The 263,568-nt window shown below is 51.8% G+C and overlaps 106 protein-coding genes across 106 annotated transcripts in view; 43 read left to right on the top strand and 63 right to left on the bottom strand.

The window, feature by feature from the left end:
- RHO25_003978 (uncharacterized protein) overlaps positions 1 to 783 on the top strand; it is a gene marked incomplete at both ends in the record, with an annotated part of 1,554 nt that extends 771 nt beyond the window's left edge. The window contains 2 exons of the mRNA XM_065602494.1: positions 1 to 77; positions 143 to 783. The exon at positions 1 to 77 is cut by the window's left edge and continues 53 nt beyond it. Of these exons, the coding sequence (XP_065458566.1) occupies positions 1 to 77; positions 143 to 783 (718 nt within the window). The remainder of the gene's footprint in view (positions 78 to 142) is intronic.
- Positions 784 to 3,766: 2,983 nt separating this feature from the next.
- On the bottom strand, positions 3,767 to 4,576 carry RHO25_003977 (uncharacterized protein; the record flags this gene model as incomplete). The annotated part of the gene is made up of 1 exon (XM_023599428.2): positions 3,767 to 4,576. The coding sequence occupies one exon, from the start codon at positions 4,574 to 4,576 to the stop codon at positions 3,767 to 3,769; it is 810 nt and encodes a 269-aa protein (XP_023455071.2).
- A 1,098-nt stretch (positions 4,577 to 5,674) lies between these two features.
- On the bottom strand, positions 5,675 to 7,444 carry RHO25_003976 (uncharacterized protein; the record flags this gene model as incomplete). The annotated part of the gene is made up of 1 exon (XM_023599427.2): positions 5,675 to 7,444. The coding sequence occupies one exon, from the start codon at positions 7,442 to 7,444 to the stop codon at positions 5,675 to 5,677; it is 1,770 nt and encodes a 589-aa protein (XP_023455290.1).
- Positions 7,445 to 7,985: 541 nt separating this feature from the next.
- RHO25_003975 (uncharacterized protein) lies at positions 7,986 to 9,995 on the top strand (the record flags this gene model as incomplete). Its single annotated transcript, XM_065602493.1, has 1 exon — positions 7,986 to 9,995. One exon carries the CDS (start codon positions 7,986 to 7,988, stop codon positions 9,993 to 9,995), a length of 2,010 nt encoding a protein of 669 aa, XP_065458565.1.
- Positions 9,996 to 10,417: 422 nt separating this feature from the next.
- Positions 10,418 to 11,989, top strand: RHO25_003974 (uncharacterized protein; the record flags this gene model as incomplete). Its single annotated transcript, XM_023599425.2, has 2 exons — positions 10,418 to 10,651; positions 10,709 to 11,989. The coding sequence occupies 2 exons, from the start codon at positions 10,418 to 10,420 to the stop codon at positions 11,987 to 11,989; spliced, it is 1,515 nt and encodes a 504-aa protein (XP_023456089.1).
- Positions 11,990 to 12,772: 783 nt separating this feature from the next.
- RHO25_003973 (uncharacterized protein) lies at positions 12,773 to 13,310 on the top strand (the record flags this gene model as incomplete). The annotated part of the gene is made up of 2 exons (XM_065602492.1): positions 12,773 to 13,162; positions 13,224 to 13,310. The coding sequence occupies 2 exons, from the start codon at positions 12,773 to 12,775 to the stop codon at positions 13,308 to 13,310; spliced, it is 477 nt and encodes a 158-aa protein (XP_065458564.1).
- Positions 13,311 to 13,391: 81 nt separating this feature from the next.
- On the bottom strand, positions 13,392 to 15,129 carry RHO25_003972 (uncharacterized protein; the record flags this gene model as incomplete). Its single annotated transcript, XM_023599423.1, has 4 exons — positions 13,392 to 14,008; positions 14,058 to 14,223; positions 14,272 to 14,321; positions 14,379 to 15,129. 4 exons carry the CDS (start codon positions 15,127 to 15,129, stop codon positions 13,392 to 13,394), a joined length of 1,584 nt encoding a protein of 527 aa, XP_023456095.1.
- Positions 15,130 to 15,518: 389 nt separating this feature from the next.
- Positions 15,519 to 17,210, bottom strand: RHO25_003971 (uncharacterized protein; the record flags this gene model as incomplete). The annotated part of the gene is made up of 1 exon (XM_023599422.2): positions 15,519 to 17,210. The coding sequence occupies one exon, from the start codon at positions 17,208 to 17,210 to the stop codon at positions 15,519 to 15,521; it is 1,692 nt and encodes a 563-aa protein (XP_023456092.1).
- A 668-nt stretch (positions 17,211 to 17,878) lies between these two features.
- Positions 17,879 to 19,749, bottom strand: RHO25_003970 (uncharacterized protein; the record flags this gene model as incomplete). The annotated part of the gene is made up of 2 exons (XM_065602491.1): positions 17,879 to 18,754; positions 18,808 to 19,749. 2 exons carry the CDS (start codon positions 19,747 to 19,749, stop codon positions 17,879 to 17,881), a joined length of 1,818 nt encoding a protein of 605 aa, XP_065458563.1.
- Positions 19,750 to 21,292: 1,543 nt separating this feature from the next.
- On the top strand, positions 21,293 to 22,025 carry RHO25_003969 (uncharacterized protein; the record flags this gene model as incomplete). Its single annotated transcript, XM_065602490.1, has 2 exons — positions 21,293 to 21,561; positions 21,656 to 22,025. 2 exons carry the CDS (start codon positions 21,293 to 21,295, stop codon positions 22,023 to 22,025), a joined length of 639 nt encoding a protein of 212 aa, XP_065458562.1.
- Positions 22,026 to 22,168: 143 nt separating this feature from the next.
- RHO25_003968 (uncharacterized protein) lies at positions 22,169 to 22,402 on the top strand (the record flags this gene model as incomplete). The annotated part of the gene is made up of 1 exon (XM_065602489.1): positions 22,169 to 22,402. One exon carries the CDS (start codon positions 22,169 to 22,171, stop codon positions 22,400 to 22,402), a length of 234 nt encoding a protein of 77 aa, XP_065458561.1.
- Positions 22,403 to 23,338: 936 nt separating this feature from the next.
- On the bottom strand, positions 23,339 to 25,790 carry RHO25_003967 (uncharacterized protein; the record flags this gene model as incomplete). The annotated part of the gene is made up of 2 exons (XM_023599420.2): positions 23,339 to 25,281; positions 25,391 to 25,790. 2 exons carry the CDS (start codon positions 25,788 to 25,790, stop codon positions 23,339 to 23,341), a joined length of 2,343 nt encoding a protein of 780 aa, XP_023455624.2.
- Positions 25,791 to 26,275: 485 nt separating this feature from the next.
- On the top strand, positions 26,276 to 27,607 carry RHO25_003966 (uncharacterized protein; the record flags this gene model as incomplete). Its single annotated transcript, XM_023599419.2, has 1 exon — positions 26,276 to 27,607. One exon carries the CDS (start codon positions 26,276 to 26,278, stop codon positions 27,605 to 27,607), a length of 1,332 nt encoding a protein of 443 aa, XP_023455623.1.
- Positions 27,608 to 28,472: 865 nt separating this feature from the next.
- On the bottom strand, positions 28,473 to 30,377 carry RHO25_003965 (uncharacterized protein; the record flags this gene model as incomplete). Its single annotated transcript, XM_065602488.1, has 1 exon — positions 28,473 to 30,377. The coding sequence occupies one exon, from the start codon at positions 30,375 to 30,377 to the stop codon at positions 28,473 to 28,475; it is 1,905 nt and encodes a 634-aa protein (XP_065458560.1).
- Positions 30,378 to 30,797: 420 nt separating this feature from the next.
- Positions 30,798 to 31,554, top strand: RHO25_003964 (uncharacterized protein; the record flags this gene model as incomplete). The annotated part of the gene is made up of 2 exons (XM_065602487.1): positions 30,798 to 31,368; positions 31,424 to 31,554. 2 exons carry the CDS (start codon positions 30,798 to 30,800, stop codon positions 31,552 to 31,554), a joined length of 702 nt encoding a protein of 233 aa, XP_065458559.1.
- A 729-nt stretch (positions 31,555 to 32,283) lies between these two features.
- On the top strand, positions 32,284 to 32,901 carry RHO25_003963 (uncharacterized protein; the record flags this gene model as incomplete). The annotated part of the gene is made up of 1 exon (XM_023599418.1): positions 32,284 to 32,901. One exon carries the CDS (start codon positions 32,284 to 32,286, stop codon positions 32,899 to 32,901), a length of 618 nt encoding a protein of 205 aa, XP_023455628.1.
- Positions 32,902 to 33,405: 504 nt separating this feature from the next.
- Positions 33,406 to 34,166, top strand: RHO25_003962 (uncharacterized protein; the record flags this gene model as incomplete). The annotated part of the gene is made up of 2 exons (XM_023599417.1): positions 33,406 to 33,985; positions 34,039 to 34,166. The coding sequence occupies 2 exons, from the start codon at positions 33,406 to 33,408 to the stop codon at positions 34,164 to 34,166; spliced, it is 708 nt and encodes a 235-aa protein (XP_023455627.1).
- A 400-nt stretch (positions 34,167 to 34,566) lies between these two features.
- RHO25_003961 (uncharacterized protein) lies at positions 34,567 to 35,333 on the top strand (the record flags this gene model as incomplete). Its single annotated transcript, XM_065602486.1, has 2 exons — positions 34,567 to 35,152; positions 35,206 to 35,333. The coding sequence occupies 2 exons, from the start codon at positions 34,567 to 34,569 to the stop codon at positions 35,331 to 35,333; spliced, it is 714 nt and encodes a 237-aa protein (XP_065458558.1).
- A 939-nt stretch (positions 35,334 to 36,272) lies between these two features.
- Positions 36,273 to 38,152, bottom strand: RHO25_003960 (uncharacterized protein; the record flags this gene model as incomplete). The annotated part of the gene is made up of 4 exons (XM_023599415.2): positions 36,273 to 37,555; positions 37,605 to 37,813; positions 37,866 to 38,022; positions 38,077 to 38,152. The coding sequence occupies 4 exons, from the start codon at positions 38,150 to 38,152 to the stop codon at positions 36,273 to 36,275; spliced, it is 1,725 nt and encodes a 574-aa protein (XP_023455651.1).
- A 1,099-nt stretch (positions 38,153 to 39,251) lies between these two features.
- RHO25_003959 (uncharacterized protein) lies at positions 39,252 to 40,156 on the bottom strand (the record flags this gene model as incomplete). The annotated part of the gene is made up of 2 exons (XM_065602485.1): positions 39,252 to 39,944; positions 39,995 to 40,156. 2 exons carry the CDS (start codon positions 40,154 to 40,156, stop codon positions 39,252 to 39,254), a joined length of 855 nt encoding a protein of 284 aa, XP_065458557.1.
- A 694-nt stretch (positions 40,157 to 40,850) lies between these two features.
- RHO25_003958 (uncharacterized protein) lies at positions 40,851 to 42,413 on the top strand (the record flags this gene model as incomplete). The annotated part of the gene is made up of 1 exon (XM_023599414.2): positions 40,851 to 42,413. The coding sequence occupies one exon, from the start codon at positions 40,851 to 40,853 to the stop codon at positions 42,411 to 42,413; it is 1,563 nt and encodes a 520-aa protein (XP_023455625.1).
- Positions 42,414 to 43,003: 590 nt separating this feature from the next.
- On the top strand, positions 43,004 to 44,398 carry RHO25_003957 (uncharacterized protein; the record flags this gene model as incomplete). The annotated part of the gene is made up of 1 exon (XM_065602484.1): positions 43,004 to 44,398. One exon carries the CDS (start codon positions 43,004 to 43,006, stop codon positions 44,396 to 44,398), a length of 1,395 nt encoding a protein of 464 aa, XP_065458556.1.
- A 228-nt stretch (positions 44,399 to 44,626) lies between these two features.
- On the bottom strand, positions 44,627 to 45,319 carry RHO25_003956 (uncharacterized protein; the record flags this gene model as incomplete). Its single annotated transcript, XM_023599413.1, has 2 exons — positions 44,627 to 44,701; positions 44,756 to 45,319. 2 exons carry the CDS (start codon positions 45,317 to 45,319, stop codon positions 44,627 to 44,629), a joined length of 639 nt encoding a protein of 212 aa, XP_023455670.1.
- Positions 45,320 to 50,123: 4,804 nt separating this feature from the next.
- Positions 50,124 to 50,849, bottom strand: RHO25_003955 (uncharacterized protein; the record flags this gene model as incomplete). Its single annotated transcript, XM_065602483.1, has 1 exon — positions 50,124 to 50,849. The coding sequence occupies one exon, from the start codon at positions 50,847 to 50,849 to the stop codon at positions 50,124 to 50,126; it is 726 nt and encodes a 241-aa protein (XP_065458555.1).
- A 693-nt stretch (positions 50,850 to 51,542) lies between these two features.
- RMT1 (type I protein arginine N-methyltransferase Rmt1) lies at positions 51,543 to 52,762 on the bottom strand (the record flags this gene model as incomplete). The annotated part of the gene is made up of 3 exons (XM_023599412.2): positions 51,543 to 52,021; positions 52,071 to 52,408; positions 52,545 to 52,762. 3 exons carry the CDS (start codon positions 52,760 to 52,762, stop codon positions 51,543 to 51,545), a joined length of 1,035 nt encoding a protein of 344 aa, XP_023455631.1.
- Positions 52,763 to 53,261: 499 nt separating this feature from the next.
- Positions 53,262 to 53,901, bottom strand: RHO25_003953 (uncharacterized protein; the record flags this gene model as incomplete). Its single annotated transcript, XM_023599411.1, has 4 exons — positions 53,262 to 53,297; positions 53,359 to 53,480; positions 53,557 to 53,643; positions 53,706 to 53,901. The coding sequence occupies 4 exons, from the start codon at positions 53,899 to 53,901 to the stop codon at positions 53,262 to 53,264; spliced, it is 441 nt and encodes a 146-aa protein (XP_023455630.1).
- A 2,080-nt stretch (positions 53,902 to 55,981) lies between these two features.
- Positions 55,982 to 56,978, bottom strand: RHO25_003952 (uncharacterized protein; the record flags this gene model as incomplete). Its single annotated transcript, XM_023599410.1, has 2 exons — positions 55,982 to 56,373; positions 56,423 to 56,978. The coding sequence occupies 2 exons, from the start codon at positions 56,976 to 56,978 to the stop codon at positions 55,982 to 55,984; spliced, it is 948 nt and encodes a 315-aa protein (XP_023455629.1).
- Positions 56,979 to 57,407: 429 nt separating this feature from the next.
- Positions 57,408 to 58,405, bottom strand: RHO25_003951 (uncharacterized protein; the record flags this gene model as incomplete). Its single annotated transcript, XM_065602482.1, has 2 exons — positions 57,408 to 57,793; positions 57,853 to 58,405. 2 exons carry the CDS (start codon positions 58,403 to 58,405, stop codon positions 57,408 to 57,410), a joined length of 939 nt encoding a protein of 312 aa, XP_065458554.1.
- A 621-nt stretch (positions 58,406 to 59,026) lies between these two features.
- Positions 59,027 to 60,049, bottom strand: RHO25_003950 (uncharacterized protein; the record flags this gene model as incomplete). The annotated part of the gene is made up of 2 exons (XM_065602481.1): positions 59,027 to 59,427; positions 59,476 to 60,049. 2 exons carry the CDS (start codon positions 60,047 to 60,049, stop codon positions 59,027 to 59,029), a joined length of 975 nt encoding a protein of 324 aa, XP_065458553.1.
- A 288-nt stretch (positions 60,050 to 60,337) lies between these two features.
- On the bottom strand, positions 60,338 to 66,289 carry RHO25_003949 (uncharacterized protein; the record flags this gene model as incomplete). Its single annotated transcript, XM_023599409.2, has 1 exon — positions 60,338 to 66,289. One exon carries the CDS (start codon positions 66,287 to 66,289, stop codon positions 60,338 to 60,340), a length of 5,952 nt encoding a protein of 1,983 aa, XP_023456336.1.
- A 1,136-nt stretch (positions 66,290 to 67,425) lies between these two features.
- Positions 67,426 to 71,151, bottom strand: RHO25_003948 (uncharacterized protein; the record flags this gene model as incomplete). The annotated part of the gene is made up of 1 exon (XM_065602480.1): positions 67,426 to 71,151. One exon carries the CDS (start codon positions 71,149 to 71,151, stop codon positions 67,426 to 67,428), a length of 3,726 nt encoding a protein of 1,241 aa, XP_065458552.1.
- An 888-nt stretch (positions 71,152 to 72,039) lies between these two features.
- RHO2 (Rho GTPase) lies at positions 72,040 to 72,839 on the top strand (the record flags this gene model as incomplete). Its single annotated transcript, XM_023599407.1, has 4 exons — positions 72,040 to 72,074; positions 72,132 to 72,210; positions 72,262 to 72,461; positions 72,548 to 72,839. The coding sequence occupies 4 exons, from the start codon at positions 72,040 to 72,042 to the stop codon at positions 72,837 to 72,839; spliced, it is 606 nt and encodes a 201-aa protein (XP_023456338.1).
- Positions 72,840 to 74,153: 1,314 nt separating this feature from the next.
- On the top strand, positions 74,154 to 75,209 carry RHO25_003946 (uncharacterized protein; the record flags this gene model as incomplete). The annotated part of the gene is made up of 1 exon (XM_023599405.2): positions 74,154 to 75,209. The coding sequence occupies one exon, from the start codon at positions 74,154 to 74,156 to the stop codon at positions 75,207 to 75,209; it is 1,056 nt and encodes a 351-aa protein (XP_023456340.1).
- Positions 75,210 to 75,847: 638 nt separating this feature from the next.
- RHO25_003945 (uncharacterized protein) lies at positions 75,848 to 76,439 on the top strand (the record flags this gene model as incomplete). The annotated part of the gene is made up of 2 exons (XM_065602479.1): positions 75,848 to 75,860; positions 75,910 to 76,439. 2 exons carry the CDS (start codon positions 75,848 to 75,850, stop codon positions 76,437 to 76,439), a joined length of 543 nt encoding a protein of 180 aa, XP_065458551.1.
- A 3,051-nt stretch (positions 76,440 to 79,490) lies between these two features.
- RHO25_003944 (uncharacterized protein) lies at positions 79,491 to 81,559 on the top strand (the record flags this gene model as incomplete). Its single annotated transcript, XM_023599404.2, has 2 exons — positions 79,491 to 80,403; positions 80,460 to 81,559. The coding sequence occupies 2 exons, from the start codon at positions 79,491 to 79,493 to the stop codon at positions 81,557 to 81,559; spliced, it is 2,013 nt and encodes a 670-aa protein (XP_023456341.2).
- Positions 81,560 to 83,173: 1,614 nt separating this feature from the next.
- RHO25_003943 (uncharacterized protein) lies at positions 83,174 to 84,892 on the bottom strand (the record flags this gene model as incomplete). Its single annotated transcript, XM_023599403.2, has 2 exons — positions 83,174 to 84,616; positions 84,674 to 84,892. The coding sequence occupies 2 exons, from the start codon at positions 84,890 to 84,892 to the stop codon at positions 83,174 to 83,176; spliced, it is 1,662 nt and encodes a 553-aa protein (XP_023456342.1).
- A 1,448-nt stretch (positions 84,893 to 86,340) lies between these two features.
- RHO25_003942 (uncharacterized protein) lies at positions 86,341 to 87,486 on the bottom strand (the record flags this gene model as incomplete). The annotated part of the gene is made up of 1 exon (XM_023599402.2): positions 86,341 to 87,486. The coding sequence occupies one exon, from the start codon at positions 87,484 to 87,486 to the stop codon at positions 86,341 to 86,343; it is 1,146 nt and encodes a 381-aa protein (XP_023456343.2).
- Positions 87,487 to 88,196: 710 nt separating this feature from the next.
- Positions 88,197 to 89,360, bottom strand: RHO25_003941 (uncharacterized protein; the record flags this gene model as incomplete). Its single annotated transcript, XM_065602478.1, has 1 exon — positions 88,197 to 89,360. One exon carries the CDS (start codon positions 89,358 to 89,360, stop codon positions 88,197 to 88,199), a length of 1,164 nt encoding a protein of 387 aa, XP_065458550.1.
- A 1,780-nt stretch (positions 89,361 to 91,140) lies between these two features.
- RHO25_003940 (uncharacterized protein) lies at positions 91,141 to 92,862 on the top strand (the record flags this gene model as incomplete). The annotated part of the gene is made up of 1 exon (XM_065602477.1): positions 91,141 to 92,862. One exon carries the CDS (start codon positions 91,141 to 91,143, stop codon positions 92,860 to 92,862), a length of 1,722 nt encoding a protein of 573 aa, XP_065458549.1.
- Positions 92,863 to 92,923: 61 nt separating this feature from the next.
- On the bottom strand, positions 92,924 to 94,679 carry RHO25_003939 (uncharacterized protein; the record flags this gene model as incomplete). The annotated part of the gene is made up of 3 exons (XM_023599400.1): positions 92,924 to 93,216; positions 93,276 to 93,559; positions 93,622 to 94,679. The coding sequence occupies 3 exons, from the start codon at positions 94,677 to 94,679 to the stop codon at positions 92,924 to 92,926; spliced, it is 1,635 nt and encodes a 544-aa protein (XP_023456345.1).
- A 1,842-nt stretch (positions 94,680 to 96,521) lies between these two features.
- On the top strand, positions 96,522 to 97,157 carry RHO25_003938 (uncharacterized protein; the record flags this gene model as incomplete). Its single annotated transcript, XM_065602476.1, has 2 exons — positions 96,522 to 96,656; positions 96,720 to 97,157. 2 exons carry the CDS (start codon positions 96,522 to 96,524, stop codon positions 97,155 to 97,157), a joined length of 573 nt encoding a protein of 190 aa, XP_065458548.1.
- Positions 97,158 to 97,160: 3 nt separating this feature from the next.
- RHO25_003937 (uncharacterized protein) lies at positions 97,161 to 100,907 on the bottom strand (the record flags this gene model as incomplete). Its single annotated transcript, XM_023599399.1, has 1 exon — positions 97,161 to 100,907. The coding sequence occupies one exon, from the start codon at positions 100,905 to 100,907 to the stop codon at positions 97,161 to 97,163; it is 3,747 nt and encodes a 1,248-aa protein (XP_023455682.1).
- Positions 100,908 to 101,911: 1,004 nt separating this feature from the next.
- Positions 101,912 to 102,934, bottom strand: RHO25_003936 (uncharacterized protein; the record flags this gene model as incomplete). Its single annotated transcript, XM_023599398.1, has 1 exon — positions 101,912 to 102,934. The coding sequence occupies one exon, from the start codon at positions 102,932 to 102,934 to the stop codon at positions 101,912 to 101,914; it is 1,023 nt and encodes a 340-aa protein (XP_023455681.1).
- A 563-nt stretch (positions 102,935 to 103,497) lies between these two features.
- RHO25_003935 (uncharacterized protein) lies at positions 103,498 to 105,836 on the top strand (the record flags this gene model as incomplete). Its single annotated transcript, XM_065602475.1, has 2 exons — positions 103,498 to 103,855; positions 103,900 to 105,836. The coding sequence occupies 2 exons, from the start codon at positions 103,498 to 103,500 to the stop codon at positions 105,834 to 105,836; spliced, it is 2,295 nt and encodes a 764-aa protein (XP_065458547.1).
- Positions 105,837 to 106,864: 1,028 nt separating this feature from the next.
- On the bottom strand, positions 106,865 to 109,048 carry RHO25_003934 (uncharacterized protein; the record flags this gene model as incomplete). The annotated part of the gene is made up of 1 exon (XM_023599397.1): positions 106,865 to 109,048. The coding sequence occupies one exon, from the start codon at positions 109,046 to 109,048 to the stop codon at positions 106,865 to 106,867; it is 2,184 nt and encodes a 727-aa protein (XP_023455674.1).
- Positions 109,049 to 109,411: 363 nt separating this feature from the next.
- RHO25_003933 (uncharacterized protein) lies at positions 109,412 to 110,576 on the top strand (the record flags this gene model as incomplete). The annotated part of the gene is made up of 4 exons (XM_023599396.2): positions 109,412 to 109,531; positions 109,589 to 109,631; positions 109,689 to 110,469; positions 110,522 to 110,576. The coding sequence occupies 4 exons, from the start codon at positions 109,412 to 109,414 to the stop codon at positions 110,574 to 110,576; spliced, it is 999 nt and encodes a 332-aa protein (XP_023455673.2).
- A 914-nt stretch (positions 110,577 to 111,490) lies between these two features.
- Positions 111,491 to 112,195, top strand: RHO25_003932 (uncharacterized protein; the record flags this gene model as incomplete). The annotated part of the gene is made up of 1 exon (XM_065602474.1): positions 111,491 to 112,195. One exon carries the CDS (start codon positions 111,491 to 111,493, stop codon positions 112,193 to 112,195), a length of 705 nt encoding a protein of 234 aa, XP_065458546.1.
- A 376-nt stretch (positions 112,196 to 112,571) lies between these two features.
- RHO25_003931 (uncharacterized protein) lies at positions 112,572 to 113,611 on the bottom strand (the record flags this gene model as incomplete). Its single annotated transcript, XM_023599395.1, has 2 exons — positions 112,572 to 113,489; positions 113,546 to 113,611. 2 exons carry the CDS (start codon positions 113,609 to 113,611, stop codon positions 112,572 to 112,574), a joined length of 984 nt encoding a protein of 327 aa, XP_023455676.1.
- Positions 113,612 to 114,384: 773 nt separating this feature from the next.
- Positions 114,385 to 115,225, bottom strand: RHO25_003930 (uncharacterized protein; the record flags this gene model as incomplete). The annotated part of the gene is made up of 2 exons (XM_023599394.2): positions 114,385 to 115,065; positions 115,115 to 115,225. The coding sequence occupies 2 exons, from the start codon at positions 115,223 to 115,225 to the stop codon at positions 114,385 to 114,387; spliced, it is 792 nt and encodes a 263-aa protein (XP_023455675.2).
- Positions 115,226 to 115,953: 728 nt separating this feature from the next.
- RHO25_003929 (uncharacterized protein) lies at positions 115,954 to 118,138 on the top strand (the record flags this gene model as incomplete). Its single annotated transcript, XM_023599393.1, has 2 exons — positions 115,954 to 116,556; positions 116,609 to 118,138. 2 exons carry the CDS (start codon positions 115,954 to 115,956, stop codon positions 118,136 to 118,138), a joined length of 2,133 nt encoding a protein of 710 aa, XP_023455678.1.
- Positions 118,139 to 119,096: 958 nt separating this feature from the next.
- Positions 119,097 to 122,531, top strand: RHO25_003928 (uncharacterized protein; the record flags this gene model as incomplete). The annotated part of the gene is made up of 5 exons (XM_023599392.1): positions 119,097 to 119,186; positions 119,286 to 119,364; positions 119,436 to 122,017; positions 122,070 to 122,298; positions 122,365 to 122,531. The coding sequence occupies 5 exons, from the start codon at positions 119,097 to 119,099 to the stop codon at positions 122,529 to 122,531; spliced, it is 3,147 nt and encodes a 1,048-aa protein (XP_023455677.1).
- Positions 122,532 to 122,985: 454 nt separating this feature from the next.
- On the bottom strand, positions 122,986 to 124,202 carry RHO25_003927 (uncharacterized protein; the record flags this gene model as incomplete). The annotated part of the gene is made up of 5 exons (XM_023599391.1): positions 122,986 to 123,236; positions 123,304 to 123,595; positions 123,659 to 123,740; positions 123,828 to 124,039; positions 124,098 to 124,202. The coding sequence occupies 5 exons, from the start codon at positions 124,200 to 124,202 to the stop codon at positions 122,986 to 122,988; spliced, it is 942 nt and encodes a 313-aa protein (XP_023455680.1).
- Positions 124,203 to 125,006: 804 nt separating this feature from the next.
- On the bottom strand, positions 125,007 to 126,289 carry RHO25_003926 (uncharacterized protein; the record flags this gene model as incomplete). Its single annotated transcript, XM_023599390.2, has 2 exons — positions 125,007 to 126,158; positions 126,209 to 126,289. 2 exons carry the CDS (start codon positions 126,287 to 126,289, stop codon positions 125,007 to 125,009), a joined length of 1,233 nt encoding a protein of 410 aa, XP_023455679.2.
- Positions 126,290 to 127,843: 1,554 nt separating this feature from the next.
- Positions 127,844 to 136,671, top strand: RHO25_003925 (uncharacterized protein; the record flags this gene model as incomplete). Its single annotated transcript, XM_065602473.1, has 2 exons — positions 127,844 to 129,098; positions 129,167 to 136,671. 2 exons carry the CDS (start codon positions 127,844 to 127,846, stop codon positions 136,669 to 136,671), a joined length of 8,760 nt encoding a protein of 2,919 aa, XP_065458545.1.
- An 85-nt stretch (positions 136,672 to 136,756) lies between these two features.
- RHO25_003924 (uncharacterized protein) lies at positions 136,757 to 140,626 on the bottom strand (the record flags this gene model as incomplete). The annotated part of the gene is made up of 1 exon (XM_023599388.2): positions 136,757 to 140,626. The coding sequence occupies one exon, from the start codon at positions 140,624 to 140,626 to the stop codon at positions 136,757 to 136,759; it is 3,870 nt and encodes a 1,289-aa protein (XP_023456387.1).
- A 277-nt stretch (positions 140,627 to 140,903) lies between these two features.
- RHO25_003923 (uncharacterized protein) lies at positions 140,904 to 141,771 on the bottom strand (the record flags this gene model as incomplete). The annotated part of the gene is made up of 3 exons (XM_023599387.2): positions 140,904 to 141,458; positions 141,510 to 141,670; positions 141,723 to 141,771. 3 exons carry the CDS (start codon positions 141,769 to 141,771, stop codon positions 140,904 to 140,906), a joined length of 765 nt encoding a protein of 254 aa, XP_023456384.1.
- A 716-nt stretch (positions 141,772 to 142,487) lies between these two features.
- RHO25_003922 (uncharacterized protein) lies at positions 142,488 to 143,201 on the bottom strand (the record flags this gene model as incomplete). Its single annotated transcript, XM_065602472.1, has 1 exon — positions 142,488 to 143,201. The coding sequence occupies one exon, from the start codon at positions 143,199 to 143,201 to the stop codon at positions 142,488 to 142,490; it is 714 nt and encodes a 237-aa protein (XP_065458544.1).
- Positions 143,202 to 145,273: 2,072 nt separating this feature from the next.
- Positions 145,274 to 146,794, bottom strand: RHO25_003921 (uncharacterized protein; the record flags this gene model as incomplete). Its single annotated transcript, XM_023599386.1, has 1 exon — positions 145,274 to 146,794. The coding sequence occupies one exon, from the start codon at positions 146,792 to 146,794 to the stop codon at positions 145,274 to 145,276; it is 1,521 nt and encodes a 506-aa protein (XP_023456385.1).
- Positions 146,795 to 147,844: 1,050 nt separating this feature from the next.
- On the bottom strand, positions 147,845 to 148,973 carry RHO25_003920 (uncharacterized protein; the record flags this gene model as incomplete). Its single annotated transcript, XM_023599385.2, has 2 exons — positions 147,845 to 148,206; positions 148,262 to 148,973. The coding sequence occupies 2 exons, from the start codon at positions 148,971 to 148,973 to the stop codon at positions 147,845 to 147,847; spliced, it is 1,074 nt and encodes a 357-aa protein (XP_023456382.1).
- An 895-nt stretch (positions 148,974 to 149,868) lies between these two features.
- Positions 149,869 to 150,341, top strand: RHO25_003919 (uncharacterized protein; the record flags this gene model as incomplete). The annotated part of the gene is made up of 3 exons (XM_023599383.2): positions 149,869 to 149,889; positions 149,939 to 150,020; positions 150,076 to 150,341. The coding sequence occupies 3 exons, from the start codon at positions 149,869 to 149,871 to the stop codon at positions 150,339 to 150,341; spliced, it is 369 nt and encodes a 122-aa protein (XP_023456383.1).
- A 1,513-nt stretch (positions 150,342 to 151,854) lies between these two features.
- Positions 151,855 to 152,293, bottom strand: RHO25_003918 (uncharacterized protein; the record flags this gene model as incomplete). The annotated part of the gene is made up of 2 exons (XM_023599382.2): positions 151,855 to 151,876; positions 151,938 to 152,293. 2 exons carry the CDS (start codon positions 152,291 to 152,293, stop codon positions 151,855 to 151,857), a joined length of 378 nt encoding a protein of 125 aa, XP_023456379.1.
- Positions 152,294 to 153,573: 1,280 nt separating this feature from the next.
- Positions 153,574 to 154,758, bottom strand: RHO25_003917 (uncharacterized protein; the record flags this gene model as incomplete). Its single annotated transcript, XM_023599381.2, has 1 exon — positions 153,574 to 154,758. The coding sequence occupies one exon, from the start codon at positions 154,756 to 154,758 to the stop codon at positions 153,574 to 153,576; it is 1,185 nt and encodes a 394-aa protein (XP_023456380.2).
- Positions 154,759 to 155,634: 876 nt separating this feature from the next.
- On the top strand, positions 155,635 to 156,972 carry RHO25_003916 (uncharacterized protein; the record flags this gene model as incomplete). Its single annotated transcript, XM_065602471.1, has 1 exon — positions 155,635 to 156,972. The coding sequence occupies one exon, from the start codon at positions 155,635 to 155,637 to the stop codon at positions 156,970 to 156,972; it is 1,338 nt and encodes a 445-aa protein (XP_065458543.1).
- Positions 156,973 to 157,198: 226 nt separating this feature from the next.
- On the top strand, positions 157,199 to 158,359 carry RHO25_003915 (uncharacterized protein; the record flags this gene model as incomplete). The annotated part of the gene is made up of 2 exons (XM_065602470.1): positions 157,199 to 157,970; positions 158,019 to 158,359. 2 exons carry the CDS (start codon positions 157,199 to 157,201, stop codon positions 158,357 to 158,359), a joined length of 1,113 nt encoding a protein of 370 aa, XP_065458542.1.
- Positions 158,360 to 160,775: 2,416 nt separating this feature from the next.
- RHO25_003914 (uncharacterized protein) lies at positions 160,776 to 161,165 on the bottom strand (the record flags this gene model as incomplete). The annotated part of the gene is made up of 1 exon (XM_065602469.1): positions 160,776 to 161,165. The coding sequence occupies one exon, from the start codon at positions 161,163 to 161,165 to the stop codon at positions 160,776 to 160,778; it is 390 nt and encodes a 129-aa protein (XP_065458541.1).
- A 583-nt stretch (positions 161,166 to 161,748) lies between these two features.
- On the bottom strand, positions 161,749 to 163,790 carry RHO25_003913 (uncharacterized protein; the record flags this gene model as incomplete). The annotated part of the gene is made up of 2 exons (XM_023599380.2): positions 161,749 to 163,253; positions 163,421 to 163,790. The coding sequence occupies 2 exons, from the start codon at positions 163,788 to 163,790 to the stop codon at positions 161,749 to 161,751; spliced, it is 1,875 nt and encodes a 624-aa protein (XP_023456377.2).
- Positions 163,791 to 164,635: 845 nt separating this feature from the next.
- Positions 164,636 to 166,363, bottom strand: RHO25_003912 (uncharacterized protein; the record flags this gene model as incomplete). The annotated part of the gene is made up of 2 exons (XM_023599379.2): positions 164,636 to 165,492; positions 165,547 to 166,363. 2 exons carry the CDS (start codon positions 166,361 to 166,363, stop codon positions 164,636 to 164,638), a joined length of 1,674 nt encoding a protein of 557 aa, XP_023456378.2.
- A 478-nt stretch (positions 166,364 to 166,841) lies between these two features.
- On the top strand, positions 166,842 to 167,256 carry RHO25_003911 (uncharacterized protein; the record flags this gene model as incomplete). The annotated part of the gene is made up of 2 exons (XM_023599378.1): positions 166,842 to 166,907; positions 166,963 to 167,256. 2 exons carry the CDS (start codon positions 166,842 to 166,844, stop codon positions 167,254 to 167,256), a joined length of 360 nt encoding a protein of 119 aa, XP_023455622.1.
- Positions 167,257 to 167,669: 413 nt separating this feature from the next.
- RHO25_003910 (uncharacterized protein) lies at positions 167,670 to 167,972 on the top strand (the record flags this gene model as incomplete). The annotated part of the gene is made up of 1 exon (XM_023599377.1): positions 167,670 to 167,972. The coding sequence occupies one exon, from the start codon at positions 167,670 to 167,672 to the stop codon at positions 167,970 to 167,972; it is 303 nt and encodes a 100-aa protein (XP_023455545.1).
- Positions 167,973 to 168,012: 40 nt separating this feature from the next.
- RHO25_003909 (uncharacterized protein) lies at positions 168,013 to 168,658 on the top strand (the record flags this gene model as incomplete). The annotated part of the gene is made up of 2 exons (XM_023599376.2): positions 168,013 to 168,260; positions 168,310 to 168,658. 2 exons carry the CDS (start codon positions 168,013 to 168,015, stop codon positions 168,656 to 168,658), a joined length of 597 nt encoding a protein of 198 aa, XP_023455621.1.
- Positions 168,659 to 169,042: 384 nt separating this feature from the next.
- Positions 169,043 to 170,302, top strand: RHO25_003908 (uncharacterized protein; the record flags this gene model as incomplete). Its single annotated transcript, XM_065602468.1, has 1 exon — positions 169,043 to 170,302. The coding sequence occupies one exon, from the start codon at positions 169,043 to 169,045 to the stop codon at positions 170,300 to 170,302; it is 1,260 nt and encodes a 419-aa protein (XP_065458540.1).
- Positions 170,303 to 170,487: 185 nt separating this feature from the next.
- Positions 170,488 to 171,506, bottom strand: RHO25_003907 (uncharacterized protein; the record flags this gene model as incomplete). The annotated part of the gene is made up of 2 exons (XM_023599375.2): positions 170,488 to 171,382; positions 171,433 to 171,506. 2 exons carry the CDS (start codon positions 171,504 to 171,506, stop codon positions 170,488 to 170,490), a joined length of 969 nt encoding a protein of 322 aa, XP_023455620.2.
- Positions 171,507 to 173,380: 1,874 nt separating this feature from the next.
- RHO25_003906 (uncharacterized protein) lies at positions 173,381 to 174,109 on the bottom strand (the record flags this gene model as incomplete). Its single annotated transcript, XM_023599374.2, has 3 exons — positions 173,381 to 173,646; positions 173,706 to 173,803; positions 174,021 to 174,109. 3 exons carry the CDS (start codon positions 174,107 to 174,109, stop codon positions 173,381 to 173,383), a joined length of 453 nt encoding a protein of 150 aa, XP_023455316.1.
- A 963-nt stretch (positions 174,110 to 175,072) lies between these two features.
- RHO25_003905 (uncharacterized protein) lies at positions 175,073 to 177,657 on the bottom strand (the record flags this gene model as incomplete). Its single annotated transcript, XM_065602467.1, has 2 exons — positions 175,073 to 177,206; positions 177,308 to 177,657. 2 exons carry the CDS (start codon positions 177,655 to 177,657, stop codon positions 175,073 to 175,075), a joined length of 2,484 nt encoding a protein of 827 aa, XP_065458539.1.
- A 1,134-nt stretch (positions 177,658 to 178,791) lies between these two features.
- On the top strand, positions 178,792 to 180,054 carry RHO25_003904 (uncharacterized protein; the record flags this gene model as incomplete). Its single annotated transcript, XM_023599373.1, has 3 exons — positions 178,792 to 179,006; positions 179,056 to 179,346; positions 179,394 to 180,054. 3 exons carry the CDS (start codon positions 178,792 to 178,794, stop codon positions 180,052 to 180,054), a joined length of 1,167 nt encoding a protein of 388 aa, XP_023455609.1.
- A 277-nt stretch (positions 180,055 to 180,331) lies between these two features.
- RHO25_003903 (uncharacterized protein) lies at positions 180,332 to 181,363 on the bottom strand (the record flags this gene model as incomplete). Its single annotated transcript, XM_023599372.1, has 1 exon — positions 180,332 to 181,363. The coding sequence occupies one exon, from the start codon at positions 181,361 to 181,363 to the stop codon at positions 180,332 to 180,334; it is 1,032 nt and encodes a 343-aa protein (XP_023455608.1).
- A 474-nt stretch (positions 181,364 to 181,837) lies between these two features.
- Positions 181,838 to 183,685, top strand: RHO25_003902 (uncharacterized protein; the record flags this gene model as incomplete). The annotated part of the gene is made up of 1 exon (XM_023599371.1): positions 181,838 to 183,685. The coding sequence occupies one exon, from the start codon at positions 181,838 to 181,840 to the stop codon at positions 183,683 to 183,685; it is 1,848 nt and encodes a 615-aa protein (XP_023455607.1).
- A 2,927-nt stretch (positions 183,686 to 186,612) lies between these two features.
- Positions 186,613 to 188,756, bottom strand: RHO25_003901 (uncharacterized protein; the record flags this gene model as incomplete). Its single annotated transcript, XM_023599370.1, has 2 exons — positions 186,613 to 188,580; positions 188,628 to 188,756. The coding sequence occupies 2 exons, from the start codon at positions 188,754 to 188,756 to the stop codon at positions 186,613 to 186,615; spliced, it is 2,097 nt and encodes a 698-aa protein (XP_023455606.1).
- A 906-nt stretch (positions 188,757 to 189,662) lies between these two features.
- On the top strand, positions 189,663 to 192,054 carry RHO25_003900 (uncharacterized protein; the record flags this gene model as incomplete). The annotated part of the gene is made up of 4 exons (XM_023599369.2): positions 189,663 to 189,668; positions 190,020 to 190,056; positions 190,122 to 190,409; positions 190,550 to 192,054. The coding sequence occupies 4 exons, from the start codon at positions 189,663 to 189,665 to the stop codon at positions 192,052 to 192,054; spliced, it is 1,836 nt and encodes a 611-aa protein (XP_023455285.2).
- A 1,477-nt stretch (positions 192,055 to 193,531) lies between these two features.
- RHO25_003899 (uncharacterized protein) lies at positions 193,532 to 196,603 on the bottom strand (the record flags this gene model as incomplete). The annotated part of the gene is made up of 1 exon (XM_023599368.2): positions 193,532 to 196,603. One exon carries the CDS (start codon positions 196,601 to 196,603, stop codon positions 193,532 to 193,534), a length of 3,072 nt encoding a protein of 1,023 aa, XP_023456265.1.
- Positions 196,604 to 196,966: 363 nt separating this feature from the next.
- RHO25_003898 (uncharacterized protein) lies at positions 196,967 to 197,974 on the top strand (the record flags this gene model as incomplete). Its single annotated transcript, XM_023599367.2, has 5 exons — positions 196,967 to 196,982; positions 197,038 to 197,173; positions 197,224 to 197,380; positions 197,433 to 197,522; positions 197,570 to 197,974. The coding sequence occupies 5 exons, from the start codon at positions 196,967 to 196,969 to the stop codon at positions 197,972 to 197,974; spliced, it is 804 nt and encodes a 267-aa protein (XP_023456266.1).
- A 1,132-nt stretch (positions 197,975 to 199,106) lies between these two features.
- Positions 199,107 to 199,503, top strand: RHO25_003897 (uncharacterized protein; the record flags this gene model as incomplete). Its single annotated transcript, XM_023599366.1, has 2 exons — positions 199,107 to 199,302; positions 199,358 to 199,503. The coding sequence occupies 2 exons, from the start codon at positions 199,107 to 199,109 to the stop codon at positions 199,501 to 199,503; spliced, it is 342 nt and encodes a 113-aa protein (XP_023456167.1).
- Positions 199,504 to 201,418: 1,915 nt separating this feature from the next.
- On the bottom strand, positions 201,419 to 202,876 carry ISN1 (IMP 5'-nucleotidase; the record flags this gene model as incomplete). The annotated part of the gene is made up of 5 exons (XM_065602466.1): positions 201,419 to 201,754; positions 201,815 to 202,663; positions 202,717 to 202,737; positions 202,791 to 202,801; positions 202,852 to 202,876. 5 exons carry the CDS (start codon positions 202,874 to 202,876, stop codon positions 201,419 to 201,421), a joined length of 1,242 nt encoding a protein of 413 aa, XP_065458538.1.
- A 280-nt stretch (positions 202,877 to 203,156) lies between these two features.
- RHO25_003895 (uncharacterized protein) lies at positions 203,157 to 204,947 on the top strand (the record flags this gene model as incomplete). Its single annotated transcript, XM_023599363.2, has 1 exon — positions 203,157 to 204,947. The coding sequence occupies one exon, from the start codon at positions 203,157 to 203,159 to the stop codon at positions 204,945 to 204,947; it is 1,791 nt and encodes a 596-aa protein (XP_023456374.1).
- A 660-nt stretch (positions 204,948 to 205,607) lies between these two features.
- Positions 205,608 to 207,923, bottom strand: RHO25_003894 (uncharacterized protein; the record flags this gene model as incomplete). The annotated part of the gene is made up of 1 exon (XM_023599362.2): positions 205,608 to 207,923. One exon carries the CDS (start codon positions 207,921 to 207,923, stop codon positions 205,608 to 205,610), a length of 2,316 nt encoding a protein of 771 aa, XP_023456375.1.
- A 911-nt stretch (positions 207,924 to 208,834) lies between these two features.
- RHO25_003893 (uncharacterized protein) lies at positions 208,835 to 209,797 on the top strand (the record flags this gene model as incomplete). Its single annotated transcript, XM_023599361.2, has 2 exons — positions 208,835 to 209,098; positions 209,156 to 209,797. 2 exons carry the CDS (start codon positions 208,835 to 208,837, stop codon positions 209,795 to 209,797), a joined length of 906 nt encoding a protein of 301 aa, XP_023456357.1.
- A 1,440-nt stretch (positions 209,798 to 211,237) lies between these two features.
- RHO25_003892 (uncharacterized protein) lies at positions 211,238 to 212,736 on the bottom strand (the record flags this gene model as incomplete). Its single annotated transcript, XM_023599360.2, has 2 exons — positions 211,238 to 212,359; positions 212,416 to 212,736. The coding sequence occupies 2 exons, from the start codon at positions 212,734 to 212,736 to the stop codon at positions 211,238 to 211,240; spliced, it is 1,443 nt and encodes a 480-aa protein (XP_023456139.1).
- A 374-nt stretch (positions 212,737 to 213,110) lies between these two features.
- Positions 213,111 to 214,504, top strand: RHO25_003891 (uncharacterized protein; the record flags this gene model as incomplete). The annotated part of the gene is made up of 6 exons (XM_065602465.1): positions 213,111 to 213,155; positions 213,215 to 213,292; positions 213,451 to 213,973; positions 214,143 to 214,319; positions 214,391 to 214,413; positions 214,466 to 214,504. The coding sequence occupies 6 exons, from the start codon at positions 213,111 to 213,113 to the stop codon at positions 214,502 to 214,504; spliced, it is 885 nt and encodes a 294-aa protein (XP_065458537.1).
- Positions 214,505 to 215,327: 823 nt separating this feature from the next.
- Positions 215,328 to 217,861, top strand: RHO25_003890 (uncharacterized protein; the record flags this gene model as incomplete). Its single annotated transcript, XM_023599358.2, has 9 exons — positions 215,328 to 215,477; positions 215,569 to 215,806; positions 215,862 to 215,885; positions 216,067 to 216,181; positions 216,231 to 216,467; positions 216,520 to 216,920; positions 216,971 to 217,289; positions 217,364 to 217,434; positions 217,494 to 217,861. The coding sequence occupies 9 exons, from the start codon at positions 215,328 to 215,330 to the stop codon at positions 217,859 to 217,861; spliced, it is 1,923 nt and encodes a 640-aa protein (XP_023456146.1).
- A 274-nt stretch (positions 217,862 to 218,135) lies between these two features.
- Positions 218,136 to 218,993, bottom strand: RHO25_003889 (uncharacterized protein; the record flags this gene model as incomplete). Its single annotated transcript, XM_065602464.1, has 1 exon — positions 218,136 to 218,993. One exon carries the CDS (start codon positions 218,991 to 218,993, stop codon positions 218,136 to 218,138), a length of 858 nt encoding a protein of 285 aa, XP_065458536.1.
- Positions 218,994 to 219,371: 378 nt separating this feature from the next.
- On the bottom strand, positions 219,372 to 220,988 carry RHO25_003888 (uncharacterized protein; the record flags this gene model as incomplete). The annotated part of the gene is made up of 1 exon (XM_023599357.2): positions 219,372 to 220,988. One exon carries the CDS (start codon positions 220,986 to 220,988, stop codon positions 219,372 to 219,374), a length of 1,617 nt encoding a protein of 538 aa, XP_023455575.1.
- An 804-nt stretch (positions 220,989 to 221,792) lies between these two features.
- On the bottom strand, positions 221,793 to 224,121 carry RHO25_003887 (uncharacterized protein; the record flags this gene model as incomplete). Its single annotated transcript, XM_023599356.2, has 5 exons — positions 221,793 to 221,960; positions 222,012 to 223,348; positions 223,399 to 223,804; positions 223,901 to 224,033; positions 224,099 to 224,121. The coding sequence occupies 5 exons, from the start codon at positions 224,119 to 224,121 to the stop codon at positions 221,793 to 221,795; spliced, it is 2,067 nt and encodes a 688-aa protein (XP_023455574.1).
- Positions 224,122 to 224,496: 375 nt separating this feature from the next.
- On the top strand, positions 224,497 to 230,241 carry RHO25_003886 (uncharacterized protein; the record flags this gene model as incomplete). Its single annotated transcript, XM_023599355.2, has 1 exon — positions 224,497 to 230,241. The coding sequence occupies one exon, from the start codon at positions 224,497 to 224,499 to the stop codon at positions 230,239 to 230,241; it is 5,745 nt and encodes a 1,914-aa protein (XP_023455581.1).
- Positions 230,242 to 230,704: 463 nt separating this feature from the next.
- On the bottom strand, positions 230,705 to 232,362 carry RHO25_003885 (uncharacterized protein; the record flags this gene model as incomplete). The annotated part of the gene is made up of 2 exons (XM_023599354.1): positions 230,705 to 232,160; positions 232,208 to 232,362. 2 exons carry the CDS (start codon positions 232,360 to 232,362, stop codon positions 230,705 to 230,707), a joined length of 1,611 nt encoding a protein of 536 aa, XP_023455580.1.
- Positions 232,363 to 232,616: 254 nt separating this feature from the next.
- On the bottom strand, positions 232,617 to 233,900 carry RHO25_003884 (uncharacterized protein; the record flags this gene model as incomplete). The annotated part of the gene is made up of 4 exons (XM_065602463.1): positions 232,617 to 233,111; positions 233,165 to 233,244; positions 233,296 to 233,456; positions 233,509 to 233,900. The coding sequence occupies 4 exons, from the start codon at positions 233,898 to 233,900 to the stop codon at positions 232,617 to 232,619; spliced, it is 1,128 nt and encodes a 375-aa protein (XP_065458535.1).
- Positions 233,901 to 234,924: 1,024 nt separating this feature from the next.
- On the bottom strand, positions 234,925 to 236,064 carry RHO25_003883 (uncharacterized protein; the record flags this gene model as incomplete). The annotated part of the gene is made up of 1 exon (XM_023599352.2): positions 234,925 to 236,064. One exon carries the CDS (start codon positions 236,062 to 236,064, stop codon positions 234,925 to 234,927), a length of 1,140 nt encoding a protein of 379 aa, XP_023455582.1.
- Positions 236,065 to 236,662: 598 nt separating this feature from the next.
- Positions 236,663 to 236,863, bottom strand: RHO25_003882 (uncharacterized protein; the record flags this gene model as incomplete). Its single annotated transcript, XM_065602462.1, has 1 exon — positions 236,663 to 236,863. The coding sequence occupies one exon, from the start codon at positions 236,861 to 236,863 to the stop codon at positions 236,663 to 236,665; it is 201 nt and encodes a 66-aa protein (XP_065458534.1).
- Positions 236,864 to 237,417: 554 nt separating this feature from the next.
- RHO25_003881 (uncharacterized protein) lies at positions 237,418 to 238,945 on the bottom strand (the record flags this gene model as incomplete). The annotated part of the gene is made up of 3 exons (XM_065602461.1): positions 237,418 to 237,793; positions 237,838 to 238,583; positions 238,640 to 238,945. 3 exons carry the CDS (start codon positions 238,943 to 238,945, stop codon positions 237,418 to 237,420), a joined length of 1,428 nt encoding a protein of 475 aa, XP_065458533.1.
- A 464-nt stretch (positions 238,946 to 239,409) lies between these two features.
- On the top strand, positions 239,410 to 241,806 carry RHO25_003880 (uncharacterized protein; the record flags this gene model as incomplete). The annotated part of the gene is made up of 1 exon (XM_065602460.1): positions 239,410 to 241,806. The coding sequence occupies one exon, from the start codon at positions 239,410 to 239,412 to the stop codon at positions 241,804 to 241,806; it is 2,397 nt and encodes a 798-aa protein (XP_065458532.1).
- A 2,250-nt stretch (positions 241,807 to 244,056) lies between these two features.
- RHO25_003879 (uncharacterized protein) lies at positions 244,057 to 247,104 on the bottom strand (the record flags this gene model as incomplete). Its single annotated transcript, XM_023599349.2, has 1 exon — positions 244,057 to 247,104. The coding sequence occupies one exon, from the start codon at positions 247,102 to 247,104 to the stop codon at positions 244,057 to 244,059; it is 3,048 nt and encodes a 1,015-aa protein (XP_023455579.1).
- A 969-nt stretch (positions 247,105 to 248,073) lies between these two features.
- Positions 248,074 to 248,515, bottom strand: RHO25_003878 (uncharacterized protein; the record flags this gene model as incomplete). Its single annotated transcript, XM_023599348.2, has 2 exons — positions 248,074 to 248,343; positions 248,396 to 248,515. 2 exons carry the CDS (start codon positions 248,513 to 248,515, stop codon positions 248,074 to 248,076), a joined length of 390 nt encoding a protein of 129 aa, XP_023455578.2.
- A 72-nt stretch (positions 248,516 to 248,587) lies between these two features.
- RHO25_003877 (uncharacterized protein) lies at positions 248,588 to 249,850 on the bottom strand (the record flags this gene model as incomplete). Its single annotated transcript, XM_065602459.1, has 1 exon — positions 248,588 to 249,850. One exon carries the CDS (start codon positions 249,848 to 249,850, stop codon positions 248,588 to 248,590), a length of 1,263 nt encoding a protein of 420 aa, XP_065458531.1.
- Positions 249,851 to 252,432: 2,582 nt separating this feature from the next.
- Positions 252,433 to 254,274, bottom strand: RHO25_003876 (uncharacterized protein; the record flags this gene model as incomplete). The annotated part of the gene is made up of 7 exons (XM_023599347.1): positions 252,433 to 252,519; positions 252,572 to 252,730; positions 252,819 to 253,170; positions 253,226 to 253,479; positions 253,546 to 253,688; positions 253,753 to 253,938; positions 254,034 to 254,274. 7 exons carry the CDS (start codon positions 254,272 to 254,274, stop codon positions 252,433 to 252,435), a joined length of 1,422 nt encoding a protein of 473 aa, XP_023456299.1.
- Positions 254,275 to 255,003: 729 nt separating this feature from the next.
- Positions 255,004 to 255,652, bottom strand: RHO25_003875 (uncharacterized protein; the record flags this gene model as incomplete). Its single annotated transcript, XM_023599346.2, has 4 exons — positions 255,004 to 255,153; positions 255,277 to 255,389; positions 255,472 to 255,566; positions 255,615 to 255,652. The coding sequence occupies 4 exons, from the start codon at positions 255,650 to 255,652 to the stop codon at positions 255,004 to 255,006; spliced, it is 396 nt and encodes a 131-aa protein (XP_023456300.1).
- Positions 255,653 to 256,112: 460 nt separating this feature from the next.
- Positions 256,113 to 256,697, bottom strand: RHO25_003874 (uncharacterized protein; the record flags this gene model as incomplete). The annotated part of the gene is made up of 4 exons (XM_023599345.2): positions 256,113 to 256,259; positions 256,342 to 256,442; positions 256,504 to 256,589; positions 256,657 to 256,697. The coding sequence occupies 4 exons, from the start codon at positions 256,695 to 256,697 to the stop codon at positions 256,113 to 256,115; spliced, it is 375 nt and encodes a 124-aa protein (XP_023456293.1).
- A 314-nt stretch (positions 256,698 to 257,011) lies between these two features.
- Positions 257,012 to 257,734, bottom strand: RHO25_003873 (uncharacterized protein; the record flags this gene model as incomplete). Its single annotated transcript, XM_023599344.2, has 4 exons — positions 257,012 to 257,170; positions 257,350 to 257,453; positions 257,534 to 257,625; positions 257,697 to 257,734. 4 exons carry the CDS (start codon positions 257,732 to 257,734, stop codon positions 257,012 to 257,014), a joined length of 393 nt encoding a protein of 130 aa, XP_023456294.2.
- Between the last annotated feature and the right edge of the window lie 5,834 nt (positions 257,735 to 263,568).

Here is a 263,568-nt window from a genome sequence, read left to right as displayed (position 1 = left end):
ACACGGCACTCGCTCTCTGGATCAAACCGATGACAAACGCATCATACAATACATGTCCTACCGAGAGGGCGGTCACGGTCAGTTTCACTGTACTCGACAACACAAATCTAGCCTGAAAAAGGCAAGGCTAATTCCCGTGTAGCCTGGATTCTAGAACACTACCTCCCTGTTTTGAGCAAAGTTCGCGCATATTTAAATCCAGAGGCGGACAGCGATGTTACCGCGGATAAGCTCATTAGAGACTATGTCAGAGAGATGATCGACCGGGACGATCTGTCCGACTTCACTGTGGCGACTCGCATCGCTTCTTTGAAAAGTTTCGACAAAGAACTTGCAGTCGCAGAATGCCTGGACCATTTGGGTGCGGGACTCGAGACTACAGGCGACACTTTGTGCTGGCTGATATGGGAGCTTTCACAACCTCGCAATGCCGAGCGAATGGACAAATTGCACACTGAACTCAAGGACGTCCCAGCAAATGCGCCGCTAGACAAGCTCCCTTACTTGGAACTCGTAATCCAGGAAGCCCTCCGCTTGTACGCGCCAGGAACACAATCTTTGCCGCGTTACGTCCCCAGTGGTGGAAGGGAGATCGAGGGCTACTTCATCCCAGCGCACACAACGGTGGCGTGTCAGTCGTTCACGATGCACCGGGAGCCACAGAGTTTCCCCGATGCAGAAAGTTTTCTGCCAGAGCGCTGGTCAGACACCAACGGGAACGTCGAGCGCCAGCGTCTCAATATGTCATTCGGACTCGGAGCGCGATCATGTATTGGTCGATAGTAAGTCATATGAAGAGTAGAATTCGACCGTTCATGGCTAATATTGGGGACAGTCTAGCGCTGGCCGAAATGAGGTCACTCCTGCATGCGGTCTATTCGAAATATAGGACCAGTCCAGCTACAGACATGACTGCTTCGATGCACTTCGCCGACACTGTCCTAACTTCGTATCCGAAAGACAAACTTTGCAAGATTTCCTTCACGCTTTATGATGAATAAGATATACAGTGCGCGTACAGGAAGCATGAACACTGACAGGTACATATATACATGAATAAATGTAATTCTATTAATCATATTGGTCAGCTATCGATTGTGTCTTGTTGCATGACAATATCAACCCGGTACCGTTTGAGGATTCTCACCGCACAGAGTCGCCGCAAAGCTCGGAACAAATGAGGGAATGACCGACGTAGTACTTGGAGTGCTTTTTGAGGTGTTTGAAACGAGATTGTAGCTGGGCTCTCGTGTCCCCTTCGAACGAAGGTCGAGAAATCAAAAAGTGATGTTGTGGCTAGAGGAATGATGGTCTGGACAAGGCTGGAAAGCAATGACAGTGCAGAGAAGGAATTACAGTTACCAGCACAAGACCGATTCTTATGTCCTTATCACCGGACAGACCAAGCGCAGAAGCCCTTCCGAAGATGTGCGATGACGACTTTTAGCATCGCACTGTCCGCTTTCCTGGCTCGAATTATGGCTACAGTGTGCCTCAGCTGTGAAACGCACCGAGCGCATGGCTGAAGTCTTTGCCAAGATAGGCCAACGCAAGGATGTCCATGATCTTCCATAGGGCGCTGTCAAAGGTTGAGACAATTGCTGACGATCGCAGTGGCTTCAGACTCGACCTAGGTTGCTTTGAAAGGTCACCGCATCTCCACGACGGATCACGGATGAGCACAATCAAGCTAGAAGCAGCTTCACTGGGTCATCTCTTTGGCAGAGGTTGTATTGAACCTACACACGTCCGAGTCTCAATATCTGATTAGTCGACTCTCCATAGATGATACCAAACCATGATACATAAAGCTGCCGCTTCTACCGGATACTGTATCTGCTCATTCGAAGATCAACCGCAGGTAACAAAGGTGTCCCTATTATGGTAGGTACAACCCATGTTATAGCAACATTTCTGGCCTTTGTCACATTTGCCTAAGTGGGCACTATTAATCGGCAATCTTCCAAATGGAAGGATGCTTATCGTAGCCTACCTCCTGCTTCCACACAATGGTGACAATGATGTTTGAACTCTCCACCTTGTTGAATACACGCCATGTTCCCGCAACACTTGTTATCGTTGGGATTGCAGTGCGCTATCTAGTTTCAGTGGCAATCCGACCGGGAGAATTGATAATAGAGACGTACCATTGAACGGAAGACACGCGAAAGCTTCTAGAGCTAGTGTAGATAATATAGCAACCAGGCACAAACGCATGATGTATGAGGTGTAGTAAGTTGTGCAACGTCTGCGGACTGTACGACTGATATTCTCGTTCTCCCTCCCTCACTCTTACTCTCTCCCGGCCCTCTATATACACAAACATGATTAGTCTGCGCGACTGCTTGTAGCTCACCTATTTCTAGCTCGTGTAAGCGGAACATACACATCCGGAAGCTTATAGAGCCGAATTACGCCATTGCACGATCGGCAGGTCGATGGAAACTTGTTAGGTCCCTCCGACAGCTTGAATTCGCAACTAATACCTGCCCTGTCAACTTATTATCCTAGCAAACGCATAAGGTTTCTCGTGTAAACGATATCAGCCTCGTGTCATCTTGACTTCTATTCTTACTTTAGAACGCGAACGTCCGATTACCTGCTCGATAACATCGCGTCTGCTCGTACGTCGTCGCGTTCTAGTCATGTAATGTCGACGCGATGAGTTCCACGAAGATGCCGATGAGATCGCATCCGTGGAGACCACCGATGACAATTACTAATCTTTGCTGTGGCACAGAAGATCGGTCCAGGCTCAGCACTGGCTGCAGGAGCAGCTTGTCAAATTTTGGCCGCAAGCCTGTGCTACAGGCGAAGGAGTCGTGACCAAGCGCGCTTCCAATTTGTCTAAGCGTGGTGCAGCGATCGTGGCAAAGAAGTGTTTTGCGTTGCTGCGGCTCTGTTCGTCTCGCTTGGAAAAAGAATTAATTCCTAAGCACAGCTTCAAACTCTGTGCAACCGTACGGCTGATGGTTGATCTCTTGGAACTAGCCTTGACGCAAACCCAGAAACAAAAATGTCGTCTGGCGCATCTACCCACTGCTGAAAATTGCAAAAGATTTCTGACAGCGTTCCGCTTGACAAGTCGACATTGCTTTTCTGCTGACGAGCTAAACGCTGCGTTGCTCGCACAGTCGAGTTTGAGAATTCTATTTTTCTGAGCCTCAATCGCCGCCAGAAGGCGCTATTGGGCTCTTGCACGTCCTTCGCCGTAGTTTACTACCAGGCCAATATTAACGATACGAGGCACTGCATAGTATACGTGCTCGTGGAGCGCAGTCGTTCTGCTGGCCATCCATCTGCGCTTCTCATGAGATTGCAGGTGGGAGCTCGTTACATAGTTACGCAGGATACCTAGAAATCACTTCCACCGAGACGCTCACTCCCGACGTCTCATCCAAGGTATTCAGGGGACTTCCGGGCTACTGCAACGTACCTAGCGATTCAGGAGAGTATTCTTATGTACGTCTTGATGCCGGGCGGAGAGCAATTACTAATTAGCAATTTTTACACTGTGGAAGCGCTGGACGCTGCTTTTTTGTCAAGCCAAGCCCTGTAATGAGGTAAGAAATAGCTCCTGGCTAGAGGCAGAGTGCATCGAAGGCGCATGGTATTCAAAGTTTAGTCGATAGGCCATGGTCTTGGACCTTATAGTGAAAGAGTGAATGCATCACTGGAGAGTGGGACTAGAGAGCACAGCCCAAGCACGATGGGGGTGCCTGCTCTTTCCCTGTCTCGCCAGGTCCCGACTACATTCATTAGCGCTCTACTCTAACTCTCTCCTCCCATCTTCGGTGCCCATCTCATAGGGGTGAGCTTCTGCCTTGTATGGCTTATTGTCTTCATATCCCGGTTCAATTGCAGTCTCTTGCACGTATTGCGGTGCAGGGTCTACGAAACGCTGCTGCTGCTGTCCTCGTAGCTTTTTGATATACCACAGCGCTGCGACGAGTGCTAGCAGAAGAGGTATCCCAACTCCAGCTCCTACGCCTGCCATTGCTCCAGCCGTGTACTTCTTGCTGGATAATCCTGAACACCACTGCTGTATGACAGCAGGAGGAGGACCCGAACCCGGAGGGCGCGTGCTCGCTGTGGCATTCGATGTGATGTTTGACGTAAGATTACTGCTCGGAAAGACTTCTAAGCCTCCAGTATAGCCCAATTGCAATGTCTGCTCAGGCCGAAGCATGATAGCAAATGGTTCATTGATCTTGAAAGTGTTGCCGTTGGCACAGGCCCGAGAAGCCTGTGGGGCAATGTCGCACGCAAAGTTGCCTGCAACATCGCAGGCTGAGATCGGCATACCCCCTCCTGGATTGGCATCTCGACAGTATGCAGCACAGTTGTCACCCCAGCTCCGATCTGTGCAGCTGCCCCGCGACAGACGGTTCGAGCGGAAGCAGAGGCCACTGCTCAAGCATAGCGCGTCTGGCGCACAGCATGCTGATACTTCGGCAGAAGAATTGCAAGGACGATCACCGGCTGAGATATTCCCGCTTGGAGTGTAGCAAGTCGCAGAAGACGCTTGAGCCATCGAATACTGGACGAGAGCGAGCAGAATGAGTAGCAGGAACATTGTCGACGGTCTGTAAGTATGGCTTCCGGTCGACGAAGAACTTTTCCACCGACTCGGCAGCGACATCGTTCGGGGAATCTGATCGAAAATCGAGCCATCTCAGAATAGCGTCGTTCGAGGTCAAATACTCGAACAAAGAAAGTTTTGGCTGTGTGATCGTACACAATATACTGTAGTGTCGATCACTTGCCCTGCGCCTCGCGCTTGCACACACACGGAAATAACAGCGAGATGTGGGGCCTTCACGCCATAGCTGAGTGGCCCAAATCGTTATACAGCCTTTCTGTTTAGATTTAGCACACGCCGCCTGCGGCTATAGCTGCGGATGCCAGATCCTTTGCCTTGTTGTACAATCCTTCGTCCTGCCTAAGGCGTTGATGTGTATAGTCAAGGCATCTTGGCATTCTCAAAGTCGGTCCCGAGAGCGATCGCCGTCTGCATATGGCTGGTTTGTGCAGATCCTATGTGAACGAGGAGGCGAGGCTGTCCGTACACCGGTCCATGACACTCTATGCTCTATGACAAAGATGACATCTCAGCTGGCCGCGCGGGTGCGTAGGCTGATCCATGCACATCTGAACGTCACTGTCTGCGTGTGCAGTAGTAAAGCTCGCTGCCCCGCTGCCCGCAATGCATCTACACCATCGTCACTTTGACATCTCGAGGTCCTCATGATGCCCTTTCCACAGACAATGACAGTCCCGGCGCCTGGATCTCAGACACAGAACGATCTAGAGGCAAGAAGCCTGCAGCCGTTCGGGTTTGAAGTAGCACAGGGAATGGACGAAGATCGAACGCCGAAGGCATCACCGATTCCGCCTGCACAAAGCTCCTATTGATGTGACTCCCGCTGTCTCTGGACGACGTGCCTACGTCAAATCAAGTTGTTCTTTCGAGTGCTTGACCCGGAGATCTGGCTCGAATGAGCGGGCATTTGACTCGCATGTCGCCTCCGGCATTTGACTATCATGGCGACTCCGAATAGTGCATGCTCTTCAATCCAGGCCGATGGCAGCAGTGGCGCCAGCTCGGTTTGTGTGGCACATCCAGTCTCGATTGCTTGGCATTCATCTTTCACACCATCCCTCGTGGCATCGATCAACACAACAATTGACATTGTCGCTGCAAGAACTGTACGCGTGCCAGGTCGCTCTGGAACCGTAGTTGCTTCTTGCTTGGATCGATTTCGGCCTGGATTGGTCCTGCTCGGAGTACATATCTGTTTCCTGGCTCGTCGACGTGCTCATACCACGCATGAAGTCCGTATGCTTTCCGCAGAGCATGGATCATCATGACTTCAACAGAACACCAGGCACGGTCATAATACCTTTCGTCCACAAGGCTGATAAGTGCGTCACATTGTGCAATCAGCATTGGCAGAGCAGCAATGCCGGGCATCGGATCGTCCTGATCAATGCATGCAAAGTCGATCCATATACCCAGGGATTTCGGCTCAATCGATGGACTGGCTGCCAGAAAGTCGTCCACTGCGGCAAGAGTCCTGCGGTACTGACTGTTCTCTGAATCATCAGGGAATTTTGCCCAAGGATCACGATTGACCCATCGGTATGAGATGAACACGACATGTCGAATTTCCTTTGCAGTCTCGTTGAAGATCTGAGTAATGCCATCGCTCGACCGGGGAAACTTCTGGAAGTCGCGGAAGTCCTGATATCTGACAAACTTGAGGGGATCGAATGATCGTCCAGTCTTCCCATAGCGTTCATGGGTACCGGCGTATGCTATACGCACTTGCTGAAGTGTGTCGTTATCGGGACGAAGAAAGAGTGGTCGCATTCCTTCTTGTAGAATCTCACGATAACCCGTTCGCAGCTCTGCCTCTCGAACGCGTTCCGCAACTTGAACTTCCGGATTGTCCTTGCGTATGAGAGCGCGCTGGCGCAACGACTCGACCACAATGCCGATGGCATCCTGGTCACCGTTGAATACGGCATAGTCCAATGCGGTATAGCTGTGCTCGTCTGGAGTATCCATATCAGCACCACAGTCTAGAAGCTCCTTGAGATAGACATGATTCTCTTCGGAGGGCTCTTTGCAAAATGCCACTGCAGGAGAACAAGCTTTGGGCAAGTCAAACTGCGCAAGCGCTTCCGTGCGTTTGTCAACATTGAGCAGCGCTCGGCCATAGAAGAAACGGGATATTGCTTCCACTGTAGGGTCCGAGAGTCCACGGGCAAGCCCCAGCGATTGCAGTGCTGTCGCTACCGCCTCCGACTTGGATCCTCGAGCGTCGTGGCAGAGCGATAGCCTTGCAAGACCAACAGCTTCTAATGTCAGAACATAATCAACCTTGCTGTCTTTCGCTGAGTCTGTGGCGAAGACCCGTCGTAGAGCCCGAGCAGATTCGACACGATCCTCAAGCTGGGTGAAGGCAGTGGAGAGGAGCATGTCATCTCCCGTGCGTTGCCAGAGCTGGAAGTTGATGACTCCAAGGTTTCCAATCGAACGGCACTTCTGTTGCTCGGCTTTCAGCTGGAGAGCCATGTCATACTGCTGCGAGAACGCATCACGGGCGGCCTCTAATCGCCCCATCGACCGAAGCACTGTACCGTACTCTCCCAAAACTTTGAGCCGTAGTTGCTCTGTGTTACCCAATTTGGCGAGAAGCTGCTCCAGCACAGCGAGAGCATTGCTGTACCTTCCCATCGCGCGTTCCACAGATGCAATCTCTCGAAGTATGATGCAGACATTCAGATCCCCGTCAGAGTTTGTCAACTGTTGGCATCTCTCCAGAGCGGTATAAAGAGCTCGAGAAGCCTGCTCCCAGGCACCATGCTGCGCATGTTGACGGCCAATGCGGAGAAGAACATCCCAATCGGAACTGAGGCCAGTATCGTGTGTCGACATTTTGCTTCTTCACCCCACTTCTCGGTAGGTCTTGTTCACTCGGTCTGCGGTTGACCAGCGACTGGCTGATGCAATTGTATGCTTGCTGTCTTGCTGCATTGTGAGACTGCAGATTTTCGATCTTTCAGCTGCTCGGTAGAACTAGGGTGTAGATAAATGAAGACGAGCTGACGAGGAAAAGGATGTGGAAGGATGCGGAAGGATCGTTAGAGTGTGGGCGGCCGGCCATATTAAGCCGAAGCCAGGACTTTTTAAGCCCGAGGTGAATAGGGCAAGAAGTCCATCCCGAGGCCATCGCCGGCACGCAAACATACGCAAGCACAGTCCTAATACCGTCCTGTTTCCCGCAAGACTCTCATCTCCTATTGCCCCGGATGGAGGACGCGATCACTCGAAAGCTCTGTCTTCAAGCTCTGTTGTCCCAGGTGGGTCTTGCATTGCAGAGCGGCAGACATATTGCCTACGTAGCTGCAGGCTGAGCTTGCAAGCGAGCGATGGCGAGTATAAAGGTCAGCTTGGGGAGAACACTGTCTTCAAGAATATGATCCGATGGGAAGACATGGCAGCCAGGACACCGATGATTTGCTCGCGCTGCGCAAAGCTCAGATTTGATACGACACCACAAGCGAGACAAACCCATGTGCTCGGCAGGCCATCCACATGGAATCGCGGCTGCAGCGTCTGTACTTATCTGGCTGTTCTCGCTGGCATTGAAGAGGTTCCTCAATATATCGATCCATTAGATGATGAGCCACTATACCATATCGTCCCCTTCAACACCAGCACGATATTCGAAGATCCGCCGACAGTGCGTCTGAGAGACCCAGCTCAGCCGGTGTCGTTCGCCGTCGTCGAGGCAGACAACGTCGGCGACGCGGATGGTCAACAGCTCTTCAACTGTGTGCGTGGTCGAGGATGGGCAAGTCCCGTGCCGTCTGCGAAGAGCGTCACTGCATTTTCTGCGCGCCTACTTGATAGTAGAATGGACTTTGGATTTGTCAAGGCACAGCTCAAATCCTGCAAAGACAATCACCCTGCTTGCCGGTCGAATTTCCAGCGACCGATGAAGACTATCAAGCTGATCGACTGCACCACGCACCGAATATTTGAGCGCGAACGCGACGAACCATATTTGACGCTGAGCTATGTCAATCGATCTGTCAACTTCGATGTGACTCGCCACATCAAGGCTCAGACGTTGGTAGCACCACCCACACTGTATAGCGATGCTATGAGTTTGACCACCAAACTCGGGTACAAGTACCTATGGATCGACAACTACTGCATCCCACAGCCGCCACCGGGTCAGCAGTTCTCCAAAGGCTCGCCCGAGAAAGCAAAGCGGAAGGAGCAAGTACAGCAGATGGATCAGATATACACGCGATCTGACCTGACTATCATTGCTCCTGACTTTCTTGACGGCTTGCCAAGGGCCAGTCAAGTCGGATCTTCGAGCAAGGTCTTTCAAGTGGGCGGCCTACCATTCGTGCTGTGCCCTACATCGCCCAGATACGAGATCGAGAACTCAGAATGCAGCGAACGAGGTTGGTGCTACCAGGAAGCAACTCTTGCAGTACGACGCGTTGTTGCGCTCAAGGACCAAGTCTACTTCAAGTGCAAGACAGCGCATGCTCTTGAATCTCTCCACGGAACGATAGACCCTCTCACCCTTGTGACTCAGCCGCAGTCCAGAGGCAACGGGACTGCTGAGTTTCACAGGTGGAATGAATTCGAAGTCTTCGCCAATCTTGCCCAAAAGAGACCTGACAGCCTCAACCACGTCTACAACCACATTGCAGAATACACCAAACGCCGATTCACGCAATACGATGATATTCTAGAAGCGATTGCCGGACTTCGCAACCAGTTCAAAATGCTCTATCCGGAGCTATTGACAGTCTCCGGCATTCCAATCCTACCTCGTAGCAACAAAGAGGTCTCTAGTTCTCTCGACCGCTTCGTGACAGCTCTGTGCTGGAAAACGGCATTTGACTGCGATCGTCGACCAGGATTTCCAAGTTGGTCGTGGACTGGACACTATAGACCAGGTTTCATCGCAGGCAAGCCACTTGAGCATGCCCTAGGCGCTGTCAATCCGTACTTGGACACAGGAGAGCGAAGTCTGGTTGCGAGTCCCAATGTGGAGATTTTGTTAAATGATCCAGAGCTCCAAGCATCGCAGGTCGTGGTCAACGAGGCCTTCCCGAAAACACTCCAGAAGTCTGGGCTGGAACTTACATCCGAACCCTCTCAATTGATTATAGAAGCTCAAGTGATCGAGATTCAGTTTGAACGATGGCTGCGCGACCTCCCAGGAGACACACAATCGCCATATGGTCACGCTGCAGTCAAAGGCACAAAATTTTCGAAGACAGCAAAGGTCCGCCTGTTTCCCCCAAGGCTGGCCAGGTCTGCGAATGGGCTCTGCCTTTACATTTCTTGTTCTTGGCAATGGGCAATCGTTACATGGACGCCAGAAGACTGTGACGCTTATGATCGAGCAGAATCAACGACGAGAATGGCAGCGTGTTGGCGTTGTGGACTTGTATGACCAGGCTGAAACGATACTTATGAAAGAGGCGGAACGGAAGCAGATCATATTGTCGTGAGTCTACCACCATGCAGAGCACTTATACCATTACAGGGAGTCTCTGTAAGTGCCGCCTCATCCTATCTATTGCTTGCCAGGATTATACTTCATCAGCTCGCATATTGGCGCAGAGTTATACGCTTGGCCTATGTAGAGCTAGACCTCGGAGCGCGGACCGAAGCGCCTCCTTCATTTCCTCGATGATGGCGTATCCCTTTCTGGTCTCACAACCAATCAAGGTGTGGCAGACAGGGCGTACTCGCATAGCTACGAGATTCGGCTCCAGACTGCAGCACTCCCGCTCCTCTGCCGGAGTGGAGGATGGATATGAAACTCACTGCCAGCCTCTCGTGGGTTGTTCGTAGTGTTATATTTCGACGAGAATGACCGGACAAGCATTACCAGCAACGCAATCCGTGGAGATGCCCTCAACAGCCAGTGACGATGTCGTCTATCCGCTCTTTATGCTCGACGATACGAAGACTTTGCGCGGAATTGTGGTGACATGGACACTTCACTTCAATGATGTCCTAGATCCTGCGAAACTCCACAACGCGCTGACAGCGCTGCTCAAGATTGGCGACTGGCGCAAAATTGGTGGCAGATTGCGAATGAGGGTGCGAACTATTCATGCTCGAAAAACCGCACAAGCCTAGCTGACGCATGCATCACAGACAGACAGCAGGCTGGAGATCTGCGCTCCTCGAAACTTCACTCCAGAGCGATCAGCTATCACTTATTCACAACAACGTTTTGACTTGAATATCGAGGACCATCCGCTCGCAAGGACACTGCCGAAAGCGACGAAGACATCTTCAGTCCAGGTCGGCCCTGATGACTTCCGATCATTCGCAGCTGGGCCAAGCGCGCCAACAACACTGGCTGACTTCCTCGACAAGGACAAGCCCTTGCTGTCGATGCACATTACCTCCTTCAGCGACGCTACTTCCGTCGGACTTTCTTGGCCTCATGTTCTCATGGACATCATGGGCCAGCAGGCTCTCGTGCGTGCCTGGTCTCTGGTTCTCGCTGAGCGTGAAGCAGAGGTACCGCAGTGCATCGGCGCCCACGCGGATGCCATTGCCGAAGCCGCATCCTCGCCAGCATCCACGGTAGAAGAATATGCGCTGGGGAAGCTTAGAATGGGCGCAATCGGCATGATCAAGTTCGGAGCACGCTTCGCTTGGGACTTATTATGGAACACTGCTGTCGAGACGCGCACTGTGTGCATTCCTGCTCAAGCGATGTCTCGGCTCTACAGCGAAGCACAGCAGAGCCTTGCCACATCAGCTGCCGGCACAGGAAATTCGTCCACACCTTTCGTCAGCGAAGGCGACGTCCTCACAGCTTTCTTTGCACACCAAGTCGTCTCGTCATTGAAACAGCCTCGACCAGTGACGATACTCCACGCACTCAACGCACGATTCCGACTACCAGCTCTCAAAGCCAGCAAAGGCGTCTACATCCAGAACATGGCCGTTGCAGCATGTGCCTATCTGAGCGCCGATCTTGTCCAAGGACCGCTCGGACCCGCTGCTCTACAGAACCGAGCAACCTTACTAGAACAGGCCACAGAGCATCAAGTCCTGGCGGCTCTCCGTGAACTGCACGAGCAGCATCAGAAAAAACCAGGAGTCGATCCAAACATTTTATCGGGCGACCCAAACGCATTACTCATGCCTTTTACGAACTGGACACGAGCGAATCTGTTCGAAGCAGTAGATTTCAGTCCTGCAATAGTGCGATCTAGCGAGAGCGGGCAAACGAGATCGAATCCTCCTGGAACGATGGTATACCACCATGCCGCTTCCATGCAGTCGAATAGTGCGGCGAGGAACGTCATTGTCGTGCTTGGGAAAGACCTTGCGGGAAACTATTGGGTGACTGGAGTGCAGCTTACTACTGCAGCTTGGGCCAGAATTGAGAACGCGTTGCAAGCGCTGGAGACTAATTGATACCCAGCGCTCAATGTTTGCAGGCATAGGGGAAGCCCGAGTGAGCTCCACTTCATTGTTGTTAACATCATCATGACCAGCTCGAAGATATGCTGACAGTTTAATAAGTCTGCTTGCAACTAGAGCACTGGATACAACTTTATAGCAATCTCCCTCATACAGAGCCGCCTCTTCATTAAGGAATCGGAGTCAGCTTAGCTTGCATCGGAAAAGTTTACCTCTATCGACTTCGAGCCAAGATAATTTTACAGAATCTACCTCGGAACGAGATACGTGCAGTAATAGCAAAACGATGAACCTCCTGCGCTATCCTGTTCGAGGCCGTACGCAGGATTGATCGTACGGAAGTATCCTCTGGACTCGTGTTCACACCTCGGCAAACGTGGCAATGCTACAGTTTGGCTTGTAATGGAGCACTGGCGGCACTGGCGGCCCAGCTCGTGTCCAGAGCGGACTATCACTCTCGGAACAATCGTGCTGCACGCTTCTCACGACGCATGATTCTTTAGAGAACACCAATGTCCAAATCGGGAGCTTGATGTACCTTCATCTCTTGGCAGCTGATCATTACCACAAACCGACATTGGTATCCCACATGCGTCTCTCGAGGAGACGGATATATAGATGAATCAGCATCACGCCCTTCACAACGTCTTGGTCTTTCATCTTCATCATCGCATCTTGGTCATCACAAGTTACCAAGAACAACCTGAACTCCCAACCATCGGTCATCAACACGAGCAACAGCAAAACTACACCCATCTCCACCCCAACACTGCCAAGATGTCCTCAACTTCAACAACACCAACAACATCCTCTTCAACCCTTCACAGCATTCCCCTCGCCTTCGGCCTCGCTCTCGTCCCCCACGCCTACGGCCTCACTCGCCTCATGATCGCTACACGCAACACCCAATCCAACGCCATGCCACGCACAAGCCTCGAAACATTCAAAACCTCCCTTCCCAAAGATCTCTACCACCATCTCGTCCGCGCTCGAGGCGCACATCTGAACTCCTTGGAAGTCTTTCCCTTATACGCAGCCGCAGTGCTTGCAGGTCAGCAAGCCAAGCTCTCCGAGAAGGAAATGGGGAGTCTGGTTGGAGGCTTCTTTGCTGCGAGGGTGGTGTATTTAGGATTGTACATGAGTGTGAAGAGTGATGTGTTGGCTTTGGTGAGTTTTCGTTTTCAATGTCTTGCTTGGTGGGTGTTTTACTGATGTTTCCGCTTTGCAGGCAAGAACAGCGGCGTATAGCTGGAGTATCGCGCTTCCAATCATGGCGCTCTGGAAAGCAGGTAGTGTGCTTGCGGAAAAGCAGTGAGGAGTCCCATGTACTCGAGTAGCTCCAGCCGTGTAGGAAGGGAACAGGCCACTCCAAGCTTTGTCCGATCTTCAATACTCATCAAGAACCTCTCAACATCCCACTCCAGCACATGTATCGCCTCTGCATTTTGGAAAGACGCTCCTCTGGAGGTAGATGACTGAGGTCTTCGAGAAAATTATCACAAGTCGCAATAGCCACCTGAGCTACACCAACTTCCTGGCCCGTGAAAAGCCACGAGTGCTTCGGGACGGGCTGTCTCTGCAAATCCATGATCTGCTTTGCCAGAACCCGAATCTCTTCTGCAACAACACTGGCATCTGAAATCACAGTTGCAAGCAGCATCTTGACTATCAAAAGAGACTCCAGTGCCTGGCCGTACGTCTCTCTCCGAATGTTGACTTCCTGCTCAGTAGGGATTGCGAGAGAGCGTGACATGCAGTACTCCTTGTAAGCCTCGCGCCAAATTGCGTATTGTGAGTCCAATGCCCGGCATCGTTGCTCCAATCGATGAAGAAGAACTGACTCCTGGAGGTTTTGGTGCGATTTCAACGCCTTGCTAACGTCGTGCCAAAGACCTGGGAGCGGAAATATAAGTTTTCGAGCACTAATCACAAGTTCGTGCCGTTCTGTCAACTTGTCTGTAGCGGTAGCCAATGATTCGTACAGCGCTGTCCATTCAGGCTCAGCTAAATAGCCTACAGCACCCAGTCAGTGTCAAATCACATCTGCGTAAGGATCACATACAGTGTGTATTATTATGCAAAGCCTCAGACACAACCGGTCCAACGTGACTGTGAAACAAAGCCTTCTCAAATTCATCCTTGAAAGCACGAGGTGATCGATGTTCCATCAGCCGAGTACTTCCCGCCACATGGTTTGCGTAAGCATCGATTCTCGAAGGATCAAGGAGCTATGCATGTCAACTGTTGTGTGTACTGAAAAACATGAATTGTTTTACCTCGTTCAAAGTCATCATTTGCACAGCGCAGACCAGATCGGCATCAATCGCTGTGCCATGTCAGCATGATGTCCACCATTCAATTAGGGAGCAGCGACTCAACAGACACTTCCCGTCATCCGCTATACTCCTCTGCAAAACATTCAAAGCCCTCGCATAAAGCTTCGAAGACGTAACCTCATTCTCCACACAAGGCATCAAGGTGCTATTGGCCTTCGCCAGTAGACAATCCGTCACGGCACTCAAGACCCTACTCTCTCCATAACGTTTCGGAACCAGCGCCAAATACGACCCCGTCCTCTCCGGCGCCGAATCCACAACAAGCGAGTAAATCCTGAAAGGATCTTCCGCAAGCTGTCCCATAGTAGTCTTCCCCACGCTGAAACTCGTCAGGCGATCGAGCATGCTCAGGTCAACTCCAAAGCGAGATCGTGTAGCTTCGTAGCCTGTCATTGGCACCGGAAGGATGAATGGCGAAGGGCAGAAAACTTCCGTATCGTGGCGGGCAAGAAACCAATGCTCGGAATCGTAGTCTTCGCTGATTTTCCATTCGTCCTCAAAGACGACGTCCGGAATGGTTTGAGTCCCCTCAGATGACTCGATAGAGCCTGCAGAGACACTGCACACTCCACGAACAGCCAGCTGTTGTTCAAGCTGCTCAGGCATACAACTCTTCGGCATCGAACCTGTTTTCGCGAGCTTCTTTTCGGCATTTCTCACTCTCCGCTCCACTCCCACATCTCTCATCGCCTGTCTCCGGATTATCGTCCGAACGGCAGGATCCGAAGGAGGTTTGGGCCCATTGCTGACAACGAAGTGGAGCCCATCAGCTGAGTTGGCCTTCTTCTTCCTAGGCATGGCGTGCTTTGTATGCTGTTGATCTTGTTCCTGCGATGCATAATCAGACCTAGAGGACAGAATCCATGAGTCTTCGCTCAGGTGGCATGATTCCTCGGGTGCAGTCGTGCATGGCGAAGTCGCGCCTCGAAGGATCAATAAGGTTGAGGAACACTGATGCCTTGATATGGAATAGCGTCAAGCGTGGGCGACTCCACCGATGACATATGTGAGGGTCAGTGAAGGGCGTTGCGCTCATCAGCAGATACATCGTCGTTTCGAGCTCCTATTTCACTATCAACATTATGCTGTACAATAAATCAACATTGGGTATCACAGTCTCTCATAACATCATCCTCCAATTTCTCCATGCAAATTCACTTTCACTTCTCACAAACCTCATTATTGCCCTAGATATCCTTCTTCTCCTCGCCAACTCTTTCCAGTTCCTCCACGATTCCCTCTCCTTCTCTGGCCCTCCTCTTTCCATCCTTCTTCGACGAAGAAGCAGCGCGATCGACCCACCCTTCACCTCTGAACACACCTAAAGTCTTTCTAATCATCGCGCCCTGCACAGCACCAGGCTGCGCCTCATAGACGTAATTAATAGCCGCCAGACTGGCCACGAACAACAAAACATCTCCATTCTTCACTCCTCGCCACCATCCTCGCTTCTTTCCGACCTTGTAGAACGAATCGAGACTCAGTCGGAAACTGTACATGAAGTTGTCCCGTTCTTGGTTCCGCGCCACATACGCCCAGAGCCCGCCCATGAAGCCTCCAAGGAACCAGCGTTGGGTTGGAAGCAAGTTGCGCGGAAGAACATTATTGAACAGGCAAATGCTGCCCCATGACGTACCGATGGCGCCAGTGATGAAGAGGGACATCTTGATGATACGCTGGGATATACGGTTCAGGACCGGGCTCGGATTCTTGAGCAGGGCCTTGTAAGCCAGCAGAGCAAAGGCGCCGTAGATCATCGTGAAAAATTTGAGAATCGGCGGAAAGGCTGCGATCCAGTACTTCAGATATGTCCTTGCGCAGCTCGGGTCTTTGGGATGGAGGAAGGCACACGAAGTGTGCTTCGTGCCAGGATGTGCGGGTGATGAGATGGGCGCGAGCCGTTGCACGGCTGCACCACCGGGAAGTGTTTGTGGGTTGTTGGGGAAGAGTATCGGGCTGACGAAGGCGGGCCACCGCAGCTTGCTGATCTCTGCTAAGCCGTCGACGATGTCGAACGTGCCAGGCCAGCTGCGCCCAATCGGGTAGTCCTTGGGGCGGAGCTGTATGTACTCAGGACTTCTCTTTAGGATGAAAGCTCCCATGCTTTCTGGAAAACAATCGCGATCAAACACGAACGCATGCAGCAGTTGTCCGCAAGCGAAGGGCATGAGCAGCCAGCTGCCGAACCACCACGGACGGTCCTTGCCCTTGCCCCAGATCAGTCCATTGCTCGAAGCATGATTGTATCCGAATTCCAGACTGCGGGAAAAGACATAGATCGCAATTGTCACGCGCAGTTGCTCAGCAGGCGACGCGCCCAAGCAAAAGCCAGCAAGCGATGCTCCAATGGCAGGGGTGTATTTGGATGTAAGCGCTTGTGATATCCTCGGATTCCTAGTCCGGAAGGGCTCTGCGTTGTCGAACTGCAGTTCTGTTCGCAGTCGGATGAAGAAGCGATGGAGAATGCGATGGAAGAACAGCATCGTGGAGAACGACAGCGCGATCCGCGTGTTTTTGTATTTTGGCGCAGGTTTTGTTGTGGTGACAACTCCTCTTCTCTGCGCAATTTTCGCCAGCACGAAATCCATGCTCTTCAGTGCAGAGAACAACGCGACGAATACGCGCAATGCAGCGCGTACCGACGCGACATTGTAGTCCTCGCTTTCGGTGGTTGTTTTGGTGTAGTTCTCGTATCGCGAGGGGTTTGGTGTTCGTTTTTGCACTCGTTGCGGCGCGCGGGCGATCAAGTATTTGTGCAGCAACTCATACTCTCGTGGCGACAAGGTATATCGCAGCGCAGTCCGAGTGATGGGGTCGATCGGTCTCCTGCTCAGGTTGCTGGCGGAGGAGCCGGACGACTTGCCGGAGGAGGACGACATCCTCCTGCGAATTTCCTTCAGCGTTTTCTGCGTTGCCGCATTGGTGAGCGGAAATGAATTGGAGCGGGATGTTTTGCGGTGGTGGTGGTTGTTGATATTATGCAGTTGGTGGGAGGAGTGGTGGTGATGATGTCGATGATGGGGATCGTGTGGATGAGGACCGCCTGCAGGAGCTCTGAAAGTTGATGCTGGAGCGTCGCCAAACAGCCTCGGCTTCAGCTGATGATCAACACGCCCATCGCACTCGACAACCACCGCCGACAACACCCCACGCAGGCAGATGAAGTTGTCGACGTGTGCCATTGGCCGCCACCACCACCACTAACTACAGACCCGGCAGCATTCTCACCATCTATATTCTCCAAGGCCAATCTACATCCCATGTCATCCACGAGAACTGCGTTTGCGGGGACGACAGCGATCAGGCAGGCTCATCCTACACCACAACCCTGGCACTACAGGTACCATTGCCATTGACGAATGAGATGTGGGACATTCGCACGCGAATTCCCTTCGCCTATCGCCCGACATCAGCAAGATGCTTGGTCGCCGCAGACAGAGACAAACATACTGGAACTGGAACCATGATGCCAAATGGACAACGCGGATGGCCTCAGGAGAATGCCGTGCACATTTCAATCTAGGCAATGCTTACAGTTGGTACTAACTTAGTCATCCATGACTGGCCTCAAGCAGTCTCGAATATCACCTTGAATGGCGGCGCTCCGTCCATCTTCTACCAGATCCAACGGGGCGAAGCCTGCTGCACCATAGCCAATGCGAATAAGCCTTACCTGGCCCGTCGACTTCCGCACCAAGTCCTCATTATGCCATCTCAGGACCGATGGTGTATTCAGGCCGACACCAATTTCCAAGATGGCAACTTTGTTCTCGGGTGACAAAAGCGCAGTCTTCACGAACTCATGATACGCCCGCTCTTTCTGCAGGAAGGGTCCATCGTTGAAGTATGAACCTCCACGAACGCACAGTACGAGACCGCTCTTGCAGAATGGACATCTCGGCACCTCGAAATCCTCCGGCAAATGTTGTGATTTAGCATCAAGTCTCGGCTCGGCAGCTTCAACAAACGGCGCGGAATCGAAGACAGCACCTCTTCTGCATTTGCGGACGCACTGGACTTGAGCGTAATGCCCTTGCGGCGTCGAAACTTTTTCGCCAGGAAATTTGTGCCGTATGAAGAGCCCATCAGCATTCGAAGTCCTCACAAAGTATCGAGTGTCGGCATCATTGTGAGACGCGAAACGTCTTTCGACGAAATCCCGAAAATCTGAGTAGAGTTCCTGTTGTGGCCAATTCCGAATCAGGATGAGATGATTGATGAGGTAGCTCCACCTGGCTTGGTCTGAAGGCCACGAATTGAAGCCGAAGACATCGTACAGGCAGCTGAATCCATATTTCACGAAACCTGGAAGATGACGTGTGAATTGTTCCTTGCTGGTATAGTCGAGTCCCGTCGCCGACGAGAGTCCTGCGCCAGCACTGAGGACGAGGTAATCTGCTTCACGCAAGAAGCTTCTTGCCGTCTGGACATTCTTGGATAAATGCAACGACGGGGCCATTCCCTTCTCATGCAGACCCAGGACATCGCCATCGTGTGGGCCAATTTTTCGATCAGACGACGACGATACAAATGCTCATCATCTTCACTAAAGACATTGAAGACGAGATCCGTGATCGTCGAAGTGCGACGACCGCCAAACCAGTTCAAAACAGTGCGCACAGCAATGGTACAAGCCTCGTCGGCAGGGAAGCCAAACACACCCGTAGAGATCCCGCAAAAGACCAGAACTTTCCGTTCATCTGCACGAACTGGCAGGTCCTCGGCAGCCTGCAGACACGACTCATAGCATCTCGCCAATAACAATATATCGTTTGCCGATGGAGCGCCATGCCGCTTTACCTGCGGACCAACAGTATGTATCACAAACTTCGCAGAGAGGTTGAACCCCGGCGTGACTTTCGCCAATCCTTCAACTTCGTCGTGTCCTTCAGCTTGCATCAGAGCGTGACAAGCCTCACGAAGCCGCGGACCAGCAGCAGCATGGATCGCGTTATCGATGCATCGGTGTCCGGGAACAAAACATCCGAGCAATTTGCTATTCGCAGCATTGACAATCGCCGTACAGTCTCGCAAGCTCGTGATATCTCCCCTCCAGACGCTGATCGCAGGTCGTTTTTGGATCATCTCGTCCGATGTTTCATCGGCTCCCATCATTCGAGGAAGAACGGGAACGATATCCATTGCTGAAACTTGCGCTCGTGCCGCCAGGTCGCATGCCAAGGTCGCGTCGATTGCAGTCTGGATCTCGAAAGGTAAGGGAGGATGTGCAGGCCGAGCACATAGCGAGGCCTTCATTATTGTGAGTGCATCCCAGTCGTCCAGTGTCTCAACACCATAGCGTGCAGTGCTCGACCCGCAGCACTGGCAAACTCGCTTTTCCTTCTGCAAGAAGTTGAGAGCTCGATGGAATTCCTCCCTTGCACTGGAGACATTCGCGACTGGTGTAAGGCGCGGCATCTTGTGCGTTCGAAGCCAAAATTCAGATGATCTAAGAATCAATTCCAAGAAGAACCAGATTTATGCCATCGCGCAGCAGGACCTTCGACAGTGCAGAGGATCACCCATCTTTGATACAGTTTGAGCAAGGCCCGCAAAAGCACAAGATGATGCTAGCTGGAGGAGGGAAACCGTTCTCCATGTCTCCGGAGCATCTCCAAAGCTATGCTTTGTTATACAGCGGAATTGTCTCCGCTCTGGACTTCAATTGCCACTTGGCTTCGGATTCCGAGTTCGCCATGACCTGCTATCTGGGAACAATTTTCAAGATCTGTCACGAACGAACCGCAGCGTCCGGGCTTGCAATATCCGCTCAGAGGTTGCAGAAGAGGATCAATCAGGAAGTTCTGAGAGTCGATGCCGACACTAGCTCAGCGCAACACTCCACCGTGGGAAGCCACCGAGATCTTCACACATGCGTTTGCGACACACCGTGAATCCCACAGCTTGGCAACTAGCGTCGTTGACTCAACGTAGAAGATTCGCTGACGAGGTAGGAACATCACATACTGGCTGACTTCGGGAGAACTTGCAGCTTGAAGGGCGTGATCACAAAGAATTGGTGAAATCGTCATTGGGCTTACGCTGAATATGCAATTGACGTGATGACGGCAGATTGTCTCCTTTTGGCTTGATGACCATTGCCGATTGAGCCAGCTCTAGGATCGATCATCGTTGCGGCTGACAAACGTGTGTCCGGAAAGTATGGGAGACACCCTAGATCCCATCTCCTGGCCTGTGCATCACTTCGACCTTCGAGGTGACTAGATCGACGGTACGAGAAGGAGCGCAGTGTTAAAATCGCGACTGACGTGCAGAGTCTAAACGCGGCTTTGAAGTCTGGAGTTCGTGGACTGCTCTCGTACCGGCTCCAGAAGAGAGATGTGGTAGTTGCTTCTAGGAGGATACTAGGATCGAGCCGGACTATCGTTCTGGTCAGAGTCACACCTGAGAACTGTCCACGAGAAGCATGACTCGGTGCTTGACGTATTCGTTTACAGTCGCCGGGATGTATTGTGGTAGAGCGACCGCCTGAACCTAAATCTCAAACCAGCTTTCGACTTAGAGGGCTAGAGACGATGATTAATCATTGTCTACTCAGCAACACCTAAGCATAAGCACAGTCCGCATGAGTCAAGCTAGCAAGACAAACCAGCACCACACGATTCACAGCCTATGAGCGTTCATTATCAATACATCCAACAGCATGGGAATACCTGCAACATAGCCAGTCACTTTCGGTCACTCCGGAGAATACCTTTCTAGGTACATATTTTCCCATTCGTCGATCATGGTTGCACGGCCGTAAATCCACTACGTCACTGCCAGTGCACCACTAGGAGATGAGGGCTCGCTACCACCTTGTCTACGCCAGACAAAGACTAGAGCAGCATATATGGAGTTTTCAAGTGGTTCCCAAGAGAGTACAAATTGATCGATCTGTACTCCGTTCCCCAAGCTCACTCACCTCCAAGCACTCCTTCCATTCCAGTCGCCAACAAACATGACCGAATCAAAGAAAGCCCCTTACAAATGGATCGCAGCCAAAATCGAATCGCTCGATCCATACAAAAACTACGAGGAAATCGTGCGACTGACCACCTGCTACCAAGCGAACGACTTCATGAACAATCTCATCTACAGCATCACTTTCCCACAACTCATGAAACCCGAGTGGGCAGCACGGGCAATTTGGCGAGAAGACGGGGGGAAAGTCTTACACAAAGCCACCGTTCGTTGCGAGGATAGCGAGTACCACAACATGACATGGCTGTACGGTTTTATCTCTTCCCCATATCGATCACTTTACCCTCCGACACGACAAACATACAATGGTGATCAACCGATCTGACCATCTCAACTACAGCTTCTACGGCCCCAGCGACAAACGCTGCCTCGACTCCATCGCCTACGTCAACAACCTCCACGCCCGCCTCGAAGCAAAAGTCACGCCCGGCTGCTATGGTCACAACGATGATTATGTCTACACTTTAGCCTCCGCCGCCCTCATCGGCCAACGCTTCGCCACAACACTCGGTCTCCCACGTCTCACTACCAAGCAAAAAATCGCGACTCATCTGTTCTGGCAAGAAATGTCCAAACACTTTGAATCACACCATCCAGGCGGTGAGCGAAAACCATTGACGGGGTTTCCGGAAAGCTGGGAAGAAATGGAAAAGCGGTGTGGACAGCACGAGAAGAAAATTTTGGACCACCTGATCCGCGGAGTGCACTGATCACGGAGTCAGTCTGGGAGCAATTCGCTTTCAGGTTCTTTCCTCCTGGCCTTCGATGGCTTGGACGCGTGACGGTCGTTTCTCTGTCGAACCCACAGCACATCCGAGACGTGGGAGCGACGGATGTTCATCCCCTCACAAGAATGGTGGTCTTATGGATTCTGAGTTGGGTGTTCTGGTTATTGCTCTTTGCTCCTGATCCGCCGCCAGGAGAAGTTCCGTTTGAGAAGCAGCAAGCTTTGTCGAAGGAGGAGAAGAAACTCAGGTTGAAGGGTTTCGTTGAAGAGGATAAGAAATTTTGTCCGTACTTTGCGAAGGCGTATATGAATAAGAGGCCGGATTGTCCGTATTATGTTAAGTTGAAGGAGGAGTTGTAATAAGAAGGGTACGACCATCCGACGGCAAGGACTTTGCACAGTCAGAATGTCTACTACGAACGAAGACTCTTGACAATATAACCTGTCTTTACATCTGGTAGCTTCGCTTGAATGCAATTATCAGAGATACCTGCTACAAACCAGAACATCTCCGAGACACTAAATCTCCAGCTGTCACTCGTCTTTACACCTGGTAGCTTTACTAAGACCCTTTCAACAGAGAAACCAGCCAAGATCACAATATCTCCACCACATCGAATCTTCCAATCATTGACCATATTTACACCTGGTAGCTTCGCTCGAATGCTGCCAACAGAGGGACCAGCCATTACCAAAATTATCTCCAACATACCAAATTTTCAAATCATCATTCATCTCTACTCCTGTGGGCTTCGCTCGAACGCTGTCATCGGAGTCACCAGCCAACCCAAGATTATCTCCAGTTCAATTGAATCTTGAATTATAACTCATCTCTACACCTAGTGCCTTCGCTCGGACGTTGTCAATGGAGTTAGTTACCAGCCAACCCTAAAATCATCTCTGATTCCATTGAACTTTCGATCATCGCTTATCTCTACCCCTATTGGCTCGACTCGAACGCTGTCAACAGAGAGACAAGCCACAATGGGAGATATCTCCCTGACTCCAGCGGTGTTCAATCTCGACTCATCTCCACACCTGTTGGCTCGGCTCGAATGCTGCAGGCAGAGAAACAGGGCAGGACGACAGTACTTCCATGTCTCCAACGATGATCAATCACGACGCATATTCACACCTGGTAGCTTCGCTTCAATGCAATTACCAGAGGAACTCGGGCAGAATTCCATCACACCTAACATCTCCAACGAACCAAAAATGTCATTTCCTCTCTAATCTCTACCTCTACCACCCCACACCCCCTAAATTTCCCAGAGAAACCCACCAATTCCAACCCATCTACCTCTTCGCAAACATCTCATACCCCTGCAACATTTCCTCAGTGATCCCCCTCCTTACTTCCTCCCTCGCCGAATCAAAATCCCTCATGGTAATACACCTCATTTCCCCCTCCGCCACCTCACCACTCCTCACCCTCCCAATCGCCAAATCCTTCGCCTCCTCACAAATCTTCACAATTTCCGCCCCAGAATACCCCTCAGTTTTACCCGCCAGTAGGGCGAATTTGACCTCTTCTGCAAGACGCACGCCCGAGCACGCGATTCGGAAGATATCCTGTCTCGCCGCCAAATTCGGTGGACCGAGATACACATGTGAGTCGAATCGACCGGGTCGGATAAGAGCTGGATCCAGCGATTCGGGTTTATTCGTCGCCGCTAAAATGAGGACATCCTTCAGTTCATCAAACCCATCCATCTCATTTAAGAGTGTAGTGAGGACATTTAAGCCCTTACTTCCACTATCCAGATCACGTGAAGTGGCAATTGCGTCGATTTCGTCGAAAAATATGACACACGGAGCCGCGGCGCGCGCCTTTGCGAAGACTTCGCGGACCTTCTTTTCAGAGTCACCGACGTATTTGCTGATGAGTTCGGCTCCTTTGATGGCGATGAAGTTGAAGTTGTAGCTGTTTGCGACGGCTTGAGCGGTCATGGTTTTGGAACAGCCGGGAGGACCGTACAGGAGGACACCTTTTTCGGGCTTTCGCTGGAATTCTTCGAGGAGGGCTCGGTCGTTTTGTCGAAGGCCGAGAATTTTATCGAAAGACTCGCGGACCTTGTCCGAGCCACCGATGTTACTCCATTGTACCTTTGGCTTCTCTGTAAAGATCTCCCGCAGTGCTGTCGGGACGACATTGGGCAGGGCTTTTTCATAATCTTCGAGTTGAGCGTCCAGTGGTTCAGCATGATGGTCAATGTTACGGCGGGAGCTCTCTCCGGCTGAGGAGTGGTGATAGAAAGAATTTGCCTCATCGTAAGTAGGAAGACTGGGTGATCTCAATCGGGATACAGCTTCTCTTTCCTCCTTGTCTTCTGCTTCGTCCAACGCCTTGCTGTGGAGAAGCCGTAAATCTGCACCAGTGTATCCGTGAGTGCGTGCTGCTATTGCTGCAGAGACGTCATCCTTCGCGAAAGGCGACTTTTGTCGTGCAACGTTCAAGATTTGTTGACGAGCAGTGGCATCTGGAATGGGTATCTCAACGTGCCTCCAGAATCCATCTGGGCCAATGATGGAAGCACTAAGATCGGAGATTGACCGGGCTGCAGCGACGATCATGACACGGCAGTCTTTTATCCGTTCCAGTTCGTCAATAAATGTGTCCGAGAACTTGTCTTCTTCGTTTGGCGTCAGCGTCTCGAGTTTGTCTATCAGTATAAGTGAAGGCTGGTTGGCACGCTCGGCAGCTTGCTGAAAGGTCTCTCGGATCTGAGTTCGTCCTTTGCTCAGAGTCCCACTGAGTATGCTGTCAGGCTCAATGCGATACACTTTTCGGAAACCACTATCTGCTAGTGCTTTCATGACAGTCGTTTTTCCGCATCCTTGGTAGCCATGAAGCAAGACGGCGCGAGCACGAGAGTGACCATTGGCGATTCGAGCGCCCTCCACTAGTTTGCCCATGGCGGCGTTCAGTTTCCGAATCTGCTCGACCAAACCCCCGAGGCGATGCGGATCCAGCTCCAGGGTCGTGTCTCCATTCATCTGACCTCGGAAGCCATTGGTGTGGAGCGAGAGATTGCCGTTGCCGTTGCCATTCACAGGGGAAGTAAGTCTGGATATGGTGCCATTCGGAAGCTCAATCGATGTGCCTCGTCGGATACGATACAAACAATTTCCGTCTGGTGCTCCAGCAGATTCGATATGTTCGATGTGAAAGCGTCGTCGATATTTCTTGGCACCCGTGACTTCGAAAGAGACGCCAGCAGCAAGAGCGTCGGAGTCCTCTGGCAAAAAGTTAGTGTCTCTGCTTACAATTTGGAAGCAAAACTATCGGAGCTGGACCTCTGAGGGCATGCAGCTTAGGTTAAGACAAAGTCAGCGATTTTGACCTACCAAATAATTTGCCAATGCTCCACTCCCAATTCGTCTCGTCAACAACATCGGGCTTGTTATGCCCTTCAGGCGTGACGTCGTAGAGCACAATGCGGTCGGCGGGATACAATTTCGTGTCGGCGCGGGAAATCTTGACCTTGGAGCCGTCCTTGAAGTCGTACAAGTCGCGAAACGTTTCAGTCATCTTGGCCGGGCGAGTCTTGGGTCTACTGCCCATCTTGTCTTCTGCTCTCCAGGCGATACCATAGCCGGTGGTCAGGCCATCTTCGCTGGTGATCTGGCAGATATCATTGAGCTTGAGGCCAGCGTCGGTGAGGGATTCGGGCAGGACGTGCACCCGAAAGGCATCCTGCAGACCCTTGGACTGTTGCAGTCGCACGACGACATGCGAAGCGTCCATTTTGGCGGGGGCGGGCTTGTTGGTGTCAGCAGAAGGAGGTGGAGGTGGTGTCGACATGTTTGCGCTGGCGGGCAGTCGTCGCTTTTCAGCGAATCGAGGCCGCGGCGGCGCGTCTTAGTGCAGGGGTGCGAGTTGACTGACTTGTGCTGGCTTCGACGTTGAAGTGCAAATAGAAACTTTGGCGGCTGCAGGAGCGCGCGTGGCCGACGCGCTAGAAGCACGATGGATGCAGGGATTGCTGAGAAACTCGCCCAATACCAGCACGCATAGCACATGCTGCTCCACGACTCGCCCGCCATTAGTCTTGCACGTCTGACAATTCTCCCTTTCCAGCATCGCCGACACTTGGTGGAGTCCCACTTGTCATCCTATGCCCAGGCCGCGCGCCGGTCCAAGCTTCTCACACTTCTGACCGCACGCTTTCTTGCACCTCCGATCTACCGAATAACCTTCGTCTTCGTCACCCTCATCAATGCCACCCATTGATGCTCCGCGCGCGCAAACTTCCTCTGCGCATCGCGTCTCGGCCATGGACCGCTGAAGTCGTCTCATACAGCCGGTCCTTCGCCAGTCGCGGCGAGCAGCCGCCATCCCAGCCCAATGGCAACAATGCCAATCGAGATGGCAAGCAGGAAGACTCGAAGCCTACGCCCGGCTCAGCGCCCTCAGCCAATGGCCAACAGACAGCCTCACCGAAGCCCTCACTGATCGAGCAGCTCTTCCCCGAAGAGACGAAACGCTATGAGAAGCAGCAGGAAGCAGCAGCGCGCGAGGTGCCAAAGCTGCCATTGGATGCCCTCCCGCCCATACCTACTCCGCGACGGCCGAGAAAGAGCAGAGAAGAGGATAGGCATGAACACGAGTCGTCGGTCGCTAGACGGCTCAGGTCCGCCATGGAACATGCCCCACCCGGCACAGCTGTCCTCGTGCTGCGAAATGCCAGCAAGAACCTGACAACGGAGGACTTCAGACGCTTGATACCGCAGGGCAAACACATCGAAGGGTGGACACTGGAAGAGAGCGATATCTTGCAGGTCATTCCTGAGCGAGATCTGAGCACTTTGGAGCAGCAAAATCTCTACTACATCATATTCACTTCTCAGATCGGTGCATACACATATCAACAGCATGTCACACGTATACACAAATTGGCCTCTATACACACGCCAACCTCCAACACGTCGCCGATCCCTCCTCCACCAGGCTACATGATCGAAGGTCTTGACGCTCATGCTGCCATCGAGGCATATGCTCTGAAGCCGCCGAGTCAGAAGCTGGAGTTGCATCAGCTCAAACGACCATTCACACCTTTGGTAGAATCGATTGTGAAATTTGGGGGATACAAGGGCATTGTACAGCGGGTAGGAAAGATGCCTGTCGAGGTCCGCTTGACGATGGACGGACCGCAGTTGCACGCCAGCCGCTTAAAGCACATCTTTCTTGAGACTGGGAAACGCCGCAACCTCAGCTGGTCAGGAGGAGACAACTACGAACTAGACATCACGAAATGGGAAGCGCGAGTGTCTCCGTCGTCTGCGGATGTCAGCGAATTCGCGCAGAAGAACGCGGCTGGAATACGTGAAGGAAGAGAAAGCGATGAGTCTGGCAAACAAATCAAAAAGACAAAAAGCAACGAACCTGAGATACAGCCAATGCGTACTCCACCGCATGTCTTCATCGTTGGCTTTCACACGGAGGATGCTGCTCAGAGCTTCATCGCTTACTGGCATAAGCGAAAGCTGGAACTGCCCAACGCGAAAGCGCCCGATTTCGAGGACGATTCGCCGCCTGTCGCGCATGTAGAATTGCTCTGGTAGAAACTTCATCTCGCAAACGGGCCACCGCCTTTCACTGGTCGAAGTTGCCATCTCTTGTCTCACCTGCGAAGTGCACCAGATTACCAAACTGTACATCTTACTCACGCAAGACCTCATTACGTCGCGACCGCTCTGTTTCTGTTGAAGCATGAAAGAAATCGCAATCGACACAGCATTCCTCGGCCGTGCAGCAGGATTCGTAACAGTTCTCTTCAAGCTGGTTGCAACGTGTATTGTTGAACTTGCATGACAAAGTGGATGCACCTGGTCTCGTACCGCGACAAGGGTCATTTCCTCGGACCTGAGTGCGACTTGCACATCTACAGTAGAGACTGATTGCCATGCAAAGACTTCGGATGAGCAACTGCGTTCTTTTGAAGTGGAAGGACCCTGCTCCTTGATCGAATTGCTCTGGTAAAGACTTTTCAAGATGCTTAACTGCCTAGATTACTCCGCCCCGCGCAATTCCCCAAACTTCTCCTTTAGTCTGAACCTCATCACGTTCTCAGTGGACACACAGTGTCGCTCGGACCGCGGCCACGAGAAGTTGCGCTGGTGCCCGCTGTCTCTATGGCTCTGGGAGACGCCGCAGGGTGTGGAATAAAGCTGTTGACTTTTGCTGGTTGTGGAGCAGGCAGCCACGTCTGTGAGATCATGATGCTCCCCCGCCGAACTTCATGGGTGCGGGACGACTTCCAGATATGCTACTGGACATTGCTTCTGAGAGAATTGGTCTCCCGACTGGACGAGACTCGGTGACTACTTGCAAGGTCTCGTCATGATCTATCACATTAAGATACCTATAAAGCGGACGGAGTGCATATTTTTCTCTAAAGCGCTTTTGTACCACATGCTCTGGCTCGGCTCATAATGCTTCATTCCAAGCAAAGAACGGTATGCAAGAGAAGTTCGTAAAGAACACAGCATTCCTGGGCCTGGTAGTGGGCCTGGTAGCGATTCTCTCGAAGCCAGCTGAGACACGCGAGCTTTTGTCCGTGTAGGATGTCCCTTGCTGTTGTGCTCCTGGCGCTATCAGCTCTTCAATGGTCAGCGCGACATGCACATCTGCCGTGAAAGTTGATCGCCTTGCGAAGAATTCCGGTGAGCAGCTACAGGGACCTCCTCTACTGCATCCGCGCCGCGACCCTGTGATATCTCCATATTCTTCTGTCAACACGCCTTGACCGATAATACTGTAGTGCGCATCTTTTGTCTCCGATTCTCGCACGATCAATAGTACACCTTCAAGGCCTCTGACCGCGATCAAGATGTCGTCAGGCCGAGCATCTGGACACACGAGCGCAACCATGCGCCCATCCTCGTTAATAATGGGTTTCGCCATCTGATACGAAGAGTCACCTTTCGCCCGAAGAGCCGGAATATGAAAGGTCAGAGAGAGTGCGGGGCTCCCGTGTCCGATATCAGCATAGAGACTAACTGAAGCGGTGGCTCGCAGTCTAAAACAGTTGCTTCTTCTGAATTTTCGGCCGGCAAACGTCGGCGAGCTCCAGTCGGCGTCCAGCTCATTGCGGAGCTCAGGGCGGAGCCTCATCGCGTGCAGCCTGGCACAAAATCGTTGCTCCCGCTGGAGGCCAGCGACTTCTTCATTTTCAGGGGCGATCTCGAGAGCACGAATCAGGAATCGCAGATATACAGGATCCAATGTCGGCCCGACTTCAAGTGCCAAATCCCAAGCGGACTTGGTGTAGTCCGGAATAATGCGGGGGCAGCCACTTTCCTCCCAGTCTGTGATCCCTATGAGAGCGAATAGTCGATCACGCGGGTCGGAACAGTGAAATTCACCAAATTTGTCGAGATTCATGTACAACGGTCGACGAGCAACGAAGGGGTACCCCACGATCGCAAGGATCCTGTTGGCGTCTCCCTGATATCGCTCGGTGTCAAATACCTCCCAGTACCGATACCATCGGGCTCTATCATTCAACGATCCCATCGCGATCGCGCTGACTCGGTGTGGCCCGCTAAGCAATTCGACGTTGCTACGAGCTGCAGCAACTTCCTGCACGACCCATATTCTTTTCCAATAGGGGTGCTTATCGAGGGCAAGTATTGCTGCAAGCAGTCTCAGGCCGAGAGGCTCCTCATGCTCTGGAAAGAATGCTTCGGTGAGTGCTGCCTGCAAATTGGGTGCCCAACGCGCTCGCCCGAGAAGTGGCTCCAAGCAACGTACTACCGTGAACAGCCATTCGGCATCCTTGAACTGAACTCCCAGACATGCCGCGACATGGGCTGCCTGTTCATAAATCTGAAACATTATCGCCACTTGAGCACTCTTCTCGGCATCATTGTTCTGGTTGATACAGATGGAATCGATCCAAATATGGATCTGTCGATGGTGCAATTGGACTTGCCGCAAAGCGTAATACGCATTGTATCGGATTTGTACTGGTTCTCCATCAATGACGGCCGTTCGTGTGTTGTGGTTGCCCCATGTGTAAGAGATCGCAACATATGGCGGTGCATCGTGCAGGCTGCATACTGAAGTACGGAGTGCAAGTGGCGAATGTCCAACATCGGAGACGAATCTGAGCAGGCGGATCTCGTTTCTGGGATCTTCAACAAGAGGCACAAGAGAGTAGACTCTAACCGGCTCCGGGTCGACCGGCTTCGGGTCGCCGCTGTTCGCTTCCGAGGAGTTCTTCTGGGGCTCGAGAGAGGACGTCGATGCTGGCTTTCGGTGGGTCGGGATATGCTTCGGAAGGGAGTTCTTGAGCTGTCGCCATCGTGGGCGCCGATGAATTCTCGCCATTGAAGTCACGGCAGCAGACTGAGGAGATGAAGGTCGTTTGCAGTCTTTGAAGAAGCAGCTGAGGTCGCAAGGCTGCGCTGCGCCACCACCGCCAAGAGTTGTTCAGCATGTTGCACGAACCGCGCCACTTTTCACTGCTGGCGGCTACGGCCTCCTGACCCAACATTCGCGCATCTAAGCGATCTTAGAGATCGCGCCGTATACTCAGGCGCCGCTTTCGCGTCTCGACACTGGGAAATGCAAGCGATCACAATCTTCAGATGTGGCACATGCTGTATCGTGAATAGAGCTTCAGACCTGCAGTAGCGCGGCTTCAGTTGAAGATGGAGGACATTGCTGTTTGCTTTCGAGCTTTTTCGAAATTGCAGACTTTGAACTCGACACCGACATCAACATCAACTCGACCACTCGCCCATCGCCATGTCCGACACAAGCGACTTAGGGACCTTCGTCACCATCGAACCCGACGGAGACATCGTTCTGGTCGTTGGCGAACACAATGAGCAGTTTCAAGTCTCCTCCCGGGTTCTGTCGAAAGCTTCGCCTGTCTTCAAGGCAATGCTCGGCCCCAATTTCCGCGAGGGTCAGCAGAAACGCAGCAGCTCACAGCCGGCGACAGTGGAGCTTCCAGAAGACGACTCGGATGGAATGCGTTTGATTCTTCAGTTCATCCATCTCGGCGGAATCGATCTTGGTACGAGTGGAATAAGCCGAATCATCGTCATTCGGCACGCTGCAGTCGCCCTCCAGAAGTATCAAATGCTTGAGGTCTTGCGCTGGCCGATGCAAGGTCTTCTTACCAACTGGCTCTGGGAACACAAGAAGCAAAAAAGCATCGCCTTTGTGCTCGAAGCTGTGGCCGCCGCCTATCTACTAGGCTCTGACGACGCCTTCCAAGGAGCCACGGCCCACCTCATCACCAACTGCGTCTCGAGCGTGGCACAAACTCCGGATGACCAGACTCTTGACCTGATTCCCGCGCGAGTGCTGCGTACGTATTGGCGTCGATGTCCTGTGAGAATGCCTGTGCTGACGTGAAGATAAAGTGATCCTGGAAGCGAGACGCCTGAGAGCTCGAGACAAGCACAGCGCAGTCTCAAAGGATGACGGACTGTGCTTATCCTGCACTCGAGCCGGCCAACAAGCCCTGTACGCGACCTGTTCGCGAGGGTGTTAGCTCGTTCTGGAGTTATCGCCATCCTGTGCTTGTTCTAGCGGCCATAGAGGAAGTGACTCGACATCTCGTGGCTTTCTGTGCCTGCGGGGTTTCCGGAGCACATTCGCGGAGGCATTTGCTACACAGGTAGCGCCGGGTACATGGTACATGCAGATATGGGATGCAAGAGATTGTGAAAGCGGCGGGGAGCGAAGCAAAAAATCCACGAACGACTCACATGGTTCATGCCGTAGCCTAACGAGCCCCATCCGTGCTTTAGGTCATCGAAGAGGAAGTAGACTGTCATTCTCCTCTTCTGGCACTTTCGCAGCTACAATTTCAAGGTGGCAATGGTGCGATATTGATACAAACTTAGCTCTTGGCCTATAAGCTCTTCACAACTTGAGGAGTCTCACCGAGCTCACGATCGGTGTCAAATAATCAAGACGCTGTGGTGATGGCGGCCGTCCCGGCAGACGATGGCGCACTCGCAAAGTTGACCCAGGTTCTCCCCTCGTTGCAGTCGTCATTTGTCGCTCGTTCCGTGGTCTCTAGCCTTCCTGTGGACGTGCAAAGTGAAGTCGACGGACGCGTGTGGGTAGTCGCGCTAGCGCCGTTTGTCATGCGCCTGCTCAACCTTTTCCGCTCATCCATCCTCGCTCTGTATTGCTCCTTCTCATAACCACCGCACATCGCCATCGACATAGGTTTCCAGCCTGACGAGCCTTCCACACGGAACACACGGTCATCATGTCAGACGCAGCCGACATCGAAGTCGTCGCGCCCGACGGGGATCTTCTCCTGATCGTCGGCGACGAGAAGAAGATGCAGAAGAAGCTTCGAGTCTCCTCGCACACGCTCTCTAGCACGTCGCCTGTCTTCAAAGCGATGTTTGGCCCGCACTTCCAGGAAGGACAGCAGCTGCGCGGTCCAAGCAACAGAGACCCGGTGGAGATTCCACTGCCAGATGACGACCCTCGCGCCATGGTCCTGGTATGCCATCTACTACATGGTCGTCAGTCGCCCACTGAAGACGAGAAGCTGGTGTATCAAATGGACATTTTCGAGGTGGCTCTCATCATCGACAAGTATAGGGTAGTCGACGTGCTCCACTGGCAAATACGCGGAGTATTCTCACATTGGCTGTTCGACCTCGATGAGGACGGCTATACGGCGTTCTCATTCGTGTCGACTGTTGCCGCAGCCTACCTGCTCAATTGCGACGACGCCTACAACAGAGCTACCGCGTGCTTCATCAACCACTGTGAAGATGAGATTACGGAGCTGGTAGATTTACCAGACATGATCAACACCATGCCCGCCCAGGTCCTTCGTGAGTTCTATCACCGGATGGTACAGCGTCCTTAGGCTAATTCAGCGTGGCAGTGATTCTGGAAGAGAGACGAGTGGAAATGCACGCTAAACTGGGTCAACCGGATGCTTCCCAAGAAGTCGCCAATGATGCAGGATTGTGCTTGCGGTGTTCGAAGGAGGGCATACAAGATCGATACCAAAAGTGCGTGGGTACCCACAAAGCCTCGTGACTATAGCGGATGTCATTACCAATGATGATCAAGCTAGCTGGAGCGGCTTGCGATCGTCGGGAGAAGATACGTGCCTCCGGCGACTCTACGACAGCTCAGGCAACAATGGGTTCAGGTACTGCAGGAGTGAAGTGAACGAGCGCACGTGAAAGCCGTGCTTGTGGCGTTTGCGGCGCGCCAGCGCAACTTCAATCAACCATCTGCCTTCCACTTCACTTTCATCTTTCTCGTTCTCATTCTTTGACAAACCCTGCACACGATTCTCGCCTTGAACACACAACTCGGACAAGCTCTACACTCGACACCAGTTCAAAAGCACAAGCCCGCCATGTCCAACATCGCCGCCGCAAGCGATTTGAACGAGGTCAAAGTCATCGACGGCGACGGTGATGTCCTACTGGTCATTGGCGCAACTAAGCAGTCTCTTCGAGTCTCTTCTCGCGCTCTCTCGGTGTCGCCTGTGTTCAAATCGATGTTGGGGCCACATTTCCGCGAGGGACAACAGCCGCGTAGCACCGCAGGGCCTGTGCCTATCTTGCTACCAGAAGACAACTACGATGGCACAAGGGTGATGTGCCAGATGCTCCACCTTCTCAAGGTTGAGTCTGATGAGGAACATGGCTCGAACTGCATCTACGACTATCGTGCCGCTGCTGTCACAATGAAGAAGTACCAGGTTTTGGACATTTTCCACTACCATCTAGTCGGAGTCCTTTACGAATGGCTTTACGACTACCCGGAAGAAGATGCGATCGATGTCGTGATCGAGGCTGTTGTCCTGGCCTACTTACTCGACTGCAACGAAGCCTTCGAGAAAGCTACCGCGCAGCTTATCAAGAATTGCTATGATGGAACGATGACACTATTGGGTACTTCGGTCATAGATCTGCTTCCTGCTTCGAGTCTCCGTACGTACCACTGATCGATGATATACTTGGCGCGAGCTAACACGAAAGCACAGTGATCCTCGAAGAGCGACGCGCTGCGGCACAAAACAAGCGGTTACGGCCAGGTACTGAAGCGTTGTGCTTGCAGTGCACGAAGCAAGGCACGCAGGATCGATACGAGACCTGCACGATCGATCATTAGTACTTCTGCGGCGCGCCATCGCCATCAAACGAGCAGCAAACGGAAGCGTGATGAAACGTCTGGTGTACTGCCTCGTGACTTTACGTTGGACCAGTTCGAATAATGCATGGATTGGCCTAGAAAATTGAGCCGGGCATGCGATTATCAGCAAATGGCGCATGCCTTCAGCGACTTTGTGCTTGAGCAGCAATCGAGTGATTCAAGGACTACGACGGTGAAGTGAAGTGAATGGACGCGCAGGGAAAAGCCACGCTAGTGGCAGTTTGCCGTCGCGCCACCGCGACTTCCATAAAACAATCACATACCTTCGCTTTCACTTCCCCACTCTAACAATCTCTGTAAATTTCCTGCAAGTCCAATCCGCAGTCACTCGACATCAACTACACCACACACCATTACCATGTCCGACGAGGTCGCTGCAAGCGGTGGAGACGACATCGAGCTCATTGCCGCCGACGGGGATGTCATTCTCGTCGCTAGCAAGAAGGACCACACCAAGAAACTTCGAGTCTCGTCGTCCATACTTTCCAACGCGTCACCGGTCTTCAAAGCTATGTTTGGACCACACTTCCGCGAGGGACACCAGCTGCGGAACAGTACAGAGCCTTTGGAGGTACCACTACCTGAGGACGACACGCGTGGTCTGCGCTTGATGTGTCAAATGCTCCACTCCTGGCAGCGAGGCTTCGACGTCCACGATTTCAATGCCATTATTAGTCTCCACAATACTGCTGTCCTACTCCAAAAGTACCAGTCTCTTGACCCTCTACGCTGGCAGATGAGTGGATTTCTGCACAACTGGCTCTATAAGTACCGGCATGTAGACTGTATCGACATGGTAATCGAAGCGGTAGCCGCAACCTACCTGATCGGCGATGAGAGCGGCTTCCAGAGAGCCACAGCCCATCTGATCAACAAATGCGAAGACGGAGTGACAGAACTGGTGAACGATCCGATTATTGAAACAATTCCGGTTCGAGTACTGCGTATGAACTCACAGGCAAATTTATCGGAGATTTTAGTGCTAATTGGGGCACAGTCATTCTTGAAGCCAGACGAGACTTGATACACAGTTTCGCCAAAGGAAAGGAGGACGAAGGGCTCTGTTTGAAATGTTGCAATAATGGCGAGCAAGCGATCGGCAAAACCTGTCAAGGCCACTACTAGCGGTTTCCGGACAGTCACAAGAAACAGCGTGGACTTCTCAACACATCGCGGCTCAGCTGTCCACTAGCACGATCAGGAAAGTCCTCAGCCAGCATGATCGCACCGGAAGTACAGCGGTGAAGCAATAATATACACGGAGTTGGCGAGAACAGCAGAACGCAGAGCACAAAACATTCCAGAGACGCACTGCAAGTGCGCTACAGGCACCAAGACGAGTCAGCCTTGGTGGCTCATTTGCACTGCAAGTACCACGTACTGCGCTACTATGCATGCAGTCCTCAAACAAAGTTCATTCCGCTTTTCATCCTCATACCATTCCATTCCCACTCAGCTCGAATCCATCCACTAAAAGCACATATTCTCCTCGCAAAGCTCGCTCAGCTCGTCCAGCCAGATTATACCCGCTGAACCCTACTAAGACCAAGACTGCCACTACTTCATCGCCAAACAACTCACCAAGCATGTCAGCGGTGACCGCACGATCCTTGCCTCGTTCAACTTCCGCATCGGCACGGGAAACCCCCCCCCCCCCCCCCCCCCCCCCCCCCCCCCCCCCCCCTCGATCCGTATGTTACAATTCGTTCCTCACCAAGCAGCCTCTTCATCCACCATCAACAACCCTGCTTCAGACTGGACTTCATCGCATTTCCGCATTGCTCCATATCTCAGATATGGATGAACACCCGCTCACAATTCCCCTCAAACGAATCCCACCCCTCAAAAGTTCATTTTCATGAATGTTCATTTCATATCCTGTCTGTCCGTCTATAATCAATACTAATCAATTCATAGCTTCATCTGGGAGCCTAATGCCAACATTCTCTATATTCATACCCAGTCCAATCGCGCCCGCTTGAACGCAGCAGTCCAGAAACGAGCGCCAAAAAGCTTTCTCATCTTCTAAGAATCTCATCTCCCACAAGACTATTCTCATGCACCCTAACCCCTCCTCACCACCCTCGTAGCAAAAGGCGTCCTCTCATCCAAACTCGAATACCCCGAATCATCTCCCTCCTGCACCCGAATCCTCACAATCGAAGGCCTCGACTCCCGATGTCGCGGATGTTCAGGCAAGAAAGGCACAACGGCTTCGACGTGATGATTCTCGCCGCTCTTCTTCCTGTTAATGAAGAAAGCTTGAACAGTGCCGATCAGAGCAACAAGTGCAGAAGCCCACCATGCGATCGCCGTACAATCCATTTTCATGCCGAGACTGTACAGGTATCCGGCGACAGGGGAAGCCATGCATCTGGCACCTGCGCCGACGGAAGCAGCCAAGCCGTTGATTTTGCCGAAGCAGCGAGGGCTGGGGGAAGCTTCTTTGATGAGGATGAGGAGGACGGGGTATGCGATGATGGAGAAGAAGTTTCGTACGGAGAGGGTGGCGTAAATTCCGGGGTAGAGCCATTTCTCCGGGAGCAGGGCCAAGTATGGGACGATGAAGTATGCAAGAGGATGTCCGATCGCAGTCATCATGAAAGTTTTCCAAGAGCCTAGCCAGGTGACAACGAGAGGGAAGATCAGTGCTTGCACAACGAGTGCGATGATGCCGTTGAAGCTGAGAATGACACCTGTGTCTCGCACGCTGAGGCCGAGACCACCGGCAAGTGAGCCATATGGTGAGGAGGGAGCCTCGAGCATTGCTCTCATGATTCGGCCTCCAGCTGGGACGCGTTCGTCTTGGAAGAAGATTGGCGTCAAGTGATCGTAGGTCATAGAGTGGTAGGTGAAGATGCCGAGCGCCATTGTAAGCATGATGACTCGTCTCGTGAAGACCTTTCTCTCATCGGTACGGCTGTTCTGGCTCGGTGTACGGCTCGTGCCATCAGCCTTGATATCCCATTCCTCCTCGACCACTTCCTCATCCACTGCATTGAAAGTGCCGTAGCTCTCGTGCGACAAGTTGGCTCCGGAAGTGGTCAGGCCCGCTTGAGCTGGAAGCATTGGTGTCTCGGCATCGGTCTCGTCCAGGTCTTGCGGTGTGCTCCATGGCTGCATGTCGGGATGGGTTTCCATCAACAAGCAGTAGCCGGCAATGACAGAGATCAGCATGAGACCGGAACAGATCAAGTTCGGCAGCAGGTATGGGAACTTGTCGAAAAGACCACCTTTGTGAAAGTAGTTCGGAAAGTTGTCGACAGGCTCCGCGAAAAGACCACCAATCGAAGGACCCAGAATCGTGCCGACGCTCCAGACGAATGGCATGACAGCATAAGCTTTGGCTGTTCTCTCATCAGTCATCTCATCGCCAGGCGAGTTCGTACCACTTACGTTCATGCTTGGGATTGACAACAATCTCGCCAACCATAGTCTGGATGACACCTACATTGCCATTGAGCGCGCCTGCAAGGCAACGACCAAGCAAAGCAATCCAAAAGTTGGGTGCAAAGCCTACCACGAGGAGAGAAGCAATGGTGCCGATGCATCCAATGAGGACGACGGGACGCCGGCCATACTTGTCACTCATTCCACCCCAGAAGCTGTCCATTTAGCTCGGATGTGTACATTGGAGTAGGGGTGAAGATGACTTACTAGCAGAAGAGAGTCTCAGTAAGAGACATGGCGGAGATGAGGATGCCAGCGTAGAAGGAGGCATTGCTCTTGTCGCCGACATTGAAGTGGAGAACGAGCTTCCAGGCCCACGGGAAGATGGATGTGATTGCAATAGGCTCTGACAACCGCACGAGTGCTATGCGATGTTAGTATACTGTGTGCATCGATGCAGGTGAGATGAAGAGCATACCAAGCAGAAAGAGCTGAGTGGTGGGAAACTTGTTGGGATCTCGAGGAGAGGCGGTTCTTGTGTGTGTTAATACCATACTGTAATGACCCGGCTCCAATCTTACGTCGGCCCTCACACACCCAAGACCCGAAGCAGGCGGAAAAGATTTGGGGTGTTTGGCAGAGTGGTCGTCGTTGCGGGAGTGGCGGTCACGAAACTTCTTCCGGTGTGTTGTTCGCCGCTGCCTGTTGATGATGAAAAGGAAAACGTGGTCGCCGCAGACGTAATGGAAGTCGCGAGTCGAAAGTCAATGCGTCGCAAAGGTTATCGCGCCGATCGTGCAATTCAGCGGGAGGAGTGAGGAAGGCGTTGGAGTCAGTTGGGATGGAAGTTGTGTCGAGGAAAGTGGCGGGCAGCGAAAAGATAATAACCGGAATGGCGCTCTGCTTTCGCTTCTAGTTAGCGTATGTGGGGGAAAAGGTCGCAGTACGACGGACGGGGAAGATCACACGACTGCGAAATGGAGAAGCTTCGTGAAGATGGACAGCATTGCTGCCACCGCCTTTTCACTGCACTGCATCTCTGACTTGCTGCTGTGAATCACGGCGCATGTTTGCGACACTTTCCCACCAACTTTGCATTTCTCGCCAATCTGTCACTCTACGCAAACGGAGGCAGGTCCAGTCGGCGATCGGCGCCAAGCCTGCAGCCAGTGACGCTAGTGCCGCGTCACATGAATCCTACCCGCGGCACTCATCTCGATTTCTCTCAGGCACGCGACACAACTCACACCATTTGCTCGCTCGACTCGTGTAACTTTGTCACTCACGGCTTTTTTGCATGCCCATTGACGCAGGAACAGTGAAAAGCAAAGCGAAGAAATTCCATTTTGCGGTGGAGAGATAAGGACGAGAGCTGTGGAGGGGAGGCGCTGCTGACAGCTGTCGAATGGCTCGCCACTCTTGTCACGAGGTTTGGGCTATGTGGAGAGAAGCAGATCTCTGTGCGCTGTACAAATGCGCAACGGAGCACAGATAGCGGAGAAGAGCGCCAGTCTCGAATTGGCACGTTGCACCACATGATGACTTGCAGCATTTCTGCAGCCCAGGCACAGGCACGAGTTCGAGACTCGGTGAGATGCATCCGCTCGCCTTGCACAGATAGCAATCTGGAGATGGATTGCGTACAGCAGAGCATCAAGGATTAATACTCGCAATCGTAATGACAAAGTCCTGCCGCAACCACATGTTGATCCCAGGAATGACCGGCCTAGACACTCGGCGCTCCTCGGTAAAAGTACTCTTGACATCCAACTTGACTCCATTCTTCGCCGCGACATCATCCACCAGCTTGCGAAACGAAGCTTCGTCATGTCTGTAAGTCTTCACTAGCTCAGTCTGCGCATGCTCGACTTCACCCGCCGCCGTCGTCCCAACCTGCCGCCCAAAGATCAACGAGCCCGGCTTGCGCTTCAGCAAGCGCACGCATCTAGACATGGCTTCGAATTGCCTCTCCAAGTCGAATAAATGGAAGAAAGAGCTGGCATGGATATAATTGAATGACTGTTCGGCCAGGCCCGCCATTTCCGGCGCGAAGAAGTCGCCAGTTGTGAAGGTCGCCTGCAATCGGTCTCGGTCGCGAAAAAGATCGTAGCCAACATCGATGAAGTCCGAAGAGAGCTCACTGCCTGTCAAGTTATTCGCTGGTGCCCCATCAAACACCAGCTTGCGAATATCTTGCCCCACGCAGCAGCCCAAATCCAACAGTGCCGCGCCTTTCTTGACATTTTCCAGCAATTCCTCGTAGCAAGCATGATTCCCAATGCTGAAGTCCAGGAACGCATACCATCCTATACAAGGATACCGATAAATCTTCCACAGTCGCTCGCGCTGAAGGACGTTAGTAATCGCAAAGATAGCCAAGTATTGGCAATGCTGACAATCTGCCGAACATGTGGTACAAGCTCGTTTTCAGGTACACCACTGTATCGAGTCAAAATGGCTTTGCATTGGTCCGAAAGATCCGGGTCGCCTTCGAGGTAGAATTTTGCGATATTCTCGTTGTTGACGGGGACTTTCGAATCGTCTATAGCGAGCGACATGATGGAAAGCTGAGCGCGTGAGAACTGAGACCTACGAGTGTGGCCATGGCAGGCGAAGCGTTCTGCACTTATACTTCAGAATATGTGTCGATACCCTGTTAAAGTTTCTACATTTGACCAGCATTTGGGGTCGTCAGCATTTCCTTAAGTTGGGCCGTGGTGCGAAGTCCACATGGTCGGCGTTTCGATGATACCGTGTCGCATTGGGAAAGGAATGCGGAGGATTTATTTCGCGGGGTGGAATGTGAAATGGCATCGTTCCGGCGACGTCAGGAGAGATATCTTCCACGCTTGCATATGACAAGAGCTGATGATAGCTAGGACTGATTCTCTGCTGCTGTTGTGATGCGGATGTTTGGTCCAACGAAACCACGCGATGATGATTAATCTGTGGACCGACTCCTCCTACGTCACTGCTCGGTCGCTTCGTCGGCCAGACCTGCACAACGTCTCTGTTGCCCACTTCACCACTTCACCACCACCACTCGCGCCCACCGGATCGAAAGGTGCAGAAACAATCAGTCTGACATCTCTCCTTCAGACGGCGCTTCTCGGAACAACTCCGACGAATCCGAGCATCCGAACTCCTGAAGACGTGTCAGCACGCTACTTTGGCACGCAACCAGGTACCCTGCACTCCATGGGCCACGCGTGGCCATAATACTGCTTCGCGCCTGCGCCCGAAACGCTCAACATGAGTTCGTCCCAAGCACCGCCCTCCTCGCCTCCTGCTGCCAATGTCGACGCCATGAATGGACCGATCCATAGCCCCGGTGCTACCCGCGAAGAACGACGACGCTCATTCCTCCCAAACTTGCTTCCGCACAATTACAAAGACGAGCGAGACCGGCGGCGATACGTGGCTGTGAATAATCGACCACGATGGGTGTTGCACTTGCAGGCCACATTCTGGCGGGTGCTCATGCAGCTTGGCATGTTTTTCCATCGCTTTGCGCCTCCAAGACCGCCGAAGCCGTCGTTTTGGTATATGATTGATAGCACGGTGTCGGGCATGCCGGGGCAGATATGTCTCTACTTTTACACACCGCCGGACTATGATACGCAGCAACGGCTATGGACTGGTTGGCCGGATACTGAAGAGAGCGACGAGGAAGAGCTGAGATCACCGCGAGAGCGCCAGAGGGCTCGAATGAGCGTTGGCTCGATAGGTGATGGGCTGCGCAGAAGGAGTCGCAGCTTTCGCAGATGGGGGAGTTATCCTGTGATTATCAATTTCCATGGCGGAGGCTTCACATTGGGCTCACCGCACGATGATGCGAGGTGGTGCGGCACGGTAGTCCAAGAGCTGGACGCTGTTGTGGTTTCGGTGGATTATCGGCGAGCTCCGGAAAATCCATTCCCTACAGCCGTGGAAGATGGCGTGGATGCAGTTCTGTTCGTGCATCAGCACGCAGAAGATCTTGGTCTAGATCGCGAGAAGATCATGCTCTCCGGTTTCTCATCTGGAGGCAATATGGCGTTTACAGTACCATTACGGCTGTACGACCATTTGACTGGATTCCATCGGGAGACGTTGGAGGACTCCGACGATACTCTACCTAGAGAAGGGAGTGAAGAAGGAGAGCGATATCCATTGCGACAATGGAACGCAGACGATTCGGCATCGAGTTGCTCGACGAAAGCGCCGACCGATCCAAACAACCTTATCCTGGATCCGAACAAGCCTCCTCCGCCTGTTCCTGGCCGGCCAACAAAGAATAACACCACAGTTGGCGAACGAGCTCTGAATGTGCCTTCAGTAAAGATTAGAGGCATTATACCATGGTATCCTTCATTGGACTACACCAGGACCCGAGAAGAACGCCGAGCGACTGGGCTGCGGGCAGACCAAGAGCTCCCTGCTTTCTTCACGAATCTCTTCGACGACTCCTACCTGCATCCTCCAAAGGATGTCACACTAGACTCGCCCTACCTATCACCGGCCGTGGCACCCACCGATCTTCTTCGAAACGCATTACCGGATGAGATCATCATGCACACGTGCGAGTACGACATGTTGCTGGACGAGGGAAAGATTTTCTACGATCGTCTCACATCAGATGAGATCGGGAAGAACGTCACATACACCATGGTGCCTGGTGTACCGCACGGCTGGGACAAGGCGCCGAACCCGTGGCGACCTACGCCAGGTGTGCGAGAGTACTACCTCAAGGCTTGCAAAGAGATGCGACGCATTCTTGGCGAACCGTACCGTGGGGATGGGATGAATAATGCGAGACAGAGTGTGGTCAATTGAGACTTTCCAGCTGGTGTTCACCACGGTGTGAGAATCCGTGCAGCTGAGACTGTGGCTGCCCTTCTCCGGTAGAAGAGTCTTTCAGCCATGATGTCTTGACTGGAATCGTGTGCTTCACCTGTAAGCGCGAACCGAGCGGAGTTTTCGGTTCTCTGCAGGCTTGCTTGATCGTTCTGGATTGAGCGTTGTTGCATGCATTTCAGCGGCTAAGCGTGTACAGGTCCCGTAGCGACATAGATGATGAGCTTTTGAGCAACATTACGACATTATTGACATGAATGCAAGAACTGATTTACTGATTCACTTTTTCGACCGACGCTCGCCACGCTTTTCATTACGCTGTGGACAGCCGCACACCTGAGAGATCATTCGAAAGATGATTTCTTGTCTGAGTAGCAGGAATTGGCAGTTCAAGTGCCCAAGACTGTCCGGCTTTCGTTCTACACAATGTCTCATCGATGGTGCTGAGACAATGCAAGTCTCCTGCGTTCAATGCATGTCCCAAGTCTTGTATTCTTGCTGGTAAGTTGCGAGTATATGAGGCGCACCGAGCCCTTTGTCTCTTTCGGTCAGATCATACAGCAACAATCATGGGCATCGTGGCATCAATGATGATGACACGCAATCAAAAACGCAAACAGCAAACAGAATCATTCAACAACGCGCATCAAGAGGCGACAAACACGAGGGGTGACATTCTCCTCCAGGAGCTTCGATGGCTGCTCCACGATGGCCATGCCGATTTCACTGCGTTCCTCCCTTCAACACCCACACATCAAGATGAACCAATGGGCAGATATGCTGGCCTTTTCCTCGCTAAATTACACCATTCTGCTGACAACTACGATCCTGCTCCCGACAGCACTCTCTACTTGAGATATCCTTCCTCCGGTGCGATCGAACGCTTCACGTTAAGCAAAAGAAGTCACAAACACACGCACTGCTACGCACGTCCTCTGGATCCTATCGACGATATCGTTCGCACAATTCAAGTCTTCCACATCCAAGCCGGAAACCTCACCTCCCTTGAAATCGAGATCATGGGCCGAATGATCGAGAGAACATTCGAACACTTCGCCAACACCAACAACTTCCACCCTCTCCAACGTCTCATCGGCAACCTCACTCACCCTGCTTTCTTTCCTCCAACTCCTCACCTCACCCTACCCTATCCATTCGACCTAACAACCCACTTTCTCGCTCAACTCCACGACCGTATCATCGCCGACGCTGCTCACAACCTCTCTCGGCCAAGTACTTCGAACACTGAATCGACCTATGGAGAACTTTTACCACCTTTTCTCCAAACGCTGTTCCTCCAAACAAACCTCAACGAAAACTCAACGTATTTGGATCTTGGATCTGGAGTAGGTCAAACTTGTCTCCAAGCATCCCTCACCACAGGTTGTCTCTCCTACGGCATCGAGCGGGAAAGCAGAAGCGCGGGTCTAGCAGCTTTGCATCTGGGACAATTTCACGAGCGCGCTAAGCTATGGGGTTTGGCAACTGAGCAGGAGAATTTCAAGGAAAGGATCGTGTTGAAGGTAGGTGATTTTTTGAAATTGGAGTGTGTGAAGGATTGGTTGGGAGAGGCAGATGTGGTGCTGGTTAATAATTTGAAACTGGAGCCCGAGACAGATTTGGCTTTGGTGAAAATGCTGGGTGGGAAGGAGGGGGTAAGGAGGGGAACGAGGGTTATTAGTACGAGGCCTTTGGTTCCGATGGGGAGGACGAGGAGTGGGAGTAGGGTGGGTGGGAAGAGGAAGAGGGGTGGGGAGGATGATTGTGAGGTGGTGGAGGGGAAGAGGAGGAAGATTGAGAAGGGGAAGATGAATGGGAGAAGGGAGAACGAAGGAGAGACCATGTTTCCGGCGGTACGGTGTGGAGAAGATGAGAAGTGGACGTGGAAGGAGTATGTGTACGAGGCTGGGAGTGTCAGTTGGAGTAACGAGCCAAAGCCGTACTACATCTCAGTGAGGAAATGATGAAGTGCAGTATCGTAAATTCTGCGATGATGTACGTATCTATGAAGGGATGAAGACCCCAGTCATGTACATCGCATGCAATGCATTTGTCGTAAGTAATGACATTCCTCGTACGGTCTTCTAGGCCCAGGCGTCTCTTTCACCGTTCCTCAGAATCTTTTCGTGTCGTAAGTCGTTCCTCGTACGGCCGCCTTTCCTCAAAGTCTTCTCATGTCGATGTTCGCAGCTTCACTCATCCTTGATGACATACTCGATGGCAGCGCCTGGCTTCTGATCGATCGCTGGAGCACGTACTACGAGAAGCTGCGATGCATTAGCAAACTTGATCTTTCTTTGGAGGCGATATTGTCAACTGACCCCAGGGCTGTCCTCCCGGCCTTGCTGCGACGATGTACCCTTGGAGCGCATCTCCTCCAAGCCTTCGCCAAGAAGTTGAAGTAAGCAACCGAATAATCCGCCGATGGTGCTGCCAGTGACGAGAAGGTAAGGAAGCGGCAGGAGTGATCCCCACATCAGCATGATATCTGGTCTAGGATCTTGGAAATCGAACATCATCGACATGTCTGGCTGCTCGGCCGTGAGGATGCCGAAGCCGATGAGAGTGGCGTCGATGAGCGCGGTAACCATGAAATGGGGTACCATGCCAAGGAGCGAGACACCGAAGAGAGCGTGAGCGAAGATGGTCGAACAGAGAGAGTGCGTGATGACGAGTTCTCTCCAGGTCGAGAGGTGCTCTACAGGCGCAACTTGCATCGCCTGGTAGAGCGCTCGACGCTCGCTCATCACGGCGAAGAAGATGACGATGAGGATGAACTCGATGAAGGTGCGATACAGGCAATGACCGCAAACGCCGGTGAAGTGTAGGATAGGATCCTTGTTGCGAAGGTCTGAGGCCTGGGGTGTTTGTTCTGCGTTCGGCATGTTGACGCTGTTGGCGGTGGTCAGCAACAAGTAGTCAAAGCGACCGCGACCTTTGACCTACCTTGTGATCGTGGTGTATGGAATGCGTTGTGTGTGAGAGAAGCCCAGCACGGAGTTGAAAAGTGTGCGAGTGATGTTGATTGTTGACGAAAGTTGAAAGAGTCGAGGCAAGGAATTTATGTCGAAGGTGGGTGTTGTCGGAAGAACAAGCCAGAGCCAAGTGCCATCGAGCTATTGTTACCATTGATCGGCACATCCAAGTAAAACTGAACTACAGGCAACAATGGTCTCCACAAACGGCAGCTCCAGGACCCGCATGACTGTTAAAGCTACGAGCCAACGAAATGCAGCAAAATGGCTGCTCGAGACCCACTTATTCTTCTTGATGGGGTCACCGAAGGCTCCAGATGTGAAGTGAATGTCTTGTGAAATGCGGTTGTGGCGTTCCAATGTCCAAAAATGCACCGATGAAGTCATGAACTGGTAAGCCATGCAAATGTCTGGCGTCTGCCTGCGTAGCTGTCATATGCATTGTCAGCACGTGAGTTGGGAAGCGAAGCTGCGTGAGCAACAAGTCAAGTGAGCTGGAGAAAACGCCAAGGGATTTCGATGGACCTCCATCGATGTCGAAAGCTTGATATCGGCCACACCCACAGCAGCCGCATATCTTAAGATATTTTCAAAAGATCAGCGTCAAGGTTGGGCACAGCCAGTGTGATACCAATGTTCCCGCGGCGGAGCATGACAATGCTTAGGGCCGCATGGGCAACTCTGAGAGCCACTTAGCTGGCAAGGCTGTGGAGATAGTCACAGTGATGCCTGAGACCTACGGCGGGTGCAAATATTCGTAGCGTTGACATCCAATGCCAACGCTCAAGGTCTTGTTAGATAGTGCTTCTTCTCTTGTCAACCCTACATCCAGGCTGAGGAGGAGGCACACAGATACCACCGAGGAGCAGCATACTGCGATCGAGAGCTTCGAAACAGATCTAACATAATCGAAAGATTTCAACTGGCGTGTTCATAGTTGAGATTTTGATGAGCACGCCAATGGAACATGTTTGCACGTCAAATAGCTGCAGCTTGAGTCCTTAAGTTCTCTGCAGCATCGCGGACATCCTGTCGCTACCTCATGGCTCTCGATCCAGAGGACCAGAGAGAGCGAATCTAGGTGTACTACTCATGAAGTGCTGCAGATCTTCCACTGCGCGTCTCTGGAACAAGAGTTCGAATCGCGCTGGCGGCAAGGCGAATGCATGGAGAAGAGTCTTCGGGGGCACACTCTACATGCGACCCCTGCGGAGCTAAGCGTGGATGCAGTCTTCGAAACGTTTGCGTAGCGTAGGAAATGGTGTTGTGCTGAGAGAGACGACGTGAAGTGAAGTGCAGACCGGGAGCCTCGGATGCACGGATCCTCAGGCACCGAAGTTTCCCACTGCCGCATTTGCATCTCCTCTATCGTCACAACCTTTCCAGTACGGTACATGTACTCTGACATTCATCACACTGAGGCTAGGATCTCAGCATCCACTGAGGCATTCTCATCGTACGAACAGGGATCGGACGCGTTGCCGCTCTCACATCCCGACAATGTGCACAAGTGGCTCAGGCCATCCAATAATCAAGCCATGCTGTGACCGCAAGGCTGAACGGCCAAGGCCAGGCTGAGGAGTGGAACCAATGAATGGAAGAAGATGCCTCAGCTCATGGTCTAGAGCATAGCCACGGAGTGCATCGAGGAGTGGCTGCATAACACTCCTCAGTAGGATCGATGTCCCCGTGCGCAGCGTTACAACCTTGTCGCGTTTTGTTCCTCGACTTCAGCTTGCTATTCTGTTTCTGTGTTGACCTCTTGATGCGCGAAGCCACCGCTCAAAGCAATGCTGCCATCAAACGAACGCATCAAAACCGAGCTACCAGCGCCGTTTCACTGAATGACTGGCAGGCATGCGGCTTCTCAGAGCAGACTGTGAGGAGCTGAAGCTCGAAACCTTCAACGATGAACGAAAGCTTCCGAAATATGCCATACTGTCGCACGTATGGCTGCCGGCAGACGAAGAAATCACATTCCAATATGTGACTGCAGACATTGAAGGACTTCGAGCGAGGGCTGGCTGGGAAAAGCTGAACTACACACGGAAGCAAGCTTCTCAAGACGGATACAAATATTGCTGGATCGATACGTGCTGCATCGACAAGAGCTCGAGTGCGGAGCTAGCAGAGGCCATAAACTCGATGTATCGCTGGTACAACTTGGCAGAGGTCTGCTACGTTTCGCCAGGCTTCAGATGGAGTTACTTCGAACACATTCTGATCATAGTATCTTTTCCTGGCTCGCATACGTCCCTCAGATGGGAGGGAACGTGTGCTATGATGTCGAAACCTCGACGCCGCTCGATACGCTGGCAAAATCACCTCTTGCCTTTCGAGAATGTGGCCGGTTTGTCCCCACCGACAAACATGGCCTGCATCTTGATCACAGCTTCGAGTTGGTGGACAAAGGCGTGCGATTTGACCTTCCTACCCGCTGGGTCAACCGTCGTCCCCGTATCCGTGATCCTCGCCACTGGCTTCAACAGCCTTTGTTCACTAGCCGCCGACTTGGCAGTCATATATATGGTCTTGCTGAGCGCCAATGGGCTCGACCCGATTTCTACCCGGAAGAGATGCTGGTCGCTTTGAATTGCTGTTTCGAGGAGAACCCTACGCACACTCTCACACTTCTTGTTCGAAAAGTTTCCGACACGCGTGACACCTACTTCGCTACTCGGTGCAGCGTTGTAAGTACAAAGCGATCGACGTGGCGCAACACCGAGGCATGTCCGAACGTGACGAGGCGCTTCACGGTACTGCATAGAGCTACTCAAGCGAGACGCCGACCACTACTCCAGCTCAATGAGGAAGTGATCTCGTGCTGCCTCTCCCATCGAAGTGACCCTGGCTTTGAGATCGCCAGTGCTGAGCCTGCTGAAAATTGGCACAGGGATTCATCCAGCTTCTTCTTACGCCAGGCCGAGAACGGTGGATTTCCTGAAAAGCCTTTCCATGGAAGTGTTGTTTTACGAAAATCTTTAGCTGGAGGAGCCACGATTGCCTTTGTATTGCACATGTCGATCTCGAAAGATGATAAGGGCTGGTGGCATACTCTTCTGGTTGATGGACACGACGGCGCAAGGGTATTTAAGCTCCCACTAACGCCATTCTCGAACATTATCATAACCAGGACACCCGAAACATGGGATTACTCGTTGGTCATAGGCTCAGAATTCGAAGTCAAGTCCCTCAATCACCAGGAAACGATTCTTGTGCAGGCAAACGCAGTCACGGTTCGCACGCCTCTGATCTGCTGGTTGGTGTTGATGTTCGCATCTCGAGTTATACTCACGCTCTCATTCTTACCATTGGCAGTGGTTCTGCCTGTGTTCATTCCTGTACTGGCACGTTGGAAAGCCTACAAGGCAGGACCGCTGGCAGAAAAGTCGTTCGAGAGCAATGGTGGGCTCCACGCTTCGGCTCTCACGATATCACCAACAGAAAGGAATATACTTGTCGTAGGTTTTGCAGTCACCAGTACTTTTAGTATATGGCTCTTGCTTCAATCGAAGTTGCATTTGCAGTGGAATCCAGTTTCATGGCAATTGCCAATGCTTTGGCTGCTGCGAACAGCATCTTTGGTGACGGGCCTCTTGCTTACCATTCTTTTCGGCCTGTACACTGTCACTCTGCCGCCTGGTGTAAGTTCACCCATCGTTCATCCGTCATCCATGCTCACCTGGCTACAGATTTGGCTTAGGCTACCATTCCTGGCCCTTGCGTTCTTGTCGACTTCGCTAGAGTCCCTGACCAATGGAAAAAGGCGACATGATCTAGGACTGCAATTTCTGTGGCTTTTGCCCCCTCTCAATATGATAAGTCTTGCGCCGCTCGGCGTCGCGATAGTCGATCGCAGGAACTGGCTGCTGCCATGGACGGTGCAGGTTTGCAAGAATCACGATATACCGGGACCTGTCACTTGCCATGATGCGGCTGTTTTAGGGTGGCTAAGCTATGTATCTTTGTGAGCTCCGCGTACAACTCTCGTATGGAAAATCTCGCTAACGGAGAATCAGGGCGCTTGGTTCTTACTTGGCTCTTTTGGAAGTCATTGTTTTGTTACAAAGGACTTTTTGGCCCACACGTTCTGTACAGGAGGCTACGACCCGTAGAAACAGGCTGCAGAAATTTGCGGACCGCTGCAGACCGTGGTTGAACAAGGAGAAAGGCCAAAAGAAGGACTAGCACCCACCAGACTCCTCGTTCGGTTAGGTCGCAGCAGGAGCGTGAATGTCTGTTTGGGGGTCCACATCCCGGAGTTCTGAGTTCGACTCTGAGAGTAGATTCCATATGCGAACGGATTTTCCTGAACACACTCACTTATCCTGCATGCGTGTCCATTGTGTTCCAACCGGCCCAATTTCAATTGAATGAATTAGCATTTGCTATCGTAGAATTTACCTTCGAAGCTGGATTTATATCGTGGTAAGCTCCTCTGCCCTAAACATCTGCCCGTCTTTCTCTACATCCTCTTCTCTTGAGTGCTAGGAAGCTAAGCTGCGCATCACTAGTGATCGCGATCAGCCATTTTCACTCAGGAAGCGGCTTCGAGTTCAATGCCAAGGCGATATACGGACCATAAACACGCCGAGAGGCTTGATTTTACTTGTACACCTTCGCTTCTAGATAGTCATAGTAATTCAACACCATGATCGATTTGTGTTTGAACAACGGATTGACCTATCGTTTGAAGTTCGATGATCAATTGCGATTACTGACTTGCTTTATCCAACAGTGCGACAACCAGTGCAACGATCGAGTATCCCGACCATAAGTACATACGAACGAACATCCAGAGATCAATGTCGCGCTGTAATTGTCGATCCTCCTTCCGAGCACGGTCTAGAAGTGGACCAATGATGGGCAAACCCCCGCCCAGAGAAGTAAATTTAAACAATTCCAGCAGAACAGAACCAACCGAAAAGCTGAAAGTTGACGGTCCGTAGACGGCAGGAAGAACCACTTGACCAACGAAGAGGACAATTTGATCCAGGATAATGCGCGGAATGCTGAATCTAGAGCGACCAAGTACTGCGTACGCAAAGGCGTACGCGAAGGGGTTGAATTTGTAGCACAATAGTCCGGCCTGGCTGAACCATTCCGGCATCTGGATAAGTTCGAAGTTCGTGAAGCGCTGAGCTTCTACCAGGGCGAGAAGTAGTCCAAGAAGACACATTCTGAGCCTCCATTCGTTCTGGACCGCCTTTTCTTCGGCTTCGAGTGCTCTTCTTCGTTCATCCTCGAGCAGCTTTTGTTCCGCGAAATTGCGCTCCGTCTGGTAGTGCCGCTTCAGAACTGCTATCAAGTACTCTCTGCTGCGCCAGGATCTGGGATTGAGGTTGAAGTATTCAACATAGTCCCTCAGTGCTTCCGAGCGAAGATCGTGGTAGAAAGGCTCAACATCATAGTTGCGATCGATTTGGTCTATTGACCACATTTCTGCCCTGGCTCAATGTCAATGGGCTGAAGTCAATGTCACTCAATCGCGAACTTACATTGCAGACAAGGGGATTGGGATGAATCCAAGTGAAGACGTGCGCGAGATTATTGATGTAGCTGGAGACTTGTCAAGGTGTCCTGGGAAGAGGAACGTGTCCAAGTTTCGTATTGTTGGAAAATCGACTCGGAGCCAGGTTCATTGTCTCCATTGAAGAGTATCTCCAAAAGCGGCTGCAGCCAACAACGGCCATTGGATCTCTCTTTGTTTTCATTGCCCTGGTTTGCGAGTGAGGTGTCACCTAATCCCTGACTTCTGTTGTTTAGCGCTTGACTCTGGATATGTGGCTGCCTGAGTTTCCCATTTTGGTTACCTTTATGTAAGTAGCCAAGGCAAGCTGTGCTGGTATTGAGTGAAGTAAGCAAGCGGCCTGATGCGCCAAGAAATCTCCATGCGTGATCCGGAAAGCCGGGAATGTGGCCATCGCGTTCGCGTTTTCTCACAACGCACGATGATAGATATGCACTACTCGCAAAATGCTATCCATACACGGTCAGCGAAGCCAAAGCTGCGACCCATTTCGACAAACGAAACCGAAACACAAAGGACATCAAAATGCTCCAGCATTATGCACATGCTCATATCGTGCAAAATGCACAATCCCACTCCTGAAACTCCTTCGCTGAAAATGCTCTAGCACATCTTGTATTCGCAATGCCCGTCCGCAATGCGGTGCGAGTCTTGCGTCTCAAGCTTGTAGTCGATTCCAATGTCCAAGTCTCGGTGCTTGATATTGTTAGGTCTGCACTCGAGTTGGCCGGTGATGTGCTCGCCGGCTTCTACTGTGAGTACGTCGGCCAGGTAGAAGACGGTTTGCTTCCAGTGTGTGTACTTTGTGTGAGGACCAGTGCTAAAGCGGACGGGCTTGTGGCAGGCGGAGAATTCAATGTCGAACCAGGCGATCAAGGCGTGGATGTAGTCTGTTCGGCGGACTGTGAGGTCGTATGGGAGCTTGAATGAGAGATCGTCGACTGTGCAGGTGTAGAGATCGAGAGTGATGACTGCGGAAGGATCGGTCACAACGGCCTTGAGCTCGACTGTGTCGACGAGGGGTTCCGTGAGGGCGGTGTGCTTGAGTGGAGAGTAGTCGAAGCCGTACACGTTGTCCCAGACTGTCACTTGTCAGTATTTCCTTTGAGGATGCCATTTGGTCAAACCTACAGCCAATCTTCTCGTCCTTGTAGTCTCCGTCCTCAATACCAGCCATGTAGATGGTAGCCTTGTCTGGGAAGATCAAGCCCTTGCCGTCCTTGCGGAGGTACTTGTCACGGGCCCAAAGCACAGTGTCCAACATGCTCTCGTACAGCAAAAAGTATCCCATCCATTCTGAAATGATGATGTCGACCTCTGGGAAAGGCAGCTCAACCTCCTCCATCTTGCCCTGCAGCAGGGTAATCTTGTCCGACATGCCATTGGCCTCGACAATCTCTCGCGCCTTGTAGATGATCGTGGACATGTCGACGCCAATCACGTGCTTTGCGCCAGCCTTGACCGCGAACCTATAGGACCAGCCTTGATCAGTATGCTGGATCGGTATCGAGATCGGTTTTCAGATCGCTGCTCCTATCGATAGGAATGGCGGTGGGGGAGGGGTTTGAAGGGCAGAGGGCGGTGCGGAGGGAGGATTATGTGTACATGCTCAGGATGGATGTACCGCATCCGACATCGAGGACGACCTTGTCCTTGAACAGGTGCTTGTTGTTGTAGATGGAGTCGCGGTAGCTCTTAGTTCGCACTTCATCCTTCAGCATTTCCTCGTGGATGCCGTGGTGGTTGTAGCTGTTGAAGTAATGCGCCTCGCTGTGCGCCATACCCGCCATGGGGTCGCTCGTGGGCTGCTTGTTGTCTGCCATCTTGACTGCTGCTCGAGATTGTTGTTGGTGAGGGAGGTACTCGATGTGATCGCCCACTTTCTGCGCTGACGAAAAAGTCAACAGGGACCACAAGAAAGTTGCGCCTCACGGCTCCGACATTTACCCGAGCGTTTCGAGGGTCTGCCACGTGACGCAGATCCCTGCACAACATCACTTTTGCTCCTGGGCGAATAGCATCATCATCCAACAATTGCTTCACATCATCAAAGGCCATCAAGGCCAATGCCAATGCCCGCACCACCGGTATCTGGCTCGTGCAAGATGGCACAGCTTCATATGGAATAGTACAGGTCATCCTGAAGAAGCCATCACGCCTGAAGCAGTACCAAAGATGCCCGAGATGACAGCAAAACACAATAGGAAAAGGTAAAGGAAGTGCGCAAAAGTCTGTATTAACTCTTCTATGGACCGGTTCCCTTCAATGTCATAATACAAGCCCCCAACATATCGCGTCATGATCAAAATTTCGAACAAATGTCTAGTTGACTCCCAAGCAGAGTCTGCAATCTTGTGGCTAAAACAAATGCATCAGTAACATGGCCAAACAGAGAGAGACGGACAGGAGAGTTACTCACCAAGTTTGCGCCAAAAGCAGCAACCGCAGCGATACACTTTGAGTCTTCCTTGATGTCCTTGCCAAAGGAAATAGCGGCCCAGACGCAGGTAGCAAGAGCACCACCGGAGCTGAGAGCGCAGCCTGGATACGTTATCAGCAGCTGTCTGATTGGAAAACACCTATTACTCTTCAGTGTGCAAGCTCAGGGTCGACTTACGAGCAGCACGTGAGTAGCCGCAGTGCAAGAAAGGAACATCAGCTCGCTTTGAGACACGAGTATCGACATCGGTAATGTCGATTTCACCTGAGATTCAATCAGTCTTCCAACCCTCTGCTTCGCGTATCAGAGACGTGGAATGCGCATACCATCTGCAAGAAGCTTCGAAAGAACACCCAGAACATCAACTTGGTTCACAGCCTGATTGCCAGCCTGGTCGAGGTTCACATCCAAGTCCAGGTCAATGTTGCAGCTGAGCGGTGTTGTGTCGATCTGGAGTTCGCGGGGAATCATGACTGCGCTTGCCAGTGGGAGGGCAGCGGCGGCGTAGGCGAAGAACTTCATTTTGAAGGAGGTTTGTGGCGATCTTGGGTTGGTGAGTGAGTGATGAGGTAAAAGAAGGACTTTTGGAAGTTGCTGATGCTGCTGTTGGCTGGTGTTGCTTGCTGATGGAATGCTCTCTCGCTCTCGCAGCAACCACGAATCTTTATACCACTTCCACACGCTGAAGACATTTTCACGGCTATACCTCTCTTCGCACGTTCGTATTGCTGGTTTCACTCACACGACACGGCTTCAACGGTTCAACCAGCAAAGATGAAGTCGAGGGCCTGAACACCACGCTGTGGAGTCTCGACCGCTGGAACCAGAGTCCATGCCCACCATGATGGTACAGAAAACTACCTTGCATGACCATGCGTGGCGTTCGCATTCGAAACTCGATCCATTCGAATGAAGCCAAAACAGCAAAAACGTGATCCTATGCTGCGATCTCGTGCTCGCACGCTGCGATGGCATTGGACTGCTGACAATCCATAGTGCCAGGGAAACAGAATCGATGGAGTAGCCTTAGGGTTACAAGCGCATTCCCGGGATGCATGTTTCGAGCTCGGTGCTTTGGGTGGATTCTGCTTCATTCACGCCATTGGCGTCGCAGCGCAAGAGTGAAAATGCCATTAGCAATGCGGATGTTGACAAGCAGCCCTTCAAGCACGTGTTTAGCGAACAACGAGCTATGAATGGTCAAGTATCGGATGAGACATGTGGACTAGCCTAACATTCCTTGGCGTCTCAAGCACGTCTTGTGCAAGCTTTTCCGGCCTTAGCTTACAGTAGACTGCAGCACATGTGCAGCGATACTTGTTCCTGGTTTTCCTTCGACATCGAAGTCCCACCACAGAAATAAACGAATGCGGACCGAGCCAATGGTGGGTAATCCAAGACATTCACAGCGAGGTTGTTCTCCGTATTCAATTTCACTCAAAGGAGAACTGTGAAGGCAATTATTTCCGCGAATAGGGCAGACACTGCTTACATGCAGAATGCTCTTGGATTCGTCGTTTCATACCCACGTGCCTGGATCTTACCGGGCATGTATGTGACCGAAAGTCGGTATGGCTTTCGCCGGATCTTCGGGCTAGGATTTCTATTCTTGCACCTTTCGTGAGCAGTCTAGTCTGCCCGAAAGACGAATTCACCGTTGTACGAAGTGCCGCACAACTCCATGAAGAAACGACAATCTTCTTCCATTGGAGGGGAGAACATGCGAGTTCTAATATTCGAGCGAGCACATACTTGAGCCCAGGTAAGTATTCTGGCGGCAGTCATGATTTTGGCTACCGTCGATGTACTGCGGTATGATCAAAGCTTCAACGATGGGGAGCAACTTGACGGGACAACAACAGGTCAGCCAGAAAACAACACACAGGCTTCCCAAGTGATGACAGATTGCATCCAGAGAACACATGCGAAGTCTGCCGATACTACCAATCGAAAATGTCATTTAAGATCTGGTCAGAACACTCCTTACTCCAATGCTTTTGAGTGAGAGACCAGTGAAGGACGAAACGGCTTGCCTAAGTCAACCCGTTGCGAGCTCGGAACCACGAGACCATCGATTGGGAAGCTGCAGAACAGTGCGGAGTGAAAACTGGAATCTGAAGAGCAGAAGAATACAGGAAGAATTCATCAGGTTTCCGCAATGTGTTCTCTCCCTGGATGCTAAGCTTTGTAACAACAAGGTCTCTAGAGGAGATATACACGAGAGCCCACCTGCCTCTCAGGCGCGTCGCATTGATCAAAGACCTTGACCAAGGTCTGTTCGAAAGCATTGGAGCGGGTCGGGACCGTGTTGCTCGCCTGATCCTGTTCATCTATCTCTTATTGACGCCATAATATGCTGACAGTTCACCTTTCCATGCCATGTCTTCGGTCATTGGACCCGCTTTGATCTCGATCTTCAGGCCAAACCACTCAATAATGCTCTCCTCTCTCAAGTCCCCCTTCTGGTGTCCCCAGCCAATGCGACGCTGCAGTACCCTTTGAACATCACCAACCATACCATCATTTTCTTCGTTAGACGACATTCAGCAGAGCTCTTTAAGCAGACAAAGACGCAAACCCTCCATCTTCAGCCGCCGGGCCACTAATGACCTGTATGCACCGTACACTTCTTGTCCAGATTGGGAGCTTCTTTCTTCGAACACTCCAAACATAGACCTTCGCAACGCTTCGCAACGCTCGCGGCCAGATCTTGAAACTGAGACTTCTTGACTCTCTCTGGTCGACATGCTTTGTCACACGCCGTTATGATATCGCGAAGCCCACGTGTCTTCTCTATCCAGTAAGAAAGTGGTTTGGATCCTTCCTTGAACTTCGGAGGCCAGTAAAGCAGGCCAAAAGCCTTGTTGATGGCGAGCATGTATCTCTGCGTTCTCGCCTCCCGGCGGCAGTTTGACTTGCAGATGGGAATCCCGAGTTTGGGTAGCTCGTAGCAGAGGTACTGCCATGCGCTGGAGCGCTTCTCTGCGATTGCGACTATGCGGCAGGTCAGAAAGGGCCAGAGAGATCAATTGTTGGGACTTACCACCGACACTGACAGGCAAGTCATTCATGTATTCTGAGTGAAGGTTTCCCGTCGTTTCGGTGATCAGCTTCTGAGTAGTCATTTTGAAAGCTTGGGGGCAGTCCATAAGGTACGAGGCGGTTACGATACGCCAACGGTCATCCTGTGATATGCGTGCCTCGTCGACAGCGCTGGAGTCCAACCAGGAGTAAAGCAAAGCGGCAGACTGAAGCTTCAACGAACTCGAGCATTTATACTTGTCGATGTGTATGGCGAGATCGAAAAGCTTCTCTGCATCGAAAGTCTTCGTCAGATCGGCGTGCTTCAGATGTGCCATCTTGCAGAGTTGTTCCATGGAGATGTAGCCATCTTTGTCTAGGATGATTTCGATGGGACCGCCTCGATCTTTCTGCTCTCGTTGAAATTCGCGGAACTTCTCGTGATTGAATATTGCCCTAAAGACAGCTGAGGCGTTTGCGAGTAATGCTGATGAAACCCGAATCCTCCCCTTTTCGTGGCCGACTACGAGAATCAAGTCTCCATCGGCCGCTATGACGGCCACGTCGCGTTGGGACATATCCTCTTTGGCCAGGCCCAGTCGCTCTAGTCTGACTTGGGATTGCTGTAGTGAAGGTGGAAGAGTGAAGTGCTTGAAGTATGATTACTGCGATTCGGACTCGAACGATCCTGGTGAATCCGACACGTGCAGCGGGCATCGTGTACACTCGAGCATATTCTCAGTTGTACAATCTGGCTAGAACTACGCCGCAGAAGCTACATCGCTTTGGGAACGAGTAAACTCTTGGGTAGGCTCTCATCTTCTTGTAAAGGTGTCAATGTCAGTTCAAAGCAGAGATTGCAGTAGCGAAGCAACATGGAATACGATTAGCACAGTTCCTACTGAACAAGGGCACCTGTGTCTGAGCGCCGTGTTGCATAATAGCGGACCCCGGCCATCTATTGATCAGCCTCGGATCACTCCACCTTGATGAGTGCAATTTAATTTTCACATATTCCACTTGTGCTCTTTACAAGCAGCCCCCATGAGGTACTTTCCAGCTTTTGCGCACGCCAAACACAGTCCCCGACAGATATCCTCGACTTGCTTCGCAACCTTGCAGAATGCCGCGTTGTCAACGGGAGACTGGACGTGCTCGCAGTTCCCATTGCAGCGCGAAGTACCAGAGAGGGCTCTAGTCATCGTCAAAAGGTCGCGCAATGTATGGCTTCCAAATATTGGCGGCCAGTAAACTAGTTTGAATGCCTCGGCGAGACGGTCCGTGAACCCCTGGGCATGGTTCGAGCAGGAGTGATCTAGGGCTGTTGCTCCAAGCTCCGGCAAGCCGCCACAAAAGATGTGCCAGGCAGCGGCACGCTTCTCACATATCGCTCCTGAGAGGGCTTCTGTCAGTCTGTCATTTGGAGAGCGGACACAGGAAGGGATAGCTTACCAACCGTGTTGGCAGGGAGATGATCTATTGTCCGCAGTTGGAATACGTCTTGCGTATTTAGGAGAAGCTTCGAAGTGGCAACCTTGAACGCCTGAGAGCAGTCCATCAAATAGGCGGCGGATGAGAGATTCCAAAGGTCTTCGTCTTTGATCTTGTAACCGTCGCCGCGGTGTAAGACAGTGAGAAGCAGGGCGGAGCTCTGCAATCGAAGAGGCGCTGCACAGCAGTATTTGTCGATGAGTTTTGCGAGAGAATGAAGTTCGCGTGGGCCGCAAACGGGTTCACGTTCCTCGCACCGCAGGTGTGCCATCTTGCAAAGTAAAGTCATTGGAAGCCACTCATCATCGGGCAACGGAACCTCAGGTGGACTGTGATTCGCAGAATTGCGAAGTTGACGACCCTCGCGAAAGTGTGGGCCGAACATCGTCTTGAAGACCGGCGACGTGTTGGCGAGCAGCACTGAGGAAACGCGCAGCTTGATCTTGGGGAACTTGTCCGACCCGACCACAAGGATCACGTCGCCGTCAGGGGCAATTTCCTGGATGTGCTCCATCTCCGTAACGTACTGGGGCGGTTGCCAGCTGTGACAGATCGGTCTTGGTGAGGTCAAGTCGTGTTGCTGTCGTGCAAAGAAGTGCAGCAAGCTGAAGCAGAAAAACGCCAGCCTCGACTCGAAACTTCGAAACGCCGCTAGTGCTTGCCGTGCATTAGCGTCAGGCGGCCACTGCATCAACTTCACTTGCCTTCCGTGTTACAGCGAGGGAGCGAAGTGCCCACTAGGACATCAAGCGCGTTGTCCGATCGTTCGAATCTCATCCTGTGCAGGTCTGTAAAATGAAGGAAAAGGACCCGAGCTGTAATTTTTTGATTCAGTTTTCTATGCAGCGCAGTGGCCTCGCGGTGATGTCCGATCGGTTCCGCCATCACAACTCTGCATTGGCCCTGCTACTCCGCCGTCATAAGACGCCAACGATACATAATGCGTGTTGAACATCCCCGCTACCATGCCTTGGCAGCTCTAACAGCCTGTATGCATTGACCCTTCGCTTCGGAATCGAGCTCGATCACAAGCATTTGGCCTTTTTTCAGCATCTTCCTCTTTCATGAGCTGTTCTGTTCCAGTGTCACTTGCCGCCATAGCCTATTTCCAGCAACAGCCTTACCTTGTTGTCCTTCAACGCTTCGGGGCGTGGTCGACGCACAACGAACCCATCGTGATGTTAGAGGCTTTGGCGCAAGCCAAGCACAAACCAGTGCACTCCGCTGCGACCTGACTGGCAACGAGCTGAAAGGTCTTGGATTCGATGCTGATGGTCGTCCAGTGATGTTCGCACGAACCGTAGTCTTTGTGTCGAATCGTCGGTAAGTTGCGAGTCTTTTCCACCAATGCTTGCAAGGAGGTGCGGCGGCTATCGAAAGTTGGCGGCCAAAACTTCAGTTCGAACAGCTGTGACAGCTTCTGCATGAAGTCGCGATGTTTACTCTTGCAGACATGGACGCAAGAAGCAGACGAGAGCGCTGGGAGAGCTGTGTTGAGTACTTGCCTGGCAGTGCTCCGCTTCTCCGCAACAGCAGCTGTGCTCAATCAGTGGATGCTAGTAGCGAGTGACGAGATCCTCTTACCAGTGACACCCGCTGGCAAAGCCTCAGTCGAGAGAAAGTCGAACTTGGACCACGTATGCGTTACGAGCATTGAGGTGACCTTTTCGAAAGTGTGAGGACAATCGATGAGATATGCTGCTGAAGCCATACGCCACAGATCTTGTTCCAGGGAACTGGCATATGTGGAGCGGCCAACGGGATCGTATTGACACCATGCTAGAAGGAGCGCAGAGCACTGGAGCTTGAGGGGAGTCACACAGCGGTACTTGTCGACGGTTATGGCAAGACTCAGGAGCTCCGGTGAATCGAGCAGAGTGCGAAGATTGTCGGAGCACATGTGTGCCATCTGACACAGTACCAAGACAGCCAGGGGGTCGTCCTCTGGCAGCGGGATCTCAGCCGGTTTGGAGGAATTCCTAGCTTGCCGACCCTCGCGAAAATGTGGTCCAAAGAGTGTTTTGAACAGTGGCGAGATTGCGGTGAGCGTGGCGGCGGAAACGCGCATTTTGCGGCACATGGCTGAGTCCGTTGGGGCGCCGACGGTGAGAATCACATCGCCGTCACTCGCGATGGTCGTAATGGCCGTGTTGGCCATTGCGAGTTGGGGGCCGGTGACGATGACTTGCGAAATGTTGTCGCCGAAGAGAAAATCCGCGAGAAGTTGAGGCAACTTATAGCATCCGCAAGCTTCGACTCGAAACGCCGCTAGTGAGTTCCATGCATTAGCGTCAAGCAAACATTCAGTTCGAATTCCACCACAAAAGCCTATATTCGGATTGAACGCCTGGTATCCTGCTCGTCGTGAAGTTCGTAACTTCATGCAATCGCGCAGTCATTCCATACTGCCAACTCTGTTTATCAGCCTCATGCCTTCATCATCTCCTTACTCCTTTCCCTTCTTCAACCCATCATCCACCACCCTCGGCACAGGAGGAACCTCCACATCCTCCTCAACCACCCACTCCATCCCAATATACGCATCACTAACAACCACAACTCTGATCTTCCTCTCCACATCACTCTCCGGCAAACTGAAAGTAGACTTCGTCGTCGGCTTGCTCCCCACAGCGTTCGTACCAGCACCTCTTCCTTTCCCACCTCTGTCATTTGAAGGCCAATTGACTCTCTTCATGGCATAAATTTCTCCATTCGTAGCATCATGCACGATCAAGAAGTATCCCTCTGTCTGCGGCTTCGGGTAGCGCGGCGCGTAGATTCTGTACTCCTTGTCCTGAACAGGATTGAGGCGGGACAAGTAAACGCTCAAGCCCAGAGCGTTCACGTCCGAGACACCGATTTGCAGTTGGGGTAGTTGACCAAGAGGTTTCATGACCCTCCCAAAGCTGGGATTTGGTAGCCCGACTTGCTTCAACGCGCCCTCGATGACCCCTCTTTCACAAGTCGTAGCCTCGCACAAAGTCTTCGGCCTTCCATTATCTCCAAGAATTCTCTTCTTCTCCTTCTCAGGTCCAACACCGGGGAAGATCGCTAATGGTCCATCATCTGGCCATCTTCCGCTCTTCACACACTGCAGAAGCGTCATCATCATCTTGCAACTCTGCAGGTATCCTAGCTCTGTTAAGACATCGATCGAAGCCTGCAAGATACGGATTGCCTGGTCCAAAACCGAGTTCTGATCACCCACATAATCGCTGATCGGAAGATCGATTCGAGAGAAGTGCGCTTGGAGCAAGAGATGAGCTTTGACATGCGGATCCCACATGACAAGACCCAGCTTTTCTGCGTCGATGGGAAGGTTTTTGGACAGCTCGGCGTTGATGAGGTCTTCGTTGTGTCGGACAGGGAGCTCGTCATATTCTGTCGCGCGGCACATCCAGCCCAGAACGTCCTCGAAGGTTGCAGTAGGTTTGGCATGCTCAGTCAATGTTCGAACGGTCTTGTGAGAGAGATAGTAGTAACTCATGATTTTGCCGAGAGGTGTAGGATCGATATCGCCATTCGGCATGATGGTGATACATTTCGATTCTGCAAGCTCATTGAGCGACTTGTCGACCATCTCAATCATGTAATCACTGGCAGCCTGTTGGGCAGCAATCGTGTTGTTCTCTTCAGCAGAGATTTCCAGCCCATAGTAGGACGGGTTCTTGTGCAGACGTCGGAAGAAGAATGTCCAAGTCAAGTAGTCCAGAGCATCCTGCTTGGTCGCGATAGTCTCAGCTGAGACCTCGGCACCCAAGTGATTGTCCAAAACATTGTGCAAGCTCGACTCAACAGGGAAGCCTGTATGCAAAAAGTGCTTGTAAAAGGGCTTCTTTGAATCCTGCGTGAAAATTCTCGCGATACCAGAAGTGTCGAATTGCGGTCGACCAGCTCGTCCCAGCATCTGGAGGACGTCTGTCAAGTCCATGTCTTTATAGCCTTCAATCTTTGCATCGAAGAACTGAGTTCCCTTGACCACGACTAAATGCGCGGGCAAGTTGACACCCCATGCCAGAGTACTCGTTGCGACCAAGATTTGGATCTTGTTGTTGGCGAAAAGCTCTTCGGCCAGCGATCGATCCGACTCGACAAGTCCAGCATGATGCAATCCGATGCCGAAGCTCAGTGCTTCTCTCAGCGCATCATCCTTCACGCGCTCTGTGTTCAATGCCAGATCGTCTTCAGACATATGCATGAATCTTCTCGGATTGTCTTCCATGCCACAAAGGTTGATAAGCGCCCTCGCAGTCAGTCTCGTCTGTCTTCTCGATGCGACGAAAACAATAACCGGCTTGCTGGGGCTGTGAGCTTTGATCGCCAAGAAAGTCGGCCGATTCATGCTCTCCATCAACGGACAGAATCCTCTCTGTTCTGGGAACCCGTCAATGTAGATCTCCAAAGGAACAGGTCGCACCGAGTGTCGGAAGTTGAACAAGCCTTCTTTGACGCCCAGCCAATTGGCCAAGTCCATGGCATTCGCACAAGCAGTACTCATGCCAACAATTCTCACAGAGCCCTTCTTCTGCGAAGCAATGTAGTTCATACGACTCACAATGATCTCCAGAATTGGTCCACGATCTCCACCGAGCAAGTGAATTTCATCAATGATCACCAAGCTGACTTGCTGGACATAGCTTCGAGTTTGCCACGAACGTGATATACCATCCCACTTCTCAGGTGTGGTGACTATAATATCGGCATCACGAATTGTTCGAGTATCAGGTGTGTTGTCACCAGTCAACTCGACCAGCTTCAGACCCATCTGCCGCGTCAGGCGCTTCTGCCAGTCTTGAACACGTTCACGAACCAGAGCCTTCATCGGTGCAATGTAGACGACCTTGCTGCCAGGCTTCTCTCGGAAGGCCCACCACATTGCAAGTTCGGCCGCGATGGTCTTTCCAGATCCGGTAGGAGAGCCAAGCAGAACATTGGCAGGAGTGTAATACATGCAGTGGAAGAGCTGGGTCTGCATAGGGTTGAAGAACTGGAAGCGCTGACCGTAGATCTCCTCCAGCAGCGGGTTCTTCAATGCCTTGATCGGCAAGGGTTGCAGATTGAGCAGATCGGTGTATACGCTCTCAGTATCCGGACGGATCAGATGTTGGAACGAAACGGGCGTGACAGTCTCAGCCCCCAGCCAGCGATCGCTCACAGCTCGAACATAAATCTGACTTGGCAGTGGGTCAGAGAGAGGGATCGTAAAGTTCAACTCGTGATCGTCGTAGAGCTTCTTCCTGCTAAGGATGAAGTACTCATGGTGATAGATCTCGCTGGTCTCAGAGTTCTCCACCCAGATCCAGTAGCTTTCGCTCTTGCCATGATGGCGATCATTCCAGGTGAACTCCGGGGTCACGTACAACTTGACTCGAAGCACGTCTCGATTGAGAGGCGCAATCTCAGCTTCAATAGCTACGGTCGGGAAGTTGTTCAACAGCTTGCCGATAGTGCTGCCCATCTTCTGGTTGTGCACCAGACTGCCAATCTCAGCACTTTCCATGTCTCGCAGTGACTCAATCGAAGCGGTGCTACCCTTCTCGTCAAGTTGTCGCATGACACTTTGTGGCAACTCAAATTGATGGAAGGGATGCTCGTAAGGCCAGACCCGCTTTTCGATACTCTTGCACATGCTCAACAGGACAAGACATTGGTAGCCCCAACGCCTATTAAGCGCAATCATGAACAATGCTCGACAGATACGGGCCGCGTTTTGAGCAACGTAGGCCGTGTCAGAGACCAGAGTGAAGTCTTCGAGGTTCGCCTTGCTGATGTACGATTGCAGAAGGACGTTCGTCTTGCCCTGCTGTGTTCCGATACCGCCCTCGATGTCGCACGGCGCAGCGTTCTCTTTCAGTCTCATCAGCTCTTTCTCTTCGCTCTCTCGGCTGGTGATGTTGTCAAACTCTCCACTCATACTGATCATCTTGAGGATATCTGCTTCCGTGGCTTGAGGTCGCATCATTGTGTTGAAGATCTCAACGCTGGTCTGCAGCACGTAGTACTGACTTGCAATCCTACCAACATCCTTCGCTCGAAGCTCCTCTGTCGTTTCGTTGAAGATAATCATCTGGCTCGACTGCAAAACCTTTGCAGCTCGAATGATGAGATCTCGTCTGCGCTGGACCAGATTCGGATCTCGCTGAATCTCAGCCCACTCAATGCCGTATGCGATTGGGTTCCTCTTCATGCGGACGAAGAGATAAGAGTAACCCATCCAAGTGATCGCCTCTGGCACACTGGTGACAGTGCCCAGCGAGATCTCGGCGTTCAGATTATCGATCAGTTTCTTGCTAAACTGACTCTCGATCGGCTGTTGCTGCGTGACAGCGGTCAAGTAATGCTGCAGCTTGTCCTGCGTTGTCAATATCATGCCGATACCAGTGTCTTGAAATTGTGGACGACCAGCACGACCGAAGATCTGCAACACGTCCAGGATACCGACGTCAACAAATTTACCAGCTTCGGCGCTGTACAGCTGGGTGCCCTTGATAATAACAGCGGCAGCCGGAAGGTTGACACCCCAAGCGAGTGTCGCAGTACAGCAAAGTACTTTCAGCACGCCTTCAGCGAAAAGTCTTTCGATCAGGTTTCGATCTGAGCGAGGCATGCCGGCATGATGCGTTCCCATGCCCTTTGCAACCAACTCTCGGATCTCTCGGCCTTTCGACTGCTTGACGTCCTTGAGGGCCTGCGTGTAATCCTCGGATAAACTTGGATCAAACAGATCAGTCAAGCCCTGCTCCGTAGCCATCTCGAACAGAGTCCTGGCAGTTTTGACCGTGTCTTTTCGGCTATGCACGAAGACCATAACTTGATGTCCACATTCCAGCATGTCCTTGACCTTCTCAAAGGCCACATTGTCGATGTTGTCTCGACTCGTCTTCGTTCCAGGCTTGCCCTTGACGCCAATAAAGTGCTGTTCAAGGGGAACGGGGCGGAAAGACTGATCGAAGAAGAACAGTCCTGCCATCCTGTTCACTTTTAAGAAATCTGCCACATCAACGTAGTTCGGCAGCGTGGCGCTCAATCCCACGATTCGAATCAGAGACTGTGTACTCTCAACCTGTCGTTCAGTTCTCGCAACCAAAGACTCCAGAACCGCGCCTCTCTCATCGTGCAGCATGTGCACTTCATCAATAATCAAGAGTCGAACCTTTTGCACAAGTTCTGTATCGCCAATTGACTTTCTCGTCACTACATCCCATTTCTCTGGTGTCGTGACAATGATCTGCGTGGCCACAATCTCGGCTTTGGTAAGTTGCATATCACCAGTCAACTCTCGCACTTGCATCCCGAGCCACGCGAGTCGCTTGCCCAGCTTGTCCGTGATTTCTGCCGCCAGAGCTTTCATTGGCGCAACATACACGATCTTGAAGTCGCCAACATGCACAGCGAACTCCGTAGCGTCTGGTTCCTCGATCGGGTTGGGATGTATGTTCTTGGCAACGGTGTTCAAAATCGTGAGCATCGCTGCGTCAGTCTTACCCGCACCAGTTGGAGCACAAATGAGCATATTTTCACTTGTGTTGTACGCAACTGGATAGACCAGACTCTGCATGCGATTGAGAGACTTGTATCCTTTGAATGTACGCCTGCACAGGCCGTCCATATCCTTGATGTCCACTAGTTTTTGATTGGAGCCAAGCACACCAACTCGATTGGCCGGAATACTGTATTCTTCATACTTCTCTCTTTCGATTCTCTCGCTACCCATAGGCAGGGCGTACTTTCTTCCATGCGCAGAAAGCGTATTCCCGGCATCATGCGCCTTGTAGATATGCGGATATTCCGCTTGCGAGCGATTCTGCGCAGCCGCAAGTGGGGCACTCTTATGCATTCGATCCTGCTCTCGAAGCCGAGCATCACGTTCCGCTTTCGAGAGAAGACCAGAAGGGCGAGAAGAGGTGAAAGTAGCAGCAGCGGAGGAAAGAATTGATTTTCGATACTTGAGGATATCCGAAACTAGATCGAGTTCTTCGAAGCCCAGAATATCGGCCAGAGTCATCTGCAGCTCATCATCACTGCTGTCAGATGCGAGCACAGCAATAATCTGCTCTTGAAGAGCATTGGCCTCGAGCCCGTTGCCCTTGTTGGCCACTGTTTGGCACTTCTCATGGAGCCAATCTCTGGAGCCATCTTGCGCTTGTCCAATCGCCGCGGGCACCTCAACACTGTCCTCACTGAACGTCTCTTCCTCTTCTTCACTGATCAGATCCCAGATATCGTCTCCGGAAGCCGGCGATAAATCGTCATCGTCCAGCTCGAGGTCCAGATCAGCTTCGTATGCTGGCTTCTGTTCGCCGTTCGTTTCCGGTAATTTGAGCTCAGCGATAGCAGCCCTCATGGCCGCCAGCTGTTCGAGCCATTGTGCTGCCGCAGCTTCGGCCGAAGAAGGCATCTTGGCGACTTTCGATAAACAATCGTTCGTGAAGTGGAAAGAGAGGTCGAACAGATTTCCAAACGATGATGCGTGTGAGTCCAAACAGAGTTCACGCTAGTGGGGTCGCGGTGGATCCTTTCTGACACCACCTCGCGACAAACATACGCGTCGACTTCAACAGAGCAAAACACCAGCAGAACCACTTTTGATCTGAGCTCTCGTAGCTCACGAATTGCAAGGCATCATGGTCAGCATCTGTACGCCATTCGTACACTCGCCGAACCTAAACTAACGCTCCTCGCAGGAATCTCCCCACGAACACCAACAATCCCTTCTTCTAACCCGCATAATCACCAACGTCGAGAAGCTCAACGAAGCAATCATGGTTCTGAACAAGTCTCTCCAAGTAAGTCGACGGTATTCCGTTGCAATTCCCTTTGGATGCGTTCTGACCCCGCGTTTATTAACAATGAAAACAGGAAATCAACATCCAAAACATGAACGTGGAGCTCGTGGCGCAAATGTTCAAGAACTATCAGAGCAATGTGCTGTTTCACTTAGAAGGTACGTACATCCTTGGAAACCACTTTTACAAGCATACGAATAACATGACACGCCGCACGAGAATTTTGGCTAACGCTGTTCCCTACAGCTACCGACAGTCTCAAAGAGCCTTCATGAGACTGCAGGCATCATTAGGGAAGAACTATTGTTGGTCACGAAGGGAGTCTAAAATTTGCAGCGCACGGGGAAGGCAATGCCGAAGGTCGTGCGCTCCCATCTTGATGCATTGTGGACATGCTTTCCGGATGTGAATCTAAGTGCAGAAGGCAGGGTCGTCACGAGAAATAATCACGATCACGTAAAGTGAGCATCAACTTGAAGATGGAGGGAGTAGAAAGAAGAGACGAAGACTCAAGCTCAACCTTCAACAAAGAAGTCGAGCCGACTTGGTGATTTGAGAAGAAACAACGAGTAGTCGTATGTGCGCGCTAGGAATCGTAGCTAGCGAGAGCGCAGCGCAGCGCAGCAGATAGTGAGCGCATCATCACAGCGGCGTTCAAGCACAGCGTTGGAGAGAAACCGAATTGTGGTCCAGAAAGCCTTGCTTTCGCCTTAAGAGTAGTAGCACCTTGCATGCATGCATCCATGATTTATGACCCCGAGCTCCCAATCGCGCCAAGATTCTGAAAGATGCCACCCTGTGGTGGCGCAATCGTTGACCCACGACCAGCACCCGGTGCACCAAATGTGCCAAATGCAGGAGAGCTCTTGCCCACAGCAGGCGACCCTATCGCTGCGAGTTCGGCAGGGCGATGTCCCTGATCAGGCGTCGAGGCATCTTGGGTCCACTTGATCTCTTTCGTGCCATCATCGTGTTCCCGGAAGTGGAGTTCGCCGCCGCCATTGCGAGAATCGCCTTCCACTGTCGAGATGTCTTTGACTTCGGCCACATCCGGTGGGAAGTCCAACGGTGGGTTGCGGGACATGATATGCTGGATCACAGCATCGACATTGTGGTACTCGTCACCTGAACGCGAGAGATCTCTGCAGGCACTGCACAGCAACTGCCGCACTGTGATCGGTCTGGTCTGAGGACCAGGACGTGGAGCACCCAGCGGGCCGCCAAAAGAGCCAAAGTGGTTGTTGTTCGGGAACCCGGCGTTGTTAGCGCCCCAGCTGCCAACTTGAGGCGGCAATGCTCCCCAGCCAGGACCTCCTAAAGCAGGACTCTGCCCAAATGGCGCAGCCGGTGTGTTGCCCCAAGACGTACCTGGAGCACCAAAGCCACCAAAGCCGGCGCCACCAATGGGCGTCATGCCAGCTCCTGGAATATTTATACCACGTGGGTTGCCAGCCATACTAGAATGGTGTCGGGTATTCTCGCCATTGAGTATCGGCTCGTCAGTATCGTCCAATAGCGCGGAGCTACCAAGATGCTTCGACAGGTCGTCGATCTCCCCAGACCCATTGCGCTCTAGGCCAGCGGGACGAACGCTACCTGGTCGCTGTATGGGCGCCGGTCGAGCAATCGGCTGTGCTGCTCCTGAATCGAGGCGATCTTTATCAGCAGATGCCTGTCGCGAATGACCAGCAACACTCTGTCGCTGCGCTTCGATACCACTGGTCGGCGGTTGTCCAATCGGCGAAGTCTGCTGGTGGTGGATATGGGGCTGTCCAAATCCTGGAGGCGGCGGCTGCTGTTGTCCCATCATGCCAGGCCCGTCGAACGGAAACGGCCTTCCATGCTGCTGAGGCATCATCATGCCCGGCGGTGGTGCCATGCCATTCATGCCGGGAGCACCGAAACCGAGGCCATTCGGGAAGCCCATGTGCGGTGGTTGTTGTGGAAACATGGGCATTGGACCTCGCTGTCCCATGTTTGGCATGCCCATTGGTCCACGCGGTCCTGGGAAGTTGGGAAAGCCCATTGGCGGCATTCCTCCGAAGCCTCCTGGTGGGAATTGCTGAGGGTGAGGCATCCCCGGTGGTGGTTGGATCGGCTGATGGTGAAGCGGCGATGGTGCACCAAGAGGGTGTTGGTTTGGATGGTTAGCTTGCTGGTTACCAGGCTTTTGCAAGATCTGCTTCGGTTGGTTCTGAGCTTGCTGGGCGCCGCTGCTTCCGGGGGAGGAGGATTTGCTGGGAGCGCTTGACATTTGCGATTGCGTTTGCTTCGGCGAAGAGGCATGCGAGCCTTGCTGCGATGCTTGCCGGGGCTTCGAGGGAGTTGGAGCTTTCGGTATCGCCGGCGTAGGCACAGAAGGATGAGGTGATGCCACAGCGGAAGGAGTTTGCTTGCCGAATACGCCAGGGATAGCCACCGTAGCTTGAGAGGGACGCTTCGACAACACTGGAGGGTGTGCAGCATTTTGAGCGTTGGCAGCCTGCTGTGCACTCTTCTCTCGTTCTCGAGTTTCCTTGTCCGCTCTCGCCTTCACTTCGCGTTCTTTTCTATCCTTGTCTTCTTGAGCTTTGCGCTCGCGAGCCTCTTTCTCCCGTGCCTCTCGCTCTTCGCGTTCCCGCTTACGCTGCTCTTCCTTCTTGGCTTTCTCGGCAGCTTTCTGCTCACGGGCTTTGCGCTCGGCTTCCTCTCGCCGCTGCTGTTCTTCCTGTTGTCGCTTGAGCTTCTCAGCTTCCTTACGCGCCTTCTCCTCCTCTTGTCGCTTCTTCTCCTCCTCACGCTTTCTTCGCTGTTCCTCCTTCTTGCGACGTTGCTCTTCCTGCTTCTTCTCCTCAGCTTCCCGTAATCGTGCCTCTTCTGCAGCCTTCTCCGCGTCGCGTTTCGCTTTCTCTTCCGCCTTGGCCAGTTGCTGCTGCTTCTTCTTGTCCTTCTTCTTCTGCGCGTCTCGTTGCTTCTTGGCCTCCCGCTGTGCCTGTGCTTTCTCGTCCTCCTCCAGTTCGTCCAGGAGCTTCTGTTGACGTTCGGCTGCCACCTTCTCCTTGTAGGCTGTCAGCACGCGCTGTTCGAACATGCGTGCTGCAAATATTTGAAACATTCGGCGTCCTTCCTGCATACGTTGTTCCTCGGTCAGCTCCTCCTGCTCTATATTAGTTTGGAGATGTGTGGGACTTGCCATCTTGATGTCACCCACCATGTCCTCCTCCTCTTCCATGTCGTCGTCATACTCTTCCTGCGAGTTGTATGACTCCTCTTCATCGTCGAACTCGTCGCCGTCCAACTGGTCGTGGTCGTAGGCGGGGTCGCCCGGAGGATAGCCGGAGTGGATATCTGCTTCGTACTGAGATCGCTGTTCTCGCTGCAGGCGTCGCTCAGCCAGCTGCTCCATCATTTCGATGAACTTGCGGCCGTCATTCTTGAGGAGGTCGTCTGCTACCGTGAGAAGGTTATCTGCATTACCCTTTAGCTCGGCTTTCAGCTTCTCAACCCACGGAGTCAGTATACCTTTGACGGTCAAGTGAGAGCCAAACGAGAAGAAATCTGGCACGCCGGGATGACCCCGAGGTGGTTCAGGCTCCGGCTCGGGCTCTTCATCCGAATACTCCTCGTCTTCCTCTTCATCACTGTACTCCTCGTCCTCCTCCTCGTCACTGTATTCGTCCTCGTCGTCGAGCACCTCATGCATCTGACTCGTCCGGTGGTGAGGGTGCGGATGATGGGGATGGCGATGCAAGGGGGGCGGGGGCGTCGCCAGAGGATGCGGTCGGCGGTGCTGCAGCGGATCGGGCACCAGGCCATCGGTCGAGGGTAAGGGCGGCACGTCGTGGTGAGCGTACTGCTCCAGCTCCTCGTAGTAGCCCTCATAAAGCAGCTCGAGCTCGTCCTCTATGGCCAGTCTCTTCCGCCCGCACACGGTGCACGAGCAAGAGTGCTTTTGCTGCTGCTTCATCTTCTTGAGCACCGCTTCCTTCTCAATCCTCAATAGCCGCTTTCGTTCGTCCTCGGTCAGGTTGAGCCAGAAGTTCTTGATGTTCTCTCGCTCTTGCTGCATGCTCGTGTGCCAGATTGCGTCACTCTGTCGGTTCCCCCGGTTCGGGGCCTTTAGCTGATTCGAAGGCTGCGAGTGAATCGGCGGAGGCATAATTCGAGGGTCGTACGAAGCTCGCTGCTGGCCATTGCCGGGCTTCTTCTTCTTACTGCTCTTCTTACTGCTCGTCAATGGCGGCGGGGGCGGGTGCACGCCATTTGTCGGAGCATGCGCAGCATAGTGATGTTCGTACTCGGCCTCGGAGTCGTAGTCGTCCTCATCGTCCTCTTCATATCGCAGGGCGTCTTCGTCATAGCCTTCGTCGGTCTGCTGGGCAGCCACATGGTTCGCGGGCAGCTTCTGAGCGGCCTTTTGCGCGGCCTTTTGCCTCCGCTTCGCCTTCTTCCGGTTCACTGGAGGCGCGGTCACCACCGTGCCATTTGCGGACATGGCTGCGAAGCCAGATGGGGCGTTGTGGTGGTCGATGGTGGGTTGCGAGTGAGAAGAGAGGTATGTGTGAGTGCTCCACCTTGGTGGAAGGATCGTGGCTGGTTCGTGCTGCTGCTGTCCCACTGCCGCGCGCCGCCGTCGTCACGTGGAGCCAGCAGAGAAAGAAAGTAGACGCGCAGTGTGCTGGACATGCGCGGGGCGGTGCGGTGTAATCGAAGCGGTGGTGGTGGTGTGCGAATCGGCGTGGGCGTCTTTGGCGACGTGGGTCATTCCAGCAGAGCAAGAGCACGAGCGAAGTGGAGTGTTCTTCCGACCGCGCCTCACTCTCATCATTCAGCGACGCATGCACAGATAGACAGGCATTCATTCAACAGACACCGACGCCCTCCTCACATCCCGCCGACACGCCTCCTGCACACATACTATTGCTACATTGGACGGTATTCCTCGTGTTGCACGTCGTCGAGAGCAGAGTAGAGCAGAAAGTACCTCCGGCGCAGCATCTGGGCCCAGTCGGCTGCGTTCATTGCGCAAGCTCGGAAAGGTTGCGCTCGAAACAGCGACGACACGACCACCGACTCCCAACCCCCTCCGCCTCGACCGCCATAACACTCGCACAACTCCGCCCGTAACACCGCTCCACGTCCGGACTCGACCACGCGCTGCACCTGCCCACCGCGCTCGCTCAGAGACCCTGCATATCCAAGCAGACCACCCGCAGCCGCCGACTCGCTTGCCTTCAGCTGCTAGATCAATCCCACTGCGAACTGGGCAGCTAGCGCAGAACTGAGGACTATCTCGATTGTCTTCGTCAACTGCTGCTCTCCGGCCACATACGTTAAGAACACATCTCCTCCGAGCCCACCGGCTCCCCCGTCCTTCCTCAACATGGCTCAACCACAAGATCAGCAGGTGATGCGGAGGTAAGACACAGCGTGGCTACTGGCACAGTGCAGCCGCATGCTGACTGCGTACTTCAGAAAGCTCGTCATCATTGGCGACGGTGCGTGTGGTAAAACGTCGCTGTTGAGCGTCTTCACCCTCGGCTACTTCCCCACGGTGAGTCGCTATGGGAAGGTGCGACAGTGAGCATGCGCTAATGAGACCCAGCGATATGTGCCTACTGTCTTCGAAAACTACGTTACCGACTGCAGAGTAGACGGCAAGAGCGTGCAATTGGCTCTGTGGGATACAGCGGGGCAAGAAGACTACGAACGCTTACGCCCATTGGCCTATAGCCAGGCCCATGTTATTTTGATTGCGTTTTCCGTGTCCAGTCCTGACTCGTTATCGAATATCACGACGAAGTGGTGAGTTGCGATCCCGTTCGCAGTGCCATGAAACAGCCATCATGGTTTTACCCCACTAGGCCACGCTAACACATTCCGCGATGAAGGCATCCCGAAGTCCTCGATCGCTGTCCAGGCGTTCCCATTATTCTCGTTGGCCTCAAGAAAGACTTGCGTGACGATCCAGTGGCACAAGAGGAAATGCGGAAGCGGTCTGAGAAGTTCCTCACTCCCGACGAGGGAGAAGAGGTGCGGAAAAGGATAGGCGCGAAAAAGTACCTCGAATGCTCTTCGTTGACTGGCGAGGGCGTGGACGACGTCTTCGAAGCTGCTACCAGACAGTCACTGCTCAGCGGAGGCAAGGAAGGAAACAGCAGAGGCTGTTGCACTATACTCTAGGAGTGCGGTGTGTGCGCTTTGTGTGGAATGGGAGCTTGCTAGGGGGCCCTGCACAAAGCGTTTCGTGTTTCAGGCCTGTGGCAAACGGTCGAGAGATGGCTGACTTGGACCATGCCGGACACAAGCGACGCGGAGTGGAGATTTTCCGTCCGGAGGCGTGGGCAGGAGAGCTACAGTCGCATGAAAGTCGACAGGACCAGGAACTGGGTCGAGTTGCATGCTCCGGTTTTTCATGAAACCGTTGACGAGGGCGAACCAGAAGCTATCGACGCGAACATCGATGGGAACCACCTTGACCGTCCAGCATAGCATGATCCACTCGCGGCAGCTCTCGGCACACATCATCGTAACGATCATATCAGTCGAAACCTCGCGCAGATCAACAACATCTGGACGTATGCTCACGAGGCTACAGAGCAAAGTCCAGACGACTATATCTTTGGTGGTTTCAACGAGCGACAGTTCACAATGGGTCCTGGCCACGATGGAGTGCAGTCAAACGGAGGTGGCATACCGTAGGGTGGCTCCGATCGCGCTCAGATCGCGCCTGGCCTTGATGCGGAGTCGCAGCCTGCTGATGCAGCCTCCGTCGATGAACTGTCCTGGATACGCACCCCGAGCAGCTGGTACACCCGTCGTAGCCGTCGATCGCCTGTGTCGTCGCTGGAATTGGAACCTTCTGTTCTACCCGATTGGCTCGCGTTCTTGGACGCCGAGAGGCAGAGCGAGCCTTCCGAAGCTTCGGACGATGCGGCTACTCTAGTAGAAGAGAGTACTGACGACTGAGAGAGCGTATCAGAGAGCCAATTCTTTTTTTGGACACGAACTCCAAAAAGTGGATCAAAGAGACAGGCAACAAAAGTTTTTCGTTCTTTGAAAGTGAGTTAGCGTTTTGGAATTTGTGCTTCTTAGCGAGAGCGATGGAGTTATTGTATCATCGTTTAGAAATGGACTACTTTCTGTTGTACTCGCGACAGAGACTGCCAGCAAGAGATTAGTCAAAGGTAATGGACACTGATGATGGAAATACGGTCACTACGATTATAGTGTTTAAATGGAACAGATGGTGAAGTTACACCACGAAAGTAGAATTCTTCGGGTCTTGATTGGCAGGCTGGTCGTGAACACCCTCTGTGTTGGGTGGCGCAAGCTGTTGCACATTCAGCGACATACGACCTCTGTGAGCTGCAGTTCGGTCGGCGATATTGTATCGTGAAGCTGTTTCACGGCTCGGCTCTGTCCACAAGCCACCACCTCAACACCCACTTTCGCCTACAGCTGACCGAGCACTGTCTCTGTCTCCAGCAACCAACAATGCATTTGGATCATAAGCTGCCTTGGAACCTTCTGGCATCGCAACTATCGATCATCCGGACACACGCTCGTTACACACCACACGTTACAGATATCTTCTCAAAGGAGCATGATGACTGGCCCAAGCACTTGGAATATTTCCAAAAGGCCTTCCACAATACACTGCTAGAATTCTCGCAAACAGAAGCCAGTCGATTTAGTGATCTGCGTGCATGGAGACCTTCATCTACCGACGAGGTCTTATCCGACACACTACGTTCCCTCCCAGAACGCATTTTCAACCTCGGACAACACGAAACCAACTCTCTACGCCACAATCCCATCGGCCCGCAACATCAAAGCCTCCAATACTGGATCTCTCGAGCATCCGAGTCGCAACCGCCTTCATACACTTCCTCAGATGGAGACTTGGCAGATGTTGTCAAAACGCTCCTAACAATCTCAGCACATCTCAGCACTTCGGAGGACTCCGCTGAACAGAAACTTGGTCATGAAGCATTCGCGAGTTTACTGAAGCTTAACAAAGATTCTGGAATTCCATTGGAGAAGCTCAATCATATCCATTGGGGCCACAGTTTTGGCATCGAGCATATCGCCGAAGATACTCTCAAGATCTATCTTCTACTCAACGCAATTGATGCGATCAGACAACAACAGCAGCAGAGCAATAGCGGTCGTACGACTCAGATCATATCTATCGTCGAGTTGGAAAGTTTCCGCAAATGGGCCCGAAATAGTCTCGTGGATTTCGATTTTCCTGCACAAAATCTTCTGCACTGCGATTTTTGGCGAAGCCACGTCGATGCAGAGGAGCAGATGCGGAGTTCCAATGCGACTGTTCTGGACGACAGAGTAATGCAGGGTTTGGATCCCACGCTTCCTGGCAGTGAAGGCTGGTCTCGGGATGATGGCATTGCGCTGAAGCGGTATCTTCGGACTTGTTTTGGTATTCTCGTGCGGTATAATATTCTACTGTTGTTGTGGTATGGTGAGGATCATGCGAAGAGCTTTTGGGATGAACAGGTTGGCTACTGTCTTGAGTTTCGACAGAAATGAAGAGATCTCAAAGACAAGGCGATGTTACGGTGCTGCGCTGGTTCAATGGCTTCTTGCCGAATGTTCAATTTATGGAGCTGAGTGTCCATGCATGGTTAGCATTGGCAATGCATGTCTTTCAGTGGCCGTCATGAGATGTCCTAAAGGTTGACATTAAGCCGTTCTGTCCATTGTTCTTGGGATCGACACTGCCAGCAAGCACCAAGGAAACGATCCTGAAAGACGGATCGACATTCACCATGATAATAGTTTTCAGGCAGGCCAAAATGGTAATACATTTCACCAACAATGGATTGTTCGAAAAGGGAAAATATCTCGGAGCCGGTGTCCATTTGGTGGCGCGAGCTGTTGCATATTCAGCCAGCCACAAAACCCGCCAGCTATAGTCTAGAAGGCTGTGTGCTTCAGCTATACGCATTGGATTGTGCAACCGATGCGTCGAATGCGATTACTAGAACGAAACAGCTATACGCCATGCGGCGCCTCGAACTGCAATGACTTTAGATCAGGCGATCGCGAGGGAACGATACATATAACATCTACGTGTCTCCGGTTCTCAGCTCTTGCTTCCATTGTCTTCTGCGAACACAAAACTGCTTCTCTTGCAGATCGACAGCATCAATTGGGTGGTCGCGAAAATGACATCCTATAGTAAGTCCTTTCCCAACCTAAGCAAAACAATAATTGAGTTCTCAAAAAGTTCAACTCCTCGACTCCTCCAACAACAAACTCTTCAACAACAAAGGCCAACCCTCCTTCACCCCGCAATCCACCTACGACCAGACCGTCTCCCAGTCCATCGCCCTCGGAGTCCCCATATCATCTTACTCCCTCTCCTTCGCCAACAACGCCACCCCAGACTCTTCCAAATTCAACCCCGGCAAAATCAGCTTTTCCGGCCTCGATCTAACCCGAAACTTTGATCAATGGTCTCCTTTCATCTTCAATCGCCTCGCAAGTGGCACGACATTCAAGACATTGATACTCGTAAACTTCTCGAATACAGGAGCTGGAGGAGGAAATAGGATCATGTCAGTTTTGACGTTTAGTAATGTTTTACTTGTGAATCAGAATCTTATGTCTGGAGGAGATGGGGTCGCGACGGAGAGTTTGCAGTTTATGTATGGGAAGGTACAGATGGGGTATCAGCCTGTGGATGCGAGCGGGAAAGCAGGGAATCCTGTGCAGGCGGATTGGGATCTTTTTGTGAATAAGGGGAGTGTGAGTTAGTGAGGACTTCGTCTTTTGGGGGTCGTTGCTTGGGATGTGTTGTATGAGAAGTAAAAGCATACAAGGGAAAATTGGAGAATTGGAATATGAAGATGAGTGGTGGATACCGGCGTAGGTAACATACTGATTATACACAAAATGCCTTTCTGGTGTCGTAGAATCAGTGATATGATGGTCTAGTTGCTCGCCTTTCAAGATGGGATGTTGTTAAATGCGAGAGTTTGCCCCAGTCGTGTTGTTCAGTCATGGAGTGCTTCCAATCGTCCTCAGTACTATGATGGGGCTCGCAAGTAGCATTTGTTCACTCGGAGCATTAGAAGATGGAGCCTGCTGTCATAACGTCAAAGAAATTGCTGAACCATATGCAACCGAGGAAATCAAAGCCCTATTGTGAATCTCTGCGAGACTTGCAGAGTGCGTCCAGACCTCACCTGTGAAAATACCTCGAAGTTGCAAAATTGACCAGTATTCCAGGACAAGCAACTTGGATCAACCGGACATGTGTCGTACAGTCACGGCACCATATCCCACACGACGTGCCGCGCCATGGACGGGAGTTTCATGCACTCCAGCGTAAAGTAGATCAGTACCAAGGCCAAGTTTAGCCCCAAGTTCACCCGGAAGTTGATTTTGGTGAGCTGTAGGCTGTGATCCCGCGAGATGCAGTGTATGAATCTGGCATATGCGGAGCAATACTGAGCAGTGAAACGATAAAGTAAGGTGATGGGGACATTCGGACGTCTCAGCTGGAACTGTGTTGAAGCCGGCAGCCAATAGAACGTCAAGCGGACGAAGCAGCCTTTGCGGTTTGTGCGAGCTGAGACTTGCGCATGGGCGTTGAGTTCACGGCCATGCTGGATCTTGGTCAGACTTCTTCAGCCTTGGTGGAACGTGTGGTTGGTTTGATCAGTGGAGCTGAACGTTGAGAAGTTGAAGAAAGGCGTGGGGGAGAGTCTCGACGCGAAACGACGTTCTCTGACTTCCAATCGCGCCACAGCTGCGCGCGCATTTGCTCGGGGAGCAATAGTTTGCATTCCACTTCGGTGCTGACGATAAGACCACGTGGCAAGAGGAAAATGGTCGACAAGCACAGAAGTGAAGTTGTCTGCAGATCCACGTGATGGTCACATTTGACAAGGGAGTGACGTTCGTTCGTTCTTGGACCCTGAAGAAGAAGTGGTCGCTTCGAGACTCGTGCTCTTGCCTGCTGCGCGGCTCCTGGCTCGGCTGGAAGCGCGCCAAATCCCCGATCAGGCCCATATTTTCCGTGGCCCGCAGCGCCATGCGGTCATGCCATGCTGCTGCTGGCGATGACAGCGCGCACGACTGTGACTCGAATACATCGGATCCTGCTGCCAGTGTCGAGTAGCCAATCGAGCATTCTCGCAAACCTCCTCGACGGTATGACTGTGAGAATAAGTTCGCGTGCAGCACAAGTCAGATCTGGTGGACCGGGATGCGTTGCATGTGGAGCAGAACCACTTTCGACGTTTCTAGGGGCCGAGGACATCGATTGGTTGTACAGCCTCCCTCCAGCTCTCCTGCATGACGCGGTGCGAAGAAGAGACATTTTCTGCATGCGACCGTACGTAATAACCACAGCGAGAGATTCTTTTGACGCCGGCGTGCACACCGGAACGCAGGGCGAAAGATGGAAGATTGGCAGGAATCTTGTCTCTCGAGCCAGGGTTTCAGCGGGATCCGGGGAGGGGCGGATTACGGATTACCTTTGCGTGTGGCCGGTGTGGCCTGGGGCGCATCCGTCCATGGGCGATGCTGTCTAGACTGGACATGAGGCTCGAGAGCTGCCCAACAGCGCCAAATTGCACAGCTTGCAGCAGGCGTCCCGTTCAGTACCTTCGATGCCTCATGCCGCAGGCCAGCTGTATGACATCCATGTGCGGAGGGATGCAGTTCTGCTGTGACGGTATCCAAACGGGACTGCCGGGCCAGTTCCTAGCTTGGATCACGCGAGCAATATCATTGGATATACCCACTAGTCGGTCGGGTCGAGTTATAGTTCCACGGTTTGGGCTGCGCTAAGGGCAATGGGTTGAGCAGAACGAACAACATGGCGGGCGCAAGAAGTCTGCAGGCAATGTGTTTGACCGGGCTGCGAGAGGCACCGAAGACTAGCATCACGAGGGATCTGAGTCAAGGTGGTGTTCGTCACAAAAGGTCGGCGAGCGCTGTGCATGGGGTGGCCTGCGTTGATATTTCGAGTCGAAAAAAAGTCAAAAGCGGTCAAGCCGTGCAGGGCTTGGTTCGGCAGACCCCTGCTTAGCGCGCCGAGTCTAAATTGTAAAAGATCTGGTGAAGCAGGAGCCTCTATTCCTCTGCTCCCTCTCTCCGCTGCACCAACCACGCACACCACTCCCACAGCGACGAAGCACCACAAACCGACCTCACCGGGCACATATCATTCACAATACATCACTTCGTCGTCCAAGATGCCGCAGGCCATCGGTGCGCACTAGATCACTGCTGGAGGTCGGCCCACGTGCTGGCCTCCAGTCGTTCTCTGCCCATCGAATAACTTCAATCGCCCCCCACGACGAAACGAGACGACTACTTCCAAGCATAGCTTGTCAGTAGTTTGACCACCTGCACCGAGTTTGGAGTGATCTCCGTCACATCAGACCACCAGGCATCGGCACCTCGAATGCGTTTGCACCCCGCAAACGACGACGAAGACACGGCTTGACCCATTGCGCGGCCACGCCTACACTACTATACACACTACAGCTCGTTGCCAGAAGGCGACTTACGCGAGATATCAAGAGGACCCGGAGTTGTGCTTTCGACAGCACGAGACGAACCATTCCCTGAGTTTAACCTACAGCGGACCCCCTACCACCAAGCACATCAATACTCGAGATCCCGCATCTCACCCTCGCAACCGAAACTTTTTCACCAGAAATCCAGAACAACAGAACCTCAATGGCTCATCGTTCAACCAGTTCCGCCCCTCAGGCGAGCAATCGGGTTCCTTACGATCCACGAAAGTTGGCCAATGGAAGCCCGAAAAAAGCGCCGCATCACCCGCGACCGATGAAGAGCAACATCACCAAGATGAGCAATGGCACACGCACCGGAGATGCCGTATCAGACGACAGCGATAACGAGGCCCAAGAGGGCGCTGCAGACAGCCCAGACGAGGAGAGCGACTCAGACGACGAGGCGGATGTCTTTGCCCTGTCAGGCGCAAAGCGTAATGGAAACATTGCTGCACCGCGGCTGGCAGGGCCCGCATATAATGTCGGAGCGGATGCTGTGGCGGGCGCTGAGAAGAATCTCGACAGCGAAGACGAGGACTATGATGCTGTCGATGACGATGACGAAGAAGAGGATGATATGGAGAAGGCTCTCGAAAAAGACCTGATCCAAGACTTCCTCGAGCATGAAGCGGAGACTGAGGCCCAACGGCCACAGACCGCTACGTCGGTCTCCAATGATATGACCGGTCTGAGCCTCGCTGAGGACGCTTCCCTTGCCCGCAGATTGAGCTTGCAAAGCGAGGACGATCTCAATTGGACTGAAGATCCTTTCCATGGCCTTCGAACTGACGATACTCTATATCAAGAGATGATTGACGATGCTGAAGACGAATTCTCTTACAATCTTGCTTCATGGCGCATGCAACAAGACGAGGTCAGCGAGGACGTACTTTTTGACCTCCATGTGCAGCGATCAAACAATGAGAAGCGTGTCCGATTCGCAGAAAATCGATCCTCGCGTTCATCGAGCATGAGCAGCGAGGATGACCCCAGAGATTCGTATCCTGACCTCCTTGATGGGACAAGCACTCCCCGGAATGCGGCACAATACATGATGGATGTCGATGCAATTGACGATGATAATGAGTCTCACTTTGACTTTGACTACGAAGATGATTATGAAGGCGCCATCGCCGAGGGAGATGACGAAGAAGACTCCGATCTCGACAGTGACACAAGTGATGAGAGTATGCACAATGCAAAGCGCCGTCTACCAAAAGTTTATTTACTGACACATCCTCAGCGGATGGTGATGCTACAGATGACGAAGACGAAGAGGATGCATTCAGACGCATGCATGCCATCCACCGGGAGAATGCTGCGGCCGCGGCCGAGAGCACTCCTGCTAGCACCCCAATCCCAAGCACGCCGAGCACACCAGTGACTGATCAAGCTCCACCTCTACGACAGCCAACCAGCACAGGGCCACGTCCTCGTGGCGGAAAACCCAGCGGGAGACCAAGAATGGGCACCTTTACCCATGATCCCACTCGTGCCGCTGTCACTGCCGACGAGAATGGCAATGGAATAAAAATCTCTTGCCCATCAAAGCCTATCGACAAGGAGAGCGCCTACTGGGAACAAGCACGCCAGGTCATGGGCAGCCGTGACGGAAGTCCTGGAGAGCCCGTGACGTGGACTCGCACCACGCCTCATACCGCCAGTATTCCTCAGAGACCTTTCACGGCCAAGATGACTCTGGGCAGCATGTTCAACGGCAATTTGGACTTCTTGCGCACCAACGACGTCAACGGCATCACGAATGGCCTTGTTCTTCCCAGCACGCGAGGCAGCAGTGCCCGCTCGTCATTCGCGTCTTCCAACACCCTTGACAGAGAGCGAGTCACACCTGCACCAGCTGGAAACCTCGAAGACCTCGTACAATACCCTGACACCGATTCTGACATGGATGTCGACCCAACGCCATCCGCTGCATCGCAGCAGCAGGACGTCTTCGCGAGCTTCACGAACGATGACTCCGAGCCGATGCCTCGACTTGACAACGAGGACCTTCTGGATCACTTTGATCAGGTTCCTGGTGGAATCTCCGTCTTCCGCAACAACCAGCATAACGTACGCCAGGTCAGCTCGCTGGCAGCCAATCCAGCCAGTCGTGTTCAGACTTCCGAGGCCAACGCTCTACAAAAAGGCAGACGCAACGCTGCCAATATTCCCATTACACCCGGGCGCAAGACCCGCCCAAGTGTTGACATGACCCTGACTGGCGCAGGCGTCAGAAAATCTGCGGCTCATGCCAGCCCTCTCGCGCAGAAGCGTCGTCGCAGCCGCGGCAACTCTCTTTCGCAAACTCTCGCCCTCGACCGTTTTGGCTCGAAGGCGTAGTAGTCCTGCCACTCAGCCCATCGCTAGCGGCATTCTTTCAGAACCGGGAATACACAAAAGCACTACAAAAGCCCGAACACGATCAACAGGATTTGCAGCTTCTTCACTTGTCTTTACTTTGCCAGGATGTTTTTCTCGCTCTTTCTGCTATGACTTTTTCTGGTTTTTGAGACGTATATGCATGTTAGCGAGGCGCAGGGAGGCGTTTCTGTCTGATCTGACCGGAGTTTCTTCCTTTTTGTTCGGAAACTCTGCTGCTGGGATGAAGATGGGGGCCTCACTGCCGTCGTTGTTTGCTACTGCGCGCGGAGATACCCTTTGGAGCTCCTTCCTTTGCATTCGCTAGCAAGTTATACGATGATGCGGTGGGACATGGTGTCGGTAGTTTCGAGCTGTGATGAGCAGCAGTATACGCATAATAGTTGGAAAATGAATGATTCGAAATTGAGCTCTTTCCATTCCAAAGGTGTGATGAGAGAAGACCTGGAGTGGCAGCTGTTGTGCCTGCCTGTCACTTCAAGACGGTAGAGCGCAGCTTCCATCATGTGAAGAAGAAATCAATCACTTCCGCCAGTCAACACAACGCACCACCTTAACATTGACATCCAACATTCTTCCGATCCCCACAACTCGCTATTGTTTATTCCTCCTCTCAAGATTCAATACCACACAGCAGCAGACACGATGCCCGAACACGGTATTCCGCGCGATTAGTACCAGCGACTCGATGAACTTCTACATGCCGGCGTACCCCTATATGTCCTCTTATCTCTCTCTTGCCGCGCAGAGGAAGAAGGCGCCGAATGGGCGGAAGAACAGATGGGGTATTTGGAGTGTATTTGTCCAGCAGTAGCGCAGGAACCATTTGAATTCAACTACGAAGCTGCGATGGGATTGGTTTAGTGGGGCGATGTACATCAACTGGATTCGCGGGGAAATATCGTGAGAAGGGGGGATGATGAGGAGGAGAGAAGGCAGTGTGCTACTGAGCATAGCCGAATCGTGAGGTTAAGGCTTGAGGGAATGACGGGACGAAGGGCGGTGGTTGAAGAGGAGATTGATGATGAGAGTGAACGGGGTATTTTTCTACCTATGATCGCTCCAGACTCTTTCGATCGGCGGTTGCCTCAAGATCAGGCCATGATGGTGCAGGTACCTCCAGAGCGATCGGAGATTTTCGAGCCGGGGCGACCGATAGACTGGAGCGATGCTACCCGTCGGGTGGAAGCATTGCAAAGGAGTACGGCGGAAATGAGATTGAGCCTCGATCGACTGGAAGAGGCCATCGGAGGAGTATTCAGGAGGACACAGGAAGCGCAAAATACCGCACAAGAAGTGGGATCCAGAGGGAGAATTGAGGAGGCCAGTTTAGAACCAAGCGAGGGGTTGGAGAACGAGGATGTCGAAATGGATGGGGCAGTGAGACCACGGTCTGATTCTGGCAGCAGTCGTTGAGGCGCGATGTCAACACTATGGAGCAGAACATTCATTCATGGAGCAAAGTTCAGGCGAAAAGTGATGAGAGGAATCGATAATATGTGCTGTGTTCCTGCAATCACTTAAGTACAACTTCACACGCCAATCGAAATAATGACAGACTCATGCAATGAAAATCTAAGCCTTCACCGCCCGCCTCCTGACCTTAATCGTCGCACCGGAAGGCGGCACTCCACTCCCACCCATATTGATATTCTGCGGCCTCTCCGGCAACGTCTCAACATCATAATGCATAACCAAAAACGCAACCAACAACTTCAACTCCTGCTGCGCGAAAAACCTTCCAGGACAAGCATGTCTCCCCATTCCAAAAGCCATATTATCTTTCCCGACACTCGTCATACTATAATTCTGCAATCGAAGCCATTCCTCTCTCGCTTTACCCTCCAATTTCTCGCCTTCACGCTCCGCAGCAGCGGCGAATTCTTCGCGAGGGCGAGAGAAGCGGTAAGGGTCGAAAGTGTTGGGATCGGAGTAGACGTCTGGGTCGTGGTGGCGATTATAGGCTAGGACTGCGACGGAGGAGCCATAAGGTGCTGTGAAGTTCTCCACGGGATCGTACATTCCATTGGGATGTACGACTTTACGGGCATTGAGAGAAGCGAAGTCTCCTATTCGCATAGATTCTCGAAGAGCGGAGTCTGTGCGGAGGAGTTTCGCGAGGTTTTGTTTTGACCAGATCCCTTTTTCGTTTTCGGCGGAGATGTGTGTGGTGTTATTTGAGGACTCGCCGAAAACGCGTTCGGCTTCTTCGCGGAGGGAGGCTTGGATGTCGGTTTTGGAGGAGAAAATGTCGAGGATGGCATTGCTGCCTGTTATGAGGGTTGTGTGGATTGTGGCGAATTCGAGGGCGAGGAGACAGCGGACTGTCCAGGAGATGTCGAGGGCCCAGAGTTTGCCTTCGGCGCGGGCGGTGCGGATGTGCCAGGTGATGTAGTCGTCTGGGATGTTGTGTTTGGTGTCTGGGTTGGCAGCTTCGGCTTCGATGTCTGCGATGCGCTTTTCGATTACGGGGGCGATCATTTTGCGGACTTTGAAGTAGTGGTACCAATTGGGGAGTGCCACTAGATTCATGACGGGTTCGAGGAGAGTTGGGAGTAGCATGTTGACGATGATGCAGCGAATGGCGTCTTCGGCGAAGTGGACGCAGTCGTCGAGAAGAGCTTGATCTCTGCATAGTGGAAGGCCGACTAATGTGCGGTTGCTCACTCGGCAGGCAATCTTGGTCATCATTTTCGTGATGTTGACTTCTTTCCAGTTGGTAGTGTCAGTACCGAGGATCTCCTCCATGGTCACTGATAATTCGTCGTAGCTTGTGGGAAGAATGTCCTTCAGCTTGCGCGGCATGTGTGTAGTCAGGACGTGTTCGTGGAATCGGATCCGAACCAGATCAGAATCCGTGAAGGTGTACTTGCAAGCCAAGGTATCGTAATGTGCTTGCCATGCACTGAGTACATCTTCCGGCTGGTCGTTGTATGCTTGGAGTCGGTCGTTTGGGACGATGATAAGCGGCTTTCCGGAGATATTAGGCATTAAGAAAGACTTCCCATGCTTGGTGTACTGTGTGTTCCTCGATCAGTATGCTGACACTTCATATGAAGCTGTGTTGGGCGATACCTTGTAATACCCTTCTTCCAGCCATTCTCGTGTGTTCTTCGGACTGCTGAAGTTCGCAATCGTGGTGGCACCAAACGAATTCGTCTTCCTCCCGACCCATGGCAGATCAGGATAATTGCTGATGCTCCGCGCACGTATCGAGGCGACGATAGTGGCGATCAAGATGACAGCAGCGGCTGCAACAACCGGATGTTGCACCACCACGTCCAGCAGCGCCATCTTGAGCTGCAATTTCTCCTTCCACAAGCCACAGGACTTTGCCAGATGCTGTACTTGTGTGATCCGAGAAGCAGCAGAAGAAAGATGGTACTGCGCCAGATCTCAGCACCCCGCGCTTTGTACGACACGAAACAAGAGGGAGAAGTGAAGTCGAATCGGCTCGGAAGTCGCGTACAGTACTTCTATAAGCAGGTGAGCAGCCTTGAACAAGCTGGGACAAACTGCACGTCTGCAATTCGCTCGCATGCGACCCGAGCACAGCACCAACGAATCCTTTTCGCGCAAAGACACGGAACATCGACTTTCCTCGGTGTCGATCACACAGATCCCTCGCGTGCACTTGACCGTTTCAATACTCGGAAAGTGCTTGAGCCGGCAGCAAGGCAAGATGAGAAAAGCTTATTCTGGGTTGCCAGCCTTGAATTGACATCAAAATTTGATTTAGGCAAGGCGATGCTGAGACTTCGTTTAGGGCTATGGAGGTACGAGAACTTGGCTTGGAGATCCCAAGCTTGGTACATGGGTATGCTAGGACTATACTACTTTGACTTGGCGACTTCCAGCATGACAATCAGATACCGAAGGAGCAAGAGTATAAGGTTGCAGATATGTTGTGCTTCAAAGTCGAGCGCCTTCGACCACCGGTGAGCTGAAGTATCTCTGTGCTCCAGCGCCGCTGAAGGCACCACGCAAGTATGCAACCTCGCCAATGGGTTCGTCGACTTCATGTGACCACAAGTGAACATGCTTGGTAGCGGATCAGGTCCTCGATGGCACAAGCACATGGGATCGGGCAGCACGTGTGCGTAGCATCGCGAGACACTCCCACATGTGAATGATCACAATGGCAGCACAGTGTTGGCGTAGCAGAGCAAGCTGTTCAGCTCACCGGACACCATCGCCTCGCCCATCATATGAAACAACAACTTCAGTTAGTGGTGATGCGCCATGGATTTCTATCACTTCCCTCCATACGATAAAGCCGGTCTCAGAAGAAGGGTGTCGACAAATGATGCTCCGCAATTGCCGCGTCGGAGAATGACCTGGCCATTGTTAACTTGCATCGAGTCCCCTCGGGTCCGCTTCGCACAAGAGCCAAGAATCCTGAGGTATCGTGACCTTTGCATTGTCGAGGCAGAAAGCACTCTGCACCGCAATGTGCGTGAACGGGAAGGTGCGTAGCTCCTGGGACCCTACGTGGTCAATCAAGACTGACAGGAGATTCACAGACGACTCGGCGCATCTAGTGAAAGTAAGCCGCACCCTCATGAAGAAGCTCGGGCGGCCTGCGGACAACATGGATGGGCGAGACTTTGGCGCTGGTGCTTCAGCTGGAGTCATCTCGTGTATGATCGAAGAAGCCTGGAGTACGCTCGCTTGAAACTCGCTCGGCCGCATGAGCAGTAGGCTACCGCTCGAAACTTGCAACCCTTTGAAGCGACCAGACCTTAGAACTCCCTGGAAATGCCAATGTCACAGGTTTCAAAGACATCTTGCTCCAGACCTTTCCATTTCAAGGCTTCTTTGAGAACCTTGGGAGGATCCAGCACTGCTTCTTCAGTCAAAACCCAAGTGCCCCAATGAATTCCCATGGCCTGCTTGCACTTGGTATCCACAAAGATGTTTACGGCATCATATGGGTTGGCGTGCACAGGCGACATGATCCATCGCGGGTCGTAAGCTCCAATCGGAATCAGGCCCAGGTCGAATGGTCCCCGATGCTCGCCGATCTCCTTGAACGCCGGGCAGTGAGGAAGATGGGCATACTTCTCGCCATAATCGAACTCGTCCTTCGCCGATCGAGGCACGGCACGATATCCAGTATCACCGCCGAACCAAACTTTCTTGCCGCCCGACTCCACAGACCAGGAAGCCCAGAGTGTATGCGCCTTGTCAAACGCTGTCCTGGCTGACATGTGCTGACACGGCAAGCAAGAAATCACCGCCTCCATTTCCCTCGCACGATTGGGTTCCCCGGCCACATTTGGGGTAATCTTCACCTCTCTCTCCTCCCACCAGTCCAGCTCAGTCACATTCTTGAACCCGCACCTCTCAAACCAAGGCGCGTTTCCCAATGGCACGAAGAACTGCACATCTCGATGCTTCTCCGCAATCTTTTGCAGCGTGGGATACGACAAATGATCATAGTGGCAATGACTGATCACCACCACATCAATGTATGGAATATCCTCAATCTGGCACGGCATGTCCGTATACCGCTTCGGCCCCATGAAACTAAATGGCGAGCACCTCTGCGTGAAAACTGGATCAAACAGAACGCGAAGTCCTCCTGCGAACTCCACATAATAGCACGCGTGTCCCAGCCACGTCGCGCGGAGGTTCTGTGTGTCCCGTGAGGGGAGGAAAGTGGGTTTATGGACTGGGACCGTAGGTGGTGTGGTGTCGACTGTCTTCCTCTCGCCCGTGAGACCTCCTAATACACCCCATTTAAATATCGCCCACATATTCATATCTTCCCATGAATCCCATGGGTTGAGGAACCCTTTCCCCTTCTTATTATGATGTTTCTTCAGACTCGCATCGGCGGGCTGCGGCGAAGGTCGCGAGGGCGCGGAGATGGCGACTGTCGCCATGGCTTCTGTCGATTTGAATCTTCTGGATTGCTGTATTATCTGTCTCTGTCGATGTCGCGAGGTGAACTGTAGTAGCTGTCTGTTGTTCTGCACTGGCGTGAATCTGCTGAATCGGCTAAGGACGAAGCTCATGGTAAGAAACGAAAGAGGGTGAGCAGCGCGATGGAAAGTTAATGAGATTCGATGGCTGACGATACTGTACCTGGCGTAGTCAGCGCCATGCAGTTTGCTACGGGCGAGAAGGATGGACACAAATGTCCGTGATGCGCGTTCGGACGGGTTTAGGCGACTGTCAATTCCATAGCTCATGCACGGAGCACCGGAGTTAAGAATCGCCGGCCGGATGGCTGGGACCTAAACCTCGGGCGAGCAGGAGGACTCCAGACAACAACAACAATACTATCACGGCGATATCCATCTTCTCTATATCTGCGATGAACGTGTCATCGATCTCAAAATCTCTCAGCCTGGATGCAGAGGCTTTCGGCTGAAATCATGAGTCCGACTTAACAGCCCATGTCTACAGGCAGACCATCCTATGGCTCGGAGTCTGGTCTATGTTATGGCTGACCTATTTACAGGCAGCTTCCAGGAGTATCACAAAAGACATGGGCGGAGGGCCTAATCGTCACCCTCTGACGATATTCTTGACTGCTCAGAAGAAGAGTTCACCGATTTCGACGATTCAGCTTTTGCATTGAACACGACTTCTACTTCTCGCAACACTTCAGAATTTGTTCTTCATCTCCAGAAGACGAGTGCGTTTCCTCTTCTTTGAGCCTATCGCCAGTAAACATCACTACAGGTATAGTGGTAAGGCCACTCAGTATCGCCAGGCTCCAAGCCATCGTGGCCCATCCGGCTGCTCGCTGCACAAAACCAGCCCATAAGATACCGATCGTGAGCCCTAGGGTATAAGCTGCCCACCACAAGCCCTGTGCTTGGGCAAAGGCTCCTTTCGATCCGCATATTCCAGGATTCTTGCGCTCGAGCTCCATAACTACATGTCCTGTCTCTGCGCAGAATATGGGCACTGTGGTGCCTAAAAGGCAGTCCAGTAACGATAGCAGCGCAGCAAGCAATACTTTGTCCGATATGTTGTCCTCGTCGACAAAGCGGAAGCAGACCAGGACCACAGGCGAGAGCAGAAATCCTGTTGCGGCTATCCATTTTCCGCCAACTCTGTCAGCCCATGCACCAACCAAAGGGCTTGCAAATTCGGGCAGTGCCAAAGCCATAAAGAGCAACCCTGCCGTCTGCGAGCTCCAACCAAAAAGCTCCTTCACATGGACTGTCAAAGTCGCGTCGAAAGATCCCAAGACTGCTGCGTGCGCGAACGTTGCCCACAGAGCAGACAACATTCGCGCGGACTTGAGCAGCAGTGGTGCCACGAATTGCGTACGCTTTCTTGGTGGCCGAGAGTGGTCTTCCGCGTCCGCGGTGTTCTCTCTCAATTTGGACTGCGGTTCTACCAGCAGAACACGCAGCATGAGGTCCAGAGAGAAGATTCCATACATCATGCTCCAGACACCATGGTTTCCAGCGTGTTCGTACATAACACCTCCGAGCACGGGGCCGAGAAACACGCCCAACGATAGGCTCAAACTTGTGTACCCTAAGAACCTTGCCAATTGCGCCTCTGGAACCGTATCAACGATCAAAGCGAGGGTGTTCGTCCACACCATTGCTGAGCCGAACCCTAAGATCATTTGGCCGATAATCCATAGAGCAATATGACTACCAATGATGAGACAAGTCACGCCAACAGACTGCACGATGACAGCAGCGACGAACAAGGGCTTACGGCATCGGCAACGATCCGAATACCAGCCTGCGAAGGCTATGTCAAGTGTGTTAGCGACCTTGTTGAACATGGCACCTCCAAAGTATGACCTACGTGTCGAGAGCACAACAGTCCCTGCCTGAATTGCTGGCAAAATTGTGACCCATAGCTCAACTGCACGCCTCCAACGTTAGATGAGCTGCCGAGAGTCACAGAAGAGGAGTGGCCTGCTACCTTGCGAACTGGGCACATTCGCTCGATCAGGCAGAGCAAATGGCAAGATGGGCGGGAGAATCGTCGCACCGATGATATCCTAGAGTATACCTCGATCAGCGCATTGGACTTTGTTCCAGCCTCGTGCCAGTCTTGGCAGTGTACAAGAGTAATTGACTTACTGAAAAAGTGGCAACACAGCAGCTTATCAGCAAGAAGCCTAGTGATGAGCAGAGCCTGAGCCTCGCCTGATCAAGACGCTGTACCATGGCTGCGATCAAGGCAGCATTGTCAAGATTGGGGAGCCTGTCGACAGAAGGCTGTGAATTATATATTCTGTCACGTGAGTGGGTCTAGAACAACGCCAGATGCGATTCGACACATCAACGGACCGATCATCAGAAGTCAGCACACCCGAGCCGCAGGTCCCCTCACCACTGATGCTGCACCATTGACAACACGGTGGTCTAAAACCGTCGTCTGGAAATTGATTCTGGCTACCTTTGCAGAAGGTCGGGTGGCAAATCTGCCTTTTTGAGTTGGCTCACATGGCATGCGAGCATGTCCGCATTGTAGGCTTCAAGCCACGTTCACGCAGAGGATATTGTGTGTCGGAGACACGCATGCAGAAGTACCTATTGTTACTATCTGTGCATCCATCGATGCCTTACTGACCAAAGGTTTTGACACGCACACGTAACATCCCTGGACTCATACAACTACTTTGTCTGTCTACTGGTAGTGAGGCGCAATGAGCAACTTTTCCGATAAGCTCAGAGGAAGAGATGGTCTAATGATTGTCGATATATAGGTATACGTGAAGACAGAGGCAAGCGAGTGAACACAGTGTCGTTTCATGCGACAGTGGCAACCTGCTTTTCTCCCAACAAGCAGAGGTCGCCCAGGATTAATGATACGCATGAACTAATGATATACGTACTTGTGTTGATCCATACACAAGACGGACAGCACAAGGATCTTCAAGCATTTATCAACGCACCGCGCAAGTACAGAAAGACTCTAACGTCAGCTCATAGTAGTAGTTCTGATTTTTATCGAGCAGCGTACAGCTTGGGCTTGCTTACTTCCCAGTTTTCGCAAGTCCATCGAGATACGAAGAATGCACATCATGGACTGCAGTATAAAAGCAATGCGGGACCTCACATCTCACACAATTATGTGGCCATAAGAACAGCTAAGGCTTTGCTTTCCGATATTGAGGTTCAGACCGGCATGCACGAAGACGAGAGTGGCTTGGGCCTAATCTCGAGGACTCTCCGGACTTGCTGGCAGCTCGAAGCCATGAAACTGCCTGGGTGCTTTGATGTATGAGTAAAGTGAACTGGAATCAGCCATGCTGAGCTGTTGGTCACGACAATGAGGTACACCATGCATGGTCCACATCATCCGCGCACATCAGATATGTTGTGCATAAGCGGCATTTGCTAGACCAAAACGGAAAACACAAGATCTACAAGCGCTGATCAGCGCATTGCGCGGTACCACCAAATACCAAAGTCTATCTTGACCGATGAAAGTTTGGCCTGTTGAGCTTGCTTCACGGTATCCCACTAGCGGCCGCAGATCATGGCAGCACAATGACGAGAAGGCTATCCTCCCAGGCTTGCACTATGGAAGCGACTTGACTTCACGAAAACATGGACAGCTCACCTGAGATGGCCTCCATTTTACTTGACAGCGATACATCGAGCTCTTACGAAGACGAGACTGGCTTAGTACTGATCCCAAAGACATTCCCGGATCTGTTGGCTGCTCGAAGCAATGCCTGTCCCAAGCAACTTGCTCTCGACAGTTGTGTTCGCCAATGGACTTACTCTCAGCTGCAACGACATGTCGCCGTCGTCGCTGATGTGCTTCAGCAGACTGGAGTTGGTCCTGGTGAGAGAGTGGGCATGTGTTTCGATCTATCACCTTGGGCGGTGGTCGCAATTTTGGCAAGCATGACATTAGGCGCAGCAGTTGTGCCTGTCTACCCATACCACGCAAAACCGAGAAGGACCACTATGTTCCGAGAGGCCCGGGTTCGATTCGTGATTGTACAAGATCACCAATACGGAAAGGACCTCGACGACTCTGGATACACTATCATCAGGTTGATGGACATCGACTTCGATGCGGAGCCACGGCCTGTGATCAATGCAGTTTCAAGACCCGAAGATCCGGCGTTTATTGCATTTACTTCAGGCACCACTGGAAAACCGAAAGGCATTGTGCAGACGCAGCAGGCAATAGTCACAATGAGCACCACACTTGCACGATATCTGAACGTCCAAGATACTTCACGGGTGAGCCAGCTTCATCCATATGTGTTCGACGTCTCGGTTATGGAGATAGGAATGTGCTTGGCGACCGGTGCGATGATATGTCTCACTGATAAGGGAGAGATGATGTTGCCATCTGCTGGGGAGATCGGACCCGAATTGACGAAATCTCGCATAACACATACCACCGTCTCGCCTACCATGCTGAATATGATGGAGCCAGCTGAGATTCCAACAGTTCGCGTTCTGAGCGTCATGGGAGAGCCCTTAGGCCGTAATGCGATCGAGAAATGGGCTTCCTGCGAATCGAGATCGTTTTATCAGCTGTGGGGCGCTACCGAAGCCTGTATATTGCAGACTATCACGACTCCGATCACGAAGAGCGACCGTCCGCAGAATATTGGGTATCCGCTTCTTGGCGCTTGTCGGCTTTGGATTGCAGATCCTAGTTGTCCTGATACACTTCTCAAGGATGGCGATGTAGGCGAGATCGTTGTAGAGAGCAGAGCTCTTGCTACTGAATACATTGGACGGGAAGAAGAGACAGCGAAAGCCTTTCTCGGTCAGACCAAATGGCAAGATGACAGGTCCCATGGTCGGGTTTACAGAACTGGCGATTTAGGCCGTAAACAGAACGATGGCAGTGTTATATTCTTGGGGCGCAACGATAACCAGATGAATTTTCATGGTGAGCGGATAGAGCTTGGTGAGATTGACTATCATCTGGAACGATGCCGACCGGCTGGAGTACTGGATTGTTTCGCAGAGTTTGACGAAGGTCGTCAGATTGTGATCGGGTTCGTGAGCGGGACAAGGGTCTCACGGAGCCATTCTCAGAGTGAAGACTTGGTGGTGGGATGGAATGAGGCTGTCGCTGAGAAACAAGAAATGGTGGCGTTCACGCAGAGATTGTTGTCAGACGGTGAACTGCCTGACTATATGGTACCTCGATATTGGATACCGATTCACAGGCGGCCATTGACAGCATCTGGAAAGACGGATCGGTCGCTGTTGAGGAAGATGGTTCGGGGATTCGATGCAACGCAATGGCAAGAGTTTGAGGTCCGCTCAGCGAGTATGCCTTTATATCATTATTGAAGCTCTGTTAAGATATCTGCTACTATCGATGCTATCCCCGCACTGGACCGTAATGCTTCTATTAGTCCTCTCTTCTGCTGAACGCCAATCTCAGCGGCCCAGGAAAGACTGCCATCTGATCTTTCATCTCGGAAATGACGGCTTCTCCGTCTTCGCCTGGAGCTAAAGCCACGGCGTATTTCTGTATAATTGATGCCGTAGTCATCCGAATCTCATTCAATGCTAATTGTCGCCCCACGCATGAATACCTTCCGGTTGCAAAGGGCGCGAAAGCTTTGGGCCAAGGAACGAGCTCTGGCTTATCCATCCATCTCTCTGGAATGAAAGATTCCGCATCTGGAAATGCAGCTTCCACTACGAATATTGTGGTCAGATTGGGGGTTGTCTACTGGGAAAGAACGTTTGGAACTCACATCTAGCAACAGAATAGCGTGGAGCTATGATCTTTGTCCCGCCAGGTATCCAGGTGTCTCCGACTTTCAAACCATCCTCGAGGGTTTCCCGGTAAGCTGCGCTTGGCAGAGCGGGATACAGTCGTAAAGTCTCATTAATGATGCCATTCAGCAGTTCATTCTCACGCAAAGCCTTGAGATCAGTAGCCTCGGTATGTTCCAACGAGCGATGCAGGCGGTTTGCGAGCGCTTTGTCCTTGGCCAGCTGCGAGAATAAAAACGTTATGGTGGCAGCAGTCGTCTCGCTGCCGGGCATATATTAGTAAACTCCTTGACTGCAAGGTTGTGCGAAGAGATATCCTCTTACCTTCCCGCGATGAGAACGTTCATACCATCGCCATGAACCCACTGCCAATCCTCTTCTGTCCACTTGTTCTCCTCTCCCACACTCTCAATAAAGTGCTCCGCAATATCCTTCCCGACTAGACCTCGATGGACACGCTCCGTCATCTTTTCCTTCAAAAAGTCTTGCAATGCGAACCAATCCCTAATGACGGGGAAGTTGGGTACGTATGCGAATGCCACTCGTGCCAGCCACGGCACCGATGAGGCGATGCCCAACAGTCCCATTCCGCTGCGTAGATGCAACGTGCTCTGATGCCACTTTCTTTCTTCTTGCATACCGAATGTTTTGCCTAGTGCCAGCTCAGACACTACATCGAACGCAAACCAGTAGAAGACATCGTTCGCAAGAACTGGTTTGCCTCCAGCCGAGGATTCGTCGATGTTATCCAATAATTTCTGAACGTGATTGTTCAAAAGAGGCTTATATTCTGCCAGTGATGCTGCATTGAGAGCTTTGTCCCATATCTTTCTTCTCTTATTGTGAATGGCAGGATCCCGCTCAGATATGACAGCTTTTGCTGGCCGTAAAAGATCGTACCAGTCAGTTTTGTGGCTTTGATTTCGAGGATCATCCAAGAGTTCGAAGATATCCGGAGTAATGATCATGAGTTCTCGTGGGCCCGTGCGAACGATCGATCCATATTTCTTGTGCAGTGAGTGGAGGTAGATGTGCTGCCGTGAGTCCAAGCAGTGCAATGTGTGCCATAATTTTGAAATTTTGGCCCCGAATGGACCAGGGAATCGATGTAGCTTGTGGAAGAATAGTCTGTAGATGACAATGCTGGTAAGGAGACCAATGTAGAAAGTGGCAACAATGCTGAAGAGGGACAGTGGATGGAAATGCGGTCGATACAGATCTGTTGTCAACGCTGCTGCGAACGTGCCAAGGAGAATTGTTGCCAGCCATGGGGCCTGCATGTGCCATTCTCCCTTGATGAAAACAGTGACATGTACCGCAGCGCCAGCTGAGATGGCGACCAGCCATGGATGATCCGTGGCATAATTGGCAACGATACCCATATTCGAGATTCGCGATGTTGTCACCAAAATTTCCCGTGCAAAAGAGCAATACAGCTAGAATCTCGACGAAAACAAACACTGTGGCCTCGGTGTGATCTCCGGTGCCATTTCTGATATTCCACAACACATCACGATCGACGAAAACAACGTGGTCCACTACTGCACGAGAAGAGGGTCTGGTATGTGTTTACTCTATGCGGAAAGCGGCATGCAGATCAGAAGCATCGTGGACCAAGGCGATCAAAAGTCTATGCATGCAGGCCTCGAAGCTATGTCATGACGATGGAAAGGCTCTGCTAGCTCGACATTCAGCTTTGGACTTGACATCGGCGAGCCACAGAATCAGAGCAGCCATTCGAAGACGGCAACGTTCGAAAGATTAATCGAAGGCAGATCACATTGAGGGACTCTGTCAGGGCTCCTGCAAAGAGGGTGTCATTCTAGACAACAACTAACTCTCATTCGTTAAGACCCACTAGCCAGCGGCAGGGCGTAGATACCAAGCAGCCAGAAGGCCCAAAGCTTCCATGTCAAACGGTCAGCCTCAAATCCTCGCAATACCACCACCCTACTAGCCACTATGACCCCAAACATAATGCATAAGCACGTGGTGATCCAAGAACATTTCCACCACTGACAACACGCCCCAGAAGCGAGTACTATAGGAAGTGCAATGCTCCACCTTGACACTTTCTCACCAAGTATCAAAGGTGCTGTCTTCCGGCCTTTGAGCTTGTCGCCAGATTGATCCTTCAGGTCTTGCACAGACATTGTGAAGAAAATGATAGCGCTGACAACGAACAGCCATCGAATTGTAGCGTGCGGAAGAAGTACGTCGAGGGGTCTGGTAGCGACCTCTAGAGAACCTTTTCCATAGAAGAAGTACGCTGCCGCAATGACCGCATTTCGCACGAGAAAGCTCTTGTCCGATGCACCCAGATCATTGTAAATCCATGTCAGGCATATCAAGATGGCGGTTTCCTGAAAGCCTCCCAGGTAAAGATGGCAGAGAGCTCCAAATATAGGGATGAGGGTCGCCAACAGGTTTCTTGCTTTCTCTATTGAGATTCTTCCAGCGGCAATCGGTCTCCATGGTTTGTTCGCAGCATCTTCTCGCACAGCCTCCGTGCTGCCTTGGTTGGCGAGAGTGAATATGAGGGTGTTACACCAGTTCCAGGCAAAAATCTCGAGCGAGCATCGAAGTAATGTTGTCATGTCCAAATTTCTTGTTCGTGGTATAAGATCTCTGGCGAGGAGTCCGCACAGACCCATAAAGAACTCTGGTAGCACGAAGGTGAGGTGGTCGCTGGCCGTGAAGAGCCATATTGTCTGTAAGTTGTAGAGTGCTGCGTTCTTCGACATTGATGAGATACTCTCCGTTGTCCTGTTGCCGCTCAGATTGTTTATCGTGGTGAGATCGCGTGGCACGGCAGATGTGTTGACATATTCCACTGCATGACCAATCGGCACATCTTTCGCCCAAAGCCTCAATTAATGTCACATGGAAAGCGAGGTGCGCTAGAATGAACCGTATCTTTGTCGAATGGTCCATTTAGCCACTAGGATATGCAGTGGTAGCAAAGTCTAATTGTGCTGAGACTTGTGGAAACTCAATGCAGAGTATCGTCACCATGAACACCGTTGGGGAGCAGCGATGTGATCGCCGTCCCTGGCTACCAGATGCAACATTGCACACTTGCTGGATATGGAAAACGCGGTGGATGGCTAGTCGTGTCCCGGTACTGCCTTGCTGCATGACACAAGCCCTCCGAAATCTTGCGAATAGAATGCACTTGTAGATGTAGCGACGTCCCTCTCCACGCTGAAAATTGCACCAGAATCATGGTTTCTCAATTACAGAATCTGCCAGATGGCGTTCTTACGCGAATCGACATGCACAGCTCTCTTGACCGCGTCAATTACCAGATTGAGTCCTACGCCAGAAGAAGCAGGGTAGCGGACACCTCTCGACATGAGGTAAGTATCACGCAACTCAGGTGCAGCCACGTCAACTGATCAACCTTGTGTCGTCCAAAATAGGCATTTGAAGAGCTTGTGATGGTGAAGAACCTGCAAGTGGTCTCGGTCGATCCTGAGCTTGCAGACTCGGGGCCGTCCAAATCACTACCAGTCGCAAGATACTCCGTATCGATCAAGCCGGAGATGTGCTCGGCGATCGGTCAGCTGCATGGGGCAGCTACAGCCTTGATCTTCGACATGACCACGTCAATGGCTGTAGCCCCAAAAGCCCGAAAGGGATTTTGGGAATTTCACGGAGTGAGCAGGAACTTGTCGATCTCGTACTACAGACCTGTGCCTGTAGGGTCCAGGGTCACGATTGAAGCTCGTGTGGTGCAGATTGGCAACAGATTCGCTACCATTATGGCAGAAATGAGGGATATGAATGATGAGATTCTGGCGTCTGCACAACATGACAAAGCACAAGTCGATCCAAGAGCAAGGCTAGCTAAGATGTAGTGATTAGTCCTTAGCGATACATCCTAGCAGTATTTCCACCTCTTTCTCCGGAGCATCGTCGGATGTAAATGCTTCAAAGGCTCGTATGAACTGTTGAAACCAATGATCAGCTTGCTCGTGACTAACCACTCTGTCCGAGAAGAGGAATTCAACATCATAGCTGTAGGACTCTTCTCCTCGCTGCGGTGTCACCACAACAGTTAGGTCCTCGAGGTCCATACTTCGCTCAACCATGCTGGCCTCGCAATTGGCATCGCCGAGCTGAAAGCTTTTCCTCTCTTCGAAACCTCGATACTGGACGCTGCTTGTCATCCTCGCGTCTGCCGGCCAGTGATCCGGTGTGCATGTGCCCAAGATCTTGGTGAAGCCGAGTGTTTCGTATTTGGCAGACGCAGCTCGCTCGTCCTGGATCTGCTTCATCAACATATGTACCGTTTGTCTGGGCAGATGCTTCACCACAACGGGAACATCGTTCAGACAAGCACCGACAAGGTTGCGAACGTCGACATTTGAGTGGGGCGAAAGCTGCCGTCCAGAGACGACCTGGTCGAAAGCAACGGCACGACATGCCGAAGCTGAAGCGAGGACGTAACTCCACGCAGCTTCGAACACAGTGGCTGCTGTATAGCCAACGCTTTGCTTCAACATCAAGATTGCATGCCGATGACAATTCTGTGGCTCATGATCTTTTGTCTCCCTCTTGACGAGGTCGGTAAATGGTACGTCCCGGAGAAGCTGTGTGTAATATTCGATCGCCGGCTTTGGATCTGCCCCGAGTATCTCCTTGATGTAACTCGAATATTCTGGAGCAGGAGGTGTATTTTGATCATCGTAACATTGTTGCAGACTGGACCATAAATTAGGGATTGATAGTCCATCAAACTGAGCATGGGATAAGCGGAATACCAGACATTTTGCAGTATTCTCGACCAACAGTACAAAGATTTTGGTGGGCACCCGATCAATCAGAACGTCGCCTGCAGTCAATTCGTCGATGGTCGATTGCAGTGCCGATCGACTCTCGACATTCTTGAATTGCGGAATATCCTGAGCCTCGTTGAGGACAACCTGCAAGATCTGGCCATCCAAGTCGGTGAACAGCGTCCGAAGAATATCGTGTCGAGCTACCAGCCTCTGTAGACTGCTCTCAAGCTTGGCATTGTCAACCGTGCCAGAGAGATCGAGGATAAAGTGATACACGAACGACCTTTCCGGGCCTGTGGCAAGCTTGATCGCGCGGCTTTGCGAGTCTGTGGTAGGTAGAACTTCCTTTACCTGGTCGGCGGACAGATGAAGCCTCTGAAGCAAATGGTCTCGCTCAATTCCATCGATTGTCACATCCATAGCATGCCTGTCGCCATTGGTGACAGCCGCATTCTCCTCAGCATACTCAGTAAGAGATTGCAGGCTGTCTGCTCTGATGATGTCCGCCGGAGAGATCAAGAGGCCACGACACCGCAACTCTTGAGCTAGCTCAATCGCGCCCAGTGAGTCTCCGCCCAATACTGTAAAAGCAGAGCGACCATCCAGCTGGTCGGGCGCGATAGACAGGACCTGACAAACAGCATCGCGGACTCGGTCATCGATTTCCACGCTCGGCTGTCCCGAGCTTCGTAAGGCATTCTGTCTTGTGGACAAACTGCTTATATCAGCCGCCTCATACCGTGATGCCATTTCTCGGAGACCTTTCCTGTCGAGCTTTCCAGTCTGCGTGCGCGGCAGCTTGGACAGTGGCACAAGATAAGAAGGTTTCATGTAGGCTGGCAGAGAGTCGTCCCATGCTTTCACTAGGCTTTCCCTGACCTGTTCTAATTGCAATCTCTGACTCTCGCTCAAAGAAATACTCTTCTCGAAGAAGTCATCTCCAAGCGCCTCAACCCAAGTCGTAGCGACAAAGAAGAGAGCAATAGAGGGTCGATCCTGGCCTTTAGGATGAATGAGTTCAGCCACAAGAGGCGTCTTCTCGAAGCTCTGAATGGTGACTGCCTCTATTTCGCCCAGCTCGATTCTCTGACCTCGCAGCTTGACCTGCAATGGATCCGTACGTCCATGAACTTCGAGGCCACCGTCTTCGGCTATCCTTCCGAGGTCACCTGTTCTGAAGAATCTAGTTGTGCATGGCTTCTGACCACGCACCATCGGAACCCATCTTGGTACAGGAGGAAAGGCTTTGTTCGTGGCTTCAGGATTGCCCAGATACTCAGCAGCAAGTGCGTGACCTTCGACGATCACTTCTCCAAGCCAGCCAGGTGGCAAGAGACGATTATAATCCAAGGCATCGACAACCCAGTACTGATGAGCTGCTCCACGTCCCACATTCTTCACGGACTCAGTACTGTTGATTGGACAGCAGGTAGCTACTGTATTCGTTTCGGTCGAGCCATATCCATTGCAATTGTCGTGCGATGCTGCCCACGCTTTCGCGGTGTGTGAAGGTAGCGATTCTGCGCCCATTAATAATCTCTGTCGAGGGACAAATTGAGCAGGATCCTGCGCTGCCGCTACCGAAGACGAAATCACGAGCATATTGGTCTGAAATTTGCGCACACAAGCGGCGATATCTTTTGTTCGATCCTCTAGCGTGGCTATGCACAGACAGCCGCCTCTCAGTATCGTGAACAAAAGCTCGGGTATAGCTCCAGCAAAGATGAGAGGTGCGTTCTCGATCGTGCGGGTCGTGCGAGAGAATCCAAGCAATTCTGCTTGATGAAGAGCACCAGAACAGAAAGCCAGATGTGTGTGCACCGCTGCCTTTGGTTGTCCGGTGCTTCCAGATGTGAAGATTATGTATGCTGGAGACTCAGGATCCACGGAAGGTAGCGAGATCTCGGTATTGCCACTGAGGTCGTCCACTTCTGCTTTCATGCTTTCAAGCACTAGACTCCGCACATCGCCGCCCAGCTCGATATCAGGAGACAGGTCCCGCTGCGTGAGAACAAATGGAGCTTGAACCTGCTGCACCAGATTGCGAATTCGTGTTGGCGGATGCGTCGGATCAATAAACACAAATGCTGCTCCGGCTTTCCAAGTTGCTAGCACTGATATCACCACCCATTTCGAGTACTGAAAAAGCAGCGGCAGTACGGTACCAGGTCGTACACCTCGTGCTATCAAAAGTGCCGCAAGTCTTGTAGATCCCTTGTCCAGTTCCGCATAGGTCAGCCTGCCATCCCACGCGTCGACGGCAACATCCTGATGCCATTCTGCTATGCATTGCTGGAACAGAGCTGCGCCGTCCAATGGATTGGCCGGAGGCACTTCTTTGACAGAATTGTCGAGTAGCCACCTGATATCTTCCTTTCCCACTACCTCAATGCTTGAGACCATACACTCTGGTGGTGATTCACAGATCTGTCTGTAGACATGCTGCAAAGTCTGTTCGAAGGAAGTCGCATAAGACATGGAAAAGTCGCCTTGGATGTGCCAGCAGGATCCTGTAAGCTTGAAAAGAAGGTCTTGATCCTTGTCTGGCTGTCCGTTTCCCTGTTCATCGGTCCCGGAGACGTTCGATTGATGTATCGTCAGGTTCTCGATCTGGCTTATGAGGCTGCCAACAGCAACCTGCTCATCAATGTCCAAATTGAGTTGAACAGACCGCGAGCTGACAGCATTTTCGATATGAGCAGTGAAAGCCACATCAGCAGTCATTTGTTGCCGACTGCGTAATAGCGCACATGCCAACAGTATTCGCTCAATGGACTCATTGTCGCCGTCCTGGCTGGTGGCATCGATAGTTGCAGTTGCCGACATTGCTGATGCGGACTTGGAACCTGTCGGTGTGTCGAATCACAGTCGCTGAGTATAAACAGAGAGCACAGCTCCGAGTAGGTTTGTATGGCACGCCATAATCCAGGTCATTCATTCCGGGAAAGTGGCTCGAATGCGAATGAGTCTGCTAGCGTAGATCGAAACGCAGACTTGCGCTAACGCGAAACTTTCCACAAGTTGCGTCACCTCTGGAAGCAGACGCAGGGACGTCGTTAGGTTCCAGTGATCTGGAAAGCCTAGATTGGGTAAGGACGATCTCGTCCGAGGCTGGAGACCTCTTACCAGTCGTGTGCGTAATATCGCCGCCGGATTGTAAGACGCACTAAAGAGCATTTCAGTATGGTTCTTCTAGGCGGAAACACTGATGTTCGCGGACGATGTTTATGTTCTTATCAATCCGCATTCTCCATTCGCAGCAGCGGTTGCTCACTTGCAGATTCGATAGTCATGCGAGAATATGCGTCGATCACATACCTCCCCAAAATTCAGCAACGGCATTGCAGGAATGAGCATTCAAAGCAATGTCACTACGGCGAAGGCTCAAATGAGAACATAATGGTGCCCGAGTGACTTGTGTGATCGCTTGTGCTCGGTGTATTGTGCGCATCGACAGCCGCACGTCTGTTGTTTGGGCGTAGGTGGCACAGGAAGGATATGGATGCGAGGTAGAGAGACCTCGCCCAGCTAAGGCCAAACTTCGCAGGCGCGTCTAGTTGGACAGCTGCATGTGACGACCTATTCATTGGACAGTACCAGATATCCATTCCCACGTTACCAGTAGGTAAGCGTTTTCGTCGTTGTCCACTAGCACGGAGCACCATCTCCGTGCTCGGCCACATAGTTCTTCAGGCGGTCCGGTACAGTTCGTGCTACTCGTTGAGGAAGTCGAGTGAATGTGAAGGATTCTCTCCGAGGACACGGTGCTCCAGTCGACATTCGACAAGGCAGACAGATGGAAGCGGATCGTGAATCGAACATTTCGTCATTCAACTCCAAGGATCAAAAGTCGGCGGTGCCTGGCCTGTGTATTGACGCCGCAATACTTCCAGCTTAGGGTCAGTCTCCAGCTCCGTCAACCTTTTCTTCTCCCGGGCGGCCCAGACAACGGGAAACCTTGTTTTCACAATGGCTTCTAGCCAGGCTGCATCTTTGGCGTTGTTCTGGAGTCGAAATATATATGCAGCACGAAGGACATGTGCTGCGAATGCATTCTGTGCAGCGTCTCGAGCCGTGTTGATGCCGAGCTTCAGGTACTCAGATGTCTCATTCAAGAAAAACCTGGCATTCGGCTGTGTCGGGTGGAAGAGCATCGCAGCCGCTTGAGTGTATCTAAGGACTGGACCTTTCTTGCCAGCCTCGTTGGCACGCAGCACCACAGTAAACAGAGCGGGGTCGTAGGGTGGTACATTGTTGCTTGTAATCATAATTTGACCAGCCACGGCTGCAGCAAAAGTCATAGGCCACAAACGCCTGCCCGAGAAATCTTCTAATGCTCTGTGCAGAGTTCTCAGAGGCGGAACAACGGAATCAAAAAACTCACGCTGGGCGTTCATGATTCCAGGTACCCAAAGGTGGCGTCCGGGCTTATTCACGCGGCGCTTCGTGGTCGCCAATTCGTGGAGCAGCCATTTCCAAAGGAATTCCTCTCTGCCTTCGGCGACCAAGAAATAAGAAAGACGTTCCACAAAGATCCGATCCAGCGAAAGCTCGTCCCTGACATTCATGTCTTGGCCCCACAGCCAATGAAGGACTCTCCCGCCGACGTGTCCAGCTTCGCTATCGGAGCCTCGCTGCGATAGCGGCTTGATTTGCAGGTCATTTTTCAAGTGGTATACGCACGAGCGCGCATGCTCAGGTGTTGCCTGGCCCTGTTTCGAAAGAAGTGCGAACTGGTCTGGTAAGATCAGAGGCAGAGCAGCGGTCTCTCTTTCTTCTTTTTCTCGTCTCTGAAAAGCATACTCGAATGACGAATCTCCAGCCTTCCTTCTGGATGGAAACTCGACACGCATTGGTCTGTTAACATCGCTATCTGAATGGCTTTTAGGTGAACTCTGCCTTGTCGATGAGCATCTTGACGCGATGACCGATGACGCGACTCCTGGGATCGATGTAGGACAACGCGGAAAACATCTCCGTGAGATGCAGGAAGCAGACAAAGAGGCTCTTGTCCTGTAGAGCTGCTGGAAAGAACGTGACACGGAAAAAATAAGGCTGGTGACTGCAGACGATCAACTGGACTGACGAAGGGAGGAGGTCAAAATTTGCCAAGACTTCGTCCTGAGGCGGCTGGATAAAAGTTCAAGCGCCTTCTTGTGGGTCGCGTCGAGCATTCGCCTGCATCAGCAGTCAGGATTCATGTTCCACCACTTGCCACCCTACCGCTTCTTGTGGCTACTACACAAGCAAGAGTGAATCGCCCACGCGCCATGGGGGTCAAACCTTGCAAGCAGTCCCTGTCAAGATTCCGGCGCCGGCTCCGTTGGCCACAACGTCAAGCCATGCACGACAACAGGCAGAACGGCATGCAATGTCCGCAACGCCCTTCACTTGAAGCACAGAGAAGTCCTGGCCAATGTCGATTTGGCGAGGGCTGGACCGCGCGAGTTTCGAAGACGATATCGCCCAATTGCGAAAGTGTACTCATCAGCAGCCTCTCCCGAATGTGCATAGCACTTACGGGGCAACCTCAACAGCGGACGAGGAAACCAAATATCTTCTCCCACTGGGCGTGGAGACTCGCTTAGCCGAGGACTTCGCTTTCCTTGCTGCCGTCAGCAGTCAGCCAGGCAGCGTTGCTGCCGCAACGATCGCTCCAACAAAGGACGGCACCGGGCTTGCGGTCTCGCTGTCCGCGAACGAGGGCATATCTGAACGAGTCCGCCGGAGGTTCGAAGTCAGTTTCGCGCGTCTGCGACAATGCGCATCATGCAGTAAGTCATGTTCGAGCAATAAAATAGAGCTTATATCGTTGCAGCCATTTCTCGGCACTCCTGTGCGGAAGCTTGCTGTCGTGAGATGGTCGCTTTAAATCGCACTCGCATACAAGACCGTCTGAAGTTCAGGAAGCATGGCACAACGTTTCTGGTAGCGACCCGTCTCCAAGAATTGTCCGGCCAGATTGAAGCTCTGCAAGGCGTGCCCTCCACCGAAAAACGCGGCCTTCTATTCCAGGTCGAGGCACTTGTCACTTCGATCTCGGAAGTACAGGACTCACGTGTCAAGATCCAATATCATGACCCTACGGAGGAGGAGATAGATAGGCTGGTAAATGCCGCTAAAGCAGCATTCGAACTGGTCTACGGCAGCTCCTTCGATGTTAGCTTTGCGGAAACAAGTTTCAATGGTTGTTTGGAAAGTAAATTGCTGAGGCTGGGAGTACCCAAGCGTTTCAGTGAGCGTAGAGAAGTTAGAGCAGTCCAGAAACTGGCTGCGTACTGGAGGATCTGTTTATACCTCAGTGTTTGCGCAAGATCCTACCACAAGGCCTTTCAGGACTTGACACTGCACATTCTCCCTGCGCCAAAGCCAGAGATTTGGCCACTCAAGCACGGCAAAAAGCACTATGTCCACGCTGAAATACAACTTCTTGCGTATCACGAGACGACCACAGACATTACGAAGCCTCGAGCAATAGCTGCCAGCAAACGGCCATGCTATCTATGCAGCACCTTCATTCTCTCTCATGGAACCTACTCGATCCCGATCTCGCATGGCGAGGTTTACGAACAATGGACTATTCCCGACTCTCCAGCTTTCACTGACGAAACCCGTCTGATCATGAAGAGAGCCCTTCGGGCAACTGCAAAGGTCGTGCAAGCTGCGCTCGTAGCTCCAAAGCCCTCTCGACCCGTCATGCTACCACCGAAGCCACAGAGTTTGCTGGATTTGCGTATTCACGCCTTGCGAAAAGCGTCGATCTTTTCGTTGTGCACTGAGGCTGCGCGCAGGATAATGTCGCGCCCAGCTGACGAAAGGTGCAGCTCAACACTGGAGAGCCTGGAACACAAGTTATCACCATACAGCCAACAAGGAATCGAAACCATAGACGTCGGAAGCACCAACTTACAGCAGATCACGCACTCATGCAGCCCAACCTCCCTAAACTCTAACGAGACGTCTCCCAAAGCCTCGCGTGCAGATAATGCCTCACCTGCCCAACCAATTGACCAACACGACGCAGAGCGACGAGACTCGGCAATATCGTCAAGGAAGAACGATAGGAACGAAGGCAATGAGGTTCCGCCACCTCACGCGGCTGACTTGTCAGACACCTCGCAGGGATGTGTTGTTGGGAATGTCGCTACTCTGGATCAATATTCTTTGGAACAGTCCAAAGCAGTGTACAGGCTGGGGTCCGGAAGAAACAGGATAGAAGAGCGCCATGACTCGATCACAAAGACGAAACCAAGCAGTGCTTGGCTTGCTTTGGGCAGGTTGTCCGATAGTCATACCGGTGAATCCTCTGACTATCATGACAGTACCATGGCGAAACCGAGTTTGTTATTGCCAGAAAAGCAGGCTCCTCTTGATGGAGACAAATCACCTGCTCGGGTCCACACTTGTCTCGTTCGAGCAGATTCGACGAATATTGTGAGACACCACTGGCTCGAGCTCCATATCAGCATGGAGAATCTCAAAAACTCCAATATGTTGCTACAATTCTCTGGATCTAATGATGTGGCCCAGGCAACGCGTCAGACCATTCACGATGTCGATCTGTCGATCGGCGAAGAGTTGACAATATCGATAGACTCCAGCACTCGCGGGGCGGATATGCTGATGAAGTGCGCCGGAATGGACAATGTTGCCGTCAACCTGCAGATAGTAGATACTCAGCTCGTGGGAGATCGAGAAAGGGGAGGAGCGCGGAAAGATGAGTATGAAATCCAGGGAGTAGTAAATGCAATATAGTCTCACAGAGACACCTCCAATCAACCAGTAGCAGAAGTACGGAGCTACAGCGCTGCATAACTGTAGACGGCAGCCTTCTCTCCCATGCGCCGATAGCTGAGCGTGGCCCTAGAATTGAATTCGGGCCCTAAATCGCCCCCTACCGTATGCGAGCCCCGATAACAAGGTCGTCCATCTAGTCTCGAACAGGGCCGACCAGACACTCCAGGCTAACATAGATCTTGCGACAACATCCGAAGTGCCCTAAGAGAACAAAATTTCCGATCACGGCAGCCTATTCGCTACGCCTTAGAACAAGTCGAATTAGCAAAGAGCAACCTTAGGTCCATCGCCTTTAGTATGTCACAAAGTCGCTCCCACTTCTATATCCAGCATCCAAGCCCGCGTTTTCACGCAAGTATGCATTACAAAACAGAGGAGAACCACGCTCTGCAGATCGAATGGCGTACATTCTTTAAAGCGACTCTTCTCCTCCCAACAACGAGCCAAGCCGACCATGCAAGCTCCTATCCGGACCTTACTCGTACTCTACATATCTCTCGTGCTCGCACACCCCAAAGTCAATACGTGTCCGGGCGGCCCCGGCTCAAGCAGATCTTGCCCAGGAACAGATCCCGCACCTCAAAAATTATGTGATCCAGGCCACGTTGCCCTTTTCTACCAAGTGGAGGAATGTAACACTAAATGCAAGGGACTCGTAAGTCGTGCTACGTCCCGATAGTGCCTGCAGAGTTTTGTGGTTACTGAATTGTACTTTCCTACAGTGCAACGAGAAAGGTTGTTCGGGAAAATGTATAGTCACCCAAAAAGGCGGCGCCGGTTGTCAATGTGGGGATGGGAACTGATATTATCGATCTCATTTTGATCCTGGGACGGCTGTAGAAGCATATAGCCTTCAAGACGGCATTGAAAGGATCTTTACACTCGGTTGAGCGACAGCAAGATCACACGAGCACAGTCGTGGAAGATGTATGGCGATGTCTTGTATCAGGAACACAAGAACCACGATACCGAGGACCAGATGTTTCTCAACCAGCAATGTCCTCGACTCTCAACAATCCATCGGCCATACCAGCGGCAGCCCACCCAGCGACCTGCAGATTCGGGTTCCAAGCCACTGCCGTAACTGCAGTCTTCTCCTCATATATCGTGGTGTACAAAATCCCATTTCGTGCATTCGACGAAGGTGCCCCAATCACATTCTGCAGCGTAATCTTCTCAGCTTTGAAGCCTTCGACGAAGCGGGCGAGGCCAACTTTTCCAATGACAGCCTTGTCACCAGCATCGCTTGCCTCATCGTCATCAGCAGAAGCAGCGACCTCTTCCTCCGTAGGTCGTCTCCACTCGTGAGAGAACCATGTTTGAGACCAGAGCGTACTTTTGCCCCCGTCTGCAACGCGTCGTATCGGATTCGTACCAGAAACTTCTCCGCCCACAGTGCCGGTCAGGATAAACGGATGGCATTGACTGACGGCGATGCACGAGACATGACTTTTGCATTTCGTCAAGCCAATCGTCCCGAACCATCTTCTGAGCGGGTAAGCTCTCACAATCTGATTGTCCTCAGCACTCAATGCGCTCTTGACGAATTCGTGCCACAGTAAGACTGGCTGCCCAATGCGGCTTCGTGCAGAGAGCGTTGTACTGCTGGGACCAAAAGGATGTGGTTTCGACAGATCGGTAAGTGTCTCGAAGCCGTTCATTGACGTCGTCATGAGCATATGCGGGAAGCCAGGCCATCCGGATGAGATATCCATGATGTAAGAAGTGCTCAGGCTGCCATACAGTAACGGGCGAGGATTCTCTTTGGACGATCGAAGTGACACAGCAATGTCCCAGATGCCAACGCATCCGTTGGCACAGGCGACTGCCATTCGGGTCGAGCTGATCCAAGTGAGGCCTGAGCAGACAGTGTTTGGAGGTCGTACTTCGAAAGCGCACTTCTCGACCAGTACATATCCTGTGGAGTCGTCCGCTGGTGGCTTACCGACTCCCAGCACTCTGGCTGCGCCATCGCCTGATATGAATGCAATAAAGCCCATCACTGCAGTCTCTTTGGCTGGCACAGGACACCACTTGAGTGATTTGATGTCCCCAACTGCCATGCAGATAACTTTGCACAACCTTGGCGGTGTAGTCTTTGCGATATGCCCTGTCTTATCGGCCGTGAATTCCCAGATCTGTATGCTCGATTTGTATTCAGGCTGTGGCGAGAATGCGGGCGCGGATCGCGGCGGATCGCGTTTCGGGAGGACAGAGACGGCCAGGTAATGTTTGGCTCCGAATTGGCTGGGAGCCCAATCCATGCTCTGGATCTTCGCACCAAGATTGATGAGATAGCCAGTCTTGTAATCATTTGGAAGATTCTCCTTCCATTGCTGGCCAGGAGCTGGAACCTTCTCGAATGGCTGCGCGAGCGGTAGGAACTGCCCAGGCTGCAATCGATGTAGCTTCTGCTCTTCGATGCCTCCCATGACCACACATCTCACGCCATCTGTATTTTGTGGCAGGTACTCCTGCGTCTCATCTCTGGTCAGACCGCTGACAACGAGGCGCGCTACGAATGCCTCTTTGCCTCCGTCCTTGTGATACCACCTCCAATTCGCTTCCGCTTTGGCCATTTCTCGTTCGTATGCTGCATTAAAAGCAAATCCACCAGTATCGTCCTTCTTGGGTTTCCGGCTTGGAAAGCAGGCCTCCAAGCCCCACTTCGTCCTCGTTCTGAGCAGCGTTTCCCAGTCGTCCTTGGTGGGTCCAAAGTAATGCAGTCTCCTCCGAAGTTTCGACATGCGGTTGTGGATCTCGGCATTGTCAAGAACGCCTCTCGTGTAGGCAACGTCTTCTGCTGGACGGGAGCGCTTCAGCTTACGTTTCTGCAGCTTTGATAAAATTGGAGGCCCTGCGTGCGGTTCTTCAGCGATGGACATGTTGTCATCGAGGTCGCGCTCTCCAGCATTGCTATCGAGGTCGTCCTCCACCTCTTCCACAGCTCCGAGTTCCACGATTTCTGACATGTCATCGTCACTTGGCTCTGGTGACTCAGCACCAGTGTGAAAAGAGTCCGCATCGTCTTGATCCAATTCGTCGTCATCGTCGATCAGGCCCTCCTCGCCAGACTCCTTCTCAGACTGAAGTTCTTCTATGCCCTCGAAAGCGTCCACGGTATACCTCCTCCGCGGACCACTTCGCCGGGCAGATCTTAGTGAAGTCATGATGCTAAGAGAAAAGAGAACAGCGAATATACTTAGCTTTAGTTCCTTCTATGGACAACTTACCACTTACTGTGATGCCGCTGTTATTTCCACCTAAAACGCGAAAATGACGCGCCCACGGCTGCGCGGTCAGAAGTGTATGTGGTCTCTCGGCGCCAAAAACTCGGGCGCAGACTTCGGAGAGACTGCTCGATGGCGCGTCGAGTCTGTCCTGGTCTTGCGATTGCTTGACGCAAGGTTCTGAAGAAGTGGGAAGAGAGGTGAAGTGAAGGTTTGAGTTCGCCAATGTCGTTGGCTTGGCAGGGCAAGAGGCGCGAGGGACTTGGTGCAACGTCGAGCAATGCCGCAGCCAGATATGCCACCATGCGACAACACATTTCGAGCCGATTATGGCTGCCATCAGTCTGCATAATCCTCCTCTTCTCGGGCATAGCAACGGCTAGCTTGGGCGATCGTCTGCCAGAGTTCAAGCAATGTGTGGAAGTAAGAAGACATAGCATTCCGGGTCTTAGGAACAGAGGCTGAGAGACGACGACATAGGACTGCATAGAAGCCAATTGTGGCGAAGATGGGCCTAGCATCTGTGAGTATGCCTTTGTGTCAATATACTGCGACAATTGCTAAAGCTGCTCTTCTCCAGCCCTCCTCCATCGCCTCCTCTTCTGGACCTGTCCTTCCGAATGCGACTACGCATGCCAGCACATAGTTACCGATCAACGACTAAGCCGCGACCCTCCATACCTCTCGCCGATCGTCCAATTCCACGGCAAATGGCCCTTCTACCGGCTCTTCGGCATGCAAGAGCCTGCCTCCGTCCTCTTCTCTCTCCTCAACTTCCTCGCACATCAGCATGGTATCAGCAAGATCAGGGAACAGATTCCAGCTCGATATGCTCTGAGGAAATACTATCTGGGCTTTGGATACTTCGGTCTTGCTAGTTGGATCTTCAGCATGATCTTCCACACACGCGACAGTAACGTCACAGAGAAGTTGGACTACTTTGCGGCAGGAGCGAGTGTCATGTATGGGATGTTCTACACACCAATAAGGATCTTTCGACTGGACCGCAAGGACATATTTGGTAACAAGACGGGCACAGTCGTGCGGATGTGGACATTGCTGTGCGTCACGTTGTACTTGTGCCATATCGGATATCTCACATTTATCCGATTCGACTACACCTACAACATGGCGGCGAATGTGGTTGTTGGACTGATCCAGAATGTCATGTGGACATGGTTCTCGATCTCCAGGTTCAGGAAAGTCGGGAGGCTGTGGGCTGCTTGGCCTGGATTGATCGTGTTCTGGATCATCTTTGCGATGAGTTTGGAGCTCTTCGATTTCCCGCCTTGGAAGGGTATGGTAGATGCGCATGCGTTGTGGCATCTGGGGACAGTGGGTCCAACGATCTGGTGGTATAAGTAAGTGCTCTCACAATACACTCAACAGTGCGCTTGCTAACATAGACTGCAGCTTCTTGCTGAAGGATGCCCAAGAGGATCTGCAAGCTCAGCGCTTGAAGCAATAGCATTAATTCGCGTGTAGTCATTACCAGCAACCGAACTGTATGTGCGGTTTCACGCCACGCTACCGAAAGTTCAGTATTCCCACGTTCCTGCCGATCGCACCTGTTTCATGCGCTTGTCCACACTGCAGTCTACAGCTCCTCGACAGTACTCTACTACTGCGGAATTGTTTCAAGTCGTGCTCGTGGACGGTACGGCGAAAATGGTCTGCAGCTTTTGACATTCAATCGCTCCACTATCAACATGCTTCACGCAAGCAACTCGCAGCAGACTTATTATCAAGGCAAGCACGGTGCTTTCCAGGCCATTCTCAACATGCCCATCGTTCGCCATCTATCGATTGAAACGCAGTGCTCGGCGTTGCGCCATCACAGGCGCCCTTTCAAGTCTTCACTTGGGCATCGGCAAAGATTACAAGCCGAGCTGGCACGCTGGAAGTTGCGAAGTAGATGTTGATCCAAGTGTTCATTACGCAGGTGGTCCTCGCTGAAAGTTCCTCCTGGGCAACTCGCGAACGGCGGTCAGCTGACATTACGCGAGCAAACTAGAGCCCAGACAACCTGCTTGGTGCTACGGGCTGTAAAGCTAAATGTTAATTTATCTCTTACCACCGGACATGTTTCTCAAGACGTTTTAGCACGTTTCTGTGTTAAAGCTGAAGCATCGGCATGCTCACAGCATGCTGTACAGCAAACAAAGTTCTACCAGCAACACAAACAATATTACTTGGCCGCTTGGCAGATCGTCGTGCATCGAGTCAATAGAGGTTTAGTCGCAGGATCATGCACTCTAATAGACGCCCGCCTCGAAGCATGTTGTGCTGTGCCGCAAACATTACCTGGACTCCGTTCGCACTCTTCAACTTGCTCTGCTTCAACGTTATAAGTGAGCAAGCAAGGCCATGACCACAGGGAAGATGCACCCCAAACTTCTATCCTTCACGCTCCTGCTCCTGCAGTCCCACTTTGCATTCGCACAGTCACAAGCTCTCAGCTTAACCTTTTCTCTAGACAATCTCAGTACATGCGCAAGCCCCTCGAATGTCACCGACCAACAAGGTTTCACGGTCTCCATCTCTGGCATTCCGCTCGTCAACCACTGCTTCGACTTCTCTGAAATCACGGCGAGCCCGAACTCCTCTGGCATCATAAACCAAACAGATCGTCTACCCGACAACATCAGATACCCAGATCTGGAACCCTTCTATTACAACCTCACCAATCAAGACGTATTTGACCCAGCAGCTAACTACTCCAACATCTTCTACGAACAACTCGTGCTGGCGGCCGGAGCCGGCGAGACTGATGTCCGCGACAACACAGCCGCTCGGCGTGTGACATTCTTCTCCGGGCCAAATTGTACACATTTGTTCAATCCTGAGAAGCGACGCGATGAGGATTGGTTTAGAATTTCTTGTGTCAGCCCGCAGGAAGGACAGTGTAACAGGGCGAGTATTGGGATCAAGAGTTTTACTGTTGCGAATGCGCTGGACCGGTTCAATGGCGGAGGCGAAGAGGAGTGTAATGCGTTTGCGTTGTTTGGAGCGGCGGGAAGATTGGATGGGAGTGCTTGGAGGGCTGTAGTGGGAGTGATCACGACGGTGGCGTGGGTTCTGGTATGAGCTAATGCGGAGAGGGAGGATGATTTACATGACTGTAATGAAGCACCCCTATTCGACTACATAGAGCTACTGTGGCTTGCGACGCTACCGCTTGTGCGTCTCGAATTCGATGCAACGCTTCCGTGTTCAGGCCCAAGCGCCCGCTTAGCTTTCGCAGCCCGATCCCAGAGGCTATCGGCAACCATCACGTCGCCGCGTGCAACTAACCTCCAAAACCCATGTTTCGCAAAGAGCAACGTGGCCGGGATCTTGCGAGCAATTGCTCGTTCCTGAGCGTGTGCTTGAGCGTTCCCGGGTCATCATGCAAAACCTCTGCCTCGAAGCAGTTTGTCGGTGTCCCTGATGGCAATTTGACTTCGCGCAAGATTGTAAGCGCCTATTTCACCATCTGCCACTCTTCTTGACTCGGAACAACTTGAGAAGGCATATGAATTGTGATATGATCATTCACCCTCACAAGCTCGTACTCTGTGAATCCTCGCAACGCCTCTTCGAGAGTGGCTCTTGGCTGGTTATATCCCCATGGGATGCTAGATCCATAACACTTGCCGGGTTGATGCAGTGAAGCAATAACGTCTCTGAGTGTGATTCCCATGTCAGATCCGATAGCATGTTCGATTCGACCAACTGAAGAACCCTGGGATCTTGTTTGGTCTCGCCTCCAACTCACAGTCCATGTTTGATTGACTTTGACAAACTTGCACGGCGGGTCTGTGATTGGGGCGTCCAGGACCGGGTTGGACTTCAACAGAGCGGCCGGGGTTGTTGAGGGCGTGTTCAGGAAAGCTGCTAAGGTGCGGCCGTTCTTTCCCGCGCTTAGCTTGGCTGTCTCTGCCCCGTTCCCAAGAAGTCGATGATTCATAAATTCGCAGTCATCGACGGGCGTGAGCAGAGGATGAAGCTTCACGGGTTCCAGAACTATCGGAAAGTCTCTTTGGTAGAGAGGCGCTAGGATCTTGCTGAGTGCCATATCATCTGACGCTAAAGAAACTTTTATAGAGTCGATTCCCATCCAGCCGGAGAACGGTTTTTTCTCAAACTTCCATTTCTGCTTCGGAGTCGATGGAAGCAAGAACAGTTTCTCTTTCACCGCTTTCGAGGTATCGACCAGAGCTTTCCACTGGTTGCAGACACGGTAGGCACTGTAGATGGACCGGACAGGGAGCAGAAGAATGATGTTTTCGAGCAGCTCAGCGGTGGTGAACACAGCTTGGCGGACGCTGTCCAGCTTCATCAGTCTCGTCACTCGAGTAGATGCGACAAGGGGTGGCGCTTGTTCAGGAGCTCGAGGAACCTGTGTATGTCAGTCTTGAGCCTGGTGGTGACGCAAACATGCCTGCAGCAACCGACCTTCGTCTTGCGAGGGGCGGTAACTGCGCCTGCGCCCACTGACGCCTTGCGCTTCTTGCTCGGCATGTCGCAGATGCTGTTCAGAGGGGTTGATCTAGATGTTCTTGATGTGGCGAGTCGAGTGATTGTGGGCAAAAATCTGGCGGAATGTGTGAGTCGAGCAAATTGAGCGGGAAGTTGCTGTGCAGTGCAGCTGCTCAACGATTCGTGGCGCGAGCGAAAGTGCCTTCACGGCAATGAGCCGAAACGCCAAGAAGCCATTGCTGTCTGCTGTGCCCTCCTACATGTAATTGCTGTCATCGCCACGTCCGCCACCAACATTGATTGAACCCCCATCAACTCCAGCCCACCCCATTCACGTACCCCTCAGCCACCGCACCGCCGCCGCCTCATTTTAAAGCTATATAACTCCGCTGCAATCCTGCTTACTCATGAAATCGACTCGGTACCACCTTTCAGGATTGGTTTAGGAAAGGTGCCCCAGTCGTAGGTCAGCAAGCACACTGCGAAATGCCGAGTACCAGTGTGTCTTTGGTTCCTTAAAAGATGTCTGACGACTCGCAGGAGAGTCGTCGGGCTATCTTTTTGCTGTTTTGTTGGTGTTCTGGTGGTTCAAGGTTCGAGCCAGGGGTTCGGCTTGGATTTGTTTTGCAGCGCGGCGGCAACTTCGTGCATCGCCAATAGCTGCTCCATTGACATTTCTTCCTGGTCTCAGCTGGTAGCTGTTCTCTGTGAGTTGTGCCACGTCCTTTTGCATCCGTCCGTCCAGTGCGCGCCTTGGACGTTTTGTGCGAAACAAAGTTCCATCGCTGTGGTCTTGAGGTCTGTCTATGTGATGCTCACAGAATTTTGGCATCCTTTTTGGCCGGCCTGTCACCGAAGATGGTCGTGCCTACTCTCACTTCATCGCTTCCAGCAGAGATGGCAGCCTCAAAGTCCTGGCTCATGCCCATGCTCAGCTTCAGCTCATCCTTCTCGATCCCGAGGTCGCCGGCGACTTTGTCTCTTGTATCTCGCAGCGTGACAAAGTCCTCGTTCAATGCATCAGGCGAAGATGCTTCCTGGCTTCTGGCGATTGCGCCAATGGTCATGAGCCCTGCCAACTGCAAACTCGGACACTGTTCCCGCACATGTTTGCAAAGCTCAGTCGCCTCCTTTGGCTCTACACCACTCTTGCTCTCTTCCCCTGAGGTGTTGACCTGCACCAGCACCCGCAACTTTTCCGTCAAAGACTCCTTCTCAGCCAGGGCCTTTCTCCCTTTCTCTAGCTCGTTCGCCTTTTTCGCCGTGTCCACACTGCTCACGCACCACAAGTTCGGCACCTCTGATGCCAGTGGCTTGCATTTGTTCGTCTGCAGACCTCCTATCATGTGCCATCTGATCGACCTCGGAAGCAAGCCCGCCTTTTTCGTCAACTCGTCTGAGTAGTTCTCGCCGAAGTCACACTGCTTCAGAGGTGACTGGTGTAGCGCCAGGATATCAGTGGCAGGTTTCAACTTCGAGACGGCGATCACCCTGACCTACAGTCCATGTCAGTTATGCACATGCAGTCTCTTTTTCTACACATACTGCGCGACTCCCTCGAACAGCATCGACACGCTTCACGACCTGTTCGAGGTTTTCCACGAGCACCTTGGCCCGCGCGGGATCGACTCGCATCTCTTCCACCGAGTCGGACATGGCACGAATACTCGATGGCCTGTGCAAAGTGCTGTCAATGGACGAAAGCCTGCACTGCTTGGCTTGTGAGTACGCATGAAGTCATCCTCGGGCGAAGTTTGCAGCGAGCCAAGGCCGATCCTGGACGCATCGTGCTTGCCCCGCAACGGAAAATGTGGAGATGGACTGGATCGTCAGGCACGACTTCACCTCCTCATCGACATGATTTTTGAGTCGTCCAAATTTTACAGCACGACATCGAAACGCATGCCCAATGACGGCAGAAAGACTTGCGTGCCATGCTCAATCAATTCATTGCAGTACCCGGGACTTCGCTAAGAAGTCGCTTCTCCAGTCTTGTCAACTGAACGACGTTCTGTACTCAAGATCGGTAGTTGATACCTTGCGGCGCTAGGCAAGACGCGCTAAGCACGGCTGCACGATACGCTTGTCAACATGCAGGCTCTTCGCCCGCAGGCGGGTTGATGGCCACCGAAACATGCTATAATCTCATCGCCACTCCGCGTGGCATCAATGCCGGGAATGCATCCGAACAAGCATGAGAGGGTATCTCAGGAACCATCGAGAGGCGAACGGTGCGAAGGTCTCGCGAAATATGCGGCTAATCGGTACTGCTTCTCGTCTTTTAAGCGAGCTTCAAAAGCATAAAACGAGTCGTAAGTATTGCTCACCATTGTCTCTCATTCTCTTTTCCTTGGACTTCGAGCAATCATTTCGTGTCGGACAGGATGCTGCTCCGAGCACTAAGCACAGTATGCCTTGCTGGGCTTGCCACAGCGAAGTATGATGAGTACATCTTAGCCCCAAGATCACGCACCGTCATCCCCAGATCTGTCTACCAAGTCAACGGAACAGTCGAAGATGCAGAATCGCTTCTCGTCGGTGGCGAGGGAGGTGCGACCTTCACGGACGATTCGACAGTGACCTACGATTTCGGCATCAACATTGGAGGTATCACAACCTTGGTCATTGGCGATGTCGACCCGGACCAATACATCGGCATCACGTATTCCGAAAGCTCGCTTTGGATCACCCGAGAGGGCAGCGATGGAACTGCAGATGCTGGTCTTGATGAGGTTCTATGGTTTCAACCAACGGGTCCGGGCAACTACACTGTTGACCCAAGTCACAACCGAGGTGGTTTCAAGTATCTGAGTCTGATTCACAACACCACTGGCAATTTGGAAGTCGAACAGCTCTCCGTACATTACACGGCAATGCCACATGTGGCTGAAGAGGAGATCGCTCAGTACAGCGGATATTTTCACTCGAACGATGAGCTTGTGAACAGGGTTTGGTATGCTGGAGCATACACGAACCAGCTGTGCACAGTAAGTTGCGATGTTTTTGTATGCCAGAGCAGCAGAAGGTAACAGGATCCAGATTGACCCGAGATATGGCGATGCCTTGCCATTCATTGACGTAATCAACTCAACTCAGAAGGGAGACGAGACGCCGCCAAATCCGTGGTACAGCAACTTTACCATCACCAATGGTACATCTGCTCTCGTCGATGGAGCCAAGCGTGATCGTCTGGTTTGGGCAGGCGATATGGCTATCGCTGTGCCAGCCATCATTGTATCGTACGACGACCTTGTCTCCGTCGCCAATGCACTCGACTCCCTCTTCCAGCGTCAGAATGAGTCTGGTCTGCTTCCGTATGCTGGTGTTCCGTTCCCAGCTAGGATCTCCTTCACCTACCACCTCTACACCCTGATTGGTGTCGCCGACTATTATCTTTATTCTGGCGATCTTGACTATGCTCGAGAGAAATGGCCAGCCTACAAGCGTGCCATTGAATGGTCTCTGTCCAACATCGACTCCACTGGCCTCATGAACGTCACGGCATCCAACGACTGGCTCCGATTCGGCATGGGTGGTCACAACATCGAGGCCAACGCCATCCTCTACTACACCCTTCAACAAAGCATTCTTCTGGCCGAAGCTCTCAACGAGGATGACGCTGTCATCTCCAACTGGAGTAGCACTGCCTCCAGAATCAAGACTGTCGCCAACGAACTCCTCTGGAACGAAGACCTCGGCCTCTTCGTCGACAACGAGACCACCACCCTCGCCCCACAAGACGGCAATTCCTGGGCCGTTGTCTCAAACATCACCCTTTCGGCCGAGCAGAACCAACGCATCAGCGTGTCTCTCCACTCCCGCTGGGGCCCATACGGCGCTCCCGCCCCAGAAGCCGCTGACGCAGTCTCCCCCTTCATCTCCGGCTTCGAACTGCAAACCCACTTCCTGGCCAACAATGCGTCCGCAGCCCTCGATCTGATTCGTCTGCAATGGGGCTTCATGCTCGATGACCCACGCATGACGAACTCCACCTTCATCGAAGGATACTCGCAGACGGGAGAATTGCACTACGCGCCATATACCAATGATCCTCGTGTCTCCCACGCACACGGCTGGGCGACAGGTCCGACATCGTCCTTGACATTCTATGTTGCGGGTATCCATATTTTGACTGCAGGTGGAGAGACGTGGGAGTTGAGTCCTAGATTGGGAGGACTGACTTTTGTGGATGCTGGGTTTGAGACGACTGTGGGTGAGTTTAAGAGTCAGGTTAATGGCAGTGAGAGTGGTGAGGTTCAAGGGTTTAGGTTCAGTACACCGGCGGGCACGACAGGAAGAGTGAGTTTGCCGGGCGTGGAAGGCAGGCTGAGGAGTGCGAATGGGACTTTCGTGAGTCTTTTGGATGGCGAGGCGAGCGATGTGCCAGGTGGTGATTGGGAGCTGGTCCTCGGTGGCGGCAACGCGACTGGTGGTGGTAATGGCACGACCGGTGGTGGTAATGGCACGACCGGTGGTTCGACGCCTGTGCCATACACTGGTGGTGCCTCGATGGGTGCGACTGCTTCCGCTTTGGTGGGAGCTGTGGCTGTCGTGGCTGCCTTCTTGTAGGGCACATCCATTATTTGAGATGATCAATATGAAATAATGAAATAAAAGTCACCCATTGCCTCCAACACTCTGCCCGATCTTGCCTCACAATCGCAATGAGTGAAAGCTTACCCACCTCAGGTCACACAGCGCATTTATGCGTCCCCGAGATCCGTCTATCCCGCGCCACACCATCTGTGTCGGATCTGACCGCGATGTGGCTGACAAGGAAGATGAGATGCCACGTTTGGCTTGGCTTGTGGTGACAAGAAGCCATGAACAATTGTGGTATCGCCGCACTCCCCCGATTTCGGATGTCTCGAAGCCTCTGACGTGATGAAGTGCTTGAATAGGTATATGCGCAGGCGTTCATCGTGAAGTTAGGGCTGGAGGATTGGATGGTGGGACACGTGCTGTTTGAGGAAGCGAGTGTTGTTCCCAGGCGTTGTGAGGAGGTCCATATGAGAGGCAGAAGTGGAAAGCGTGCTTATTGGATGGGGAGAAGTAGCCTGTTAGTTTTGTTGCTTCAAGACAGATGATGAGTAGACCTGATGAGCACCTCCGCCGCCTCGATGATTGTGATGATAAATGAATGTTTCAGACGGGCTGCCACGCGAGTGACACGTTGTTCCCGCGAAAGGCGTTCCTTCCTGCACTACCGTTCATCCCGTCTGCCACGATCTGCCTCGATCGGAATGTGGCGGGAGACAAATGAGATGTTGTTGCAGTCGAGCCAAGAGAAGTTGTACAATGTGAGTGTTGGTGTTGTTGGGCAGCAGCAGCAGCAGCAGCAACACGTCTTGGTCTACAACTGCCTTTTCTCGCGTTCGAGGGCGGGGCTTGGCACTTTCCGCCGCCGGACCCTGCAAGAGTGGACCCGCGCCTTTCCAAAACATGCCGCTTGGAAGTTCTGCTCTGTAAACTTTTGGGAGCGATCTCCACAGCACACCCGCCGACGCTGCTGTGCCCATATGCCAACATGGACGCCGCCGCCCTTCGCACGCGCATTCAGGCCACGCTGACCACGGATGCCGACGTGAGGCGGCAGGCCGAGACGGAGCTGAAGTCGGTGCGTGATATTTCCCACGAGCACCTCACTACTCCCGCACTGGCGGGGAAGCTGTGAGACCAGCACTGGATGAGCTGACTCGGGCGTTCTATCGAACAGGCAGAAGAAACACCGGGCTTCCTCGATGCTCTACTCAATATCCTCGAAGCTGAGCAAGACGCGGGAGTTCGACAGTCCAGTACGTGCGAATACCAGACCATCGAGTCGCGTGATGAGTCGTGGGCAAGATACTGACGCTTCAACGAACAGCCGCCATTTATTTTAAAAACCGCGTCAACAAAGGCTGGTCCAAGCCAGAAGATGCCATCCCCGCGACATCGTCCATTCAGGACGATGAAAAGGCCGCCGTCCGCCAACGACTCGTACCCGTCCTCGCCAAATCCAGCCCCGGCATCCGCCCCCAACTCATAGTTGCTCTACAGAAGATCCTGCACAACGACTTCCCTAAGCAGTGGCCCGACTTCGTCGATATTACCAACAACCTCCTCCACTCCCAAGACGTGTCTTCCGTCTTCGCCGGGCTGCAGTGTCTGCTGGCAATATGCCGCACATACCGATTCAAACTCGGCGACAGCAGAGGCGATTTCGACAAGATTGTCGAGGCCACCTTCCCGCAATTACTGAACATCGGAAATAGCTTGGTCAATGAAGAGAGTCTCGAGGCGGGAGAGATGCTCAGGACAGTGCTCAAGGCCTACAAACACGCCATATATTTCGAGCTTCCACAACAGCTGCGGTCACATCAGGCCATGGTGGACTGGTGCACACTTTTCCTGCGCGTGGTCAGCAAGGAGCCTCCTGCAAACTCGATGATGGAGGATCTGGACGAGCGAGAGATCAATCACTGGTGGAAGTGCAAGAAGTGGGCATACGTCAATCTGAACAGGCTGTTCGTGAGGTACGGAAACCCTGCGAGCTTGCAGAAGGGCAACGGCGAGGACTACTCCGCAGTCGCAAAGAGCTTCATTGCGACTTTTGCGCCAGAAATTCTGAAGGGATACCTTGGCCAGATTGAGCTGTGGGTCAGCAAGAAGGTGTGGCTAAGCAAGCCGTGCTTGTCCTACACCCTCGGATTTTTGGACGAGTGTGTGAAGCCAAAGGCCATGTGGGATCACCTGAAGCCACACATGCCAATTCTGATCGAGCATCTGCTCTTTCCAGTACTGTGCCAAACAGACGAGGACCTGGAGCAGTTTGAGGAGGAGCCCGCGGAATACCTGCACCGCAAGCTCAATTTCTACGAAGAGGTTTCGGCACCGGATGTGGCGGCAACCAACTTCCTCGTCACTCTCACCAAGGCAAGGCGAAAGCAGACATTCGAGGTCCTCTCATTCATCAACAACATTGTCAACAAATACGAGGCCGCACCGGACGACCAGAAGAACCCGCGCGAGAAGGAGGGTGCTTTGCGCATGATCGGGACGCTCGCCAACGTTATCCTGGGCAAGAAGAGCCCTATCGCGGACCAGGTCGAATACTTCTTTGTGCGACACGTCTTCCCGGAGTTCCGCAGTCCTCATGGCTTCCTCAGAGCGCGTGCGTGCGATACCCTTGAGAAGTTTGAGGCTCTCGACTTTAAGGATGCCAACAACCTCTCCATCATCTACCGCAACATCCTGGAGTCCATGGCCGACCCCTGTTTACCTGTCCGTGTCGAGGCTGCGCTCGCACTCCAGCCACTTATCCGACATGACCCTATCAGGATCATGATGCAGCAAAATATTCCACAGATCATGCAACAATTATTGAAGCTCGCTAACGAGGTCGATGTTGATGCGCTTGCAAATGTCATGGAGGACTTTGTCGAGGTTTTCGCTGCGGAGCTCACTCCATTCGCTGTGGCGCTTAGTGAGCAACTCAGGGATACGTATGTCCGGATTGTGCGCGAGCTCATCGAGCGCAACCAGTCCAAGGATGGCGAGGACGGCTACGGCGACTTTCTGGACGACAAGAGCATCACAGCACTTGGTGTCTTGCAGACGATTGGCACACTTATCCTTACTCTGGAGAGCACACCAGACGTTCTGGCTCACCTTGAAACCATACTCATGCCGGTCATCACGATAACATTGGAGCACAAGCTGTATGACTTGTACAACGAGGTGTTCGAGATAATCGACAGCTGCACCTTCGCTGCGAAAGTCATCTCTCCTACGATGTGGCAAGCTTTCGAGCTCATCCACCGAACATTCAAATCTGGCGCTGAGCTCTATCTCGAAGATATGCTGCCTGCGCTCGAGAACTTTGTCAACTACGGCTGGAGACAACTCCTGGAGACACCGCAATACCTCGACGCCATCGTCGACATGATTCGAACTATCTTCAAGGATGACAAGGTCGGAGGAGTGGACAGGATATGCGGCTGCAAGCTCGCTGAGATTCTTATGCTCAACCTCAAGACTGGCATCGACAATTACGTTCCGGAGTTCATCTCGCTCGCTATGGGCGTTCTGACGAATGACGACCTGAAGGTGAAGTCCTACAAGATTCATCTGATGGAGATGGTCATCAATGCCATCTACTACAACCCTCGCCTCGCGCTCACTGTTCTTGAAGCGAATGGCTGGACGAATAAGTTCTTCAGCTTGTGGTTCTCCAGTATCGACAGCTTCACCCGCGTGCATGACAAGAAGCTCTCAATTGGTGCTATCACTGCGCTCCTGTCACTGAGGATGGAGGAGGTGCCACAGAGCGTGCAGCCGGGGTGGCCTAGACTGCTACAAGGTGTTGTGCGACTGTTCCAAACCCTACCTGCTGCCCTCAAGAACCGAGAAGAGGCGCAGAGGGAAGAGGACTTTGGTCTCTCTGGGGATTATGACGACGATGAAGAGGTGAGTTGCATTTCTGTTTCTGCCTTACCTAGCAGTACTGACTATCGCGCAGGAAGAAGAGGAGTGGGAGGGTGAAGATTGGGAAGCCGAGGAGACAGAAGAGACGACCGATGTCAAAGACGAAAGCACTGCCTACCTCGACTTCCTCAGTCAACAAGCGAGCAAGTTCAATGCTGCCGTTGGTGAGGATGAAGGTGATGATGAGCTCGAAGAGGAGAGCCTACTCGAGACACCACTCGACTCGATGGAGCCGTATGGGTTGTTCAAGGCGACGCTTGAGAGTAAGTTTCCACCCCAATTTGTGCAACACAGAAACTTCGTGAAGCGGCATACTGATTACGTGATAGCAATGCACACCGCCCAGCCTCAATTCTATCAGCAACTGTACGGCATGCTTGGGCCAGAGGAGCAAGCAGTGGTCCAATCAGCAATTGAGCAAGCGACCAAGATCCAACAGGCTCAACAGGCATCCGCAGGTGACGCTACGACACCAACTCAGACGAACGGAGCCTAGAAGTGCCCAGTTGATACAACGGCCGAAGGGGCCGCACCCAGTCGACTAAGCCTTTCGCAACATCGAACACAAATCCAAGCACGGAAACAAGACTTCCACACATCGGTGGAAAGACCTGAGCGACTAATGGAAGAGCTCATAAAACTTCGGGCTTCGTTTGAAGCTGCCCGCATGGCGATCAGAATAAGTGGACAGGCCCACCATTGGGAGTGAAGGGCGGCGTGGGGCCCCTTGAGAGTTTGACGATTTGATGGTAAGGCACCTGTGGATGAGGAATGAAGTACGAGGGCACGTCATTCTTGCGAATTGATAATATTTGCATCAACACCAAAAGTAAAAACTCCAAAAACAACCAAGATTTCCAAAAGTGAAATCTGGATGCTTCTTCTTTGCCCGCAGATTCGACTAAGTTGTCCCTGCAATCCGAGATCGAATAAATGAGCTGATTCTTATGCTAGTAGTACTTCTCTAAGAACTCCTCTAATGTCGTGAAATGGAAGTCCGGCAATAGACGATTCCATGTATCCGAAACAGCATAGCCACCCATGTAAACAGAATACATGATTTTCGCATTGAATGTGCGGCTCCAAGACTCTCTAAATTGCTCTGGTATGGCAGCGTGATTGAAATCGGCAGCCCAAGAAGTGGGAAGCCGACCAGCTCGCGCCTGCGCCAATGTTACGTACTCAATGTCGAACTTCTTGCCTGCACAATCATCGAAACTGAGCATCAGCATTTGGCACGTACCGGAGCCGTTTCTTGTCAACTTTACCTCTAAGCCTTTCACCAATCTCAACCAACTCGGGGGCTGACAACATGACTGAATGCATGCCGCCGTCGATAGGCCACTCTCCGGCATAATCCACTGCTTCAGCTGCGACCGCGGCGATGTCGTTCACTGTCGTCAGCCCGAAGCGGCCAGGATTGTCTTCCTTGAGCAAGATTGCGCGACAGTTGAAGAAATCGACTTGCATCCCGAGGTTCGGGAAGTGTTTGCAGGTCTGCTTCGGGTACGCGAGGTAGTCAAGGGCAAGGCCTGGCATGAACCTACAGTACTCGAGGACCTACAACATTGGAGACTTTGGTCAGCCGCATGGACAACGTTTCTGGATGATTGTGAGGCCTACCTTCCTTTCAGCATTGATCTCCTCGAGATATGCTGCGATGGCTGCCTTTCCCGCATACCACGGAGTTCCTGTCGATGACGCCCTACAAGATTTCATAACGTCAGAACCGTCTCGTCTGTTCTGTCCCAAAGGACGATGAACTCGCTGCAAAAGAACATGGTAGACCAACCCTACCCACTCGCTAGGTGCAAATCGTTTGACCTTGGCTTCCACACACGCATCAATCAGGTTCTTTTGCGCAACATTGCCCGGGTCCTTTCCCGTGATAATGAAAGAAAAGACAGTTTCAACACCTCGCAATGCATCAACGATCTGACTTTTCTGGTTATACTCCAGTTGAATCGCTTGTACGCCGTCCGGTACAGTCACTTGCGTCGGATCCTAAAGCATAGCCCTGTCAGAGTGGAACGAAGGGCAGACCATGCGTGGAATACGTTACCTGTCGTGTCAGAACGATAATTTGGTGTTTGCCTTTGGCGAGTAGAGCATCGATGACTTCACGACCAAGACCGCCTGTGCCTCCTGCGATGGCGACCTTGACCATAGTTATTTCAAGACTCGATGAGTTTTGCCCAATTGTGTCTCGTCACCGCTTGGGGAGATGTAGCCTCCGGCGAATATAGCAGCGTCTTCCGACATACTCCAGTCCAGCTGACAAAGTGTGCACATGGCTCCTAGGGCTGTGCATGGGTAGGGCGAGGGGTCTGGCCTCGCGCTGACAAGGGCTATATCGTGGTACGTTTGGTCCTGCAGGATATCCCTGCTTGATGGAAAATCAAGAGACTGTGCTAGTTTTAAAGAACACGAGGGCAAATTCTAGGCCTTTCTAGCCGCGAAATGGACAATCATAGTCCATGGCGTAGCGCTGCAGTGATCTGAATACGAGAAAACATAGAGACACAATAACTAATCAAAAGCATCATCAATGTCTTCAATGTCTGTTCCGTGCCGCGCGAATCCATCTCAACGATGAGCAACGCCGTGCTGCAATTACAAAGCGATACATGATTTCCATTTCGAAAGTTTGATTTCGAGCCCCACTAGGTATAAGCAGGGGAAGTTGACTCAGAGCAGTAATGGAATCGGAAGTCTTAGTCTACGATTGGGCTCAAAGCAACGATCCAAATCTCCTTTGTTGCCGCTGCAGAGTACGGCGCTGAGTGATATCTTGGCGGGCTTCCAGGTTCTTCGTCGACTCGCCAACTCAGAAGCTGCGCAGTGGTACTGCAGCAGTCGACTTTGGCTTGGCTTAGAAAGTCTTCTTCCATACTAGACGGAAAGAAGTGCCGTTCCAAAGAAAGCTGCAGACAGGGGCATGTGTCATGTAATCAAGTTAGTAAGCCGGGTTTCAGGTGCTCGAGCTATTCCTCGCTCGCGTCGAGTCTACACCGTACTTCGTCTGGAGTGTCTTGCGCAAGGGCAGAGTGCGCACAATGAAGCAAAGCAGGAACCCTGCGCCAGCAAAAGCGAGCGCACCTTGCCAGACCCTCAAAAGGCTCGAGACGAAAACGTCCTTGGCCACAGCAAGCGCCTGTGGGCTCTCCCGCAAAGAGTCCATGAAAGCTTTGGTCGCGCTTGAATACGCTTGTCCATGCGATAGCGCCTGTTTCAATGAAGTGTCGGAGATGCTATCCGCCAGGGATTCGACGCGATCTTCGAAAATCGCAGCCGCGATGGCGACACCCCACATGTAACCGAAATTGCGTGTAGATGTGGTAAATCCCACCGCTGCAGCAACATCATCTTCTGTAAGGCTCGCTAGAGCGGCTGGAAGACAGCTCGTAAGAAGGACGCCGAATCCAAGCGCGAAGGGAACCTGGAAGCCAAGCAGATAACTGACTGGAGAACTCGCGTCCAGAAGAAGAAGCAAGCCGAATCCGATCATCAGTAGTGCAAAGCCTGCAAAGTGGAAGAACCGGTATTGACCTGTTTTTGCAACAAGCACCCCTGCTAAGATGCCAGCAGGAGCCGTCAAGATACTTGTTGGAAGGGCCAATACAGCGGCTCGCATTGGTGACACCGCTAGAACTCCTTGGCTGTAGACACCCAAAAAGTAGATGAGCCAGTACAGCAGCATGGCCTGCAGGAAAGTCAGAGCGAAGATAGTGGCCGATGTGCGATTTGCAAAGATTCGGAGAGGCATCAAAGCATCATTCCGGCTCCTGTTCGCTGCCTCGAACACGACAAATCCGGCGATGCCGAGGGAACCAAGCAGTAAGGGGAGCAGGACGCGCCAGGACGACCATTCATATCGACTATCAGCCCAGCTTATCGCCAGGAGCACGGAGGTCGTCGATCCGGTGAAGAGAATCCCGCCATACCAGTCAATACAAGCCAAGCGTTGCCGTACCGTGCCTTGGGATGGATGCTTGACTCGAAGGTATTTGACTGCAATCGCAATTGCAATGGCGGATGCTGGGAGATTGATCCAGAACATCCATCTCCAGGAAACATGCTGGGTGAACGCACCCCCAACTGAAGGTCCGATCACAGTCGCTACCTACTCGCAAGAGTCAGCAGGAATTGGCAAGGCAAAACAGTGTCACATACTGTCCACGCTACATTGATAAAGCCGTTGTACAGGCCACGCTCTCTGACCGGCACTATGTCGCACATGATCAAGGAAGACATGGTGAGTATGCCACCGCTTCCTATGCCCTGGATTGCACGCCCGAGTATCAGAACCGCGGTGGATGGCGCAGCACCGCAGAAAGCACTCCCGATAGCGAACAGCGTTATTGAGGTAATCATCACGAATCGCCGACCGAATAGATTGGAAATGTGTGCGCAGATGAGACTTGTGACGGTGCACGCCAACAAGAAGGCATTCACTGCCCAAACATACAAGTCTCGGGAATGCAGCGCAGATGCAATCGTTGGCAAAGCAGGTGATAGTATGGATGTGTCCAGAGCGCTCAAGAAGGACGAGAGACTGATCGAGAAGATGATCATCCAGAACCGAGTGTCTTTCGGCGGCGCGTTGTCGTGTTCTGGAACAGATGAGGAAGCATCCCGTGTGATGTCCAGCTCCAAAGTCTGATGCTCGACATTTAATTTGCTTGCTCTGGGCCATATTGCCATCCTTCGTATGGTCGGCGCGAAGTTGAGAAATGCTGTCGAACGGCCTGTTGTTCGCCGTACCACACAGGCTCTTCCGCGGTCGATCTGGCCAAGTGATTGAAGGTCTTCCCGATAAATCGACCACGTATTGCTGCACTGGACAACAACCGTCAGTACCATGAGACTTCCACATCTTCATCCACGTTGTCAACCGACGCTACTGGACTCGCCTCGGTCTGTCAGCACCAGAAGGCGCTTACTGTAGTGCAATCAATCAGAGAGAGCACGTCAGTTATTGTTAGGCAGGGCTTTCGTGTACAGAAGAGCATTCGCACCAACTTCGGCGCTATATAGACTCGGATGGCTGGGATGGTCTTCTGCTCCTTAGCGTGTCTGATATCCGGGGAAATCAAGGTAGGCTGTGGGCCCGATTTCGGGAGCCCGAGTTGAGAATAGCAGTTGTGACCGTGCTCAGTCATCATCTCAGCCCTAGTTGATAACTTCACAATTCTGGTCCGATTGAGAGCACCACTTGATTGTCACTTTACATGGGATGCAGCAAGTGGGAGTTAGCACCATATGGTAAAACCGATCTAACAATGGGAGTTAGACTATCGATCATCTTTGAGGAGCGGCTAGATTCACGTTAGTGATTGACCCAGAACTGAGGCATTTACTAGGGTGACTTTAGTGCTAGGTCGCTCCCGGTCCTCGTAAGCTGTGGCAGACGAGAAACTGGGCAGACCGACCCCGAATCTAAATGCATGTAGCGAAGGGATAGGAGCATCCGGGGCATCTTTCCACTCCGGACTCGACGTTAGCCCAGCTACAAAGTAGCGACTCAGAATACTGTGTTGAGAATCCTCGTTGCTTGTTGGTCCTTACATACCGTACGTCTCGGAGCCATTTTACCTTTTCGGCGGTCGGCATAGTGTCAGGTTGTACACACATCGTGTCTCGAGCACCACAATCTATCTGAAGATTGATTCGTGATGCGAGTCGGCTGCTCCTCCAAACGAAAAATACGCAAGCAATATTATTGCAATCGGCCAAAAGTCGCCTGAGACATCCTCTTCTAACACTGACGTACGCGCGAAAGCTATTCCCGACTGCGCTGTCGTTGATATGTCCACACCACCAGAGCCCATAGCGGTCGTTGGCGTCGGATGCCGCTTCCCAGGGGGCTGCAATACGCCATCCAAGTTGTGGGATCTCGTATGCGAGCAACGAGACATACAATCAAAGATCCCTACCGAACGATACAACAGTGACGCCTTCCATCACGAGGACGGGTCGAAACCAGGATGCACCAACGTCAGTCATGGCTACTTCCTCGACGAAGATATCAGAGCATTCGACGCAGCCTTTTTCAGGATGAATCCAGCTGAAATAGAAGCAGTGGACCCTCAACAACGCATGTTACTTGAGACCGTCTATGAAGCCCTCGAATTTGCCGGTATCACAATGGACCAACTTCGTGGTACAGATACAGCCGTATACGTTGGCTGCATGACCAGCGACTACACCGAAATGCTCTTACGGGATCCTCTCGACTTTCCAAAGTACATGGCACCAGGAACGGCCAGGTCTATCTTGTCGAACAGAATATCGTACTTCTACGACTGGCATGGACCTTCTATGTCTATCGATACCGCATGCTCGGCAAGTCTTGTGGCAATACACGAGGCAGTGCAAGCACTTCGATCCGGCGTGTCTAGAGTCGCCTGTGCGGCCGGGTCGAACGCCATTCTGGGTCCGGAAAACTTCATCATCGAGTCCAAGCTGCAACTCTTGTCTCCAACAGGGCGAAGTCGCATGTGGGACGCTGCGGCAGATGGATACGCACGTGGCGAAGGAGCGGCAGCGTTGATCATGAAGAAGCTATCCCACGCCCTTGCCGATGGAGACGAAGTCTACTGCATCATCCGAGAGACAGGCGTCAACTCCGATGGTCGTACGAACGGAATAACGATGCCCTCTGCGGAAGCACAGGCCGCGTTGATTCGGCAAACATATGCTCGTGCTTGCTTGGACCCGCTCAAGGATGGGTGCCAGTACTTTGAAGCTCATGGAACTGGTACGCAGGCCGGTGACCCACAAGAGGCGCGTGCCATTCACGAAGTTTTCTTCCCTGAAACCCGAGATACAGCTGAAGTTCTTTACGTTGGGTCGGTGAAAACTGTCATAGGACATCTCGAGGGTGCTGCTGGCGTAGCAGGGCTTATCAAAGCTGCTGAGGCGGTGCGAAGAGCTATTGTACCTCCGAACATGCTTCTGCAGAAGCTCAATCCAGCCATTGAGCCATTTTGCAAAAACCTCAAGGTGCCAACGCAGTCCTCACCATGGCCACACTTATCCCCAGATGCCCCGAGACGGGCCAGTGTGAACTCATTCGGTCTGGTGTCTATTCCCAGGTTGATATGCCGATTGCTGACTTCTCATTTGCAGGTTTTGGCGGCACCAATGCCCATGCGATTATTGAAAGCTACGAAAGCCATCCAGTCATAGTAAAAGGATCGCCGATCCATGACCTACCTCCATCACCAGTGCTACTGTCTGCAAATTCGGACCTGTCTCTAAGGGCTCAAGCGACAGCACTCGCTGATTTTCTCGAGTGCAATGAGTCCATCCCTTGGAATGACTTGCTGTATACTCTACAATCCAAGCGGAGCCAGCATTCCGTGCGAACGGCCGTGTCAGCGACCTCTAGAGAAGATCTTCTCCGCAAGATCAGAGCCACCGCACAATCTAACGGAACTGTCAGCACCAGCACCAGCATGACACAACCATCTTCTAGCTTCCGCTTTCTTGGTGTCTTTACTGGACAAGGTGCACAATGGGCTACGATGGGTAGTGAGCTGTTGAGGACCTCCTTGACAGCACAGCAATGCTTCGAGAGGCTCGATACTTCTTTATCTTCACTCCCAGACGCGCCAGATTGGACTCTCTCTGATCAATGCCGCGCTGGGAGTGACACCTCTCGACTTGGCGAAGCGGCAATCGCACAGCCACTCTGTACTGCAGTACAGATCATGGTTGTCGATCTCTTAAAAGAAGCCGGTGTCAATTTGGTCTCAGTTGTAGGTCACAGCTCTGGAGAGATCGCTGCTGCGTACGCCGTGGGTGCTATCTCCGCACATGATGCCATCCGTATTGCCTATTACCGTGGCCTCTATGCCCCGATTGCTAGAAGTCAGAATGGGCAAAAAGGCGCCATGATGGCTGTAGGCTTGTCGTACGAGGAGGCTTGCGAGCTTTGTGAAGGAGAATTCGCCGGACGTGTGGACGTCGCGGCCTGGAACTCAGACACAAGCAGCACCTTATCCGGTGATGAAGACGCCATCTTGGAGATCAAAGCTAGGCTCGAGGACGGAGACGTCTTCGCTCGCTTGCTCAAAGTCGATACCGCATATCACTCGCACCATATGGTGGCGTGCTCGGGTGCGTATACCAAGGCATTGCGAGCCTGCTCGATCAAGCCCCATCGTCCCAGAAGAGGTTCTGCATGGTTCTCCAGCGTCTATGGCGGACGTGTGCAGGGTGATCATCTCATTTCAAAGCTATCTTGCGAGTATTGGGTCGATAACCTGCTCAGCCCGGTCATGTTTCACGACGCCATCGAGACTGTGGCTTACGGAGACCTGCTCTGCAATGCTGCGATTGAGATTGGGCCACATCCGGCCTTAAAGACCCCTGTGACGCAAACATATCAGCGGACCATCAATCATCAGCTTTTCTACTACGGAACACTTCTCCGTGGTCGTAACGACGTCGAAGCACTTAGCGAGACTTTAGGATCGCTTTGGATCCAGCTTGGGTCCAACGCGGTGGACTTTGCTCAGTACAACCAGACTTTCTTCGGGACAAACCCGAGGCCCAGGCTGGTCAGACTGCCAGGCTATATGTGGGATCATAGCAGACAATTTTGGAAAGAAGGACGCAAGTCACTAATGTACCGCACACAAAATGAGAAGTCGCACCCGTTGCTGGGCAAACGTGCTGTGGACGACCTGGACGAGGAAAAGCGTTGGGAGAACTACTTACGACTGCAGGACTTGCCCTGGCTTTTCGGACATGTTGTTCAGGGCCAGGTAGTATATCCAGCTGCGGCATACTTGGTGATGGCGCTCGCTGCATCCCGAACGCTTGTCTCACCCGAGCAGGTGGCTTTTTACGAGCTTTTCGACGTAACGATTGAGGCCGCCATTCTACTTGGGGAGAATGATGCCAACGTCCAGACGTTGTTCACGCTGAACACTGTGACAGTCAAGGATGATGAACCACACTTTCAGGCTGAGTGGACCTGCCGCTCGGCATCCGGTGAAGACAGCAGAGCAAAGTGGCGTGTCAATGCGAAAGGCAAGGTGAGAGTCTTACTGAACAGCGAACATGATGAGAAGCTACCTCCACGTATCACCCCTGCTCAGTCGCTATTGACCAGCGTGAGCTCGGAGAGGCTGTATGACAACATCGAAGGATTGGGTCTGTCTTATTCAGGGCTCTTCCGACGTTTGGAAGATGTGAAGAGAAGGTCGAAATACGCCACGGCTACACTGACAGGCCTTGATACTACGGACCCGATACATCCAGCTATCCTTGACTCAACATTTCAGCCACTTATCGCTGCAATGGCTTATCCAGGAGATGGCTCAATGACGTCTGCTTGCGTACCGACTCATATCGGGCGCATACGAATTGCCGGCTCTCAGCAAATGGCAAAGAGTGGCAGGCGCTTGATCGTGGACACTTTTGCGACGGCATCGAGTGCGCGCTCCTTCACTGGCGATGTTGATCTGTACGATGCTGAGAGCGGAGATGCATTGATGCAAGTGGAGAGCATTACATGCACAACTTTGAGCCAGCCCGGCCCGAACGACTACAAAGAGCTTTACACGCAAGACGTTTGGGAACTGGACATTGGAAGCGGTGTTACAATTGACCAAAACGGCCGGAGAGATAAGCCAGAAGAGCTGGATCTTCTGATTTTCCAAGAGCGTCTGGCATATTCTTACCTCAGAAGGTTCTATGAAACATTTTCGAAGACCGAAGTATCCTTGATGGAACCGTATTTCACCAAAATATTTGAGTGGCTTGATAAACTTTTGCCACTCATCGCCGCCGGCCGACATCCGACTGTCAAGGCAGACTGGGCGGAGGATGATCACGAAGTGCTGCTGCAAGAAGCTTCGAAATTGCCTGACAGACCTGAATTGACATTGCTCCAGGCTGTCGGTGAGCACTTTGCGTCCGTTGCCCGGGGCGAAACTACCATGCTCGAACACATGATTAAAGACAACATGCTTGAGCGAACATACACGGAGATGGTTGGTGTTCCATACCTCACCTCTTCTATCGGCAAGGTGGCGCATCAAATCGCTCATCGTTATCCTCGAATGAATATTCTCGAAATAGGTGCAGGCACAGGCAGCTTTACCAGTGGCATACTACAGGGTCTAGGGTCGACTTTTGACGCCTACACATATACAGATATCAGCTCTGGATTCTTTGAGAGCGCTGGAAAGCGCTTTCAGGAATGGTCTCACAAGATGGTGTTCCGGCAACTGAATATCGAAGGGGATGTTGAATTACAGGGTTATCGACACAACGACTATGATATGGTAGTGGCAGCGAATGTGCTACATGCAACCAAGTCAGTGAGTCAGACGCTGAACAACGTTCGACAACTCTTGAGACCCGGGGGCTACCTCCTCCTAGTCGAGTGGACTGGGGACAACCTTGGTCGTTTCATGACCTACGCTGGCCTGCCTGGCTTCTGGCTTAGCGAGGACGGACGACACGACGGTCCCACACTTAGTAAGAGCGAGTGGGACCAGCATCTGCAGCAGGCGGGATTCTCTGAGATTGATACCTGGATTCCAGACATGGCCGATGCTTCCAAGCACCTCAGCTCCCTTATGGTCGTGCAGGCGGTCGATCGAGACATAAACATAATGCGTTATCCGCTCACGGCCAATGCAAATCCACTCACAGGACATGCTATCACGATCGTTGGCGGACATACGACTGGACTCGACAAATCGATCAAAGACTTACTGACCAGCAGCTCTCCGGGCCCTGATATTCACCTAGTCGACAGCTTGGCCGAACTGGCGGATGAGGAAGTTCTCCCAGCCTCATTGATATGCCTCGAGGATCTGGATAGACCGATCTTACAGGATCTGACAGAAGCCACTCTACTGGCGCTGCAACGGATTCTGCCGAACTGCCGACACATAGTATGGGTTGGCCATGAAGGCCGCTTTGCCAACTTGTCGATGGGACTCTGTCGATCACTGGCCAACGAATATGGTCATGTGGCCTTGCAATTTCTAAAGGTCCATGATCCCAGCGATCTGAAGCTGTCTAGACCCATTGCTGAGTCTATGGTACGCATTATATACTCTTCGATCTGCAGTCACGCGCCATCCTGGCTGTGGAGTTCGGAGCCAGAGCTGGCGATCGATCAGCACATTCGGCTTTCTATCCCTCGAGTATTTCCAGACACCGTCTTGAACGATCGCTTCAACGCTAATACACTGTCCATCAAAAAATCCGTTCAACTCAACAGTCAGGCAGTCACAATCAAGTGTGCCCACGACGCATTTGAGATCAGCAAGGTTGACATAACCGAACGGCCGCACATTCGCATCACGTATGCTCTGCTCCAGCCAATTAACATCTCAGGAGATAGCTACTTTGTCAGCTATGGGGGCGCAGCGCATCGAGAAGATGACATCCGGGTGGTATTGTCACCGACATGTAGCTCATCGGTCCCCATATCCAAAGACTACACCGTGGCTGTAAGCCACCACGCAAATGCAGCAAGCCACCTCCCAATCATTGCAAGCAGGATGCTCGTGCAGCGGTTCTTGCAAAACCTTAACACAAATCGACGCCTGGCAATCAACGAGCCAGACGAAATTCTCGGGGCCGAGCTGCTGCGTGCGGCTGCAGAGCGCGGCATCAAGACAGTCTGCTTCTCCAGCCAAGGGAAGCCAGGCTGCACATCATTGCATGCTCTAGCAACGAATCGGGTCCTAAATAACGCCCTCCCTCGTGATGTGGCAACTTTTCTTGATTTTGCACCTGATCAGACGGACCGATGGGCTAGAGTGCTCCCGGCTCGCTGTACCTATTTCACTGTTGAGGACCTCTGGAAAAGTGAACTCTCCTTCGAAGATTTCGCCAGCATCACGACCAAGGTCTTTCACGAGGATCTTCCAGGAGTTGAAATTGCCGATTTGATACCTGTCTCCGATGTATCCAGCATTACTCCAGGAGATGTCTCATACTCCAGCGTCGTCGATTTCTCTGCAGCCATACATATCAATGCTCTACTGCCGCCTACAGACTACAGCCAAGTGGTGCGTGACGACGGTACGTACTTCATGGTCGGCTGTGCAGGTGGTCTCGGTCGCGCCGTGTGCTCGTGGTTAGTGGACCAAGGCGCACGATATCTCGCACTTGTCAGCAGGAATGTATTGTCAATCGATAAAGCTTGGCTGAGCGAGATCGAAGGGAAGGGCGCGAAAGTGCAGCTGTGTCAAGCCGATGTAGCAGACATGGACTCGCTGAGTTCAGTCCTCGCGAAACTCAGAGCAGACATGCCACCAATCGCGGGTGTTGTACATGCCGCAATGGTATTGAAGGACAAGGCTTTTGGGGGCTGCAACGTCGACGACTTCGCCACTGTGTTTGGGCCAAAGGTCAAGGGCACCCTAAATTTGCACTCCTTGTTCATCGATGAACCACTGGATTTCTTCATCATGTTCTCGTCGATCGCAAGTCTACTGGGCAGTCCGGGCCAGTCAAATTATGCTGCATCAAACTTGTGCATGACGGCAGTTGCGGCAGAGCGACGAGCAAGAGGTCTCAGTGCTTCTGTCATCCACATTGGCGCGGTGACAGGATTAGGCTACGTCCTGAACTCTGACATTGAACGCAAGTTGCTGACCAATTACGATACGCCAATGCCTATCAGTGAGACAGCATTTTTGGACATCTTCGCACAGTCGATCTTGATCGGAAGACCCGATTCAGGCCACTCTCCAGAAGTCATCACTGGAGTGCCGCGATACAACCGGGATACGGTATCGGAGAGCAAATACGGGACCAATCCTAGGCTCTCCCACCACATTGTAGAGCAGACGACGTCCAGAACCGAAGCTTCTGCTACTGCTGTCAGCGTCCGCCAGTCAGTGGATGATGCCCTGAGCCAGGAAGAAGCAGCTCTCATTATTCAACGCGCCTTCTGCGCAAAGATGGAGAAGACTCTGCAAATGCCGGCAGATGCTATCGACTGTGCTCAACCACTTATGAATCTCGGTGTTGATTCTCTTATCGCCGTCGAGATTCGTTCTTGGTTCTTGAAGCAGCTGGACGTCAGTCTCCCTGTCCTTAAGATTCTGGGCGGCAGCTCTGTTGGTGACATATGTTACGAGGCGGCTTCGAAGGCTTTCACCGCCTCGAGCAAGGCGCGTCTTGACTCAACAGGCCACGAAATACCAGTATCGCCGCCCACTACGTTCCTCAGAACTCCATCGGACAAGCAAGACGATTCCGGCTCAGAATTGCGCGAGGATGTGCAGTCTAGTCCGCCGAGCAGCGTTTCCCAAGACTCGGACACCGAGCGCACCGACCGCGAAGGACCACTTGGATACGAGCAGAAGAAGATATGGTCTGCGGTAGAGACCTACCGGGATCCTGCGTTATGCAATCTTGCAGTCATATTCAAAATAGCCGGCCAGCTGGATCTGATCAAGCTCGAACAGGCCGGTCAACAAGTAGTCCAACGGCATGAAATCTTGAGAACTAAATTTGAACAAGATACGTCCACTGGTGAAGTAACGCAGTACGTTATGGCGCACAAGAGCACTCGACTAAGCGTGGATCCAACTATGACGCCGCAGGCGGCTTTCGAAGTCGTTCGCTCTCATGTCTTTGATCTGAGTGCTGGAGAGACCATGAAGGCGATCGCTGTCCCGAATGAAGGCCACGTTTTCCTCGCGATAGCGTGGCATCATCTCGTCTTTGATGGTTTCAGTCCAGTACCATTCCTGCGAGACTTAAACATTGCCTATTTTGGCGGAACTCTACCACGTCTGAAGTATCAGTATCTGGACTTTGTTCATGATCAGTTGCAAAAAGTCTCTCAAGTCCAAGACAGTTTGGCGTACTGGACTTCAGAATATCGACACCTACCGAGCACACTTCCTCTGTTCCCATTTGCGAAGACGAAAGTGCGTCCAACAATATCTTCACAGAGACCGAAGCCGCGACCAACTGTGGAAAAAACGTTGTCTGCTCATCTGTGTGCCGCTATCAGGAGCGTTTCCCGAAACGTAGGTGCCACCCCCTTCCACGTTTACTTGGCCGGGCTCCAGGCTCTCTTCTACAGCATGCTGTCCGTGCAAGACGTATGTATAGCAATCCAGGTCAACAATCGCGAAGCGGAGTCCGACGACAATATCGGAGAATTTGGCGATCTCCTGCCCATCAAGTTCCAACCCCAGGACGATTTCGCACAGCAGGTTCGACATACCAGGGACAAGCTGCAAGCAGGGCTGCACGCTAATATACCACGTCAACTCATCATGGCCGCTCTGGAAGGAACGGAATTGCATCGTCATGGATCGCTCTATCAGGTTTCAGTCAATTACATGCCCAGCCCAGTACAGGATATAACGCTAGGTGGGCATAAAGCCGAACTCTTGAACTACAATCGGGTCGGTGCATACGATCGCGACCTCGATTTGGAGTTGCAGGACGTCGGCAATGGTCGCATGCTCTTGGTCCTGCGAGGCCGGCAGGACTTGTATGATGAAAGTGGCATACAGACACTATTGACTGTCTATGAGCGCATTCTTTCACTGCTCGTAGAGGACACGTCGCGATCCGTCTCGGAGCTACCTATATCCTCCACACCGGGCGACGATCTGTCCTTACGTGGGTAGAGTTGTAAGACAGCGATAGCGCCTCAAAATACCCACTTCAACATCGACTCATACCTCAACCGCCGGAACGCATCGACCGCCTCATCTACATATACAAACTCGCCGTCGCACAAATATCCCTCTTAATCAACTCCTGACACGTCTGCATCTTCGTAAACAACGTCGGATCCCCAATAATCCTCGCCGCATTCTTCACTTCACGACACGTCTCATCCAACCTCGTGATGACTCTCACAATCGTCCCCTCCAAAACATCCGTCAAATCCGTAATCCTCGAGAAAGGCATTCCTCTCGCCCATTCGTATACGACTTCCACAAGACCGAATCTTGGTCTCGAGACGAAGTCGTTGCTATCATCTGATGAGAGAATGACTTGATGGAGTGTTTGGTATTGATTGACTTTTTCCGCGATGGAAATAATCATTTCTTGACCTTTTTCGAGTTGTGGAGTTAAGTTTGGGACTGCGTCTGTCTTCTCTTGGAACACGAAAGATGAGAGTAAAGCGACGATTTCTTCTGGTTCGTAGTCTGCCAAGACATTTTCGAGAACGAGTTCTGTGAGGACGAGTTCATCTGCTGAATGTATCTCACATGCGACTTTTCCTTTGAGTTCTACGCGAGAGTTGGAGTCGATGAATCCGAGGTCTTTGAGGACTGAAATGCGTTGCTCGTAGTCGGGGAGGAGTTGGAGGTTTTGGTCGGACATTAGTTGGCGGATGGAGTTGATTTTGTCGCGGATGAGCCATTGGTCGTGGGCCATGGCGAAGTGCTTGGGGAGGTTGGGGCAGTGAATACATTCGCGGTCGGAGGCGATTGTGGCTGCTTGGGAGCGTTGGTCGAGCAGGGTGCGGATGCTCATGTCTTTGAGGTATTTGTAGTAGTCGAGTTCGTTCCATGTTGAGGAGGTCCAGGAGGAGCATGTGGTGAGTAGTTCTGTTTTGGCTTTGGCTAATGCTTCTGGGTCGCGTTGCAGGACACCACTGACATCCATTTGAATGTGTGATCCTGTCAGGGCTTCGATGTTGTCGAGTGGTATCGTGACTGTGCGCAGCTGCATCTCATTCTCTGATTGTGGAAGGTCGATGAAGCGACGGCGAAAGCGGGGTAGGAAAGGTAAGAAGTCTGCGTCCTGTCGCTTGCGCTGGTTGCGATATAGCACTTCCAGCACTTGCACTGTTGGAGGAGATCCTTTGCTAGCGCCGTCCCGAAGCAAGACGCCAGCTGTGCGAACATCATTGCGTCCTTTGAAAACGATCAAGCGCTTAGGCTGAAACATGCGACGACCGACAGGTGTGGACAGCATCATCAGATGAAGACTGGCAGTAAGCTTTTCGAATTCGACAGCAGCGGCCTGGCATGCATCAATGTCCTTGTCACAAATGTCGCAAGGCTCTCTAACCACTTTTTCGAGGTCTGCTTCTGACAACTTGATCTGCTTTTGGTGCTCAGGCAGGAGTGCTTGAGTAGCATTCTCAGAAAATGATCGCTTGATCATTTCTTCAATCTTGAGTGCCTCCACGCGCAGCAAGTTCAGAATCATGTTGTAGGTCAGGCGGAACTGTGACCTCAGCTTCGTTGGCTCGCCCAGCATCATCTGCCGCAGACGACCAGCTGGAGGGGCTTCATCTGCTCCAGGACTGACCAGTATGACGTACCCAACAGTATCGAGACCTCTTCGTCCAGCACGGCCAGCCATCTGCGTGTACTCTCCAGGCAGGAGATCTCGGAAAGACTTGTTGTCATATTTGCGGAAGCCAGAAAATATGACTGTCCTGGTTGGCAAGTTCAGTCCCATAGCAAAAGTCTCGGTAGCGAACAAGACCTTGACGAGAGTCTTGGAGAACAGAATCTCGACGCATTCTTTCACGATCGGAAGCATTCCACCATGATGCACTGCGATTCCTCGCGAGAGCAGTTCCCGAGTTCTCCGGATTTGAGGCAATGTACGATCGTCCGGCTTCAGGCGTGCCAGCGATTTCTCCAGAATCATGTGGATAGCACTCTTCTCAGCGGCTGTGCAAAAGTCCAGATTTGAAAGCGCATCTGCATTCTCCTCACAACGCTTCTTCGAGAAGACGAAGATCGTGCATGGTAGTAGATCCTCCTTCCTCAAGTGCTGTACAAGATGCACCCAGATGTTTCTGTCTTGCGCTGCAGTCGTACGGCCTCCACCTCGTCCAGTGCGGGCAATGTTGCCCTGGCCACGAGTTGCGGGTGCACCTCGTCCACGCTGCTGTGGTCCGCCGCGCTGGTTGCCGCCACCTCTTTGCTGGCCTCCACGGCCTTGCTGAGCACCTCGTCCGCCGCGCCCACCACGGCCTGCTGCGACTGCTGCTTCCTCCTTCTCCTTTGCTTTGGCCTCTGCTGCAATGATCTTGTCTCGCCCACTCATGGCATCGTTGGCGTCCTTCCAGCCCTTTTCAATGAAGCTCTTATTTGCATCGACAATCTTGAACATCTTCTTATCTGCCCACAGGTAGTGCTCAAGCGGTACAGGACGCTTGGGTGTGGAGATGACATATATGTCCTTCTTCTTGGTTCGGCCCACCCATGAAGCGAACTCGTAAGTGTTTGGAACAGTTGCAGATAGGCAGATCAAGGTGACATGCTCCGGCAACATGATGATGACCTCCTCCCATACTACACCGCGCTCGGAGTCATTGACATAGTGGACCTCATCAAAGATGACAAACTCAACGTCTCGTACCAAATCTGCTCCGCGATAGAGCATACTTCGCAGAATCTCTGTCGTCATGATCAGGCAGCTGGCTTCGGGCCTAATCTGGACATCTCCAGTCAGAATGCCAACATCATCAAATTCCTGTCTAAAGTCTCGAAACTTCTGGTTGCTAAGTGCTTTGATCGGCGAAGTGTAAATGGCCTTGGTCATGTGCTTAGCTGCAAGCGCGATGGCATATTCTGCGACTACAGTCTTGCCGGCAGATGTGTGAGCTGCAACGAAGACAGAATCGCCGTTCTCCAAGTGGTAGACAGCCTCCTTCTGGAAAGTGTCCAGCTCGAATGGCCATTCTCGGGCCATTTCAGGCACAAGTTCCCGGAAGTTCGTGATGTCGCGATTAACGTCAACCATATGTGCCCATTCTCGCCCGCCTTGCTTGTTACGCGCAACTGCGAGTGGACCATGTGCAGCCAAAGCTGGGAACTCCACAGGTAGGAGTGCATCGAGCTCTTCTTCGCCCTCCTCATCACCTTCATCACCTTCATCAGCTTCTCCATTCTCCTTTGGAAGCGGCACTCCGTTCTGAAAAGCCTCGGGAACATCAGACTGCTCATCGAGAACTTCTTCGACCTCCTTGGCAGCCTCGTCATCCTGCTTTGGCTTTTCGTTGACACGCAAACCTCTGGAAAACCCCGGCGGGACTTCGAGCAAGCCACCCTCTGCTGCAAAGTTGATAACCTTGTCTAGCTTGTTGGATTTCTTGGCATCTTCCGCGCCTTGCTGCTGCTGGATGAATTCGTCTTCGTATGCGGCGGTCGCTTCTACGGCATCAAGGCCGCCGGGTGCAAATGGGTAGAACCCTGCGGCGCCTCTAACAAAGTCGGCACGATTCGCTGGCTTGCGGAGAAGTGAAGTCGAGTTCTTTGCAGTTGCACTGTTGGCTGGCACAGTCACTTCCTTGTATCCAGTGACACGTCCTTCGAGACCTTCCCGCGTGAATCTGATGATCGTCCTCGTTTGAGTTGGGCCAAGTGCGAACAGCTCATTGTAGTTCGTAGGTGCCTCCCATCGCTGCTGTAGGCGGTCTAGCCATTCTGGACTGAATGAGGTCGATGGAGTGAGGAATTGACGTTCGAGATCCGCCTTCACTTCTTCAGGCGACTTTCGAATGCGTTTTCGTGGCTTGGCTTGGTCGAGCAAGTCGTCGATGTCTTCGTGCACATTTTCCGATGACAGCGACAATCCTTCCAGCGCTGCATGAAGCTCGTCCGCCATGTTTGTCGTGAACAGTTCGTTGTGTTGGTGGGGCACTTGGGCGTTGTTTGGTGACGTTGAAGACGGCAAATGAAGCGAGCCAAGAGTCGGTCTTGGCAATCGCGTCCTGCTGCTTCTTCACGCGCATACCTTGACTTTCCATCTACTGCTCATCCTTTGGCCTTTATGGAGCATCAGTGCCATGGAATCAATATTGACCCGAGCAAAATCTACTGTCATCTACAAACTTCCCACAGCTTGTCATGGCTCTCGCACATTCTACTACAGAAAAGACCTCTCATTTCAGACCTCCCGATATCAAGATAGACTGCCCAGTCATATACCCCGTCTTCGCCAGCATAGTCACGACATTCGCACACTCCTGCGTCGTGCCAGCTCTACCAACAGGGATGTTCTTCACATCGCCCGGCGTGCCCTTCAAGAACTCCTCATCGGGAATCATGCCAGTCCCAGTAATCATCGCAGGCGCCACATCATTGCAAGTAATCCCGTTCTTAGCCAACTTGATCGCAAGATTCTTCGAGAGGCCTTGGACACCAGCCTTAGATGCTGAGTAGTGACAGCCATTGATTGATGTGCCACCTGCTGCGATACTGGAGATGTAGATGATACGGCCCCAATTCTTTTCCTTCATGTGTGCTACGGCGAGCTTGGTGAGAATGAAGCTCGCTCGGAGGTTGACATTGATAGTGTAGTCCCACTCCTCGATGTCGATGTCGAAAATATCCGAGGTACGTTTCCCGTAGCCGGCGTTCGCCACCAGGATATCTGGTCCTTGACCATGTTCGGCCCGAATTTCATCATAAAGTCGCTTCAAGTCATCGTCCGAGGCCTGAACACATCTTCAGCGAGAGCCGGTCTACAACAGTCTGGACTTACCCACCATGTCGGCTTTGTGGGCAGTGAGCTTGCGCCCATTGGCATTTGGCCTGAGTTCTTCTATCAATTGGTCGACTGAAGCTTTATTTGACGAATATGTCAAAGCCAGAGCTGCTCCACTGGCGAACAAGTCTCGTGCACAAGCTGCTCCAATGCCACCGCTTGCTATTCCTGGTCAGTCACCTGTCAATTCAATTCCGTGACGGGTGTCACGAACCTCCGGTGATCAAGGCAAGCTTGCCGGCAATCTCATTGTTGACTGGCATCTTGATTGGAATCCTACCTCTAACGAACAACGAGAAGGGGGTTACAGAAAGTGGATATAACACAATCTGCAATATCAATGTCTAGACTTCCCAAGCTTGAGTTGCCGGTTCCAGGTGGAGCAGTGGGGGTGAGCCGTCGGTCCATTCATATGCCGAAAAGCTGATCGGCATTGTAGCTCTTCAGCTCGTGGTTGGCCTACTTTTCACCAAAAGATGGAACATTTACAGCAACTTCCTCACTAGATCTATTACTCGCGGTCACTGAAGTCAAGAAGGGCACAGCTTACCACGGAGAAACAAAGAAGACTCTAGGATCTTGGACACGATGAGGCCTGCCGAGGTGATTCGAATGTTCTACCTATCTCGCATCTCCTCTCTGTCGAGCCAATCTGAGGCATCCTGTCAATGAAGCTCAGATGGGCGACAGGTCGAAGGTACTTGGAGACGCCAACGAGGGTGCACGTTTGCGACATTGTGTTTGCTGTCCGACATTGCACAGCCTCCGGACGTTACTGTCGAACCAGATCGCAATAAACATCAGTCCCATTGGGGAGCATGCTACATGACTGCAAGCGGTGGCGTCTTATTGCCGTGAAGGATGACCTTTAGCTACTGGACCTGCAGGATGGTAATAGCGTCCTTCCAGGTTCCCCAGCATTCTCCTGCATGCGAAGCTGCAAATACCAATCCCTCTGATCTGTGCTTCTTGTGGCCGTTTACCAAGTGCCAAAGAGCGTGCCACGAGGGTCGTCATCGCTCGGCCAAAATCCGAGCATCAAGCTGTCTAGCTCACACTCCTGAAGCGAGACCACCTTGAAATCCAACACGCTTAAACCGTTTTTACGAGCTCGGAGGGCATCAACGAGTTTCCGAGGAGTAGTGCCCTCCGACGTCTTAGCAAGCATCAAACGGTCGTGATGAGTTCGCAGGTGCGATTCATTATGTCTCATGACATGACATCGGACGCTGGTGAACGAGAACTCGATCGGCGGCTGAGTGGTAAACATCCCGAAACAGGAAGCATACTCCGGCAAGTCGAGCAACGGAAGTTGAAGATAGGCGCGCGTGTTGGGAAACCAGCCGATGGTGACATCCAAACGGCAGATGATGAGTGGATTGAACGCGACGCCAGACTTCTTGACCGCGTCTATCTCCCGAAAATTGCACTTCTCAGCGAGCTGTGCACTTAGTCTGCCGACCGGCACTGGTTTGACCGGAGTCAGATCGGGTCCATGAGGGACTGTCTCGACATTGGTGTCCTCGGCGTCGCCGGGAATCAGAAAGAGAGCCTTGCGGATGCGAGTCGAAGAGTTCACGGCGTGTTTGCAGTCTTTGTTGATTCTCTGAGACAGGAGCAGGTCTTTGATAGGGAGTTCCAGAAGAATCGCTTCTAATAGCTCGGCGATGGCGAAGACTCGAGCCGCCGCCATCTTGCGGGCGCTGCAAATTGTTAGGTCCGGCGGCGTTATGAACATACCAGGAGAGGAAGTACTTACTCCTAAGTGTCGAGCTGGCAAAGCACGGTGTGTGCTAAGTGCTAGGTTTTAGAACACGGTGTTGTTTTTCGAAGGACGAAAATGAGAAGACGACCGCCGAACGCCATGGATTTCTCTTCACATGCACGCCAAGAAAGCAAATACTGCCCGGCAACCGGCAGTGACGTGGACGGGAAGGGTCTTTGCGCGCAGGGAGATATGAAGTGAGACGGCATCGTGGCGGTGCTCTCTGCCTGCTGGTAAAAGAGAATGAGTACCGTCTCTCGAGACCTGTGGGCATCGAGTCAAGAAGAATCGAGGAGGAAGGAAGAAGTGGCCAACATCGAGCCGGCGTCAGTCGTTTTCATAACAAATGGCTCTGAGCGTGGAAACCAAATCTACAATGGCATAATCGCACAATTGAAACTGCTGAAATGTTCTCGAATTCGCGCGGCTTCAGCCTTTGATTTCGGAGAGCTGTGTACTTATCTGCCTTTAAGCTAAGGATCACCTGCGCAAGTGTCGCGCTTTGATGCTTTCCCATGCTGAGTTCTCGCACGCCCTCAGCACTCTTGCAACTATGACCCCAGTCTTGCACCAAGTAGTCCAACTCGAAGCAAGGCGAGTAGAGAGGTATAACGATGAGCTGTTCAGATCTTGTAGACCAAGGCTCCATAGCTCACAGGGCAGTGCAATGATTCTTCAATGACACGCAAAACAACGATGACAACGATAGCGGTGAATGATTGCGGTCCCTCTCTATTCTTCTTGACATCTCCCCGGTAGCATCCACGATGACCTTTGCAAGCTTGCGGATAGTTGTGCCTTCGACCGATTGAGGAAGCGAGTATGGTCGGCAACATGAGTGGAATTTCACACCGCCGTCAATTGAATACATCCAATGGAGTTGAGTCGACGGAAAGTAAATCGGCGGCTGAGTTATGAGCATCTTGGAACAGGAAGCGATCTCTGGCATGTTGAACGTGTGTGGATAGATGGTCACATAAAAACCTCGGGTGGCACACAGCACCGTCTTAGAGACCAGGAGCGGATTCAGTGCCACGCCAGATTGTCTCACTGCGGCGACATCCTGTCCGACACTCATTTTTCTGGCCAGCTTCGCACTTAGCTTTCCGACAATTGCGTCGTGATAAGAACGGCTGCGGGGAAAGTCCTCCCCGTCGATGGTCCAATCAGAATCGGAGTCAGAACCAGAATCCGAATCGGAATCGGAACTGGAGTCAGAGTCAGAATCAGAAGCTGAATCAGAGGTCGACTCTGGAGATGGTTTCACGTCAGGGGTGATATGTTCGACGTTGGCATCTCTGCAGACTCCTGGAATGAAGAAGAGCGCCTTCTGGATGCGATTTGACGAGTCCACCGCGGTCTTGCAGGCCCTGTTAATTCTCTGAGAAAGCAGGAGGTCTTTGGTTGGAAGTTCCAAAAGGATCATTTCGACGAGTTCGCCAATGGCGAAGACTCGAGCAGCTGCAGCCATCTTGCGGTCGCTGTCGACAGTCAGTGAAAGTTCAAGGGGCTTCCTGAAATTGTGACGCAGTGACTTACATTTCGTTGGCGATATAGCGACGTGGCCTGAGGTTTGGGTCCAGAGCGTGGTGTTGTTGTTCGAAAGACGATAGCGCGTCGATGACTACTGAGGAAGGGTCGGGTCGAGGGCACGCTTCAGGTGAGTAGTTTCAGTGCCCAATCCCAGCGACGTTGTTTGGAAAACGATAGCGCTTCGGCGCCTGTCGAAGAAAATTCGAGATGAAAGCGCGCCTTGTGAGTCAGCGCTGGAACCCAATTTTGTTGTTCGGAAGATGTATGTGCATCGGTGACTGCTGGATAAGGGTCGAGTTCAGCGGCTGTGACGCCCATGGCCTGTCACATGCATGCCAAGCAAACGAACTTTGCGGAAGTGATGACCGGGGCGACTGGAGATGACCTGACTCATATTCTGCAAAGGCGACTGGAACGCAACAGAAGGGTATCTCATCCAAACATATCACCACCCAGATACCTCACAATCACAACGCCGGCTTAGGCATCGTCTTCGCCTCCTTCTCCCACCCCTTTATCCTCCTCGCCTTCGCCTCCCTGACCAATCTCCCCGCCTCCTCAAACTCCACAGCCTTCAACTGCTTAACATCCACCTCTTCCTCCTTGCCAGTCTTCGCCGCAATTCTGCTCCCCCTCGTTACCAGCCCCTCCCTCTCCTTCTCATCCGCACATTTCCTCGCCCAATTCCCCCAACTCTGCACACACTTCTTCCCAGTCGCGAGGTGAGGCAACAACATTGCAAAACAATGCGGCATAGCTTCATACCATTCGAGGTGGACCTTCACGCCTTGTTCTGCAGCACGTTTTGCAACGACCAAACTTTCGTCTGTGAGAAGTTCGTCGCCTAGGCACATCCATAATGGTGGAGAATTTACCCAGTCGCTTGCGAGGAGAGGGGAGGTTAGTGGGTGATCGAGAAGGCTGAGATCGCAGAAGAGATCGCCTCGTGGAGGGTCGGCAGGCCAAATTCCAGCTGGATCGCGAGGAAAGCGGGAAACGGCATCATCGTGGTCTGCAGGCGGAAGATAATCGGTTTTGCCATTGGCCGTGATGCTAGGCATAGAACGAGCGATGTCAAACCAGCCTGAATTTGCTGAAGCACCGGCTGGGAGGGGTAAGTGAACGTCTTTATCGTGAAATCGCACGAGAGGCACGCCTGTAGATGAGCGGTGGAGTTGTAGCAGGAGTTGGAGGAGAGCGAAGCTGAGATTCCCTCCTGCCGAATCGCCTGCAAGAACGATCTTGTCTGCTGGAACGGCTTCGTGGAAGGATCCTGAGGGTGGATACAGCAGAGACAAATAAACCTGGAATGCGTCCAAGAGTTGGCCAGGGAAAGCTGTCTGCGGAGCAAGACGATACCGGACAGAGCACACTCTCCCCTTCGACTCCTTCGCCAGACGACTTGTAAGAGCTCGATGCGTTCGTGGATCGCAAAGATAATATGCCCCGCCATGCAGATATAGGAACGTAACATCGCTTGTCCGCGTAGGCTCAGCCATCAGACGTTTATACTTCTCCTCTTCGCTGATATCAGGCAGAGTTTCATCCTTTCCAGCATCAGGCCTATACCCAGTCCATTCCACCTCAATATCCACCAGCTCAGGTTTCGTATAGCTCAACTCCTCTTTATTCGGCGCCATATCATCCACAGCCTTGAACACAGCATTCCTCAATCCAGGCGCCTCACTTCCCTCCTCGTCACTCGCAGGCGGCCTGGGTATGGTAGCATCCGCGATCCAAGTCTTGCCCTTCTTCCCCGGCTCTTTAATCGTCTGCGCCTGCACTTTCGATATCGCTGGGATTTTTTTCTTGGTGCTACCATTTGATCCACCACTCATCATGTCCTTCAGCACTTTGACTGTCATTTCTGTTCGTAGATCCCAGTACTTCGACGTGGGACTGAGCCCGAAAGTATGTTGCGCAGCCGCATACGAGAGTCCTGGGATCTGTGGCGCCAGGAACTTGACCACGGCCATTGGGGAGTCCATCTTGGGCGGATTCTCGTTTGTCTGATTCTAGAGTGAGAGTGGCGTCGAAGGCGCGTCGCCTGTGGTGTTTGAGCGGATTGTGTACAATGGCAAGGGAGGGGCAGAAGACCTAGAAGAGAGCGCGAGGAATACAGCAAAGATGAGAAACTTACCGTCTGCGCAAACGAGCAGCCAGGCACGCGTCCTGTTCACATGCTCATTGCTTAATGTCCGTCTACGATTAGTGCGCGGGTGGGAAGTTGTCCGATCTCTGGCACAAGTCAATTCGTTCGCTCCGACTTCGTACACGTCCGAGCAACGTCATGCCGAGGCAGCGCGTGGCGCCGACTTGAGACATCGTTGCTACTTGCCGAGTGTACATGTCCGGGGAGGTGGCTGTCAAGAAAATGCGGGCAGAGCGACGGACGCTGGAAGTTGGGGCATGGCCGGTCTGTATCGTTCGCGGCTCTGTGCTGGTGGGCGCTTCCTGCTAGATCCTCAAGCCATGAAGCAGAACAACGAATTTGGAGACCATTGTTGGTGTGCTAAACCTTTTCCATTTTTTATTGTCATTATTTCATCTATGCATACAATCCCCATTGCCATTCTGATCCTTTTGGGGTATCAAAAACTCCTCCCTCGTTTTTGGTGATATTACAGCCGAGGAGGCGGGAACACGCACCCTCCCATCCCAAGACAATTTGGTCCTCTAATTCCCCTGGTAAGACAATTGCCGAAAACTTTTGACTGTTTTTGGTATTTGAAACGCTTTCTTCTGCTGGTGGCCAAGATCCTCATGGATTGTGAGATAAGGAAAGCCAATGAGTGTGATGTTGCAACCCTTGATCTGAAGGGAAGGCACAAAGGCCTGATAGAGAGTGTACGTCGCAGAACTGCGCAACAGAAGATGGATCAACGCCTGTCGGGGCTAGCCATCTGTTGCGCAGGACTCCCGTGGACACGCAGATGTGACTGATATAGTCTGTCGAATTTTCGACGCAGCTTGCTTCAGCGTCATGACTTCGTCCCGGTTCTCGATACTGAACCCTACTGCAAATTCCGCCCACGCACCTAGGAGGGCTTCATCAGCTTGGAAGGGTCAGCTCCACGGTTGAGAATCTCCTCGGTGAGCAGCTTCTCTTTCTCCTGGTACAGCAGCTTGTAGGCATGACGAATGGTGCTGTCGCTGACTTTCGCAACATTCATGATGTCCTTCGGAGACTTGGGGTTACCCATGAGCATGCTTGCCATGAAGATACAAGCAGCTGCCGAGGACAGTGGTGAACGACCTGCGAGTGCGCCCGTCTTGGTCATGACAGTAGCCAGAGCGGTAGCCACATTCGTGCTTCGCTGATCCATATCGAGCTGGCTGCAGTAACGCTGGCACAGGTCGGCGGGATCGGCGGTCGTGGTGGTGACACCCTGGCCATAGACTAAATGGTGTCAGTACTGCAAAGATGAGGTTAATGAGCAACGTCGAACGCTTACCGTCAGGAGCAGCATTGGGCTTAGCAGCATCAGCCTTGGCCTTGTTGCGCAGGAACTCATTCAGGAGCTTGTAGATGCGTCCGATCTCCTTCTTGGAAACACCGGTGAGCTCCATCATCTCCCTGAATGACCGGCTAAGGCCGTTGCGGCGACAGGCAAAGAATATGCATCCAGCGATCAGAGAGTCCTGACTCTTGCCTTTGAAAAGACGACTCTCCTCGGCATCCTTGTAGATGTGCTTGGCACTATCAGACACAGTACTTGGAAGCTGCCAGCCATCGCACAATGCACCAATCTGCTTGTAAGCCTGCAACAGACTCTTGTTTCCCTTGTCCAGATTTGCCTTGTTCTGAGCACGATGAAGATCCTTCGCGCGCATGCCACCGTCTCCGAATGCGATGTTGGTGTTCAGCTGTGCGCCGTTGAGCAGAGCGTTCGGGCCATCTCCGACACGACTGGGATCATCATTGCCCTGGTCGTCGTTCGAGAAGGTACGCCATTCGCTGCTTGTGTCGATCACGCGCTCCTGCAGTACGAGGCCACAGCTCCCGCAGATGAGGTCGCCGCTGGCATGGTCCTCACGGAGATCGGGTGGATCCTCGCGGCAGTCCTTGCAGATAAGGCGCACGTTCAAGTTCTCGCGCCACTCGTCGTCTTGCGGCGGAGCCATGACGGGGTCGGGTACCGCGCCCGGAGAAAGAACCTGTGTCATCAAGGCTAGAGGCTTGCGCACTGTGTAACTCTTCTTGATCGAATCCTCGAAGCGTGCCGATGCACGCTTTCTGATGCCTTTGGAGCTCTTCTGGAGCTTGTAGTTTTTGGCAAAGCAACGAATGAAGAGTGGGGAATGCGTTTTGGCGGTAGTGACGAGTGAAGCAGAGGCGACCGCGACTTCAAACGTGAGGTCGCAGCTAAGGACCCACCAAAGTTAGCGCATACGCCAGAATGTGGTTATTGGAGGAAGATGCGAAGGAGAGGTTGCTGTGACGGATGATGTGACGAGGTGAATGTGATTGCGAGTGCGGTTCTTTGTGCGCGCGACACAAAGCGCAAACAGGTCTAGTTCTACGAAGGAATGCGGTGCACGTACCCTCACACTCCGTTGACGGGCGACGAACGAACCGATATTCGGTTCTGGTGCGCGTACTCGACTCGAGCGAGCGACGGTGCGGAGTGAGAGGATGCGGTGGTGAGGGATGCGCTGCAAAGGCCGGCCGTTGACCAGTGAAGGTGTCCGTGAGAATTTGCGACGAGAGTCAAGTGGTATGACGGGTGTCGCAGGTCTCAGTAGACGGCGGCCGGTAGATTGTGCGAGTCTCGCGAAAACCAGTTGCCAGCAACTCGTTTGATGCAGTGGTGATGTCTGTGGTTTCGGCGGCGAGACGGGCGTTCTCTGAGGCAGGGAGCGGTGGAGGGTGGAGAGGTTGTCGAGGGTGAAGAAGATGTGGAAGGCGACGGCAAGAAGAGGCTGAGTTGACGGCGAGCCGAGAAAGTGATTGTCACGTGACGCGAGAACTTTGTGGAGCAAGAACGACCCGAGCTTGCACGACTTCACGGCCGCGAGCATTGAGAGCACCGCCATTGCACCTCATTCACCACCGCTCACCATGCAGGCAATCAGAGTCTCGGTATGTCCGCGCCGCTGACATTGTGATGCAGCCTGCTGACAACCTCCAGCGCAACGCGCTCGCCCGAGCTGCGACCAAGCAGAATGCCGTCTCCTTCCGCCGCACCTTCATCGCGACTCCAGTCCGCTCGGGTACGATCCCAACACATTCCGACAGAATGCCACATGTAGCCTAACCTACTCTCAGCCGATCTCGTCCAGGACATGTACTTGAAGGAGCTGAAGGCATACAAGCCAGCTCCATTGAAGGCCAATGACGCCGAAGGCCAAGTGCAAAAGTTCGCCGTCCCAAAGCCACCACAATCCCCAGAAGAGGCAGATCTCCAGAGTGGCCTCCAAGAATACGAGCAGTCGACCCCAGAAGTTCAAGGCGCGTCGAGCGATGCCAGCGCAGCACCCGTTGAGCAGGATTGGTTTGTCGAGGAGGAGGAAGAGGCCGAGGCGCATCACTAGAGCGCGTGTGGACACGAGGGGGAGTGGACGTCGAGGAGGCATGTAACATACTACAGTGAAGCAAAGAGCCAATACCAGTTGAGATGTACATGTGGAATACAGAGGTGTTCTTTTCATCCCTTCCACAAGCCCAAATCAGGCCGGTCAGGTAAGAAGGCGCTTGCAGTGCTCATTAGGCAGGGAGTTCATTTGCGGATCTCTGCGACTCTTATCTCTCGCATCTCGAGGGCAGCATCAAGCACAAATTGTTCCGTCTGTTCCCATCGCTCGACCACTCGAGAAATGATCACGTGACAAGACAACAAGAACGGAGCAATGGGCCGCTCGATGGAGAGAAGTTTACTATGCGCAAGAGCACTGGCCTGCGACATATTGTTGCATGAGATACCTGAAGCTCAGCTGTCTTTCGTGGCAGTAGAAGCACTGGCCAACACGCAACAGAGGTGGTTTTACCCGGAATCCGAGCCCGGCTGCCGATGTTGCCTTGCCAAAAGCCTGTGTGTAAGGCGGTACTTGCTATTAGCGTTGTCGAAGTTTCGATATCAGCAGGTTATGAGACACGTATTACCCGAAGTACAAGTAAGATCATTTCGAAGCCCTAATTTTCTTTTAGGGTCTTCAATCTCAACGCCAACCACATCTTGAACAGGACACTGTCTGACACGAGTGCCGTTGTCATCCGCTCAATTGAAAGACAAAGAGGTTGATATAGATGAGAGAGAGTAAGACCCACAAGTCCCCAATTGTTCCTTTACTACCTTCGAGACAGCAGAATCTTCCTATGCCTCACGCTCAGAGAAATCCTCTCTCGATATCGATGATATGAGGCTCTCAATCTTTGCCTTAGCTCTCTTCACCTACATCCCAACAACGTCCGCTCTACTCTTCTGCTGCCTCCCCGGAACAATCCAATCAGGACTCACGTGCCGCGGGGAAGCGACAATCAAATGTGTAAGTCCTCCCCTAACAATCCTACCGAGTTCACCTGATTCTGGCATCACAATCTGCTTCGCATCTCGTTCAGCATAGGAAGGATCGTAAGATAGGCAGGATCTAATTGTTCTTCGATATGGCAGTGCTCTACAAATACTTATCAAAGCTGCGCGAATCGCGGGACTTTTACTGAGATTGCGTATAATATCAATCTTAGTAATGTTGATTGCAAAGGAGGTGGAAAGTTGGCTTGTGTTTTATGAGGATGTTGCGCGGATGGGGCAATGGAGGAGGAGAAGGCTCAGCGTACTGTGACTAAATTTGATCGTGGCTGGTACTGGGAGGATAGGAGGCATGGCTCGGTTCGCCTGAAATTGAATGCATGATGTCTACCCAACACATGCGAGCATTTCCATTTTAAATCAACCAGACTCCAAAGCCCTATCCCCCGTGCCTGTGAGGCTTTGGAGATCTCTGTCATGCCTCTCATAGCCTTGTCTTGTCGTAGTGCCCAGATCGCGGACTCATGCACTAGCTACCACTGTAGACAGCACGATGGAATCTGAACCGGTTTGGCCCTCTAGCAAGCACCTGGGTCGGCCCTGCAATTCCGCGTTAGCCAAACGTCCTCGAGACGATAACAACCACAATCGAATCACTCACTTGAATCTCCATCCAGCAACAGTCGACTCGCCACCCTTGCCACATCCGAAAATCTCGTTGGTGAGACGCTCGTAGCAATCGTTGTCGCCCAAGTCAAAGCCTGCGTTGGCGTTGAGGTTTTGCACCTCGAAGAGAAGCCCGAGGTTTCTGCTGCCGCTTCGTGGGCACATAGACTTGGTTTGGCGAGGCTGAAAGTATCCAGTGAACATGCCGTTGGTGTTCTTGCAGGCGTTCTCGACGAAGCTGCGGGCTTGCTCCTTGTCTGGCCAGTCGTCGCCGGAACCGTAGCAGGTGCCACTGACGCCTCCAAGGGACATGATGCTGCCGATGGCGGCGAAGATGGTTGCGGTCTTCATATTCGGTGGAGGTGCTGGGTGATTGATCTGGAACGATATGTGATTGCAGTAGTAGCGAATGATGGTGAAGACGCTGATGTCGAGTTCAGAAGGACACAGAGCCTGCCTCTTTATATCTGATGAGTGGCACTCCTGCCTTACACCGGTGGCCGTTCATCGTCCCAGAGTCAGCCGACTTGATGCTCCATTTGGACGCTCATTCATTGTTCCAGACTCAGCCAAGTCGTTGAGCGCGAGAGCTGGTGATCCTGTTGGCCGGTCTGTATGCATTGATTGCATTACTCTGCTGGCAGGAGCGTTTATCCACTTGCCTAGTCGGTATTGGGAAAGCATTTACCGCCAGTGCATCCAGTTCCACAAGAACTCACCGGCGTCCTCCGCGTGAAGTTGAAGGAAAGGGTCTGGTGTTCGGCTCAGCTTCCACAATATAGTGGTATCGCTTGGCATACAGGATGCCAAGTGCTCCTCCACAAAGCGCGACCAGGGTGTCACAATCCTTCGCCGAGCTCAAGATGGATATGAAGTCGCACAAAGTTGCAACGTCGCCTTCAGAGAGGTTCCACTCGGGTCATCAGCTTGCCGCCTCAAAGACTAAGGGTGCACGAGTCTGAGATCCAGATCCCGGAGGAATTCTGCTCCATGTAAGCGAAGGTGCATACGCGTGACATTAGGTCTAAGGTGGTACGAGATTGTGGAGTTGTGTCGAGTGGCAATCTCGTGTGCTCCTGCATGAAGTCTATTTGTATGTCTTGCATTGCAGCTCGTACTTTGTGTTGCCTGACATTATTAGTCGTTTCTAACACTTGAGCCTCCACGCGCTGAGCGGGCTGTTGTCTCTTTTAGGAATGTCTTGAACTAGTCGTCCAATAGAGGGTAATTTGCCATCGGCGGAGGACTTGCAAGGCCTTGGATCCGTTCCCAGACTGACTGCGGCATTTTCTATGCCAGTCATATTCAGTGTGCACAGGCTTTGTGTGCCCAGTGCTTTGCATTAGCAGCAACACACTTTCCGGTAACTGCTCGACCTTGTCCGAGATGTAAGTGCAGCGGAGATTGTGCAAAGCAAACGCTTGAGCTGGTTGCTTTCGACCTCCGATCTCAAATGAGTCCTCAACTCCAGGAGTATCTTCCTCCGAATGCGTGTCGAACAATTTTGGTTCAGGTACGAGTAAAAACAAGCAGCCATGAGAATGACTGCGCCCTCACCATCATGCCGCCAGGAGGTGAGATCTATCTTCTATATGTATTGTTCTATCTGGAATGTTAGTCGTCATATCAAATCAAATCCTGTTGGCATACACTTCAAACATGCGCAGCACAGCAAGCGATATGATCGGGTTTCCCATAATCACATCATGCAGACCATGCTTCAGGATCTCCTCTCGAAGCACACCATGTTCAGTCCTCCATTCTACCACTGTCCCGGCATGTCCGAGATCCACTTTTGACTTGGACTTCACCTGATCCAGCTCAGCATAGGTAATGCCCTGTACTTGCGAGGCGTTCACCGCATGCCAGAACAATTGCGGGGTATGCGTCCAGGGAATATCATAATCATCCTCGGCATGGAGAATCGTGATTTGGTACGGCAATTCGTGCGCCTCGTTGGCTTTCACATACGATGCGATTCGATCCCGAGTTGACCACTTGTCTTGGATAAAGGTCCTCAGATAATTAAAAACTGCAGGAAATTTCGCCACCGGGCCGAGGATGGGTACTGTTCCTGCGACACTGTATGTCGAAACCAGCGTGGGAACATCCACAAAAGGTGCCGTGAGTACGTGGCCGACGAAAGTGATGGGAGGTTCTTGCTGGGCATAGTGTTCTGCAATCGCAATGTTTACTGCTGTGCCCAATGACTGACCATACATCAAAATTCTGGAAGGAGGGATTTTGGCAACGTGTAGTGCCCATTCAACCACAGATATCGCATCAATCGTAACGCTTCGTTCTGTTGGAACGCCTTTGCTTCGCCCGAAGCCTCGATAGTCGAATGTGAGAACATGGATCTTATCGGGTTTCCCAGCAGAGAGGGCACGGTAGTTCGGACAACGATAGCCGGAACCTACAGTGCCTCCAGCTCCATGAAAGTGGATAATCAGAAGAGCTTCGGGATCATCCTGAAGCAGGCTGAAAGATTTGCGAGTCGTGACGTCCAGTGCGAAGCCAGATGCATCTTGTAGTAGGTCTTGTTCGTTGCGTCGGTATACCTCAACAGGAAGAACGTGCCATGCGTAGATGCTACCGCCGCCAGATGAGAGTATCTCGAAGGGTGTGACCTGGTTATGAAGGAAGCCAAATATCTCAGGAAAGTTGAGGTCCTTGAACCAGGTCATCTGGACTGCATGGAGATAGACCACATGGGCTTGGAACCAAGATGTCGTGAGAAGACCCAGAAATCCAAGATATAGGGTTGCAAGGGAGCCAACTGTGATTGAGGCATATTTCACCACTTGCATGAACATCTTCAAGTAGCGAATGTTTCCAGTACGGTACAAGTGAGGGACTGCTCGAGCTGCAAAGGGAGTGCCATCGACTATCGATGTTGTTGACTTGTGCAAGCGCTCGGTGAGAGTCGAGTCAAGGTTGCAGGCGCTGTGCGTGCCGCCCGGCTCGTCGGCTCGGGGCGATGGACGGTTTCCGATTGGCAGTTGTCGACCAGGTTCTTCTTGTCTCCTCTTTCTTCCTCTGCCCACAAATGACAGACGAGACATAGCATTGTCGGAATGCCTACTCGCCAACGTGGCACACCTAATCGGCTAGAGATCACGTCCATCGCAGGACTCGCGCAGCCGCAGGCGGCCTGCCACGAACTCAGGAGGCCCGATCAGAGCCGCTCTGATCCCCACGGAATCATGGCCAATAGGCGTCTCGAGATACCTGCCGCTGTCGGTACTACTACTGCAGCGGCGCAGTAATTGTGCAGAGTCACCTGAAACTGGGAAGAATTACCATGGCGCGAATAGAGGTGATGATCAAGCACCGCCGAGGCAGCTCAATGTTATTTGAATCAATAACGCTTTTGGCCGCCCAAAAGACTGCGATGAAGAGCGTGTAACTGTGCCTTCGGTTCCAAGTCTGCAATCAAGAGGCACAGCGCAAGAAGTGCGTATCTGTTTGAACAGGCGCCCATGAGGTTATGTTGCAACGCTATGAGCCTCTCGCTTCGCTGAAATGTTCTAATAATGCATTGCCTGCAGCTCTGGGGCACTTCCCTTCTGTGCCGCACACATGTAGCGTATTTACACTTTCTGCAGTTGTCTCCGTCTCGGACAATAGTATCATCACCGCTGGCCGCACCGCATCGGATACAGGCCGTTGCCATCTCGCAGAATACCAGCATGGAAGTCGGTCATCCAAACGACAACATCACGATACCTACAGATCGCAACGGCCTTGTAGGCTGGGTGCCAGAGTCTCCAGGAAGAGGAACGGTCAGCCTACTCACGAGTTGCCTGGTCACGACCGCTCTATGCACGTGGGTAGTAATACACCCGCGTATCGACGGAAGATGGAAGCGCCAGGTGCTACACAAGTTCGCGCTCTGGTCAAAAACAATATTGGCGCCTGAACTCATCGCAGTGGAAGCTGCACAGGAATACGTGCAAGCACAGACGATCGTGAAACGAGCAAGCAAGACCACAAACGGGGAGCTATGCTTGCTGCAAGCGTTTTATATCGGCATGTTCGGCATCCGGTATCACACGCCTCTTGGGACGAGGATCCTCTGGCCCAACCAGTTCTTGTGGCTCCTTGATCAAGGCCTACTGGACTGGAGCAATCACGCTGCGTGGGGCCTGTCTTCAGCAACAATCAGCGACAAAGGCAGCGCAGACGCTACGGTGAAGGTGTTTGCACTCTTGCAGATTGGCTGGTTTGTGGTACAGTCCATAATGAGAACAGCGCATAAATTGCCACTTGCGCCGCTGGAGTCCATGACGCTAAGCTACATACCACTGTTTGCGATGGCTTACGCCTACTGGTGGATCAAGCCCAAAGATATTGAGACGCCATCCGAAATTGAGCTCCCTTACATGTGTCAAAGCCAACGAGCCCATTTCGATTCAATGGCAATAAGCGATGTCTTTGATCGCGAGGGTACCAAGCAACAAGAGTCACTTTGGAACATCTGGACACTCACACCTCGCATGTTCGAACAAGAAGCAGCGGAAAAAGCATTCGAGGAAGAAGAGGACAAATACAATGAGCAAAAGCAAGGATTCTATGATCACATACACGCATGCTCAGATCCTCAATGCGAAGAGAATGGGCATCAGAGACCTCTGCCACCCCTACGCAGGCGGGAAACCACTCTCGCGCACTGGGATCCGTCTTTGTATCACTCCAGAATTCTTTGGCCTATTGCTTGCCTTGCCGGAATCTCATTTCCAGCTCTACATCTCATTTCCTGGCACTCAATCTTCCCGACGCTAGTTGAGACTTGGCTCTGGCGAATTTCAGCCATAGTCTCTATGGTTGCCATGTTGGTCTTCATGCAATTTGAGAAAGTCGTCTTCCGCTGGCGAGACCCACTCATGCTTATCAAGATACTTTCGCCCGCACTGTATCTGATCACGAGGGTCATCATGCTGGTGGGAGCGTTTGCAGCGTTCCGTGCTGCGGATCCAAAGATTTACGACACGTATGTGATGTCGTCATTCTGGGTGCACTTGGTCTGATGCTGTTCGAGTTTGGGGTATATGGCAACTCTCGTGTGGCACAGAACGGGCAGGAGCACTGGAAGGTGTAAACCCCTGGTCGTCGCGCACTGCAACTTCCCGTACAAACAACGGTGGCAGCAGCGTTGCATATCTACTTCCCGCGGCCCCACGACTCTTGTGCTGGTCCTATATCTTGTCGTCGGCACATGTGAATTACTCTGGGCTCACTGCACCGAATGCCATCATGCGCTGTCTGGGGATACCAATTGACCACCGCTTACGTGGCTTGAGTCAGACCACGAACGAACAGAAGCCAATGCAAGAGACAGCCAGCGAACACATCCGTATCCTGAGCAAATTTGGACACAGCCTCAGTCGCCACGAGAACGGCGATTGTCTGCCTGCCCACGAACTTGACTTCGGACTCGAACTTGCTCGACCAGAATGCACCGGTGGACTGGTCATCGTCCTTGACCATCCGAGCCCATCACAGACGTATACTCCTGGATACGTCGCGGAAGAGGCAAGGTGTAAGACCCTGGCTGCCATCAAAGACCTTGTCAGCAATGCAACAAGCGGATTGATGGACACCGACGCGATCACGATTCTGGACTCCATGCCCTTCATAACGGAATATTACAATGGTTCACCGCTACACGTAGAAGCTCAGCACACCTTTCTTCGTGCACTTGAGGCAAAGCGACCGGACGTCGTACTCTCTTGTTTCAGAACAAAGACCAACATCAATCTTTTGAAGAGGTTGCAAGGGCAAGGAATTGGAAAAGACAATGATCCAGTCCGCCTGACCTTTCCGGGAAGCGGACACGAATTCCAAAGGATCAGTGCCTTTCATCCGAGCTACGCAGTGAACAGGAAATCATTCGATGCGAAGTTTCGCCGTCTGCTAATGCTTCATTTCTACCAAGCTGTGGCAGTGTGTTGGGGAACTTGGGAACACAGACCGTGGATGGCACAATTGCGTGTTGACTGCGCCAAGCAAGTCTTGCTCTACAAAGGTAATGAACGCCTGCAGTATCAAATGACCAGCCCGCTGACAGCGATAGCTTCGCCAAGCACTCTGTGTGACAAACTGGCCACACTCGTAAATGCCTTGCATGACTTCGAAGCCTCGCTCAAAGCAGCACAATATTCTCGACACGACCGGTCCACGCAGGCATATAACGTACCAACAATGATTCACCACAGCGAGCTGTCGTCAAGAGCTTGTGAGATCAGTCTGCTGCTACGCGACGGCAGCGTGCAAAAGATCCTCGGAGGGCGTCTCAGCGATGTTGTCAGGATCATATTGCATAACTCTTTGCATTGCCTTGACATCAAATCGCTGGATACCAACTTCGATGTTGGAACTGTGGGCTACTGTGATCATCTGCAATTGGTGAACTAAGCGTCTCAGTTCGGGGAGCCACACACAAGAGCTTTTCACGAGATGTTTCTCACTTTATTGCGCCAGCTGAATCTCACTTTCACTGCGATCGATTCTGAAGGACGTCGTTCAGGGGAGTTTGAGCCCCAAGCAGAAGCTTTCCTACGGTTTGCGGAGTCAGTTGAGGATAGGCTGAGGAGGTTTGAAGATCTGCACATGGACACACAACTGGCACGGGCGATAGACAGGGTCAGTCTGTCATAGATCAGCATCTGGGCGGGGACAGCGACCGATGCCGACTCGCATAACTGTCGAAGGAGTATGGGTCGAGGCAACAACTTCATAATATGAGCAATTCGGAGACGCTCCTCTCAACTTAGCGTGGTTGTAGAGCAGAATTCGAACGCAGTCCAATATAAGTCTTGCAGCCCTGAAGGAGCCAATTACGAGCATTCTCCTTTGCCCGGTCTGCCAGAATCGTGCCAGGCGAGGGACAACGTATGGCACTTCATCAAGACAGCCTCCGCAGTTGCTCCATGAGACCTGGAGCCAAGCATAGCACCTGTCGTGTATCGGCCGCCCTGTCAGAACCGCACCTACCACTCCATACATCCAAGGCAACGACAGCCTGGGATGATCCTCGCCAGCCTCGCGTGTCGGATTTTAGTATCGCTCTTCCTGTCAATTCTTCACATTTCACCACCAATCGATGAACACAGTTATCGAAGCTGGTCGCACTTCATCAATTGCAGTCTCTCTGTTCATCACCCCGATCTGCAGTAGGCCCCAGAGGCTATTCCTTTCGTCTCTACTTTGGGCCTTGCGGTCCCGCAGTATGAACGATACCTCATCTTCAAACGCTTCGTCACCAGGGCAACAAACTTCTGCTCCGAGGTATTTACGGCTGTCGCTGGCGCGAAGGTCCTTTGCCTCTTCTCGCGATGCCTCCTGCCTCTTCTCCGCGCGATCGCTACCCTTGCTCGGCCGCTTACATGTCGAACACCGCACCTTACAGTCATGGTACACATCAGCAAGCCACAGGCTGCTCGGTAGCTTGGGCGGAAGATAACTCTACAATGGGCTCGCGCCGAGGAACAAGAGCAAAGTGCAAGCGTGCGAAGTCTGATAACACTCCTTGCAGCGACCGACATGTACTTCCCCATACCGGCCTGCTTTGTTGGCCCAAGTGGAGTGCGCGCTCGCTAGCATGACTCTGCTCTGGTCTGACAGCCGGAGTTGCCGCCACTCATTTTTCCTGTTGCGCACAGAGTCTTGTGTGGTGAAGCTTGATCGTGGCCAAGCTCGTGGCTAGTCCAGCTTATGTGTTAGGCTACTGTGTTTCAAGTTGGGGAGAGTATTCGCGAGTAAGATTGGCCAACATTGATAACTAGGCCCTTCTACAGGATGAGATACATCGCATAACCGACGACCACGAGCCACTCTGCAAAACCTGCTCCAGACACGCCGACAATGTTGCGACAGAAGGTGGCTCAGTGTGACAGCGAGATGCCAGAGACGACCGGACGCTCTGCAATTCACACCGTACGTACGACACCAGATTCGCAACATGCGGCGCCGCTGATTCGTGGCCACGTGTCAGAAACGATGAGACCCTCCGGAGAGCAGACCGCCCACATGTCGCGATGGAGGAGGCATGGGGTAGCTGAGCACGACGATCACATACCTGAGACGATGGCACTCTCTGCGAAGCAAGCTAGGCGCATGCTGTCAGAATCGCGATGCGTGGCGGCTCTGCTTCACAACTACATACTGGAGATGACACGTCGCTCTGCGGACCAGACTGCAGACGTCGACAGCATGGCGACTCACGGCGCCTCAGTACAGTAGCTACATATCAGAGACTACCTAGTACTCTGCAAGTCAAGCCGCGAACATACCGCCGCGATGGCGCCATGCAGCAGCTCAAGCCGCAACTATATACCAGAGAACGAACGAACCTCTCTGCGCCCCAGCACAAAAAGTGCCACGACAACAATGAGGCCGAAGCCCCCCACCCATCCCAGCCCAGCGGAGCGTTCACTGCCCATAGGCCTTACGTTCAAGGTGAGTAACACGCACCCAAAGAAAAATCTATTTAATCCATCCCATCTCCCTCGCCAACCTCCTCTCGACCCTCCGCTGCTTGAGACGTCTGATGCGCTACACCAAGACGCTGCAAAGACCACAATACATCGCTGCCCCCGGAGTTATGGTCAAGGGGAAATCTTATGTTTCTGTATCGCTTTTATTGCTTCTGCCTCCTGGGTTATGGCCAAGTGGGCTTACGGTCGGCAATGGTTGTCTTTGCACGGAAAGGTGAGAGAAGAAGAAGAGGAGGAAAAGTGGGAAGAGAGAGGTACTTGTGCTTGCGAGAGACGGGAGGGAGCGTGGTGGGTCTTCCAATGAGAAGAGAGGATGGCGATGGAGAAATGGTTGGTCAGGACAGCTCGAGTGTTCTGTGCATTGGTATAAATGTTCGGCTGGGTGTGGCGGTTAATCGCTTGTTGATGGGTGGTACAGGGTGTTTGGTATTCACTGGGACAACCTTGCGAGGGAACAAAGTAGCATCGTGCAGTAGTTGCAGATGGCTTTTCGCTATCCAGTCGAGGTCCTCGGGGAAGTTCTGGTGCGTTATGGACTGCATCCATCTTTCATCGCGGTTGATCTCATCGGAAGTATGCTGCGCCCTTACTGTCTCCGCCAGAACGCCTTGAAGCTTTCGAGTTGCACGGCGTCTAAGCTCTGCTATTCCTCCGTCGAGAGTCGTCCTGACGTAGCTCTCGCATAGTGGCTTCAATTTCTTGCTGTGATTCTGCGGGTCCTGCATCTTGCGGTTGCCAAGCCATATCGAGGCGGGTAAGTTTGATTTATCCAGCATAGGCGAAGCAGATACACGCGCATGCTTCTGCAGCCGTGACAACAATTCTTCTCAACTTGACCATGTCTCGGTGGCTCTACGACGACTCTCAGACTCGAAGCAAAGCTGTTATTCTGCATTGCGTCAATCTTCTGGCGTGCCTCTATCGCTTCTCGTCAGCGTCGCCAAAGCGCTAGAAAGAGTGGATCCAGCGAACACGTAAATGCGGTATTCCGACTCTGGACGGCCTGGTATCCATTGGACGAGCACGTTGTCAAGTGCAACGAACTGGCACATGATCGGATTTCCAGAGGGAAATTGGCGATGGGATGCAAGCTCTCGAGGGCGTCGCAGATGATTCCCCCAGCAGGGCTCCGGATCGTTTCTAATGTTTCTCCCAAAAGGAAAGTGCAATCAGATGACGTGTCCCACATTCAGCAACATGAAATGAAAGACTTCGAATTCTCGTCTTCCACCTCTATCATTCATGCTCGTCGTCTCGTGATCGTGCCAAACGCTATCAAAATGCCACCCAAGATGCTGTGAATCGTGCTCATGACCGCTTTGGGTCTGCAGAAATGTCATCGACTCCAGCAGCGTCTCTCCTGCTATCCATATTATCCTCCGCTGCTGCCAACTCCAAACTCTTCTCCGCACTTGTCTCGTTCACAGCAACCTGATCATCTCTCCCATGCCGATGTTCGTGCTCATCCACTTCCATCCCATGCACTTGCCTCCCCTCCTCCTCATCCACCACACCAAACGGCTGCGGCTGCCCGCTACTTTCCTCCTTCGCGACCACCTTCCCATCAGCACTACTCCGATCCTTCTTCCAAATACTCCACCCCCCATGCCACCCCACCCACCCCTCCTCCCAAGGCCCCCTCCCAATCGTAATAACCAACGCAGCCCCAATAGCCGCAACACTAAAACTCCCACTAACCACCCACCCACCCCTCTCAAACAATTTCGCCCCGACACTCGTCCCCGTCAACTGTCCCGCAAATGTAAACATCATATAAGCCGTATTAACGCGATTTCTCCCTTTCGGTTCCACAGTAAAAATACTACTCCGATTCGCAATTTGACTCGTTTGCATTCCGAAATCATTCAGTAAAGCTTGAATTACAGGTCCCGCGACTGTGAATGTTCCGGTGTAAGTTCCTATTGTGGTGCCGATGAGACACCAGCACATTCCTAAGAGGACTGTGAATAAGGGGACGAAACGGTCTGTGACGAGTTTGGCGTAGAGGGGACCGATTGCCATTGCGCTGATTCCGATGAGGGCGAAGAGGCCGATTACGACGGGGGTGTAGTTGTATGGTTCGCCGGCGAGGAGGAATGTCAACGTTGTCCAGAAGTTTGTGAATGTTGAAGAAGTGAAGAATCCGACGAGACAGGCTTGGACGAGGACGGGGTGTTTGAAGTACATGCCTACGATACTCCATAGGACTTTGAAGTAGTTGAGGTTTTCGTTTGTGCGGGGGTAATCGGGCATGAATTTCCAGAGGAGAGCCCAGATGAGGTATTGGAGGCCGACGGAGAGCCAGTAGATTGTTCGCCAGGAGGTGTATTGTGTTACGATTCCGGCGAGGAGGCGTGCGAGGAGGATGCCGAACATGAGGCCTGTGGTGACGATGGAGAGGGCGAAGGCTCTGCGATTTGGAGGTGCAAGGTCGCCTACCAAAGGAGTCATGAGTTGTGGAGTGACGGTTGTGATTGCGGTGATGAATTGGATTGCGGAGAAGACTTGGATCGAGCTGGTTGCTGCGAGGCCGATGCACATTGTTGCGGTGAAGAAGACGAGCGTTAGAACGAAGGGCCGGCGGGGGAGCATATCTCCCAAGGGGCAGAGGAAGAAGAGGCCTGTGGCGTAGCCTGCTTGGGCCAGGGTGGGAATTTGAGAGACTTGGACGTAGGATACATTGAAATCTTCGGCGAGGATGTTGAGGATGGGTTGGTTGTAGTAGAGGTTCGCGACTGTGAAGGCACCAGCGAAGGCAAAGAGGATGTTAAGGGCGATGGAGAATTGGGGTGGCGAGGAGGGATCGTAGCGACCTGGCGATTCGTTGTCAGTATGCAGTCCCTTCCCACGTTCAGTATTGCTGTAGACAATGCAATATGATCACACTACTCTCTCAAACTCTTCATCCTCCTACTCTCTCAACTCCCTTCCAAACCATGCGACTCCCTCCCAAATCCAAAAACAAGAACTCTCAACTCACAATTCTCCGGCACCCAAAAAACAAAATCATAAACCCTCCACCAAATCGCCTGCTGCGAACCTCCAACCGTACTCTTCGTCTTCTCTCTCGTCAAAGAATTCCCATCATCATGGTCGTCCGAAGCAGCACTCGAAGAACTCTCCGTAGTCGTAGGTCGCTCCTCATCTTTCACCCTCCCCTGTCCATACACACCAACATCCTGCTCCTCTTTTCTCTCTCTACTTCCCACCTCTCTATTCCTATTCGTCACTGAACTCGAATCCGCATCTGTCGTTGTTCTTGTCGTTCCTGTTGTCGTTGTCTCAGCATTCCCAGTCTCGGCAATCGCATCTCCGGGATCGGCCCCAGCTCCAGATCCAGTCGCGCCCATGGATGTCGTCATCAACCTTGAAACCTCGTGCTCTCACAAACTGTCCGCTGGTACACAGAACAGTACCAAACAATTATACAAAGAGAAAACTGAAACATGCAGATGTCAAGGAAAGAGCGAGGGCGGAAAGAAGGTCACAAACTCCGTACGCTACGCTAGAACTACGAAGGCGGCTAACTACTGCAATGCATTGCGAATCCTTCAGTAGTAGTACTTCCACTGCCGCCGCTGTGACTGCATTAGTAGCAAAAGCACCTCACTTAGCGAACGGGCAAGCAGTCGTGATTGATGGCAGTGACATTGATGAGCCTTGCTTGACGCTATCATCCGCAGCTGCAGCAGTATTCCTGCTGTGCGCAATCATCATTGGCGAATTGCGTTCCTAGCGAATCGCTGGAGCAGATGGTCACCTTAGTGGCGGTCTCTGAGGAGCCGAGAATCTGTTTCCCGTTCACCGAGACAGAAGCACGAGGTGTTGCCCGCAATACCCGTCACCGCACGTTGTCGATCTCTTTTGGCGAAGTCTGCAAGTTCGAACTGCATTCGTTTGTATTCTGATTCTGGTTCTGTATGCGATCAATTATTCAAACGCTTCATAATCTTTTCATCAGTCGTGGATTTCCATCTCTTTGGCTCGCATTTTCCAACGCCGCTTCAAAATATTACAAAAACAGTATACCTTTGCCAACCAGTGACGATCCACTCTTCTTTCTCGGGCTTCGGGATATTTCTTCTCTTGTGTATTCGGGCTTACATTCACACCACAGCTCCGATCGATGACCCGATTCTGCAAATCTTTCCAAGACCAAGGCGGTGTGAGACATTCACTGCGATGGCAGCTGATTCTAGACCAGATCCCACTCCGAATCCTCACTGCTCCCAGCGTCTGGCCAGTCTCCGGGACTGGTAATATTGAAATATGGACTTCCAGGTCGCAGTTTCTCAGCATCCATGGCCATTTTGGTAGGAGTCAGGTCGACTTTGACAAAATCGTGATCAGACTCCGTCTCAAAAGCAAGAGTCTTGACTGGGCTGGAGACGAATTTGTACTCATCACGATCCTCTGCATCCTCCTCTTTTACTTCTTCCTGCGACTCTGAGGCTTTCTTCCCTTGTTCGACTGGTACCTGTCGTGGCATTGTTGTGTCCAGGACTGGCCCAGTCCCAACGATCACCTGATTGGCCACGGGCAGTGCGTGCGAGGAGGCTCTTTGAGCTCTGGACTCCTTCCACTTCATCTGTTCTAAGTAGTCTAGGTAAGAGCATGAGTCGGACTGTGGTATATCGGGCTGCGGCAGACCTAAATCGAGCAGCTGCTGCGCACGAACTCTGTCCTGAGCGTTTACTGGAAAAATAGGCGGATAAGGCTCCGAAGCTCCCCTCCTCTGGAGCAGGGTGAGTTTTTGCATTCCAGCACGACTTGGTCCGGCCGTCGGAGAGCTTTGAACAAGATCTTGCGGCTCTGAGCTGGAGCCGGCTATCGATCTACCATTTTCAATGCCTTCGTTCGGTAGTACTGGTACACCGCCATTTTCACCCGGCACCTTGTCACTGGGCCGCCGCTTGTGTGTGTTCGCAAACCCGTCGTCGCCGTGGAAGTGGTAGACATCGTCAAACACTTGTCTGGCTCTTTCATCGTTGCGGGAGGCGTAGGCGGCTGGCGCATATGGTTTGAAAGGCATCTGAATGATAGCTTGTGCAGCTGGTCGGAGAGTCAGCCAAAGCATGGAAGGCGGGCGGAAGTTTAGCATCTTACTGTCGTTATCTTCAAATCGTCTTTCCATGCTGACCTTACACAGATCCTGGTGAAATGGTCGCAAGTCATATGCAATTCTGCGGAAATCAAAGCTCGTGCCTAGGCGGTGCCGCGAGAAGCAGGTTACGCAGTATGCGATGATGGTTTCGATGACATCGGCATGCTCTCGCATATTGGTGTACACGTATTCGATGGCCTGGCACAAATGAATGGGCGCATCTGGAGAGGAGCAGCCATACTCGCATTGACGCACAATGTTAGCGTATGCCTGGGTCTTGAGATCAGGCATCATGTAGATGTCGCCAAGACGATGCATGTGGCAGTGGACCAGCAGAGAAGTGGGCACGTCTTCGAAGGGTCGTCCAGCTGGCGTGGGCAGAGTGTAGCAACCGGTGTACATGAATTGTAAAAAGGGTTTGATAGTCAGGTGAGACACAGCTTCAAGATGGAGCCCATTTCCATCGAGAGCCGATGACAGTAAGGCGCTGCGATCTTCGAGGATGCCTCGATTGATACCATGAATGCGCTGGATGGCGCCATCTGCATTTGGATATGAGATGGTGACTTCGCCTTTCGGGAAGCAATCCAGGAAAGACATGTCCAGTGCTGGCGAGGTCGTTTGTGGGGCCTTGGTGGCATTCGAGGACAACTTCCATGCAGATCTTTCTGGAGACCAGCCATCTCGCTCGAAGTCTGAGCGTACATGTTCCATTGCGCGCCCTCTCGGCGGCTGTTCTGGTCGCTGCTGATGATAACTCGCGCTGCTCGGCTGAGAAGGTCGCAGAACAGGTGTCGTAGGCGGGTGAAGTGGCCACATGGTCTGGCCTGGCATGGGAGCAGCACGAGTTGGTGGACACTTCCACGACTGCTCGTACGGGTAGGGTGTACAGCTGGAGGCAATGCCCCTCAGCCCATGGCCATGGCCATCATCAAGCTGCGCAAAGCTGTTTGCACTCAGCCTGCAGTGCCCACGATTGGCTCGCGGTCAGCAATGAGCCACTGTCTGTACCGCTCCTCCTGGCGGCCTTGCTGCTGCCCGAGTGTGTGGTACAGATCGAGGTTTCCCGACAAGCGAGAAGCGCAGAGGGCAGAGCCAAGCGCGGTGGACGGTGCGCGGAAAGCAGTCCCGGAACCGTGCCGTGTTGGGCAAAGGCGACCCACGCGCGCGGGCAGGGGCCGGAGTGCACATGCATGCTGTTGGGACGAACTGAACGACATCATCTTCTCGCACGCTGCCATATCGAAGGAGACACCGACCGCAGACTACACGGCATCTCACAACTCGCACCGCCGGCATGGGCTGGTTCTCAATCCTCCCCGAGAGTTGGCGGACGACAGAACTCTGCATCTCAAGAGGCTTCGTGAGTGGGATGCTGTGGAACACGACAGCTCATCGAAAAGCTAAGTCAAATCCAGCTCTTATTCGCCCTGTTGATCATCGGCCCGTGGCTATTCCTCATTGTATATGATATTGTGCTCTACATTTGTCGCCAGGCCACATACAACATCCCATATGTGGGCGGCCGAGCGCGTGGCAAGCAACGCCCACGAGCACCAAGTCTCACGGAACGGCCTAGTGGGCATCGACGAAGATTGAGCGTGCTCTCTCAAGCACGAAACGAACAAGCCACAGCCACTGCATCCGCGTCAACAAGGCAACGCGCCACCGAAGACACTGCTCCTCGCGTGCCTTCCAAGTTACGAGATTGAGGCGCCCATCTTCGGATCAACCCGGCTACCTTCTGACGACCGAAAGGGCTGTCGGCGGGCGAACGTAGCACACAAAGTCGTAAGGATCAGTCGCACGTGGTCGCCTTCTTCCTCCGACTATCTCTGGATGACGCCGGGTAATCTGGGATGTCACCAACTACTGCAGGACTCCGCCCGCGCAAAGCCAACGCCTAGGCTCGCTGCACATGAATCGGATGCATTGTTCCTGAGCATCTCAATGCTATTCATTATACATGGAGATGACTGGTCCTTCTTTCTTGCCTGATGAGTCGCTCTTTCGCACTGGACTGTACCTCTCCATCGCTCGTCTCCCCAGTCGGCCGCTAGCCTGAGATCACCGCCACGACGTGCGAACCGTTCACGAGATCCCAACTCACCGACTTGCATGGAGCATGACCAACTTCGTTCAAAGTCTTGGCTCATGTGCACCTATCGCCCAGCAACTGCCGGAGGTCATGTCAGCACCCGTTACACCAGGCCACTCCGGAGCCAACTTCCACGGATCCTCGCATACGATGCACGTCTCTCGTATGGAGCAACGTCACCATGAGCAGAGGACAGGTCTTGTTGCCACAGTTCATGAGGGTCTCGTGATGCCGGGGGACATCGGCCAGCGCGAGCTGGGAATGATCGTGTTTCAGGCGATGCCGCTCGTCCGGGCGAACATAACAAAGATAGCATCGTCTAAATTGTAGTCGATCGTTCCGACTTGTGGGTCCACCCTTCCCCAAAGTCATGGCCTACCCTCATATTTTTATGGACGAGACGCGATTTCGATCTTCACATCTGCATTATGGCTTCAATGTCATTCCTTTGCAACACGTAACGTCATCATATGGCTTCGACAACGGAGTAGGCTCCGCATATTACTACCATACCACGTACAGCGCGCCAAGATACTTTCTGGATGCCGCCGACCAGATCAATCAGATATACATGCAGCAGAGCGGTGTCAGGTGGTATAGCGATGCTCAAATACAGCGGTAATGAGTGGAAGTCTGCGCCACGTCGCAAGGTCTGACAACTTTCCAGCGCAAATCTCAACGCCGCTATCGCGAATGGTGCCATCTTCTGCCTGCCAGAGCCCGTTCTCTTCGTCCAGCCAATGCGATGCCCATCCGGCGCCTACCCTCCAGGTTTTGCAACGCGGCGGCACATATCCGACTTTCTACGCATGGGAGATGAGCAGCTGCATCAGATTATGCTGGCCTACAATTTGTTACCCGGCAGACCTCAATATACATTCGCCCTTCGAAATCGACTGCTTGCACAGCAATATGCCCTCACCGGGCCGGTGACACGCCTCGCGAACCTTATTGCCCTCTTCGATTACCTTGGCGCTCATCGAGTAGCCGATCAGTTGCGGTTGCGACCGCCTTGAAGAGCGTGCAGTGAACGACAGAAGGTCAGACATGTACGATAGCGAAGTTGCTGAAGAGGAGGTGTCAGATATATCTGTATGATACGACTTGGCGCACAGATTTGCGAAGGACTGTGTTGCCTCATATGGCAGCTCCAGGCGCGGAGCTCGTGATAGCGTACACCCAAGCTCTGAAGTCATTGGCCGAGCTCTACGCCCGCAGAACAACTCCACCTCAACCCGCCCAAGCACCTGGTCGTATGTGTTGACTCAGATGCAGGCGCCCTATCTATGTACACTTGCGTCGCTTTCGATGCTATAGCTGGACTTGCCGCCTAGCGTGACCTCTGTTGACTCTGGACATCTTCTCCCATTTTTTACTACTGAGATAGGATAGCCACCATCATGACACCAATCTTCATACTTTGCCTCCTCTTCCTATCAGGTCTAACTTACCTCATCTTCCGCCACGCTCGCAAATCTACTTTGGCAACAAGCTCATCACGTCACAATCACAATGGAGATACCATCTCGAATATCAATACCAAAGATCCTTATCTCGACATCCAACCTCTCCCCAACTTTGATTGGAAATCTACACCTCCTATACGAAACTCTCCATTGAAGCCTAAATATCATCTTACTATGGCATTGGAGAATATTACATTATCTGAGATTGTCGAAATGGATAATACTTATGCTGAGAGAATGGAAGTGAGGAAGAGGATTTTGGATGAACAGGGGGAGAAGGTTGTGATGTGTAATCAGGAGGTGGAAGGGAGTGGGGAGGCGGTGAGGGAATTGTATGAGTGGATTTTTGGGGAGTATTTGTGGAGGAGGTTTCCTACTATGTTTAAGAGGGAGGAGGAAAAGGATGGGGATGGGTTTCTGCGGAATTTGGTTTCGGATGAAGTGATTCCTCTGAGAGAAGAGGATCCGATGATGGCTTTGAGGAGGTTGGGAGGACACGTTGATACGGATTTCCTCATTCTTTTGCCCTCCCCATCAACCCCCTCCCGCAAATCCAATCCAGCGGAGGAACCTCAAGAACAACCAATCTACCACCTCCAAGCCTTCATCTGCTGTTTCCCCTCAGGTTTCAGTCTACAAAACGATAAAATCGGACGCACATTGGCGGAGATTCACGCTCCTGTACCGGGATATAAAGCGAAATTGGAAAAATCTATGGATCGGTTTTTTGCGAAATTGCCGAATGGGAAAGCGGTCAAGAGGAGTAATTGGGCGATTACGACGGATGAGGAGTTGTTTAAGGAGGGGGGGAATCATTTATACGAACATGATGAGCAAGAAACGGGAGGAGAAAAGGAGGGTGGTGGGAAGGAGGGGAAGAAAGAGGGTGGGGAGAAGTTGGATATGACAGAAGAAGTTCCATCTTCGATATCGCAGCAAAGGGAGAACGTGGTGATTGAGAATTGTAGATTGAGATCTGAGAGGCAGACTTTGTTTCGGTTACCGAAGACGGGGGCGATTGTGTTTAGTTTTAAGACTTATCAGTATCGTTTGGAGGATGTGAAACGTGAAGGATATGGAGAGGAATTGGCGCAGGCGATTGAGGGGTTGGAGAGAGGGAGTGTGCCGGAGATGGCGTTTTATAAGAGACAAGTGGTTTGGGGGGATAAGGTGAGGGAGTTTTTGAGGAGTTGAGAGGAGTTTGATGAGATAGCTGGAGGAGAGTAGTGAGATTGCATTGTAGGAAGAACGGGCTGAGATGGTAGATGTCCGCTGTCTTGAGAGCGAGTAAAATGGCCTTTATCGATGTCTCGAGTGTTCGACGGCACAACCACTCTTCCAAATGCAACATCACCCACAACACGCACAAGCGATCCCTCTCAGAAAATGGCAACCACATTCGGCGGACTCGCCACACCCCCAGGCACATAAACCGGCTTACTCACCAAAAAGAAACTCCACCTCTTCTGCCTCTCACACTCCTCCGCCAACTTCTCCAAATCCCACAACTCCCCAATCGGCATTCCCCACCCCGCCAACATAACCTCATGCAAAGCCCAATCTTGCTGCGTAGGCCACGCCTCCCAACTCGGATGATCCCCCGCACAAGCACTAAAATTCTCCCATAGAAATTCCATCATTTCTTCACTTTGTTCTACACCTGTGAAAGTTAGAGGTTGTTTTGAGCGAAGAGTTTCGATTTCGGGTTTGGAGAGGCTGTTGTATGCTAAGAGATATCCTGTTCGAAGGATGAGGATATCTCCGTGTCGGATTTCTGTTCCTTGGTCCTTGGCGACTTGTTTTAACGTTGCAGCGCTGATGGAGCCTGTTTCGAAGGCGTTGTGAGGGATATTGTTTTTCAGTCTCCAGGCGTGATAGTCGAGGAGGATTCCTCGGCCTACTATTCCTCCACTTTCTGCCCAGGCACCGATGCCATTGTTGTTGGTCTTCTCAACGCCATTGCGGCCGTGGATTTCATCGAGTGTGACGCCGTTGTAGAAGACTTGCTCTTTTTGGTAGCCGAAATGGCGGAGACCGTCCCATTGAGAGGAGGATTGGGTGTTGAAGGTCCAGACGTCGTCGTTTACGATTCGGGGTGGTTTTTGGTAGACGTTCTTTTCGAAGGATTGGCGGCCGAAGAATGGGACGTCGGCTTGGGCGTCTAGAGGCCAGTCGAGGTTTACGCGGATGCCGGTTTGGATTTCTGAGGCGGCGGATTGCACGACGGAGTTGGTGAGACGGTTTAGGGTGCCGTGTTGGTCGTCTTTGCCGTAGCTGGGTCTCTATGAGTGATTGAAGCTAGACAGGTGAGTTGTGCTGCTTACAGGCCCCAAGCATTGTGATGAGGACCATTCTTGTCGACTGGCAGCTCAGAGAACTTGGGAATGCTGGGTGCCATGATTGGATTGATCTTGCAAAACTGGAAGACTGGATCGAGACCTACAGCTTGACCTATCCTTACCTGTGAGCTCATCAGTGCCTACGGCAGCATTACCGACCCCTCGCTGTAAGCTATTGCGTAGCCGGTCAAGCAAAGCCACGAGGAGTCGTGAAGTGGAGGTGCCGGAGAAAGCTCAGCCGAGAGGACAGAGCTCTTCGGTCTTGGCCACGTCCAAGCTGCGAACCTTGGCCCACAGCTTCGGTGCCCTTGCCAGAGCACATTGCTGCCATTTCGAAGCCTTTCAATGTGCAATCTGGTCGGGCCTTAAGTGTATCAACGGAGTCCAGCTCACATGAGAAGCTTGGCAACTATATCCAAAAAAAAAATCCGCCATTTCCAACCACGACCAACACGACCTTCTCGCGCTCGATTGTGGCTAAATGCAAGCTGTCATATTCTACTACAGCTTGTCGCCACCCAATCAGAATAGCCCTCTTAGCGTAAGCATCCACCGTTTCCCACCAGCTTCCGATCCTTGCTAACAACATCCGCAGTCAGGGGTAGAGCGCATCACTAGTACCTTTGGGAGCCGGCGATGATGAGGTCATTGGTTCGAATCCAGTAGAGGGCATCTCTTTTTGCCAATGGAGTCGTTGTCCATGTTGCGGTGGTGTTGCTGTAGTCGTAATATCGATTTTTTGCTTTGGGGACGAATTTCGGCCATGTGGGAAATCTGGCTTGGAAGCACGCCCCAGCGAACTTTCGCACAGCTTTCGTAGCTGTATTCGGTCAAAGAACGAGCGCCAAAGAGTGCTCGTATGTTCAGACACTTGCAGAAGATATTGTTGAATTTAGCGTCGATGTGAGTGAATGAAGTTGACAAACGAGGCAAGTACGCTGGGATTGTAGAACGAGACATGCCGAGAAGCAGGAACGAAAAACATGTCGTCGATGTCATTCCGAGCCGTGTGGATCGATCGCTGCGGAAGTGTTCTCCAGTATCAAATTGACATTTTTGTGATGCTCCGGCTGTGGGCTCCGCAGATGAGATCTTTACCAGGCGCGAAGAACGGCAAGAATTCCAAGCTCTTGCTATGTTCGCGGATATCATTGCTTGACCGTTTCAAAGCATTGTTGACGTATCGAAAGATCGTGGTCGACCATAGCCTGATCTCTCCCGTGGCGTTGACGAAGCTCCTGCAGATGATCTCAAAGGCTTGTCTGGAGAGATGCGGTTTCCAGGAAGCAGGTCAAGCTCTTGTTGCCACCAGCTGATATCCTTAGGTAGATTTGGTCGAGATACATGTCCCCAGCTTCCAGTGACTGTCATCAATCGACCCATTCGCCAGGTCGTTCTTCCTGAACATGCTCAATCCTCAAAGAGAATCATTTTGCAGTCTGCAGCAGTCTTGCTGTTATAAGATGATTTTTGAGAATGTCTGCAATCGAATATGTTTGTCGCTGGAGCCACAGAGACTGCTTCGACGAGATCTGAGAATTTTCAAAGTTAGCATTTCAGATCGATTCGCAACATCCACGACGGTAACCCTGGCGTGTGATTATTGTGAGATATCTGTCGTGGCATGGATCGCCAGGAATTGATTTTGCGCGTATGTTGTTGATCCAGAATAGTCGAGCTAGACACGCTTACTGGCATGTCAGATGCACCTACTTCAACTGCAGCACCATAGCTCACGAGATCCAAGGAAGTTGCGCTCATGCACTTTCGGATTGTTCAATGCAACTTTCATTGCTTTCTGAACCACAGCTTCAGCAACGCACACACTGATTCGTATATTACACGCTCGAGGCTCCCATTGTCATCGCCCCTGCCTCTTGCTTCCAATTGACGATTCGGAGTGTTCCTCGAGTAGCTGCTGCTACTGCTCGTTCTACTTCTCGTCCTCATCCACCTTGGCCTCAGCCAGGTCGTCCTCCTTCGACGTGACGCCCTTCTGGTTCTTCTTTGCGGCAGCCGCAGGACCGCCCTTGGTAGCCGTGTCCTGTGCATCTTCATCCTCCTCGGGAGCTTCGACCTCCTCTTCCTCGTCAGCGCCGTCAGCGCCATCGGCAGCGTCCTCCTCCTCGCCGTTGGCTTCCTCATCGTCTACGACTTCTGGAGCAGCGGGCTGGGTCTTTTGGCGTTTGGCCTTGGGTTCTGGATCGATGGAATTGTTAGCGAGCTGGAGACGAAATGAGATCACAAGGGCGAAGTACCTGGAGCTGCGGCTTCTTCCTCCTCGGGCTCTGCTTCCTCGTCGTCGTCCTCCTCGTCATCGTCGTCTTCTTCGTTGAAGGAGCCCTCGCTCTCGTACCTGTTGCGCAAAACGATCTCGTCAGCCAGATGCTCCTATCACATTGCGCAGTTGCAGTAAGTCGTCGCGCGCAACAGCTGCGACCACACCGCGTGGGAGGCGCGCGTCGCGGGGACCTCAATGGCATTGCGCGACCACGGATTCGCATCGGTCGCAACCTTGCGACCCACGCGCGATAGCCAATGGCAACAGCCACGAAATGAAAGAGACAACTTACTCCTCCTCTTCGCTTGCGTCGCTGTCCTCGGGCAGCTCAACGAGCTCAGCCTCGCCGGCGCTGCGCTTGGCTCTCGTGCTTCCGACCATGGTGAAGATGTGAGTGCGAATTGACGCGAATGGGGTGGAGATCAGAAGGGAGTAAAAGAGAGTGTAGCAGAGACAGAGTGTAAGGAAGAGGAAGAGAGTCAGTGGAAGGGGGAAGACGGGGTTGAAATAAAAACAGAGGCAGAGAGAGGGAACTGGAGCTGGAACAGGAACACCACCAAACCCACGCAGCACAGCAGAGCCAACAACGTGCCCAGCTCAGCCAAAAGCCGAGAAAGCCCTCTGCTGCACCCAAAGACTCAGTGCGAGCGTGCGTGCGTGCGCGGAGGGCAAGTCGCGCGGAGAGGCGGCTGGAAAAGAGGAGGCAGGCAAGGCAAAGCGCAACTCCTCGCTCCTCGCCCTCGCCCAGCTCCAGCTCCGGAAGCTCCTTCCCTCCAGCAGCTGTGATCCTGTGCGGGCGTCATTGCCGCACAACGCGAGAACACGTGAGATGACGGGATTTGAAATCTCTCATCACTCATCACCTTTTTGCGACAAGTCGCTTCTTCCATGCGGTGATCTCGCTGTTATCTTTCCATGCGATAAGTCCGATCACCGAGCCCATTGTGATACGAATAAGAGATGCCCAGAGAAACATCCCGAGTCAGTGAGATGTGAATCGGATTTGCGATTAAGCTCTGTTCGGTTATTTAACGCAGAGCAATCTTATTAACTTATCGTCATCGCTGTCTGTTCTCTGTGCCACTGCAAAAACGCGTGGCTGCTTCAGTCAGCGCGTCGTCGCATCAAATCGCTGACCCGCGTCAGTCATCATTCTCCCCAAAGACCATTTCCTTTGCCCTCTGTGGCTCTCCATCTGTGCTAATAAAAAACTGTACAGCAAAACCCAGTAGACTCTTGTAATCTATGCTCAGCAGGCAGAAAAACACCCACTCCTGCTCGAAGAACGCAAAATAGAAAGAACCAGAAAAAGAGCAGAAGCAAGTAAACAGTGACGCATCCAGTCTACGCCGCCGCAACAGCAGCAGGAGCAATAGCAACAGGCGTAGAACTCTCCCCACCCGTCTTCCACATCACCTCAAACAACAACTCAATCTCCATATCCTGCGGCTGACTGCGCAATCGTCTTATCAACTGCTTCAGACTCGCGCGTCCACGAATCTCATCATGCACGATACGCGGTAAGACTTGTCCTCCAGAACCATGGAGTTCAGTCTTGGGTTTGATACGAATTTCTTTGATCTCGCCTGTTTTGACGAGTTCGTCGGGACGTGCTTCTTCGACCATGTCGAAGAGTTTTTGGACGGAATCGAATTCGTGCATTTCCATGTGGTCGGAGTAGTCGAGGTTGCGGTTCCAGTTGATTTCTACTAGGATGTTCTCGAGAGTGCGGCCGCCGTGGGGGATGTCGCTCGGTTCGTCTTTGATGTGGGGTGTTGTCGGTGGTTCGGATTTGTTGCTGAAGTTGTGGAGGGGTGGGCCGGGGGTTGGACGCGGAGTGAGAGCTGCATCTCGTGCGTAGCCGTGAGGGTGAGGATAGGTGTGCGATTGGTGATGTTGAGGCGGCGGCGGGACGAAGACACCTACGGGATTCTGGACCCAGCCTGGTGGTGGGACGCGCTCGGCTTCGTATTGGTCTGGTGGCATTCGCGCTCGACGCTCGAGTGCTTCCAGCTCATATCGCGCGTCTGGGAAGTCGACGAGAAGCTTCTTCAGCTTCTCGAGTCGATGGCGCGGCATTCTGGGGCCGAGTTCTTCCTTGAGTTTGACGATGACCGGGCAGAATGCCAGCTCGCCCAAGACATCTTCGAAGAGGACGATGTCCTGATCGAGCGGGTCTGGCGTTGCTCTGGGCTGCGGCATTGGCTCCTTCTTTTCGCTTGCGAACTCAGCTGCGGGGAGAGTGGGTGTCGCACTGGGCCGACGTTGACTTGATGAGCCAGGTCGCCGAGAAGATGAGTGCTTTGAGCGAGACGATGGCCGTGGCCCGTGTAGTCCAAGAGCCGACAATATCGGATCTGGCAGAGGCACATGCTGCGGTCGAATTGGATTGACTACTGGAGGCGGAGGGCCGGGCGCTTGCTGGCCGAGCGGAGGCGGCGCACCAAACGCCGGCGGGGGTGGGCCCAACGGCGGACCAACAGGCGGAAATGTGCGAAACGGATTGTGCATATTCTGGGGTGGAGGCCCTCCCAATGGAGGTCTTGTTGTGGCAGGCGGAGCATTGACAGGCTGAAAGGCAAGGCGGAATTGCTCATGTTTCGGTCCTGGTCCAGAAAGATGTGGCTGGTACGGCGACTCGTAGTTTCTAGGGTCGAAATGTTCATCTCGCCTTTGTTCTGGACGAGGTCGTTCCGCAACAGGCTCACTGTGACCGCCAAACCCAGTAAGCGTAGGCGGTGGTCCTCGTGGAAGACCATGCACGCCATTGAGGGGCTGTAAGGAACTTCTCCGATGACCATTCGCTGGTGGACTGCCTGTATTGCCGTTGGTAGGCGGAAGTGGACCTGCCTGCGGAGAGCGCACTGGATTTGTATTGGCAGGCGGAGCGCTGACAGATGCTTCTAGTTTGGGCGGAACGGCGTTCACCGGGTTGAAGCCGAGGATACGAGGCGGCTCTGATCCATCTCGTGCTGGAAGTTCGTTAATGGACTGAAACGAATACACGCTCTGCACCTTGCCGGTAGCAGCTAGGCGTCCAAGTGCTTGCTCACCGACACCTAGCCTTACGACCAACGACTCTCCTTGAGACGATGATTCCGTAACGCTTTCGCTGCGCGCCCGCTTGGGAACGCCATTCTCTTCTGCAACGGTCGTGGTACGTTGTCGCTTTCGTGCACTTCGAGGTTCTGCATGGATACCATCATGCGGTGGCATGGAGTGCGGTCTTCCATCCTCGTTTGGTACTGGCTGGGTGTACGCTGCAAATTGCGATTGAAATTCGTCCATCTTGCTTACTGACTGGGTTGACGGCTCGGATCCATCGTGTTCGGCGTCTTTTCGGGGCGATTCGCCATCGTGCTCAGCATTTAGTTGATTCTGTAATGCTTTCGCGGTATGACGGCGATGTTTTTGCAGCTGGTTCTCATGATAGTTGCAGGACTTTTCAATGACCAGCTGAATGAAGCGCTCCTTCAGGCTATGTATCGATTAGCGAGACGTCATACGGGCGCCACCAATGGGAGGAGCGTAGTCGCTTGCATGCGACACGTAATCGGAGGCAGTCTTAGTAGAACTTACTATTCGTAATCCTCAGGAATCGTATAGTGGCGGGCCTTGGGATATTTGCCGTCGTGTCGCGTTTCGCTAGGCTCCTCAATCCAGTGAGGCCGAGGCTCATCAGGTCCGGGCCAAATCTGGGGACCGTGTTTGTCGAAGAGCGTCGTCGCATCGGCCTTGAGCGCTTCGGAGTCGCGAATTACAGTGAGGTCCTGGTTCACATATGCGACCATGATCAGTTTGATGCCTTTGAGAATGGCCTCAATCGGTGGCGACTCCTTGTTGCCCTGCCGCGAAACGCCACGCTCGCTCTTGAGGCCGAGCGTGCGCTCAATGGACAGAACGTCGGTCTGGTTCCGTCCGTTCTTCATCTTGGCCGTGTGCGAATCAAAAGAAAGAAACATGGAACTGCATTGCATCCAGAGGAGAGGCTAGGCGGCAAGAGCCATGCGACGGCGGAGGGCGTGTGAAGTGACGAAGAGCAGGAGCGGCGGCGATGGTAGGAGGGAAGGGCTAGTTCTGCGTACGCAAAACTTAAGTCTGCTAGTCTAGCGCAAAGTCACTCGCGCATCGGATAGAGGGTACGCACGCAAATGCAACGATTGGCTCGCCTAATCAGGAGCTTCGTTACAGGCTCATTTTATTATCATAAGGTAAGATGGCTATACTCGGGACGCTTAGTTGATGCGCCACTAGATACGTCGCATCCCCTAGCCATTGGCCTCGCACCCGCAGCGAGCAGCACGCCTTGCGCATGTCCGTCCGGCTGACGATAAAGACAGGCGAGCGAGCGCGCGGGCGGTGTGGAGGAGGGCGTTGCCGCGCGCACAAGAGAGGGCTCCAGTGACGAGATTAGACTTGGGCAGGTCGATAGGCAAGCTTTGGCGTTCCATTCTCCATAAACAGCAGTCCCGCCTCAACGTTGCTTCCGCGCGATGCACGTGCGTTGGCTGATGATTACTCACTTGTCAATGTACTTGCGACGGAACTTGACAAATCTGGCAGCCGACGACAAAATCCCGTAGCATCGCAGCAGGATGAAGCGGCACAGCGTATTATCGTACCGCTGCCCACGATGGCTGCCAATGCCCTCCTGGTGCGTGCTCCAGACTAGATTGCGCGACAGGGCCCAGCCCTTGATACAACTTCCAAGCTTTCCGTTCTCTGACTTATTCCTGCCATCGACGGGGATCGTAGTGCCCTAATGGCCCTAATGAGCGGCCCTGTCTAAGTTGTGTTTCTGCCATCCCTTCTCGGTGCGCTCCCGCAACGGCTCAATCAGTCGGCCGCATCCACCGCCCAGAAGCAAATTTTCATTCGCTTCCTCGCCCTCACCTCGACATTCGGCTATGTCGGACGAAGGCATGGCAGGCTAATGGAAAGCTTCTTTCCCGATCCCTGCTAGCGCCGTCTTGTGCTCGCGTTTCAACATTACTCGCGAGCTGGGCGGTAGCTGGACCTGGCAACTTGAATAGTGAACCTGTCCTATACTCATCACACCAACGATGAGTGCCTCCGGCGTGCAAGGGAACGTCGCTCAGGCGAGCTCTGCCGACGACAATGCCAAAGTTCAGCGGGAGCTCGACAAGCTCTACAGCGACTGGAGCAACCTGCCCGAGGGCCACAAGCTGCGCCAGTTCCAAGATGCACTGAAGGACATCTTGGATAAGACTGATTACAATGAGATGTATGGTGTGGAGCTTGTGGCACCTGTCGATGGGTAAGATGGCCAACTATTAGCCGAGACAACCCTCCTGACATTCTGCCAGGAAGCCTGCACCACACACCACGCTCGTCATCCTCCAAAAGTTCCTCCGCGCCAATGTCGACGACCTCGAGAAAGCCAAGGAGCAGCTCACGGCCGCGTTGAAGTGGAGGAAGGAATATCAGCCACTCAAGGTGCGCGACGAAACATTCGATGCAGACAAGTTTGGCAAGCTGGGCTATGTGACTCGCGTCAAGGGCGCTACAGAGACCAAGAATGAGGAGGATGTCGTGACCTTTAACATATATGGCGCTGCTGCCAAGGATGTGAAGAAGACATTTGGCGATACAGATGCGTATGTTAGACATGAGTTATTGCTGCTACAGCGCTGACACTCTGCAGATTCGTTCGCTGGCGAGTCGCACAGATGGAGCTGACCTTGAAGGAGCTCAACCTCAATGCCGCTGACAAGAACATTCCCGACTACGGCAAAGGCCCTGACCCATACAAAGCGATCGCCGTCCACGATTACCTGTCCGTATCCTTCTTCCGTCAGCCGGCCGAAATCAAGAGCGCCTCGACCAAGATCATCGACATGTTCCAACGCTATTACCCTGAAACCGTGTCTTACAAGTATTTTGTCAACGTTCCTTTAGTCATGCAATGGATGATGGGTGTAATGAAGACACTCTTGTCCAAGGACTCCATTCAGACCATGACATGGATGACCTATGGCAGCGAATTGCACAAGTACCTGGGCAAGAGTGTGCCAAAGGAGTACGGCGGAGATGGAGCACCGCTTGCTGAGTCGGCCATAACTCCTAATTATGGCAACGCTGAAGCAAAGCCGGCCAATGCAGCTCCAGCTTCGGTGGCCGAGCCTGTTCCGGCAGTGAGCAATGCTACTGCTAAAGAGAAGAAGGCTGAAGAGCCCAAGATTGCTGAGCCTCCCGCGACTACAACAGAATCGGCACCAGCAGCAGCAGCCGAGCAAGCTGTGCCCGTCACCGGCACCACACCAGAGGTCACTGGCAAGCCTGAAGAGAAAGCTACTGTGGCTTAGTACGCTGCAGATAGCCTCTCTCCAGCTTTTCGTCGTGGTGCATCTCCAGCATGCAGCGCAACACCGGTTGCTTCCAAGTCTCGGTCGAGTCTCGAAGAAGTGGACGAGCTGTATGCGTAAGGCTACTCCAAGCTACGGAAACCCGCACACCCAGCACATCAGTCATTCCTGCTTCTCCGCTCTATACCCCTGTCTGTATGCTCGCATTACGATTAGATTAATGATAGACCCAAACTGTAGCGTTTCGTCTGCTGTTGTTCGACAGAACTTTCCGTCGTCACAAGTGTATCACCTGCGGACTGTTTCCCAACCTTCCTTCATCCTCATACATCATTGCCGCATTCACCATAATCGTGCTCGGAGGCTCATCTCGCCAGCAAAACACCTCTCCGAGCACCTCTCGTACACTCCAGTAAACAAACGCCAAAAAATGATACCACAGCACCAAATTCCCCAAATTTAACGCCCAATCCGTCAACGACTCCGGAGACTCCCGCTTCAAAACCTCAGCCAAATGCCTCTCCGCTCGATCCCACCTCACCACTTCTTTCCCACCTCTCACTTTCCCAAAGAGATCCGATCTCCCTGCATGAATATGTCCAAAAACATGTACAGCCGGTTTCACTCTCCTCACTTCATGCAACAAGAATTCATCACCCATCGCTTGCACTCCCGGAAGATCCAAATGGAATCTCGGAGGACAATGTGTGATGAGGATATCTGTGTCTTCGGGAATTTTACCAGTCCAGTAGTCTTGACTTCGAGGATGTTGGAATGCATGTTCGGGACCACCGACATGTGGGACGAAAGGTGAGCCGTAGATTTTTAGTTTTGTGGTTTGGTATTTGCCTGCGATTGAGGGGCCGCGGGTTGGGAAGGGGAGGGTTATGTGGCTGTCTTGGAGGTAGATGAGATTTTTCCAGTCGATGTCGGTGTTGCGGTCCGCGAGGGAGAGGGTTCCTCGGGAGCGGGGGTCGAGGTGGCTGTCGTGGTTGCCGGAGATTATGATTTTGTGTTTGTGGGGGAGGGAGGAGAGCCAGGAGATTTGGGCTTGGAGTTCTCGCGGAGTTCCGGCGTTGGTGAGGTCGCCGGAGTGGATTAGGATGTCGCCGTAGGGGAGGGATGAGGGGATGAGGGTGTGGGTGTCGGAGATGCAGACTAGGGTTATGTTTTTGCGGGTTGGATTGTGGGGGCGGAGGAGGGAGATGAGGAGGTCGATCAGGCGGGCGAGGAGTTTTAGAGGAGAGAGGAGTTGGAGGTAGAGGGATGGGACTGCGTAGGGGTTTCGAGGAGGTTTTGATTTTATCATGGTGATGTTTGGCTAAAAGTGTTGTTCGATGTGAGGTTGGAGAGGTGTACTTGCCTGATGGGCATGGTCTTGGCAGCGTGCCACTCTGTCTCAGAAGCTTGCCTCCCTCCTTCGCTCTGATGTGCAGTTCTTTCGCATGTGAAAATTCGTTGCCCAACAGCAGAATGCCGAAGGCCGTGAATCGCTTGATTCTGTTACGAGCGCGTGTTGAGTTTTCGCATGTAATGTGGGCTCGGTCTTGATCGCGGCACACAGCATCTGCTGCAAGCGAGGCGAGCTGCATTAGGGCGCATGGCACACCTCCATATCGGAATTCATCTGCACCAGGCCTTCAAGCATCGAAGCCACCTCTTCCCAGACCCGGTGCCAGCCGTTTGGTATGGCGTGTGGCCGAGTTGCCCGGTGAAGATCCTCGACATCCTGAACGACGGCTCTAAGTACAAAGGCAGGAGGATTCCGCAGGCCACCTGAGTCATGTGGCTCCTTGATACACAAGACAACGACACTCCACGACTGAGGTCAATCCGTGAGATTGATCTCGAGGCCGATCCAAAGACTGGGTTCCCTCGTATACAGTACGCCATTTTCTCACATACCTGGGCGCCGGACGATGAGCAAGAAATTAGTTTCGATGACATTCAAAGCGGAAACTTCTCTCGTACCAGCACTGGCTGGCGCAAGATCCAGCATTGCCGCAGACAAGCGGCTCAAGATGGTCTCGAATATGCCTGGATAGACACGTGCTGTATCGACAAGCGGAGTTCTGCGGAGTTACAAGAGGCTATTAACTCCATGTTTCATTGGTACTCCCGCTCGAATGTTTGCTACGTATTCTTGACAGATGTCTCGAAAGCTGAGCTCGATTCAGAGGAGCTCGCTACACATGAGAACTGCAAACACCTCAAGGCGAGAGATCGTGGTGTAAAGCTCATTGACAACGCCTTTACGAGGTCTCTATGGTTTAGTAGAGGTTGGACACTGCAAGAACTTCTGGCACCAAAACACGTGTATTTTTACGATAAAGACTGGCAGCTGCTCGGAGACAAGAAGTCCCTGCAGTGTTGGGTTTCGCGAGCGGCGGGAATCGATGGCGATGTTCTCCGTGGGGATTACAGTCTCCAGCAGTGCTCAGTTGCAATGCGAATGTCATGGGCTGCGAGCCGCCGCACGACAAGAATCGAAGATCGCGCCTACAGTCTGCTTGGTATTTTCGATGTTAACATGCCAATGCTGTACGGTGAGGGCTCGAAAGCTTTCATGCGCCTCCAAGAAGAGATCATCAAAACGAACGATGACCAGACTATATTCGTCTGGGAGAGTGATCAGAGTGATTATGTTGGCATGCTCGCCCCTGATCTTGACGCTTTTCAAGGCAAGGGAGAACATCATTATTACACTTTCTTCCCTTCGCAAGGTTTCTCTTTGTCCAACAGAGGACTCTTGATCAAGATGCCGCTCGTACAATGGTCTCTAGATATCTACATCGCCGTTCTATGCTGCGGAATCATTGTCAATGGCAATGGTAAGCCCCAAGGCATCTATCTTCAACGACTCGGCAATAGTGAACAATATGGACGCGTGCGTTTCCAAGGTCGCCATAGCGTACCAGTGGAGGGCGCTTTGCCTGCACTGAAACCCGTCTATGTGCGGCAAAGAGCTCTCTACCCGTCTGAGATGCACTATCTCCAAGAACGTGATTACGAATTCGGAATCGATCCTTTGCTCCTCTCACCTTCTTCACAGCAGCCGGTCAACATTCTCCTTGGCCAATACCGTCAGCAGGATCGCACCATTTCCCAGCCCCCTGGCTCGAAAATTTACCCCATTACAATTCTCTCCCTCGATCACCTACGTTTGCAAGCCGAATGGCTGGGCCTCGGATTTGATCACGACTTCCACCCAGTGATTGTCTTTGCAGACTCCATCGCGTTCTTCCGATCCGACGGCAGTCATCTCGAGCTCTCCACGCAAGCTCCAGGGGACGGATCTCTTGACCGACAGTCTTCAACCAATCCTCTCCGTGGCTCCGATCATGTTTCCAATAACAATTACCAGAAATTCCTGAGCTCCCTTCAGCACCCTACCTTGCTGGGCCAGAGCTATCAGAGCGCTGTTGGTATAATCGAACCGGTCCATTCATATGGGACCTATTGGGCCTGCAAATGTTATCTGGATAAGGAAACCCAACAATTTGTTCTCTTGAATACTCGAGCTTCCAATGGAGCACCAGTCAGCGTGACTGTTACCATTCAGTCATGGTCCAAGAAAGAGAACAGGGCTTTGTGGCAGGTTCGATTGACTGTGGCTCATGATGATGAGTGATATGCTCAGGGATACATACCCAACGCTGCGGAAGAATCGGAACAGCGGTAATCCAGTGCGGCCGCTGATTGCTGAGTTGTACTTCACTTACCATTCAGAGTCTACAAACCTACAGTACAGTATCTCCTTACGACCAATACGACTATGCAAGGATTGGTTTCCCGCGAGAGTTTCCGGCCGTTTCGAGCTGCATGAGCCCTATGTACAAAATGGGACATTGGTACAAAGCCCACAAGATTAAGCTTAGTCAAGGGTTTATGACAACTTGACCTATCTTGGAGGTGTCGCATTATCTCCGGAACAACAACTACTGTATGTCCGGCCAAGAAGTACTCTGATGGGCGCTGGCAGAAGAGTCAAGGAATCATGACAGTGTGAAAGGCGTCTTGCTATCTCCGCGCAAGCACATCCTACCCGCTGGGAACTACAGCCTCGTACGATTGTACGAATTAGCCCCCAAGCCTTGTTGTCCAGCTTCCCTTGTCTGTCAGCAATGTTGCTTGATTCCTTGGCATGGATTACGAATTTACTGCAAATGTATCTTGGAGACAGGGCAGGATTAGGGCAGCGGAAAATAAAGTTTTCTCGATCAGGATCAGTGAACGAACATCGTTCCTTTGGACTCTAAATCGGACGCACCTGCGATATCGAGACCAGCCAGCAGATATGCATATTCCGCAAACGCTGCGTTTCGTTGGTGATCTCTATCGAGCACCTACACAAGGACTGTCAGACAGTCTGTCTATCTCGTCACACGCTCGTCCGTTCGCGAACAGAGAGAGCGCTACATATTTCTCAATCGCTAGGGTATCGTATGTCGTCGCTGTTGCTCGCAATCTTCACCTGGTCTGTCCGAGTGCAGGGCCGGTGGTTTAGTGATCAAATACAATAGTCATGAAACGCAATATCATGCGCGGCCGCGCTTCGACACCTCAGCTGTTGCTCGCAATCTTCACCTGGTCTGTCCGAGTGCAGGGCCGGTGGTTTAGTGATCAAATACAATAGTCATGAAACGCAATATCATGCGCGGCCGCGCCTCGACACCTCAGCTGTTGCTCGCAATCTTCACCTGGTCTGTCCGAGTGCAGGGCCGGTGGTTTAGTGATCAAATACAATAGTCATGAAACGCAATATCATGCGCGGCCGCGCCTCGACACCTCAGCTGGTGCTCATTCCCGGGTCAAGCCATCGTTCATAGATGCCAGTGTGCAGCGTGAGACCTTACACTTAGAACCGGGAGAGACGAGGGTGTGGTATGGAAATTTGAGAATGTGTTTTGATGTAGGAAAGTCGCAAGACTTTGCCACAGAAAAGTGACTGGAAACAGAAAATTCGAGGTGAGGAGGAAGTCGTTTGGGCCACTTCCAAGTGAATAAGGTATTTCGCTATCTCCGGGGCAAAACCTATGCCCTAACCCGCTGCTGGTAAACTCAGCCTCGTATCGCTCGTTCTACGAAGTGCGAAAGCGCATTGTTCCAGCTCCCCTGCTGCGATTCCCGACAGCCAGCAAATCTACAAGCACTGCGCGTAACCGTCTTCGTAGCACCAGCACCCTGAGGTGTCGGTCGAGCATGGAGAAGACTACAATACATTTGTATCAGACCTTGAAAAATCAGATGTTCGTGAGACTTACAGCATAACACTCATAGGCACCCCCCGGATGGTTACTGCATTGACAGACACCGTTGGGGTATCCGGCTGCAATGATGCACCCCTAATAAGAAGAGGTGTTAGGATAATCGATCTGACATCTGTTTGTGCTCTTTATGCGTACGCCTTTTCCAGCCGCAGCGACTGAAGTAGCGCTAATGCTCCAGAGAAAGAAAAGACTGGATAGGTACATGTTCAAATGCATGATGAGGGGGTGTCGAGTTCGGTATGTGTCGAGTACGATATCTATCGAGGAGGAAGGATAGAAGTCGGAGTAACACGAAGGAGAACAAGCTAATCTCATACAGTCACTGCTCTAGGCCCCATTCATAGTCTGCCGTACTATTCACTTGGACGATCAGTCCGTGTTACAGTCGGTGGCATCAGCGTCTGTTGCAAGACCTCAAGCATGCCGAGAGTGCTTAGGCTGGCCGCTAATACGACCACTCTCGATAGCCAACTGCTAGCTGCCCTCTACCTGGTAATAGGCGCCTGATGAGAGCGAACTTGACTGTAACGAGCTGTTCGGCACTTGCGTAGTGGGAACTCGAAGCTGAACTTGACCAAGGACTTCTTCAGAACAGACTCCCACAAGCAGTAGCTGATATCGAGAAGGTCGTAGGACTTCTGCTCTTCTGCGATTACTCAGACCTCCGCACAGTCCATTTCAACCGTTCAGTGGGAGTAAATAAGTGATTTTCGTACTGTTCGTCTCGTTGCCCGAAGAATCTCCACTCCCCTGCACGTAGAATTTATCTTGTAGGTCTACAAACTTGATCTTGATATTGCCCTACTTAGCTATTACGGCTTAGTACTGCTGCAGAAGGGAAGTCCTTGATTCGAACGTAGCGTAACGTGTTGCCGAACCGTCCCAGGGCACTGGAGATCGATGGCTTGTCGGAGCACAGATTGAGACGTTGAGTCACCGAATACTTGGTCATCCAACACCATAGTCACCAAACAAAATGTCATTCGCCGCGTCTCAAAACAGCTCGATTTCGAGTGGAGCCCTCGTTGATCGACGACAAGCTGCAGTGTAGAAATTGACACCAAGTGTTCGGAGAGACGTGGGTGTGGTTCGGAAGTTCGATGAACATCTAGTTCCAGCTAGGGAGGAGGGTGGGACTCGTGGTCATAGAAAGATGACTGACAGCGGAGCATGCGGGAGGAGGAAGAAATTGCTTGTTGGATTACTTCCGTGAAATGCAGCAACTGCGTGGCAGCGCTGGCTGACATGTTACGTGCTATCTACTTACTCATGCAGCTTCCCCATCACCTCAAGCCGCGAAGCGTCTCAATGATCGCTTTCCGTACCCAGGTGGCTTGCCATACCCTGGAGGAGTTCCGTATCCTGGCGGCGGCGAAGGCGAAGTCCCGTTCCCGCCATTCCCAACACCGGCCTGATCGGTGTCCAAAACCGCAACACTCAGCTCAGGCAAGGTAAAGCTGAAAACACCTCCCGCGCCAGCTGTCAAAATGGACGTTGTGGTCTCAACGACATTGATGCCAGTGTGAGGATCATTGTAAGCATATCCATTCTCGCCAGAGTTCGTCAAAACCGTCAAGTTCGCCAATGTGCCTTCTGTGATACCTTCAAAGTGTACCGAAATAGGCACGCTGCTGCTGTTCGTGGTGTTGTACACAGCACCCTTCCAGACGAAAGCGTCATTGCGGGATTCGTCTTTGCCGGCACCCCAGTAGACAGGTCCGAAGCTGGAATTGGATGGCGCGGGAAGAGTGTGGGTGATAGGATGGTGGGCGAAAAGAGACCAGCAGTACCACGTCACGGCCTTCGTCGTCATTCTTGGATCAGCGGCGAACTGGATCAGGGTGATGGCCCATTGCCAGCGATTTTCGTTCTTGAGGACAGGAGCGTAGAAGGTTCCTGGAATGCGGTCGGAGTTGCGTTCGTAGCCGATGAGAGAGACTGCTTCGCCCACGGCACCTTGCCACCATGGGTAGTAGTACAGACCAGTTTCCCAGCGAGGCTCGGTCACGCCGTTGACGTGCGTTGCGGCGACTTCGCCAACGATGTGGCCGATGTCGTTGTCGAAGCGATCAAACTCCTCGACAAGCTCGTTGGGGGTTCTGTAGGGATGATAGTCTCCGATGGCATCTGGAGGGAAATCGAGAGCGTCTTCGGGCGCAGAGACAGGGTCGGATGTAGCAGCGGAGGAGATGACTTGGATGTCTGGATACTTCTCTCTGATTGCGTTGTAGAAGAGTGGAAAGCGGTATTGGCGGTAGCTGTCCCAACCTCCTGGATACCCTGCGAGCCAGTCTTCGTTGCCAATTTCGACGTAGTTCAATTCGAACGGCTCTGGATGACCGAGTTCTGCTCTGCGGGCGCCCCAGGTAGTGTCGGCCGAGCCTCGTACGAACTCGATCTCGTTGAGGGCGTCGTCAATGAAAGGCTGGATATCAGCTTCAGGAGTGACATCGCCGTTTAACGCAAGACCAGCCCAGACACCAAGGACTATCTCGAGACCCATGTCTTCGGCCCAGTAGAGGTATTCCATGATGCCCAAGCCGTGGGTCTGCTGATAATCCCACACACCTTGGAACCCAGGACGATCTTTCAATGGTCCGAGAGTGTCTTTCCAGTCCCAGTATGTGTCGTTCGTGAGACCCTCGAGCATGTTACCACCTGGGAAGCGGAGGAAATGTGGGTTCATATCCGCCAAGGCTTGTGCGATGTCAATACGAAGCCCATTCTTTCTGTCTTTGTAAGTTGGCGGGAACAAGCTGATCAAGTTGAAGTCCAGCGTATCGCCCTCCACGCCTGCTGTATCGAAAGTGAGAGAGAATGTGTTGTTGGAGTTCGGAGCATCGCGATCTGGGACAAGCTCAAAGGTGTGTTCAACCCATTCGTCTGGCGTGGCTTGAGACTCGACTTCAACAGATCCGAAAACATCATCTGTCAAGTTTGACTTCAGAGATGCAATAAAGGAGCCATTGTACCCTCCGCGGACCCAGAAAGATCCGGTGTACCTTTGCTGCCTGACGTCCATACCCCAATAGCCTTCATTTTCAAATCCTACCTGGCCACTGCCGTTGCCAGCTGTGACTTGCAAAGAAGCCGGCAGGGCTTGTGAAAGAGGCTCACTCAAGTTGGCGATGCTCAGCTCAGCGCCGCCGATAGGAAAGTACCCGGTAGTAGATACTGGGAACTCAGGGCTGTACTGGAACGCTCGGTTTCTAATTAATTCTGCGTAGATGCCGCCATCGCCGGAATTATTGATGTCCTGTGCCTGGCTTAGCATTGAAAGGCCCTAGCGCGAAGCATACTCACCTCGTGGAGGAAGCCATAACCATAAGGATGCCCAAACTTGCCAGTAAGGTTTCCGCCAGAGGATGCGACACGAATATCCACAGCTGTACAGCTGGCAATGCAGGCTGCACCCACCAATGCTTGCTTCATTGTAGAGACCTTGGACGACTACCACAACGAAACTCCTTGAAACTAGTTCCTACCTTATACCATGAACACTCGTCGCCTAGCACTTGGCAGGAACAATTGCATACGTTCTATGGTTCCACGATGATGCCATGTTTTGCCGTTCGACTTGGTATGCTGGCAGCATTTTGGCCAATTTGTGGACCGAAAGGTTGTCTATATTGAAGGAAAGTCTGGTCATTGGAGGAAGTTCGCGTTCCTACGCGGAGTAATTCGATTGCGCATTGCGGTACCTGCAGGTGAATTTATCCATCCTTGTCGATCAGTATGGAGCCCCACGACCCCTCCTCAACCTGACGTGCCTGAGCCAAATTGCACGGCTTCAGGCTATAAGTCGGCTTGGGCAAGGACAAAGGCTGAACGTGATTAGCATACGTTTGGGGCATGAATTCCTCGTATAGCATCCCCATATAAGGGACATCGTTCCCCGTCGTCGTGGCGATGTTGTTGTGCTGGCACGATTTAGTGCGCATGATGCGTGCAATGCGACGGCGTTGCTAGATCCTCCGTGATCTGCGTCTCTATATTTCTTGGCGACATGCTGCGTGCGAAGACATCGTCACCGTCCATCGACAAGGCCAACGAAGAGCTAAGTGACGATTGAACATCGTCCGAGGGAGAATGGCGGGAATTCTTGGTGCAAACGGTCGCGCGATACCAGCTCAGCTCTCGGTGCCTGCCCACAGACTGTAAGAGACCGGCGGGAGCTCACAGCGCATCAACAACCGGCAGTTCTGAATCGTATGTGAGTTGAGAGCTGGCCAGGGAGAACATAGACCATGTTGCCGCCATCACAGATGTATCCGTGTCCTCTTGCTGCCGAGTGAGTCCTGATCCTCGGTGTGCTCTCGACTGCCACAATGAGACACCATGTTGGTAGGCGCGGCCTTAGACGAGGCTGAAGTCGCAGGCCAGTGTTGCTGCAGAGAGCCGATGTATTTACGGCAGGCTGCTTTGTCTGTGGAGGGAGAACTGGCTTTCGGTGCCTGAATTTCTGGTGTTGTGTAGATGCAGGCAGCCGAAGCACTCCCGGAGCTCCGAAGCTCTCCCAGGATGTGATCATCTCGACGCGAGCTGTGCACACAGACACTTTTTGGATTCATCAACACAACTGCAAAATCACCGCGACCACGATCCGCGCACTTTGATTTTCGACGCGCGCATATTCAGAAACCGCATAGCGTCATCTTCGACACGCGACCCGAGTGAACATTGCACGTGGCGTAGCCGCAGCAGCGCTTTCACATTCCTCAGCCCATCAAAAGTTCGTCGGCGCAACCACCACACCTCCCTCTGTCTTTGGAATTCACGACTGACACCGTAAAATAGTGGCGCAGATCAAGTATATCAAGACGAAAAAGCCCGCATCCGAAGAGCCAAACACGATGCCTCCGAAACGCGCCTCCGCACGCACCGCCGCGCCCAAAGACACAGACGCGACGACCACCAAACCAAAGGCCAACACCAAGGCCAAGATCGTGAAACCCGCGCCGGCTACGAAAGGCAAGACAGCAGCCGCTAAGGCCAAGACAAACGGCACGGCGAAGCGACGCGGACAGAAGGCTACCGAGACAGATAGCGAGGCTGAGACAAAGAAGACTGCCACAAAGGGCAAGAGTAAGTTCAATCTCCACGTATATGAGGACAGCATGGAAGGCGTGAGAATGCGCGCTGCAAAACAGCAAACATGACGCGTCTTTTCGAGTCCTTACCGCTGTGCTTTATCGATGTGCACGGATACTTACATGCCGCTACAGCTACCACAAAGAAGACAACGACAACGAAGAAGGCTAAGGCCGAAGAGAAGACCGAGGCGCCCGCAAAGACGACTCGCAAGCGCAAAGCCGCCGACGACGATGCTCCCGCCGCCCCAGCCAAGAAGGTCAAGGTTCTGACGAAAGGACCCATCCTTCAAGACGCGCCCACGCAAAAGCTGAATGTTTACGTGTTTGGCGAGGGAACAGCCGGTGAGCTGGGCCTGGGCACAGCAAAGAAGAGCATCGACGTGAAGCGGCCACGTTTGAACCCAGAACTATCAGCAAGCAAAGTCGGAGTTGTGCAGATCGAGGCTGGTGGGATGCACGCCATTGCTCTCACATCTGACAACAAGATCTTGACATGGGGCGTCAACGATCAAGGCACACTCGGCAGAGATACCACCTGGGATGGCGGACTCAAAGACATGGACGATGCGGGTTCAGACAGTGATTCCGAGGAAGGCGATGACAATGGGCTGAATCCGAAAGAGGCGCTGCCGGGTGAGGTAGACTGGTCGCAAACAGAGGTTGCAGAGGGCACGCGCTTCGTCGAAGTGGCAGCCGGCGACTCGACCTCATTCGTTCTCACAGACGATGGCAAGGTGTACGGATGGGGCACGTTCCGCAGCAACGACGGCATTTTCGGCTTTACTCAGGAGGTCAAAGTCGCTACACGCCCCGTTCTCATCCCGGGACTGAAGAACATCACCAGCATCAAGGCTGGAGCCAACCATGCCCTGGCCATGGACACCAAAGGAGCTGTCTTTGCTTGGGGTTCAGGGCAGCAGAATCAGCTTGGCCGCCGCATTGTTGAGCGAACGAAGACCGAAGCGCTTTTCCCACGCGAGTTCGGACTGCCCAAGGGCCCCAAGAAGGGCATCACATCCATTCAGACTGGTGCATACCACAGCTTCGCCATTGCAAAGACGGGAGACATCTACGCATGGGGCTTGAATAACTTCGGCGAGACAGGCATCATGGACAACGCTGGACAAGATGATGCAGTCATCATGAACCCTCGAGTCGTCACCGCACTCAAGGGCAAGAATGTCACAAGCATCAAAGGCGGAGGCCACCACAGTCTTGCCGCAACTGAGGACGGAGCGTGTCTCATCTGGGGCCGTATCGACGGCGCGCAGACTGGTATCTCAGAAGACGACCTCGCTAAGCTCCCAGCAGAGGCGACAATTAAAGACGACTCCGGCCGGCCGCGAATCCTTGCCCAACCACAAAAGATCCCGACCATCCAAGGAGAAGTCGTTCACGTATCTGCTGCTTCCGATCACAACATCGTCATCACAAAGGAAGGCCAGGCATACTCGTGGGGTTTCTCGGCGAATTACCAGACAGGTCAAGGAACGGATGATGATGTCCCCGTCGCCAAGTTGATCGACAACACAGCTGTGCGAGAGAAGTTGTTGAACGGGGCTACTACTGGTGGCCAGTTCAGCATCATCACTGCACCCGCCAGCGAAGAGGACTTGGCGATGACGAATGGCGTGTAAAAGATGCCCTTTGAGCGACGTGGAGGCATTTCTGGGGTTTGCGCTTGTTTTCTCGCATGGCACGGCTGGCGTTTCTGCTTTTTTCCGAGGAGGTTTTGGGTACGTCAAGAGTGGAGGGAACAGTACACTGAGGAGGATAATGATACGGAAGGAAGGCGCCTGGGCATTCGGGCATGGAAGATGATAGACTGAGCGACTTCAAGACCGACGATTGAACTGATGTACGTGCCGCTTTTTATGCATGAGTTTTGACTCCCCGCAAGGGTGATGTTGGCTCATTGCTGGAAAGCTGGCTGTTATCGGTTATTGTTGGTCTCTGGGGAATCTGGTCTGTCAAGACGATGGATGTTGATTCTTGTTTTGTACTATAGTAGCTTTGACTCCCCTTCATGGGTCGAGTTGGCGAAGTAGCGCAGACAGAGGGGGGCAGACATGACTTCAATTCGAAAAATGACTTTCACACTAACGCCCAAATTTTCAAAGCGATGCTTCTGTACTCTTATATCCTCGTCGCAGCGTTCCTCAATAACATTAGAGAAATCTCATCCTTTCTTGCCTTGATTATATGAGAGCCCTCTACCTCTTCCACTACATATTTTGGCTTCCATTTCTATCAATTTTACATTGTCAGCAACCTTCTCCTCAGTCTATTTATTTTGCATTCGCGCAGCAAGCAGATTGGCGACACCAACGACAAATTTTCACTCCAAGATTTGAGAATGAAGTGATTTCCATGGGTCTAACATAGCCAGACGGAGAATAATATTCAAGGATCGAATGATAATTGTCGCCGTGCCGCACACACGCATCTACTGCAGCTCAAAGCGAGATTATTAATTTGACATGACAAAAGAAACGTGTGATGTGAGACGAAGGAGCAATAATTGTAATACGTGGTACACAGATATACAGAAATGTTTATTACAAATTTATATTTCTGTAGAAGCGGAAATGTGTGAAGTTCTGCAGCTTTGCTCGTTTAGCTCGCTTTGATTCCTTTCTCTTCCTGCCATTCCATTTCTTGTGATTCCATGTTCACTCCCTCTATTTCCACTGGCGCTGTTTCGTCTACTGTTTCGAACGCCACCTTTGTAGCGGAGACACGAATACTTTTGAGGTGGCTCACACCAACTCCCCTGGTTGCGAACAGCAATGCGCAGTCGTGCAACAGCAATCTCGTTCCACAACGCAAGTATGATAGCCCATTTCAGGGCGGCAGCACTCTACTTTCCTGTACAACCACCCATTTCCAGGTCACCTGCCGCGGTCAACGTTATCTGCGTTGAATTTTTCCGATTTTCGTGCTCATGATGTTTGGTCGTGCGAATGCTTCGCCGGTCAGGCCTACAGCATATCGATCAAAATGGCACAACCAGCGCGGCGGGATTTGAGGAGCTGCGCGAAATTGCTTTCGTTCTCGCGTGCTAGATCGCAGCCAAGAACCTTCATCATCAAAGTCAAAGCCACAGAGCATCTCTCAATGTGCATCGCGCAATGTGTTGTCATCATGGCCTGCTTGCCGTTCTGCTTGTTGCGGACTTGCATGCACCTCGTCATCGGCAAAGTTGTCCAGAAGCTCCGCCTCTACATCTTCGTAAATCGCGGGAAGGTCCTTGCGGAGCTCGTTCATGCCCTGTTCCTTCAGGAATACATCCAGCTGCTTCACAATATTACGCTGTACATAGGGGAGTTCGGCAAGTCTTCGGACCGCCCAAGCAACAATACCACGTGGCGAGAGATCTAGTTCCTCACCAGTATCTTTCTCGGTAAGGGATGGTGCGACAAGTTCCTGGTCGTCCGAGCTCGAAGGATGTGGCGATGCCTTGACTTCTTCAAGCGCTTTGCGAAGGATTATAAGGATCGTGTTGACATCGGGGAATATCGCCCCGTAAAGAACCAGTCTGCTCCTGTCACCTGACCTCGGCGAAGAGATCACAATCCTCTGCCGCTTCAAGCTATTGAGAGCTCTGGCTCGCATGCGTGGCATCCTTTTGCGCATTGCGCTACTACGAACCATGTTGAAAGCAGCATCATGTGTGCGTCGTGCGGAGTGCGGCCAGAATATCCCGAGCAAACGACGACCACCAACGCTGCCATGTGCGGCAACTACGCCCTCGAGTAACATATTGAATTTGCTGGTATCGAGTTGAAGCGGGTGATTGGATTTCTTTGGGCACAGAGGGAACGCAAAATCGAACCAGCGCTTGTTGATCGCTGCTAGCACAGCCAGCAATGACACACTGGCCTGTGTTCGAAGTTTGCGTTGGCGTTTGGCGATAGTCCTGACAAATGATTGCGCTCGGGACAGGTTTGCGGATGTATCGCTCTGTTCGCCTTTGAGGTCGGTGATCTGTCCAAGCATAGTCCGTATTGCAACAGCCAAAGGCTGACTACCAAGGCCTGGGCCTGGTATGCTGGAGAGGTAGTCTAATGCTTCCTGCGCAGCGTCCCACCGGAGTGCCTGAATCTGACTGATCAGAACCGACTCCAGCGATGCTCGGGAAAGGCGGCTGTCCTTAAAAAGGGACAAGAGGGCTTTGTCATTACTGGCAGCAGCGAACCGGATCAGAGCTGGCTGCAAGTTTGGGTCGTCGTAGGAGGTTTTGGGTATGACCGGTCCATCTACGTCTCTGCTGTAAATCAGCCAGCGGCCGAAATCGAAAGCTCTCGCTTCGGTGACCTGGTCCAGCAAAAGCGCCAACGTCGTGAGCGGAATCTGAGCGTGGAACCCGGGATATTCAATAGTGGGAAGGTTGCTTGTGAACATGCCTAGGGAACTCACAGCGCGAAAGACCGAGTTCGCCGCCTTCTTTACGTTTCCTCGCTGGTTCAGCCTGCCGAAGAATGACCCGACAGCCCTGAATTTATCCTGATCTGCACGGTACTGAATCCGATTGAACACTTCTAGGCTACCTTCGAAGGATCCAGAAGAAACTTGACCGTAAAGGGCGCGATGTAAGATCCCTTGCATGGCTGTGGTGCCATCTTTGACATACGCTGGCAGGTCTTGATTGTTGCTCGTGTCAAGGTCACTTCCAAAACCAGAAGTCAGAGCAACCAGTCTTTGAGCAAGATTACTGTCTGTCTCTGGTGCAGCACTGCGGGTGTCGAGAAGTCGTAAGCTGATCCCGCCCCACGTGCCAAAGCTAAGACTTTGCTTTTGTTCCGCCAAGGAGCGTCTCATGGTATGCATGCAATCCATCACCACTTCGATGTCAGTCCCTCGAGTTCCTACGCCAATGTTGACATCGCAAGACAGTGCGTCCACATAAGCATTGACTACTTCGCTGCTGATCGTGCGAACTACAGAAGGCTTCGGCGACTGGACATCATCCATCGATGTCTTCGATCTTGTTTTGAAGAGGAATTCCCATGACCTCCAGTCTCGTGGCTCTGTAGAATAGTTCTCAGGGAGAGATTTCTGGTAGTCTGTCCAGGACAGCAGGGTCCAGGACTTGGGTCGATCTGCGAGCAGCGACCTGAGGATCAAGGCGCCTTCACGAGTCCAACCTCCGTACAGGCACGACCATAGTATAAGCTCCATCCACACCTCTGCACGAAGGCCTGCTACATGCACGCGAAAGACACTTCCGCGAATTTCTGGTCGAGGTGAGGATAGAGCTCCGTAAGCCTTGGCTTCCTCTATCACGAGCTTTTCATGAGCGCGCCAAGCGGCATCGGATAGAGATGTTAGGATCCGTGATGACAGGAATGGGATGAGAGGCGGCTGTTGAATTGCGCACCTATCAGGATTCGGCTCTGCCTGGTAGATGGCCAGCGGCATAACCTCCCGATGATGCAGGTAGGCGATGATCTCCAGCACCTCCGGTCTCATGTCGTTTCCTACACACGCTTTGATCATCGCGCCCAGTGTGCGCCACACTTGTCCCAGTACCTCGTGGCCCAGCAAATTGTTTCGATCCTGGTTTATCGGATGTAGGCCATCGAGCATATCGTCCAACGATGGAGACCGCAGTGCATCCTCGTTTACGAGGGCGTCTGGTGCCCCGAGATCCAGCGGACGGTCGACGTCGTCAAGATTTGGCACTTTCTGCCATATACTTCCCACTCCTGCAAGGCGCGATTCGACAGCGTGTGCAGCTGGGAACCTGTCAACCAGCTTCTTGATCAGCCAAACGACAGCAGTCCATCGATTTTGTTCAATGCCAAGATGGTAGAGGAGATCAAGGGGTTTATCGTCCGCATTCATCGGGTATTGCGCGCCGAGCAGAACCTGGGCGACGTCCACAGCGCCAAGGGTAATGTCTGGTGGAGTGACATTGGGATCACGAAGATGCGGCGGCAGTGCGCCTTCAAGCAGAGGCATCCATAAGGTGACATCACGTCCTGGAGGCTCGATTGTTCGAAATAATTGATATCGCCTCCCCAGAGGCTCCAGTAGTTGTTGTGGCGAAGCTTCCCCTAACGGCTCATCGAGCTTGGATGGGTTCGCCACATGCAGCGCTCGCCGCACAGCGAGTCGCGTTGTCCATCGCAGAGCCTTGGTCCAGGCAATCGACTGCGCTCTACGGATCGTCCATGTTCTCATTGGCGCAGTGGCATAGTCGTGCAGATGCAAAGAGATGAGAGGAAAGACGGCGGTGCTGCGAGAAGAAAAGTCTCGAGTGACGTTCGCGACTCCGACGCGATCGCCCGGATCCCTGCAAGTGCCAAGCAACTGTCGCCTGGACTGAGATGGCTGTTCTTGCTTGCTGCGGGTTGCAGTCCACAAACACTTCCCATTCTCCAAACACCGCGTCTTTTCAACTGCCATTCGTCTGTTCCGAAGTCTTCGCTCCAAGCGCAAACCCAATATCGTGATTCCAGTTGCCTCGTCTTCCACCACCCGCTCGTTTCTTGGACGCGTCTCGGCACGCGAACGCGGCGGCGTCAGACAGCAACAACAGCAAAGATGAGCTACCGCGTCGGTGCGTCGAAAATACCTGCTCCATGACAAACTCAAGTCGGAACTGACCAGACTAGAACTTGCGAAGACGGGTCGCTCGGGATGCTCCAATACCTCATGCAAGAAGGCGGAATCCAAGATTCAGAAGGGGGAACTCCGTCAGGGAGTCCTCGTGCAGATCCAAGAACACCAGTCCATGAAGTGGCGCCACTGGTATTTCACAGCCTTGCTCTTCTCATCTTCCATGACTGACATATACCCAGGGGCTGCGTGACGCCCACCGTGCTACACAATTGGTGGGAGACCGCCGGCGAAGATCTTGACCTCGTCGATGGCTACGATGACCTCCCCGCAGATGCGCAAGAGAAAGTCAAGCGCTCCCTGGAGCAAGGCCACGTTGACGATGAGGATTGGAATGGCGCAAGTAGCCCCTCACATGAAGTATGATGCATCGAACTAACGAGTGGAGTAGGACATTGAGATGAATCGCTATGACCCAGCCAACCCACGCCAAGGCATGTTCTTGACCAAGAAGAAGAAGAAGGAGCTGGGCAAAGATGACGTGAGTACTTGCACCCTTTGAAATCTGCCAATGCTGATTTGTGTCAGGACGATGACGAGGGCGACAAGCAGAAGAAGAAGCCTTCAAAGAAGCGAGCTCGCAAAGATGCAGAGGACGAAGACGAGGAGGCCGAATCGAAGCCAGCACGGAAGAAGTCACGCGGCAAGAAGGCCAAAGCCGAAGAGGAAGATGAAGCACCAGTTCCGGCCAAGAAGACGTCAAAGAAGAAAGCTCCAGCCAAGAAAGAAGTGGCTGAGGAGTCCGCCGAGGAGAGCGAGCAGCCGGCACCAAAGAAGACCAAAGGACGTAAGGCCAAGTCCGCAGCCAAAGTTGAGCCAACGAGCGACACCGAGGACGTGTCTGCCGAAGAGGAGAAGCCCGCACCTCAGAAGAAATCCGCTCCGAAGGCACGCAAGGGTAGAGGCAAGAAGGCTGCCAGCGAAGAGGACTAGACGGCCTTACTCTTTTGCTCTTGCCAGCGTTCTTGGCATCAGCACTCGTCGAACGTTTCAGGCCACACGGGATTTCCCTGTTCACCACGAGTTTGCAACAGTGCAGCGAGGCACTACACATGCCCTACAGCATTACGACAGTTGTACACCGTTCCTGCATTGCAACCTAGAAAGCCAGCGAGCTTCTCAAGGTGGACGACGCGTCCTTGGCGCGTTCAAGCTTCATGAGTTTTTGATACCCACAGCTTCTATACGCATTCAGTGTAATAATATCAACACCTGATGACTTCCAGTCCCAATGCACGCATCGCAAGGATACTCTGCATCAATGTCATTCTGATGTGAAGGGCTTCATCGTGTCGTTGTTGCTGCCGTCATAACGACGTACCGCAATCCTCCGGGCGACGCGAATCAGGGACCCTACACGTCACGAACAGTACGCGAGCCTCTTCTTCAACGGTAGTGCTTGCATTGGTCTGAAGATCCAGAGATCCGCCAGATCTCTTGCGATCTCAAAAATGCTAGATTAACCTTGCAGGGTTCATGTCTCCCCGGCGCGCTTCATGTACGATCGAACTCTGTTCCTGGCGCGCTAGTCTGCTTCCTGCATGTCATTGACGTTTCATGCGACAACCACATCTCTCCTCAGTCTTCGCACATGCGCGGCTCAGACACTCTTCAGCGCATGCTATTACTCGGGAAGCACTCTGTGCCAATGGGATGTGATGTTTCGAGGTCCGGTGGCTGAAAAGTGCTCATGGGTTCTTTTGTGGTTCAACGAGGCTGGATCTAGCAAGATCTGCTTCATGACTTGGTAAGTCTGTTGATGGTACCTGCGTCGTTAACGTGTCGAGAACTCTGCTATAGTTGATGTCAGAGTGACTACACCTTCGTCGCTTCAAACACGATGAGCCTTACTGTTCTACAGATGCATCAGCAGTGACGTACGAGATTTAGCCCATCACCCAGCCCCATGACAACATGTAGTTGACCGCAGGAAGGAGAGGCAAAGAGGTATAAGTTCTGCATGTTTCCTCTTGCTTGTCGAACATCATCCACAAGCACTGGAGTCTTGAACAGTAACACAAGTCAACAACTCCAACACATCAAACCAAACCAAACACCGCCCAACATGTCTTCCTCCGCCGACGAGCAGTACGAGCAGCAGAACGACCAAATCAGCGGTGACGCTCCCGCTGGAGACGCACAAGACAACGACTACGCAAGCCGTACTGGCCAGAATCAATACGGAATCCCGGTCGTCAAGGACGATGCCGCTGTTGAGGAGGGAGGCTATGGCGAGAATGCCGACTCGGATGCTCAGTTAGGTAAATCCATCTTACACGCACAAGTTCAATGCTTCGAAAGCTAACTATTCAACAGAGAAGGACGACCGCGACGTCGATGAGAGCAACATCTTGGACTCGCGCACGCGTGGTGCTGCGAAGCAGAAGGGCACTTATGCTGAGCCTGGTGATGAGGAGGGACTTCCTGGTCCAGAGGATGGGACTAGCAGTGGACGCCAGTAGATTGTTCTACTGATTCGACGATGACGATGAAGTGTCACTGTATGAAATTAAGAGATGAAATTTGATGTAATGGATTTTTGAATGATACCAGATGTTTTGTTGCATACCTCATTCCCTTTTCTCAGCTTTCTGTTTTCTACTGTTTCAATTCCCTCGGAGAGAAACCAAACAATATTTCCTCATCTCTTGCCTATCCGTAACACTTCTCCATGAATCATCATGCAGATCCTCATCTATATGTTATTCGTAACACAAGTCAACGCGCCTCCACCCTTACACGGAATCGTCCCAGGATTGCCACGTCTCCAAGTTGTTCTAAACGTCCCACGACGTTCGCTGTTGCAGGTATTATAGGTGTTGCGGGAGCACTACAACACATCGCGTATGTATTGTCAGCAGGCCTCGGAGGAGAATTGGGTGTTCATAAGGGCAGATCAACGTACGCATCTCGGCTCCATGCCTCCACTGCAAGTGAGATCGTTTTCGTTTCCGGCGTTTTCGATGCAGCAGAAGACTGCGAAGGCAGAGGAGGCGTATGCAAGGGTTGAAAGGAGGATGGAGAGTTTCATGGTGAGAGTTTTGGTGTTGATGGTGATGAAGGTGCTGAGTTCGTGTAAAAGTTCTCGTCAAGTGGGTAGAATATCATATTGTGAGCATGTCTTGCTTCTGTACGACATGCTCATGTCTTGGTTCGAAACGGATGGCATCGGATCTATAAGTAGAAAAGCTGTCGGTTCACACGCGCGGTAGTTTTAATAGATTCGTATGAACGAGCAAAGTCGTAAAGTGGTGACTGTGCAATGTGCCAATGATCTATTAAGAGTTGCACGTTCGCATGGTATATCTGTTTAGACAGACTGATCTTACTGATGATCGAGTTAGTCAGCTTACGGTATTAGAGGGACGGGACTTACAGGATGTGTGGCAGTTATATTTCAAATGTGCCATCCACCCAACGCACCTGAACATTCACCTTCGCTCACATCACGTTTCCTTCAATTGCTTCGATTCTTACACAACACAAGCTAGAACCCCTCCACCAATACAGGAAATATCACTGTAACTGGCTCTGTGCCATTGGTGCTGAAACGTCCCACGGTTCCCACAGCTTTTGTAAGAATTCTTGGAGCACTGCGGTGTCGTTCACGTTAGCTGATCGAAACTTTCAATTGCCATTATCGGGAAATTCTTTCAGAATGAACGTTGGGGGACCAAACAGGGGAAAGGGACAACTTACACATTGAGATTGTGCACCATCAGTACACATGAGTTGATTCTGGATTTCCGCTGCAACAGGGAGGCAGCAGTAGACCGCGTAGCTCGAAGAAGCGTAAGTGAGAGCGGAGAAGAGGGTTAAGGGCTTCATTTTGTTGGATGTGACGGCGAGTGAAAGATTCTGTAGTAAGCCGACCAGCTTCTGCGAGTAAGTGGTAAGAGGGCCGGAGAGAGTAGGTCATTGCAGCCAGCCTTTCTTTATACAACATGTTCTCGCTCGAAGTGAACACGAACGGCACCGGCGCCTTGAGTCCATTTGGTGTCCGTCGCGAGCGGGAGAGTTGAGTCGAATGACGGATACGAGACATTGCGTGCTGACAGGCAGAATGGAATAGAATTTTATGCTCTCGTGGCATGTGTGAATTGGAGCCTTAGAGTGAGATCCCGAATGGCTATAGATAGTCTTAGTAAGCTTACGGTGTCGCAGTCTATAAAGAGTGTGATCTCGTACTGAAAATAAGCTTTCTCGTGCCTTGACATGCGAAATACGACATGATATACTGATTCGATTCTTGGCATGAACGAAGATAGGGCAGAGATGGTCAAACATGACGCCGTAGAGGGTGAGAAATTCGTTACTCAGGAGAGAGTGATGCTTCTGAGTGGCTATTTGTTAATATTACGCTCTTTCTCGATGCACTCACTTGCTATTCTCCATTTCCAGGATCTCGTCCAGCAAGCTCACTGTTTCCGCTGGGTTCGCTATCCATGCTGTCGTACTCGCCAATCTCGCTTTGAAGTCGTTTGCCCCGGCACTGAGGAACTGGTCTCCGACGTGCAAGCTACGACTTCCTTCGATTCCGCCAAAGTACCGCTGACAGGCCATGACACCCCAAGACTTGTCTCCAATGTCGACAAAGACATCATTGCCACCATTGAAGGCGCAGAAGGGTATGCGTTTGCCGGCGGGTGACATTTCGAGGATGCGTTGCACGACGAGTACCGTTTCTTCGAGCTGTTCGCGGGAGAGTTTGCCCTGGATCACAGTGTCAGCAGAGATTGAGAAGGCTACGCCGTTCTCGAGGTCGTATCATACCTTCGGCGGATAGATGCCCACGGCACGTTCTTTGCGCAGCACTTGCACTGGCATGTTCATTGCCTCAACACAGTCTTTCAGTGCTGCTTCAGCAACATCGAGTAAGTCGGCAATGTTCTCTTCTGTCCATGTCTGCATCTCAGGCAAGCGCCACTCCGCGTCTGCAACGGGTTCAAGCTTGTGTGGAGCATTGGCATCAAATCGGAACAGGAAGTTGGCTTCTCCACCCATCACGACAAGTCGATTGTTGAGATCAAGATCACCTTTCTCGCTCGCCACGGCATCAAGGAGACCGAAGAGACGTTGATAGTATTTCTCAGCCTCTGTGTACCCCGCTGCCGTGACGATGCCGATTCGTGAGCCATTCCTCATGAGTGCGAGAATGCGTTCAATGACTGGGTTATCAGGTGAGAGATTGTGGCCATCATCATATAGTGTGACATCTCCATCAAAAGTCACCAGTTCGAGCTTGCCGGATCTCGTGAGAGCCATGGCCTGAGCTGTGTTGAGAACAAGTCGAACATCATTGAAAGACGGAGCCACAAAGCGGCGGGAGGAGATGTGCCGCTTCCTATCTTGCCAGTCAAATGCATCTTGAAGAGGTAAGGGTGTGAAGAAGGTGCCGACTGAGGGCACGAGGAGTTTGAGCTTGGATCTGTTCTCGTTGCCTTGCCGTTGATGTGCAATATGATCCTCGAGCAGGTCTTCGACATCTTTCATGATCTGAGCATAGCGTTCGTGCGCTGACTTGGCCATCTTGGCCACGCTGGGTTTGTCCGCTTCATGGATGTTGGTGGGCTGGGAGAGCAGCACAAATGGCACTGCGAGAAGACCTTTGATCCATTCGATCTGATATGGATCAGACAAGGTTCAACTCCTTTCTCCAGATAGATATAACTTACGAACTGATCTCGTCTGTGCGTCTATACAGCATCAGCAATCATTCATCTATACCGCATTCGCTTGGCAAACGAACCTTCAGGGCATCTGCGAGGTGTCAGCTCGTTCTTGGGACGCTGACAATCATGCTGGCTCACATTCGACACGATATCGGGTGGTCATCTTTGATAAGCTTATCTGGGTGCGATTCTCTCTGGTGTCTGATGAATTGTGACTTGAGAAGGCTCAGAGTGAGAGAGAAGATTGGAAGAAACAGCAACTCAACATTGGCTATCGGACCTGGCCGTTGCACATGCACGCCTGGTCTTAGCGCTCGCTTAGCGCTCTAATCCCTGTCGCCGATCCCTGACGTGCCTCTGCGCGTCGCGTCTTCCCGCCGATATGATCTTCCCACCTTGTCGCAACTCCGACCTCAATCGGCAGCACCACTGACCACGCCGCCATGGCTGCGAACGATGCCACCCTCACGCCTTGGGCGTCGTCCGGAGAGCCTGCGCCAACCCTTGGGCAACGGCTGCAGCAACTGCAGTTCGAGCGCGGCCATTTTCGCGACATCACCGAAGAAAGCTTGAGGGCAGAAATGGCTGCAGATGAGAACCCCGAATCTGGTGCCAACACCGACGATGGCGCCGACGAGCAGGACGATGAAGTGCAAGATGGCGACCAGAGGCCCACTACGCGTCAGGATCTATATGGGATACGGCAGCAGCTCCTCACCCACGTCGGGCAGGCTCACCAAGATATCATGATCGCCCTCGATGCCATTTCCATCCTCGAATCGACGTACGCCCCTGCTCAAGGTGCTGCGACTATCTCACAGATAGCGAAGCAAACTGTGCCGACAGCTTCCATCGGAGCAGATGTCTGGGCTCGCACTCCTGCCGATCCCGCTCGTGAAGCTCAAAACAGAATCATTGCGACCAACGTACGCGCCAAATCCCTCAGTGAAAGTGCAGACAGCTTGCTCGCAGCTGCTGCAAGATTGCAGGATAATGTTAGGAAAGAGGCGCGGTACTGGTCACAAATCAAGGAGATCATGGCAAAAGGCTGGAATGTTAGTCGGATGCCCGGTCAGAAGCACATGTGCGTGCACTTTGGCTTCAACGGTAGCACGAGGTCAGGGCGGACCACGGCTGCACTGATCCAAGATGACGAGGGCAACATCACACTTGAACGAGGTATTGGTGCCCGTCCGCAGGCGGTGAGAGCGATCTTGAAGAGGGGCAATCGCGTTGTGGGAACTTCCAGGCTACCACTGTTGCCGGAAGAACGAGAGCCGACACTGGAAGCAAGAGTTCGTCACGCAAGGGACAGTCTCTTTGACGAAGAACTATATCACGAAATGATCCGAGAGTCTCGAACCCTGTACGGGCAGGGCGTGACGATGAAAGGCAATTCGATCACATTCACGTATAATGATGCCATTGGTAGTATCAAAGTCGAGCTCGATCTGGTGTCGCTCGATGAAAACAACGATGTGGACAGTGACGGCTCGCAAGATCAAGTTGCCAATGCACTCATGCTCACTGCTCGACTTCTACTCGGACGAGCGCATCGCAAACGCACCAAACAGAAGGCTGAAGTCCCTGCCCCCATGAAAACCAAGGAAGACCGTAAAGAGCCTTTGCAAATACTTGCGCCAATACTGGTGTTCATGGGTCATAGTGCCAATGTCCATCAGATCAACGCATATGCTAACAGATTGGGTGCTCTCTTGAAGAGAGCGCAAATTCCTGCTACTGTGCACAAGGCACGCGTGGAACTTCCGATCGATACAGAAGGCACAATAACTACCGAGTCCCTGTACGAAGCTCTTTTCCGACAATCATCGGCGACGGCTTCCATTGAAGTTGCCTCGCTTCCACCCTTCAAGCTCACGGTCGGCAGTACGCCTGAGGACACCGTGTGGCACACCTTCAGCTACGTCAAGGAGGGGCAGACATTTGACTGGACAAATCTCAAAGACCTCACGGAGGACGTTGATCAGTATATCACTGACGCGGTCGCTCAGTACCTTACATCCGAATGCGAGGGTTGGAAATTCCAGCCTAGGAGTGGACTGCTTGTCAGAAAAGGAGCTGCTGGTCAGCTGTCGGCTTCAGTAGAACTGCATACGGACGAGGGCACTTTGGAGCTCAAAGGCGGGAATGAGACTGCAAAGTGGACGCTCGAAGACGTTGGCAGCGATGCTCGGAGCATTGTGACTGCTCTCGCTGACATTGCAAAAGATTAGATATCTTTGTATTTGGACAACGCAAGTTCCAGAGCTCCAGCCAGCTCTTCCATTTGTGAATGATCTCTTTTGCACAAACAAAGATTTTCTCGCTGCGTTGTGGTCATTGTATGTGCCATGTGACTTTCTGCACATCGAACATTATTCGTGCCATTGATCGTGAATATCAGGATCAACATGAGATGGCATTCGGTCTGAGGTACTCATCAGAAAATTTGACGCCATGCTGCAATGTCTCTACTGCGCCTGCCGGACGTGTCCCTGCTCATTGAAAGGCCGTCGTGCAGTACAGAGTAGAAAACAGAATGACAGTGGAGTCGTTTCCACATTACGGAGGCTTGTGAGGCACGCATTGATGCGAAGAATATTCATCTCTGATGATTTCGCAAGTCTATATGCAATACTCTCATGCCTTCATCCCAATTCTGTGCAAATGTTCTCTGTTTTTGTCTGTGCAAGTATTTTGTTGCTGTTGTTTGATATGCTATTCGTACAAGTCTCATATCCATGCCCATTTCCGTGTCCATAGATCCCGTGTTCCCCTTTTGACTGTGCCCGATTGTCTTGTTGTAGGTAAGGGATTATCAAGACATGTGGTAAGCTTGGTGCTTTGACTGCTAGTTGCAGCTCAGTTGTAAGATAGGTAAGTGGATGTGCTGTTTAGCCGCGGAACTTGCGGGCGTTCCTGCTGCGCTTGTAGCTGTTTGGTTGTTTCGGGTAGGTGTCTGGCTTTTCGGCCTCGTTGTCTTTGCTGCCGTTGTCGTTGCCCCCATATGAAGGTGGCGCAGTCTGCTCTGGAGAAGACTCGGTCTTCGATGGCTTTTCTGGTTCGTAGTTGTCTGGCTTGCCGGAGTCGTTGTCATTTCCGCCATATGATGGTGGTGCAGTCTCCTCTGGAGAGGACTCAGTCTCGGACGGCTTTTGAGAGCCGTAGGCTGGAGGGACTGCGGCGCTTGAAGTTTGCTCTGGGCTGGCTTCGGAAGAAGTTGGCGTGTCCTCGCCACCGCCGTAGCTTGGAGGAGAAGCGGGGCTGGTGGTCTGCTCGGGGCTGGATTCGGTAGTCTTTGTTGTTGTCTCACCACCACCATAGCTGGGTGGAAGCGCGGCGCTGGTAGTTTGCTCTGGACTGGCTTCAGTAGTAGAAGAGGAAGAGCTTGGCAATCCGTATCCTGGTGGCACAGCTGCGCTAGAAGTCTGTTCTGGGCTGGCTTCAGAAGAAGAGCTTGGCTGTCCGTATCCAGGAGGAACCTCGGCGCTCGAGGTCTGGGTTGGGCTCACTTCAGTGCTGCCTGTGGAGGAAGAAGAGCTACCTCCGTAGCTTGGTGGAACGCCGGTGGACTGCTGGGGCTTCTCGGTGTTCGAGGAGACTGGGTAGGCGACCGAAGAGGAGGAGCCCCCATATCCAGGTGGAGCGTAGCTGGACTGCTCAGGACTGGACTCAGTGCTGCTGCTTGGAATTGGGTAAATGAAGGAAGTGGTTGAACTGCTAGCACCGTATCCTGGAGCAGAGGACTGAGGGTATGCCGGTGCAGAGGTTGAGCCGCCATAGGCCGGGGCCGTAGGAGCACTGCTGGAGCCTACAGGATAGGCGATGCTAGAAGATGATGCATAGGCAGTAGTTGAGGAAGAGCCGCCGTAGGCAGGTGCAGTAGGAGCACTACTGGATCCAATTGGATAGGCCAAGCTCGAGCTCGGAGATGGGACATACGAGAAGCTTGGAATAGAGCCACCACTGGAGCTAGATGGAGATCCATAACTTGGTGGTCCAGTTGGGTAGATCGGAGCAGACGTAGATTGGGTTGGGCTGACCTCAGTTGAGCCTGAGCTCGATGAGTAGTCAGCAGGTGGAACTGGGTAGCCAGATCCTCCAGTAGGAGAAACAATTGTGGTGTTGGCAGAGAACGTGTAGGAATACGTCAAGCTTGAGTGACCATAGCCAGGAGGTCCTGGTGGTGATGATCCAGTTGGCGAGACGTCGGTGTTGCTTGGTTGAGTGCCGGAGACTGTGGTCGTGAAGTAGACGGTGCTCGTCGATTTCACAGTGCTATCTGCTGGGCACTCGTACGCATTTGGCGCACAAGAGGTAACGATGACCTCGGTGGTGGATGCAATTGTGGTAGTGTAATACTCAGGAGGGGAATCCGGAGGTGAGGTCGTCGTTGGACTGTCTTCATCCTTTGAAGTGTACCCTGGCACACCCTCGGTAGGGGAAACTTCTGTGCTGCCGGGAGCTGGCACAGTAACGGTAGATCTAATGGTTGAAGTGACAGTGGAAGTAGTCGAAGAGTCATAAGTCGTGGTAATCGTAGTGCCGTCCGTCGTGTAGACACTGCTGGCAAGGCACGTGGTTGCATAGGTGGTCTCGATGTTCGTGACGCTGGTAGTGTATCCAGGTGGGGCCGGCTCGTCACCACCATCTGTAGGTGGGCTTGGAGAGGAATCGGTGGAAGCTGGCGCGCTAGAGCCACCTGACAGAATTGCGGTGCCGGTTGTGAATGCAGGAGCGCTGGTGACGGGCTTGATGACAACGCCGCTCGACGCACCATACCCAGGAGGGGCTTCAGGTGCGCCAGAGGTCAAACTCGATTCCTCGATTGGCACAGAGGCGGTAGACTGGGACACAGATGGCTGACCATAGCCGTTCGTGATAGTCACGGTGACAATGCTGTAGCTGTATTGCTGAGCGGCGGAAGTGGTGCCCGGAGCTCCGTAGGCAGGTGGCTTGTCATTGCTTCCCTCGGTCGGCGAGACTTCAGTGTCGGACTCTGGAACAGCTGTGTGCGTCTGTGTCTCGGTAATAGTTGCAGTCGAGGTAAGTGTCTGGGTATGGGTCACTGTAGGCCCATAGCCCGATGGTGCCCCACCACCATAGCAGGCGCACGTAGACGGATCGGCTTGGCGGTCGTGAAGCTTTGGCGCAGCATCGCTCAAGCCGATGATGCTGGCCGCAGCGATGAATGCTGGGGAGAACTTCATGCTGAGTAACTTTTGTGAAAGAGTGCTGGAAAGACTCAAACAAGGTTATGGGTACCAGACCCAAAACGAGTGTGGAGTGGTCGTCAAGACCTGAGGGGGATGCTAAAGACTGTGAAAGCGAGAGAAACGATGCAAACAACGCACAATGCTGGGATGATGAAGAGGAGTGGCACAGCAGAGGGCCGACGCTCTTATACACACCTACCTCGCACGTCTCGCGCTTGGCGCGCAATGTGCTAAACAGTCGACACAGGCCGGGGCAGACGGTCTCGGGTGGATTCAACGCCATCTTCGATTCCAAAACAAGCAGTGCGTCGTACTTGGTGATTCCGAATGCAGGGCTGGCGAGTCTGGTGGCAGCATGGCCGTCTGCTTCCAGCGGTGCGGTGGCCAGCGCGTGCAGAAAAAGTCCTTGCTCATCTCGACAGACGAGTGCGCTGCGCGGTCGGGTCAAAGGTCGAAACGTGCTAGGTTTCAGTTGTCGTGATGCATGAGACGAAGGTGAGGTGAGGATGAGCTGGGCAGGCGCGAGAGATCGGCGCGCGGGTGGGACGTCTTGGCATCCAAGCGACACGAGGAAGCGCCCGTCGTTCTCAAACACCCTTCTCCGCGAATCAGACTCCTCCGACACCACGCGTCCTATTTCGAGCGCCTACTTTCTATCGGGAACCGCTCTGGGCAAGCTGCTTCTCGGACCACGCTCAGGCATTTGCACGAGCGCTCACTGTTGAGTCGCTGACGACTCTTGTCGACCACGCGCGCCTACAGTACCATCGGACTGAGTCGGAAAAATCACCTTTCCTATACCGTTCGACGCTATGAGCAGTACGTGAACGACTAGTGTTGGCAAGTTGTGCACGCATCTATTCTGGTGACCACTCATCGAGAGACCGCTCTGCGATCAGCACAATATGGCGCCAATGCCTTCGATCGGGGAGCTGTCGCATTTGTTGAACACTTTAGCCACATCTCTTCAACTCGAAACGTCGGCTAGTCAACTAGATGGCCTCCCGCGAGATCTCGAGGATTCAATCCGGTACGAGACTGCGCGGCATGTCCAAGCCGCGGGAATTCTCCTCCACCTACCACAGGAGATCATTGCCCAGAGTCTCGTCATACTGCAGAGATATTGGACAGGCCCCGATGGCGGCAGCATGCTTCTCTACGACTCGAAGGTATGTTTTGCAGCTGTTTGATCGCCCACCGTTCGCTAGCGAACTGACGTGACATAGCTCGTTGGAGCCGCAGCCCTTTACCTCACTGCCAAACCATCAGCCCATCCTGTCAGCGCGCGACAGGTGCTCTTGACTTTTCAGTATCTGTCAAAACTAAGCCCTGATCAGATAGCCTCTGCAGAGGAGCAAAGGCGGCGCGCAGAGTCGTGCAACTACATCGAAGGGCTGTACGAAGCTGAGAGGCAATTCCTCTATGAGATTGAAGCAAACATGCTCCGAATCCTTGGCTTTCAGACTCATGTGGCGCTGCCACATACGTTGTGCATCAACTACCTGCAGACGATGGACGTCTTCCAGTCAGGAGCAGGCAAAAAAGTGGCCAGAGTCGCCTTCAAGCACCTGAATAGTGCACTGCTGAGTCCACAGCTGCTTTACCTTACGCATCAGCCGTCTGCCCTCGCAACAGCAGCGATCTACTTGGCCGCCCGCGAAACTAATGTGAAGCTTCCAGAAGTTGAATGGTGGGAGATCTTTGATGTGGATCGCGAGGAGCTTGGCTTTCTCGTTGTTGCGCTGAGAAGTATCGAAGGGTTTGCGCTTGCAGAAAAGCAGAGATGGAGCGGCCGCCGCGTGCCTTTGGACTCGGACGAACTCAGAGCAGAGATCGAGAGACGGAGGACCTTCGAGGCTGGAGAGTGAGCGGACCACAACTTAGGACGCAAATCAAGATCATGGAACGCGAGCAGTCCTCTAGCACAAGCTCCAGAGCATTCCAAAGCTTCTGCAGACCAACTCGTCCCCGCCACATCTTCTGAAGCTATGTCAGCTTCCAACTCGCGGTCAAGGCAGACGAACTCTGAATGGGCTAGGGAACCATCAAGGCAAGCACAAAGATGGCCACGCCTAGTCACAGTATAAGGCTGCTACCAAATCCTGCAGAACTCCTGCCGCGCCAGCAGTGCTCAATTGAGACCAAGCCCAAGCAGACGCCACAGCGCGCAGCGCAGCCAGTACAAAGCATAATGCAGGAAAGCGCGCAAAAGACAGTGAAGAGCTCCGCAGTCCTGAATTAGAGCGACCCATTCACAGCCAATCCAGCGCTCTGCTCTAGGCCAAAGCCCAGTCTCTCTCCCTCTCCTTTCTCCTTCCTATTCTCAAACAGCAGCAAAGACAGCGACTCTCGCACTCTCAAATTGATTGACTTATTGACGCTGGCGTCAAATCTTACTCTCGCTCAGACACACAAAAAGAACAAGACAAACTAGGCAGCAAAGCAGAAACCACAAGCCCCGAGCTACACAACCAAACCACAAGACACGAGTGAGACATCTCACACACATGCAAAACATGAATCGCTCTACCGCTTCCTCCACAACAACGGAGTATCAGAGCCTCGAAAAGCAAAGCTACATTGATCGGGACCTTTCTGGAACCCGAAACGACAACAGCAATCACGCAAGCGCAGATGCATACACTCGCGTTCACATCGCCACAGCGACTTCAACGCGCTACATTGATGAGAGTACTGCAAGAATGCGAAATTTTGAAGAGGAATGGCTTATGAGACAGGATGCGGAAATTGCTGCTACTGCTGCTGCAGTGCAAACAACGAGAATTACGAATCACGTCGGTTTTAGGAGTGGGTTGGCGAAAGGTGGAATGAGAAGATTGTTGAGGAGGGTCGCGGCCATGATCTCTGGTGGGTGTCGTCGATGAAGCGCTGGAGAATGTGTTCGAAAGCCATGGTACGATAGAGGTTGGCAATCATCTTGTCGTATGTGTTGAATGAGTATCAGCGATGTGTTGATGTCGACTAAGCGGAGTGGTACATATTGGCGCTCGGGCCGCATGGAGTTGTAGTGGACATGCAAACCTGGGCCAGAAGATTAGATTGCGAGAATTGAAACGATAGCATGAAGGAGGAAATGCACAATGTGGTATCAAATTTTCTTTTGTGATTCATTTGACCTATGCAGAGGATAGCCCTGCGAGTGGCCGAGCCGCTGCGTCTCATTCATGCCGGTACGCCTTGCTATGCATACCTCATACCTTGTACCCCATGGCTGCCGTCCAGCTCATACACCATAAACGCCGCGTACTTTTGCAGCATGTCGCAGTCATCTTGCCCCATCTTTGCTTCTAGTACGTCCGCGCCAAGTTCCTAAGGTACCAATCTACTAGCCTCCGGCCGACCTTGGCTTCGCTGACGTGGATGATGTCGCCTTCCATGGCGTAGTCGAGGTCGCTGGTGTTCACGATGTCACCTTCGAGGAGTCCGCCGTCTCCGGTGTGTCGGACTTGTCGGCTGCGCTGCTTGTTGACCAGGAGCCAGCTGCGGAGGGTATCGGCGTCGACTTCGAGGAAACCAGCAAGTTTCGTGAGATCCATGGTGGTGTAGAGCTTCAAGTAGCTGCGAACGGTAGGCGTGTAGATGTTGTTCTTGACCTCTTCCATGAAGATCGCCAAGTGGTGCTCGACGGGGTCGACGTTGATTTGCGGGTTGTCAAAGTCAGGAGGTGTGGGCGAGATGAACTTAGGGCAAGCGCTGCGGAAGAGCTCTTCAAAGATAGGGAGAGCTTCTGGACCTCCGCGCTGCATGCGAGTGAGCTGCTCGCCATACTTCTCGCGAAGAGCGGTGTGAATGGTGTCATCGAGTCTCGTTGGGTGGAAAGCGACACAGATGGCGACCAGTGCGTACATCTGATCGTTCTTCTTGCTGATGCTGTCGTATTGAGCACCCTTCTGGAAGTTCTTCGTCCTTGAGACGTAGATGAGGATGTGGTTGAAGGCGCGGAGAGCGTCTGCGTATCGGTGCATCATCATGTATGAGAAACCGATGTAGTAGTAGGTGGTGAAGTTGGCTGCCATGACACGGGCGAACATGGCCTTCTTGTTGAGTTCAATGTCGTCCAGAGTCTTGAGTGCCAGGCTGAAGTCACCGAGCAAGCAGTGCACTCGCAGCAATCCAATAATGGAGAAGTATCCCAGCATCTGGTAGAGTGGCCTGTTGCCGTATTCGCCGGCGTATAGTGAAGCATCCTCGCCTCGCTTTCGTGCGGCCAACTGCTCGCTAATCTGTGATCGCTGGATAAGGGAATAGAGGACGTTCAAGACCGAATAGCAGCCCCAGGTGTTCGGATTTTCGCGCAGGATTGCGATTTCCTCCTCGTTGTTCTGTTGGAAAGCCACGCGCTGACGGAAAGAGCAGAATGAGTTGAACTGGTAGATGAACTCGTCGATCACGTCCCATGCCCAGAAGTACTGCGATTTCATCAGTGTCCCATTCTTCATGCAATTTGTATTGCAGATATCCTTACCGATGGCACCTCGATGTCGACTGGCCCTTCGCTGTTCAAAATGAAGTGGAACAGATTGCAGTAGCTGTCATAGCTCTGAATCTTCAACTCCGTGGACGCGCCATATTCGAGCGGCGTCGCCGCCGCCTGCAGCTGCGCTTGCAGATCTTGTCCACCTCCTCCGTATGAGTCCACCTGCTCCAAGCCATATCCATCATCGCCGCCATAGCCCGCCTGCTCGCGGAAGTCGTTGGCGAGCGCCTCCTCTTCGACGTCGGAGTCGTCGTCCACCTGCCGTGTCGGCGCGCCCTGCTGGTAGGACGGTGCTTGTCGTACGCTCATGATTGCAGTGGTGGTGTCGGCGGAGATTGTCACGGCGTCGCTGGCACACAATTTCGCGACTGCCCCACGAAAATCAGGAACGGCAGGTTTTCCGCTGAGTCTTGGCACGTGAGCGGAGTTGGAAACAGAAGCAACGACTCAAACAGGACTTCAACATCGGCGTTTCTATTCCGACACTCAGGTCGATTACTATACAATTGCGTCGGACTTCACGTCTGTGCTGTAGCAGCGGCGGCATCATTATCTTATCACCGCAGTCCCATTGCATCCACTCCCGTAGCTCCTCCGCAAGTCCTCGGTGGTCCTCCACCACAATCGACTTCCTTTCCATCTCTCTCGCCATAACACTGCACAATTCTTCTTATCCCGAAATCATGGCACCAGTCCATCGCGTTGCTGTGATTCAGATGTGGCCTAAGGTTCGCATCTCTTCAATTCTGCCCACCTGGCAGGCAACATAAGCTGAGCATCTTATCAGCCAATGGCTATGGAGCGCAACTTCAAAGTGGCTTGTGACTTCATTCGTGCTGCTGCGAAACAGAATGCGACACTTGCTGTAAGTGAGGAAAGCAGTTACCAGAAAAACGCTCCTGGATTTTCGCGGTCACTTTGCTCTTGGTCTTTACCTAGGGCACCTTGCGCGACAGCGACCTGCCTAAGCACGAGTACCTTCTATCGTGCCAGTAGAGTGCTGACCTCACCGACCGCCTACAGGTATTGCCAGAATATCACTTGCTCAATTGGATCCCAAACGATGAGAAGTTTAAAGAAGCCTGCTCTCACTGGCAGCGGTACCTTGACGGATACATTTCTCTGGCCAAAGAATGCAACATCAATATAGTCCCAGGCACAATCGTCGAGTTGCATGGCGCGGGTACGAAAGAAGAACGACTATTGAATGTTGCTTACTTCATCACAAACACCGGCGACATCGCGGGTCGTTATGTGAAGAAGAATCTCTGGGGTGACATTGAACGACTGCATCTCACGAGCAGTTCCATGGATGACCATCCCGTATTCGACACACCACTGGGCAAGGTTGGGATGTTGATCTGCTGGGATTTGGCGTTCCCAGAAGCTTTCCGAGAGATGATCGCAAAGGGTGCGAAACTATTCATCATTCCGACCTTCTGGACCTTAAGCGACTGCTCAAAAGCCGGACTGGCCATTAATCCTGTGTCCGAAGGCCTCTTTCTAGACTCAATGCTGACAGCCCGTTGTTTCGAAAACACCTGCGGTAAGTGAGCTGCCACGAAGTACCAACAGACTGGAGTGCTTTGCCTGATCCTGCTGAGACATGCGTTTGGCATATTTTAATTTCTTGCTTCCTGCACAAAAGCTGAAATTATGCATGCGTGGTCTCAAGGACTGTGTTTCAGAAATGGAGTCAAACTGACGCCCAACAGCGATCGTCTTCGCCAACGCCGGAGGTCCTCCGGGCAAGGGCTATGCTGGCCTGTCACAGGTCTGTGTCCCGTATGCCGGCGCCCTCACACGGCTCGGTAGCTGTGCCGAAGGCATGGCTGTCGTCGACGTCGATATGCAGATTCTCGAAGATGCAGAGGAGAACTACCAAGTACGAGGTGAGCTTCCAACAAGGAACGCTGGACTGCGTAGTCGACATAGGGCTAACCTGACACTTTCCTAATCATAGCCGATCTTGCAAGGTCAGACTGGGTATGTTATCGGAGCTTTACCAACGACCCGGATACATGCTAATTTGTTACAGCACTATGAGTACAGGCATAGCAAGCAGACAAAGTTGTAATGCGCAGGCTCCAACAATCAATGAAGCCATTTGCGACGATCACAGCCAAGTCTGCACAGCGCAAGGGAGCTGCCACGCTGCTCTGCGTGCTCACCTCGTGATGTCTGAGAGACTGATGATGATCCCTTCTCGGTCCCGTTGCATGAACTGACCCACCGCACTTCTCAGCGCTTCATAAAAATCGTGCGAATCGTGCAGCTTGCCGCACCAGCTTGCCATCGCGAAGTTGCATGCGGCACGGTTCAGCCGAAGACGAGGTGGGCGTACCGCCTGATCGGCATCCTGTTTTGAGTCTCCCGCACCAACATCTGACAACCAAATCAACCCATGCGGCATCGCGTGGTCCCCCTGGTGGCGACGACAGCACGCTAACTCCGAATCCCAGCTTCGGCAGTCCACGCGAGCCTGAGGACGGATCGAACTTTTGCTCGTCGCAAACATCTCGTGCTCAGCTCGAGGAGCTGCTGAGAAATGGAATCATCATGATCATCGCCTAGGAGACGCAACTCGTGGGCTTGTGCGTCCTCAATGGCTGATTTGGAGCATGACAATTGGCTGGATTCACCCAGAAGCATTCCTTCGTGTGGTGAGTGGTGAATTCGGCTGAAGACCCTCCGCACTTAAGGCTCCACATTTCACTTGGCGGAGTGCGGGACACCCCAACACCCCAGTCATTCACCCTTGTACCACTTAAGCACTGTGCGCCCAGAGCTGATCGTGGCGTATAAGAGCTTTAGTCGGCCCATAGAAACCTTGTTTCGTGCCACTCTCTTGTGCTTTCTTGACTTTTCTTGTCGCACGCGGTCACGGCTTGGTCAACAACATGGCGGAGAAGACATTCGCAGAAGCCGCACCCGGCGGGGAGCACAACGAGAAGAACCCGCCTATCTACGAGGAGGCGACCAAATACGAGACTGATCAAGGCGGTCGCCGTGGGTCTGTTGCAGTCAATGTCGTCGAGAATCCACTCAAGGTGAGTTAAAGATGGCGCCCAGAGCGCCGCGGCGCAAACAAGACTCGACAAGAACACTCGAACAGACTACTAACACTCTTGATCTGTACAGCGCGAATCTCCTCAGAAGGTCGTCGAGAACGCTCGAGTCTTCGCCGAGGGCCATGGCATGACAGAACATGCCGACTTGTTTGGCCGAGCTGCTTTGGTGGCACGCGATCCAACTCGATACCGCCAGGTCGATGGACTGTCGGCAGAGGAGCTGGCCGCTCTGGAGTATGAGGAGGGGCACAAGTGGCATGGGCCTACGATGCTCTGGTATTCGATTGCACTGTGTGCCATTGGAGCAGGTAAGAGTGGTCGCTGGGATATTAGAGAAGGACGGAAGACTGATTACTTTGATAGCAACACAAGGTTGGGATCAGACAGGTGAGTAACGCGAGCAAGGAGCGATGTGAGGATGAAGGACCGACCATCCCTCCCCCCACAACCACAACAGCAATATACCACCGACGCCATGGCTGTGTGTGTCTTTTCAGACCGCAGCCCATGGCCTCGTGTGTGGCTGTTCATCCACTGCATGGGACAGCGACTAATCCATCACGTCTAGGTAGCAACGGCGCGAACCTTTCGTTTCCCACAGAGTTTGGTATCGACGGCTCAGGTCGAGACGAATGGATCGTTGGTGCGATCAACTCTGTCATTTTCCTAACTGCTGGTCTCATGTACGTACAGACCACAATCTCGCTATCCGCACTACTGACGGCTTCACAGTGGCGCTTTCATCGTGGATCCTCTCAACAAGTACTTCGGCCGTCGTGGTGAGATCTTTATCACTGCCTTGTGTTTGACCGCAACGCCGATCGCCAGCGGCTTTACCCAGTCGTGGCAAGCGCTCTTCGCTGTACGCTTCGTCATGGGCATTGGTATTGGTGCAAAGAACGCCACTGTACCCATCTACTCCGCAGAGATGGCTCCGGCGAGAATTAGAGGAGCTCTAGTTATGTTCTGGTACGTTGTTACTCATCTCTCAGCTTGATCGGGAGACTGACTTGATCTCCAGGCAACTCTGGGTCGTGATTGGTATCTTTCTGGGTTTCTGCGCCAACGTCATAGTCAAGGACACTGGCGATATTGCTTGGAGACTGCAACTCGGTTCTGCTTTCATCCCATCTTTCATTCTCGGAGTTGGTATCTACTTCTGCCCAGAGTCACCCAGATGGCTTATGAAGAACAACCGAATGTCCGAGGCTTTCACTTCCATGAGGAAATTGCGGGCTCATCCGATCATCGCTGCGAGAGATTTCTACTACTCGTATGTCATCTACGAGGAGGAGCAAGCACTTGCTGCCGGATCGAACTACTTCACTCGTCTTTGGGACTGCTTTACGATCCCGCGGATTAGGAGAGCGAACTATGGTGCCTCAACTGTCATGATTGCTCAGCAGATGTGCGGAATCAACAGTGAGTTATTCGAGACATACTTTTACGGAACAAAACTAACCTAGACACAGTCATCTCCTTCTACAGCTCCAGTATCTTCGAGCAAGTGGGCTACACGGCTACTCAAGCGCTCTACGCGTCGCTCGGCTATGGCGCTGTTCAAGTCGTCTTCACGATTCCGACGCTCTTCCTCATCGATACCAAGGGTCGACGAACTCTGACATTGGCGACATTCCCCTTCATGTGCATTTTCCTCCTTGCTGGCGGTCTCTCACTGCTTGTACCGGATGACGCACCTCGGGGTCAGCGAATCGGCCCTGTCGTCCTCTTCATCTACCTCTTTACTATCGCATACTCTCTCGGTGAAGGCCCAGTGGCCTTCCAGTACTCGTACGTTGCAATCCAAATCAGAGTGGAGACATGCGCTCCGCTCGAAGCAAAACACACGCTGACAGTTTTCATAGTGCTGAAGTCTTCCCGACCATCCAGCGTGAGCAAGGTATGGCCTGGGCTGTCTGCATCAACAACACATTCGGTAAGAGACAAACAAACGACTCTCGTTCTGCATCATGCTTCTGACACCTTCGTCTCTAGCTGGTATCCTCTCCCTCACCTTCCCTCGCATGCAGACTGTCATGACTCAGACTGGTGCTTTCGGCTTTTACGCCGGTCTGAATCTGATAGCCTGGTTCATGATCTTCGCATTCCTCCGCGAAACGAAGCAACTCACCCTCGAGGAAATCGACCAGGTCTTCTCCGTCCCCACCAAGGAGTTCCTGTCCTACGAACTCAAAGTCTGGCTTCCATACTTCATCAAGCGCCACATTTTCCGCAAGGACATTCCAAAGCCTCCACCGATCATCGAGAAGGGCGAGAGAGCTTCGAGCGATGAGGAAGACCACGTGCCTGCTGCGCAGGACCCTCGCAACACTCTGGCTTATGCCCCAGCGAATGGAATCTAGGCCGAGAGCACGTTCCGAATGAGTAATCACGATGCATGAATGGGAGGCCTTCTATGGGATCGCGACAAGCTGTAATCGATATTCTGTCTACTATCAGGCAGATGTGCTGATCGTCGCGAGAGACGGTCAATAGCTGCGCTTCCCCCTTTCGTAATGAACAAAGAATCACCAATTCCACTGCGGAGTTGTGTTGGTTTTCTACACATACCCATATTCTACAGACTTTCGCTTTACTTCTTCCACACCATGCTTCTGCATACATACCACAACCGCATTACACAGCGCCGAATTTACTGACTCGTCTCAGCTTTCTGATTGCTCTTCGAACAGACCCTGGATTGCCATTCTCGGCTGCTGTTCGCTCATCAGTCGCCCCCACACAAGTCGTCTCGTTGCCAGTTGAGGCATTCATGCCCTTTCCCTTCTTCGAAGTTTCAGCAATCAGAAGGGGCTTCTGCTCCTGGAGTGAAACTGTATCGATTGAGCCCCTCTCCCAACCTGCTGCTCGATAGACATTCGATCTCGTCACATGGAATGAGCTGTCATCATTATCGTTGAACGAGTTCGTTCGCGGAACATTGGAAAAGAGAGGAGGCACCGTAGGACTATCTTCTTCATCTCGTCCTTCAAGCATTCTCAAAGCTCTTCGTGGTCCATCTTCACCAGAAGCTGATTTTGGAGTCGAAGCCCAAGCGAAGTCGTTCAAGTCGATCGCTGAATCGTGCGGGCTCTGTTCGTGGGGTTGCTGAGGAGAATGACGAAATGGCGAGCTGTTGGTGCTCTGGACGTTCGTTGTTGTAGTCTGCCATTCTTTCAATTCCTCATCGATCGCTTGGATGAGTGATGAAAATACGCCGGGATGATCCTCTGTTTGGCTGTCGTTCGTTGCAGTCGATGAAATGTTCAGACTCTTCATTGAAGCCACTTGCCAGTAGCTTTTTGGGAGAGCATTTTGTGTTTCTTTGGGTAGGTGTTGCCAGGCTTGCATGTGGTCGTATGAAGGCTTGGATGAAGGCACACTTCCGGGTTTCGAAGGTATGGTTCGATTGGAGCCATGTTGCGGATGATTAAGTCGTGGAGATCTGGGCCGATTGGTAGACCACTTTGCTTGCTGATTGATGTTTGAATTCATGCTGAGGTTGGTCTGAGTATCGTACGTGGATCGGAAGTAGATTGAGGGTCGATGAAAACGAGCTGTAGAACAAGTATATATCGTTTCGATCATACTTGAGGACAGTCTTGCCTTTGCTATGCGGTCGAGCGGCTTTCTGCATTGCAGAGGAGTCATCAGTGAGACACGCATGTTCTCATTCATGCATATGGATGCTCTCAAAGTATCCGCAGCATGTCTCACTATGTTGAGGCGAGTACAATTGTCCTCGTGCAATGCATTGGGGCAATGTTCCGCCGCTTTGCAGGACCAAACCTACGGCTGTGTTCGATTCGAATTCATTGCCGGATGCTCTATGTTCTAGATGTAACAAATTCTCAAACGTTTCTAAAGCCACGATCAAGTGCTCTCAACACTCGCATCACTCCCTTCTCCTTGAGCGTTTCCATTCGTCTCGCCCAGATTGTAGATGTCCACATCAAATTGCACAGGAAATTTCTCTCTCCCCTTCGCGTCCTTGTTAACCCAGACACTGACGCTCACACCAGAACATCGAAACTCCCCGAAGCCTTCTTCGTCAATCACAACTTCACCCTCTTCCCACCCAAGCACATCTGTCCAGACGTGGCCCGCTTTGTCCTTGCCCACCTCCATCTTGATTGAACCAGGACCTTGATTACTCATGACAACCGCCATGCCATCCTTGTGCTGTTCATCGCCCTTCCTGTACCACCCTATACAATTTGCTTCATTCATGTAATCCGCCTGCTCACCATACGCAAACAACTTCCTGCAAAGTACCATATCCGGTATCTTGCCTCCCGCCGCAGGCTCTTCAGACTCAACGCCATCTTCACCTTCTCCAGCTTTCATGCCATACACGTCTCCGTAGAATACGCACGGGTAGCCCTTCTCCTGCAACAAGATCATCGCGTACGCAAGGGATTTGAACCAGCCTTCCATTGGCGTGGCCATCGTCTGTCCCGGCTGCGTATCGTGGTTCGTGACGACAGTGACGGAATTGCAAGGCGCCGCTCGTGTGAGAGTGTTATCGAACACGGTCCGGAGATCTGCATCAGGTGTTGTTCCAATGCGGGAGAAGTTGTACACCAATGGAGAATCGAAGAGGGAGAATTCGTGATCCATCTTCGAGAGCCATTGAAGCATATTCTCGGTATCTGCACTCCAAAATTCGCCGACCATGAAGATGTCGCCGTTGCTCTTCTCGTCTTCGCGATTGCCATCTTCGCTGGGCTGAGAAGAACGCACATGTTCAACCCACTCATTCGTAAACCTCTGACTGAAGTGCTGCACAGCATCGAGACGGAAACCTTTCAGCCCAAGTTCATTGACAATCCAGCGACCCCAATTCTTAACATCCTCTTGAACTTCTGGGTGATCGTAATCGACATCCGCAAACATCATGTAGTCCGCATTCCCATCTTCATCGTCTACGCTCTCACTCCAGTCCTTGTTTCGTCCTTCCAATTTATAGATGGCTTTCTTCTCGTTCGCTTGGTTCCAGTCCGTTCCGGAGAAATGATGCCAATGATACTTCTGCTTCGAATACTTATCTCCTCGACCAGGAAATTCAAAGCCAAGCCATGCGGATATCTGATACGAATCGCTGATCTCTTTGTTGCGATCGTCCTCTGCCACTTCCTTGGCTTGTACCTTCTCTTGCTTGTCTGCGCCAGCTTTGTGATTCAGAACTGCGTCCCAGTAGAGTCCGACACCCAATTCTTTCGCCTTGCCACTCAATTCGAGCAGGTCATCCTTGGTGCCCCATTTGGTCCGAACTTCACCTTTTTGGTCGAACTCGCCTAGATCGTAAAGGTCGTAGATGTCGTATCCGTTCCCGTCCTTGGAAGAGGCTTTGCAGCCCGGTGGGAGCCATACGTTTTCAATGCCGGCATTCTTGAGGCTTGGGAGCGCTTTCAGAAGGCGTTGATAGTGCTTGCCGTCTGCCGGAACATTCCACTCAAAGCCTTGGAAGAGGGTGGCGTTCTCGGTCATGGTGACGTCTGACTTGAGAAAATTGGGGACGAAAGAAGAATGCGAGTTTGTGAAGATGAGGGATTTTGCAGCTTCTATACCAAAGAGATGAGAGACTGCACGTCATGATCTCGTATGCCGAATTCTGATGATCCGGCACATATCAAGGCACAGGAAGCTGGTCTTTGGATGGAGCAACCTCGTATCCATGTTCGGAGTGCATCGAACAAGAAGGACTGCCTGTGACGTCGCACGAAGGACAGCGATGAGGCTGAAAAGGCGGCGGCGGCGAGATTCGTTGGCATTATTGACTCTGCGTTCTTGTAGGCGGTGGGAGTGTCGGCCAGCACAGAAAGTTGGCAGCGGCGTGGAGAGCGACGGCTTGGCATTCAGAGGCAGGGATCCGCTGGCTTCAGTCCGAGTGCCTCTGAACGCACGCAATCGATCGAGACCTTCCTGTATGCGGAGAAAAGCAAGCGCTAAGGTAATGATAGGCCCGAGTCGGCTACAACGCAACACATTGTGCAATACGAGCCCTGCGGACATATCGTGATATACTGGTATCTGATGCTTTTCGTTGTCCGGTATCTCATGCCTACTGGCTCCGCCTCCAATGCTTCAATCGTGACCGCGGACGTGCATATCTGCATGCAGCATGATCTCGACTCAGACCGAGAAATGCACGCGTGTCTCTCCAGTGCTTACGGCGGTCACTGGCCATCTGGCCTGCCCGGCAGAGCGCGCGGCGCAATCTACCAGATCCATCACCACGGGGCGTTGCTGGCTGGAACTTTTGGTTACACGAGGAAGTTCTGGGCGATGATGCTATCCTTCACTGCCAGTACTCCTGAAGGCCGCGCAGAGAGCGGCGTAGGTGTGTGTCAAATCCAGAATGGGTTGTGGCAGGCTTGTGGCTTGCACAATACTCCGTACCTTGACCGCTCCCTCATCTTCGATCAGTTTGCGAATCGTGTAAAGCAGGTCAGGTGAGAACTGGTAAAGGTCAGCAAAGCACTTTCTTATACACAAGATGACCCGACTCACCTCTGAATACCACCTGTACTGCCAGGCGATCAGCCGCAGAAGAGCGCCCAGCATTCCCCTGCCATCTCCTTGCTGTTCGTACAGTTTTAGTACACCACGCATGGCTTTAGGACTGAAGCGCATACTGAGGCATGCTTGCCAAGCCTCGATCGCCTCTTCAGGATGGTGTAGACGTTCCGCAAGATCACCTAAGATCTCCCATTCTTCGGCGCTCTTTGTATTGTAGGGCAGCTGTTTTTGCTTGTATTGCGATGCCTCGGTCCGCCAGATGGTGTAGATGCGCAGGTCTTCGTATAGCACCATGAACAGATTGTCTAGCCACCGCTCACACAGGCGCTTGTGCTGGAATTGTGTATATTGCTGGTGCGCCGGATCCGTGTTCGGCGGCTGCGCTTGCGGGGTCTCTGCACCGGAGCGGACGGTGATCGAAGTCGAAGGTTTGGAGACGTCTGGGTCAAGATGGGAGGAAGCTGCTTGAGGCTCATCGTTGCCATTGATCATGTCATCGGTATCGGCATCGGAGCGGGCGTCATCCTGTTGAGAATGCCCATTCGGTTGCGGCGTATCTGTGCCTCGAAGTGCCGTTGTGCTAGCACTGCGGCTAGCGCTGGGTACTGATCGTTCTTGCCTGTACTCTTCTTCCATCACAAACACCTGGCTGCGAATTTTAAGTAATTGGTCCCAGCCAATTCTCTTTGTGATCTCTGTGAGGAGCATATAAGCTTTGAGGAAAGTGCCTTTGTAGTTGCCCGCCGACAGCCTCCTAAGCGTTGGGTGCACTACATCGGAATCGGGTGTCGCGCCTGCATCATCGATCTCGTCGCATATAGTGTCGGGTGAGAGTGGCAATGATATACGAGCTGGCTCGGGTAGTCGCGGCGCGTCTTTATCCTGATAAGTGAACATGGGGCATGAGTTCAATGTTAAAAGCGCCAGATCCCATTTCTCCATAGTGACATAGATTTCCGCCAGTCGTGCCCATGTGCAGAATTCACTCGGAGCTGAAACAACTTCGCGCTTGGCCAGTTCCAGTGCGAGGTCTGCGCGACCTTTGCGATTGCAGAATTCTGCTTGTGTGTCGAGTATCGAATAGTCCATGGGCAGTTCTTGAACAGCTTCGTGCAGAAGCTGAACAGCCTTGACTTCCTCGTCTGCGGCCAGATAGACCTTTGCCAGAAGAGAAGAGATCTCGGGATCGCGAATGCGTAGCTTCTCGAACAGATTGATTCCAGACGCGAAGCGGCCAGTGGTTTTGAAGTAGTGCAATAGTCCGGATGTCAGGTGATTCGAGACAAGGTTGGGAACTTGTATTTCGGGATCGGAACCAAGTTGCCAGCCTGCGATAGATCAGTTTTTGTGTACTTCATGCGCAGAATGAAATACCGACCACTGAAAAACAGCTTCTCGGCCGCATCTAAGAATCTCTGCTCTTGCTCGGTATTCTGCACAGGATTGAACCGCCTGACACCAATGATGCGCTTGATCACGTCGCCTGACCCGGTGTCTGCGTATGAATATGCCCGCAGTACACTGCATAGATATGTCTCCAGCCAATGCTCTTCTGTAGCCTCCAGCTTGTTCCCCCGCTCATCTACACAGTAGCTCTCGACAGTGCCGGGGATCTGTACCTGCACGCGCATGTCGACCCGTGAAAAGGCATTGTAGCAGCAGTAGGTGCCTGAGATCACCTTGTTCGTGGTGTTGCTGGGTGCGTATGTGAGAGTGTTGATGTATGCTGCCAAGCTCGCTGACGAGGACGCATCGATGCCCGTGACATGATGGTAGACTCCGACCTTGTGTAACCAGTCAGTATATGGGCATCCAATCTCATGCTCTGCTCAGCAAGCTCCCAGCTCGCCGCCGCATGGTCCTCTCGTTGCGTCGCATACCTGCTTGGAGACGGATTTGCTGTTGGCTGGTGCTTTAGTCAAATGCACCAGATCAGGTGGCCCAAGTTCACGCAGTGCTTGTAGGCTCTCGGTTCGTACATCGACAACGGAGTGGCTCTCATCTTCGAACAGTCTGTCTCGTGCTTAGCTGGCGAAGCTCTGTTGACCGCTTGCGCTCCGGAGGACGGATGCACTCACTCTGGCACTGCTGTAGCCACCATTGTGCCTCCTCTTTGCCTGCAAGGCTTCGCTTCCGGGTCGCAATCAGGTCCTCGATAACGTGGCGTGGTCGTATGACGGGTGAGGTGGGGCAGCGAGATCGATCGGTGGTGTGTATCAATTGGATGTGAACCTTTGCGGCAGCAAGACACCACGAATCTCCAACATAGCTGACCCATCTTGGGAGCGGACTCAGCTGCGCAGCCAATCGGAGTCCTCGGCCCCTGCCTGCCAGGCGCGTCCGTTCACAGTTTCACGCGTCTGGCAATTGCGACGACCTTCTCATCCATCTTCACTCAACACTCTTTGCTAAACATCGGCCAAAACTAATATAACAGAGTCGAGATATTCTCATACATGAACTGTGCTCCCCAGCGATGTCGGGCTTCAGGGCGCTGAACATCGAATATGATGACGAGTCGGACGTCGAGGTTGACGATACCAAGGAAATCCAAATCGAAGAGGCACTCAAGCTCTACCAAACCGCCTTGAAGTTTCATGCAGATGGACCACAGTCGTATGATCAGGCTGCCGCAGCGTATGAGGAACTGTTCAAATCGGAGATCTTCAAGTATCCGGAATCGCAGACGGAGCTCGAGCGCATTCAACTGTATGGCCCAGCGCCAGATTACGTGCCTCCTCTTGATGGACCTGCACCCGGACGAAGCACAGCAAACAATAACTTCGACACTGGACCGAGCACTTTGCCGCAAATCCTCCACCTGTCGCACAAGAATTACGCACAGTTCAAGCTGGACCAGCTGTCCGACAGACTCGACGCATTCGCCGTGACACTCAATCAAATCCTCACAGAGGCTACAGATTCTCTGGAGCACTTCGTGAGCTCGCTGGACAAGGATGAAACTGATCCTGACTTGTGGCGACGAACAGCCTCTGTAGGAGAAGTTCTTAACAGTAACCGAATAACACGTTTCTGTTTGGAAGCTGTGCTCGACGGCGACGAAGATGGGCTTGATAGTGTGCGCTCGCTGCCTGGTCTTCACGAGGGATTTGCAGCAGAACAGCTGAGAGAACTGGTCGCGCAGCTGCAAGATCATCTGTCTACCCTGCAGACCCCTCCTTCCATGAATGTGCGCCGACTCCTGTCCGATAAAATAAAGGCGAGACTACATCCGTACAACGCGATCATAAACCGTGCACGAGAACTGCGTCAACAGAGCAATCAACAGCCTGGGACTGAGGACACAGGAAGGCACATTTTGCCGGCTCCGAGGACATGGGCAGAGCTTGGCGATACAATTCTGCAGCAACAAATGTCAGACCAACATGGGATCGCAACACGCCCTCCCTGCCTCGCCATATGCTTCGACAAAGCTGGCACTTTGCCACCATTACCAGCTCCGCGCGACCTAGAGAAGCCTGGCAGTCCACAAGTTATTATTTCTCGGGTCAGAATACCCAAGATAACGATGTATCCGATGAATCTGACTCAGCAGTTTCCTGGCCTAGACAACGGTCGGCCCACTGTGCAGCCTCAGATAGCCTCTGCAGACGCCAGCATGACTATTGCCGGTCCTTCACCAGTCGAGGTCGAGACTGAGCTGTCGACTATGACTCTCCCTTCGCGTAAGCGATCAGGAGATGTGGCAGGCTTACACGATACGGAAGAGGGGCGGACCAAAAGCAAGCGTCTTCGTGCGCGGGATTCCATTGTGGACGCTGCCGCTGAGCGCCAAGCAGATGCAAACACACGCTGGGAGCACGAGCAGGCATTGAATGAGTTTCAGGCGGCCGATGACTGGATGTTCGGGACTGTAAGTGGCCTTCTCGAGCGCATTGGGATTGTGGGCTTTGATGCTGCGCGTCATGTGCGGCAGGAAATGCAGACCACAGACTCCGGCGATGTTTCGCCCGCAGGTCAAGGCTTTGCGGCCTCTTCGGCTTTGCGCCACGCGCGAAGGGACATTCAAGGCTTACTTGGTCACTGGAAAGAATCAATGGCTCACCTCGTGTTATTTGGAGGCGAGAATCTCGACATCAGTCAAAGCCAAAATCTCCTCACCACGAGCAACATGTTCGGCAGTATAGGGTCATCCAAGGTACTGACAAAACTCGATCCTTTGTCAAATGACGGACTTCAGGACTTAATCGACACCGTCAACGAAGGATGGTCGCTCACAACGGATGTTGCCTGGAAGTTCATTGACGCGCTACTTCGTCCCGGCAAGCTCACGGTCACAGAAAGCAGCTACGTCAAGTACCAGTGGCCCGAGACGTTGAAGACAGTGGTGGTCCGTGTCATCGTTAACTTTGATGAGACGGTTTACAAGCAGGCAGCTGCCGAAGTTGCTCAATGGCAAACTCCGCAACTCAACGGCAAGGTCCAAGCTGCCGTGCATGACTTATCGGAGATCATACAATCTATCTTCGAGCTTCATCTGGATGTGTACTCTCTTATCAAGCAGGCGAATAGCGGTGTAGCAGAAGACACGATCGTGGCCCAAGGCGACCGACTCCAACGATGGTCGCAACTGGCGAGAGACATTATGCTTGCACGACAGCAGACTGATTTGCCTGACCTCAAAGATAGTTTGAACATCAGATTCCTATGGGCCACTACCTTCGCCATCGGCGCTTCCGAGGATGTAACGCAGGAACACACCATCGGGTGCATGCACGATTTGAAAAGAATCCTCGTTGACGCCGACATGCCCGGTATCCACCTTCCCAACAACGCGATCATGCCTGAGGTCTCACTCGACGCGCTGGAACGCGAGCTTTCCAAGCTGACGATGAAAGACTTTTTCGTCAAGGTCACAAACCAAGATGTCTCTGATCCTGCGTCTGTGATAGTGAGCCTGGAGCCGTTGCTCGAGAGTCTCGATACCGTCAAACACACAGATAATGCCAGCAATGAGCAACCAACTCCAGCCTTGCCACCAAATGTCCAACCCGAGTTCGTACGATTTCTGGAAACGAGTCCGGTATCTGTCCGGCTGATGCTCTGGCAGCGTCTGCGTGATGCCTACATCAAGATCGACTATAAACCAAAGGTCGTCTGCTGTTATCTGCGCATGATCGGGATAGTTCTGGAAGAGATGAAGTCGTCTGAAAATGCAAATCTCGAGCCAGCAGAGCGTCTGGTGACTGAACTCAAGAGCCTTCGTCTGATTTCGGAATGGGTCAAGCTTCTGTTCGAGCTGATACATGGCAAGCAGGACGGCATGGGCTGCATGGGCTGCATGGATGACGATTACATCAGATTCGCGGTGCGGAACTTCGGAGAACTACTGCAGCTTCTACAAGTGTTCAACGTTGTGAATGATGCGGTGAGCGTTGGCCGGATCGAGGCACCGTCGGTGCAGTCTTTCCGCGCTGTCATGACTTGGAGTCACGAGACGCAAGTTCGGGTGTGGATCATACTCTACGCCGTTTTCCAGGAGGCAATATCGGAGAACAAGAATATCTTTCTGATGCCAACGGAGGACCGCTTCGAGTTTTTACGTGTGGTCCATCGCAATTTGGGTATCCGTGGCATATGCTCCTGCTTGAATCGAGCTTTTGTTCGCATGCTGAAGGATGAGTTCTTCTCTATGACACACGTGGACGGCTACGACACCGAGCAAGCGCAGGTACTGTACGATTTATATGGCCTGAACTGCTTCACCGATCCAGACCAGGATCTCATTGAACACAACTGCACGCATGATGCATTCCTCGACCGAGGCGTGGCCTTGCAAGCCGTGGATCTGTTGCTGGCTCAGGCGAGCAAGCTTCCCATGAAGGAGCTTGTAAAACATACTTTGAAGGACACTATCGAAAAGGTACATGGTGCCCTCGCAAGGAGGAGGCCATCCGAGGCCATTCTGCGCAACAGAGAGACAATCAAGGAGTTCCTCAAGTCGAACATTCAACCCCTGGAGCTATACTCCTGCGTGAAGGGCGAAGGCAACCACCTTGCTGTGCATCCCGTGCCTGAGGGCGATGCAGTGTTGGCATCGAAAGGCTGGTTCTTCTTGATGGGACACATGTCACTCACCAAGTTCCGCGCTCAAAAGCGTACTGGGCCAACCCCAACAGAGGATGTCGATATTGCCATCGCGTTCTTCATGCAAGATTTGGAGTTCACAATGAATCATTGGGAGACTTGGTTCCGCCTTGGGCAAGCATACGATACCAAAATCGAAGAAAGTGTTGTATGGTCGGCTGAGAAGCTCAACAACAGCATGCAGGACATCATCACACTGCAGAAATATGTCATTCACTGCTTCACGATGGCCACGGCACTTGCCCATCGTTCTGCTGACCTCAAGTTCGAAACATCCAGCAAGATGGCAGAGTTGTACGGCGATTTCGCCTTGAGGCTGTATGCATCGTCTCGGGAGCCATTTTCTATGAAGCCTTTTGAAGTTGAGGAGGAGAACATTTTCGTCAGTGATCACAAAGGCGTGCACAGGTCAACCTCGCTCAAACCTATGCGGCTATACACTGTATGGAAATTGGCCAACACCATGTTCAAGAAAGCTCTGCGGGGTCGATCTGATCAGTGGCAGCTTCACTACATGGTGGGTAAGTGTCTGTGGAAGATGCACAATGCGTCTGATGAGTTAAGAGGACATGATCAGCCGCCTACAGGTCCACAAGTTGTCGATGCTTTCGTAAAGGCACTGGAACTCCTGCCTGACAAGGACCGGAAAGAAAGTAAAGACTCAAAGCGCGAGCCTACTTTGGAGCCTCATTACAAGCTCTTAGTCATTGTCGACAAGCTCTGGCGCAAGGGCACTCTTGATCCGGCCAGCATGAAACAGGCACTGGACCACTCTCACTATGCGCGCAAAGAGGGATTCCCAGAGTCCATGGACAAGTGGACAGAGCACGTCCTAGCAGTGCTCAAAGCTCTGAGTAAAGCAGACAAATCGAATTGGTATCACCGCATGATTGCAAGAACTGCTCATATTGCCTACGAGCAGAGCAGACCCTCCGCAGAGCCCACCACGGAGCAGCTTGATGCCTGCGCTCGAGCTGCCAACAACGTCTTGACTCAGCAAATGTTCACAAAGACGATGGTGTTGCAAGTTTGGCGACCAGAAAACGAAAGGGCTGGACGCCACTTTGTCTACACTTCCCGCTACACCCGCTTCATGGTGAAGATCTTGAAACAGCTCAAAGACCGTGTCACATTGGAGACTCTGGCAAAGAGAGTTCGGAGAAGACAAAATGATCTCTTTGAGCAAAGCCTTGTCTGGCAGGACATTTGTGCTGCCTGGCTTTATCTCCTACGCTCATACGGTGGCTTATCAGAAGGACTCGAGACTGCGTGCTTCAGCAACATAGCATACGAAGACTTCGTGGCCAGGAAAGATCCTCTAGAAGTGTGGATGCAGAACACGCCGAGTGGCGAGTCACCGGCCCTTGACGTGCTTCGTGAAGTACAAGAGCTGAAGAAGATCAATCAAGGCTTGATGAAACCAAGCGCCATCGATGATCTCATTGGAGACTCGTATGCGCATCTTTTCAGCACTGTAGGCAAGCAGCTGTGGGAGCAAGAAGAGAGACAGAAGAGGGAGGCAGAAGCAAGCAAGCCACCAGAGCCTGCTCCTGCTCCCGCTCCCGCGGCAGTGACCAGCCCGCCTCGCAATCCGATGATGAGCCTCACGCATCTCATGAATGTGGATGGCGCTTCTGATGCCGCCCCAGCCGCCCCAGCAGTACCTGCGCCCGTTCCCGTGCCTGCTCCTGCAATTGCTGAACCAGATCTCGCACCAGTCCGCCGCAAGATTGGCGTTGGAAGACGTGAAATCAGAACGAACGCCGAAGCCTGCGCCTTCAAGGGCGGCTCAACTTCCAACAAGGACAAAGCTGGAACAAATGCGTCTGCTCAACCGAAGGGTGTCGTGGATGTCATCGACCAAGAACGGAGATCCAGTCTACCTGGAGGCTTCTCGGTGGAAAACAGTGCTCCGGCAAGCATCCATGAGAACGCAGACGATGCAGATGACGAGAGCGAGCTTAGTGATCTCGAAGGGGAACGAGATGAGGAGGAAGACAGAGACGACGATATGCTTCCAGCATCTTCTCCTCTTCCGGGAGCTCCTACGGACAACCAGACTGGCACGGCAGCAGGCGAGAATGATGTTGAGATGGAAGATGAGAGGGACTAGAGGCCTCCTCCCGCCCCGTACCGCGCGACAATTGCTGATGGAGTACGAACGACGCCGCGCCAACCCCTTCGTTGCCCCTTGCAAACGTGGACTCTTCCGATTATCCCCTCTTTTCCATGCATGTACACGGTATACTTTCGTGAAACTCTGCGACCCCATCTCGCGCTGCTGAAGCATGTGCGCTTGGCACATGCTCGACGGTCGTCTGAGGACCCGAATTGGCTGCGTTTGCAGCAGTTCCTCACGGGTAAGAAATTTGACCAGAATACTTAGGAGGAGTTTCTGGTGTGGGCGAGGACAGAGTATCGAGTTCGGTGATGTGGAGAGGAGCTGTGTTTTTGGAAGAATAAGGGAGCCGCCAGTGTGGAGGATGTTGTGAGAGACAGAACATTGGATATGGTATGAACAGTCTGTAGTATTACACCATTCTGACTTTTGGCAGAGTCAATCACGCAATCGCTGATCAGCCACTCGTGGTATTCATGCTTCCAGCTCCTGCTCCTGCAGCTTGGCCTCCATTTTGCCCATTTGTACCAAATCCACCGCCCAGCATCACCATGTTCGTAGACGAAGGCCCACCTTGTACCGGCGCCGCACCACCAACACCACCGCCCTGCATTGCCACATTCGAAGCCGGCGGTCCTCCTTGACTCTGCATCGCACCACCGCCATCGCCAGCAGGACCAGTGGCCATATTCGAAGCCAACGGCGCTCCTTGGCTCATCGTCCTACCAACAGCAGTGGCTTGCGGTCCAGCAGCACCCAAAACCTGCAACCTCGCAGCACCTTCCTTGACCACCGCCTTGTAATGTTCCACTCTGCAATTCCCAGAATCATTCACACCTCCCTCAGCGCGATAGCAGTCCAAGCACAACCCCCACATCCGATCCTTATGCATCATTCTCACCAAACCCAACGCCGTCGCGAATTTATCTTCCACGTGCATACACCAAAAACACGAGTCTCTTGTATCCGCGTCCGGGACTCGGAATCTCTCCACTGCGGCTACGACGCTTCCTGTCTGCGAGCGCGCGGATGGAGTTGGATCGGTAGAATTCATGAGGAGAGGCCAACGAATTCCAGGCCAGAGATTTGCGTCTCGGAGAGCAGAGAGAAGATCCGTTCCATTCTCATTATCGATCGTGCAAATATCCTGTGAGACGTACCCGGGGTTACCGAGCTGGTTGAAGTCGGGTCTTTCGCCGGGAGCTAAGTCGACGTAGTGTTTTGCGTCTTCGGACATTGTTTCCGCGAGGGGATCGATGAGGAGGTCGAAGTCGATTCGGAGGTCTTGGATGGCTTCTCGTTGGCGGCGTTTGAGGGCGTGGAAGAGTGGGCGTTGGGTTGGAGAGGTTGTTTGGGTTTTGGGGTCGGTGAGGATGGGTTGGGTGAGGATGAAGTGGGTTGTGAAGCGGGTGAAGAAGAGGGCGTCGTTGAGGATTAGACTGGCTTCGATGAGCTGGAAGAGGGATTGGGTGTCGTTGGGAGCCGGACTGGCGGAGAAGGGAGTTGTTGGTGGGGCGGTGCCGGAGGGTGTTGGTGGTGGGAAAGCGGAGGAGAGGCTGTTGCGCGAGGTTCGGGTGGATTTTTGGAGTTTGGTGTAGATGTAGTCGAGCCATTGAGAGGCTGCGCGGCCGGCGGCAATGAGGCATTCGAAGCGGGCGCAGGTGGCGACGAAGCGGACGAGCATATCCGGCTGGAGTCGCGTTGGGAGAGCATCGTTTCGCAGGTGGAGGACGTTGAGGAGCAGGAAGAGCGCGTCGCCATCTTCGTTCTCCAGGTGGACTTCTCGTGGCTGCGGAAGTTCTTCGTTTCCCGGTGCAGGCGTTGGTGGCGCGAGGCCGCCAGGAGGTGCGAGAAGGCGGCGGAAGACCGGGCTCGCGATGGTGAGCGCGTTGGACGAGACTCGGATGCCGACACTGCAGTTGTTAGTGGGCAGTATGAATCTGAGTCGCATCAGACTTACGACTGCGGTATTCCTGCAATGCCTTGAACGACAAGCACCGCGTCGCCGTTGATACAAATGTCGACGATGAGGCCAGGACTCTGCTGCGTCGTCGTGTCTATCTGTAGTTCCGGCATCTTCTTCTGTCGTTTAGCTGCGCGATCGCTGTGCGCCATGGTGGAAAAGTCGAGCGTGGTCAGATACCGGTGAACAGAGAAAAGTGTTGTTGTTGTGATGTATTTATGTGAAGGAAATGGCTGGTGGCTGGGGTAAACAAACGCGCTAAGGCAGCTCGTGCGTATTGTCTCGTTCACTCTCGAAGTCTCTCATTGCCAGCTCTACTTCAGAATGCTGGCGTAATTATCTGTTCTCGTATTATCTGCCATACTCCTCAATCGAACAACAATCACCCAGGCTGACAATACCACCACTAAATATCTCCCAATTCCTGCCTCATCTGCGCCAGGTAGTCTCTGATCTCCGAAGTCGCACTCGCAGGCGGATCCGGAATGATCTTGCGCCTATGATTCAATCCAATTCTACACCATCCGTTGTACAGACCGCTAGGCGACTTCAAGCAGTCCAAACACATCTTGATATTCAAATCCTGCCCCATCTTATGCAGAGCTTTCATGCCTGGCTCGTAGTGGCGCTCGAACCAGTTGTCATGATGCACTTCACAGCACAAACGTCCTCCGTGATAGCCTGGCAGTGGGTTTGGTGCTGCTTTCCGCACTTTGAGCCGACGGCGAACTGTGGTGAGACTCTCTGTGCGACAGCCTTCTGGCCACAGTCGAATATCTGTGAGGAGTCTCAAGTGATAGCTGACGGCATCTTGGTAGTAGCGGCAGGGTCCCGGTGGGGGATCTTGGTCGGCAAGTTGGAAGTTATCGACAATTGGGTAGTCATGGTGGCTGCCTGTCAGCTATTTGGGTATCAGTACTAAGTTCGCATGCTCTTCTCCAGGACGAAACAGACCTTGACCATCTCCTCGACCATGTAGGAGATTCCACCCGCAATGAGCTTGTGAGCCACTTGATGGCGCGAAAGAAGGATGGCTGCTGAAATCAGTAACTGGTGGCTCCTGATGCAGGAGGAACTTTGCTCACCACCAAGACCAAATTCGTCGCCTGAGTCAATCACTTTCTTGCACATCTGCCGAATATAGATGCTATCCCGGCGGAGAACAATGTTCCTGGAGAATAGTTCGAAGCGAAGTGGCTCATCTAAGATGTATGTGGCCGCAAGGTGCTCGTATTCGGTGCCAGTCCTGGGTACTCGCGTGCAGCACAAGGTAAGCGCGGTCCTGGTGGCCGGGATACATTCGTACTTTATTAATCGTGAATACCGTTCCGTCCATGGCCATATTGTGCTTGTCGTCGACACCTACCTTCTGGGCAGCTTTCGCAAGGTCGAGAAAGTTCTTCGGCGTAGGAAGAAAAGGCAGTCGATCGTTCTGATTGTGCAAAACAAGGAAAAGCAGTTTCATGGCCTCAGCTTCATCGTCTGGAAGGTTTAGTCTCCCTGGTATTGCGGCGCTAATGAAGAGGAGTGACTGTCCTCGAAGCCATTCTGATCCAAGCATAGCTCGGAAGGCAGGCGAGAGCGTCGTGAGGAATTGTGATTGCACCAGCAACTCAATTTGACTGTTGACAGTTATGATGAGGTCGCCGTCAGTGGCAATTTCCACCTTTGGGAGATCAACTGGAGGCATCACGAGGTGTGCAGCTGCTGTTTTCGACCTTGAATCCCTGGAAGAGGAGAAGTTGTTGTTCCGTGCTCGAGTTCAGTGTCAGTGAGAGCTCCCTGGTTGCGTTGCAAGTGCTCGGCGAAAGATCGAAAGGCGAAGAGCTTTTGAGGCCCAGAGCCGCGCAGGCGCAGATTGGAACACGCGTCGAAAGTGAATGGCTTACTTGGACGAGCTGGAAACGTCAAGCGGCTGCCCTTGAACTCGTTGGTAAAGATCCTACGTATCTTCATTCCAATTGAGTGTTGCAGTGCTTTGCTCCATGCCGCTCTGACTCTGCTTCGAGCGTATAGAGTGCGACGGTTTCGGGAGTCTGAAATTTGGGACCTTTTACTGGTGACCAGATCAGGCCAGAGATTGTTCTTGAAGAATATTTTCGGGGCTTCTGCACATCCCAGAGTACTCTTTTGCGGTTGACAAGTCTCCTGCTCTGACCGCTGCTTCTTGCATGTTGTATGCCCCCAGAAAGTGCCCCCCTCATGGAGGTGCCTAGATCTGTCGTGAACGCTGCGGAGACTGCCCAATGTGAGTGAGAGACCAGGAACAGGAGGACGTGAACGTACCAGCAGCTACCTAACACCATATGGCGAGACTGCTCTTGGAAGTCGCTCTTTCTGGGCTGACTTGGAAGTAGCAGCTGTCTGAAGCGAAGCAAAGCAGGCACACATCATGCATCGGCTTTGCTACACAACAATAAATAAACGGCAAGATCGGCACGATCGGGTAGTTTTGAAATGTCTCGTGGGAAGCGAAGTGAATCAAGTTACGTCTGCACAGCTTTACGTCTACAATATCTATCAGCTTGCGTTCGTGCCTCTGACAGTGTGGGCATGCCTCGACCTCCACTCAAGGTACTCAATTCTTCGCACTGCTCATCTCTGCACCTTGACCAGCGACTGCAGCCATCTGCGCGGCTATCAGTCTTGCAAATTGCGGCTGCTTATCACCCAGGCTGCATTTTGATCGTGACAGCAATCGCTTTTCCGATGGTTCACAAATCTCCATACTCAAACCTCACCTGCTCAAGATGGACCGTCATGAGCGTCTGCTTGCTGAGACTCGGAATGACACGCAGACCCTGATGTTCCGCGCAACCAGCCCCATCGGCCGATCTCACGCAGTGAACACAAAGCGCAGTGTCCACGTGATCCGCAATAGCTTTCAGAGCAGCCAAAGCAGGTGGCAGATCGGAAATGAACCAATTGTCCTCCCAGAAATCCTCTCTCATGCATTGCCCATCATCGAAATGAATCTCAGGCAACTTGAAGTGCTTCAGCTTTTGAATAAGGCTTTCAAGGCCCTCAGCACGACAGTTCGGCCAAATGCGAGCTTCGGCGAACAGAGCGAGGTGTTCACCTGTCATTTTTTGGTAGTAGTCGCAGAATTTTGGTAGCCCTCCGCGACGGCGGCGGACGAATTGCTTTGCGTCTTCGTCTGTGATGCCTGGGATGTTATCGACGTAGTGTTTCATGTCTGGTCCGAGGAGCTTGCACATTTCTTCGACCATACGGTCGACGCCTCCGACCACGATGTTGCGAAGAAGAGCGTAGCGAAGCATGAATGCAGCGACGATGCCGAAATCATCGCCGCCATTTGCGCTCTTGCAGAATGTGCGGAATTCATGGGGACTGGCTTTCATGAGCACTTGTCGAGAAAGGTCCTCGAATACTGCGGCGTCTTCGAGGATGTATGCAGTAGCGAGGTGGCTGTACTCGATTTCATAGTATTTGAGGTTCGCAAGTCGTGAGATCCACAACTCGAAAATCAGGCGCGTGCTCGAAATGCAACGGTACTTATCAGCGGCTTTCGCAATTTCCAGCAACAGCGTGTGGCTCGGAGGTATCATAAGCTCGTCGTGGCGGTTGTGCAGCATCAAGCAGAGATACTTCATTGCCTCCGAGTCGTCGTCAGGGAGCTTGAGTGTTCCCGGTGTCGTGCTGCTAATATTGGCGAGCGATTGGCCCTCGAGCCAATGTGGTCCTAGCATAACATTGAATACTGGCGAGTTGGTCTTGAGTATGAATGAGTGCACGCGCAACTCGAAGCTGTCGGCGATGACTAGAATGAGGTCGCCATCTGCAGTAATGTCGACACGCCGGGTTTCGTTCTCATTTGCCGCAGTGTCTGCCATGCTTTCGTAGAGGATTGGATTGTTGACACTTGTTACAGTGGATGAGGATGCTGCTAAGACTTGTTACAGCAGTCGAGAGTGCTGTGAAATTTTGTGTATGCCGTAGTCAGTGCTGGCGATGCGTTTCTAAAGTTGAAGGAGAGAAGGTGCAGAGATTGGTGAACAATACATATTCTTCAAGCAAGATGATAGGGCCGCAATTGAGTCGTTCACCAATGTTCGCAGGAGAGCATCACTGCTTTGTTCTTCTTCATTCACTTCACCGCTAGATCGACTCGAGAAATGTTGTACCCATTCACCGTTGTGTCGTTCGGGTAGTGCTGCTCTTCTGTTCCGGCACCTGCACGTCCAACGTGCGATTACGCTGCACACTTCTGCTTGTTGATGGATATATGAGCCAACTTTCCGATGCGCAAATTGACCCAACGCCTGGCATAATGCAGCTCTTCGGTCTGTTGTTCCGGAGATGGTATATCGCTGCGAATCTAGCTGTACTTGTGCATGTGAGCTGTGCTGAACCCAAGTACATGGGGTATGCTGTTGACATACTGGTTCTTCTTCTAATGTTCTGTGTTTTTCCCCTCTCCTGCTGACCGGCTCAGGTTGCCGCTGGCTTCTCTTTCATTTGAGCTAATCTCTGCTCGACGCTCTGCAACAGCCTGACATTCTCCCGCTTCAGCTCCGTAAAGTCGTCATCGAGTTTGTTGTGCCATGGATAGAGTACGAAGACTTGGAAGCCCAGTGCCGTGGTCGCAATGAAGAAGTTCGTGATAGAGAAGCGTTTCGCAAGGAGAGGCATCTTGGCGGTAAATGGAACAGAATGGTCAAGAATCCGACGAACTGGAACACAATATAATTAAGAGATAGAGTGAGCGTCTTGGTTGAATCCGCAAACCCCAGGCGTCCGCTGCCATATATATTTACAGGCTGGCTTGTGACGTGTGCTGGGAAGGAGGTGAAGTCGGAGATCCTCCGAACACACCGAGGTCGGCCATGGCCAACAACCGGACCAAGACGGATCTTGCAATCTTGCAAAAGACTCGACACGCACGATTGCAGTGCTAAGAATGGCGGAATCGCACAGTTCGCGGGTTGGTTCGTGGATCGAGAAACGCTTGGAGTTCATGTGCCGCTCGTGCGCGTTCAAAGTTCTTCCGGACATCGGTGAGAAGTGCGAGATATGCATATATCGCGCACTAGGACCGGTTGGTTTCAGCTTTTTCTGGGCCTCGGTGTTGCTGACGAAGGAGATCCAGTCTGACAGTTGTAATTTCGAAGGTCTGCATGCATTTGCCGATTGCAATAAAGTGCGCTTACAACCAGATTCGCTGCTTTTTCTTCAAGCTATCACGCTCAGGATAGCATCTCAATGGCCTGGCCTAGGCAATCATACACGGTGACGGCACGACCCTTTGCCACTGCAATCAGTCTGGTGAGATCTTCTGTGAGGCGTCCTTCTTTGCCTATCGCCTTGCGGTCGCTTTCTGAGATCGATCTCACAATGGAAAGAATTAGCTCCGGTATGATTTGAACGTGTGATAACTGCGCTCTGATCTCCTTGGCCACAACGCTCCCTTCTGCCATAAGGATCAAGTTGCCAATATTGACAAGAGCGTCCAGTGCCATTTCCTTGGCATAGCCGTAATCTGTAGCTTCTGCAAGCTCACGTATCAGCGCAATCTGCACTCCAATCTCCCCAGCGGCGTCGAAAGACTTTTCATGCTGTTGCCTGTCGTTCAAGTGGGAGTATTTGGAGTACAATATATGTTCGACTTTATGAGCGCAAGCTGCGAATTGAGAGGGGTGAGCCGGTTCCTCGTCCTCGTCTGATGCGTTGCTTCGTCCATCGTCTCCTCCGGTGGATCCTTCATCTCTCTTTCATAGTCTTCCTGATTCTCGTCTTCGTCTTCTTCTTCATCTTGGTCGTCCCCTCCGCCCTCATCCTCTTTCTCATACTCCTCATCCGTGACTTCGTCAGGATCATCGTATCGAAGCCGTGCACAAGCTTCGCTCACATCAAGGTCTTCCAGGCAGTGGTCCTCTGCCTCTGCACAAACCCATTCCAGCTTCTCCAGAAGCGTACCTTTCCCAACTTCTGACACGTTTTGACCAGCAGCCACGCATTCATCTTCGGACATGCTGTCAAGGATCTCTGCGACGGCTTCACTGAAGGCACTTTCACACTGGAAGTGCTGCCTGACTTCGTGCCCGATAACGTCGCCTGACAGCAAAATCGTCTTCGCGATCTTTCTTAGTGTTTCCAGAGCATTTACCTTAGTGTCAAAAGAACTGAACTCTTTGACCTGCCCTCGGATGCTTTCGATGCATTCCACGACATCGCGTGTCACATCCCACGACCTATCGTATTGCTTGCTTCCGCTCATTCCAGCATACTGGGAGTTGATGGCATGCCATGCCCTTTTACTCAAGTGATCAAAGTCGATGATTTCTGACTGTTCTTCGAACGCTTGCTGAACGTAATGATTGACCAGTGTGGACTGCACAAGACCACTAGTGTCCTGTTGCGCGAGCTGCAGAAGGATCTGCTCCAAACTGTCCAATCTATTGCACTGACCAGTTCCTCAATGCGGGGTACCGTGATGCCGTCTGGGATCGGGTTTGGATAATACATTTGGCTGGGCCGTGGTGGAGGCATATAAATGGGAGCGTACTGATGCGGTGGGTGGTAGTAAGTATTGGCCACCGTATATGGCCCGCCAGCAATGGGAGCGTCGCTATATCGGGGAACATATGTCTGATATGTCTGTCCGGGTATGCCACTGCTACCGTAAGGAACTTGCTGGTGCTGTGCGGACGCGTGCGGATTCGTGCCAACGCCATCTGCGTCGTCTGTCCTCTGCCTCTTTGCTGCAGGATTCATGATTTCGATGCTGTCAGATTTGTAAATACGATCAAGAATATGAGGATAGGAACAAGAGACAGAAGAACATCAAACCTGGGTGAAGTGGTCGCAATTTACTTATCCTTCACGACGCGCTTCGGCGCGGTGGCCCGGAGACGCGTCTGGAGTCACCATGGGGACGCCAGCCTCGGTTCTTCTTGGTGATGTCTCTGGGAACTCCAAAATCAAGACCATGGCGATTGCAAGATTGCATTGCACGGCACCTCGCGGTACATCTTGTTGAGCTGCTCGAATTCGTTTGAAGGAGGAAGCAGAGGCAAGAGAAGGGAAAGAATGGAGCGGGAGCGGAACGCGTCCTATGAGATTATGTAAGCAGGGTGCACTGTTGGCAATCTCCACGCGCTGCTTCTTGCATCAACTCTTCAACATACCAAAACATCGACGTTCTTTCGGACCTCGGAATTCAATCTGCCAAACGTAGAATGCAAAGCGAGTATGACGCTCCAGTCCAGCACCGCAAGAAGCGCCAACGCGTCGATAGTACTTCACAGTCGGCTTCCATTCTCTCACACAGCTATGAGCCATACCAAGCTCTTCCTCCGCATCATATACGCGTGCTTTGTCTCGACCCCGGACCATGGGACTCACCATTGCGTGCTTCATTCGATGTGATATCCTTGAACCCAACACTGGTTGCGAAAAGTGGCCACCGAGCACACGAAGGCTATGAGGCTATCTCATACGTATGGGGAGAACCAGTCTTCCCGCACGAGATATGTATTGGTGGCTCTGACGTGACACTGCGCTTAACAACATCACTGTATAATGCTCTACGGCACTTTCGACGAACTGACAGCATTCGCAGACTATGGGCAGATGCCTTGTGCATTAGTCAAGCTGATGACCTTGAGAAAGGCGTGCAAGTTGCTATGATGGCACAAATCTATCAGCAAGCTAGCAGGACATTGATCTGGCTTGGAACCGCTTGTGAAGCCGACACGCTAGCATTTGCGGCTGGCAACATCCATTCGGACAACCCCCGCTTCAAAACACTGGACACAACAACTTCAGAAGGTCTCGACACGGCGGTCAAATTACTCAACGACAAGCTCCAAGAAAATGCTCGCTGCTCTTGCTGTTCTACGTGTTTCACCCTCGAACATCGTTCTATCGCCGTACAGGCGTTGCTTAATGCTGCGGAGATCACCACTCGATCCTGGTTCACACGCTTATGGGTACTGCAAGAAGTTCAGCTCGTGGTGGACGTAGATGGCAGGTCCGAGAGAACCATCGTGTGTTGCGGACCTCATCGAATGTACTTCCAAGACTTTTCTTGGCTCACGGAGGTCTTCCGGGCAGTGGCCAGGTCCGAGGAGAAGCGCCCTTTACTGGGAGTCTCAACAAGACGTACACAAGAACTCTATGCGTGCGCGCTTAGACTGAGCCAGCACAGCTACGAGAGCTTCGTTTTACAGACCTTCTGGCTAGCATACTGCACTTTCCTGGACAGGAACTGTTCGGATGCCCGAGACCGAGTGTTTGCACTTCGAAGTTGCATGGAGATCGACCACCCCAGCCTTCAGCCAGACTATACTTTGGCGCCTGCAGAGGTTTTTCGCCGACTGGTCTGTGTCTTCATGGATATCAAGTACGTTGTCGCCAGAACACGCCGTCTGCGTTCTACTGTCGGGAAAGGCGATGACTTTGAGGACTACGAGCACGATATTCTCGACTGGGAGTTCATGCCCTGGGCTCCATTAGCATTCGTCGGAACTGAAGAAAGAGCTGCCAACGTCGGACACGACCCAAGCTGGGTGCCCGATCTTCACCGCTTGACTGAACAGACGACATCGAAAGCACTCCTCTATACAAGAGACACTCGCAAACATCTCACACAATTCCGCGCTGCCTATGAAAAATTCGAATGGAGACTTGGTGATCACAGTGGCTCCATTCTGGAGGTCCGCGGCCGAATATGTGGTAAAGTGGACCATATTCTTCCAGAGTCCTACTGGCCCAGTACAAGCGATACAGAGCCACGCAATTTCGGCACACAAGCCGTGCCCATGATCGTGTCTTGGTATGGTCGATGTCTCGCATTCGCAAGGCAAGGGTCGAGCTCTCGCACGTTCGATGCGGTTGCCGACTTCCATGACCTACTCTTTTGTCGACTATACGATAGGAAAATTGACTTAACAGACTCTGCCGCAAGGGAGGCGCTATCGAGCCCAGACTACGTGTCGTTACAGCAGTCTCTAGCTCAGTCATGGCCCGGTATCGGGAATGTGAACGAAACGGAGATGTTGTCACGAGACTTGTTATTCTTGATACTCTACATAGAGTCAAGACAACTGGACCCAAACATGCGTCCCTTGCAGGAGCTGGATCGATATCGACTACTGTGTCGTTTCACCAGTGATAATGGAGACGTAGACATAGGTTGGGTGCCGCAGGAGACCGAACAAGGAGACAAAATCTGCCTCATCAGCGGCGCACCATATCCTTTCGTCGTCAGAGCCGCCGGCGAGAGAAAATACACATTGATCGGAGATGCTTATACACACAATCATACTCTCAAAAGGATGGTGGGAGGCGATTGTCACGAAACTAGAGGTCCAACGAATGATTCGGCCAACGTGAGATGGTCTGCTCGGAGTCGGGAGCCGCCGGAAATGACTGTCCTCGACCTGTGGAACTCGGACGAGAGAATGAGTGAGATGGGAGACATTGATGGAGAACCCGATTTCGGAGATGGGTCTTTTAAATTAGACTCTCCAGAAGACGATGGCAGCAGCGACGAAGGATTTGCGTCCGACGCTGGCATCGATCACGAGATGCAGAGGCTGATCGATAATCTTGGCTGGATTACGCTACTGTAAATGGCCCACGGTCAGGAAAACTGCGCCCGGGCTACATACCACTCCCTCAACAGACTGGCTATCTTCTCAATCTGCCCGAACACCTACTCGAGACAAGGGAGCCAACGAATTCGACGTAACTACTCCGTGCCAGTCAATCGGCCCCCCAAGCAGGCGCAAGCAATTCTCGGAAACGAATCGAACGTCAAAAATTGTGCATTAATCTATACGAAAGAAAATTGCGTCACTGAAGTTTCTGCCCATGACCTGCTGTGCCGCAAGGAGACATCCTGCGGTCGACTAAGCGCCGCACGTAGCCTATGGCCTCCGTGCGGGGACAGCAAAGTTTCAACAAGCTTCGAATATGCATCAAATTGGTCATTTGCAGTGGCACAGGCTGTGCTAATTCACGCATTCTGAAGTGTCGTACAGCTTGCTGTTCGAACGACAAGGCTTCATCTTCATGCTTGTGCAGGCAACGTTGCACTGGATCGTGGCAAGGCTTTTGCCAGCATCTTCCAGATGCAGCTTGCAATGTAATAACTTTTCCGCCTGCAAGAGTCTCATGTCACGGAAACGCCAAGAGCACTTCGCACAGTTTGGGTTGTCGATCTTTCGTGCCTCCAGCTCTACGCCGCTTTTGGTTGAAGCTTGAGCATCCTTCTGCTCTCTCATGCATATGCCAAGCACAATTGAGGCGTAGCGGATGATTCTGCCGAATCCCACGACACTTTCAGAGACATCGCTCTGTCACTGCTGCAATGTATTTCTCGAGAATGGCAAAGCGCTCGACAGGCCGTGCCGTAGTGTGCGGCCTGTTTCTGTAGTCGATCCTACAGATGAGCTTTGCATGCATAGCATAGCCGTAGTCCGATTTCAGCTCGATATTACCCAAGGCCACCGCCAATATGAGGTAGTGGACTTCCACAGTTTCTCTTTTGGTCTGCCCTCATCACTGTCACCCAAGTTCTACACACTTCTCGTGACACCCTCTGGTTTTACTTGAAAGAGAAATTGTGCCACAGTATCACACTATGCAATCTACACTCGGCGGCGTTCAGCCTGCAATGCAGAATTTGACAGACTCGCCGACATACCAATGCAAATCTGGCGGTATACCTGTAGTCGGTAGCGATGCGCCATATTGCATTGTCCAGAATGGGCAAGTTGCAACTCACCATAAACCCTTTCACGAGGCAATTGTACTCACATCCCCCTTACAGGGCAAAGAGAATGGCTGCCTGTTGTGCCGAATCCAACAACGGCAATGCCACATTCAATTTCAAGCCAGACTGTTACTTATGGTGCAATGTAGTGCTCGAGACTGGTTTCCCGGATCCGGTGGCGCGAGCGTTGAACAAATTTTCGAATTGTCTTCAGCGAAATCAAGATCCACGATATACGCCAAGCATGCTCTGCTCTGATCCCGCATTGAATGGACCTATTGAATCGCAGACGAGCACGCAGCCTGCTATGCCGAGTTCGACTTCTTCTGGAGCGGAGCCACGGAAGTTTGGTATTGGAAAAGGCGTGGTGCTCGGGCTGCTTACTGTTGGTCTTATTCTGCAAGCAGGATGTTGATATGATTGTATCCGGGGATGGATAGCGGCGATTTAGCTCACTAGAAGCGTCAGGGTCTCCTGGGATACTATCAGAGCGCGTAAATGAAGCACGCAGAGATCGTTCGCAGCTCGGGCGTGTTCAAGCAAATCAGCTACGCTGTGGTGGGAAGCGCACACTTCCAGTACTACAATGGTAGACTAGCTGTTGCTAATATTCGATGCTCTCGCTTTCTCACCTGTTTACTGGTCCAGCAGAGCCTTCTTCTCATCTGCTAAGCTCAGATCGATCATCTCTACAAGTACAATTGACCTGAGCCAATTGTCAACATCAGTGCTTCAGTCCACCCTATTGGGCTACATACTGCTCTGTCCAATCACGCTCTTCGAACAGTCGTTCATAGTCTAGTGGTAAATACCGTGAGTCGTCAATTTCTAGTGACGCCGGTCTGTACACGAAGCAACTTGGTACACATTGAGCCTGAAGCAGTCTCGCTGATGTGATGTTGTCGCGCATGCACGAGCTGCGAGCGATTGTTTTGCTCTTGGTGGGCTGCTTTTGCTTTGCTTGCTTCGAGAAAGCTTACCCAATCACACGTTTGGTTCTTACATACTCGCGTAGGTACATTTCGAAGCAATGGAAAGAGAATCGATCGATTGGTGCACAGATTGGTTAATTGCTTGTTACTTCCCTCCACGCACATAACGAGCCTCAAAGTGCCCAAGCCCTCTCACTCCTTGCCGCAATATTATCTTCCCCTCCATCTACAGCAGCAGCAATAACCGCGAACTCCGCCACACTTGCTCCAGTCCCGTTCTTCTCATTGGCCGTTCCATCATTGGCATGACTCCCCGAAATCTCCAATGTCGCATATCTCGCGCTCCAGACAGGCTGATCAAGTGTCACATTCGTCGTGTTCGATGAATAGCTCCTGATGACATCTTCAACAGCAGGATCGTAAGGATTGCTCACTTCCACATTATCACTGCTCGTAACTTCCAAAGGCGGAACCTCAGAAGTATCAGATAGGTTGTGGAAAGTGACACGGTAGCCTGTAGGCGGTGCTTGTGCCCAATCGAAGCGGATCTCGGTAATTGGGACGAAAGGCTGTGGGAGCTCGACGGTAAGTGAGGATGTTGTGTTTGCGAGTGAGGGTTGCCATTTGGTGCTGACTGCTCCGTCGACTGCGCTGAGTGGAAATTGGCCGGGCTCGTAGTCTTGTTCAGATGCGGCGGGTTGACATTGAGCAATGTTGCCAGCCCAGGTTTTGTTGAGTCCAATTTGACGATTTACAATCGTGATTGAGGAGTTCGGATGCAGTTCGTAGACTTTCGTGCCAGATATGCTGACGGTGACTGGGATAGGTGTATTCGAAAATGTGCCATTGGCGGTGGAAAGAGGCTCGCCGCTTCGGGTCAATGTGGTGTGAGTTTGGTTGGAGAATGCTTTCACTGGCCAGCCTTGCCAGTAGATCGTCCTGTACGCCAGCTGTGGAATCTGTGGTGGTAGCGAAGGATCGATATTGAGCTTATCGACCATCAGGCGCAGTCCAAGGTACCCAAAGACCGCGACTCGGTTTGCTCCTCCCACGCCCGTCAGGAAGGGAAACGCAGGATGCGTTCCACCATTCAGTGTCCAGTCGTCAATGAGCTGTTCGCTGAATTGGAACCAGGGTCCTCTGGTATAAGGCTTCGAGCCGTACAGGTCGTAAGTATACGACGAACAGCCAGATGGCGATTCGCGATTCGCAACGATGCTGAACACTCCATATGTCATGGCAGGGCCGTCTGGCGACTGAGCAGCAGCATAATAATCCAGGTTGCTCAGAGTATACGGGTTTGGCCATTGAAGAAAGTCATCAATCAGAACGATATCAGCCTGCTTGACCACAATGCTACCATTCTGTGTCGAGTACTCGAGAATAATGTTGGCCTCTTCATTGACCGGAATCGTGATCAAGTCGGAGATGTTCGCCCAAGTAGCATTAGGTTCAATGCCGAATCTCTCACGAATGGCGTTGGTCTCGTTGAGATGACTTTGCATCAAAACCAGCGTGAATCCCACATTATTCTGGAAGTTGGCGTACTCGTCAGGGTCTGTTGCGTTATAGAGCTCGTACAGTCCAGTTGTCTCGTTGAACGTTACCAAGTCCGCGTAAAGCTGTGCGATGGCTTCATATATGGGGAATAGCTCGTTTCTGAAGTAATCAGTATCGCCGGTCGTGATCCAGTAGTTCGTAAATTCCAGTCCGATGTCACCATTGAGATGGTACTGGTAGTCGAAACATGGGCCAGTGCCTGTACAATTGCCATATCGCCCGCTTGTCCACGGATAAGCAACACCGTTAGGTGAGAACTTGCCAGTCTCATTCTGGCTAGATTGGTAAGCAGTCAGAATGTTTTGATGTGCTTGTGGCCCTCTCTCCACGCGGTATTGTGCAATCTGCTTGGCAGCGTCCGGAAACGCGACAACAAGCCCAGGCTGCATCCATACTTCAGTATCCCAGAAAACAAGGCCGGCGTAGCAAGACGATCCGAGACCACAGACTGAGATGCTGTTGGACACAAGCTTGGTGTTGTTTCCTGCAGCCGCAAGAGCATTCGAGCTGACGGTGTTCTGCAGCAATTGGAATGGGTTCGTGATTGCTGTGATCTGGAGTTCTTGAACATCTTCGTCGTCCGGCAGGTCCCCCTTGACATCTCGGAAGTCGTCCACACTGTCTTTCGTCAAGACATGGTTCCACTCCTTCACATGAGACTTGTAGAGAGTGTCGAAACCAGCCCCAGCGCCCTCCCAAGATGCGTTCAAGGCGGTGGAAGCTGCATCAGCGAATGCATCGCTAGAAGCCCCACCCACGAACTTTGTGATGACAGAAGGGGTTCTTCCAGAAACAGACACTTCCACGGACTGCGCAATCGAGGAACTGTTGCTGCCCAGAACAGCGCTATCCGTAATGTTCTTCCTGCTCGACGCGTTACACGAGTCATCTCCAACAAGAGTAGAGAAAATCCAGGCTGTGACATTTTGAATGCCATTAGGGCTAACAGCAGACCAGATGACAGGCCACACAGGATAAGATCCGGTCTCTACAGGCGTAGACCTGACAGCACAGTCGCCCTGCAAGAGGTCTATGACGGTCGCGCTGGTATCTTCTTGAGCTGTGAGCTGAAGTTGCACAACGGCTTGGTTTACATGCAGCTTGTGTACGAACATCGAATACTCGACATCGATCGCCGAGCCAGTGCTGGGTGTCCACGTATAGTTCCAGTACATGACTCCATTTTTGACGTCCAAAGTCGAGCTGAAGTTAGAGATCTGCTCAGGTGGCACAGTCGCATCCAGCAAGTCGTCTCCCACCTTCACATGGAGACCAGCCCAATGCGGTACGCCTGAGATTACACTTTCGCCGCCATATTGATTGAGCCATTCAAAGTTCGTTCCATTCGTCGTTGGCTGAGAATCCCAAAATCCAGCAATGGTGGCGAAAGTTTGCCTGCGGTCGAAGAGAGGCCATCCTTGAATGTTGTCTCCATTGACTGGCTCGTCAACATCGAAGAATGGACCAACTGCTGCTAAGTTGATACCCAAGTAGCCATTGGCCAAGGACATGCGCGACTGATAATGGCCTTGGTCCAGATTTGTAGTCGTGATTCTCCAAGCTTCATCGTCCCAGGTGGTGCCATTGAATCTAGTCTCGTAGATCTTGGCGTCTGTAGAGCCGAGCAGGGCTATCGCAGCTCCAAATGCTGCCCAATTCATGCTGCCTGCAGGCCATTATTGTCAGCACTGCTACTGCATTCTTGAGGTTCGTCGTTGCTATGCTGTCTGACAGCTGCAGCTCAGGTCTCGACCTCAAAGACACTTCAGATTGGGAGGCCAGGCTCTGCCGGTGCTTATCCTTTGGACTCTCATAGGCGTTACAAGCTTCGGCTACCTTGATGACAAGCTCAGTCAAGCTATGGGCGACTTACCTAGCTGCTTTGCTTCTGATCAAGCGATTAGTGATATCAGCAGTATTGTCCAAACATGCTCATCCAAGAAACTTCGGGGTTCTCTAATATTCGCAGAGCATCATGAACAGGAGAAAGCATAAAGAAAGTGGAAGAAGTGCTCGTAATAATGATCCTTGACGCAGACGCGCCAGCTCGTCAGACGGCGATCAGCCACGCATCCTGCAGGTTGCTTTGACGGCACGGATACTACCTCGCGTACGGGAGAAGCATTTTCCTCCGCTGCCGACGACCACGAGAGGATCAGACGCCGCCTGGACTTTTCGAGAAGCTGCAAGGCGCGATCGTGAGATGCTCGATGGCTGGGGGATGACGTCTGTCCAGGAAGAGAAGGAATCTCCGATGCCGGTCGTTCCATGCTCCCCGCATCTTGTGAGACTGGATAGCAAATGCGGTTTAGTCTGAAGTGTTGTCTTGGAGTGAACCCGAATGCGAGATTTCAGCCGAAATTTGACTACCTCTTTACTTAGAAAGAAACTCATCATGCGTTCGTGGACAACACACATACAAGCTCGATTTTGATGATGAACTCTGCTCTCTCGGCATCGACTTCTGACCATCTCTGAGTCTCCTTTGAGCAAATTTCCACAGACCGAACGCAGCAAAGAGCTTCGGTGACAGGCACTAGAAACATAGAGATGTTAGAAGTCACCATTCACCTTGTCTGTCGCTTCCGGGGCCAGGATCAGCAAGGTCCAGTGCTTCTGACGTTCCCGAGCTAGCTATCACTCGACAATTGGCGTCGCACTTGACCCTTGCCGCTGTTTAAGTTCCAACACTGCCTGAGGATCTTGCCCGTGGGTCCAATGGGAAAGCTGCGCAAGCCCAGGTCTCCGAGACTGTATACTTCATCGAGAGCATAGTCATTGCCTAGAGACTCCTGGACAATTTGCTTGATACGCTCTGGAGTGTTCGATGGATCAGCGCTGTCAATCACCGCCACGACTGATTCGCCATCAATCTCATGAGGAACTCCGAAAACCGTGGCCTGAAATCTGTTAGTTAGCTCATCACAGTTGACAGCAAATATGGTGGCTTACCAGAACGCCAGGCTGTTTGTTCAACCTCGAACTGATGATCGCTGGCGAGATCGTCCTTCCGCGCTTCTTGATAATGTCTTTCAGTCTTCCGGTGATGAAGATGAAACCATTCTCGTCCATGAATGCACGATCGCCAGTTAACATCCAGTTACCCTTCTGATCCTCGTAGAATAACTCCGGCTGCACGTTCTTCTAATACTGTCGCAACACGTAAGGGCCGCCCAGATGCAATTCTCCGAATTCACCCCTTTCCACGACCTTGCGGTTTTCGTCACAGAACCTAGCATAAGTAGCTTGTGCTGGATAGCCCGCGCTGACAATAGTGCCAAAGGTGGGTTGAAGACCTTCTCTATATTTCTTCGAAGTTAAGGCAGCAATGCATTCACTTATACTAGAGCTACCTCGAACGACTGCATTAGGGAAGACTGCGCGCGCTTGCTCTATTACGCCCACCGTAATGACGTCTCCTCCCAACATAACCCTCTTGAAACTGCTCAGATCCCTCTTGCCGGCGATGAATTTGGCATCTTTGGAGAAGAGATGCACCATAAACGGCATGATAATCGCGCCCTCTACTTGGCAGATCTCGATGACATCCAACATCGCCGCGATATCCACGGCCACTGAAGGGAACACGAGTCTTGTATTCTGGAGGATACAATGATAAGTCATCCAATTGGCTGCAGCGCGATAATTTGGATAGGGAACGAGCAACGACTGCACCGGCTTGTCGAAGACAGAATCGCCATGAGCGCCGGTGAGGATCTGGCGAGATCTTATGGCGCAGCCTTTGGGTTTTCCGGAGGATGTGCCGGAGGTAAAGAGGATCGCAATGATGCGTTCGCGATCATTCTCGATTTCAAGATCTTGCTGGTCGATGAGCTCCAACTCGGCATCGTAGTCGCCCTTCGGAAGCGGTAAGGCGGTGAAACGTGTCCAATCCGGTCGAGTGGTGGGCTGGAGAATCAACTGCAATGCTCCCGTGCCTAGGCTTCGCTCTTCCCATGTTGTGGCAGCTTGATCACCGCTCACGATCACAACTCCTGGTGAGACTGTGTCGATGTACTCCTTGAATTGCTCTTCACGACCAGCCTCAAGCAAGGCCGGGTCGCATGGCAAGAGCGTAAGTTGGAGAGCGACAGATACCCACAAGCAAAGTTCACGCGCGATGCCGTTGGGCAAGAAAGTCACCATTATGGAGCCGCGTTTCACACCTCTAGTCAGCATGCCAGCGGCCAAGCTCACTGTGGCATATTCGAGCTCGGCGAACGTCCAGTTGAGGTAGCTCCCTGAAGGTGCATATTTTGGGCACCGGAGCTCTCGAAGATGGTCTGCCGGTTCATAGTAGACGGTGTAGGCAACATCTTGAGGAGTTTTCGATACGGCAGACTTGAACGATTGCCAGATGGTGTCAGGTATCGGAATAGATGGATTGCAGATTTCAGCTGGTGCCATGTTGAGCAATATAATCTGCGATATAGAAGACTCTTCGTAGTGCCTGTAGTTGTCGAGCACGAATATTTTTTGGATCTTGCTTCGCAGTGGTGCTCTCAAGACCTTTTTGTACAGTACACTCGACTAGCAGATCTTCTCAACGCTGGCAGGGCTATGCTGGGCATCAGACTCTTCCGCACCATCCGTGCACCATTGCTGAAGTGACAAGCCAAAGCCGCAAGCTGTTTGCGTAAGCGGTATCTTCTTCCTAGATGAGACTTTAGTCATCCTCGGTCTGTATACCGCGGCGGTCTTCGGTGATATTGGAAAGTAATCTGATCACTATTGAGATTGACGGTCAAAACAGGAACTCAAACTTTCGGTGATATGAGGACCAGGTCTTGGTTGACTAGCAAGACATGCGCCCAAGAAAACTTAAACCATCCCTTGTGCTGCAACCCAGACATCTTTCCCTCTTCGCTCGTGGCTCATCCTTCTTTGGCTTCCACGTCTCCTACTTCGCGATAGCAGTGGCTCTCGTTCCGATCCCGGTCTCTCACGTGCCGGCCCCGTATCGAAGAAGGCCATGAAGCACAAATATTGTATTGGTATGAGCGGTACGCAAGTCTGTGTTGAGTCAGTATGCTGGTTACTCGAACGCTGACAAAAGCTTGCTCAAAAAAAATGCACAGAGCCAATCGACGTTATGCTTACCAATAATGGCCATGATTCCTTCGCCCATATTGCATACATAACAATGCAGTAGGTCATGATAGTACTCAAAAGCCCACAAGAAATATACATTCCCACATGGAAGCGATCCAAGGGGCTCAAATCCTCCCGCCTTCGCCTGGCCTCCAGAGCTTTCTGTCTTAGGCCATTCGGCCCATCGAGATAATCCGACGGATTGAATCGAACGCTGACATGCTCACAAAAGGGGCACAACGAAGCCAGAGAGGTATTATTCTGACAATTTTTGCCACATTCTGCCAGGACTTCCATGCGAAATTCCATGTGTTTACGTTCCCGCTCGGCTTGTTCGATAGGAGACAACAGGACATTGCACCTATAGCTTTGTGCCAAGCTCGTCACACGAGTGAGATGCACACTCTCGATAAGTTCGCCCATGCCGTCGAAAGCTTCACCATGTGGTGCGATCTGGAGAGATGAGCGGGCATTCGGAAACGCGGATCCTGGGCCGTCGACTATTTCCATTTCAACAGTGGTAACAGTCGAAGGCCTTGGCTCCCGACGAGGAAAGCTGCAGCGCTTCACTAAGGCGTCGATGTATTCTTGTGGAGGTGAGAATGTTCGGTCGGAGCTTTCAGCGATGCTGGAAGTGGCGTCTTGTGACCCTTCAGGACGTGGCTTTGTGGTCGCAGGAAGGCTGCACGCTGAGTCCTTCGGCTGCAGTCCTGTTGTCGAGAGTCCACGTGGATATGGATCATCTTGGAACATGCGAGCCCATTCATCCGAATTGATATCTTTGATTGGTGCTGGCTGCGCGATGATGCTCGTTAACGAACCCAGGGGCGGAGAAAGGATTCGCGACAACGGAGATTGTGGAGATGATGCGCGCTTCTTTGGTTTTACTGTGCAGTTTGCTGTGGGGTGAGGTGGCTGTCCGACTCTTGCTCTGTTATTATGAAGCAAGGGTCTGTGCTGCCTCTCCGTTGTCCGCGTGAGGTCCAGTGGAGAGGGCGGCCCTGAGCTGGCAGAGTCGGAATCTCTATCGCGGGCGTGCTCGAATTCTTCGTTTAGTGGTTGCGGGCTCATCCAGTCGCCTGCGCTGTCAAGACGGCCAGATGGCTTGGGACGTCTGGTACGGCGTGGAAAGATGAAAGCTTCATCTTGAGTCTTGGGCGAAACTTCGTGGAGACTGCCTGCACGAGTGCGCGCTCTAGACCAAAGGGATGCTTGATTTTGTGCGGCTTCAGCTTCGCGCTGCTTCTGATTCTCCGACACTTCCATCCTGATTGAATTCTCTATATGTTCTTATTTGTGTACTTGAGTCAAAACGATCGACAAAAGCAGAACACGAAATATTCCAACAGAAATTTATGGACTGGGTGCGAATCCCACGACTCGGCGACCATGACCAGGACTATCATCATTGGAGCATAATGTAACAGACATTTCGAGCCCATCCAGACTTTTTCGAGTGAAGGACCAATCTGTGGATCGGGATTACCAACTCCCAACCAGATGCTGGAGCGGGGGTCGAAGCATGTCTTTAGGATGTCGAAAGCCATATCTTCAGTGAGCCACGTGAAAATGACCCGGTAGAGTAATACGCACCTTGATTGTGGTTGTAACAGGCAGCTCATCTCTGAAATTGAGCATTCCCTTCCTTGGGTCGTGTAAAGCAAGCGCCAAGACACGCGGTGTTGTCAGGTTCTGGACCGACGTGAAGCTTTCGGCGTTGACATGTTGCCGGAGTGGTTCTTCTAAGCTGAACCTCTGTTCACGAGGTGTACATGTAGTTTGCCTGAGGATGCACTCTATCGAGCCACAGTCACAGTCACAGGGGTCAAAATGCAAGCGCGTACGCCCAAGCGTGGGGAAGGAGAAGCCAGGCCACTTCCATCAAGAGACTGCCTTCCTTACTTGGCCATCATCGAGTCCCGAGCAGCCTTCAATCCAAATGATGTCAGGAATTGCAAGCACGCCAGGAACATTTGCAACAGATACTTGCTTACGTTAGAAAGGCGCCCATCAGATACACGGGTCCAAGGTACTCACCAGACAATGCTCGTCCCATGGCGCAGGCAGGTTGTTCCTAAGACCCCAAGACCATGCCATGCCTCCGAGCGCAGGACCAATTGCTCGCCCTGCGGACATTGCAGTCTGCGAGAAGCCAACATACATACCAACCTGCTGAGGTGGTACAATGTCAATGACCTGAATGGCGAGTTCTTTTGTCAGTGAACAGCCCACTTGCTCGCTGTAGTAAGAGCGAGAAGGTAGACCAGCAGCGAATAAGACTTACCAAGACCGCTATACTCGTATACCCTATGACCAGCCCTGCGATGCGGACAGAAAGTGCAAGAAGCAAGCACGTCCACTCTAGCCAAGCCGGCGCTGTCTGCGGTCCAGGAATGAAAGGGAAGATGCCATAGATGAACAAGAACAAAACTGAAGAAATCCGCCACGAATTCACATATGAGACTCGTTTGCTCAGCCAAGGATAACAAACGAGCTGTGTAAAGATTGCGAATGGACCGAGAACCAGCAGCGAGCGAGCGATTTGCTTCGCGGTGAAGCCATATCCGATAGGTGGAGCGGACGCTGCAATCACGGGATACATCTCATCGAAGACAACGGCGTGAAGGGCGAGAATACTACGGTCACATTTAGTCAACCAGACATACGTACGTGCTCGGTGGCGTCGCTTACCCTTGTCCCAATATGATGAGAAAGACAGCCGACACATGTGCCCGACTTCGAGAGTTCTCTGATGATGGAAGCAATGGTTGCTCCTCCGGCGGCTTCGTAACTTGGACCTTTCGTAGTGGCTTCCGGTGTATATTCGTTTCTGGTAGACAGAAGAATGTCACAAGAGCTGTGAACCAATTGTACACTGTCAACACAGCGCACGGCAGAAGGTACGGGTACTCTGCGAAGGCGCCCGCTGGTCCACTAAAGTCAGGCTGCTCTACGGTATTAGTATGGTACGACGGAAACACTCTCCGCAGTGGACGGAACACGGACTATACCTTGCTCAAATACCCTCCGATCAATGGACCGATGATCGAGCCCAGCGAGAAACAGAACCCGAAAATCCCCATAGCCTTGGCCTTGTTCAATCCCACCTGGTTCGCAAACTCGCCCACACAGCTTCGAGAGACAGGAGCTGTGCCTGTGATACAACAATCAGCAACCAGGAATGAGCCTATCATCGACCAGCGCAATCCGGAACATACCATTGAAGAATCCCGCACACGCCCTCGAAATCATGGCAGCCATCAAGCTCTGCGCCATTCCAAATCTAAACGTACATATCGACGCCCCCAGCAATCCGAAGATCAAAATCGGCTTCCTTCCAATCCGATCGCTTATGAGCCCATAAACGGGTGCGAGGAACATCTGCGGAATGAAGTACGATGAAGCTGATGGGAAAGAATCAGCAGTCGTGTTCTTGAATGCATCCAATGCGTGGAGGCTCTTTCTGCCAGCAGAAAGCATTGCCTGAGACAATACGTACTGATCAAACCACAGTACCACCCAACTCTATCCTCTTCGATATGCGGAAATGACCGGACCATAAATACGATGAAGGGAAATAAGATCGTAGCCGCAAGACTCTCTCCGAGGACGATGAGGGCTACGATACCAATAACTCGCCGAATCGGTGGATCGTTACGGTCGTCGCTGAAGACTTGCTCTTCATCTTGCTCTTGCTCATCTTCGCGCAGGTGTCGCTCCGGCTGATTGGACGTGGCCATCTTGCTCGGCTTGGCTTCTATGATTCTAGGGTCCGGATCTCTATTCTGTCACAGCATGGACAATTGTCTCGTCGTTCGACACACCTTCTCTATATCGCAGTGAGAAGAACATGCGGTGAAGTGTAAGACCCTACCAATCTGAGAGGATAAAACGGAAGCTCTACAGGCATGGTCGCAGTCGTGAGGCTTGCTCGGTGACGAAATCTAGATTTCTGCACACTGACGAATTGGTGATCTGTACTGATTGATAAGACAACTTGACCTAGGCGGTTGATCATGAGCCAGAGAAGGCCAACCTGGATGAATCTGATCATCCGCTGGCTATGGTTCCATGCAATTGCGTTCCAAAATGTCGCATTGCACGAAGCATCTTTGACCTCGGCAGAGCAACATCCATCTAGCAAATCGCACCGCTTTCAAAAAGATGCAAAGTCAAACATCAGCAAAAGGCATGCTTCGTGCAGCTGTCACCTGTCTTTCGAAAGTTCGATGAGAACGACAGCAACGATGATGGGCCGAATCGGTGAGCGCTCAGCCAGTCCCGAGAGCGATCAAACAGATAAGGTTTCGGTTTGAGCTGTCATCCCTACCTTAACGACAAGGACAGTAATCATCTGTCATCTGATCCGCAATCCCGCTCCTGGTCTCTCATCAAGTCTTCTCTTTCTTCCGTGGAAAGCACGGAGTATCCGAATACCGAGAGCAGAGATCGCAGTCCGCCGGATCCTCCTATTGCTCGTTGGGACCCGCGATGACAACATCGCAGTCTTTGTACGCCTGACCTCCAGTACAGCATCTTGCACCTTTGGCACCGATTACGCCGTATGAAGCGCAGAACGCGGCGATACCAGAGACCGCAGTAGGGTCTATGCCTTGGCACTGCGAAAGACAAAAAAGTTAGACAAGATCTTGCTCGCACGAACCTCGTTCGGATATTTGTCAGACATAGCATAGCGGAAGTGCCACGTCTGACCATTACCTGAGAACGACTTGCTCACTTACCTGCGGAAACCCATCCACATCGAATAGAATGCCTGAGTAAGCATTGCAAGCTGTTACAGATACTTCCTTGTTGGGCAGGTCATCGGGAATCGCATCGTCGGGCCTGGCGGTGCCTGTGAGAAAGAGAATGTCAGCTTCCTTCTCATCCCTCATACTCAATCAGAATAACTCCGCGTTGATGAGTGGACCACGAACCAACACATTGACAATAAGCCTGCTCAGCAACACTATCCGGATTTGGAGCGGCAATCGTAAGACGAGCAGCAAGGTGAGCAGTGGCTATTGAGCTCCTATTTCTGGTAAGTCAAGCTTCATCACGTACATTGATCTGTACGCACCAAAGCCCAATGGCAAAAGCGAATTTCGTGAGTTGCATCTTTACTGAACTGTAAGGTCAATGCCAATCGAAGCGTGTCGAATACCAGGCCTCCACACCGTCCCTGACCTGGACTTTATACACAAAAGGACCTCCCTTCCTCATGGGGAATTCTAGAATCCAGAAGAGGACCAGAATCAGACCAAAGACCCGGTAGAATCGGCCAACTTAAGGGCTACAATCATGGGTCAAAGGCTTGGTACTCGGGCCAAGAAACTTCTGTAAGCTGCTCAGCCTTCTGGTCGCGTGCCTTTTCTCGATAAAATGAAGCCTTGACGTTCGGAACTGGCAATTTATCCAATTTTGTGCGGTCTGACACGTATACGTCCTAGCGGTATGACTTGGCACTTCCCCAAAAGTGTCAAATGACCTCCTTACTGTAGCAAAACTTACTACAATGAGACATAAGACTCCAGACCAAAACAAGAAAAGGCCTTCTCCGAACCGGCCTCCAGTCTGCTTATTTTCCATTGATACCCGGAATGATCACATGGCAATCCTTGTATGCTTGGCCTTGGCTACAGCATCGAGCGCCTCTGGCGCCGTTGTCTCCGTAGGAGGCGCAGAAGTTGGAGAAGCCGGAGTTGGGAGGGCTTACGCCGAAGCACTACAGTGTCAAAGAATGACAGAATCAGCACTATGTCCGATGTGACAACAGGAGGTGTGTGAAGTGGGAAGAAAGATCTTACCTGAGCATATCCATCCACATCGGTCCTGTTGCCTTGGAAAGCGTTGCAGACCAGTTCGGTGAGAGGTTGGTTAGGAGATTCGTCGGGGAAAGCGAAGGAGCCTGAGGAAGAAGGGAATGTTAGTCGACTGGTGAAGAGTACCGCCAGCTTGCTACTACATACCGACGCATTGGCAGTAGTCTGCACTTGCGATACTGTCTTCACTTGGGGACGTTCCAGCACGGCCAAGTTGAGCGAGAGTCAGAGGGCTGCTGTTGTCCAAGCGTTCACGTTAGCGATCGTTCTTCTCCTGTGTCATTTATGTAGCGCACATACAAAAGCGCCGCAGCAGCGAAAGCGACAGTGGTGAATTGCATCTTGAAGAAGGTTGTCGGCAGTGCGATCCTCAGTCCAATCAGCGTAAAGAAAGTATGACAGAAGAACAGCGAAAACAGGAAAGTTATACAAGTGACATTCGTTCCTGCTTTTCTCAATTTCTATTTTAAGGATCGTAATGACGAGGAACGCGCGGAGTTTGTGATCATGTATAGATCCGAAAGCGGCAGAATCGGTCCCTCTAGTTTCAGCTCCACATCAGAAGTGGTCCCCTTAGTGTCTCTCTCTCTTTCTCTTTCCCCACAAATCAGGTACTAAGTCTATACGAGACCGCAGCTGTGCTTCAATCAATCAATCAGGAGCATTTTCCGCCATTCTCTCCTGGAATCACCATCTGGCATTCGCTCCAAGCTTGTCCTCTCTTACAGCACTTCGCACCCCTCGCACCAGCTTCTCCGTAGGAAGCGCAAGTGTTGCTGAAACCGGTAATAGCGTCGGGACTGACGTTGGTGCACTGTGTGTTGCGATTAGTCAACGTTCTTGTCTTTTTGGATGTGGCCGATGCAGGCAAGGGTATGGAAAGAGTCTTTCGATGACTATGAGAAGGGAGAGGACAATTGTACGACCACTGGTATAGTAGCAATATGAATAACGAGGAGGAGGAGGGAGAGGAGAGAAAAAAGAGAAACTTACCTGCCGGAAGCTGCCATTCATAATAGAAAGTGCTCCCGCCCAGCCCATGCAGACTTTGTCGGTATACTGATTATTTGGAACGTCGTTGGGTGCTCCGGTGAAACCTAAGCAGTTCATCAAAAGCGTTAGAAATCGGTCGTCCTTTCTTTTCAACTTGGCTCTGTGATTGAAGGGATTTTCATACCAACACATTGGCAGTAATCGACTTCAGCGATGTCATTCGGGTTTGGAACACCGAAGCTGGAAGCGGGAGCCTGGGCGAGGGCCAGAGGGCTGCTGTTGTTGCAAGGTCAGGAATCAGCATTTGTTGAGGATTCGCACAGTCGGAAGGGTGTGAGGTTCCCTACAGAAGCACAGCGGCGAAGGCGAAGGTTGTGAATTGCATTTTTGCTGTCGTTGTCGGGTTTCTGTTTTTTCGAGTGGTCGTTGCTAGAGGTAAATCTGCTGGGTAGAGGTGTTGTTGATCGAAGCTGTCTTGGAGATGGATGGCAAGAACAAGCAGCAGCAAGTGAGAGTCATACATATATATACTGTTGGAAAGTGCAGTCCAGTTGGACATTCTGAGAGACACTTTAGGGATTAGGATTAGGTAACATAGGTTATATAACACTAGGTTATATAACCTAGCTAATGCCTATCTTAGGAGTAAGATGCAACCTGTAACTAACTAACATAATTAACTCGGTTAGTTCCTACTTATTATCTCTACTTCTACTATATTATATCTATTCGACGAGTATCTACGAGAATATAATTTAATAGGTTATAAGCTCGGGTTTATAGAGAGGCTCTAAGTAGTAAGAGTTAGCTTTCTTATCTTTAAAGTAATATATATTATCTCTTATAGGACTTATAGTATTAATTAGATAAAGAAGTAGAAAAAGAGTATAAGAGAGACTAGAAGTATATTCTATCTATACTACTTTAAAGCTTTAGAAGATCCTAGTTATAAGCTAGAAGTTTCTAAAAAAGTAAGTAAAATAGAGAAAAGTCTAGTAAGATATACTCTACTTTAAAAGAGAAGTATACTAAAAAAGTATAAAAAGGAAAGAATTAGCTTTAGACTATAGTACCTAAGTAGATAAGACTAGGCCTAAGTACTAAGTACTACTAATACTTTAGAACTAGCTAGTAGTACTTTTCTAAGAAAATAGATTTTTTAGAAGTTCTCTACTTAAGAATCTAACTAACTTCTATAAAAGAAAAGAATCTTTAGATACTTTAGCTAAAAGAGAAGAGTCTTAGTAACTAGAGAAAGTAGAAATCTAGAAGCTACTAATTAGATTAAAAGAGCTTATATTTCTAGAGTTTAAATTTATTTATTTAATTTTATAGAAATAGATTTAATAAGTAAATTAAATAGAAGGAGAATACTAATTCTAATAAAAGAGAACTAGAGACTATAGTTTAAGCTATAGAAGAATATACTTAGAGAAAAAGAAATCTTCTAGATAATTTTAGACTTAAAAAGATTATTAGTATCTACTTTAGCTAAAGCTAAAGTATCTAAAGCTTTATTAAATAAAAAGAAAAATACTATATTTTTAGAGTTTAGTCTAAAATAGTAGAAGAATAATATAAAGACAATCTATATCCTAATAGAAAGTCTTTATATAAATAACTAAAATAAAGTAATAAATATAATAAGAGTATATAATATCTAAATAAAGCTATATAGGAAATATAGTAAAGTCTAATAGGTATATATAATAGCTATTATCTAAGAATTTATAATCTTTAAAATAGAACTAGAGGATATAATTAGGAAATTATAAGTCTACTTTAGTAATTTTAGAAGAAGAATTATAGAGATTAACTAGAGAGAGTTATACTATAAAACTCCTAATATAAGGATTAAGTATCTACTCTTTATACTTCTAGCTAAGTATAAGAGTATAAGGTAGACTATCTAAGCTTAGAAGAACTTAAACTCTAAAGAAATCCTCTAACTTTTTAAAGTAAAGAAATTAATATAGTATAGATACTAGTTATAAGAAATAGTAATATTTACTAAAGAAAGAGAAATCTAAAGTATAAAGCTAAAATACTACTTCTATAAGGAGAAGTATTTTAGAAGTATTACTAAATATTTATATTTTAATAAAGCTAAGAGAACTATTAACTTAAAATAGACTAGTAGAATAGAGAAGAGAAGAATACTACTTAGAGAGAATATACTTAGAAGGAGATCTTTACTAGATAGAGAAGTATTAAAAGAAATAGTAAAGAAACTTAACTTAAAAGTCTAATCTTTTAAGAAGAAATAAACTCTAAGGAAGTTTTCTAAGAAAGTATATACTACTTAAGAAAATATAGAGCTTTCTGTAGTATTTAAAGTATCTTAATTTCTATTAGAGGATAATAATATTAATAAAGTTATATACTTAACTATAGAAATAAAAAGCAAGTATATACTATTAAAATAGCTACTTAACTCCTATACTTTATTATATATAACTAACTAAGAATTACTTTTTAAAGAACTAAAACCTCTTTAGAAGAAAAAGTAAATTAAGGTTAGAGGTAGCTATCTAATAGCTATATATATAGGAAATATAGTAATAAGTAGAAAAAGAGAAAAATAGATTATTCTTAAAAATATTCTCTTTATATCTAGTCTAGAAGTAAATCTTATTTCTTAGAGCTAATTTAGCTAGTAGTATAGTATTTAACTACTAAAATTTATACTTATTTTATTATCTAGGAAACTAGTTATCTAGATAAAACTATTAGAAGAAGTACTATTTATTAAGGAGATTAATAATATATTATAGAAGCTTATAATATTATACTTTAATTAAAAATAAGAGAATAAAGTCTATACTTTTAAAACCTAAGAAAAGACTTAAGAATAGTAGGAGCTTTAGTATAGAAGACTTATATATTTTAGAGAGAATCTTCTTAGAAACCTATATAAAGTATCTAACTTAAAGGCTTAGATTCCTATTCTAAAGGAATACTAACTTTATAGAGTATATTCCTTAGCAAAAATAAAGAAATATAGAAGAAAAGAAACTAAGAGAAAACCTTAAAAGTTATCTCTAGTCTCTATTAATATCTATAGTCCTTTGCCTATCTTAAGATTAGGATATAAATAGTAGCTTAAGATTATTAATAACTTCTTAAGAAAGAAATAGACTTTCCTAATAAAGTCTAGAGAAAATATACTAAGTATTCTTAAAGACTAGAAGGTAAAAGCTAAGCTATAATTAGGAAACTCCCTCTAGATTATAAGGAGTAATAGAGTAAGAGAGCTTCTTACTATACTAAAGTAGTAGAAGAAGGAATATAGAATTTTCTTCTATATAACTAAAGTATATAACTCTATCTAGAATAGAGTAGTTAAGAGGTTAATCTAAACTTCTAAAAACTATATAAGAGCAATACTAGAAGATATCTATATATCTATTAAATTCTAGCTAGAAGCTTTAGTAGCCTATATAGTTATTAGAAATTCTCTTCCTAATAGCCTAGAAATTAATAGATTTAAAGTATTACCTAAGGAAGCCTTTTTAGATATTTAACTCTTAGTATTATACTTTAGAGTTTAGAGTTATAAAGTAGTAGTCTATATAGATCCTAAGTCCTAGCTAGTAGAGATAAGATTAGATAAACTAATAAATAGAAGTAAAGATACTATATTTATTAGATATATTCCTAATACTACTAAAATATAGCTCTTCTAGGAGCCTAATATAAAAGCTATTAAAGCCTATAATACTACTACTTAGTTTAAGTATAAGAAAGGAGAAGATATAGAGCTAAATATTCCTAAGCTTAATTAAGTAAGTAGTATATCTATTAGAAACCTAGTTAGTAGACCTCTAAAGAAGCTAATAGTAGTTATACCTTCTATAGCTACTATACTTATAGCTATAGTAACTAAACCTATAGGTCCTAGCTAAATACTCTTTATATAGTTACTATCTCTACTAAAGAATAAAGAGAAGTACTAGAGGATAGAGAATCTAGAAGAAGAAAACTCTAGAGAACTATAACTCTAGTAGAAGAAAAGAGGAACTACTAAACTACCTAAGCTAAGCTAGAAAGCTAATAGATAAGCTAGTTCTAGTACTAGTAGAAGACTATATTCTAAAGTAAAAGGATTAAATATTATATAGTAGGACCTATAAGAAAATAGAGATTAGAAGAGGAACTAAGACTAAACTTATAGCTAAAAGAGAAGGAGATCTATCTTAAATAAAGGACTAGGCCTAGAGCTAAAAGCTTATAGTATAGTAATAAAATAAGTACTTTAGAAGAAATAGAAAGAATATAGATAAAAGGAGAAGCCTAGTACTAAGTATTATAAGATATTCCTAAGCTAAGTCTAAAGCTAAGAATAGAAGTAGATTTAGGAAGCTCTATTAGAGATTTAGAAGTCTATATTTATAGTAATTACTCCTTAAGTCTCTATATAGAGATAAGAGATACCTATTCTAAAGTCCTATAAAGAGGCAATTTAGAATCCTAAATAGAGATATATATAGAAGGATATAGTCTAAAAGGAACTAACTATATTAAGAAGTAATAATATCTAGATAAAAATTATTCTATCTAAAGAAGCAAACCTTATTATATCTAAGTAGATATTTAATATAAAGAGATTAATTAGTAGAGCTATTAAGAAGTTTAAAGCAAGACTAGTTATAAGAAGTTTCTTTTAGAAGTTTAGAGTTAATTTCTAAGAGACCTTTATACTAATAGTTAGATATAATACTTTAAGAGTATTTATAGCTATAGTTTATAAGAAGGATCTAGAACTCTACTAAGTAGATATAAATAATATATTTACTAAAAGCAAACTTTAAAAAGAAATCTTTATAATTCTACTACTAGAAGTTAAGATTCTACCTAATATAGTCCTATAAATTCTAAGAAGCTTATATAGACTAAAGTAAATAGTAAGAGACTAGAACAAACTCTATATCTTAAAGTTAAAACAAATTAGATTTATATAATTAGAAGTAGACCTATATCTTCTTATCTACTAGGAAAGGAATATTCTAATTCTAACCTATATAGATAATATTCTAATTATAGTACTAAAGCTAGAAGATATACTTTAGTTTAAGGAATAGCTAGGTAAGATATTTAAGATTAAAGATCTTAGAGAACTAGAGAAAATTCTTAGAATAAAGTTAATAAGAGATAGATAAGCTAGAACTTTAAAGCTTAATTAAGAATACTTTATCTAGAAGAACTTTATAAAGCTAGAAATAACTAAGAAGATAGCTAACTTAACTCTTTTACTACTACGTCTAGGACGAATAAGCTATAAGCGGTAAAGTATATATCTCTTATATCTCTCTACTAACTACTATCTAAAGGAGGTACCGGCCGCTAAGGTACCGGCCGCTAAGTACGGCTAGTATAGCAGCGGCGGCTATATAGTTATACTATAATAATTACCCCTCTCTCTGTCTTAAAAAAGTATCGTCCTCGATATAGCGTACGCCTTAGTACTAAATATGCGAGCGTACGTCTCGGTCTCTAAGCGCGAGCCTCCTTTACGTATATCTCTAGGCTAACCGGCGCTCCTTCTTAGCGGCGGCCTACTTTAAGGATTCGGTAGCCTTACGTTTTGCGGATCGGGTAGGAGTAGCTAGAATAGTCTCTTCCTAAGCCTCCGCTAAGCGGCTCGAGCGGCGCTTAGTCTTCTCGATAGGCGTTCCTATAGAACCGTCCGTTAGGCCGGTCTTTATCGTAGACTTAGCTAAAGTTAGGCCGGTCTTTATAGACTTAGCGGAAGTTAGGCCGGTCTTTATAGACTTAGCTAAAGTCGGGCTAGTCTTTATCGTAGACTTAGCTAAAGAGGATTTAGTAGCCGAGAAGTTAAGCTTAGGTAAGAAGGCTAAGAGTACCGACTTTCTAGTAGTCCTCTAGCTCTACTTTAGCGTCTCGGTCGTAGTAGGCTTGCCCTTCTTTAGCTAGGCCTTAGAAGTAGCTTATTAAAGATTATCGGACTTCTTCTTACGGCGAAGAGGCTTAGCTAGGGCTACTATAGGGAGTTAGAGCTCGTCCTCCGAATCTTCTCCGATCTCCGAGGCCGGTAGGGAGTTAATAGCGCCCGGTAGGGAGTTAATAGCGCCGTCGGAGTTATCGTCGGTAGTATCTAGGCGCAAGGATAGGTATAAGTAGAGCGCCGAGTTATCCTTCTATACCTAAGTAAGGGCCTAGTAGCGGCCGCGGATAGAACGTAAGGAGAGGAAGAGGCGG

Source organism: Cercospora beticola, chromosome 2 (assembly GCF_033473495.1).
Source record: "Cercospora beticola chromosome 2, complete sequence".
NCBI classification, from domain to species: Eukaryota; Fungi; Ascomycota; class Dothideomycetes; order Mycosphaerellales; family Mycosphaerellaceae; genus Cercospora; species Cercospora beticola.
The sequence above is the reverse complement of the archived record's forward strand: the minus strand, read 5'-3'. Positions and strand labels throughout refer to the sequence as shown.